We start from the raw sequence: 288,358 nt of genomic DNA, 5'->3' as shown, positions 1-288,358 counted from the left end.
TGATTATTGTTTAAGAATTTTTGATAGATAATGTTACTAACTTTAATTTTTTATATTAAGTTTGAGTTAAATATATGTTTCATCTTAACTCCGTTTGTTAAATATACGCATTTACGTTTGATTTAAATATGTTTTTTAAGTCTGATATCTTAGTATTAATTACTTTTTTTGTTAGTATTTTAATCAGTTATGTTTTTGTTTTTTTTTGTAAGTGGGTTTTTTTTCTCACATATATTATTAACTTATTAATTCTTCACTCTATTTTGGGGGGAAAGGGGGGGTTGGACTAATTTGAGTTGGGTTATTAATGTGTAATAATTATTGGGGAGGGTATAGTTTATTTAGATTACTGATATTGTAATTTTATTATTTTATTCTTAATTTTTTTTAATGTAATCCTATATGTTATTCATGTTATAAAATCTTAAATAAAGTTTAAAAAAAAAGAATCAGCAGACATAAGCTAAATTCCACCGAAGGGCCAGAGATGCTGTTATCTGAAGAAAGGACATCTGTGTACCAAGAACATTTAATCTTCCTGCTTGTTTTGGTCACAGACTGTCAGAGGCCTAGCCTTGATGCAAAATAAATCATTGTATTCAAAGTGATAAGCTGAAAATTATGTTACTAGTTAGAAACCTAGTATGCTAGCTTGCTTGCTTATCTTTCTTGCTGTACTGGGAATAAGTGCTTGGGTAAGCAATTTTTGGGTAATATAAGCCATGGTCTCGCTGCTGAAGAGAGAGACTCTCCGAGAGGTAGCAACATCTCTCAGCAAGAAGAAGAACTCTGGAGTCCAGCCAACGTCCCGGTCAGGGGAGGTGGAGAAGCTGCTACCGGCACCCTGACCACCTGTGCAGTCATTGCCTCGCTTCGGCAGTTGGGACCAGTCCAAGTGTTGATAAGTATAGTTGGGAAGGACTTGCTTTTGAATTTGTAATAAACATTTGTATAAACTGAACTGCTCTCGGTGTGTGTGTCTATTTTCTTTCGGTAGCTCAAACACTGTGACCAATCTAAAATGAACAAAATGAGAGGTATAAGTTTACCCAAGACAATTCTCAATGTTTGTTCTGCTTTTAATTGCCAAACCAAAACCATGAGATCTTTCCTCCAATTCCTAATATTTCTGTTTAGATCTAAGAATCATTTTCTCTGTTCTATAAGTTAACATTGTATTATGTTGTAACTTTGTATTAATTAAATGTCTATATTTATCCTCTGAAGGTGATTTTTGAGTATCTTTTTCCAATACTATTACTTATTTTTCTAATTCATCTATATCTCTCATATAATCCTTTTTAATTTTTGAAGTAAAACTTATAACCTGTCCTCTCAAATATGCCTTTAATGCATCCCAAATAATATATTTATCCTCTATTGAATATAAATTAGTGTCACAAAATAGTTTAATATGCTGACTTATAAAAGCATGAAAATCTTCCCTTTATAATAACAAATAATTTAATCTCCATTTATATACTGAATGATATTTTTCAGTAAATTCCAATTCCATCAATAATGGAGAATGATCAGACATTATTCTTGCTTTATTTATCAATGAGGATTGCGCTCACCACCTACAATTATGATATCCTGTACCGGCCATGGGAGCTCAATGAGCCCTCAGATCGATTTTCAAGGGACATGTGCCAGCACACAAGTGGATCACCTCAAAGCCCTCCACAATGATATCTGCCACCCCGGTGTCACGAGATTTTTTTCATTTTATCAAATCTCAGAATCTGCCATACTCCATTGGGGATGTAAAAGATATGACCAGGGACTGCGGGATGTTTGTGGAGTGCAAGCTGCACTTCTACGAAGTGAACAGGGTGCACCGAATAAAAACCACACACCCCTTTGAATGCCTGAGCCCGCTCCCCTTCACCAACTGCAACACATACTTCCTCACAGATATCAACGAGTATTCGTGGTTCCCCTTTGCCATCCCCTGCCCTGACATGACAATTACAGTCACTGGGATCCTGCACAACTTGTTCACTCTGTTCGTACATCCACAGCGACCGGGGGTCCTTGTTTAGGTGCAATGAGCTGCACCAATTCCTGCCACCAGCTGCACCAATTCCTGCCACCAGCAGAACCACAAGTTATATCCCCAAGGGCAACCGTCAAGTAGAGAGAGAAAATGGCACCAAGTAGAAGGCAATCCTCCTTGCCCTAATGTTCAGGGGACTGCCAGTTTGCCACTCGATCTGAGTTATGTACTGCCACTAATCCTACCTCTCACAAAAATAATTTTCTCCTTTCCCAGGAAATCCGTGTCAGGGACCACCCTACCTTTCTGGATGATGTCTCCAGGGCCAGTCCTGCTCTCAAAAAGATGTGAGGGGGGACATAAAACTGACCCCCTGGTCAAAAGGGTTCAGCTCCTCTACGCGAATTCCCAATATGCGTATGCGGCCTACCCAAATGGGCGTGAGGAAATGGTCTCCATCTGGGACCTCACACACGGGGGCCCTCCCAAGGAGCACACCCACCAAACAGCACCATCCCCCTCCTTCCACAGACATGAAATATGTACCGTTGCACCCTCCCCTCACCCGAGATACTCTGGTCAAGCTGTCACGCCCCCAGCAGGTCAACACAGCGGTGAAGATCCGGGATGAGACAGTGGTCCCAGCTGCAACCCAACAACCAGCATTCAGCCGGTCAGTACAGAAGATCAAGCCACCGGACTGGCTTAACCTGTAAGACATTGTGCCCCACGTAACCCCACTGGACAATAAAAATAAACAAAGGGTGACTGTGGTGAACTGCTGTACTCCTGATTACCTGGCTCTGCCCCATTCTGTGACTGGACCTGTGGCTCCTCTCTCTTTGTCCTTGTATAAACCCTCTATCACTTTGACCCTTCCCCAGAAAGTCCAGGTCACCGCACAGGATGAGGGCCAGGTCCATTGTGAATAAAAGCCTGTAGATCAGTGACTCAGTCTCAGCTTCTCGAGTTATTTACTGCACATCATGGAGAAAAGATGGAGTCAAAATACATATCTCTTTAATCTAACTAAATAGCAGAGTAGATTAGAAGGAATGAATGACCTTTATTCATGCACAAATTGATATGTAGGACATGCAGCATACACACAAAAAAATGCTCATGACCCATTACAGTTTTTGCAAAAGTTGTCCAGAAGATTTAAGTTTCAATTTCATCTTCTCACTTTTCAGGTAAAGTACAAATTAAATTCAGTAAATGAGGCCATCCAGAGGCAGACGAAGAGAGGGCAAAGTTAAAGGGATCAAGGGCAAAGGATTTTAAAGCAAAGGGAAAAGAATTAGAGCTGGATGGGGAAAATACACTCATGCAGAGAAAATCACCTTTACCACAAAAGTACAAAGAGCTGCAATATACAATATACTAGCCGCAGTTCAAGAAAATGTTGCATGCTAACCAAAAAAATGAAGGTACAAAGTCACTGGGAAGATTGGTAGAGGAGCAGGCAGTAAAAGGAAGAAAAATATTTCAAATATATTCATGGAAGTTACGATGAAGAAACAGGTTCCTTTGTGTTCCTTTCCTTTCAACGTTATCCATCATGGCCTCTCCAAAAAAGAGGGCAGGAAATAGATACCAAACTGAGTAAGAAGATAGATTAGAACCAGTAACACAATACAAAACTTGTGTTAATTGAGTAAGAAAAGCCATGGGATATCCATGAGCAATATTACTAAATTCTATTTCTACAACAGCTCAACAGCACAATGCCTTGTTAGATAATATGCTAATCCACTACATATTCTAGCAAAGAAAATGCAGCTGTTAATATGAACATATCTCTACATAATTTTTTTTTGCCAAAGGCTCATATAGCATTTGTTGCTAATTTCCACCCACTGTTAACAAATAACATTTTGTGTAATAGAGTTTAGAAATCTATTAACAATTCTGCTTTCTTGATTAACCACAATTACAAAATAACAAGGGGATGAAACTTGATAGGGTGACTTTCTCCACTGAAAATATGCTGACACTTCTATAGTTGATTACAGAACTGATGTAAGATTTAACTTCAATTATTCAATATTGTTTTGAAAAACTCAATATTTCCAAATCATGATTAAACTTGGATGTTAGAAATGCTACGGCTGAAAGGAATGTTGATTATCACAGCAGTCAAGTTGAAGTGTGAAACTTATTTTCAATGGAATTGTCTTTAAATATTTAACTCTTTACACTGAGGACATCCTCCATCAATCATGCTTAATGGGATTGACATGGAACAGATTTGGCAGCTCAAAATTGGGTATCCATAAAGTGCTTTAGATCATCAACAACAGATGAAGTGGATATTTCATTATGTAACCTCAGAGCCCAACATATCCTTCATTATTCCTTTCTATCAGCCAGGGGTTCAAAATGAGTAGCATTTGATCGTGCTCGAGAGACTAAGGTACAATCTTGACCAAAAGGGCTGTTAGTAAGGAATTTACATACACACATTGACATATTGGACATGCAGCATACATACAAAAGGAGGCTCATAACCCAATACAGTTTTTGCACAAGGTGTCCAGAAGACTAAGTTCCAATTTCATTTTCTCACTTTTCAGATAAAGTAGAAATTAAATTTAGAAAATGAGGCAATTGATAGGCAAAGGGAGAGAGAGCAAAGTTAAAAGAGTGAGGACAAAGTCAAAGGAATTATTTCCATTCTTGCTTTGAAAGGGAAAACAATGAAGAACCCTTGCAAGACCAATAATCCCCATTGACTCTGTGCTCCCCATTCCTGAGGGTGACATGAACAGAACATTCAAGGAGTGAATCCTTGGAAAGCATCTGGTCAATGCAGCATAACTGGCCATCTCCCATAAATCTGTGAGAACCAACTAACTGGAGATTTTTAAGACATCTTCCATTTTGATACAGTGATCAGAGGTCCCCATTGCTTCAAAAGGACTCCCATTATTCCAGTGTCAAAGAAGAACAAAGTGACCTGCTTCAATAATTATCAACTGGTGACATTAACATTTAGCATGATGAAGTGCTTGAAATATTGGTTATTATAATTTTTAAAATTTTAAATTAAATTTAAACATACAGCACAGTAACAGGCCATTTTGTCCCATGAGTCTATGCTGTACAATTTACACCCAATTAACCTATACCCCCAGTACATTTTGAACATGGGAGGAAACCAGAGTCCCAGGGAAAACCTATTCAGATATGAAGAGAATGTACAAACTCCTTGCAGACAACATGGGATTCAAACCCAGGTCCTGATCGGTGGCGCTGTAAAGGCGTTGTGCTAATTGCTACGCCAACTGTGTCATTGTGGAGCCCATCAAGTCTTATCTCAGGAAGAACCTGAACACACTTCAATTCACCTATCGTCACAATAGGGAAGACCCCAGTCAGAGCAAATTGGTAACATCATGTCCTCCATGATGACCATCAACACAGGGGAACCCCAAGGCTTGATGAAGGCTCTTACCTTGATGAAGACCTCAATCCCAAAATGTTGGGTTATGCATTTTTACCTTTGTTATATAAAGAACACTGTTTGACCTGCTGAGTTTCTCCAACATTGTGTTTTTACTTCAACCACAGTGTCTACAGATTTTCATCTTTTACTTCTGGCACCCCAAGGCTGCGATACTCTATTTCTTGGATGCCCATGACTGTGTAACCCAGTTCAGCTCTATCTCAATCTGTAAATCTACTAATAGCACTGCTGTGTTGACTGAATTACTACAAATGATGAGTAGGAATACAAGATGGAGATCAAGAACAATCTTGCTCTTAACATCACCAAAATCAAGGTGCTTACTGTTGATTTTAGAAAGGGCAGGCTGAGGGACCATGAACCCTTCTACATTGATGGGACAGAGGTGGAGACATAATAATACCCTTAAGTCCATGGTAGTCTATAAATCAGAAGACTCTCCTGGAGCAAACACATTAGAGCAACCATGAAGAAGGCACACCAAAGTCTCGACTTTTCTAAGGAATATGAAAAGATATGGCATGTTGTCGAATACTCTATTAAACATCCACAAGTGAACTATATGAAAATTATACTAACTGATTGCAACACAACCTGGTTTGGGAATTTGACCACCCAAAAAATACAGAAGGCTCCAGAAGGCCACCAATATAGCCAAGTTTATCAAAGGCTTTGATCTCCCATCCAATGAATATCCACTGTATATGAGATGCTGCCTCAAGGTGGCAGCCAACATCACATTGGACCCCCATTATCCTGGACACAACCTCTTCTTATTGTTACCTTTGGGCAGAGGTACAGAAGCTCAAGACCAGCAACTTGAGGTTCAAGAACAGTTTCTTTCCCACACCTATCATAGAGACTGCTCCAACAGCAAAAAAGGACTGACTGCACTATTGCTAAGTCACTTTTTTTGCACAGCAGTAATTGTCTATATTTTTTGATATTTATTGTCTATTTTATATTCAATTACAACTGGAGTTTTTACTTAGCTATTTTATATTTGTTTTATTTTACAAAGCAAGAATTTAGTGTGTATGTACACTGAACAATGCATATGACAATAAACTTATTATCAAGTTCTGAACATATGGGCTGAACACTGACCATAATTTTCACACTGGATTCCTTTTGCAAACTAACCGTGAAGCTGTAACTTGCTAGAATGCCTCAGCACACATACATTGGCCATTTATAAATAAAAATATTTTAGAGATACAGCACGGTGGGGGGCGTGGCAAGATGGCGTAGGGAACAGACGTGCCTTCCAGACCTCTCCTGACTCTGATTTATTGTTTTGTCTTTAAGTGCCCGTTAAAGTTCTTTTAAAAGTTTATAAATAATAAGTGGTGTTGGATTAGTGCCTAATGGTTTATATGCAAAAAAAAGGTAAAAGAAAACATCAATAGACTGTTAAAAAACTACATTTTCCGAAATCGTCTGAGCCTACTTGTTTACAAGAAGCCAGGACTCAGCGTAGAATGGATCCAGAGGAAGACGTACAGAGTTCGGCATTGAAACTCCGTTTTAAGCCGGTGAGGCTCTGAAGGTCGCATTCAACAGCTTTCAGACCAAAGAGCTGGCCGGGTGCCAGTATTTCAAACAAAGGCCACTGTGAGTGCTGTTACTCAGACTTTGACAGTTGAATCAGCTGGGGCGCCACCAGCTGGAGAGTTAAAGAGCTGTCATTCGACTGCTACAGTGGTGGCATTGCAAAATGCATCTTCAATTACAACGGTTTTTCCAGACATCGATTTAGTGAAGATGATTAAAGAGATTTGGCTTAAAGATAATTCTGATCTTCAGTCTCCTGGCGTTGCTGGGGGGACTTTGAGAGGGATTTTTTATACGAAGTCAAACTGCTAGAAAAGATACTAAATTAAGGGAAGGGACAGAAGATCCCGTGGTCTCTAAGGTACAGCAAGACCCCATTATGCCTGAATCTGCCTAAAGAAATCTCTTGGTGCCTGCCACATTGACCACCGCCAGTGGGCTGATATCGCCTCAAACCGTGCATCTTGGCGCCTCACAGTTCGGCGGGCAGCAACCTCCTTTGAAGAAGACTGCAGAGCCCACCTCACTGACAAAAGACAAAGGAGGAAAAACCCAACACCCAACCCCAACCAACCAATTTTCCCCTGCAACCTCTGCAACCGTGTCTGCCTGTCCTGCATCGGACTTGTCAGCCACAATCGAGCCTGCAGCTGACGTGGACTTTTACCCCCTCCATAAATCTTCGTCCGTGAAGCCAAGCCAAAGAGAAGAGAAAGATAAGAAGAAGAGACTTCTGTTGAAATGTCTGTTAAGGATCTTGAAGATAAGATATATTCTGTATCGAGTCACTTAGCTAATTTTGTGAACCTGTTTATTTCCAAGATTAATGCGATGGCGGAAGTCATTAATGGAGCTTTTAAGCTTGAAACCATTGAAAGATTTGAAATGTGTGATCAAGGTTTAGTCGTTGCACAGGATCAACTGCAAGATGAAAATAGAATAATTGAAACATTGCAGATCCAAAATAAAAATTTAGCAAAAAAGGTTGATTATTTGGAGAATCAATCTAGACGGAACAACGTGAAAATTGTTGGTTTGCCAGAAGGCATAGAAGGACCAGATCCAAGAAAATGTTTTACTGAATGGATTCCACGAGTGTTAGGACAGGATAAATTCCCTGAAGGTTTAATACTGGAACGTGCTTATAGAGTTTTAAGAAGAAAATATTTTTTAGGACAGAATCCAAGATCTGTTTTGATCTGTTGTTTAAACTATTGTGACAGAGAGACAATTTTACGTACGGCTATTAGAAATGCCCAGCAAAATAGATCTCCTTTGATGGTTCAGAATAATCCTGTTTTCTTCTATCAAGATTTGAGTCAAGAAATTATGTTTCAATGACGCGAATTTAATTCTGTGAAAGAACGGTTATGGAAAAAAAGACATAAAGCAACATTCAGGTATTCTGCGGTACTGAAGATTTTTTAGGATGGAAATTAGCCAAAGTTCTTTGACAATCCTAAAGAGGTTATGGACTTTGCTCAGTCTCTACCAATCATGCAGTTTCAGGAACGATGTAGTCCTTCAAGGTCTCCAAAGAGAGTAGAGATGTAAGGTGGGATCCAGATTTTTAAAAGAAATGGAAGCAATGGTGACCGAAGTGGTAATGTTGATTTAAAAAAAAATCTTTTATCTTTTTTTTGAGAAGAGTTTAAGTAGTTTAAATAATGATGATAGTTTAATGAAATGGGAGTTGGGAGAGGGAACTGGGTGGGCAATAGTTTCCAGAAGTCATCAGCTACCTGTGAGTTATCTCACACCCAATATTTTGGGGGAGTTACCGCTTTGGGCGGTTTAAACAGGAGGAGGTAGTTGTGACCTCCGACCTGTTTTTTTTTTCTTTTTAATTTTTGGGTTAAGAAGTGAAGGGTTTTTTTAAATTATTATTTTTTAAATAAATAATTTTTTTTAAACTCTTTTTGTTTTCTGATTGTAATTGAGAGGGAATTAGGAGGTTTTTTTCTCTCCTTTTTTTCTCTTTTTTTGGGTTTTTTTTCTCTTTTTTTCTTTCTTTTTTAAGAGGATGATGTCACAGAAGATAATAAGTCAAAAATTGAGGATGTTGAATTAGATGAAGAGGAAGATGAGGGGAAAGGTGATAAGAAGAAAAAGAAGAAAATTAAGTACAAATACATTGAGGGAGAAGAGTTTAATAAAATTAAGTTAATTTCGATAGAGAATTTTGAAGATATTATAAATGAAGAATATGGAGAATTTTACAAGAGTTTGAACTTTTTTTTCTTTTTTTTATATAAGGGGAGGGGAAGGGAATAAAAAGTTTATCTGATTGTTTTTCTAAGGGATGTTTTTGTTCTCTCGATGAATTATAAAGGAAACGGTATTAATGGAAATTCTGTATTTATGTATTATTATGATTTTTGTATAACAGATATGTGGTTGATATATGATTTTAATATTTGAACTTAGTTTTAAAGTGGATTTCATTTGTTAAATACATGTATTATGTTTGATTTAAATATATCTTTAAGGGTATTATTTTAGTATTGATATTTTTTTTGTTGTTAGTAATTTTTTTTGTTGTTAAGTTTTATCCTTTTTTTGTAAGTGGGGTTTTTCCTATTTTATTTACAACATTGTTAATTAATTCTTCACTCTTTATTTTGGGGGGGGAGGGTTGGACTAATTTTAAATTAGATGATTAATGTTGTGTTATAATTATTGGGGGGGTTAATTTGTGTAGTTTAATGATGTAGTATTCTAATTTTTATTACCTTATTTTTTATTATTTCTTTAAATGTAATTTTTATTTTATTCATGTCATAAAATTTTAAATAAAGTTTAAAAAAAAAGAGAGATACAGCACGGTAACAGGCCCTTTTGGCCCACAAGCCTGTGCCACCCAAGTGACCAATTAACTTACTGATCCTATACATATTTGGAGAGTAGGAGGAAACGTGAGGACCTGGAGGAAACACACACAGACACAGGAAAATATAGAAACTCCTTACAGATAGTGTTGGATTTGAAGCTCACTCACTGGTCCAATAATAGTGCTGTGCTAACCACTGCACTGCACCAAATGTGCTGCCCGGAACCTGCTTCCTGATCCCACTGATTCAAATGGATATGTCAAAGCTTCCAGGAAGAAAAGTTAACATGTTACATGTCTTTAAATAATTTCTGTTTGAAAAAAAAGATTTTTATCACAATATAATTTTACATTATCTAATTTTTAAAAAAAATTGAATAATTTTCTTTTGTTTATTCATTTTCTCATAAATTTAGAATACAGCTCTGGTATTATAATTTTTCCAGAGAATATTGGGGGACAAATTTCCCCCCCACCCAACTATTCACCTGTCTCAGTTACTTCATATAAAGTCATGACACATCTTGTCCGTTGGCTCCAGGACAGTATCAACCAACAAGGTTATTCGCCTGAATGTGGACAGGGTCAGCATGTGACATACAGTAGGAGGTGCAGGCTGCATCCTCCATTCAAGAAAATCATAGTCAATATTGTAAGAATACCATTCTTCCTCATGTTAACTGTCAAGCTTTACAGCTTATTTTTATAAATGATCCCAGTAATTAGAACATTTTATATATGTATGTAGGTATGTGTGTGATATTATCAGTGTGGAGACTCATCAGTTTCTGACGAAGGATCTCAGACTTGAAACATTACGCTTCTCTTTTCACAGATACTGATGAGTTTCTAGCAATTTCTGCTTTTATTTCAGATTTCCTACATGTGCACAGAAGTGCTGGAGGAGCTCAGTGTGTCACACAGCATCCATGGAAATCAACAGACAGTCAACATTTTGAGCATTGGTCATACAGGAATACCAAAATTTGGTGTTCGCCCAAATAAGAAGAGGGAAGGGGATGCGTGATGGGGTGGGTTGGAGGTGTGGGGGCTGTTGGTGAGAGGAAGGAAGAGGAGTACAGTCTCACAGGTGATGGGTTTATGCAGCGCTCCCAGCGTAGCTGCCTCTGCATCCCACTGGACGCATACTGGAAGATCATTTGTGGAGAACCTTCTCTTTCATTAACATTGTGCACAAGGTTAAGATAGCTCATAGTTATTTTACCAGATGGCTGGAGTACTATTACTTGTTAGTAATCCACATGGGTGGACTAATTATCCGCAGCATTGTGTTATCTGCAGCATTGTGTTCAATCCTATCATAACCATGTGGAATTCAGCATTAAAAAAAATCACGAGAATGATGAAGCTCTTACATTATATACTTAAAATCTATCAGACTAAGAAAATCTGTCACCCTCACCTTGACTGACAGATATGTGACTCCATGGTTGATGGCTAATCTCCATGGTTGATATCTAATTTCCCTAAAACAGCTAGGCATTCTTAACCAAATTCCTGTGCACCACAGGAGTGTTTTCACCAAACTCAGTACAGCCGTTTAAGAAGACCACTTCCATCTTCTCAAGGCAAGTTAAGAGATGGGTTATAAGGGCAGGTCATACATGTGAGTAAATAAAAAAAGGAATAATTTACATTAAATCACAAAATTTTGAGTGTTCAAGGTGAGGATAATTTGCAAGTTTTTCCATCCTAAAATATACCAACTGTATTATAAGTTCAAGAAAGTAAAGAAAAAACTATTTTGTTCAAATTTAGGATTTTAAGCCACCCAATTCGTACAAATTGTATTGGGCAAAACCAGCAGTTAATTATAATCTATTAATGGTGTAAAAGAGATGTTACAAAACAAAAAATATACGAAGGATATAATAACCAAATACTTTGCAAATTCCTAAGGTGAGCAGCATCTCAAATATTTTTCACAGTTCCCCCAATAATGTCATCTAGTGAGAAACCATACAGAATTAAATCAGATAAGTTATAAAAATAATTACTACAATGCCAGAAAAAAAAACTAAATGGTAGTGCAGCTTATAATTCCAAACTAGATACTCTCAAATACCTAGTCAAACAAACATAAACTCCTCTCAAATACCCACAAAAGTAAAAAAAGAGCAAAAATATTTGGTATCCTTTAAGGGTTAAAGCATTCAAACTATACAGTTCACTGAAAAATGCAAAATTTACAATAAGGCCACTAAACAGCCCCCCAGGACAGGCCATGATAAATTTGTTACACACTAAATGTTGAGCATCAATTTCCCTTTGGGAAAAAACGGACATCAAATTAATTACATTAACTCACAAATTAAAGAAGAACCATCTCGTTGCTTTTTAATTTACTCTGAAAGCGGGTAACCTTAACATTTTTCAACATAATGAACATACCATAATACCCTAGGTACCAAAATGAGATCATGCCTAAAAGGTACAACAATATGATCTTTCAAAAAGTCAGACACCTCATTTTTTCCAAGATGTGATAATTACTTAATATATGGTAATTACTGATTACCATAAATTAAATAATTAACCTTTACATCTATAGTCAATTTTTCAGACATTTAAAGTATGAGAGACTTTTAATGACCTCTCTTTTTAAATAAAAATAATAATTACAATGTGACATCTACTCATCAGATTTCATTAGTGTGCAGATACTTTGCAAGTAGTAAAACTGGATTTTAAACAGCATAACATTATATGAATATTAGTACATGGATGAATGAGAAGGAAAGGCATTAGATCATATAAAATAAATGTTATTCCTTATTACTTAGGAAAAATCTGTGGAGCTTGGCACTAAAACTCCTTTCTCTTCTGGGTATTGAAATATCAGGAGTATTTCCCCATAGATTCATTCAATTAGCAATATCTCTGCCAAAGAATACAGGCACTATTTTAAATTTTTAACTTTGTCTGCATTTTTTGTATACATTAGAATCAAAAAGGAACTTTTTTTATTTAACTTACTTCCTAAAATGTTTAGGAAGGTATTGACTTTACCAGGTGATTGGCAGTGGGTGAAAAGAAATGGAATGCAAGTGCTGGGGGTTGAAGAACTGTAGGTAAGAGTGAAAAAACGTACAAGTTACATCAATTGAGCTTGATAGGCATTGATTGTTCAATTGCTGGCTGGCAATAGCCAAAATCTAACTGGCCACTAGATGGTGCACAAAAACAACACATATTATTTAAGGTTTCACTGCCGAGCTTTCTAAAATCTGCTTCATTGAGATCCGTTGCATCTAAATAACATATCTCAGAATAAGTAAATTAAAGTGAACAACTGTGGTATTAAACTTTTTAGGTAGAGTGGGATAACTCATAAATTGGTGACTGTGCTAAAGAAAATTGTAATATTTATAATTAATTCCATTTTATAGAGGAGATATCACCTCAAACATGAATCTTGGCGCCTCACAGTTCGGCGGGCAGCAACCTCCTTTGAAGAAGACCGCAGAGCCCACCTCACTGACAAAAGACAAAGGAGGAAAAACTCAACACCCAACCCCAACCAACCAATTTTCCTTTGCAACTGCTGCAACCGTGTCTGCCTGTCCCGCATCGGACTTGTCAGCCACAAACAAGCCTGCAGCTGACGTGGACATTACCCCTCCATTAATCTTCGTCCTCGAAGCCAAGCCAAAGATAGAGGTGTTTAAGTATAACAGAGCAACAAATATAGATCGTGAATTTAATTCTTAAATTATGAAAATCTTATGCTAATTTAAGTTCAGCTTCAATAAACAAACCAAGCTAATCTAAAAACTACTTTCAAGGATATGGTCAAAATTTTAACAATTAAGTCTACATATCCTGAGTAAGACTCTGAACAATTTGTCAATGTCAGTATATTAATCTCTTCTTAAGTAATCTCTTTTTTTTGCTCTAGCACAGAACCTTCAGGGATATGGAAATTTCAGACTTTTATGATTAGGTTCACATGTGAATAAGATCAGGTCTCCTTTTGCTGTGTTCATAACTTTCATAACTCCTAAACTGAAATTCCTTTTCCTCAAAGAAACAGACAAATGTTATACAGTATTATCATCAATTAATGTAAAATTTTGAACAGTTTCCTTAAGCCATGCTATTAAAGCTGATTAAACTCAGAAAGCTAAAATTGTAGTGCCATGCAACATATTCACCACCAAGCAAATTCACACTCAACCTTTTGCAAAATAGTAGTCTGATACTCAGTGGTGGAATGCTGTATGGTGACTGGTCCTTCCTCAAACACGCCCTGAAAGAGCTGAAAAATATTTGACAGACAACTAGGACTTGTCAGTTGGATAAACCAATTTTCAAGAGCTTTGAATATATCCAACATTCAGGTCATTTAGTAGTATTCAAAAACTATAAAAAATCAATTAAAAAATGTTAAACATGTTCAAAATTCTTGAAAATAGTCAAAAGCTACAATCTTAATGCTTTAGATGTGGCATTGCAACAGGAACCTTTGTGCACACAACCTGGACATGTACCAAGGTGAGTCCCTTCTGGGTGGAACTAGGCGAAGTCCTAGAAAAAAAATCATAGGTAATGAATTCCCACAGGACCCAGAGCTGTTCCTATTGGGAAATATGATGGACATTGGGCTTAAGATGAAGCAGTCCAAATTCCCAATCCAATTTGGAATGACCACATTAGCAGTGGCCAGGAAGTGCACAGTGGTTACCTGGAAATCTGATTCTCACTTGGGCATTGCATGCTGGAATGCAGAAATGAAAAACTGTGTTCCCCGAGAAAACTACCTATAATTTAAGGAAAAAATATAATTTTTTTCTAAAAATTTGGCAACCATATTTAAATTTTATAGGAGCACAGTCATAGTGTTGATCTGCATGCCTCCCCCTTCTATTCTCCTACTGAGGGAGGGGTGGGGGGGGTCCATTCCAGCACAAAGAAGTCAAGAAAAATGTAACAGGCTGGCCACCGGCAGTTGGGCCATGACGAATCCCTGATATATTCCTGATGCACGATCAATTATGTGAAGATGCAAGTTACTGGAACTGAAGAGATGCACAGCATCCCTTGTGTTGCTGGCTCACACTGACTTGAGCTCAAATTAGGGGCAGGGTTGTGGCATGACAGCTTTTAAAGGGGATAAAGGGGAGGAGTCTCAAGCCGGCCAGTGAGAGCAGGGTCAAATATAAAAGGTCATATCATTTACATATTCAATAGTGGTTTCACCACATTTCCCAAATGTTGTTGTAGGTTTCTTTAATGTTGTATGTAATTGTGGTCTGTTGAGTGTGGGGAGTGGGAGGGAATGGCTAGGACTCAACAGCGAATCTTGTAATATAATGGATATCTGTAATTTGTGACTGATGAGTGGAAATTGGTTGAGTTTGAGATTGAAAATTTATGAATAAACTCTTCCAAAAAAGCTACAATCCTAAAAAAAATTAAATAAGGTGTGTGAACCGGTTGGCGCACCACTACTGTTCAGATTTACTGTCAGACTACGTACATGACATCACATACAACCCTGATATTCTTTTTCTGTGGGCCAAGCAGAATTTCTATTTATCCATAGTGCAAAAAGCTGTACTCAAGAAAAGGTAAGTATACAAAAGAAAGAAATGTAAACAAGAAGGAAATGCAAACAAACGGTGTAATATAGAAAATAAAGATGCAACAATAAATAATGTGCAAAGTAAGAGCTCCTTAAATGAATTTCTGATTGACTGTTCTTTTTTGGAGTCTGACGATGTAGACTTCCTCCTTCTACCATCCAAAACCGAACCCATGAGGTGTGTAGGTTAATTGGTGTAATATAGTGACATGGATTCATAGGCCTGAAGAGCCAATACCATACTATATCTCCAATTTATTAAAAATTAAAATTAACATTTGCCAAAATTAAAAAATACTTAACAAAATAGTTAATGCTTAAGAATGCAAGCAACCTTACATTTTTGTAGCTGCAGAGCTGCTTCTATACATTTCAATGAATTAAGGACCTGTACTGGGAAAATGCTGCAATTTTACTAAAGATCCAGTTGGGAATCTGCTGGTGAAGGGAAGCCTGTAAATTCAAGATTTGTGCACACATGTATGGGACCCCTGAATCTGATGATCTTTAAGCAGGAGTATCATAGTTCCACAGAGGAGGTCCAGGAACTAAGAACAATCAAATTAATTTTGACCAACCTATGAATATTCACAATTTCATTTCAAAGTATAATTCCTCATCACTGGCCGCTATGGTTTGGCATTATGTCTGAGCACCTCCAATAAAAGAATATGCACATTATTAATTGGGTCATTTTTTTCATTCAATTTTTCTAAGAGTACCTCAAGTACCTTGCATATGAACAACATATTGCAATGTTATCTCTAACTAGATTACACTGCTCTTTGAATATTGTGTGCAGAAAACTGCACATTGAAGTAGGTTTAAAAACCATGTCTGATAATAAATTTCTGCACCGAAAAATGTTGAGCTGGAATATGTTGACTTGATGATGGATCAGTTGGAACCACAGCCATTAAAACTAAAGCTCTTAAACTTTGATCAGAGGTGAATCTGACAGTAATTCTTAGTAGTCAAATAGGAAATCAATACAGAGGATCATCAAAATGGCTGAGAAGATCACTGGGGTCTCTTTCCCCCGTTGACAACATTTACCAGGAGCATTGCTTGAATAGGGCTCAAAGAATCATATAAGACCCTTTTCATCCAGCAGGCAATATCTCTGAGCCATTACCATCAAGGAGATGGTACAGGAACATCAAAATCAGATCTGCCAGGCTAGGATTTCTTCCTGTCAGCTGTCAGATTCCTGAACAGAATCCTGTAACCGAGTAAATCATCCCAAGTGAGAGTGTGTGTGTGTGTGTGTGTGTGTGTGTGTGTGTGTGTGTGTGTGTGTGTGTATGTATGTATGTATGTGTGTGTGTGTGTGTGTGTGTGTATGTATGTATGTATGTATGTGTGTGTGTGTGTGTGTATGTATGTATGTATGTATGTATGTATGTATGTATGTATGTATGTATGTATGTATGTATGTATGTATGTGTGTGTGTGTGTGTGTGTGTGTGTGTGTGTGTGTGTGTGTGTGTGTGTGTCTGTGTGTTGCCCTGGATTGCATAAGTCTAGTCTGATTGTAATATATTTCAACTCAAGTATGCCTCAGAAAGAACCTGACAGGAAAACTCACAATTCATCTACTGATGTATATTACATAGAGTCCAATGGCAATGCATAGATTCTAAAATAATATGGAAAACTATCTTAACCCATACAAGGTCATGGAAATCACTTCAGTATACAAGTGTGAATTGCTCTGGGAAACAACTGGTCAAATATCGACAGAGATGCAAAGCAATCAAGAAATTATTATTGTGTAACATTCCAGTTTTCATTTTCTTTATTCAGGGAAAAACATATGACATGATTGCACTTCTCAACATTCATCCCTTCTTTGAATTTTCATCTAGAATGATCCATGTGAGCTCAAAGTCCCAGTTCATAATGAATTCATGAGAGTCTGAATAAATTTACTCCAATAGCAAAGTTATTTTGTTCATTGGAATCCAAATTATACCAGCAGTATTAAAGAATATGTGTTCATTCATGCATATTGTTGAGATGAGTCCTAATCATTAAGGAAAATGTATAATGAATTAGATTTTGCTGCTTTAAAGGAAAATATGCAATTGATACAATCATAGATTAAAATTGATATCAACTTTAACAAATGGCATTTTTAAAGAACATCTTCAAAGTAGGAGGTATAAAATTTTAAAGTTGTTAATGTCTTGATCTCATTCATTTCTGATTTGTGAACAATAACAATGGAAGATGAAAAAAGTTTGTTTCATGTCTTGGTATTTTTCTTCACATTTCAGGAATCCAAATACATTTCATGAGAGGCCCAAAATCAGTTAGTCAAGGAATAATTAACAAATGACATTTAATTATGACAAAAATAAGATTGTAAAGTTACCTGACTAAAAACCTTAACTACTGTAAATGCAGAATACATTCCATTATTTACCTACAGCAATTTTTATTTTGTTCTAGATGAGATGCTGAGGACTCACAGGATATCTTAAGTATCCTGTGACTTTACAATACCTCATTGTTTCAGACTCGCTTCAAACTTCTCCACATTTTTGCTTCCAAAGTGAAATAATTAATTGCTAACCAAGGTTATGGGTTGGAAAGTGGGATCTGGGATCAAGTCAGTGAACATTGGGAACATGAATGAGAAGATTGGGAGAGTGAATATGAAACTCTCAAACATTTGGTTGCTTTGAATGGCCTGAAATGATTAATGTAGTAAATTGCTTTTAGTCTCTCCCTTTACATTAAGGAAAGAATTGTATAGACATCTTTCAATATCTTTGGTTGTGCAAAATGAAGGCATGTAGTTTTGAAGTAAATGCACTATAGTATGCTTTAGAGGTTATTTATAGGCCACAATATCAAAGACGTGAGATAAGTAGCCAGATAATCTAGGCTTGTGTATAGAATCAGAATTTATTGTCATGAATATCCCACAAAATTCATTGTTTTGCAACAGCACCAAAATGAAACATTTTAGAAAAATAATTTTTACAAGTGCAAGAAAAAGTAAGTAAGGCTGTGTCTGTGGTTCATTGTTCATTCAGGAATCTGATGGCAGAGGGAAAGAAGCTGTCTTTGTACGACTGAGAGCTCATCTTCAGGCTCCTGTACCTTTTCCCCCAATGGTAGCAGAGTGAAGAGGGTGTGACCTGGGTGGTGAGGGTCCTTGAGGACAAAAGATGCTTTCTTAAGACACTATCTCTTGAAGATGTCATCGATAGAGTGAAGACTAGCGCCCGTGATGTCACAAGCCAAGTTAACAACACTCGAGTTATTTTCCTGTCCTGAGCATTGGCACCTTTGTAGCAGACAGTGATGCAACCAGCCAGTATGTTCTCCAGGCTACACCTATAGAAGTTTTTGAGAGTCTTTGATGACATACCAAATCTCCTCCAATTCCTCTGTGACAGAATATATAGATATGTCTTTTGGAGATAAATTGGGAAAGGTTTGTTAGAGTAGGTCACATACAAACACTTTAAAACAGATTTTGTTTGAAATACTGGAGCTCTGCCCCATGCTAGAAATATTGGCCACACAGCTTTTGCAAGAGCTTTGAAGAATGTTCAAGAAACATCACTAATGGATTGTTGTTTACAAAAGGTAACAGATGAAAGAGCTTGTTGGAGCCTCATATTGTCTGGAGGAGAGCTTGCTGTTGTAAGAGGGTCATGTGGTTTTGCAAACAGAGTGTAAAACAGGGTTTCTCTCTGTGAGAGAGAGAGAGAGAGAGAGAGAGAGAGAGAGAGAAAGAAAGAGAGATCACTTGTACAGTGTTACAGCCAGCAGAAGTAGCTGGGGCTGGAACAGGATAATCTGGCAAGCTGGTGGGCAGCCCATTTGTAAGATGGCCTGGTCAAAGCCCTTGTGGTTCAGGCAAGAGGAGAGGACTGGATGTCGAATGTTTCACTTGGAATAAGGGAAACAGAAAGGAACTCTGTGGTGACCTGAAAGAAAGAGGTTATCATCTGGAGAACACTGAGGGGGCAAGTTTCGTCAGCAAGACACTGAAGTGGCTGATTAAAAACGAACAACAAATCTCTCTCTGAAAACCGACAAGAACTTTCCTGAGCAGTAACCATTTACCTTTCAAGCACCAAAGCCTGCTGAACTTTATAAATGTTAAATTCTGTGCAAAGTATAAGAATTGCCTGCAACCAGTGAACTTGGAGGAATGAGAAGAGAGATTGGACTGTGAACCAAAGAACTTTTCTGAACTTACCCACACATTACATACACATGCGCTTAGAATCAGAAGGGGGTTAAGTTTGGTTAAGTAAGTCAATAGAGATAAGTTAAAGTTTGAAAATGGTCACTCTTGTTTAAAGAATATCTTTATGAATGACAGCACATCAAAAGTTGAAAGACATCTGAAGATATGATATTTAAAATTGTTTTATAATTATCCTGAACTGAAAATTTAAGACTTTTAAGCAAAACCAAAATGTTGCTGAAGTTTTAAAACTGACCTTTCAGAATTTGGGACTTTAATATACACATTTACATTTGCACATAGTGGAGATTTAAGATTGAATTTAAGTTAGAGATAAGTAAGAAATGTCATAATATTATAGTTTAATAAAAACTATTATTTTGAATTTACCATTGTCTCATGAATTTTTGCCATTGCTGTTCCTTTGTAGGTGGTAACAAAGACCCTTTAGTTCCTAATAAAATTGAGAAGGTTATTAGTTTGTTACAGTGGTATTCTGATGAGGAAGGCAAGGATCAAGTTGCAGAGGGCCAGGTTTTGGAGAATGTTAACCAGCACTGAGGGAATAATGGTGGTGAAGTCTGAGCTGCAGTTGAAAAGCAGCTGCATGTATGAGTTGCTGTTTTCTAGGAGATCCAGAGCTGAGTGGAAAGCCAGTGATTTTCATTTTCTGTGGAGTGATTGTGAAAAATTACAGTGGATCCTGTCATTTGTAAAGGCAGGTGTTAATTCTGGCCATGACCAACCTCTCAAAGCATTTCATCACAGTAGATGTTAGTGCTACTGGGTGATAGTGGTTGAGGCAGCTCACTCTACTCTTCTTGAGCATCAGGATGATTGATGCCATTTTGAAGCAGATGAGAACTTCCAACTGCAGTAGTGAGTAATTAAAAAATGTCCATGAATACTTCAGTTTGTTGATCAGCACAGATTTTCAGTACCTTCCCATCAGGGCTTGCAAAGGTTCAACATCTTAAAAAATGTTCTGACGTGGGTCTTAAAGACAGATATCACACTGTCTTCAGCCTTTGCAGGGATTCTCGTAGGCACTATTAGGTTTCCATTCTCAAAGCCAGCATAGAAGGTGTTCAGCTCTTCAGCAAATGAAGCATCACAGCCATCGATGGTGTTCACTCATTTTCTAGGATGTTCCTGCATTCCCTGCCATAGCTGGTGTGAATCTGTCTCTGTCTCTAGCTTCCTCGGGAATTGCAACTTTTCAGAGATAGCTTTCTGCAGGTGGACATCTTGAATAGATCTGGATTCCTGACTAAATGCCTTTAATCTTGCCCTCAGCAGGTTGCATATCCCCTGATTCATCCAAGGCTTCTGGTTGGAGAATTCCTAGTATGTGCTTGTGAGCAAACACTCATCCATGCAGCATTTGATGAAGTCAGTAGCGCATGTTGCAGATTCATTCAGGTCTGGGGATGAATCCTTCAATTATGATCCAGTCCACTGATTTTAAACAATTAAGGATAGATAAATCCCCAGGACCTGACAAGATATTCCCTCGGACCTTGAGGGAGGCTAGTGTAAAAATTGCAGGGGCTCTGGCAAAAATATTTAAAATATCTTTAGCCATGAGTGTGGTGCTGGAGGACTGGAGGGTAGCTCACGTTTTTCTGTTGTTTAAAATAACTCCAAAAGTAACCCTGGAAATAATAGGCCAGTGTGCATGATATCAGTGGTTGGTAAATTATTGGAAAGTGTTCTAAGAGATCAGATTTAGAATTATTTGGATAGCCAGAAACTGATTAGGGATAGTCAAAATGGTTTTGTGTGTGGTTGGTCATGTTTAACCAATCTTATAGAGTTTTTCGAGGAGGTTACCACAAGAATTGATGAAAGTAAAGCTGTGGATGTTGTCTTACTTTGACAAGGTCCATATGTTATGTTTGTCTGGAAGGTTCATACACTAGATATTCATGGGAACTGGATTTGACAATGGCTAGATGGGAGAAGCCAGCAAAAGAGTAGTGGTGAATGATTGCTTCTCAGACTGGAGGCCTGTAACTAGAGGTGTTGTTGTTTGTCATCTTCATCAATGATCTGGATGATAATGTGGTAAATTTGATCATCAGGTGTGCAGATGACACTAAGATTGGAGCTGTTGAGGACAGTGAAGAAGGTTTTTGAAGCTTGCAGAGGGATCTGGTCAGGCTGTAAAAATGGGCTGAACAATGGCAGATGGAATTTAATGCAGGCAAGTATAAGGTGTTACATTTTGGAAGTACAAATCAAGAAAGGATATACACGGTTAATAGTTGGTCACAGAGGAGTGAGGTAGAACAGAGAGATCTGGGAATACAGATACATAATTCCCTAAGAATGGCATCACAGTGGAGAGCTTTTGCCATATTGGCCTTCATAAATCAAAGTATTGAGAATAGGAGTTGGGATATTATGAGAAAGTTGTATATGACATTGGTGAGGTAATATTTGGTATATTGTGTGCTGTTTTTGTCACCTAACTACAGGAAAGATATCAATAATATTGAGAGAGTGCAGAGAAGATTTACTAGGATGTTGCACAAACTTAAGGAACTGAGTTACAGGGAAAGGTTAAACAGGTTAGGACTTTATTTCCTGGAGTGTAGAAGAACAGGAGAGATTTGAAAGAGGTATTTAAAATTATGAGGGGTGATATACATAATAAATGTAAATAGGCCTTTTGCACTGAGGGTAGGTGAGATACAAACCAGAAGACATGGATTAAGGATGAAAGGGAAAAAGTTTAGGGGGAACATGAGGGAGAATTTCTTCACACAGAGTGTGGTGGGAGTGTGGAATGAGTTGCCAGCTGAAATGGTGAATGCAGCCTCATTTTTAACAGTTAAGAGGAATTTAAACAGGTACATGGATGGGAGAGGTATGGAGGGCTGTAGACTGGATGCAGGTTAGTGGGACTAGACAAACAAAAATGGTTTGGTACAGACCAGAAACACCAAAGGGGCCTGTTTCTGTGCTGCAATGTTCTATGGTCCTAATAGATATTGGGCAAGAAAATAGGGACTTGCACTTATATTCAATAGTGGTTAGGATCTTTAATGGCTGCATCCAAAAGAAAATAGTCTTCAAGTTCTTGTGTTGGAAAGTGCACTTTTACTCCATGATGCATGACAGTTCAATACAACACGTGTTCTGAAATCAAAGGTCTAATTTGCATTTGAGCTTCTGGAAATTAGCATGTTGAATTTCTTCACTACAGCTCATCGATCCAAGGAATGACTGGGAGCAAATCTCAGTTTCAGTTTTGTGTTGGCAGGAGTGGAGTGGTGGGTTGGAGGGACTGTAAACCCAGTAGGACAGTGCACTTTGTATTACAATGAGCCCCAATGGATTCTTTCTTGTCATTAAATGTACATAACTCAAAGGTCCCAAAAGAAAATAATGCTGGAAAATTTTTAACAGGAATGATTGGATTTTCCAAGGTGTCACTGTCCTTTTCAAAAAAGTTCCAGTGCTGAACTGCATCAATAGAGGTTGAAATTGATTTTTGTGACTTTACTACGGTACCAACATTTGAGAAGCCAAACTTTAACATCTGAAAGTCCATTCACTGAAACAATTTTGCTCATTGTCCTAATTATTTTGTTGCCTGTGACAGATAAATCATTGTGAATTAGTTACACTCATGCACCTTAAGTCTACTTACATAGAATAATTTAGCATGGGAACATACCCCTCAGCCAAAGATATCTGTGCCCACCAAGATGGCAACTCAAACAGCATGTGGTCTATATCCTTCCATTTTCTGCCTCTGCATGAGTCATTTAAGTGCTTCTTAAGTTTTGCTTTCATATCAAACATAGAAACATAGAAGATAGGAGCAGGAGTAGGTCATTCGGCCCTTCGAGCCTGCTCCACCATTCAATGAGATCATGGCTGATCTTAAAGTTCAGTATCGCATCCCCGCCTTCTCTCCGTAACCCCTAATTCCCTTATACTGAAGAAATAGATCTAATTCCCTCTTAAATATATTCAATGAACCTGCCTCTACTGCCCTCTGTGGCAATGAATTCCACAGATTCACCACCCTCTGGGTAAAGAAATTCCTCCTCATCTCGGTTCTAAATGGTTTGCCTATTATCCTCGAACCATGGTCCTGGGTTCTGGACTCCCCCACCACTGGAAAAATCCCTTCCGCATCCATTCTGTCCAGTCCTGCCAGAATTTTATATGTCTCTATGAGATCCCCTCTCAATCTTCTAAACTCCAGCGAGTACAATCCCAATTTGCGCAATCTTCCTCAAACTTTCCTGACAGCACATTTCAGGCACTTATGCTTCTGTGCATCTCTCTTAACATTGGCCCTTCTCACCTTAAAGATAATGTCCTCTAATATTTGGCATTTCTATCCTGGGAAAAAGGCTATTTCCCCTATCTATGTCTCACATAGTAGTGTATACTTCTATCAGGTCACTCCTCAGCATCCAACATGTCAGCGAAAACAATCAACAAGTTGTCCAACTTATTATAGCTTTCCCCATTATATTTACACAACTATTTTGGCCATCAATGTTTTACATTTTCTACTACTTTAGATAAGATTTGTTAAATATGGAATTACAATTTCTACAAAACAACCCTGCAGGTTAGCAACAACGATGTTCCCCTTCCTTTCACATGTGATTTGATGAGGAAAACAAGGTGACATTAAAGAATGCCTCATCTTCCCCTAAAGAACAGGAGCCCTACATAGCCACAGCCGATATGAGGAAGATCCTATCCAGGGTGAACACAAAGCAGCAGGTACAGATAACATACCTGGTAAGGTGCTGAAAGACTGCGACCCAGCTGACGGAGGTCCTAATGGACATCTTCAATATCTCGCTGCAGCAGAAGACTGTCTCCACAAGTTTCAAGGCAACCATCATTCCGGTGCCCAAGAAAGTGATGGTAACCAGACTAAATGACTACTGACATTTCTGATCAGGAAATGCTTTGAGCAGCTGGTAATGGACCTTTCCAGTAACATTGGGTCCATTCCAGTTTGCATACCATCCATCCAGAGATAATACAAGAGTCTTGACCTCCACTCCATCCTGACGCACCTAGAAAACAATGCCTTATGCACCAGTCTGTTATACATCAATTTTAGCTCACTATTTAATACAATAATGTATCAGAAGCTGCTGGATAAACTGTCCTTGCTGGGACTCAACACCCCTCTCCGCAACTGGGTTCTGGACTTCTTTACAGTAAGATCACAGTCTGTCTGGGTTGGCAGCAAAATCTCAAGCCCGATCATGCACACCTCAAGTCTGTGTGCTCAGCCCACTATTGCTCACGCCGCTGACCCACAACTGCACTGCCAGATTCAAATCCTACAAAATCATCAAATTTGCAGATGATACAACAGTAGTTGCCTCATCAGGAACAATAATTAGTCTCATTACAGTGAGGAGGTTGAAAAGCCTGTAAAATGGTACAGGAACAATAACCTTTGGCTCAATGTGGGCAAGACAAAGCATATGATTGTGGACTTCAGGAGGGCAACATTTGACCATTCTTCACAATACAACAACAGTTCCATAGTGGAAAACACAAAATTCCTTGCGTGCATGTGAGGGATGACCTATCCTGGAACCAGAACACTTCCTCATTAGTGAGGAAGGGGCAGCAGAGCCTACACTTCCTAAGAAGGCTGCAGAGAGCAAGGCTACCAAACCCATCTTGACAACCTTTTAGAGGAGCACAATTGAGAATGTGGCATGGTAGCTGCCAAGCATCAGACCAGAAGTCTTTCCAGAGGATCATTAAAACAGCAGAAAGAATCAATGGGTTTCCCTTTCCTCTATAGCCAACATTTATTTGGAGTGCCATCTAAAGAAACTTCGAGGAATTATAGAAGAGCTCTTCCATACAGTGGAATGTGGCAACCCATTACCATAAAAAATAAGCTATAGGAGAATCAAAATCAGGCTGCCAAGTAGTTTCTTCCCACCGGCTGTGAGACTGATAGACAATATTGTGTATCTGTGACAATCAGCCAAAATAGTTACATATATTTATTTTGATTATTTATGTGATCTTTATGAACTGTGTGTTTTTGTGCATGCACAATGGTCTGGAAAGATGCTGTAGTGTCAGGTTGCACATGTACAATCAGATGATAATAAACTTGAACAAGTCAAGTGCATCCGTTACAGAAAGCCAAGACACTAAAATGCAATGCATTTAACATGAAGGAAGTGCACGTTCTAGTTGCGAGAGTATTATATGGGTAAATTAGTGTGTGCACAAACATTCACTAACATCCAGATGCTGGTTTGATATGTTTGATGCTAAATTTGTTTTAGTTGAAAATTTTCTTCTCCACAGGGTCCTGATGAAAATTAGCTTGGGTTAAATTAGGTCACTTCACATCATCTTTAGTTAAGAAGAATCCCATTTAAATAGATGTGGGAAAATCATATTAAGTTATATTGGAACAAAAAAACTGACTCCCAACAGTGCACATTTCATTATCTTTACTCCTCTTTCACAGATAAACCAGGGAGATAGAAGATCAGATCTAAAATTATGCATTTCTTTGTCATGTGTATTTGTCTTTTTTCAGCAAAGAACTGTTCCTAATATGACAGCAATTAAACAGAAATCTGCTGACAGCACTTGAGATTATACAAAGTATGGGCATCAGATCAAGATTCGTAGTTTAAGATATCATGAATATTTAATAAAAAAAGTTTAACATTTGGTGAGTCCCAGTTTAGCATCATTAATCCAAGATTCAAATTTCCAAGGGTCAGATCATAATTGAGCTGACCTGCTGTCATCTAGTCCCACAACAACACAGCTTCTGTCAACCTAAGGCCTCAACTTTGCAGCTGACCCCAAATGTCAGTGGCCTTCAATAGCAACCAGGTCCTGTCCCAGTACTGCTTTTGACCATATTAGTCATGTGTGGTTTAAAACAATTAAAACAAACATAATTAATAACTTAATTAAAACTATAAATATACAATAAGATGAAGAAGAAAAAAGATTCAGCTAAACATACCTGCATAAAGATTAGCAACCTTGGCAAAAACAATGGACACTTGTTAGGTACATCAGCTAAACTAGGAATTCCAATTTGAAATATATATTGACTTTTGGTTCAGTAAAAATGGTGTGTCCAATAGTGGAGCAGGATGCAAAATGTACCCGAATTTGACAACCAGTTCATTCGTGGCAATGTGGAGTTGTAGAGGAATGGAATATGCTAAAATGGACTGGAGGTAACTAGTGTAAAAAATATCAGATACATCATAAAATGAAGAATATATGAACACATATATTTAAAAAAATGAAATAAAACAAAACATTGTATAAGGTTGAAATATACCATAGATGTATTCAAAATTCCCAGAATTTTATGGCAATTCATGGAGACTTTCTTTAAATTCTGTGGAGAAGCCGCAATTTGTTACAAATATGTCATTCAACATTATGATACATTGTTTGTATAATTTTCAGTAAAAAAAGAAAACTCTCAGTGAAAAGGAGAGAATCTTCCCTTCCCTCACTAGGCCTTTTCACACCACTTTGTAAAATAGAAGCCCCGTTCACACTTGCAAATGATCCCAGGAATCAAACGGCAATCGGTCTTTAAAGTAGCAAATGTGAAAGCAAAATCAGCTCAATGCTGGCAGCGTCAGATGATGTCATCTCACGTCAGGGATTGACAATCTACCAGGGACGAGTTGAGGCGGTCAAGACTCTGGCACAGAGACTGGCACCTTGGCTTAGAAGGGAAGGGCTGAGAGGAGACCATTAGTGATAGGAGACTCGTTGGTTAGGACAGACAGAAATTTTGCTAGAATGCATCATGACTCTCGGTTGGTGTGTTGCCTCCCAGGTGCCAGGGTCAGGGATGTCTCAAATTGTATTCCCAGCATTCTGAAAGGGGAAGGGGAGTAGCCGGATGTCGTGGTCCATGTGGGGACCAATGACATATGTAGAGGTAGAGAAGAGGTCCTAAAGAGGGAATATAGGGAGTTAGGTAGAAAGTTAAAGGATAGGACCTCGAGGATGGTAATCTCTAGATTGCTGTCTGTACTAATAGGAAGACCTCAACAATGAAGACGCTGTTTACATCCGATACCACACGGATGGCAGTCTCTTCAATCTGAGGTGCCTGCAAGCTCACACCAAGACACAAGAGAAACTTGTCCGTGAACTACTCTTTGCAGACGATGCCGCTTTAGTTGCCCATTCAGAGCCAGCTCTTCAGCGCTTGACGTCCTGTTTTGCGGAAACTGCCAAAATGTTTGGCCTGGAAGTCAGCCTGAAGAAAACTGAGGTCCTCCATCAGCCAGCTCCCCATCATGACTACCAGCCCCCCCACATCTCCATCGGGCACACAAAACTCAAAACGGTCAACCAGTTTACCTATCTCGGCTGCACCATTTCATCAGATGCAAGGATCGACAATGAGATAGACAACAGACTCGCCAAGGCAAATAGCGCCTTTGGAAGACTACACAAAAGAGTCTGGAAAAACAACCAACTGAAAAACCTCACGAAGATAAGCGTATACAGAGCCGTTATCATACCCACACTCCTGTTCGGCTCCAAATCATGGGTCCTCTACCGGCATCACCTACGGCTCCTAGAACGCTTCCACCAGCGTTGTCTCCACTCCATCCTCAACATTCATTGGAGCGCTTTCATCCCTAACGTCGAAGTACTCGAGATGGCAGAGGTCGACAGCATCGAGTCCACGCTGCTGAAGATCCAGCTGCGCTGGGTGGGTCACGTCTCCAGAATGGAGGACCATCGCCTTCCCAAGATCGTGTAATATGGCGAGCTCTCCACTGGCCACCGTGACAGAGGTGCACCAAAGAAAAGGTACAAGGACTGCCTAAAGAAATCTCTTGGTGCCTGCCACATTGACCACCGCCAGTGGGCTGATATCGCCTCAAACCGTGCATCTTGGCGCCTCACAGTTTGGTGGGCAGCAACCTCCTTTGAAGAAGACCGCAGAGCCCACCTCACTGACAAAAGGCAAAGGAGGAAAAACCCAACACCCAACCCCAACCAACAAATTTTCCCCTGCAACCGCTGCAACCGTGTCTGCCTGTCCCGCATCGGACTTGTCAGCCACAAACGAGCCTGCAGCTGACATGGACATTTACCCCCTCCATAAATCTTCGTCCGCGAAGCCAAGCCAAAGAAAGAAGAATAGGAAGATATGGCTGATGAGTGCATGGCTAAGGAGTTGGTGCAGGGGGAAGGGTTTCAGATTCCTGGATCATTTGGATCGCTTCTGGGGAAGGTCAAACCTTCCTAAACTGCACCTAAACTGGAAGGGGACCAGTATCCTGGCAGGAGGGTTTGCTAGAGCTGTTGGGAAGGGTTTAAACTAGTTTGGCAGGGGGAGGGAATTCAAACTGAGAGTGCAGAGAATAGGACAGTAGGGAGACAGGGAAAGAAACAAATAGTGAAGAGTTACTCAATAACAACAGAAATAAAAGGCAGGTATGCAGGCAAGAGAAAGTGCTGTTCAAAAAGAATACAGAACATACAATTTCGGTATCAGGTTTAAGGGAACTATATTTAAATGCACGTAGTGTTAGAAACAAAGTGGATGACTTGGTTGCTCAGATTCAACTGAAAAAGTATGACATTGTAGCCATTACTGAAATGTGGCTCAATGAGAGGTGTGATTGGGTGCTCAATATCCAAGGTTACACAGTCTATAGAAAAGATAGGCAGGTGGGTAGAGGAGGAGGGGAGGCTCTAATGATAAAAAAGATGACTTTAAATCAATAGAAAGAAGGAACATAGGATAGAATCATTTATGGGTTGAATTAAGAAATGTTGAGGGTAAAAAGACCATATTAGCAGTTATATACAGGCCCCAAAACAGTAGCCGGGAAGTGGATCATGAGATACAGCAGGAAATACAGAGGGCATGCCACAAGGATAATATCAAAATAATTATGGGGGATTTTACATGACAGGGGATTGGGAAATTCTGGAAGCCAGGAGAGAGAGTTTGTAGAAAACCAAAGAGATAGCTTTTATGAACAGCTTGTTGAGAAGCCCACCAAGGGATCTGCAGTTCTGGATTGGGTCATGTGCAATGAACCAGAGGTTGTTAGGGAGTTAAAGTTCATAGAACCTCTAGGAAGCAGTGATCATAACATGGTTGAATTTAATTTAAGATTTGAAAACAAAAAAAAAAATTATCAGATGTATCAATTTTTCAGTGGAATAAAGGAAATTACAGTGGTATGAGAAAGGAACTGGCTCAAGTAAACTGGGAAAGCAAACTAATTGGAGGATCAGAGCAAGACTGGAAGATATTTTTGCAAGTAATAAAAGGCATGCAGGATAGATATATTCCAAGGAAAAATAAATTTGTCCAAGGAAAGATGGTACCATTGTGGCTAACAAAAGAGATGAAGGCTACAAAGCAAAGGAGAGAGCATACAAGGAAGCTATAATCAGTGGGAAATCAGAGGACTGGGATTCCTTTCGCCAATTACAGAAAGAGACAAAAAAAGTCATTCGGAAAGAAAAGATGAGCTATGAAAGGAGATTAGTTAACAATATTAAAAATGATACTAAGAGTTTTTTCAAATATATAAGAAATAAAAGAGAGACAAGTGTTGACATATGACCAATAGAAACTGATGCTCGGGAAATTGTAATGGGTTATAAAGAGATGGCAGAGGAACGTAATCAATATTTTGCATCTGTCTTCGCTGTGGAAGACATTAGTAATATACCGGACAGTCAGAGGCTTCAGGGAGTAGAGTTAGATTCAGTTAGGGTTACTAGAGAAATTGTGCTAGGCAAATTAAATCTCCCAGGCCAGACGAGATGCATCCGCGGGTTTTGAAAGAGGTTGCTTTGGAGATTGTAGATCCATTGGTGATGATCTTCCAGAAATCGATAGACTCGAGAGAGATTCCAGAGGATTGGAAGGCCGCATATGTGGTTCCACTATTTAAGAAAGGTGGGAGACAGAAAAAAGAAAACTATAGGCTGATAAGTCTGACGTCAGTGGTTGGGAAGATATTAGAGTTAATGAGGTGATGAAATATCTAGAGATGCATGACAGGATAGGTTTAAGTCAGCATGGTTTTTTAAAGGGTAGATCCTGCCTGACCAAACTATTTTTTGAAGAAATCTCAAGTAGGATAATCAAAGGAGAGGCTGTGGATGTTATCTATTCGATAAGGTGCCGCATATTAGGCTGCTAAATAAGATGAGGGCCCATGGAATTACAGGGAAGTTATTAAACTGGATAGAGAAGGGGCTCAGAGGCAGGAAGCAAAGGGTTGAAATTAAGGGTTTTCATTCTGGATGGCTGCCTGTAACTAGTGGTGTTACGCAGGGGTCAATATTGGGGCCGCTGCTGTTTACAATTTATATTAATGATTTGGATTGTGGCATAAAGGGTTTTGTGCCAAATTTGTGGATGACACCAAGATAGGTGGCAGAGCAGGTAGTGTAGTAGAAACAGTAAAGTTGCAGAAGGATATTGACAGATTAGGAGACTGGGCAAAATTATGGCAGATGAGATTGAACATAGAGAAATGTACAGTTGTACGTTTTGGCAGTGGAAACAAACAGGTAGAATACTATTTGGATGGGGTGAAAATTCAGACTTCGGATGTGCAAAGGGACTTGGATGTCCTCATGCAAGAAAACCTAAAAGTTAATGAACAGGTGAAATTGGTAGTGAAGAAGGCGAATGTTATGTTGGCATTCATTTCAAGAGGAATAGTGTACAAGAGTAAAGAGGTGTTGATGAGGCTCTATGGGGCACTGGTGAGACCTCATTTGAAGTACTGTATGCAGTTTTGGGTCCCCTATCTTAGAAATGATGTGATGTTGTTGGAGAGGGTGCAGAGGAGATTTACTAGGATGATTCCTGGAATGGAAGGGCTAACGTACGAGGAGCATTTTGCAGCTCTTGGGTTGTATTCATTGAAGTAATGGAGAATGAGAGGAGATCTCAGAGGCTTTTCGTATTTTGAAGGTTTAGTTAGGGTAGATGCTGTTAAGGTGTTTCCCTTTGAGGGTGAATCGAGGACAAGGGGTCATAGTCTGAAAATTAGAGGTTATCCATATAAAACTGATATTAGGAAGAACTTCTTTACCCAGAGGGTCGTGGATCTGTGGAACTTGCTGCCACATACAGTAGTGGAAGCCAGATCACTTGGGAGTATTTAAACAAGAAATAGACAAGTATCTCATTAGTGAAGGTATCAAGGGGTATGGGGAAAAAGCCGGAAATTGGAACTAGTGTAGAGTCGCTTAGTGAAGTTTTACAGAACAGATATGATGGGACTAGTGGCTGCTTCTGTTCCTTTGTCTTGTGATCTTGTGATGACCTTGACCCCTAGTACAATCCCCGGTGTCTGCAGACACTGGTGTTGCAATCAGGCAAGTGTGAAAGGGGTAGTTGTATTGTGGGATTGAAATGACCCAAGTTTTTGTGTGAGTGCAGGAAGAAAAGATTAAAATGAAGGTATAAACTTTGCCATGGGAAAGTTGCAGTGGGGGGGGGGGGGGGGGGAGAGAAAGAGAGAGAGAGGAAATAAATAGCAATAAACAGCAATAAATAGCAATACCGGACAATTTTTAAACAGCTTGGAAAAAAGCAATGGCAGACCTTACTTCCCAGAATGCCATGTGGCAGAGAAACCCCTCTATGAATGCTCCATGTATGCAGCCCTTTCTCTGCCGCATGGCATTCTGGGAGGGCAGGTCCACCATTGCTTTTTCCCCCATGATATTTATAAATTGTACGCGAAACCGCTAACAACTTTCCCCCGCTATATAAATTGTACACGATAGTGCTACCAACTTTCCCACACTGTTTAAGTTGTCCGCTATTACTATTTATTGCTTGCATTTTCCCATGGTCCCTTATAAAGATTTATATAGATCGGCATAACAACAGGAGCTGAAGGGCTCATACTGATGTCATAATTAGGGATGATTAATTTTGTTCAAATATAATATCATAATATATTGATCAGGATTTAGGGCAGGTCCAACATCACTCGATGCGTCATGACGTCACCAGAAGAAGGTAGAACAGTCCTAACCCCGGGGATGGCTCCTTCCAAGTGTTAAAGTGTTCAGTGTCCCAGTTAGGAGTGGTGAAGTGTGAAAAGCCAAACCCCCATTCCTATCCCGGGACACTGAATGGCCAATTTAGTGGGATGGCATGTGAAAGAAACTAGAGATTCCCTGGAAATTTTCCCGGGAACCTTCCTGTAAACCTGTGGTGTGAATTCTGAATGGATCCACGGCCCTACCTTGTAGATAGAGCTGTGACCTTGGGTAATATTCCTGGACCACCTTCTCCCTGTGGTGTGAAGAGCCAAATGGCCAAGCAGGGAAGCCTCGTGACACCAGCGCTTGCATCCTGTGTCACGTAAACAATTAAATTAAATTAAAATTCAAATATACTTACCGCCTGACAACAGCGGGCCACTTCGGCACATTGTGATGACAGCACAATGGGGGAATGAATGGCCATCTTCATTAACCATAATCCTTCACACGGTTGAATTAGCCAGAGCGGTTCCAGCTCCGTGAGAGATTATGGGAATTTAAGTTGGCCATTCATCCCCCATTGTGCCACTGTTGCGACGTGCCGAAGCGCACAGGGGAGCAACCCACGGACGGGTGGGGGGAGGGAGGAGCGGGGTGGTCGAGTGACCAATAGTCAACTGGGGGAAGGGAGGGGGAGCGGGTAGATAAGAGACCAACAGACAGATGGAGAAGGAGTAGGTGGGCAATTGACAGACAGGGATGGGGAGGAATTTACTATTATTCCTGTGAATGTGTAACGTGACATCAATTGGGTCGGGACTCCCCCTAAATTGCCATGGAGGACAAATTCCCAGGAATTTGGACCGTGGTGTGAAAGGTCTCGGAAGTCCTGAATTCCTGGGAATTTTTCTGCGACAAAGTAGGGTCACTGCTCACCTACAGTGTGAATACGCCTAATAACAGACAAACCTCACATCCTTCTTTGTAGCCCTATTGGGGAACCACATATTTTAGAAGAAATAAGTTGTAATATTGTGCACAAGAATTATTTTCTGTTGGCAGTAAAGGCATGCCAAGATATTTTTGACTTTTGTCATTTCATTTTGTCCAGCATTTTGAAGTAGCCTTTCTGAAAAGTAATGTTTTGGTCATCTTTTTCAGAATTTATTCCAGAAGTCTAAAAGTAGAGAAGAAAGTTGGGATGGGCAATTGGTAAGGCAGACTTAGTAAAGTCTGGAGAGAGATTTAAGCATTGCTCTGGACATCATTAAGAGTTTTTTCTCTCATAAGCATATGCACTCAAAAATATTACTGAAAAACTATGAAAGAAAATGAAAAGAAAATGCGCAATAATAGAAAAGATTAAAATTTTGAAACTAACTTGTGGCATTGCATCACCGGGTACCCTTTTTATAATAATACTTTCTAATTTACAGTGAAAATGTTAAATTTCTTATTTATTAAATGACAGATTTTTAATGTTCCCTTAGCTGAATATTAATGTTGACCTTTTTTTAAAAAATCTATTTGCACATGGCATGTGCATCAGCTGGAGTTGCAATGCTGATTTTTGGCAACATCAGATAAGAAAAAGGGTGCAGGATGAGAACATCTGGGACATTTTTGGAGTTAAGTGGCATTGCAGCAGAAGAAATGTTGTCTAAATGTCCCTCACTACAAAATAGGAATTTTGGGTTGCAATTTTCTTTTCCAGAGATATGGGATGTGACATGAGAAAGTAGCCCCTTTTAAACTGCAGCTCTTGATTATGGGAAGCACCTTTCAAATTGCAGGGGGTTTTACCCATTAAATCGCCAACCTGACAATTTAAAAGGGATCCTGCCCCCACAATGACATGTCACGCACTCACCGGAAGTACTGCCAGATGTTCGAATGCTGGCTGCCCAGTGGTACACACATGCAAGCACTGACTTCACCGGAATAAGCAGGACGGCCATTATTCTGTTCCAATCATCTGTGGACACAACCTAGGAAAGTTTAACTGGGTTCCCTGACTATTTCTGAGGTAAGTCAGGGACCCAGTTGGATTCTGATGGGGTTGACCGGGTCGGACCCTTTCTAACTGCCGCATAATTGCCCATTTAGCACCCCATTTTACTTGACAGTTTGATAGGGTCTAGTGAGAGAGGGATACTTTAAAAGCGCTGGTAAAAGATGACTGAATGGGGGAAGACATGGCAAATGAACTACAATGTTGGAAAATGTACAGTCACGCACTTTGGTAGAAGGAATAAAAGGGCAAACTATTATTTGGATGGGAAGAAAATTCAACATTTGGAGTTGCAAAGAGACTTGAGAATCCTCATGTAGGATACACTAAAGGTTAACCTCCAGGTTGGGTTGGTGGTGAAGAAGGCGAATGCAATATTGCCATTCATATCTAGAGGAATAGGATTCAAGAGTAGATGTTGAGACTTTATAAGGGACTGATGAGGTCTCACTTGGAGAACAGAGTGCAATTATGGGATCCTTTTTTAAGAAAGGATGTGCTGGCATTGGAGAGGGTTCAGAGAAAATTTACTGGAATGAAGGAATTAGCATATGAGGAATGTCTGACAGATCTTAGTTTGTATTCCTTGGAGTTCAGAAGAAAGAGAGGGGAACCTCATAGAAACATTTTGAGTGTTGAAAGGGGAGTCCAGGACAAAAGGACACAACTTCAGGATTGAAGGACACCTATATCAAGCTTTATCAAGAGCGTCTTTGCATCTGCATCATAGTGTGGTACAGTTACTGCAGAGAAATGGATTAGAGATCAATCCACTGGATCATAAGAATGACAGAGACAGTCACTGGAGTGTCCCTTCTCCCCATCAATGTGATCTACCAGTTTGTTGTCTGAAGAGGGCCCACTAAATTATTGAGGATACCTTTTCACCCCATACACAGTATTTTTCAGCTGGTCCCATCAAGAGAGAGATACAGGAGTATCAGAGCCAGAACCATCAGGCTGAGGAACAGCTTCTTCCCCTGGGCAGTGTGAATGCTGATTGACAAAACGAACTACTCACACTAACCATCTGAAACATTCATATTCATGAAACAATATTTATTTATGTGCATGTATGAATACTTGTCCTGCTAATGTATTGTTTGTCTGTATTTATGTTATGTCTGGTTGTGTGACTGCATGTTTAGCACCAAGGACTGGAAAATGCTGCTTTGTCTGTTTGTACTTGTGCAATCAGATGACAATAAACTTGACTTGAGCTTAGCCAGAGTGGAAAACCTCTGGAATTTGCGACCATGCAAAGCTATGGAGGCTGTCATTGGGTGCATATCAGCTGGAGTTTGAGAGGTATCTCCAAAGTCAAGGTATCTGTAGAGTCAGGGTATCAAAGTTTATGGGGAGAAGACAGGGGAATGGAGCTGAGTGAGTCAAAGATTAATACAATAATATAAATTACAAAAAAGAAAACAAACTAGAAACTACATTCATGACAGTATTTATCCCCCACCCTTAAAATAATTTATATAATATATATATTATAGTTATGTAAAATAAAAGAAAGAAAGAAGAAACTTTCAGGATTGCCCAGAGGGATACCATGTACACAATTAAGCAGAGCTCTTTAATACAATTCAGGAGAATGTCATAGGTCCAGCGGAATGGGAAGCACAACATTACAAATTTAAACCTAATATTTGAGAATACGGGAGCCAATTTTGTAAAAACGTAGCATATTTATTTCTCAAATTATATGGAATTTTTTCTAAAGGAATACAACTTTGAATTTCTGCATTCCATCTTGCCATACCCACACATATATCTGATTTCCAAGTAACTGTGATACATTTCCTTGCCACCGCTAATGCAACTTTAACAAATTTCAATTGATATATTGTCTGTTTTAATTTAGATCTTGTTTCTTCAATATATCCTAATAAAAATAAATCTGGATTTTGTGGAAATACCACATCTGTAACTTGTTCCAAAAAATTCCCTAAATCCACCAAAAAGGTCTTTCCTTGGGACAAGACCAAGGTGAATGCGAAAAAGTTCCTACAGCCTCACCACACCTAAAACATTGATCTGATAAGTCTGATTTCAATCTGTTCAAATTTTGTGGTATAAAAAATTGTACTGAACTAATCTATATCTTACATTAGTCATATAATCTCTGCAAAGATCTGCCCATCTTTGCTCATCAATTGCAATGTTCAAATCTAGTTCCCATCTCTGTCTAGATTTATGAACTCCACATTTAGGAGTTCCTATTTGTAATAAAGAATATATTGTAGAAGTAAACTTCTAAACAATTCCTCTCCTAATAAGAATTTCTACTTCTCTGCAACTAGGTTACAACATGGTTGGTCCTATCTTGTCCCTCAAATATGCTCTCAATTGAAAATAACAAAAAAGATATTTTGGGCTATTCCATATTTACTTCTAAATTGTTCAAATTACATTAATTGATTCATTTCAAATGGATCAGCTCTTGATAGAATTATAGAGTGGGCTGGATGGTTCAAATGGCCTACTTCTATATCTTAAGGTCTTATCTGACCTGCAGAGGAACTTGAAGTGGAAAGAGAAAGATCCAGTTTCCATGGTCAATGTAGGTACCAACAACACAAGTAGACTAGCAAAGAGCTTCTGCTGAACAAATTTGAGCATTTGGGGACAAATTAAAAAGGAGGATCAAAAAGGTAAGAATCTTTGGATTGTTACTTGAACCATGAGCAAATTGGCACAGGGTTGAAAGTATTAAGGAGTTAAATTCATTGATCCAAGACTGCTTTGGGAGAAATGAGTTTGAATTTATGGGACATTGGCAATAGCACTGGGAAAGGACAGAACTCTATCAATGAGATGGGCTCCCTGAGACCAGGGTCCTGGTGAATCATATAACTGAAGCTATGGGGTTTAAATTAAAAAGCAGAGGGGTAGGTTCAACAGATTGGAAATGGATAAAGTTAAAGGAGTTCTGCAAGGATCTGTTCTGGGATCCATGATATTTGTGATTTTTATAAATGACCAAGATGAGGAAGTGGAAGGATGGGACAGTAGGTTTGTAGATGATAGGAAGGTTGGAGGAGTTGTGGATAATTTTGAAGGTTGCCGCAGGTTACAAAAAGATTATAGACAGGATGAACTGGGCAGAAAGGTGGCAGATGGAGTTCAATTTGGATAAATGTGGGGTGATCCACTTTGAAAGGTCAAACCTGAAGGCTGAGTACAGGGTTAATGGTCAGATACATAACAGTGTGGAAGAATAGAATCTATACATCTCTCAAAGTTTCAGTGCAGGTTGATAGGATAGTAAGGCCTTTGAAATGCTGGGCTTAATCAGTTGGGGGATTAAGTTTGAGTCAAGAGTTCACGTTGCAACTCTACAAATCTCTGGTGAGACTGCACTTGGAATATTGTGTTTAGCTCTGGTCACTTCATTATAAGAAGTATGTGGAAGCCATGAAGAGTGTTCAGGGATGTTGCCTGGATTGGAAAATATGTCTTATGAGGCAACTATGGCTGACAAGGGAAATCAAAGAGAGCACATAACATTAAAAAATTAGTGGGGAGCTAAGAATCGGGTAGCTTTTAAAAACCAACGGAAGACAAAAAAAAAGCCATAAAGGGAGGGATGGAGAATGAAATTGGAAAGTAGCTATTCAGTAACAAAAGAGATCACCAAAATATTTTTTTCAGGAATGCAAAAAGCAAAAGAGAGGTAAGAGTGGACATCAGATTACTGTAAAAGTCTTAATTGTCAACAAATAAATGGTGGATGAACTGAATAGGTTGCATCTGTCTTCACTGTGAAAGACACCAATGATATGTCAGAAATTTGAGAGTCAGCACGCAGAAGTGACACTTCCCAATCTCTCATATTTCCCAATTGCAAAATATGTCGCCTTAACAGAAACGTAAGCGTCGATATTCTGAATTACAATCTTAACTCTCCAATAAACCAAACTTCATAGTTGCAGCTTTGTGTAGCCTTTAATTAATTGATATCACCATTTTGCATAACTTTGTATCAAGATTTTAATAACTTGAGTAAATAAAGCATTCTGTATAATGATAACTATATTTTTCTTTAAACAGTTAAACCAAAATTAAGATGATTAAAATGAAATAAGATGATTAATATGATAAGACGATAATAAATGATAAGACAACAAATTCAAAGAAAAGTATTTTGATGCTTACACCTCTTCCATGGTTCTTCAAAGACTGAACCCAAGCTCCCCATTCGCTTGGATATTACAACATATGACATCATAGTAATTATAGTAACTCTACAAAACAACAATCTTTCTTAAAGGGATAGTCATAAAATTAACTACAAATCAAAAACACAAGATTTCAACCTTTACAATTACTAAGGAGAAAGTGCTTGGGAAGTTAAAGGTGGATAGGTCACCTGGACAAGATGGACCACCCCCCCAGAATTCTGAAAGAGGTAGCTGAAGAGACTGTGAATACATTAGTAGCAATTTTTCAGGAATTGCTCAAGTCTGGAATGGTTCCAGAGGACTGGAAAATTGTAAATGTCACTCAACTCTTCAAGAAAGGGAAGAGACAAAATACAGGAAATTAAAGGATGCTAAACATCAGGGCTTCAAGATTTTGGAATTCATTATTAAGGATGAAGTTTCAGGTTTTTTGAAAACAGAACATGGACCAGTGTCAGCATGGTTTCTTTCAGGAAAAATCTTTCCTGACAAATTTATTAGAATGATTTGAGGAAGTAACAAGCAGGACAGACCAAGGAGACTCACTGGAAATGATTTAAATTTTTAGAAGATGCCATACATAAAAGCACCAAACAAGAAAAGAGACAGTGTTATTGTGAGAAAGATGCTAGAATGGATGGAATATTTGCTGCCTGGCTGAAGGAAAAGAGAGGGAATGAAGGGGACATTGTCTGCTTTTCAAATTGAATTCACACTAATTTATTGCTGGAATTGATGATTGTAGCCATGTTTGCTGATGATATAAAGAATGGTACCTGCCAGGGAGCATTGAGGGACCTGCCAGGGAGCATTGAGGGACCTGCCAGGGAGCATTGAGGGACCTGCCAGGGAGCATTGAGGGACCTGCCAGGGAGCATTGAGGGACCTGCCAGGGAGCATTGAGGGACCTGCCAGGGAGCATTGAGGGACCTGCCAGGGAGCATTGAGGGACCTGCCAGGGAGCATTGAGGGACCTGCCAGGGAGCATTGAGGGACCTGCCAGGGAGCATTGATGGACCTGCCAGGGAGCATTGAGGGACCTGCCAGGGAGCATTGAGGGACCTGCCAGGGAGCATTGAGGGACCTGCCAGGGAGCATTGAGGAAGCAGGGAATCTACAGAGAAACAAGTAGGATGGGAGAATGGGCAAAGTGACAGATGAAATAGGCATTTTGGTAAAAGGAATAGGACTGTTTTCCAAATGGGGAGAGAATTCAGTAAGCGACATAGTGAGACCACATTTGCAAGGAGTTTTGGACTCCATATCGAAGAAAGAATGTGCTGGCATTAGAGAGGGTCGAGAGGAGATTTATAAGAATGATCTTAGGAATGAGAGGGGCATTTAATAGCTCTGGTCCTATACTCGCTGGAGTTCCAGTAGCAGGAGAGTCCTGGACCAAAGAGCACAGCTGCAGAATAAAACAGGATAAAAGGACGTCCCTTTAGAACAGATGAGGTTTCTTTAGTCAGAGGGTGGCGAATCTGTGGAAAGATGACTGTGGAGGCCACGTCATCAAGTATATTGAAAGGAGAGACTGATATGTTTTGATTAGTAGGGGCGTCAAAGCTGATAGGGAGAAGGCAGATGAATGGGGTTGAAAAATTACATTGGCCATGATTTGAATGGCAGAGCAGACTCATTGGGCTGCAAGCCCTATGTTTTATGGTCTTATGATCTTCTTTAGTGAAACTGGGAGGTAAACAACATGTTCAACTAGCAGCACAGGGAAAAGTCAGACACATCTGAGGATGTCAATAGTTAAAATGTTTACTCTTCCAATCTAAACATCACCTTTGATTTTGAAATTAATGTTGAATTTTATTTTTGGAAAATATAATTTTTGTAATTCATGTTTCCTTCAGGTCAACATAACCAGATCGTGATGTGAACTGTATTTTCCACTTGGCAATATCTGGAAAAGGAGCAACTAATCCTTGGGACAAGTTTTAAGGTTCCTTTATTATCATGTATTTAAAATACATTAAGAAATGCCACTAGTTCAGTGCCCCTACCAACAAGAGAAAGAGAAGCAGAAATGAGTTCCTTCAGAGGCATTGAATATCAGTGGATTTGCCTCTTGTGCTCCTGTATATCTCCACAGTCTCATGGCCTCCTGTTCTTTGTGCAGTGAACCCGAGATCCTGGTTCTGAAAATCTCATATAATTAGAAGCTGTTAACATCCATATACTGCTGCCATCAGCACCCTCACAAATTCCTAGTCTTCAGTAACCCAGGCTTGGTGCAGCCTTCAAGTTACTATTCTGCTACTATGGTTATGTTCTCTGTAGGGTCCTCTCACAGGCTTCTCTTTCTTGGGAGTCAGGGGGAAGAAGGAGGTGATCTCATGCTCTGGTGTACTGAACTAGTCCACTGATTTCCCCCAGAGTCCACAATCCTATAGTCTGCTCCCAAGCATGGGTGCCACCATCTTGGCCACACACAGATCTCCATGGCTTCAATGATGTTAATAAGAAACACCACTACTGTCCTTTTACAAGCCATTTAACATCTGCACAGAGCCGTTGGCACAACAGGAACATTTCTGTGAGAACATGTAATAAAAACAAGAAACAGGAACATTGGATGCATATAACAGCTATGAAAAGATCAGGTAATGTCTTCTTTGTATAATATTTAACATTATTACAGTGAAAAGTTGATAGCAGATCACTGAAAGGACATGGATGGAAATCCAGGGGCAACTGTCAGTAATTGCCTCCTCCGCTACAGGTCTGCTTCCTTGCAGCCTTCTCAGGTACAAAGTATCAAAATCATCGAACTAAACATTTACTATCTATTCTAAATGTCAAAAACTGGAAGATGCTGTGTTTCATTACATGATATTTAACTATATTTCCATTTGTATTCAGTTATAATTAATACTCAACAATCTTTCTGGCCATATAGAGTTAATTTTATACACATGCTGAAAACACAAAGATGCTGGAGGAACTCAACAGGTCACACAGAATCCATAGGAGGCAAAAATACACAACCAACATTTCGTGCCTGAGCCCTTCAATGAGGTATGAGCAAAGAGCAGGCAGGTGCCTGGAACAAGATGAGGGAGGTGGTTGAATCCTCTTGATAGAAGGGGTAAGAAATCCACACAGGCTTCTATTGACAGGATGCACAGGAAGCAACTTCCTTGTGCAGAGGGTTCTCTTATGACAGGAAGCTGATAAACAGATGTCTGTATTAATACAAGTAAACCACCATGAATATTTTGCACTTTTTGAAGTCCTGAAACTAATGCCAATTAGGCTGTGAATGCAAAATTCAAATTCACGTTAAACATTAAGCTATTGTGTCCTAGTCACAAATATTCAATATACAATTTTTTTATATAATGTTATTTTTTTTTGGCTTATCAGTGACTGAGTTATATAGAGCTATTTTTGCAGTAATTATTACTCAACAAGCCAAGCCAAAGAAGAGATTAGTGTACCATGCTCCTCATTTAGGTAGACACTGCACTAAAAACACATCCTGCATTCTTCTTCTTTCTTTGGCTTGGCTTCGCGGACGAAGATTTATGGAGGGGGTAAATGTCCACGTCAGCTGCAGGCTTGTTTGCGGCTGACAAGTCCGATGTGGGACAGGCAGACATGGTTGCAGTGGTTGCAGGGGAAAATTGGTTGGTTGGGGTTGGGTGTTGGGTTTTTCCTCCTTTGTCTTTTGTCAGTGAGGTGGGCTCTGCGGTCTTCTTCAAAGGAGGTTGCTGCCCGCCGAACTGTGAGGCGCCAAGATGTACAGTTTGAGGCGATATCAGCCCTCTGGCGGTGGTCAATGTGGCAGGCACCAAGAGATTTCTTTAGGCAGTCCTTGTACCTCTTCTTTGGTGCACCTCTGTCACGGTGGCCAGTGGAGAGCTCGCCATATAACACGATCTTGGGAAGGCGATGGTCCTCCATTCTGGAGACGTGACCCACCCAGCGCAGTTGGAACTTCAGCAGCATGGACTCGATGCTGTCGACCTCTGCCATCTCGAGTACTTCGACGTTAGGGATGAAGTCGCTCCAATGAATGTTGAGGATGGAGCGGAGACAATGCTGGTGGAAGCGTTCTAGGAGCCGTAGGTGATGCCGGTAGAGGACCCATGATTCGGAGCCGAACAGGAGTGTGGGTATGACAACGGCTCTGTATACGCTTATCTTTGTGAGGTTTTTCAGTTGGTTGTTTTTCCAGACTCTTTTGTGTAGTCTTCCAAAGCCGCTATTTGCCTTGGCGAGTCTGTTGTCTATCTCGTTGTCGATCCTTGCATCCGATGAAATGGTGCAGCAGAGATAGGTAAACTAGTTGACCGTTTTGAGTTTTGTGTGCCCGATGGAGATGTGGGGGGGCTGGTAGTCATGGTGGGGAGCTGGCTGATGGAGGACCTCCGTTTTCTTCAGGCTGACTTCCAGGCCAAACATTCTGGCAGTTTCCGCAAAACAGGACGTCAAGCGCTGAAGAGCTGGCTCTGAATGGGCAACTAAAGCGGCATCGTCTGCAAAGAGTAGTTCACGGACAAGTTGCTCTTGTGTCTTGGTGTGAGCTTGCAGGCGCCTCAGATTGAAGAGACTGCCATCCGTGCGGTACCGGATGTAAACAGCATCTTCATTGTTGAGGTCTTTCATGGCTTGGTTCAGCATCATGCTGAAGAAGATTGAAAAGAGGGTTGGTGCGAGAACGCAGCCTTGCTTCATGCCATTGTTAATGGAGAAGGGTTCAGAGAACTCATTGCTGTATCTGACCTGACCTTGTTGGTTTTCGTGCAGTTGGATAACCATGTTGAGGAACTTTGGGGGGCATCCGAGGCGCTCTAGTATTTGCCAAAGCCCTTTCCTGCTCACGGTGTCGAAGGCTTTGGTGAGGTCAACAAAGATGATGTAGAGTCCTTTGTTTTGTTCTCTGCACTTTTCTTGGAGCTGTCTGAGGGCAAAGAGCATGTCAGTAGTTCCTCTGTTTGTGTGAAAGCTGCACTGTGATTCTGGGAGAATATTCTCGGCGACACTAGGTATTATTCTATTTAGGAGAATCCTAGCGAAGATTTTGCCTGCAATGGAAAGCAGCGTGATTCCCCTGTAGTTTGAGCAGTCTGATTTCTCGCCTTTGTTTTTGTACAGGGTGATGATGACGGCATCACAAAGGTCCTGAGGCAGTTTTCCTTGGTCCCAACAAAGCTTGAAAAACTCATGCAGTTTGACATGCAGAGTTTTGCCGCCAGCCTTCCAGACCTCTGAGGGGATTCCATCCATACCTACTGCTTTGCCACTTTTCAGTTGTTCAATTGCCTTATATGTCTCATCCCGGGTGAGGACCTCATCCAGCTCTAGCCTTAGGGGCTGTTGAGGGAGCTGGAGCAGGGCGGAATCTTGGACTGAGCGGTTGGCACTGAAAAGAGATTGGAAGTGTTCTGACCATCGGTTGAGGATGGAGATCTTGAGGCTGAGGAGGACTTTGCTGTCTGAGCTGCGCAGTGGGCTTTGGACTTGGGGTGAGGGGCCGTAGACAGCCTTTAGATCCTCATAAAAACCCCTGAAGTCGCCAATGTCCGCGCTGAGCTGGGTTCGCTTGGCGAGGCATTATGATTTTATAAAATCCTGCATTATGATTTTATAAAGTCTCACTAAGCTTTTTCAAGGAACATACCTTTTTATTAATCAAAAAAATAATAGCTTTTTTGTGAAACTCTACAATGCAGGAATTAGCAACGAAGTCTCAGATGTAGCAGAGACCATTTACAATGGTTCTGAGAAGAGATTTCTGCAAGTGAACTGAACCCTGATTTTGCTGTTTGCCAGCGGGTTTAGTAAAATAACACAGACAATTTTCCAAGTTATGCTTTTCAAATTGTTTTGCAATGTTTTTCGGGGTTACCCTTCTCTTTCAGAATCCATTTCAACTTTCTTTCATTTTCCTTTTGAGACTTTCTCCCCCCCACCTCCAACCATTAAATCTTGGAATAGGATTGGCTGTGGGATAAAGTAACAGTGTGTATTACTTGCTCCTGCTTACTTTTCATTTTCCTCCACTTATAACATTTTTTTACAACCAAAATGTTCTATATGTTTTATTATCAGCCTCTCTCACCAAGAATTGCTTTATAATATCTACATGAAGTGATAAAGCAAGGAAAAAAAGAAACGCTGATAAGCTTAACTACGGTGTGACGAACCATGTGTATAGAGCAGCAATAGACAATGTACCAGGTGTGTGTGTGTGTGTGTGTGTGTGTTTGTTTCAAATTCAGTGTTGAAGCGTACGCCTTTGATATCTGATACCCAGAATTAATGAACTGATGGGAAGTCGGGAGCTGTGCATGCTACAGACTCACAAACTCTCCTTGCATTGCCCTTTGATGAAATGTTTATCAACACGAGCTATGGTCATAAAACTCTGGTCCTTTTGTAGGTGAGACTTGAAGTGGGCAGCCTCCACGAAGCTTCCAAGACCCTGACACCAGTCTCTCCAAGTGACCTTCATTATTATTCACACTCAAATGAAGCGGTACCTCCAAATGACTTTCACGGTTAAGTTACAATCAAAATGAAGCACTTTGCTTCCCAAAAAACCCTCCTGGCACAGGTCAATCCACCAAAAAGGCCCAGCCATTTACAGAGCATGCAAGGGTTTACTTAAGGTGGGATGTGAGTGGGAAGGGAAGGTTGAGAACCACTGCTCTAGATCCAATTGTTACTGAAATATTTTGCTGGAGAAAAAAATGACATTGGCCCATTTCCTTTGGAGTTATGAAACTGTCCACATAACGAGTCAATCAGATACAATTAAACTAGTGGCTTTCAAACCTTTTCTTTCCACCCACATACCACCTTAAGCAATCCCTTACTAATCACAGAGCTCCAATGGCATAGGGAATACTTAAGGTGGGATGTGAGTGGGAAGGGAAGGTTGAGAACCACTGCTCTAATTAGAAGTCAGAGAATATTTACATTTGAAGCTGAGGAGCATGAGATAAAATGCTTAGCAGGAATGGAGCTGGGTACATTTTATTAACGGTGAGCTTGTTTTTGATTTTTTCAGCAGCTTTCTGGATGTAGGAAGATAAGGGCTGGGGAGAGGTAGGGGGATATTTTATTCATGTTGCCATGGCACTGGGAACTTGTAGAAACACTGGCTTTCTACAGCTTAGCTTCAAATTTGTTTTGATTTAATGTTCCTGCTGCAAGGCTGACTTCTGGGACTTGAAATAACATGTCTTAATCAATCCACAATATTAGTTTTCAAATAATGGCTGATCGATTCAATTTTATTAGTTGTAATGTGAATAGATTGAACCATTTGATCATGAGAAAGAAATTGTTCTCACGTTCATCATCTTAAAACTACAGTCACTTTTTTTTACATGAAGCACACATTCGTGGATGTTATAACTCTCGTCTTATGTCCCGGTGGAGGGAACAACAAGCTAAAGGCGGGGGTGTTCTTTCAAAACTTATTAATCAAAATATTTCCTTTGTTCAGCATAGTGTTGTATCAGATACAAATGTTCATTATGTTATCATCTCTGGTAAATTATATAGTAAGATGGTAGTATTAGCTAATATCTATGCGCCTAACTGAGGTCCTCCATCAGCCAGCTCCCCACCATGACTACCAGCCCCCCCACATCTCCATCGGGCACACAAAACTCAAAACGGTCAACCAGTTTACCTATCTCGGCTGCACCATTTCATCGGATGCAAGGATCGACAACGAGATAGACAACAGACTCGCCAAGGCAAATAGCGCCTTTGGAAGACTACACAAAAGAGTCTGGAAAAACAACCAACTGAAAAACCTCACAAAGATAAGCGTATACAGAGCCGTTGTCATACCCACACTCCTGTTCGGCTCCGAATCATGGGTCCTCTACCGGCATCACCTACGGCTCCTAGAACGCTTCCACCAGCGCTGAATCTGCTCCATCCTCAACATTCATTGGAGCGACTTCATCGAAGTACTCGAGATGGCAGAGGCCGACAGCATCGAATCCACGCTGTTGAAGATCCAACTGCGCTGGGTAGGTCACGTCTCCAGAATGGAGGACCATCACCTCCCCAAGATCATGTTATATGGCAAGCTCTCCAAGATCGTGTTATATGGCGAGCTCTCCACTGGCCATCATGTCACAGGTGCACCAAAGAAGAGGTACAAGGACTGCATAAAGAAATCTCTTGGTGCCTGCCACATTGACCACCGCCAGTGGGCTGATATCGCCTCAAACCGTCCATCTTGGCGCTTCATAGTTCGGCGGGCAGCAACTTCCTTTGAAGAAGACCGCAGAGCCGACCTCACTGACAAAAGACAAAGGAGGAAAAACCAACACCCAACCCCAACCAACCAATTTTTCCCTGCAACCACTGCAACTGTGTCTGCCTGTCCCACATCAGACTTGTCAGCCACAAACGAGCCTGCAGCTGACGTGGACATTTACCCCTCCATAAATCTTTGTCTGTGAAGCCAAGCCAAAGAAGAATGTAGATGATAGTGTGTTTTTTGAAATTTTTTTTTTGTCCTTACTGGACATGAGCTTATATTCTCTGGTACTTGGTGGGGATTTTAATTGCTGGTTAGATCCTGTTTTGGATTTTTCCTCTCTTAAACTTGCTATAATGAATAGTCCACCTTAGTAATTCATTATTTTTTAAAAAACAAATTATAGTATTTCTGATGTTTGGCATTTTTTTTCACCCAAATAGGAGAGATTATTCTTCCCCCCCACCCCCCCATACTTGTTCAAGAATCAATTATTTTCTTATTGATAACCAACTGGTTTCACAGACCCATTCTTGTGAGTATCAAAGTATTGTAATATCAGCAGACCATGCCTCTGTCATATTATCTTTGTTTTTCCCGACTTCCCTCAAGTTAGTAGGCATTGGCATTTTAACTTAACATTGCTCTCAGACAATTATTTTTTTTAATTTATGGAGGAACTGATAACTTTTTTCTTTGAAATTAATGCTACTTTAGAAACTTCTAGTTTAATTGTATGGTTCACCCTGAAAGTTTATCTTAGGGAAAAATTATTTCTTGTATGGTAAATAAAATAGGAAGTCTAATAAAGAAAAATTTGAATTAATTACTCTAATATAACAATTAGATCAACAATATGCTCAGGTTAAAAACCCTGAATTATGTAAGAAATGAATTGAACTCCAAACTAAGTGTGATCTCCTCTCAAAACATGCAATTGAATGACAACTTTTGAAGAATAATCTAATTTTATATTCATGGAGCTAAATCAGGTAAATGTTGAGGAGATTTGAAGATAAGCAAAAGATTCAAATAGAAAATGGCAGCTTAACTACAGATCTTTCTGAGATAAATCATACTTTTAGGAAATTCTACTTGGGACTTTATACTTCTGAATTTACAAATGATAATAATATGATAGAGGATGTTCTAGATCGATTAAATATTCCCAAATTATCCTCGGAGGATAGAATGAGTTTAGATAAGCCTATTTCCAGTAGGAAATAGTTGCCAGTATCTCTTTATTATAAGCAGGAAAACCTCCAGGACCTGATGGGTTTCCTGTGGAGTTTTTTTTAAATTATTCTCTCAATTGCTTGCACATCATTTAGGTTCTGTATATCTGACTCATTTAAACCTGGTAAATTACTGATATCATTTAATGAGGTGTGTATTTCACTCATATCAAAGGAAGGTAAAGATCCAGTGGAGTCCTCCTCCTACAGGCTAATTTCTTTATTAAACCTGGATGTTAAAATTCTGGCCAAGGTTCTGGCCCTCAGATTGGAGAGCATTTTGGCTTCAATTGTTTCAGAATATCAGACCGGCTCTATAAAAAATTGTTACTCTTATTTTAATATTTATCACTTAATGAATATTTTATATTTACCTTCTAGTGCAGCCCCTAAATGTGTTCTTTCATTAGATGCTGAGAATGAGTTCAATAGGATGGAGTAAGGGGTATTTATTTACAAGCTTATAAAAATTTAATTTTGGATAATGCTTTATTATGTGGATTAAATTACTACATTCATGCCCAACCATTTCCATTCTTACTAACTCTCAATTGTCTCAGCCTTTCAATTTGCAAAGGGGCATCTGTCAAGGATGCCCCTTAAGTCCACTACTTTTAGATCTTGTCAGAGAGCCATTAGCAACTGTGTTTCGGGAGAGATCCTTAGGATTTGGAGGAGGAGATTGAATATAAAGTCTCTCTCAATGCAGATGATCTTTTATTTTACATATCAGACCCTGATATCTTCTTTCCCCATATGTTGTCACTACACTCTCAGTTTAGTCAGTTTTCAGGATAAAACTTATATTTACACAAAAGTTAACTTCTTCCTTTGAATGAGTCTGCTTCAATGTATACTAGTTCTTTTAAGATTGCGAGAAATCAATGAATTTATCTTTATATCATGTTTACTAAAAATCTTAAACATTTTTTCAAAGAAAGTTTTCTTAACTTATTAAACCATGTGAAACACATTGGTCTCCTCTGTCTATAACTTTGGTTGGTGTTTTTAATTCTATTAAAATTAATATTCTACCTAACTTTTTGTACTTTTTAAAATCTATACCAATTTTTATTCCTAAATCGTGTTTTGACTTGCTTGATTCGACTATATAATCTGAAATTTGGAAGGGTAAATATCCTTATCCAAATAAAGTTCATTTACAAAAATGGAAAAGACACTACCTAACTTTAGGTTTTATTATTGGATGGTCAATATACATCACCTCACATTTTGGTTATATTTTCATAACCGAGTGTATTGTCCATCATGGCTTACAATGGAGCTTAACTTGCTAAAAAAAAATCCATTCCAGCGTTTCTTGCATCCTCACTCTCTTTTTATTTAGATGAGTCAATTGAGAATCCAATTTTCAGATACTCCATGAGAGTATGGATTCAGTTCAGGATTTCATGAGTTTTTTTTCCCCCAAGTCCGATTTTATTCAATCACCTTTTCCAACAAGCTTTGCAAGATTCTGCTTTTCAAATCTGATACAGAAAGGATATTGAAAATTTCAGAATTATTTTTTGATAGCTTTGCATTCTTTCAACAACTCTCCGAGGAGTACAATTTACCGAATATTCATTTTCTTCTAATATTTGGAAATCAGGCATTTTCTTCAATCTCAAATGCCTGGTTTTCCTAGATTACCAGATGTGAATGTCGAGGATAGATTTTTTAGTTGACAACCTTCACATAAAAGTTTAGTATCCTTTATTTATAATGAAATGTTTGACCCAAGGTACGCCCTAATACATAAAATTTAAAATGTTCGAGAACAGGATTTAAATTTGTCCATATCGGAAGAGATCTGGGATTGAATTTTTAGGTTAGTCAATACTACGTCATTATGTGCCCGCCATTGATTATTACAATTTAAAGATGTAGACAGGGCCCATATTTCCAAAGCCAAATTACCTCATATCGATCGATAGGTAAATTTATGATGTGATAAATGCAAGAAAGATGGAGGTCTCTTTGATTTGTATGTTTTGTCCTATCCCAGTCTTGAAAAGTACTGGAAAGAAGTTTTCCAAACTTTATCTTTAATCTTTGATATAAAGTTAGAACAGAATCCTTTGGTAGCTCTTTTCAATACAATGGGAGAAGATGATGTTTTGTTGACTCCAAATAAATGTTGCATCTTGTCTTTTACTCTTCTTTTGGTTAGACATGTTGAACTACTCATGCTCAGTGGCTGAAAGATATTAGGTCTTGTTTAAATTTAAAAAAAGATTTGATATTCAATTAATAATTCTAGCATATGATTCCAAGCAGCATTATGGGGACCATTTTGAATTTTGTTGGCTTTTTCCATTCACTTTAAGGAGTGAATTTTATTGCCGTTTCTTTCTGTTATGCAATGTTGTTAAGGGGATGAGGTCTTGAATCATTTTTGATTTTTTTTTCATTTGTTGCTTTTTTTTTGTCTTTGCATTATTACATTTACTTTTCTTGTGTTATTATAGATGAAATGTAATATGTTGATTTGTGTAATTTCTTACATTTTGCATTCCATATGAACTATGTACTAATTTGGTCTTTTTTTATGTATAAAATCAATAAAAATATTTTAAAAAGATCTTGGAATAAAAATTCCATAATTTTTCCCATCTCCAAACCTTTAACGAAAATGTTATTTGCTGTGCAGACATCCTGTGGCACCATTGTCATTCAAATTGAAATAGATTTTCTGTAGTCCACTGACACTAGGGATGCTCTTTATTTATCAAATGCAACTTTCCTTTCTACCCTAAATGTTAGTATTTTCCTTCTGTCACCAACTCAAATTACAAGACACTTTTTTATCTTTGAACATTACCTGTCAATGATCTGCATAATCCCCACAGCTCTATCCTCATCCAAGATTTTTTTTTGCCTGTTTTCGTTTTATCTGTAATAAAATTCCTAAAAGCTGCCCGAATCCAAGAACAAAATGGCAGACTTTTAGTCTATATTGACACTACCCTATTTACAATATTTCAACATTAATTAGAAAGAAAGGTTAAGAATTGAATCTGCAGGACTTAAAAGCATTATTTTGTCTAACACTCAAGTACAATTGGGGAGAGAATGCTTTCAATTAAAAATTAAATGTGACACCAAATATGAACACTCTGTAGGGTATTTTTGAAATTATTCAGGCAAATCTGCAATTTCAAGTCAGGAAAAATCTGAACTAAAAGGAAATCCTGTTGTCGGAACAGATGAAATAACGATCAAAAGTAGAACAAATTTAGTCTGCAGCAATATCGACTGTCAGGAGAAAAATATGACTCAATAGTGTCCACCTAATAAGATTTTCTATTAATTGCCATGCAATGGTCAAGTAATTTTGGATAACAGATCAATTTACCTAATTATTTTACCAAGCTGTCCAATACTGAAGTGCAATTCATTCTCAAAATTACAATACAGATTGGTCATTATTAAATTTTGTCTACCAGCTGATGAATTACATGTAATACATACAACAGGTAACATTTGTTAATCTATTTTAAATCTCAATCTGTCATTCCCTTATTGAACAAACGTGGCAGGCAGATGGTGACAGATAGCTTTCATATCAAGACATTCAGAAAGTATGGCTAAAGTACCAAAAACCTTGAAATTCCACTTTAAAAACTGTGCTTACTTTTGTCCTGTAGTTTCCAACCTATTTTATTTTTTTTAAAATGCCAACGTCATCAATGATGACAGCAACATTTTAGTTAATATTCTTGTTTTTCTCCTTTCAATTTATTTACCTTCTTAAAAGTAGTCTTTTGCACCAAATATTACATAAATTATGTAGCAGATACTCAGAAGGATATAGATATATAAAAACTTGCAGATGTACTTCTGCACTTTAATGAAAAATAGTTAAAATTGCCATTTGAGTTTCTTGATCTTAGCAAAGTATTCTGTTACAATGCAAGCTAAGGTAAAATGATTTATGTTATTTGAACGCTAATACTGCACTTGAATTATTCAGGATTCATAAATTATGTTAATTGTAGTGACATGGAAAACATGATTTATGAAGCTAAGAAAATGCACTAATTAAAGGTTCTGTTTGTTTTATAACAAAAAAAAAGGTTCTTTAATTAGGAAAGGCTAAGTAGAAGATAGATTTTACTCTATCATATCAAAAAAATCTGAAATTGCACAATATTTAGATTGCTGTAGTACCTTTTCCACATCTACTGTTGTAGACATGTAGTCATTTATAACATTAAGGTTGATGGACTGAATGCATCAGTTAAGCACTTATCATATTTATCTGAGGATGTCGACAACATTACCATAACACACAGCACAACAGGAGCAGAAAATGAAGTGTCTGAGAAGTTCAAAGGCACTTTAGAAAATAAAATCTAATGAAAATTATGATAATTAAAGCTTTAAACTAAGTCTCTTGCAGATATCCCATCGTTACAGAATTAGCAGAGTGCAATTTATATTTAAAATAAATTCTCAATAGTACCAAGGATCTCGCAATCAAAAAAAAAGCATGTAAATTCTTACCAACCAGCATAAAATGAACCCAAGAGTCCACTATAACAAATTAGCATCCTCAATTTTATTTGAATATATTTGGATCAAAACGTGAATTGAGCAGTTATTAAAGAAAAAAAATTCATGACATTGAACTTGCTCAGGTTCAAGACAGATAAATTTAGAAAAACAGCAAAAAACTGACACAGTATGCTGACAACTTTAATTCTCATGAACACAGGTTCTGTAGCTTTACATTAAATGGAAGGAAACAAGATTACTATTCAGCATAAAAAAGTGTTATTTAAATATGGGTAGTTTTACAAACATTTAAAGAACCATTAAACAAAATGAGAATGCACTAGATTGCGGATAATATACTGGCAGGGAATAAGGATAGAAAATAGAGAAGACATTAATTAGTCATTTTTGGTTGGTAGACTTTAGCTGGTGGGATGCCACAGGAATGGATCATTGGGCCCCAGCCATTCACAGTGATTCCTGGAAAGAAAGATTGTTCTCAGAGGAAAGTATGGCAGACTGAGCCAACACTCCCATTCTTATAAAAATTTAAGATTATCTAACTGAAGCATATGCATTTCTTACAGAGGAGCTTGACAGCTGCATATCAAGATCATTTTAAAAATAAGAGGTTTGCCATTTAGGATTGAGATTAAAAGAAGCTTCTTCTCTCAGGAAACAGTAAATCTAAGGTTTTATTTTAATCCATTGAGTATATTCAGGACTGAGATTGATTGATCATTGAGGGGCATGGAGTTAGTGCAGGAAAATGATTACAAGGTGTGATCCATTTGAATGATGGAGCAGGTACTGAATGACCTACGATTATATCTTTTGTCCTTAAGTTCTTGTGTAAAAACGAATGGTGGGAATACCAACACTTTCTTGCCACAATGAGTCAGTCAAATAACTTTGGGATGGATCACAAACACTAGAAGGGAGTTTTGGACTGCATGTGAATAAGCTTACGTCTAAAATTTAGTTCCAATCTTCAATAGGATTCAAATTTCAGGAGTTGAGTTTCATACGTACATGCTAATGTACTATACATTAAAGATGAAATTCAATTCCTTTCAGCCAGAAGTTTTCATTTGGGAAAAAATTGTTTTATGCTTTTGCCTTCATTTCCTTAACAAGGGAATTTCTTGTGTTGCGGGCCCTAACCCTAACCCAAAACCCAGCAGCAATAGAAGTTCACCAAGACAAATGATTACTTAAACAAAAGTTGTTTTTAATTTTCTTTCAACATAAAAACAGAATCTAACTTTAACTTATTATTATTAACTTACCCTAACTTAACCCCCTTCTAATTCTAAGCGCATGTGTATGTAATGTGTACAAGTTCAGAAAAGTTATTTGATTCACATTCCAATCTCATTTCTCACTCCTCCATGTTCACCGGTATCAGGAAATTCTTATGCTTTGCACAGAATTTAACATTTATGAATCTTCATTAGCTCTGGTGCTTAAAGGTAATTAGTTACTGCTCAGGAAGGTCTTGTTGGCTTCAAAGAGAGATTCATTACTCGTTAGACACACATACAAATTGATTTACTTCCATCAGCTACCTTAGTGTCTTGCTGAAGAAACTTTCCCCATCAGGGTTTTCCAGGTGATAACCTCTTCTTGCAGGTCACCACCAAGTTCCTCTTGTTTCCCTTATTCCAGGTGAAACACTTTGGCCAACCATTTTCTCTTGAAAAGACCACAAGGGTCTTTGTGAGTTCACAACAGGCTGAACTCACAACCCATCTTCAAAATCGGGCTTTAAAAAAGTTTCCACGAGCCACTGCAGAAGTCAGTTCATCTCTGTCTGTCTCTCAAGAGAGAAACCTGTTTTGTCTTTGTTCTCCTTTGCTGACAAAACCACATGACCTTCTTAGAACAGTAAACTGCAACCAGACAGATTGCAGCACCGGACCCAATCTTATGAGCCTGTTCATCTATTAATCACAAAACAATAATCCATTTACATCTGCTCTTAAAATTCTTTAGCAAAGCAGTCTCTTTGCTTTATTATCTTTGCAAAGGCTCTCGGTGCCTGCATGACTCACTTTCAGCAAAAGCTCTTGCATTTTAAATGAGATCTAGTTATGTGACCTACATTACTCCCACAATCATTCTCCTTCAAGAAGATATCTATATACAATATAAAATATCCGTCACACTTGATTTCAGCAATTTTATTTACATTACTAATTAAGGTGTGATGCTTTCTTGGATGCAGATTAACTGGGAAGTTACAAATAATTTGTTGCAGAACACAAAAACTACAACTAGAGATTTTTCAGGGCCATTGCTGGCAATGCTCTGACGCGAACACAAGGACTTTTGGGAGATGCAGAGATACTTGTGCAAACAACGGCTCAATATTTATTGAGAGGTATTCAGAGGAATTCTTCAGATATTGATAAGATGGTAGATTCACCATGGTGCACAGCAGTGGAGCACAAAGTCAGACTCTTAATTTTCAATGTCTTTTAGATCTATCGGACAGGGGTCTTGGGATTTCTCTTTATTATGATGAAGATTCTTATGTCATCAGCAAAGGAGGTCTTCCTTGACTACCAGACCCTTTGTGATTACTGAGCTCACCAGTAAGCTCTCTCTTCTTAATGATATTCCAAACTGTTGATTTTGGTAATCCAAAAGTTTGGGCAATGTTAATTTTTGTTTTTCTCAGCCTCATAATGGCTTCTTTGACTTTCATTGTGTAGCGTGAATAAAAGCTCCCATGACTGGAGGGAGAACAAATGCTTTTATTAGCTTATAACTATGGGTAGAGTTTTACAGTAGTCTTTTGAAGGGTATGGAGTTTAGGCGGGAAACCAAGGTGATAAGTGAGCAGATGGAGGCGGAGCCAACCATCAGCACAACACACTACCAGTGAATCCCAGTTCACAGCATTCACCCCTTCCTGTAGAATTTAGGATCTGTGAATGAAGACAGAGAACATAAGTTCAGAAAAAGGTTGAAAAATATACAGTTATTTACAAATTTACAGATTTAAATGGTCTGGGAGGGTCTGGAGATCCGGGTGAAGCATTTTAGCACTGGGGTGCCTTGGACTCTTTGGGTCTTCTGGTCCCTTTGTGAGGGAGGAGAGGAGGGCTGGGTCTCCAGTTCAACAATGGAGGGGTGTGCACTTTCCTCCTGAACTGGATCCTCGAGGCCCTGACTGGGGGTGGCGAAAATGAGCTCTATGGCTTGCAGGGAACCTGAGGTAACAGACCCTCTGTTCCGGCAGGTGCCAGGTCCCCAATGGAGACGGTGTCCTCCCTGCCAACCCGGTACTCCATATAGGTGTACGTGGAATTGGCGTGGAGCAATTTCACCCTTTCCACCAGGGGGTCAGGATAGTCTTGCTTCTCCTCATGTACTACCTGAGAAGGACTGGACCAAGAGTGGTGAGCTAGGTTGGGAGTGTAGTTCCAGATACCGACCTTCTTTCGAAAGTGAATAGGAGCTCGTGATGAGTATCGTTGGTTGCGGTACTTAGTCGTGATCGGTTGGAATGGAGCACCATAGAGAGGACTTCCTGCCAGCGTAAGTCTGGAAGGTGTTTCAACTTCAGGGATGGGGAACAGAGGATTTACCAGCAGGATACCTGGCTTGAGTAGCGCTTCCATCATTTAGGGAATAAGTTAATAAAATTGTCATGTGAATAAAAGCTCTCACGACTGGAGGGGGAACAAGTGCTTTTATTAGCTTATGACTATGGGTAGAGTTTCACAGTCGTCTTCAGAAGGGTTCTGGCTCAGCAGGAAACCAGGGTTATATGTGAGCAGCTGGGGGCAAAGCGGAAGGCTGGACCAGGCATCAGCGCAACATACAACCAGCGAATCCCAGATCACGCACATTGGCACAATACTGGTCCTCATGTTGAAAAATGGCAACTACAGACTCCAAAAGTGATCAAAAGCTTAGAAGCAAGCCTAGTTCTCGAACCAATGAAACAATTAAACATACCCACGTAATCACAAACACTTGTGAAACCAAATGCCACAAACATTATGGTGCCCTGAAATGGGGGAACTATATATATATTAAGAGTGCTGTAATTTCTCCACGGTCAAACCAAAATGTAAACAAATAACTTTGAATAAAATCTGGAATGTGCACTTGAATCACATTTTAATTATTTGATTACAAATTTAAAACTGCGGTGCACAGAGGCAAATAAAGGAAGTAAGTGTCTTTTTCCCAAATATTAAGGAGGGCACTGTTGGTTAGTCTTTCTTGATTATTGCATTATCTCTGTCATGCCCACCTTAACTTTCCAGATAATGCCACATTCAATATTAAAACTATTATTCCATGGCCAAAAATAAACCTCTCCCCTTTGATCCCATCTCTTCCATTCAGGAATGTGAGCACCACCCTTTTCACCCTTTCAAGTCCACTTGTGTTCAATACTGTTCTCTTTCTTTCAGGTCTGATGTGACAGATTTTGTTGTGTTTGCATTCTATATAGATATGTTTTTGGGAGATAAATTGAGGCAGGTTTTTTTTTTAAAGTGTAGGTCACATACAAACACTTTAAAATGGATATTATTTAATACTGGAGCTCTGCTCATGCTAGACAGGCCAATGCCAAGAGCCTTTGCAAAAACTTTGGAGAATGCCCAAGAGGCATCACTAATGGATTATTGCTTACAAAATGACAACAGATGAAAGAACTATCGGAGCTGCCGGCAGTCTTGGTGGAACTTGCTGTTCAAAGAGGCCCATGTGGTTTTACAAGCAGAGAGAGAGAGAGAGAGAGAGAGAGAGAGAGAGAGAGAGAGAGAGAGAGAGAGAGAGAGGAAGAAAGAGAGAGAGAGAGAGAAACAGGCTTTTTTCTCAGAGAGTGAGAGAGAGAGAGATAGAGAGAGAGATCAGTTACACAGTTTGACAGTCGGCGGCAGCAGCTGGGACTGGAACAGAACAAGCTGGCAAGCTTGTGGAAAACCCAATTTGGAAGACAGGCTCAGCCTGGTCAAAGCCCTTGTGGTTCATGCAAAAGGAGAGGACTGGCTGCCTAATGTTTCACTTGAAATAAGAAAAACAAAAATGAACACCGTGGTGACCTAAAAGGAAGAGGTTATCATCTGGAAAACCCTGATGGGGCAAGTTTCTTTGGCAAGACACTGAAGTGGCTGATTAAAAGGAATCAGTTGTGGAGTCCAGCGAACAAATCTCTCTCTGAAAACTGACAAAAACCTTCCTGAGCGGTAACCATTTACCTTTCAAGCACCAAAGCCTGGTGAACTTCATAAATGTTAAATTCTGTGCACAGTATAAGAATTACCTGATACCGGAGGAGTGAGAAGGAAAATTGGACTGTGAATCTAGGAAGTTTTCTGAACTTACACACACATTACATACATGTGCACTTAGAATTAGAAGGGGGTTGTTAGGTTAGTTCAGTTAATAGTGATAAGTTAAAGTGTGATTCTGTTTTCATGTTTAAAGATAATTAAGAGCAACTTTTGTTTAAGTAACCATTTGTCGTGGTGAATATCTATTGCTGCTGGGTTTTGGGGTCCACTGGGCTCGTAACACTGCTTATACATCACCTTGGTTTCTCTCTTCTTTCAGTCTGCTTGGTTTCACCCTTTCCAGTCTGCTTGTGCATAACACTGGCATATTCTGTACAGGTGTGTGAGGCTTTCATCCTTCATGGCCCATTTAACCTTAACCATTTCAGATCTACAGGGATATCATGATACCCTTCCTTTTAGGTCCACATGCACTACACTTACTTCTTCCTTTTAGATTCACAGTGTCTTTATCCTGCAGTCCTTTTAACCTCTATCCTTTTAAGCCTGGCTCTTTTTCTGGTCTGTTTGTGCACCACACTGGTGTCTTCCTTCCAGGTCCGTGAGTCTTCACCCTGCACGGCCTGCTTACTCTTAATCCTTTCAGGATGGCTGATGCCAAATGCTACCTCTTTCATTTTAGCTCCACTAGTGTCCTACCTTGGCATATTCCTTTCAGGTCCATTCTCCACCTTATTCTGGATACAACCATTGCTGGCACAACCAGCATTTATTAATTTATTACCACTTGTGTTCAAGAAGGTGGTGGAAATTACTTTCTTGAAATGCTGTAAGCCTTTTAGTAAAGGTGATTGGAGTTACTTGAATCAATTTTTAAAATTAGTTCAACCAAACACCATGCTTTATTATATTAATCCACAATAACAATTGCTGAATGAAACACAAGTGTAGTAATGAATTAAATGGAGTTATGATCAAAGAAAAACTTGTAATTCTGGCAAGTTCAGCATGCAATTGCTACATATGCCAATTGCTACATATGCAATTGCTACATATGGCAATAGCTACATATGCCAATTGCTACATATGCCAATAATCCAGGAGATATCTGTAAACCAGAATATCTCTTGCTGATTCTCACTCAAATATTAGAGATAATTATGCAGGTTTGACCTTTTTCCATCCCTGGGAATGAAAATCGGGTTTGCTTATCATCAATGATGTTAAAATCACTCAAAAATGTAGGATGCTGGTAGATTTATTGGAATGACTCCAGAATGAGAAGTATTAGCTATAAAATTAGACAAGAGGGAGGTGTTCTTGAAGCAAATATTGGTAATTTAATATAAATGCAAAAGGTTGTGACAATTTTAATAGAAAAAAGAGACACATTTTCCCATTAGTGTATGGCTCAAAGACCAGCTACACAAGTGGCTGAAGTACAAGTGGAAACAAAAAATGGAGATGCTGTAAGTAAGTGAATTTCAGAGGGACCTGGGTGCTCCAGTGTTTGTATCATTAAAAATTATCAGGTCAGTTCAACAAGTTAAGGCAGCCAACAGCATATCTGCCAAAATCCCAAAGGGCTTGGAGCATAGCAATGGGGAAGTTTTGTTGCAGTTCTACAAAATGTTCATTAGGTCATACCTGGAATAAAGAACACAATTTCCAATGTATGTAGTACCATTGGAGGCAGTCTAAAGGATACTCTTCAGTCTAATTCCTGGGGGTGGGGGGGAGTGGTGGTTGGGTCATGGTAGGGTTGTTCTATCAGTAAAGAAAATATTGTATCCTTGGAGTTTAGAAGAATGAGGGGTGACCTTTTACAAGCATACATCGTCCGAAAGCTTGACAGGGTAGATGATGAGATGTTTTTTTCATGTAGGAGAGTCACAAGCAAGTAGACATCTCTACAAAACAAAAAGGCCAGTATTTAAAACTGAGATGCACAGAAATTTCTTCTCCCAGAGGGCAGCAATTCTCTTAGAATATGCCCAAGGGAGATGGAGAGCAAGGAGGTGGAGGGAAGATCATTTACTATACTTGAGGTAGAGAGAGATAGATATTTGAAAGATTAAGAAATTAACACTTATTGGGAACTGGTATTGTCATGGTCACCTACTTACCTGCGTTGGGAGCGGTACCAGTCAGCACTGATGATGTAGCCGAGCCGACTTGCGGGAGTAATAGCGTGCATGGGTTAGTTAAGCAGGCTGCACATGAAGGATGGGTCTTAGACGCAGGAGGAGAATAGGGAGCATCAGCACCACCAAAGTGGCAGTGAGCCAATGAAAAATCAGAGGTCTTTGGGGAGATGAAGACTGCAGTGTTGTGAATGAAGAGAATAAAGAGGGTCAACTCCATTTTGTGCTGAAAGAAACAAGTGATTGTATTCTTTAATTGTGTGTAACCTTTCTCAGTGCCGCTACCACTGGTAACCCTGTGAGTTCACAGCACCTTCTAGATTAAAATGGAATTGTGATGGTCGAGAATGTGGTAGAGGCAACGGCTGCCACATTTGTTGGAAGCACCGGTAATTTGGTGCTGCATTTGGTCCGGTCAGCCACCTTGCAAAATGGCAGCCAGGAAACAGCCAGGCCTGGCAGTGGAGGCAACTGCTTCCCATGGGCACATCGGCCGCCGACTCTTCCTCAAAGACTGTCTCTCAGGTGTTCAATTTCTTATTGATTCTGCGGCAGGGATTTCTGTGGTCCCTCCAACCCAAGGAAAGCAGACACACCAATACATCATGCGTTCTTTCAGCTGTGAATGATTCTCATATTCAAACATATGGCCAGAGGTCACTCACACTGGAATTCAGACTCAAAAAACCTTTCTGGTGGGTTTTCACTTTTGCAAATATGGCAAATTCCAATTTGGGAGCAGATTTCTCATCATATTTTTCTTTGGTGGATATGAAAAAAAAAATCACTGTGTCAGGGAACGCAGCTCTTGTATGCAAGTGAACTGCATTTGTCGTCCCTCCAATGTCGGCACCTGCCTGATGACCCTTCAACTTGACTCCTGCCTTTCCAAGCCTTACTCAAATGTTTCCCTTGCCTAGTGACCCCATCTTATTACTATAACAGACATTCTTTTCTTTGGCTTGGCTTCGCGGACGAAGATTTATGGAGGGGGTAAATGTCCACGTCAGCTGCAGGCTAGTTTGTGGCTGACAAGTCCGATGCAGGACAGGCAGACACGGTTGCAGCGGTTGCAAGGGTTGGGTGTTGGGTTTTTCCTCCTTTGCCTTTTGTCAGTGAGGTGGGCTCTGCGGTCTTCTTCAAAGGAGGTTGCTGCCCGCCGAACTGTGAGGCGCCAAGATGCACGGTTTGAGGCGATATCAGCCCACTGGCGATGGTCAATGTGGCAGGCACCAAGAGATTTCTTTAGGCAGTCCTTGTACCTTTTCTTTGGTGCACCTCTGTCACGGTGGCCAGTGGAGAGCTCGCCATATAACATGACATTAAACATGCAGTAACCACCCCAGAGTCTCAGGGTCCTCTGGTTATAGCACGGGTTTGTGCATTATGCCCAGACCAACTTAAAAATCACAAAAATGGAATTTGACCACATGCAGGAGCTGGGTATAGTCCACAGATCTGACAGCTGCTGGGTGTCACCATTGCATATTGTTCCAAAAAATTTCCTTGGGATTGGTGGCCTTGTGGTGATTATCCTGCCAGAGCAATTCCACTGTGCCTGACCGATACAACATTCCCAATTTACAAGACTTTTCAGCAAGTCTCCACGGCAAAGGTGTATTTGCATAAATAGATCTAGTACATGCTTATTATCAGATTCTGGTGGAGTCTTCTGATGTTATCAAGACGGCAGGAATTACCCCTTTCGGCATGTTTGCGTTTATGCGAATGCCATTCGGTCTACGGAATGCAGCTCAGACATTCCAGCGGTGTATGGATCATGTACTCACTGGCCTCCAGTTTGTGTTTGTCTACATCAATGAGATTCTGGTCACATGTGGATGAAGAAGAGCACAATTGCCATCTTATCTCATTGTTTCAGAAGCGTGATGAATTTGGCACAGTGATCAATCCCAGTGAATGCATTTTTGGTGCTGTTGATCTTATTTTTCTGGAATAGAGAGTTAAGGTACATGGTACTTTGCCCTAATGAATCAAAAGTGCAAGATATTTGAGAATTTCCTACACCCATTACGAATGGCCAGTTGGAATGTTTTTTTAGGCATGATTAATTTCTACTGTCGCTTCCAGCCGAATGCCACAGCATCTTTATTACCTCTATTGCAACAACTACAGGTACACTATCCTTTATCCGGACATCTAAAATCCGGAAAGCTCCAAAATCTGGCAAGTGGGGACCGGCGGCCGAGGGAGACTACGGGATGCCGGGGGAGACTGCCGGTTGGCCGAGGGACCGGCGGTCGGGGGAGGTGGCTGGGGAGGGCGGCCAGGGAAGACAACCGAGGGACCAGCGGTCGGGGAGGCGGCTGAGAGAGACTACGGGTGGCCTGGGTAGATACAGCAGCAGAATTCAGGTGGGCTTTGCGAAATCCGGAAAAATCCGAAATTCGGAACACACTGTCCCCCAAGGGTTCCAGATAAAGGATTGTGTACCTGTAAAAGGATCCGAAAAGTCATTTCCAAAAGACCATCGACTTTGGGGGATGATGCTGTGCATGCTTTCAACTGTGTGAGACTATGTTTGTGAATGCCACGACACTTGTGAAGTGCCAGTTGATGAAGTAGGCAATGTGTTGAACACACATTTGTCCTCGTTAAATGTAAGGTTCAGTTCTTTCGCTGTTGCTAAAAATTTATTTAAGTTGTTGTCGTGCTCAGCCTGTGTTTTCCCACAGATAGTGACGTTATAGGGAAATGAACCCTGTAACTCATATGTCCCAACAATCTTATCCATTTCCCTCTGAAACACAAACACACCATTAGTGACCCCAAAAGGTACCCTCTTAAATTGGTATGACACCCCCCCCCCCCCATCAGCCTCAAAAGCCGTATAGGGCCATTCCCTTTTCTTAATGGGGATTTGGTGATAAGCTGCTTTGAGGTCGACAGTGGAGTACACTTTGTATTGCGCTATCTGATTAATCATTTCATTGATGCGTGGCAGGGGGTAGGCATCCAGGTTAGTGTAATGGTTGATTGGCTGTAGTCAATAGCCAGTCATCTCATAGTGTAATTTTTCAAAACTACTACGTGGGCCCGCCACGGACTCTTACTAGGTTCAATTATTTCCTCTTTACGCAGTCTCTGGGCCTCCGCTTTGATAAACTCATGATCCTCTTTGCTGTAAGAACAGCTCTTAGTGGCAATCGGCTGACACTCAGGGGATAAATCACTGAAAAGGGAAGCTTTGATCTTTAATGTTGTCAGACTGCAGTAACTAGCGCGGGGGATGGTAAGTGTGGGTAGTGGCCCACCGAAATTTAACACTACACTGTTCATCTGAGATTAAATATCTAACCCCAGTAACACGGGGGCGCAGAGCTCCAGCATAATAAAGAGCCAAACATCAGCAAGGCAATGTCCCTGCAAATTTAAAGTTACTTACTTTGGCTTGGCTTCGCGGACGAAGATTTATGGAGGGGGTAAAAAGTCCACGTCAGCTGCAGGCTCGTTTGTGGCTGACCAGTCCGATGCGGGACAGGCAGACACGATTGCAGCGGTTGCAAGGGAAAATTGGTTGGTTGGGGTTGGGTGTTGGGTTTTTCCTCCTTTGCCTTTTGTCAGTGAGGTGGGCTCTGCGGTCTTCTTCAAAGGAGGCTGCTGCCCGCCAAACTGTGAGGCGCCAAGATGCACGGTTTGAGGCGTTATCAGCCCACTGGCGGTGGTCAATGTGGCAGGCACCAAGAGATTTCTTTAGGCAGTCCTTGTACCTTTTCTTTGGTGCACCTCTGTCACGGTGGCCAGTGGAGAGCTCGCCATATAATACGATCTTGGGAAGGCGATGGTCCTCCATTCTGGAGACGTGACCCATCCAGCGCAGCTGGATCTTCAGCAGCGTGGACTCGATGCTGTCGACTTACACTTAACCCATACAGTTTTTGTAAGTTCACTGCAAGCCATCGATATCTTTCGGTTTGCTGGACATCTCCGCAAATTTAAGGCTCTGGCAACTTTCTTGTGGATATAGCTGTCATTACTTCCCGAGTCTATTAGGCAATCAAGAGTCTCACCATTCACCTCCCCATTCATTGTCAACCGTTTCAGTCCATAACATCCCCCAAGCTTTACAGTCAATTGAGCTATCACAGGGGATCTCACCTCACCATCACTTGAAGTTGATTCAGCCTGCTCATCTGAAGATTCCCCCTTTTCACAGATGTCTTCCATTCCTGCAGCTCCAGGATGCATTTTATTGGTGCTTCTCTTCTTCTTCTCATCAGTGGGAGTACTTTTCGCCTTACATGTTTTAGTGAAGTGGCCGAGATTCCCACAATAGCTGTAGGTAGCAAATCGAGCCAGCCACTTCTGTCTGGAGTGCCAGCTCTTATCACAGAAGTGCATTTTTCAGGGGTTCGCCCTTTTCTTTCCTTCTGGGTTCCAGCACTCCTGGATGTTTCCTTTTCGGTTTCTAGCATTTCACTGGACCACATGACACTTCTCAGTGTTTTGGCTAGAGTGACTGCCCAGTCGTAGGTTAAGGGTTCTGTCTCCAGCAGCCTGTCGGATCATCCAGCTTCAAGGCATTGCGGTGTTGTTGCACATTGACTGCCCTGACATCACATTCATTTGCCAGCGAGTCGAGAGCCAGTGCATAGGCAGCATCACTTTCCCCGGGTTTCTGGAGTCTAGTCAGCAACTGGTGTTGAGCAAGCACCACATTCCGTGACACTGCATAGTAAGCAGTCAGACGTTCCTGGGCTATAGCAGAGTGGTAGCTCCTTGCATTACAGTGAAAGGGACCTCACCCAGCAGAGAGTTCAGGTGGCCCCACTGTATCACCTCATCGACCACATTGTTTTGAACCATATAGTAATTGAAACAAGCAATCCAGTGGTTGAAAATTTCTCTGGCCCTCGGGGCAAACTGGTCGATTGTCAGCTGCTCTGGCTTAAGTGCAGCATCCATTTCTGCTAATAAAATTGAGGTGCCATTTGATGAAGTGGACAAAGATAATGTGGTCAAACAATAATCATGGCTTTTATTAGCAGAAACTCATGGTACAATAATGAAAGACAATAGATGCATATACAGTTATATCCAAGGGGGGGGTGTCCTTAACAGTAGAGATAATGCACAGCCAATGTTAGTACAGCAAGGCTCACCAGAGGGGAGACATGCAGCTTGGCAGACATTCACCACAGCTTGTACATCATAACTGTCAGCGTCCCCCTGCGGACTATGTGTGCAGGAGATCTGCCCAGCTGCAGCTCCACATGGACCACATGACGGCACTGGAGTTGCACATGGACTTGCATCTGGGATGCTGAAATGGTGGTGGTTAGCACTTTTAGTGAATTGGTCACACCATGATATCAGAGGCTAGAGAAAGATAGGGACTGGGTGACCAACAGTAAGAGAAGTAACAGGAAGGAAGTGGAGGAGTCTCCTGCGGCCATCAGGAGAAGGCAGCAGTAGCCGGCATCACGGCACCATGAGTGGCTCTGCTGTGCAAGAGAGCAGGAAAAAGAATGGTAGGGCAATAATCATAGGGGATTCCATTGTAAGTGGAATCCCCAGGAGTTTCTGTGGCCGCAAACGGGACTCTCGGATGGTGCGTTGCCTCCCAGGTGCAAGGGTCAAGAATGTCTCGGAGTGGCTGCAGGACATTCTGAAAGGGAAGGGTGAACAGCCAGCTAACATGACCTATATTGGTACTAACGATATAGGGGAAATAAAAACGGGATGAGGTCCTGCAAGATGAATTTCGGGAGCTAGGAAATAAATTAAGGAGTAGGACCTCAAGGGTAATAATCTCTGTATTATTACCAGTACCACAAGCCAGAGTAGAAATAGCAGGATAGCTAGAATTAATTTGTGGCTTCAGCAGTGGTGTAGGAGGGAAGGTTTCATATTCTTGGGACTTTGGAATCAGTTCCGGGGCTGAAGGGACCAGTATAAACAGGACAGTCTGCATCTGAGCAGGGCCGGGACCAATGTTCTAGGGAGTTTGTATGCTAGCACTGTGGGGGAAGGTTTAAACTAATGTGACAGGTGGATGGGAGCAAGTGCAGAGAGACAGAAGGGTGTAATATGAGGAAAGAAGCAAAAGGTGGCAAGGTGAAAAGCAAAAGTGGCAGGCAGGTAAACCGGAGCAAAAATCAAAAAGGCCACTTTTCAACGTAATGGTATAAGGGATAAGAATGTACTTTGTGTCTCAATGCAAGGAGCATTTGTAATAAGGTGGGTGAATTGAGTGAATATGATATAGTTGGGATCACAGGGACATGGTCTCAGGGGGACCGAGGCTGGAAGCTCAACATCCAGGGATATTCGATATTCAGGAGGGATAGACTGAAAGGAAAAGGAGGTGGGGTAGCATTGTTGGTTAGAGAGGAGGTAAACACAATAGAAAGGATATTAGCTTGGAGGATGTCGAATCGATATGGGTGGAGCTGCGAAACACTAAGGGGCAGAAGACGTTTGTGGGAATTATGTAGAGGCCACCTGACAGTAGCAGTGAGGTTAGGGATGGCATTAAACCGGAAATTGGAAATGTGTGCAAAAAAGGTACAGCAGTTATAATGGGTGACATTAATCTACATGTAGATTGGGTGAACCAAATTGGTAAGGGTAATGAGGAAGAGGATTTCTTAAAATGCATGCGAGATTGTTTTCTAAACCAACATGTCAAGGAACCAATGAGGTAACAGGCCATTCTACACTGGGTATTGAGTAATGAAGAAGGGTTAGTTAAATATCTTGTTGTGTGAAGCCCCTTGGGTAAGAATGACCATAATATGGTGGAATTCTTCATTAAGATGGAAAGTGACAGAGTTAATTCAGATACAAAGGTTCTGAACTTAAAGAAGGTTAACTTTGATGATCTGAGATATGAATTGGCGAAGATAGATTGGCAAAAGATACTTGAAGGACTAATGGTGGAAATGCAATGGCAATCATTTAAAGATAGCTTGGATGAAATACAACAATTGTATTTACAATTACAAATCCAGTTTATAAAAAGAATAAATCAAGGAAGGTAGTGAGTGCATCCGTGGCTAACTAGGGAAATCAGGGAGAGTATCAAATCCAAAGAAGCAGCATATAAATTAGCCTAAAACAGTATTCCTGAGGACTATGAGAAATTCAAAGTTCAACAGAGGATGACAAAAGGATTAATTAGGAATGGTAAAAGGGATTTATGAGAGTAAGATGGCAGGGAACATAAAAAATGACTGTAAAAGGTTTTATAGATATGTAAAGAGAAAGAGATTAGTTAAGACAAATGTGAGTCCATTACAGTCAGAAACAGGTGAATTGATCATGGTCAACAAGGACATGGCAAACCAACTGAATAACTACTTTAGTTATGGCTTCACTAAGGAAAACCTAAATAATCTTCAGGAAATAGTAGGGCACTAGGATCTAATGTGATGGAAGGACTGAAGGAAATAAGTCATGAGGTTGTGTTGGGTAAATTGAAGAGATTAAAGGCAGATAAATCCCCAGGGCTGGATAGTCTGCATCCAAGAGTGCTTTAAAAAGTAGCCCAAGAAATAGTGGATGCATTAGTGATAATTTTTCAAAACTCTTTAGATTCTGGATTAATTCCTGAGAATTAGAGGGTGGCTAACATAACCCCACTTTTTAAGAAGGGAGGGACAGAGAAAACAGGAAACTATAGACCAGTTAGCCTGACGTCGGTAGTGGGGAAAATGCTAGAGTCAGTTATTAAAGATGCGATTGCAGCACATTTGTAAAGTAGTCGGATAGAGTCAGCATGGTTTTATGAAGGGAAAATCATGTCTGACGAATCATAGATAAAGGAGAACCAATGGATGTGTTCTATCTGGACTTTCAGAAGGTTTTTGATGAGGTTCCGCACAGGAGATTAGTGTACAAACTTAAAGCACACGGTTTAGGAGTGGATAGAGAATTAGGGTTGACAGACAGGAAGCAAAGAGTAGGAATAAACGGGTTCTTTTCAGAATGGGGTACCACAAGGCTCAGTGCTAGGACTCCAGTTATTTATAATATACGTCAATGACTTAAATGAGGGAATAGAAAGCAGCATCTCCAAGTTTACAGATGACTTGAGGCTGGGTTAGCTATGCTGAGAATGCTAAGAGGATACAGGGTAACTTGGACAAGTAGATGAGTGGGCTAATGCATGGCAGATGCAACATAATGTGGATAAATGTGAGGTTATCCACTTTGGAGGCAAGAACAGGAGAGAAGATTATTACCTAAATGGTGTCCGATTAGGAAAAGGAGAGATGCAACGAGACCTGGGTGTCACTGTGCACCAGTCATTGAAAGTGGGCATGCAGGTATAGCAGGCAGTGAAGAAAGCGAATAGTACATTGGCATTCATAGCAAGAGGATTTGAGTATAGGAGCAGAGAGGTTCTACTGCATTTGTACAGGGCCTTGGTGAGACCACACCTGGAGTATTTTGTCAAGTTTTGGTCTTCTTATCGAGGAAAGACATCCTTGCCAAAAAAAGAGGGAGTGCAAAGAAGGTTCACTAGATTGATACAAGGGATGGCAGGATTTGCATATGAAGCCTAGATCGATGAGATTTATACTCACTGGAATTTAGAAGACTGAGGGGGGAATCTTATAGAAACATAAAATTCTTAAGGGATTAGGCTAGATGCTGGAAGGTTGTTTCTGACATTGGGGAAGACCAGAACCAGAGGTCACAGTTTAATGATAAGGTGGAAATCTTTTAGGATTGAGATGAGAAAAATATTTTTCTCTCACAGAGTGGTGAATCTGTTGAATTCTTTGCCACAGGAAGTGGTTGAAGCTAGTTCCTTATCTATATTTAAGAGGGAGTTAGATTTGGCCCTTGTGGCTAAGGGGATCAGGGAGTATGGGGAGATGGCAGGTACTGGGTACTGAATAGATGATCAGCCATGATCAAAATGAATGGGGGTGTAGGATTGAAGGGCCAAATGGCCTACTCCTACACCTATTTTCTATATTTCTATGTAAAACCCCAATGTCTTGCATCTGTCAATGCTGTGGGAGCAGTGTTAGAACAATAAATATGTGGACAATTAGAATCTCTGGCATTTTTTTTCAGCGAAGCTGTCATTGCCTGAGACAAAGTATGTTTGGTTGAGAACTCTTGGCGATCTATCTCGCAGTGAAACATTTCTGCTTTTTCTTGGGAGGCTGTCCTTTCACCATTTACACAGACATCAGCCTCTTTCACATACTGCGAGTACAACCATACATCTCTACTCTTCCAGAGAGATTTGGCACTTGGACTTTACCTTCCAATTTTCATCAGACATAAGGCACATCTGAGGAAAAGCAAATACCATGGCTGATGCCCTGTCCAGGCGCAACATTGAAGCCTTACGTACAACTACTTTCATCAATTTCACCACCATGGCTCGTGCACAGCACACTGATCCTGATCTCATCCAGTTTTGCCAGATCAACTTTGGTCTCCATCCACAAAATGTGACCCTGGATGAATCAGTTGAAACATTAGTCTGTGATTTTTCCACAGGAAGACCTAGGCCTTTTGTGCCCATGACTATGAGGCAGGAGATTTTTGAGTCTCTTCATTATCTATCTTATCCTGGTAGAAGAGTATCAATCAAATGAATTAGAGAATGTTTTGCTTGGCCTCTCATTAAATGGGATGTTGGATTATGGGCAAAGACCTGCTTGCTGTGTCTACACTAAAATCTCCAGACACACAAAATCCAAGCTGGCGAATTTTGTGGTTCTGGATTCCCATTTCCAACATGTGCACCTGAACTTGGTATGCCTACTTCCACCACCTCGGGGATATAATTATCTGCTCATGTGTGAAGACCAGACTACCAGCTGGCAGGAGGCCATTTGTGTCACTCACATCTCTGCAGAGACAATTGCTCAGACTTTCATGGATTGTTGGATTCCATCTTTCAGAGTTCCAGGCACTATTACAACAGACCAAGGGTCTCAATTCGAATCAGCATTGTTCCAAGCTCTCACTGATCTTCTGGGTACTACCCATATTCACACTGCAGTTTACCATCCTAAGGCCATTGAGTATTTGAGCATTCAATCATCCGTTAAGGGTTTCCATCACCAAAAGATTCACAGCAGGTGGTAGTATATCGAGATGAATGTTTGCCCGTGATTCTCCTTGGCGTGTTTACTGCTGTTCAGCAGCAGATCCAGTATATAACACTATGCTGACCTTGCTCAGTGATTTTGTGAATCTGAGTCCAGGGACAACATTCTATTATCCGGTGAGACACGTTGATCGTCTTCGGAAAAACTTGAGATTACTCCAACATATTCCTACACAACAAGTGTATGAGCTGGATGATTTACAATACTATACATGTGTTCCTTAGGCATGATGCTGTTTGCAAACCACTTCAGCCCATTTATGATGATCCATTCGAGGTCTTTTGCTGTAACACGAAGACTTTTATGATTAACAGAAATGGGAAAGCTGACATGGCTTCCAACAACAGGTTGAAGCTGGCATATATCGACAGTCCATGTTCTGCATCAGGGCCAGTTCCACCCCTGCCAGTCGGAGTATACATCACCTGCCTTGCAGTATTGTATGAGGTCGGGCCAGACTGTCAGCCCTGCAGACACTTAGAGTGGAACAGTTCCATTCAGTCGCCTCTTTGCATGGGTCAGAGGCTGGGGGACAGTCTTGTTCACGTACGTACCTGCATTGGGAACGGTGCCAGTCGCCATTGATATCTGTACCTGAGACAGCTCGCGGGAATAATAACACGGATACATGGGTTTAGTCAAGAGGGCTGCATATGTGGGGTGGATTTCAAACACAAGAGGAGGAGAGCGAGATCATTAGGATCACCCGTGTTGCAGTGATCCAATGAAAAGGTCAGAGGAGTTTTGCTGGGTGGTGTTTGGGGAGATGAAGAATGCAGTCTTGTGTCTGAAGGGAATAAAGATAGAGAACTCCATTTTGTGTTGAAAGAAAAGAATGAATGTATTCTTTAATTGTATGTAAATTGGGTAAATTAGTGCTGCCACAGCACAAGGGGGAGTTGAGATCAGTATATATTAACCTTGATCATCTGGAATGATTGAGACAGACTTGAGGGCCACAGTGGCCTGTTTTTGCTATTTTCTTGTGTTCCTGTGTATAGATTATTTGGAACTTTCACTAGAAAGATGGTGGACAGAGAATCGATAATGTTTTTAAAAGACATTGGATGAATAATTTAAATATTTAGGGCTATAGGAAAGATGAGGAAATTGAAAACAATGGAGTTGCTCTATTAGGAGTGGCATTCTATTGAGAGGCTGCAAGCAGCCTCTGCACTACAAGGATTCTATCATTTCACTTTACACATAATATTTGAAGTAGTCACGTTTTACACAATGACATTTTGAATATTATTAATTTGTTTGGTCAACAGGGCATTAGTAAAATATTGAAGGTCTGAAGAGAACAAAGAAAGGCCAATCTCATATCAAAAGAAATAGAAGGATCCACCTTGGAGTATACAAGATACTCCTTCAACCAATGCCAAAATAACAGGAAGTTGTAAACTAAAAGAAGGAAAGAAACACAAGAAGAAAATCTTCAAGCAAAAATTATGATAATCTTTTGGATAACACAACGGTAGGCAGCAAGGTTGGCATAGCAATTAGCGCAACACCTTTACAGCTCCAGCAATTGGGTCTAGGGTTCAAATCCTACGCTGTCTGTAAAGAGTTTGTATATTCTCCCTGTGTCTGCATGGGTTTTCCCCTTGGGCTTCAGTTTCCTCCCACCATTCGAAACATGCCAGGGGTGTAGGTTAATTGGGAAGCTGAATGTCTAAAAATTTAATAAAAAAATAAAAGCGAGTAGTTCATTCAAGATCCTGTGAGCTGCTTGTAAACAGAGAATTTTTCAATTCTCATTTATCCATTAAAATGGTGATCAACCAGAATTCTGTGTACAGTCAGGGTTATAAGACCCTTACCTCAGACCAAAAGCACCACCAATCTCTTCCCACCTCCCCAGGAGTATTGCAACCGGAGAGGAGTAGGACGACAGAAGAACAAGACAACAAGAGAGATGATGACATGCAAATATACAGACTTGCCAGAAACAGTTCAAGATGATTGGACAAAAATTTATTCCAACACTATAAGCCAAGAAGATGAATTTGGTCTTCAGCAACACACAGATCAAGAGATGTTAAATCTGCAAAGTAATTTAGAGAATTGATGGCATTCTTTTCCATAATTGTCCTAGAGATGAAGAGAGGTACAAAAGGAGCCACTGCTTCACTTCCATTACTGACAAAAAAAAACATTTCACCCCCAATGTTTCTCTAATTTGCAAAGTGATGGCAATAATCTGATATCAAAAATTTATTTCAAGTAACCATAAAACTGTCTATTTGGTGCCATTCTTATCATTTTAAGTAAATTATGTCAATATTAACCTGGCAAAATTGAGAACAAACTGACTTGTTTTGTTACAGGCACTTTACTCATGGAGTGCACAATATGGTATTTGGTGGTGCAGCTTCATCACTCTGACATGAAGGAACTGTCAGTTTGAAGCAGGAATCATTTTTCAGAAGACGACATCCTAATGTGTCTAATGAAGCCTTTCTGCTGACAACTCATTTACTATAAATACCCGACAATAATCAGGTGATGAGGGTTAATAAACTACTTAGATAATTAGTCCTGCACAAGCTGTGTGTGTGAAAGAAAGCAAGAAAAAATGTAAATGTCGAGTGAACATATCTTCATTTGTGCTATACAGTGTATTAATCTGCAGATTTCTTGAGAGGTTCAGTTCTGCATCAAGTTATAATGTGTTTGAATTGCTGTATAATAGGCTGAAAATTAGTGAACACACGCAGAGCAGCAGCCTGTGTGCCATTTGTTGCAAATACAAATTAATCTACAGTTAGTTTTTTTTAAAAAGAGAATAGGTTTCCAATATGACTAGCAAATATATGTTTCAAAAGCCATAATAAAGAAATAATTCCCCAAGTACCAAGTATTCTGTAAAGTGTAGATGTATAGTTGCAATGTTTAAACACTCTTTACATTAGCAATATTTAAAATTGTATAACCAAATTGTGAAAATAATACTTGTTACTTAATTTCCGTCCCTCCTAGGATTCACACTGATGGCTAATTTTCACAATCTCCTTCCTGTCGAACTTATCCCACCATGCGATGAGGCAACTGACTCTGCCTGTTCACATTCATTGCCAGAAAAAAGTTTATTGGCATCCATGAGCTTATTATAGATATATAAAGAGTGAAGCTTTATCATATCACACCATAATCAGTCTTCTCTTCTCCTCCCCTCTCACCTGCCTTGCATCTCTGAGACACAGGAAATGATAGGAATTCAGACAAAGGTGAGTGCCTTTAAAAAGCAAGTTAAGTGAAAAGTGATTTCTGGGAGGAGTAATTAAGATAAAGAGTAGTGACAAATAAAAAAAAAAGGTAGCTCAAGTGGATCAGCCAGCGAGTGAGCGGTCCAGTGTAGGAGTGGGACTTAGAGGCTTTGGTGTCCAGAGGTTGAGGATGAGCTTGATTCCAAAAAGGTAAGATCTTTGAATTTAATTAGGAAGAATTAATGGAGGCAACAGCTAGGGCAGTGTAATGCTCCATTTGCAGGATGTGGGAAATCTGGGACAGCACAATTGTCCCTGCAAGTGACAGATCCAGCTGCAGCTCCTGGGAGACTGTATTAAGGAACTGGAATGATTCCGAATCATTCACAGGAGGCAGAGGCAGTATAGAGAGGAGCTTCCGGGAGACAGTAACCCCCAAAAAGTCAGGAGGCAGGTAACTGGGTGACTGTTTGGAGAGGGAAGGAGAAAAGGCAGACAGTGCAGAGCACCCTTGTGGATATTCCCTCAACAACATTTATACTGTTTTGGATACTATTGTGGCAGTGGTGGGGGGGGGGTGGTGGTGGTGATTTACCAGGGACTAGTAGTGGTGGTCACATTTCTGGCAAAGAGGCTGGATCCTCAGCTCAGAAGGGAAGGCGGGGGGGGGAAGAGGAGAGTGATGGTAATTGGGGACTCATTGGTTTGGAGAGCAGATAGGAGGTTTGGTGAATGAGATAGAGGCTCCCAGGTGCCAGGGATGTCTCTAATCCAGTTAATTGCATTCTGGAAGGAGAGGACATGCAGCCAGATGTCGTGGTCCACATGGGGACCAATGACATAGATAAAAGTAGGGATGAGTTCCTGAAAAGGAATATAGAGATTTCAAAAAGTTAAAAAGCAGGACCTCAAGTGTGGTAATGTCAAGAATGCTGCATGTGCCAGTCAGTGTGTGTGGCAGATGAATGTGTGGCAGAGAGTTGGTGCAGGGGTAAGGGGTTCAGATTTCTGGATCATTGGGATCTCTTCTGGGGAAGGTCTGACCTGTACAAAAAGAAAAGGCTGCACCTGAAATGCAGGCAGGTTCTCTAGAGCAGTTGGGGAGGCTTTAAACTAGCTTGTGGGGGGGGGGGGGGGGGGGGGAGGGGCGGGGTGGGAATAAGAATGTGAATGCAGAGATCAGGGTTGAAGAACAAAATCATGGTGCTGAGTTAGTGAGGAAGGACAGGCAGAGTACAAAACATAAACATACCCAGATAGAAGGTTTGAAAGGTATTCATTTCAACGCTAGGAGTAAGGGGGGTGAATTTAGAGCATAGATCAGTGCATGTGTACGTGCGTGTATTTGTGTGTGTACAATTCTGGAAATTAATTCCCAAAGTTCAGTCTTTGAAATCCTGTGTTGAAACTCAAACTTTTAAACTGATGCACTGAGTGATCAGACTTCTGAAAATTCACAAGTCCTTATCAAGTTGCTTCCAGAGAAATGTCCTTTCATATGAATGGTTGTCACAACCCCCCTCTTTCTTGAGTAGAAGAAACAAAACATGTGACTTCCATGATGTTTCTAAAACCCAGGCACAGGTCAGATGAAATGACCATCAAAATGGTAACAATCAAAATGCAGGAATGATCCTGCTTCCTTTACCCAGATTTGAGTCAAATTAAAATTACCATTACAATGGTCTTGGTGTTTCAAAAATAATTTCTCCATAAAGGAGAATCATCAGAATTGTCCATTTCACAGAGCCATTCTACCTCTGTGTTTTATCAGATGACTCGCTGATCAATAATGAAACCTTTTTCTTTAAGTGTCCCAAACACTTGACTGATGATCAAATGTTCTCTATGTGTCCCATCAGTTTTCGTTAATAAATAGCCATTGTTCTTTTGTCTTCTTTCAGGCCATTAATTTTGTTTATAGTTATCACTTAATGGTGTCTCTTTGTGAGTTGTGAATGATTTGCAGCATGTTTTAACCCTTAAAGTGAAACAGGAGCTTGTAATCATTATAAAAGGAATAGGATGGGAAGTAGAAATGATGGTGGGGGGGGGGGGGGAATGTAGCATCACTGGGATAGTATCATGACCATAGAAAGGGAGGATGCTACAGAGGGAGTGTCCACTGAGTCAGTATGGGTGGAAGTCTGAAATAGGAAGGGAGCTATCACTGTGCTGGGACTAGTTTATAGGCCCTCAAATAGCCCACAGGACACCAAGGAGCAGATAAGCAAGCAGATTTTGGAAGGCATGGGAAATACGGGGTTGTAGTTATGGGTGACTTCAACTTTACTAATATTGACTGGCAACTACTGACTGCAAGAGGGCTAGATGGGGCTGAATTTGTCAGGTATGTTCAGGAAGGATTCCTAACACAGTATGTGGACCAGCCGATGAGAGGAGAGGCCACACTGGATCTAGTTCTGGTAATGAACCTGGTCAGGTGGTGGACCTTTGGAGGGGGAACATTTTGGTGAGAGTGACCAAAACTCCTCTAGCTTCAACATAGCTAAGAAAAAGGTTAAAAATAGACAAAACGGGGAAGTGTTATCTGGGGAAAGGCTAATTATGAAGGGATGAGGCAGGAACTAGCGAGAGTAAATTGGATACAGATGTATAAGGGTGAAAGCACAGAAGTGATGTGGAGAAAGTTTAGGGACCACTTGTGCCAGGTTCCAGACAGGTTTATCCCCTATCAAGAGGAAGAAGGAAGCATATGTTAGATATAGGAAGCAGGAAACAGGAAACAGGAAGGGTTCATAAGAAATATATGTTAGCTAGGAAGGAGTTTAAGAAAGGACTTAGGAGAGCACAAAGGAGAACTCCAAAGCATTTTATTCATATGTGAAGAACAGAAGGATGATGAGAATGAAGGAGGGGCCACTAAAGGATAAAGAAGGCAACATGTGCCTGGAGGCAGAGGCAGAGGTCCTAAATGACTACTTTGTTTAAGTATTCACAAGAGAGCAGGACCTTGATCAGAGTGATGTTGAAATAGAACAGACATGTGTGCTGGACAATGTGGAGATTAAGGAAAAGTAAGTGTTGGATCCTAAAAACATCAAGATTCATAAGCCCCCAGGGCCAGATGCGATATACCCCAGATTGTTGTGGGAAGTGAGAGAAGAGATAGCTGGGGGAGTAGCTATGATCTTTGATCCTCTTTGGCTGCAGGGAAAGTGCTGAAAGACTGGAGAATGGCAAATGTAGTCCCCTTCTTTTAAATAAAAATAATAGGGAGAATCCTGGGAATTATAGTCTGGTGAGTCTTACATCAATGGGTTGCAAACTATTGGAGAGAATTCTTAAAATATAGGATCTATGAGAATTTGGAGAAGTAAAGTCTGCTCAAGGATAGTCAGCATGGCTTTGTGAAGAAAGGTTCTTGCTTCACAAGTCTGAGGTTTTGGAGGAGGTAACAAAAGAAATTGATGTGGTCTACATAGATTTTAGCAAGGCATTTGACGAGGTTCCCCACAAGAGACTCATCTAGAAAGTGTTAGGTCTGCTTTGTTCATGAATGAGTGAGACAAACACCAGGCTGAGTCGAAATCAGGGTTCTTTGTTCTTTATTACCGGATTGTAACACTTGCGACTAACAAAGTTAGTCGGAGAATGCATTCTGCCGTTATCAGCAAAATGGTGATTTTTTATACCCTTGGATACATGCTTAGAACATCATCATATCATTACTTGTCCAATGACTAAAACTGTTGCTATCCTTTCCCTGCTAGCTTCCTGCCTCTCAATCCATCAATGTCTCTCTTATCTTGTAAGTACAAGGATGCATTCTGTTACTCCTTAGTACTGGGTGACTCCTTCTCCGGTCCCATCTCATGATGTTTTACCTAACAGGAGTACAAGGACACCTCCCCTTCTTGTTACTGCCCTGTACAGGGTAACTCCCTACACATTCCCATCTCATGATGTTTTACCTTACAAAAGACATGAGGCATGGGATCAGTGGAACCTTGGCTATGTGGATAAAAACATTGGTTTGGAGAAAGAAAGCAGAGAGTAGTAGTAGAAGGAAAGTATTCACATGGAAGTCCATTCAGAGACCCCTGCTCTTTGTGATATTTATAAATGACCTGGATGAAGAGGTGGAAGGATGTGTCAGAAAGTTTGAGGATGACACGAAGGTTGGAGGAGTTGTGAATGGAGCTGAAGATTGGCGAAGGTTACAAGAGGATATAGACAGGAAGCAGATTTGGGCAGAAAATTGGCAGATGGAGTTCAATCCAGGTAAGTGTGAGGTGATGCATTTTGGAAGGACAAACCAGAAGGCTGAGTACACGATTAATGGTCAGTTACTTAAGAGTGTGGATAAACAGAAGGACATTGGGCTTCAAATCCATACATCCCTCAAGGTCGCTGCACAGGTTGAGAGGATTGTTAAGAAGGCCGATGGGATGCTGGGCTTCATTAATCGAGGAACCGAATTCAGGAGTAGAGGTCATGTTGCATTTCTACAAATGTCTGGTAAGACCACATTTAAAAGTATTGTGTTCATTTTTGGTCACCTCATTATAGGAAGGATGTGGAAGATATGGAGATGTACCTTGGAATGGAAGACAAGTCTTGTGAGGCAAGGTTTGTAGAACTGCGACTTTTCTCTTAGAAGAGTAGAAGGATAAGAGGAGACTTGAGAGGCAGAGATGGGTGCACAGCCAGCACCGGTTTCCCAGGGCAGGATCAGCAAACACCAGAGGACATATGCACAAAATGAAGGGAGAGAAGTTTAGGGGAGACATCAGGGGGTAAGATGATTTTTTAAAAAACCACAGAATTCTGTGTGCCTGGAATGCCTTGCCAGGAATAGCGGTGGGGGCTGAAACAATATGGGAATTTGAGAGACTCAGGCACATGGATGAAAGAAAATAGAGGGTTACAGTGTAGGGTAGGTTTAGTACTTTTTTTAAAAAAAGGTATATAGGTCAGCACAATAGAGGGTCAAAAAGGCCTGTACTATGCTGTAGTTTTCTATGTTCCAAACAAAAAATGGGGTCAATAAGTTGTTTTAAGATGCACTTTAAGCCAAAGACAGACAGATAATTGTTGTGCTTTAGATAAAATATTCCAGAGATTAAGAGCCGAACAATTGTACCTTTGGCCACCAGTCAAGGAAGGCTTTGCACTAAAATTAGGAGAAAGGAAAAGGACAGATTTACAAATATAGGTAAAAATTCAAAGCTATCTATCAAGTATATTATTGATAGGAACCTTTCAATGCTGTTCAGCTCATTTCCTGATTTTGGAAATGCATGACAGGGGGTTGAACTTGTACAGTACAAGATGATCATGAAAGGAACATGATGTCAAAAGGGACTGAGTGCATGCCCCTTCACATTAGGATGATCAAAAGTCAATGCTGAAAGTCAACTAGAGATGAACAGCAGTTGCTGGAATCTGAAGCAACCCAATCTGCTGGATGAACTCAGCAGGTTGAACAGCATTACTGGGAGAAAAAAAGGCATCCTTCATTAGATTTCTGATGAAGAGTTCTTGACCCTCATTCTCTATTTTTTCTCAAGGTCTTCATCGATTGTACAAAATTGACAAATTGTATTTGCTTTGTTGACAATTCCCTGACTTTTACAAATTTCACCAATTCTACAGTTGGTGCATTTGATTATTTTCAAAAAAATCTTGTGACATTTCAAGAACTTTGGCAAGTGCTTGCCCATGATAGCCCGAACCAATCAAATTGACTGCACAAAACTGATGAGAACACCAAGTTCACATTTCAAAACTTTTTTCAATTGAAATTAAATCAATCAACTCGTTCCTCTCCCCTTCTGAGGAATTGTGCTTCAAGTTAACATTGTTAGAATTTCATCCACAATTCAACTAGGTATTGAATAAAAGGATTTTACCCCTTGACTTACCTGGACAGCTTGCATCTACACTGGCATACAAATGCACAGAGGAGCTCATTTCTTTGGGTTCTGATGAACCTCAGCTCAGACTGCTTGGAGCAGCAGCCAATAAGTGCAATCCAATGTGGATTCCTTCCACCATTGAAAGGATCACTAATGGAACAATCCCAAGTGAAGCAGCTGGGAATGGAGCCAAAAAATCAGTCTCAGAATGGAGATGGATGAGGGACAAGTTTTTCCCATGAAGGGTGATGATTATATGGAAGTTGCCAGATGGTAGAGGTTAAACAATTACAATGCTTAAAATACATTTGGACAGGTAATTACATAGGAAAGGAATAGAGGGATATGAACCAAGTGCAGGCAACAGGATTAGTGTATATTGGCAACACAATTGGCATGAATGAGTTGGGCCAAAGGACCATTTCTGTGATGTAGAGTTCAATGATTCTATGACTATGGATTATCTGAGAATTGCTGCAAGGTGACACAAATAATGTAATTTATTCCTAAAGAAATGAAATAATCTAGATTATGTTATTTAAAATTGTGAAGTAGAATGCGGACTGGTTTAATGTCACTGAATTTATTTGGATTCATATTGGAATGTTAAGAGAACTGTAGGATATGGAGATATTTTAGAAAAGTGGTGCCGATACAAAGATCAGTGCTTTTCTCTCCAAATGGCAGAGCAGATCAACAGGCCAACTTCTGCTTTATTTCCCCGATGTCCTCATATTATTGTCTTGTAAATATTACCAGCCTTCACTTCGATTTGGCTCGCCTATTATCGCCAAGTTATCAGAAATTGGTATTGTAATTTAAACACATTGTGAAACAAGTTATTAGCTTAAAAAGAATAGAATGCAGAAGTTTTCATAATATCAAGTTTTAGATACAATCAGCAACTGGAAAATTATTACCAATGAATTTATCAATTTTCAAATTAAAATTAGATTTATTTTGAGCTATCAAAATCATTTTTCATTCACAAGGTGGTGGGGGTGGGGTCCACAAAATCCAGTTTATTGCATTTCATCTGATCTGAAATTATTAATTTTAATATTACCCTTTAAAAATATTTTGCAGTGTTCAGCATCCTACCTCAACTGCTCTTCACTATCTCTGCTGGGGCTCATCACTACTCTCTGCAACTGGATTCTGGACTTCCTAAAGTCTGTCTGGGTTGGCAGCAGATCATCAAACTCCATCACACTGAACACTGGTGCATCTCAGGACTGAGTGCTCAACCTGCCACTGACCCTGCGACTGCAACACCGGATCCAGCTCCAACTAGCAGAGTCATCAAGTTTGCAGATGACATGACATTATTTTGCCTCATCAGCAACATTGAGGAGGGGCATCTCAGAGGTGTACAATCTCTTGAAAAGGTGCGAGGCTAACGACCTCAGACTCGATGCGAACAAGACAAAGGAGATGATTATTGACTCAGGAGGATCAGCGATGACCACCCTCCACTCCACATTACTAACTCGTGAGTAAAGAGCACCAAGTTCATAGTGGACCACTTAAAGGGTGACCTATCCTAGGCACATATTTCTTCACTCGTCAGGAAGGCGCAACAGCAACTGCACTTTCTGAGAAGATAGGGGCAGACAAGACTAGCAGCCACCATTCTATCAGTTTTCTACAGGAGAATGTTCTGGCCGGCTACATAACAGGGTGGTAAGATTGCTGTAGAGCACTGAATGAAAGGTCAATCCACTGGATCATAAGAGTGGCAGGGAGGATCACTGGGGTCTTCCCCCCCCTTCCCACCCCCCAAAATAAGCATGATCGACCTGGATTGTTGTCTGAAGAGGGCTTGCAAAAACCCTTATCATCCTGCACGTAATATCTTCCAGCTCCTCCCACCAGGAAAGAAATACAGGACAGTCAGAGCCAGAATCACTAGGCTAAGAAATAACTTCTTATCACGGGCAGTGAGACTGCTGAACGACCGATAAACTACTCGTGCAAATCCTCTGATGCTCTACCGTTTATTTAACAATACATATGTAGGTACGTGTGTGCAATATCTGCATGTATATTTGCCTGTTTTTGCACCAAAGACCGGAGAAGGCTGTTTCATCGAGTTGCATTTGTACAATCGGATGATAATAACTTGAACTTAATTTTCTCCCCCATATTATAAAATAGTCTGTCCAGTTATCAAAGGACAAGACATTGAATTTTGCTTTTTCAGATATTTGGGCTTGAATTCTGGATCTAATGATATTTTTCTCTCTCAGCAAAGCTAGTTTTGTTTCCTCTTCCCTATTCTGGCTGGTTCAGCTTTCACTTAAAAAAACAGATATTTTATTTAATGCCAGCTAACAGATCATTCATTCCCCTCCCACAGTTACTTATTTTCAGTCAATTTATTGAAAAAAGACATTGCTGATTGCTGAAGCATGTTGTGGATATTGTCACTTCATTGTAAGGCACATGGATGATGAAAATTGGGGATCATGACACCTGAACAATCTACAGAACTTACTCTCAAATGCATTATGACCTCCTTGTAGAGAAAAAGATTAGCGCTTTTTTTTAAAATTTGAGGCAAGCTTATTATTCTATTAAACCATGATTTTCTTTGCAACTACACACAAGTAGACAAAACAGAAGGATTACTCACTATGGCTTCAATAAACATATTGGCATGCAATTTGATTGAAAATATCCCATTGCCATGACCAATCACGTAAAATTCCATAGGCTACAAATTTCGTCAAGTGAATTTGGCATATGTTTGTTTGGCGGTCAATTTTTTGTAGCTTCAATGTCAATAACAACAGGTGCACGTTAGCAAACAAGAATAGCAATCAGTTGGCAATAAGCAAGATGCACAATCATGTGTACTTTAAACATATAAATTGTCCATTGTAGATGGCCAGGAAATGGGCCTGATTAATTTGGTATTCATTGTCAAATTCACCAATAGTTTAGTTTTGACAAAGTTTTTTTTAAATATACCCCAAATTGTCTGGCAAGTCAGGTGGCAGATGCAATTAAAGGTGGTAGGGTAACAAAGATTAAGTTCCCCTGCAATGTTCCAAAAGCAGCATTGCTTGGAGAATGATGTCATCTCACAGGCCGTTAACTTGGAAATTGGACACTGGTTTGATTGCATGGGTGGCACAGTTGAAATTTTTGCGGACAGGCATACTCCCATCACAAAACTAGAACATTCCGATGAAACCGTTCATCAGCTGAAATGGCGTAAAGGGAAGACCCATTTCCTACTATTGAAGGCTATTTTCATAAAAGTGAAAACCCATTCAAATCCTTTCTCAAAAGCAAACACAGGTTTCTTCGTAAAAGCGAATATTCATAAAACGGGGTATACCTGTAATGTGAAATGAGCCAGAAATGTTCATTGTTGTGCATTCCTTCATACCAAATAAAATCAATTTGTATTTGCATATTGCTGGAAAAGAGTATTATGCAATTGAATGCAACGAATTCTCAAGATAGCCCATTATGCCTCAAAAAGTAAAAGTTTAACTTTGAAATATCTTCTATTGCGAATTTTAACAAACCTTTATAAATATTAATGAACTTCAACCTTCATTGATTTCTGTCCTTTCGATTTCAGTTTTGAACACAGACTAGTTATTCAATATTTCCAGACTTCTCTTTAATTTGACTCACTTAATTTTTCTCAGCAGGGTGACAACAACATGTCTCCCCATCTGCATGACTCTCACAGTAGGAAAAACACACCATTTTATTTGCACATACATCACTGGTGCCTGTGAAAAGACTTGTCGCATTCCTACCTACCCCAAAAAACAAGTGGGAAAATGATGAAAATAATGATTAGGTTTTACTTTAACTGTTGCTTCTGAATTAGCTCACCTGTTTCTAATCTAAACTCCCTTTGAAGAATTGGCAAATATTAGTCAAAAAAGCAATAGATTGCTCATATTCCTTTCCTAAAACTAATATACTATATTTGTAATTTACATCCAAATGCTGCCAATGTTTCAAGCAAATTATTTTATAAACTATATGAATTATAATATTTTGATAGGCTCAAATGGAATCATGCAACCAACATTTTTCTTTAAATAAAGATACATGATGAAAACCAACAAGCAAATTCTTCCAAAGGGAAATGCCTTGGCCTCAATCCTCAGCTGTGGTATTACCCTTTCCTCAGGGATGCCACAGAATCTATGAATGACCCAAATGCCCTCAAGCAAGGGAAGGTAACTACAGTACAACTCCAATTATCTGATATTCTGATATATCTGATATTCCGAAATCCTCATTTTTCCAAAAAATATTGATCTGAATTTTTTTTTGAGCCGAACTGACCAGGACATCGGGCTGCCGGCAACAGTGGGGACCTCGGTGGGGAGGGGTCAATCATTGGCGAATGCCAGCATTTTTTGGTGAGAATTAAACATTATTTTAATGCTTAAAAGGCCTTTCCCTTGTTGTCTGTTGTTGTTCAAACACCATTACAAGTGATTTGCTATTGCTACTGGGCTGTTTTAAAAAAAATTACCAGTTATCCAAAAAAAAAATTTATCTGACATTGGCCTAGTCCGACCATTTCAGATAAGCAGAGTTGTACTCTATATTAAGAAACATTGTAATAATGTTCAAATTAAAGTAATTTATACCTCCATAAAAAACAATTCTTCAATGTTGAAGTCCAAGTTCAAAAATGAATGCCAGTGAGAAAGCCAACAGGAAATTAAAATCTGGGAGTAATATTACAGAGAAAAAAATGTATAACTATCTTCCTTTCAATAATAGCATGTCCCTTTTAATATTTCCAACAATGAGTAGCACTCATTGTAAAAATCCTTTTTTTAAAAAAAAATTGCTGTTATAATCTTGCCTTACTTTATTTTGTTGTCACAAAGCACAACTATTTAGAACACTCATGTATTCCTTTCATGTTACTTTTTAAACCACGCTACACTTAATTTCCTGGGTTCTACATCATCTTCAAATTTCATTCCAATCTCCTCTTCTCTACACATTTCTTCCATTTGATGGGCTACTCCCTCTTTTCAGCAAAATACACAAACTTAAAATTAGGGATTAGTGTAAAATGGGTAGTGGATGTTTGTCATATACTCAGCAGGCCATAAAAAAAAAAATTAGACATACAGCACTGTAATTTCGGCCCACGAGCCCACGCTGCCCAATTTACACCCAATTAACCTACAATCCCAGTACATTTTTGAAGGGTGGGGGAAAACCCACACAGTCACAGGGAGAATGTACAAACTCCTTACAGTCAGCGCGAGATTTGAACCCCAGTCCAAATCACTGATGATGTAAAGGTCTTGCGCTATCTGCTACGCCAACCATGCCACCCCCTAAAATACCTGTCTCCATGATGTCTCTCTGCAATGACTCCAACAAAAAGGTCAGGTATTTATTTTCAACTTCAGTTTTCCATTTCATCTCTGGTGTGAGGCCAAACAATCTGCAGTTCCTTCATCATTGACCTTCCATTATAAAATCAGAAGTGGCGATGATTGCATAATGTTCAATTCCATTTAATTATCCCAAACATTCATTTCTGTTTTCTACATTAATTAGTTATCTTTATTTTCATGTTATTCCTCTGTTAAATAGATCTCTACTTCATTTCTCCATTCCTGAGCCTCTGTTCCCAAGTATCTATGATTCATTTGCATTGTACTCTTGCATTCTGAAGAGAGAATGCATGATTTAATTGGCAATTACTGCATATTATAGCACACAAGTGGACTTCACTCTTGTCTTGCAACAATATTTATTTTTGTGTGTTCTGTTCTTGACCATTGTATATAATACTTATAAAAGAAAAAAAAGTGATGTAAATTGATGAAAAGATTTCATCACTTTATTATCTGCTGACCGTAACCAGAATCGGCCAACTTCTGTCCATCAAATGCCAGAAACCTATGAATCGCCTCCATGTTCCACAAAATACCACTCTCTGGCAAGCATCTGTCACCCCTTCCTAGAACCAATCCCAAACAGAGTCTTTCTTTGCACCATTAGCATTAAGTGCATCATAGCACAGTTCAGCAGCATTCAAAATCTTGGACCGTGCCTTATAAGATGTGCACCAATTTTTAACCCAAAGACTCATCCCAGTTCTAGTTTTTCTATTAGTTATTACAAGCTGGCAAAAAAAATCCAATGTGTATGCATGCTTATTTTCATTGGAAACTCTTTAGAAAAATAATCAATTAAACCCGGAACATAAAAGAAATATTTTGGATCAATAATTAAATATCTTTTGGAATTCAGAGAGAACTTTGAACTTTGAGTCATTCAACTATAGGTTTTTTTAAGAAAATACTGCAGATGATGGAAACCTAAAAATGAAAGCATGAAATGCAAAAAAATTCAGACTGCATCCATTAACAAAGAAACAGCTCTTACAACAGGTCAATGTCCTTTAATCAAAATTACTTACAGATCAGTGACCTAGGTTAACACAATTACACTCACATTTTGTTTTTCTATTATTCACTTTTCATCTGCTTTTCATTCCTTGATTCTCAACATTTGCACTAAGTGTCAATAAAGAAAATGGAGAGGTAGCAAGATTTCCAAGAGCTCAAACTACAGCAAAGGGCAGAAGAAGCAGACAAAAGGTCAAGCCTCAATTGCCCATTTTGGTAGAAAGTAAAGCAAGTTTTGTTGCTACTCTGATGTCTTGCAGTAACATGCGAGTCCAGTCAACTTCTGGAATATTGCAACCAGAGTGACAGAACCACAGTCAGAGACAATGCCAAAATTAACAATTTGCTAGACACATCAGGGAAAAAAAAGTTACAGCCATCAAAGTGAGCCATGTACTAAAGATTGTATTGTACTGTCTATGAAAACCAGACACACAACTACATTCATAAAACCACCTAAAAACAAGGTTTACAAGACTAGATCATCCTAATAATTATTTCCAGGTATATTGCATTTCTCACACTACCAGTAGAAGTGGCAGACTTTGTGAGAAATCTATCTATTCAATTCACTCATGGAAAGTCTTGGAGATATCAATTTCAAAAATGAGATCATTAAAAGGCTTGAACATGCACATCAACCCCCAGCTTCAGCATAAGTTTGCATTATAGAGAATGAATCCATGGTGGGGTTCCTTTAATGACAACAGATTAAAAAAAAAATAATTCTCAGCTTCATATGCAAACATTGGCCCAATCATCAGCCTTCAACTTGTCAGGGACTGGGGACCATTCATAGGACAGTGGTAATTGGGCCAATCCATCACTGGAAAACATAATTTTCTTACCTTCCCCCAGTTTTCCCTGACCTTAATGGCAACCTTTTATTGTAATTCACATGAGGAGAATCCCTCCCAGTGCTGACTTCCATCTCAGTAGTCAACATAGCAACAATGCAGTAGCTGTGAACCCTGCCCCATCCCCATGTTGGGAACTAGATTGGTTCCATTTTGATATATGGTCCTGTGTACATAATAGAACACTTCTAATGTATCTTTGTCCTATTTTCCAAATATTTCTGGAGAGCCAAGTGGGCATTAATGCCATGGGCATCACATTTAATACACCAAAAGGAGGCAAAATCCCACTTTTCGACATTAACAGGAAAATAAGCAGCTGGAAATATTAATATCAAAGTTTGAAGTGAATCATGAAGCAGCAACACAGGGTAGAATCATTTTCAAATCCATGTCATTTAATGCTTAAAGACAATGAAAGATAAATTTAAAGTTATAGATGGTAGAAATCTGAGCTCAAAGAAAATGTGAGATTGTAGATAGGAAATGTAAAAAGTAGGGAAAATTATGACAGATGAAAACATAGTCTGAATTTTTCCATGATAATGAATGATACTCAGCTCAATATTTCTGCTCATTGGTTAATACTCCTCCCAGGAGTATTGTTTGCAGCCATCTTTTTCAGAAGCCAAAGAGAAAGCAGTAGAAATTACAAATTTTAAATAATTCAGAACTATTTGAAAATCTCATGTAGCACGAGATTTAAGTGAATTTTAGAGAATGCCTGACTCGTGTTACTGATTTGTAAGCTATTTGACTTTATGATTAAAAAAACATTTTCTTGGCATTTTCAAATATATTTTAACTCCTTATAAATTTATATTTTCATTCCGCACTTAGCACACTATGTTGTAAAGCTACAAACTGAGGTTTTTTTTACACATGGGTGAGCATTCCTTAATCTATTTCAAGATACAAGGACAAAATCCATGTGAAGCCTAGATATTAATAATTTTAGAATTCCACTTTGACAAGTTTAATACACTGCACACTCAATAGTATCAGTACACTTTAGTGGGCCTCATAAAACCTTATGATATGTTACCTATTCTGAAATCAGCTCTCTTTGAAAATACATGGAGTGAACTTTATTAGTAGTGAAGAGATTGGCTACCTTGATATACCGAATTTAGATACTCCTCTGGAATTTTTCAAACTGGCATCTTGACATCATATAATGATGAATCAGGGAAAAAGGAAATTGGTCTGTAACAGCTCCTGAAAAAAGTTTTTTGATTGGTTTTTCTATCCTTTCCCATGAGACTGCCTCACATTGGAAAGGAAAGGCAAATCTTGTCTTTTAGCTACGTAGGTAGTCCCCAACTTACGATGAAACTTACGACCATCCACACATACGTCTAAATTTAAAAACACACACACACACACATACATATATTAAAAAAAATATATAAAATATATATATATATAAAATATATATATAAATATAATATATATACACACACACACACACATATATATATATATATACACACACACATATATATATATATAATACACACATATATATATATAAATATATATACAGATATATATATATATATAAAATATAAATACATATATATAGATAAATAAATATATTTAAAACAAATATATAAAAAATGTGGTTTATGTTATATTTCATAAACTATAACAGGGATAGAGGGCATGTATATCAAAAATTTGTTTTTTTAAAGTTACCAGCTGATTCTACATTAATAGAAATATCATTAATACAGAAGTTAATGTATCTGCTATCTTTTACTCCAGAATTAAGGGATAGGTGATGAATGTAATAAATGCGGTTAAGAGCCAAGTTTCCAGAGCAGAAGATCAACAAAATCATTGCATTATTACCCAAGTGCTCGCTGCAAGATGTGGGGATTTCAATTCATTCATGAAGTGCTCATTAAAAAAATCTTTCAATACATTTTCTTCTAATAATGTCTCAATAACATAACAATTTACAGCACGGAAACAGGCCATTAGGCCCTTCTAGTCCACACCGAACCAAACACCCCTCTCTAGTCCCACCTCCCTGCACAATGCCCATAACCCTCCATCTTCTTCTCATCCATATTCCTGTCCAACCTTTTCTTAAATAATACAATTGACTCCGCCGCCACTATTTCTCCCGGAAGCTCATTCCACACGTCTACCACTCTCTGAGTATATTTTTTTTTAAATTTTTTTCTAATAGCCATTATTCAAAATCATTGGGAAGATAATAAACAATCCAAGAAGCAAATGGGTACATTAACCTTGCACAAGAGGACTTGAGCATCATATTTCAATCCTGGCAGACTGCACCTGGATTGAAACATGACACTGTACACAATCCAGGTGTAGTCTCAGTGTTGCTCAATATTAAGAACATGAATCTCAATATTTCTACTAATGAATGAATGAAATGGGAATTTCCATATGCAGTAAACCCCCCCCCCCCAAGTATCTGGCACCTATGGGGATTAATTAATGCCATACAAGTAAATTTTCTGGTTGCTTGAGATTGCATGTTGCATAATGGGTGAATTGACCAGTAGGGGAGCCAATTTTAAACTTACATATTTTTTACCTATTCATTTTCTGCAATTTTTTTTGCTGGTTGCTTGAGGCTGCCAGTTGCTTGAATTCTGCATAACATGGATTTTACAGTACTTCTTAAAATTACCATTAATTATTTCTAAAGATCGGACAGAGTTTATTAAAAATGAGTATACCTCTTTTAACATACGTCATTTTCTTCAATCTCCAAGTGTCTGAAATAAATTTTGTTGATGAGTTTTTAAAGTTTTCAGCCCTTACATAAAGGTTTAATATTTATCATTTACAAGAAGTTAATACATTTAAAACAGACCTCATGACTTAAAATCAAAAATGTCTGGGAACAGGACCCATATCAGATGAAAATTGGGATGATATAATGGTTAATAGCTCTTCACTATGTGCTTGTCATTGTTTATTGCAATTCAAAGTGGTCCATAGAGCACACATGACTAAGGCTAAATTGTCTCAATTTTATCCTGATACAAGTTCTTGTTTTGATATGTGCAAGAGAGGAGAAGCTTCCTTAATTCATAAGTTCTGGACTCGTCCTAGTCTGGAAAAGTACTGGACCAAGATCTTCCGCACCCTATCTTTAATTCTGAATATAAAATTAGCACCAAATCCTTTTGTTGCTCTCATTGATACAACAGGAAAGAATGGTGTTCCCTTGTCTTCAGTTACGAGTCATACTCTTTCCTTTGCATCTCTTTTGGTGAGGCGAGCAATTTTGCTTAAATGGAAGTATGCTGTCCTGACCATTCTCAGTCAATGGCAATGCCAGAATATGGAAAAGGTTTGATATTCAGTTAATAATTCAGGAATAAAATTTCAGACATTGTGGGGGAAAATCATGACTTACTTTTCCACTATATAATTTTTCAACATAATTTGACTGTCTGACCTATATCTTTTCTTTAATTCCTTTTTTCTCCCTTTGCCTTTATTTCAATGCTTAGTGTATATATAACATCATAGATAGTGGAAAGGGAAAAGATTGTGATTTTCTTCTTTTTTCTTTCTTTTCTTTTTCTTTTGTTTGAATCAATGATTTTTCCATTTTATATACTTATCTTGAGGTACCAGTTGTTTAACAGCCATGTTTAACACTTCATAATTGATTTTCATTGTATTTTAAAATACATATTGTTTAAAACAAATAAAAATAATTTTAAAAGTAAAATTCCTAAAATAAACATATCTGATTGATTACATCAGAAAAGCATTAAAAACATGACTTTAGCTTTAAGCATTTCAAATAATGGGGAAATAGCATACATGCAACTGCATTGCATTTTGTATTTGTTGTGGCTTTCAAATAAAAATAATTCAACTCTTGGAAAAGTACAGCTAATGAATGCTTCATTTAACAGCTCTGAGCCAAACAACTTGATATCAGATTAAATAACTTTCTCTAGATATATCTATGAAAATATACACCACAAAAATACTGCCATTCAATAGAATAAAAACAAAAATACAATTCTTGCTGTCAGTAAATATTCTGGCAAAAATTAATCAACCATTCATCCATTCAGGCTCTTTACACAGCCTTTGTCAAATAGGGAATATGGCAAGATTTCTTCACTCTTCCAGGCATTCATTTGAATGAATTGGAGAATCCATCAAGCTCCATTTGATTTATTGAAATGTCTCCCAACTCAGCAGTAGAACTTCAGCAAATGAACTCATATCATCATTGCTCTACTACAAAAACAGCAGCAATTCCAGATTTAACCATTTTCTGCATCTTTTGTAAAAGCACTGGTTTAAACAGTTTGTTCCAGCACTAATACACTCAACATCACCCCGACTCCTACCACCCACTGCATTGCCACCAACATAACATTTCAGAGCATTTTCTAAAGAGGGAGAAATCACCACTACCATAATGTAAATGCACACTTACCTCTGAATTTCTTCATCTGTGTTGTAAGGAAATCATGAAAATTTTGAATGATATCAATACGACAGTTAATATCACATAAAAAAATGTCCAGCCCTGATCAAATTTTACAAGTTCAAACTTCTGCTCCTTTATCCTGAAGATAATACTGCTTCATCTTTTCAACTTCAAATAACAAATATGACAGTATCCAAACTGCAAGTTTCAAAAACAGTGAATTATGAAAAAATAAAATACAGCGAAGAACCCGTGAACTGTGGTCTGGCAGAGCCTATAGTATGTTTCATTTTATAAAGAAAGACTAGAAGAATATTTATATGAAGCAAGTCTTTTAAATTGTCAAGTGTGCATCAGTTGTACAGAACACTGTTTAAACATGGGTTTTATCCATGAGCACCCTCCATTGAACCCTGCACAGTACATTCATCATGCTTGAGCTTCTCTGTTTTCTCATAAAGATACATAACCTTTGCCTATTAAATTTCATTAGTAGGGCACCACACAAGGCTCCTTTTCACATGACAGAATACAATGCAAAACATCCTTGCCTCAAGGATTAGTGGGAAGTATCCTCTCTTCAATCTTTGTCCCTAGGAGGCACTTTTAACACCTGCCAACCCCAGAACTATCATCAGAAAAACATTTAGAGATTCATCTTCAGGCTGGTAATTATCATAGATAATTATTTGTGTGGCTGTATAGATAAAGTTGGTCTAGCATAAAAATCTGGTAGATTTTTCAGTAAACAAAATATCATTACAGATTTAACTCTTTCAGCTCATTTATCCTGTCAACTATTCAACTTCTATTGAAATCTCAATTTGTATCACAAAAATATGATGACAGCTCTTGAATACAATTTGAAGATGGCATTGAATAAAGTAGCAAGGGAATTAAGAAGTTAGATTAAAAGAGTTTTGTTTTAATTTTCATTTCAATTAATGGTGTAATGAAAAGTCTATTTGTAAACACTTGTATTGTTCAAGCAAAGTCTAATGCCTTCCAGCAACTCATTTATTACAAAACTGATTGCTTAAGAGGAAGATTCCAGAAGTAAAGATACTCAACTTGAAATGAAACAAAACTACTTACAATTTGTGCTGAATGGGAAAAATGCTTGTTTAAAAAAAAATCCTTGAAGTACCAGTACTTTGTTAACTTTTAATTGAACAGAGTTAAAAGTCCAAGAAAACAATTTGTGCATAAATAATAATTTTAAAATACAGTACCTAGAAACACAAATAGACAATCAATCTTGAATATAATGGTTCCTGTGTTATTAGAATATTCATTTTAAATATTGCAAACATGAATAGAGAAAATTATGCAATAAATTCCTGCATTTAATTGTTCACCAACAGCACAGCAAAGTTTGTAAAAAAGTTAGATACAATGAAAATTTCAAATATAAAATTACAATAGAATATGTAAGAAAACATAGCAGGTTAAATTCCATTAGTGAAGAAAGAAACACAATTAATGCCATTAGAACTGGGAAAATCCAGAGACCTAACAGGTTTCAATCAAGTACAGAGGCACTGGATACAAGGAAGGGAGAAATGAAGAAAAGGGAAGGTCTATGAAGAGTACAAAAGGAGATGATGGTACAAGGCAAAAGGAGTGAAAGAAGAAAACTCCAAACTAGATAAGTCCATGGCTAATGCAAACCACAAAAGACAGCGCCAATGCAAGTGTTGCTGCCTAGAACAAAAGCTATTTGATCTGAAATTGCTGAATTAAATATTCAGTCTGAAAGATCTCATTATCTTTAATTGAAACAAGGGATGCTGCTCCTCTAGTTTTCTTTGACCTATAATAGAAGAAGCAAAGATCTGAAAAGTGAGAGTAGATGCTTGACAGTAGTGTAAAATGATAAACCAGTAGTTTCAGACCACACTCAAAGTTAAGATGGTGTTTTACAAGCTTGCCAGAAAATAATTACATTTTCTTCAAACTAGAGAGATATATTTCTTATATTAATATTGGGAATGGCTAACTAAATCAGAAGCTTAAAGGTTGCACTCTATTTTCTCATGGGTTTCATGTTCATCTACATTAATTCATCTACTGCATGAATATTCTTTTCTGTTTTTAAGAAATACATGTCCACCTTCTCCTAAATATCTATAAATTTAAATGTGTTTGCGGTCAAAGGGATGTAATATTGCTTTCAAAAATAAATATGATTAGCATTCAATTGTTGACGGCAAGTGATCACTAACCTGATACACATATTTGAAAGATGATAGCAGTCCAACAATGACTGGCTTCATCAGGTAAAACATATGAGGTGTGAAGAAACACCTGGTGTGGAACTAAAACAACTAGTTAAGTACATGATGGCAGCAAGAGAGTTCCCGATGTCACATTTGTGGCATCTGCATTTCAATAATATATTCTGCGCCCTGTGAAAACGATTGCTGCCAAAGCCTAATATTTAAAGATGAGAGAAACTGGGACATCTGGGATCCAAACAGAAAAAGCTGCAAATACTCAGCATCCTTGTAAAGAGAAACAAGAGTTAACATAACAGCTCAAAAAACAATTAGAAGACCTATCATTGGACTGTTACTCTTTCCTCAGATTCTTTCTCATCTGCTGAGTGTTTCCAGCATTTTCACTTCAAAAAAATTTTTTTAATCCCAATTTATATTCCATGGCAGTTTTGTTTCCAATTGAAATACTACAGTCAGAACAAACAAAATTTGGATGTTCCCACAGAATAGACTACAGGACCAGGAAAGATCTGGGAGTAGCTTCCAATGGATTAACCAGAGGCCTATTCATAGGGAGAATGTATTTTGTGGGAAAAAAAAAACTTTTCTGTTGGAAAATCAATCATTTTTGCTTTATAAGAATAATAGGGGCAGCCCTGTTCTCTGCGGGTTTTCAAGGAGGAGAAAGCTTCTGCTGCACACTTGAGCCAGGAGGTCTACCAAACGGTCTGTCAGTCATGGAAAAAATAAAACTGCAGTCACTTTAACAAACATCCAAAACAGACAAATTTAGTCATTTGTGGAACAATATTTTGGATGAGAAAAAAAAACTTATTGCAGTTGAGGTAAAGGCAGAAGGAGTATCATGATCCAAATTAGTCAGCAAGAGACAACAAACGGCAATAAGGATGAGAGGATAAAATCCAAGTGTTGCAGGAACACATACATATTAGCTAAATGAATAAAACCTGGGTCAATTTTTAGGCAAGTTTAAATTTAACAAAGACACCATGAACCTCCTCCTGTACCAGACCACATGGGATCCTTAGAGATGTTTTTTGTACTAATGGTTCTCATAAATTGAAATTCTCTTATATCATTGAATGTAATGGCAATAGTAAACAATTAGCAAAATTAAAATTACAGTATCATATGCACAGCCTAAATGTAGAAAAAATGAAATAGCAATATTTGAAAAAATATATACTGTAGTTGTGAATATAGAATAATGTGATAAACACAGTTATAAATTGTTTAAATGTAATATTTCTTAGATTATATGAATATTAACAAAATTGTTTTGTGAAATCTTTCTACATTGAACTACATTATTAGTAACTGAGCAGAAGCCATTTTTTGATTTTTCTCCTTCTTTCTTTTATTACTACTTGATTCTCAAAATAGTTATTCATATTGGTTCACAAATATTACAACAATATTGTCGCTAAAACTCCAGAAAAATTGACAAAAGCAGTGACCGTATAAACACCAGCAGCAACAAAAACAACAGCACATACTTGCAAACCAAACCATGTGATTTGAAGCATCATTGTCATTGGATAATAATGAGAGCTGTGACCAGAACACAAGAGAAGGTTCAAAAAGTAAATTAGCATCAAGTTTTAGCCTTGTAGGCATATTGATAAATGTAAGCTGGGCTTAAAAAAGTGTTTTGTTGTTATAACTAACGACAGGGATATTTTTATTAAAAAAATAATAAATTTCTGCTGAGACACTGCACAAAAACTTTACAGTCATTTTGATGTCACCCGATGCGGTCCACAATTCCCTAGTGACACCAGTGGGCCACACTATGGGTACTTTGCAAGAGCAAATTCACTTCAAAAGAACTTCTTTGGCTGAGATGAGTGTTTAGTAATCCAGAGGCCGTAGAAAGCGCTAGGCAAAATGAAGTACTCTGCTTTCTGTGATTTCCGACTTCTGGGATCAACTGCATAGACATACAACATTGGCGTTAATTTTTTTTGTAGGTGACTCCTTTCTCTGATGGAAATTTCTCATGTTGTCACCAAATTTCTTCTATTTCTCTCAAATTCTTAAGACTCAGATTCATCACGTCACAGAATTTGATTCATTGAGTCAGGGCAGAGAAACAGGTCTTCAGCCCACATGCTGACAAACATTTATTTACATTCATCCTACATGAATCCCATTAAATTCTTGGTATTTTTTCTAAACTAAATCTCTGATAATTGTAGAGCCTAGTCATAGAAAGTCAATAAGACTGTAAATAAAACAGACAGACTAAGATACTAAGTGCAGAAATGATCTCAAAAAAATTCTGAATTTATTATGCACAGTAAAACTCATGAATTCAATTATTTTGCATGGCTGTGGCTTACAGGAATAAAGGATCAAACATGTGCCCTCTATGGTCTTAAGTCTTCTCTGTCATGACCATATTTGTCCCATATTCTGTATCATAATTAGTTAATACAAACTATCACTTCCATATTTAAAGTTTACAATTTACCTAACATTGACAAATGCAAAAAAAATTGAAGTTTCTGACCCTTTAATATTTGCACAAATGCCCTAATTTTACTCCAGAAAGCCTTCTCTTATGTTTTAACACTGCCTCCTAAATTTCTCTCCCAATATCCAAGCCATTTATAAATAATATAGTGGGACGAATTCACTGAGTTGGATGAAATAGAAACAGGCCAGGCCCATCGCATCCACAAAGACCACGATGCCTATCTATACCCATCCCATTTGCCTGCATTAATTCCATATCATTCGATGCCCAATTTGTTCAAGTATCCATTCAAATGATTCTTTAAAGTAATTACTGTTTCTCCCTCCCCTGGTAACTCATTCAAGAGACCATGTCAATTACATTTCTTTCTTTTCACCTTAAACCCTCTAGATTTAGGCATCTTGTTGGTCTAATTATGCCTCTCTAAATATCATCTGTCACTCTCCTTTGATCCAGGCCTATCCCATTTCTCCTGATAACTCAAGCCATTTAATCCAGGCAATATTGTGATTTAAAAAAAAATACCCTTTCAAGTTTAATCACATTCTTCCCCTAAAGTGGTGACCAGAACTGCACAATACCCAAGTGCAACTGCAAAGCTCTTACTCTTCTTTAACACCATAGCAATAATTATATAGTTCAATCCCCAATAGAGATCTTAGCAAAACCCTAAATAGATCCTGTAAATTTAAATATCTGCTAATTATCCTTACTGTTGACAATTTTCCACAAACCAGTGAGCCTTGACTTCAGATAATAGTTTAAAAGCATTCAATAATGCCTTGTACTATATGTTTGCTGCTGCACCAGCTCCCATGAGATTTTACAGAATGTCTTCTGAAAGTCTTCAGGAAAGCATCTCCACTATTTTAGTAATTTCTTCAAATTAAAATCTATCACATTTATCAGGCATAGTCCATCCTTCAGAAATCCTGCTGGCTCCCTCAGATCAGCTGAAAATTTTCAAGATGCTCAGTAATTCAATCCCTAATTATAGAATCTAGCAACTTCTCAATAACAGATGTTAGGCAAACTCGTCTCTAATTCCCTGGTTTCCTACTGTCAACTTGCTTCAATAATGGAATGACATGCATAATTTGCCAAAAATGAAGGAATGATTCCCGAATCATGAAAACTTTGACACATCATAGTGAATGCAACCACAATGTTTGCATCCTTCTTTCCGCTAACATCATAGACATTTATTTCTCTTGGCAGCATTTTTTTTCCCCATTATTTGTTTGGAAAGCCCTATTCCTGTTTCCTTGGAATGTCTGGGATCTATTCCCTTATAAATAATGACACAAAATAATTACTCAACATCCATTATTTCTTTATTTTTATTTGTGGTATCACCAACCTTAGATTTCAAGAACCTGCTTCCGACCATCCGCTTTTTCAGAAAATTCATTATTTTAAAAAATATATTATAACCATGTAACTCGTGTGTGAAAGGAAAATTAAGTTTCTTTCTCTACATCAGCTCCATACTTCCTCCATGTTTTTCCACATTCCCAAAGGGATAAGGCCCAAAACTTTGGTTACCTTTTACTTCCTATGGATGCTATGTGCCCTGCTGAGTTTCTCCAGCATGTCAGTGTATTGCACTATACTTCCAACAACTGCTTTTTAATTTTTGCTCTTGGCCCAATACACCTTCAGCATCTTGTATGCTTTTCTTTCACCATCTCTGGCATTGGAACACAGAATCTAAAAACAGTCAATCAACTAAAGAAAATACTAAAATCAACAAATAAGGTGCTGATCCACTACGACCCTAGTAAAGGAGTTACACGAGCCATGGATGCTTCACCAGTGGGACTAGAAGTTGTACTATCCCAAATCACAGAAAAAGGTGAGCAACCATTAAACACAAGCGAACACAATTATGCCCAACTAAAAAAAGGATTGGCAATAATTTTTGATGTAAAGAATTCCACTAATATCTTTACGGAAGAAAATTCACCCTTAATGGGTGGCCGGAATCTGAAGTCACCCCAGAAGATCTAAAACCTTACCAAATATGCCACTATGAACTATCAGTCGAAGAAGGATATTTACTATGGGGTACCCAAACAATTATTCCAGCCAAATGACAAACTACCATGTTATCAGAACTGCACCACAACCATTTGGGAATAGTACGAATGAAGGCAGTGGCCCAAATGCATTTCTGGTTCATAGACAGAGACATTAAAACAACAGTAAGAGAATGCAAAGTACGTCAGTCACTGCAGCCAAAAATGCCACAAGCCAAAGCTAACCCATGGAAATGGCCATCCAAACCCTGGCATTGGATTCATGTAAACATCGCTGGACCATTCATGGGTGAGACTTTCCTAATAGGTGTAGATGCACACTCCAAATGGCCAGTAGTTTCACAACTGAAAAACACCAAAGCAGATCCCTCAATTGACTATCTATGAGCTATTTTTGCCACTTATGGATTGCCTCCTGAATTGTTAAGGACAATGGGCCTTAATTTACATCAGAACATTTTATAAAAATTTATGCATGACAACAATCTCAGACATATTTTGTCTGCACCCCATCACCCAAGTACTAATGGTGAGGCAGAACGTTTTGTACAAACATTCAAAAAAGCAATGAAAACCGTGAAACTTCTAAACACAAAATCACAGATTTCCTATTGGGGAACAGAAACTCGCCACATTCTACCATAATGTGCACCCCAGCATAACTAATGTTTGGCCGAAACCTGTTGACCAGGCTGTCCACGGTTCATCTAGATCTGGGTCTCCGATTGCATAAAACAGCATCACCACAAACCTCACCTAGAACATTGGAAGCGAGCGAGAGAGTTCTTGTACAAGATTATAGACAATATAAAGATCCATGGGTGGTAGGAGTAATCTTACAAAAACCGAGCCCCTGCTCATACTCTGTTTTAGTGAGGAACAGATTGTGGAAGCGACATATTGACCAATCACAAACATTGACTGACACTAAGGTCCATGAACTGCCTCATGAACTGGAGGAGGTGGAACCAGACGTCCAATAGCCTCCCCAGACCATCCCACCCACTCGAATGGGGGGGGGGGGGGGGAAGAGAGAAGAGACTATCGCAGAACCGAGGAGTCCAGTAACTGAGACACACAGCCAGGACAGCAGCGGACAGGCAGACACTGCCGACTTGACCGCTAAACTACCTACAGGTCCCAAGCAAGGAAGCAAGGAGGGGCACAGCAAACCCTGCTGAGGCAGTCCACAAGAGAAAGAAGACCACCTGAACACATTAAGGACTATGTGCCCTGATTATTATTAAATATTTTCCCTTTTATAATTATCATAATCACTCATGAGATGTATTCTAATTCTGACTTGTAGTCCTGGGCCCGATGTAATCAATCTTATTAGTTCTAAGGGGCCCAGTCAGCATTTACCGCACGTTTGGGGGGGCGGAGAGAAAAGAGTGCTGGACATAAGCCCGCCCTCTGCTGGGCCTCATGAATTCATCCTTTCACATATATATAACCCTGTGCCTCAGTAGCCATGTTAGTCTAATACACACATGTCAAACTCTGGCCCGCGGGCCAAATTTGACCCACGATATAATTATATTTGGCCCGCAAGATCATTTCAAAAATGTATTAGAGGTGGCCCGCCCTGCAGCGAGAGCCGATGCTGTTTTTTGGTAATGTCACCCCCACCATCCTCCCCCTTCATTGCACATCCTTCCCCATTGTAACACGAGAAATTGTAACACGAGAAGTCTGTCGATGTCATCAGCCGGCAAGCCAGTTGGAAGGCTCCCCGCACAACCAGTCACTTCTCCCACCTGTCGAGCGGTGCGGCGGATTGGCGAGCGCCTGTGATTTCCTGACAGCGCGACGGACATGGCAGGCTGCGCACGGCCCCCGGGCAGCGCGAGCCCCGTGTGACTGGCACTGGACAGCCCTTCCACAGCGCGAGTGCACTTCTCCTGGTCGCCACGGCCTTCAGCGCTTGCACCCGCGCGGACCCCAGGGACGACTGGTTCGGCCCTGCACGTGAAGAGAGAGATAGTGGCTGTCCGCAAAGGCTGATCGGCAGCGCACTGGGCCTGAGTGGGAGGGTAAGCAGAGGTGGGCAGAGGGTGTAGGTGAGGAGTAATGGACAGGGGAAGTTATGGTGGTGCGAGGGGCAGTTAGAGGGAGGGATGAGTAGAAGGAGGGGTGGATAGGGAAGAGGTAAAAGGGGAGGGGCAGGGCAATTAGGGGAGGGGTGATTAGAGGGTGAGAGACAGGTAGAGGGAGGAACAGGTTGAGGGGAGAGGCAGTAGAGGGGCGTGTATAGGATGGGGTGGGTAGAGGCAAAGCGAGTGGTGTGAGGGGTGAGTAGAGGTTGGGTAAAGGACTGGTCAGGTAGCGGGATGGTGGGTCGAGGGTGAATAGAGGCCTAGAGCCTGAGGAGTGAGCAGGAAATGCTGAGTCCTGATGCAGGCCAAAATGGACACAGCCTGTGAATGCTGACTACATCTCCACAGGGACCAAATATGTTTCCCTCAGGTCAAGCAAAGGGTGAACTTGAGCTACCTACTCCTGACCTGTAACATTATCTTCCTAAAGTTATATCCTAAAGTTTAACATTACATATGTTGAAAGAAGAGAAAACATGCAGATGTTTTGAAAATTTTCAATAAATATTTAGTTCGGCCCTCGACTTAGTCCACGTTTTTAATTTTGGCCCTCCGTGAATTTGAGTTTGACACCCCTGCTCTAATAGAAGGATGAGAAGGCATCCAACCAAGTCTTAATTGGGTGAGTACGTACACAACAGTACCAGCAACAGTTCTCAATTTTTAATAAATTTCTCTGAGAAATCTCCAAACAATGCATTTCATCTCTCATTCCTTTGTTCCAATCCAGCTAAACAATATAATTTGATTAATTTTATTAATTATATTTATTTGCAAAGTGTAAACAAATGTTGATATGGGATGAGTGTTTCATATTGATCAGTGATTAAAATATTAAAGATTATTTACTCCTTATTATCTCCAAATGATGCAGTTTTCAATTATCACCTTGGAAGAGTCAAAGGCAAACTGATTGTGGATAGGAAATAGAATATAGAAGAATGAGAGCGGATCTCATAGAAACATTTTGAATAATGAATGGATTGGACAGAGTGGATGTAAATAAGATGTTTCCCCTGTTGGGTGATTCCAGGACAAGAGGGCACAATCTTAGCATTAAAAAGTACCAATTTACAAGAGAGATGAGGAGAATTTTCTTTAGCCAGAGATTTGTGGAATTTGTTGCCACATGCAGCTGTGGAGGCAGGATCTTTGGGGGAATTTAACTAGGAAATTGATAGGTATCTAATTAGTCAGGATATCAATGCATATGGGGACAAGGCCAGAACCTGGAACTAGATGCGAGAACAGTTTAGCTCAGGGAGGCTTCACAGAGCAGACTCCATGGGCCAAATGGCCTGCTTCTGTTCCTTTTTCTTGTGATCTCGTGAAAACAAGAATGTAATGAATAGTAGTGAGTGTACATTAAAGATCCTTCAATCTGCTCTGAAATTTAAACAGATTTTATGCCTCACCCATTTTCCTGCTTAGTTCAAACTTCTTTTCATTAATATTCATTTTGAGGATCTGAACATTACTGGTATGGCCATCCTGAACTGCATTTGGAAACATGAGGTGTGCTGACTTCGTGAAATATAGCCCTTTTGAAGAAGTTGCTCCTATAGTGAGCTTGAGTACAGGTTTTCAGGATCTCGATCCAGAAACCGAGAAGAATCAGGAAGGCGACATTTGGATAGAAGCCAGCAGGTTTTGGTTTACCAACAAATCTGAGAAGTTTGCTAGTTTGGAAGTCCCCCTGAAATAGCCAAGGCAAGTGAATACAGAGCATTTGATGAGCTGCGTTCTTCTCAATAATGTTCAGTTTCTTGAGATTTATTGGAGCTGAGTGGGGAAAATGTAAAGAAATAAAGAGAAAGTTTTTGACAATGTGCAAATTGGCAATAATAAAGCCTTTGGATGTTAATGGCAGATGATCAACTAAATTGTTCACAAAATTTCTAGTTGCAAAAAGAACTTATTCCTATCCCATTGCAGATGGATAATTCACTAAATTATGGCTCAATGGATGGCTCTCTTCATGACTCTTTAGTCCACTTACATACCTAACTCTCATTCCCCATCTGATGGCATTTCCCCATGCAACACTTGTTCATTCAGCTCTTCCCTTTCCATTACCTAAAACTAATTTATTTTTCCTTGTTTCAAGTTCTTATGAAACATTAGCCATTTCACCTTCCACAGAAATTACCTGCTCTACCATGTTTCTTGCCATTCCTAAAATGTTGACTGACTATTGCCTTCTACGGATACTCCCTGACTCATTGAGTTTCTCTGGCATTTTGTGTGTTGCTGCTATGGTTCTACCATCTTCTGTTAATATTTCAGAGTTCCAGCATTGGCACTTTGAATTTCCTCCACCCATGCTAACTACCTTCAATTTCACATCCTGACTTCTGTATTACTTGTACTCTGTTTAGTACAAGTAATTTAAGCATGTCTGTGCCTCTAATTCCTTAGGAGGTTTGGTACAACTCTAGAAACCCTGGCTAATTTCTACAGACGTGTAGTGGAAAATATGCTGATGGCTCACTACTACTCATTACATTTTGCCTGTGATGCCCTCCCTGGGCTACATCCTCTACCTGAGCATAATGACCTGCAAAAGGTAGAGGATGTAGCCCAGGGCATCACAGGCAAAATCCTCCCCTCTATTGAGATCATCTACAGGGAACACAACCGTCGGGAAGCATCAGCCATCATCAAGGATCCTCATCATCCAACACATGCTCTTTTCTTGCTGCTACCATCAGGAAAGAGGTCTAGGTACCACAAGTCTAGCACCACCAGGTTCAGAAACAGCAGTTACCCCTCCATCATCAGACTTCTCAACAACAAACTTATTTAAGAACTCTTCCTTCTGCACTTTATTGACTTTTTTTCTCTGTATTTCACAGTTTGTTTACATTTCTTTATTTGTTTACATATGAACATTGCCTCAGTTATTTTTCACACTACTGTTAAGTAATAATTCTGCCTCATCCGCAGGAAAAAGAATCTCAGGATTAAATGAGATGTCATGTATGTACTCTGACAATAAATCTGAAATCTTATATAAAATGCAAATATTCTTTATCAGTTCTATCCTGTTAATATCACCCCTCACAGAAACAGGAAATTTGACAAACATGATCTGACTAAAAAAGGCATCGACTCAGAATAATATTATAATTCCTTAAATGCCTGTTAGTGATAGATATCATGACTGATAACATGCTGAAAGGGCTACAAATTATGATTTTCTTTTCCCCTCACTCTTACCTGAATGGGCAGAGTTAATATTCCAGGTTACTTTGCAGCATTTCCTGAATACCCATCCAAGGGAAGATTAGTTTGATCTTGTTATTCATATCCACTCTTCCTTTAAAATAATCTAATTTTGCTCACACTGGTGTGAGGCCTCAGGCGTCATGCGAATTAAATCAGAAATTAGGAAAACAACCATAACAAGAAAGTCAGAGGATGAGGTCTTATGAATAAATGAGTTGGAAAAGCAAACAACTGTACGGCATCTGCAAACTTTCTTGAATCAATTGGAATGGCTTTGAAGGTTGGAAAATGATTTAACCAGAAGGTGGTTGAAAGACATTAGAATAAGTAACCTTTTTTCAATTCTCCCAAAATTTAATACCTCTGCTTAATTATTTTAATGCATTCATGAATATTTAAGAACAAATTTTCTGACCATTTATCAAGATTTAAACTCTTGACCAGTTATCAAAAAGAAAATCCTTCTGTGACTGTGGAGTGACTGCCTTTTGCTTTCTCTGGATGCTGCATAACTTGCTGAGTTGGCTCAGCACTTGTACACTGCATTCCTCTTTAGTGTAGAGTTATTCGAATTATAATAGATTTTTAATTAAGAGTTATTTGTGAAATTACAATTGCCTGAATTCAAGAAAAAAAGGTATGTGATTGTTATTATTGCATGCTTTCAAAATAGCTTTTATTTAAATGATATAAAGTTGCTAAACATGAGACAAACCTACATTTTGGAATAAATGGTTAAGCTGTTCATTGTCTTTTATACAGTGGAAAAAAGTTATGAGAAAAATAATATATCACACTTTCTTGAATAACTGAATGCTTGCACTGTGTTATGCTTAAATGGGAAGAGTCTAATATAGAACTCAAGATGAATAATTCATGAATAAACAGCATTATGGGACATTAATGCTGTAATCCTTATCTAACCACATTCAACTAAACAATCATTTATAGACTGGCTAACTCAATGTATGCAGAATGTTTGAAAATCGTGCCAAATATGCTTTGTTGGTGCTGCTCAGTAAAGCATTTATTCTATTACAATTTAATGAGTACTGAAGCAATGTTACAAATGCCAGAACATTGCAAGCATGCTGCCAAGCTTTCTGAGCAGATTCTATGAGATAATGCAAAGCAGAATATGTGATTTAAACATCATTCAACAATGGCAAAGCATTCACAAAGAAAATGATTGAGCTCCACTAGGTGGAGCTAAAACACAGATAATTGCTCTTTTATTACATATATTTTGAAGAAAAAATAAGTCAAACTTCAATAATCAAACAACCCCATTTGTTAAATCCCAGCAAGTCGATCAATACTGCGGTGAAGGGAGCAGGGGACTGCCCTGACCCATCATGACAAAGCTCATTTCAGTCTTTTCCATGTAATAAGAATAATTGAAAATTTCTGACAAGCCTCTTTGGCCCAATGGTGTCTTTATCAGTAAAAAAAGACTTCATCCCTTCCTCACAGCAAGGGATTCAGAGCTTTCCAGATCACAGATCTTCAAATATAAATTCCAGAACTGTTTAAATACAATGAGGGCCATCTTTGAGCATCCCTTCAGGCAGAGTTCCAGACCCTTATAGCCCTTTGAGTTTGTCTCCTTTCTAATCCTTTCATCAATTATTTAAAATCTATTTTTCCTTTCTGTTGAGGGAAATGGGTATTTCCTATTTGATCTACTAATGCTCTTTATTAAATGTCTCAATCAAGTTTTCCTGTATCCTCCACTGTTCAATTGGTGGATTTTCAAAGCAAGTTCATTCCTGAAAAGAAAGATTTTTCTTATGTGGAATGGTGAAATCGACTGTCTTGAACTTGGAATCTGAGGTGATCATGTTGAAGCTTGAAAATTCTTAAGGGAGCCCAGAGATGGATACTGAAGATATATTTCCTCTTCAAGGGAAAGCTGAAAGCAGAGGGAACTATTTAAAAGTGAGGAATCACCCATTTAATGTGAAGATTTAAAAAAAATCTTATCTCCAATGGTTATGATTCTTTGGAATCCTCAATCCCAGAGACCAGAGGAGGTTGAATCATTGGATATATTCAAGGGTATGGAAGACAAATGTTTGATCCACAGGGGAGTCAAAGGTTATTGAAACAAGCAGTTAGTTTGAGCAGAGCCAGGACAGACCAAGATCTTGATGAATGACAGGGCAAGTCATGTATCTTTCTGCTGCTTTTATTTATTATATTTCTATCCTCTTATTATCTAATTGTGTTCATTTCAAACCATTTAAGATGGAAATATAGTTCAAAGTAGCAAGGAGAGAATCAAAGTGCAGCAAAGATGGAAAAGAAGGAAAGAAAATGCTGGGGAAAAGGTATTTGTTTTATGAAAAGCCATTAAAAAGGGAGGGAGAAGGTTAAAAACCAAAGGTATTTTTTCAATTGAACTCCAAAGCAAAGGAATATGAAAGTATTCATCAGACTGCCTGGTGGAGAAGCAATAAACCCAATAGGCAAAACAAGCAAGTAATTGCACATGATAAAAATTCAAATCTAAATTGCATACATTTTAAAACAAGGAATAAAACTAGCAAGATAAACTCAAACCTTCAATTAACATAGGAGTCTACAACACAATACATCACTGGGAAATGCTTGAAGGATAGGCAGATGTGGCAACTATAAAACTGGAGAATATTGAAGATTCAGGTGAGATGTTGGGGGAGGGGGACCAGTAAAAGGAGAGGAAAGGATATCCAAGAAGGCTCTTCAAACTTGTCCATGTGGGAAGAGATGTGAAAAATATAAATGTCATCACTTTGCTGCAAGTTTTCTTTTACAGATCTCACAACAATCAGCAGGTGGCAGAGGAACATAAAACAAATATGCAATAAAAATAAGGCTATAGTACGGAGGTGGGGGGAAATTTAATTTTGCCAAACATTAACTGGGATTGCCTTCATGTAACAGACAAAGTGGGTGGAGCTTTTGAGGTGTGTTCAGCAGAGGTTTTTAAACTCAATATGTAGAATGACAAAGCAGAAAAGGAGTATTTAATTTTTGTTGGTAAATATAGCTGGTCAAGTGGAGGTAGTATCTATGGGGATATTATTTGGGAGAAAGTGACCATAACTCTATAGAATTTGAATAGTTATGGAAAAGGATAGGGAATGATCAGTAATAATGGTTTTAAATTGGGGGAAGGCAATTTCATTAACACAGGGAGGACCTGTCAAAGGTAGATGGGGAGAAATGAGTTCGAGTCAAGTTGAACCTGTATAGTAGGAAACAGCCAAAGGAGAAAAAAAAACAAAAGTTCAAGATCAACATTTTCATGGCAAGAGTTAAAGCCTTGACACAAGTGTAGGGAACCCTAAATGTCGAGGTTGGGCAAGAGAACATAGGAAACATATGACAAGTACATGGAACTCATGACACAGGAGGCCCACTAAGACTAAAGCCACTTTCAGGTGCATTCAGCTGCCCCTGCCCTGACGTTCCGCGGCGGTGGGCAGGGGCAGCCGGGGGGGGGGGTGTCCTGTCAGGCGCTTGCCAGCTGATTGTCATCCCCTTAGCAGCCACTTTCAGGGGGCTGCATTCAAGTGCCTAGGGGGACTTCAGTTCTCCGGCGATTATCCCTCTCGGATGAGGGTTGGAAAGTGCGCCTCGGAGGCGCGTCCTGAAAGTGCCTGAAATGAACTGTTGAGAGGCACTTAAAAGAGACTAAAGATATCATGAAAAGCCACTGGGAAACAAGATTAAAATAAATCCAAAAACATTCTATTCAGCACCCTCTAGACTGTATTACTCATTTTCACACAAGAGTAATTTGCAGTGGTCACCAACTAGCGTGTCTTTAGGACTTGGGAGGAAACCCAGGGACAATACGAACACTCCACAGTGACAGCACTGGAGATAGGTACAAATTTGCAATAACTGGTTGTGAAATTACATTAAAACGAATGATGGCCAATAGATAATGGACATTATTAAAAATGTAATGCAATTTACACAAGATTTTCCTTCATGTGTAAAAACCAAACAGGAAAAGAGCTTTGTCTTCCGCCAAGAAAAAAATAAAGGTAGTATTAAATCAAAGAAATGTACATACATTTGCCAGAAGTATGAATAAACCCAAATATTGTGAGCATTTTAGAACTCAGCAAATGAGAAACAAGAAATTAATAAAAAATAGCAATATAGAATTCAAAAGCAGACCACAGAAGCTTTCATAGGTATGATATAAAAAAACAAGTATACAGATGAACATACAAATTAGAACACTCAAGCCTGCTCTGCCAAGGTTGATCTCAATGCAACCTTAAATCCACATTCTCAAGTCCCCTAGGAACTTTTCAGTTTCCTGCTTATCAAAAATTTAACTGTTCCCTCAGAATCCTGCAAGACCCTATGAGGACAAGAGTCAATTTCCAAGAGACAAAAATGTACTTTTTAAATGAATAATTCCACGTTATTTCCACAAGGGAAAATATTCTCTTTACATCACTCTATCAAGATCACTCAAGAACGTACATGTTTCAATGAGGTCCACCTTGTTCTTCAAAATTTTAGCAGGTACAAGTTTAGCTTGTCCACCCACACATTCCAAGTTCCAGCCAAGAATATCTTCACTGAACTGTTTTCAATAAGCGGACTGATACGACACACAACACTCACAAATGCCCTAATAATGCTGAATTTTTCAAGCAATAAACAATATTCTGCTAGCTCTCCTCATTACTTTTAGCAGATATTATTGAAAATTACAGGCTCAACATGCTGTGTGCATGGAAGATTTTTTCATGACTGAGTCCAGGACATGGGTTCAAGGAAAAAAAGGGCGTGGGGTGGGGTTGGCTATTCAGGACAGAGATGAAAAGTAATCTCTTCCCCTGGAAAGTGCTGAGTCATTGGAATTATAAAAAAGTACCTCTCTCCACTTTTAGAAATTGTTCTTTCTTATAATTCTTATGTGCTTTTGATGCCATTCATTACAATAATGTAGAGATATGATTACCATTGTGTGCTTTTTGTGTATTTTTTGACTTACTAACAAATTCAACATACAAACACCAGCAATGGTCTGATTCTATCAACCATGTCTTCACTCATGCCCTTAATACCATTAAAAAACCAACAGTCTTGGACCAAACATATCTGGCAACTGCAGAATGCAGTACAACAACTCTGCTCAAACAGCACCTTCCCAACTCATCATCTCTACCAGCTAGAATGATAAGTACAGCAAAAGTGTCGTCCAAGGCAAACACCACACTGACTTGGAAATATATAATCATTCCTTCATCCTTGCTGGGTCAAATCTAGGAAATCCCTTCCTAACCACATTGCTGGCATGCCCACACCGGAAGGACTGCATCAGGTGAGGAAGGTAATTTACCACCATCTTCAAGAGCAATTAGGGATGACAATTGAATGTTGGCTCAGTCTGCAAAGGCCACATCCCTTGAATGAATTAAAAAAAAAGACTTCTATGCCAACTCATTGAAGATCTTTTTAAAAGTCCAAATGCACCCAGACTATCGGTTCTCCCTCATTACAGCCTTGAACTCCAACAAATTTGCCAACCATGATTTATTTCCCTTTCTTCAATCCATGCCAATAATACTCAGAATAACTTGCTTGTACCACTTTCTTACATTTTCTCCTTGCACTCATGTCGGGTCAATTGTTGTGGAGTTCCTCTCCTTTCTTCAATATGGAGATTGTATTTACTACCTTGCAATGTGGGAATTATTGAAGAATTTATGTTACATCTATCATCTTCACAGCTGCCTCTTTCAAACTAGATCCTACCTACCCTATACATACCTTGGCTGTAACTTATCCAGTTTCTCCTTATAAAGACTTTTTAATCTTGGCAACCATCAAGTTACACTTTTCTGCACTCTCTCCCATGCAAATCACAATTTTGTATGTTAATGTGACCAGAATTATATGCCGTATTCAAACTCTGGCATACTTCCCCTCTTCTATTAACAGTGCCTCTACTACGAGAGGCCTTTTAAGGAATCCTAGTGAATTGGTGCTGATTTTGATGTTCTGTTCACATGTACTAAGTCACTAAGTTTCATCAAATCTAATTTTCAATAATGTAAAAATTAAGTTGAATTGAACACTTAGAGAAAGAAACTCCACAGAGGCTCCTTCACTCCTTTCTGTGTACCCTCAGGTGTAGGGACACTTAATACTCCATTCTATTTTAATGGGCCTGCTGCCAAATCTACACTTAATAAGATGGTTAGATGACCTCAGATGTGCACCATTAAAGCCTCCCCATCCTCCCATTGAGAAATTATGCTTTAAATGACCATATGCTCTTAAATATAGACCTTTTCTCCAGTTAATATGATTACCACATTCTACTTATAACCTAATTATTTGCAATGGTGAGCCTAATATGCTTTATATGTGTGTTACCTGCATGACAAATCCCACCTTGGAGAAGGGAGAAAAATTACTATCACAAACCATTTGGAATATAAAATTCCAACATGAATTACAGCTTTACTTTTTAAATATCTATTTTGTCATTGGAACCTTATACACATTTTTAACAATTGTTCTGTGGTATTAGTGATAGCTTTTCTGATAGTGGAAATGATGAACACTTAGAGAAGATTGGCAAGTAGAGTTCAAAAACAATCCCATCTGGACCTGAAGATCTCAGAATATGCTGTATTATTTTATACTGATTTCCAACTAAATTGACTGCATTATGGTATTTTCATAATTCCAGTCACACACATTGTATTTTATCTTCCAGCTCAAAGATGAAAACAATTTTAATCACTTAGTATTAATAATTTGTTCAATGTACCTTATTAATCTGCCAAAAAAGAACTGGTCTCTGATCTCATATGAAAATAATCTAATAAAATGAAATGAAAAAGAGTGGTTTTGTCATTTGTCCTTTTCAATGGAATAATGACATTTTAATTTGTTTATCAATTATAATATATCAATAAGATAAATTATAAATATATATTAATAAGAATATGGTTAGTTCTGTACAATTTTCACACTAATTTGTTGCTTCAGGTACTTCCACACCTCCTCTCTCACCCTTCATTCTTTCCAACATTTGTCTTCATTTCTCACTGAAGGAAAAAAAGACATGTATTTATCTAACAAATCTCAGTCAATGACGCACCACCAAGTGCAGCAAGACTTACAAATTAGGAAATATGGTTGTTAAAACAAGCACACCACAAATTTCTAGATTAAAAAAAATGCCCAGATAACCTATTTCAACAAGGGATAACTACTGGCTGTAGCACCGTGTTCTTCATTGAAAGTGTCAGAGGTCCTTTTACATTCATCTGATAAGGCAGGTCCTCAGTTCAGCAAGTTATACAAGTGAAAGTTCTTCCAACTCTGAAATGTTGCCCGAGTACAACTCTGGAACTGGACCACAAGAACACCCAAGTCAGGCTGCTGTTCATTGACTACAACTTGGGTTTCACATCATTGTATCAGGAAAACTGATCAAACTCTGGGATCTGGGTCTTTGTTCCTCATTTTGCAAATTGGATCCTCAAATTCTTTGATAGACTCCAATCACTGCAGATCAGCAACATCACCTCCTCATCACTGAGCATCACCATGACACCTTGAGGGTGTTTAATCCCCTGCTCTAATTCCTCTATACTCACAATTGCATAGCCAATCTCACCTCCAATATAATCTATACATTTGCTGGTAACACCATCACTTTCTTCAGTTACATTCAGGCAGAAGATGCAGAAACAAGTCCACTGCCTCGATGTTCAGCTCTTGAACTTTATATACCACTATTACAAAACTATCAAAGACCTATCTGCAATATCCCTCTAACCCCTTCATATTCAAGCGTCTACATCCATCATTATTCCTTATTGCTCTTCCAGCCACCTACCACACTTGTGCATCAGAGGTCTTACTTCCTGCACCTGGGGCACCCTTTGTGGCATTTTCTAATATCGGAGGGACTGACTGCAGACTGGGAGATTGTTTCGCTCAGCACCTCTGCTCCGTGCGCAACAACAGCAACCTCCCAGTGGCCAAGTATTTCAATTCTGGGTCACTTTCCCACACTCGCATGTCTGTCCATGGTCTTGTATTTCCCACCCTGACCACCTGCAGAATGGAGGAACAACACCTTATTTTCCGTCTGGGCACCCTCCTGCCACGTGTCATGAACATTGACTATACTACTCTCCATTCAATCAGCTTGTCTTTTCTTTCACCTCCCCCCATTTTCCTGGCTTTCCAGTTCTTTTACCCAAACAGTCCTGCCATTCTACCCCCAATATTGCTGCTGACCTCTCCCTCCTTTCTCCACCTTTCATCTCCTGCCTTTGCCACCCTCCTTCTCTGCTCCTCGTCTTTTGTTCGGACGCTTGCCGGCATCTCCTCATACTTTGATGAAGAGCTGAAGCTTAAAACATTGGTTATGTATCTTTGCTTTTGCTACAAAAAGGACACTGTTTGACCTGCTGAGCTTATCCAGTGTTTTGACTTCAACCACCGTATCTACAGAATTTTGTGATTTACATTTGTAAGGAGTTTGTACGTTCTCCCTGTGTCTGCATAGATTTTTTCTGGGGGCTATGGTTTACCCCCACCATTCAAAACATAATTGGGTAGCATAGACTCGGGGGCTGAAATGGACTATATGCTGCATGTCTAAATTAAAAATTAAAACCTGTGACTGCTGAGCTTATGTAATCCTCTGCTGTCTACTTCCTCATAACAGCTTTTATGTTTGAATTCATTCTATGGATTTGTCCCATACATCTCTATTAAACATCCTGCACATCATCTTAAATGTATGGCACTTTTATCCTGGGGAAATGATTCTGACTATCCACCCTATTAATTCCTCTCATGATTTTGTACACCTCTACTGCGTTGCCCTTCAGCTTCCCATGCTCCAGCGAAAACAACCCAAGCTTGTCCAACCACTCACCAGAACACATACCCTCAATCCCAGGCAACATCCTGGTAAATGATGTATCAGGTGACCAGAATTGCACTGTGCTTCAAGTGCAGCTTAACCACAATTTTAAAGAGCTGCAACATGGCTTCCTCACTGTTATATTCAATGCCCTGCCCAATCAAGCCAAGCATTTCACATGCTTTCCTGACACTATCGACTTGTGTGACACTTTCAATGACTTGGACCTCCAGATCTTTCTGCACATCAATAATTTTAATAGCCCTACCATTTACTGTAGGCATTCCCCTTTTAACACCTCACACTCATCTTGATTAAACCCCATCTCCCATTTCCCATATAACTGTTCTATAATGGTGGTGGAGGCAGGTACAATACAATCTTTTAAGAGACTATTAGATAGAACTGATAAAAATGTTGGGTTATATAGTTGGGAAACTCAAAGCAGTTGTTAGAGTAGGTTAAGTCAGCCAAAGAGTCTCTACTATGCCATAGATTTCTATGTTCTATATACTTTTGCATTATTTAATACACCTTAACACTTGTCCACAAATTTACCAATCATTATAATATCTGCAGCCTTACTTATCCAACCACTTGCTTTACCATCCAAGTCATTTATGTACATCACAAACATCAGGGATCCCAACACTAATTCATGTGGAATACCACTGATCATAGGTCTTCAGCCAAATCACAGCCTTCCACCACTACACTTTTTTCTTCAATGAACCAGATAATTTTGTACCCTTTCCATCAACACACCTTCTAAATCAGCCAAACATTGGGGACCTTGTCAGATGCCTTACCAAAGACCATGTATACAACATCCACTGCCCCACCTTCATCAACCATCTTGTCATCTCCTTAAAAATAAACAATCAAATTGGAAAGACATGACCTGCCCCTCAATCCATGTTGATTGTTGCAAATCCAACCATGACTTTCCCTATGCACATAAATCCTATCTACAAGTATCTTTTCCAATAGCTTCCCAACCATTGTTTGGCCTATGACTTTCTGGATTGCCCTTTTTTCCCCTCCATGAACAATGGTACAACATTAGCCAGTCTTTAGACCTCTAGGATCTTTTCAGTTGCTTATGAGGATGCAAAGATTTTTTTTTTTGTCAAGGGCCAAGAAACCTCTTTTCTCTTATTTTTAAGTTGCATTGTTTTTTCTCTTTGTGGTACCTAAGGCCTACTTCAAGATTCAGGATTCCTTTATTATCATGTAATAAATACTCAATTTTTTTCAACTTTTGTTTGCCAAAGGGACTTTGCTAGGCAAGTACACTCACCAATTAGAGAAAGAAATGCAAAAGAGCCCCTTCAAAGATTGTGTCCTTGGATACACCTCCGCATCTGCATGGCCTGCTGTCCGCCCTATAGGCATACCCTTTTTCCTTCCAGCCCATGAGTCCATGCCACCTAAATACACCAGTTAACCTACAAACCACGTACATTTTTGAAGGTTGGTGTTTAACATAAACTGGGAAGATGCAGCAAATAAGACTTGTATTGTATCTCATTCATTTATTCAGTTTGCCCAAGTTCCTCTATGGTTTCCACATAGAGATCTAAATATTGAAGAACTTTTTATTCTAGCAAGTTGTTTTTGATTCAGTGTCACATGCACAGTTAATTAATTAAAAATTAAACTAATTTGCAGAAACATTGAAGTTTGGTTGTTATTTAGATTTTAAAAAAAATCTATTTTATTTTTGCAACCACAAATAATGAAAAAAATTGACAATCTCAAGCTTAAAAATATGCAACACAACCAACTGATCCACAACAGGGGAGGTACCGGAGGATTTGAGAATGGCAAACATGGTCCCCTTGTTTGAAAAAGTATTTAGGAAAATCCTGGGAATTCGAGACCAGTGAGTCTTACTGTAGTGGAGAGGATTCTTAGGAGAGGGGAGCCAATGCCCCAGCAATTTTTTCCCTCCTTTCCCATCGCAACTTGAGGTACATCTAGTCTAGTCCTGGAGACTTATCAATCCTAATATTTTTAAGAAGATCAAGCAATTCCCTTTTATTAATCATATCATCCAACATGTATGTTCTAGTCTGATTTCTAGTCTGATTTCACCTTGACCAAGTTCTCTCTCTCTCTCTCTCTCTCTCTCTCTCTCTCTCTGGTGAACACTGTAGCACAATATTTAGGTCCTCCCCAACTTCTTTGGTTTCCAGGAAAGTGTTGCCTCTTTTAACCTCAAACGGCCCAACCTTCACTTTTGTCATCCTTCTGTTCTTCACATGTGTATAGAACACCTTAGGGTTTTCCTTAATCCTGCTTGCCAAGACCTTCGCATGCTGTCTTCCAGCTCTCCAAAGAGGATAGGCATATACTCAGCATCTACATACATAAAATCTTCCTCCAATCTTTCACCAAATCACCACATTGTACTACAACAATATAGGTTCATAACAAGATCGTGGAATATGCGGGCCACTCCCCATCTTGAGAACAACTCTTCAGGGAAGGCATAAATCAATGATGAAATTAATCACTACCTTCAATGTGTCAATGCAGCTTTTGATCCATGGAGTGTTCAAATTTCAAGACCACAGGCCTGACGCAAACATGTGGTCAAATAGGCTGCAATCATGTGTCATCTCATATCTTCCTCAAACCTGAACAACCTTCAGAAGATAACGCAAGGCATTGAAAATATGACTCCAATACTGTCGCTACAAACAAAAATTGAAAGAAAATTCATATTCCACTTGGGCAGACTACACAAGCCAATGGGTTGAATATGGAGTTTTCGGATTTAAAATAGCAATCACTTCACAAACACACACCTCTCCAGTGAATTTTCTTCTCCATTTGTTCGCCTCCTCCATCCCTTCCTCTCATTATTCAATCTGCCTATTATTCTCCTTTATCTGGCTCCACCAATGACCTCCCAGCCTCTGTCCCATCATCATTTCCCCTGCAGAGATGGTAGTTGCTCCTCTCATTGACCTAATAGCTATCAGCGGCAGAGGTTGGACTGACCAGGGAGAGCATAGCACCTACTCAGGGAAGTACCAGGAAACAAGAGAGTTATTGCAGCTAGAGACATCACTCTTACCAGGACTAGAATTTTGATTTGCTTATACGTAAAAATGTGAGAAATCCAATTTATTTATTTTATCCATTTGTTTGTCATGTGGTTTTATTCAAATCTTTTAAATAAAAAATGGTAATGGAATGTGGCGCTTTTCCTGCGACCCGACTGGATTGCACAGAACTAATCTTTTTACTGTATCTCTATACACATGATAATAAACTAAACAAACATGAATAAAATACATACCTCCTATCTATAAAGGAGATACAATGTAAATACTGATTATTGAAATAAGATTTTACCAATTGATTAGAAATTGCATTTAGAGATGAAATTGTGTCAATGTGTTTTTATTCTGGGAATTATTAGCTTTGTTCTCTGTGATTTCAGACACACATTATGTAAAGAGCATTCCTTTAAGAACTAATGGCATAACAATTTTTCATCAAAAGATTTTGCACATGCATCAGGAAATGCCAGTTCACTATTCATTGTGCTCATAAATATTTTATAGTCTTTGTTATGACTCATCTCAGTGGTGACTGTAGGCTCAGTTTTGCTGTACAGTTCATCAACTTCCCAGCATGTTGTATAATGAATGTTTCACTTACAGTGTTAATTGCCAAACAATGGCTCCTTCAACCTTTCACCTTTATGTTTCACAACATTATCCCCAATTGCTGGTTTGGTTGTATGTCAAATTTCAACAGATAAAATATTAAGCATAGAACCAATGTTATTCTCTTTAATCCAGCATGCCTTTAAATAAACCATTTAATGAGAAAGGACCAAAGTACTAAAAATTAGCCATCTGCTATTATACCACAATAAGACCTTCAAAGTTGTAGATTGGTAGAGATTTCCAAAATGTATAACACAGTATAAGGCAGTTGTACTTGTCTACCAACATAATCCCTGAATGGGAATCTCAAAGCATTTCAGTATCAGTGTAAACTTCACTTTAAATTACTCAGCATCTTCTTCAAAACAGTTGCTCCAATATTTTTAGCAAACATTTTGTTTAATGCAGTAGTAAAATTCGCAGTAATGAAATTGCACATCTTTGGGGAGCACTTTATTTGGTTTCAGAAAATACACTGTATTAAGATGTGCACTCTCAGTTTTTCAACAGGCATTTCTCATATTCCTGCTGCTGACTCCGAGGTCCTAAACTGAAAGTTATTACAAACTTCCTTGCCATTGTGTCCATCTTTTCCAACAAACTTTTATACTGATCTTTGCTAATCTTACACAATTTCCAGTGAAGCAACCATGCAACTGGTGATTGCCATAAACCAATGTCAGGACCCACTGCAATTCACCTATCATCACAATCACTCCGCAGCAGACGCAATATTACTGGCTCTCCACTCAGCTCTGAATCACCTTGAAAACAGCCACACATACACATGGCTGTTCTTCATCGACTACAGGTCAGGCTTCAATTCCATTATTCCCTTAGTGCTGGTCAAGAAACTAAAAATTCTAGGCCTTTGTACCCCCTCTGCAACTGGATTCTTGACTTTCTCATCAGAAGACCATAGTCAGTATGAATTGGAAACAACGTCTCCTCCACACTGATTATCAACATAGCCGCACCTCAAGGATGCATGCTTAGTTGTACATGTTCTGCTCTACTCACTATACACCCATGACTGTGTGGCCCGGCACAATCCAATGCTGTCTACAAGTTTGTTGATGGCACCACAATTGTCGGCAGAATCACAAATGGCAATGAGGAAGCATACAGGAGACAGATAGATCAGCTTGTTGAATGGTGTAATGACAACAATCTTGCACTCAACATCAACAAAACCAAGGAGATGATTGTGGACTTCAGGACGAAGTCAGGGGAACATAATCCAGTCCTCATCGAGGGCTCAGTAGTGGAGTGAGTCAAGAACTTCAAATTCCTGGCTGTCAACAACATCTCCGAGGATCTGTTCCGGAGCCTCCATGTTGATGAAAACACAAAGATAGCTCGCCAGCGGCTATACTTCGTGAGGTGTCCGAGGACATTCGGTATGTCACTGAAAACTCTCAAAAACTTCTAAGTTTTCTCTCCAAGTAAATCTCTCCAAGACTGAGACCAAATCAAAAGCAACATTTAGCAATATCTTCATCCCACTGTTAGTGTAGGGAGCATAAAATACACAGAAAAGGAGGGAAATCTTTCTGCCACTAGGGCCGCTGCACTTCTGGGTAGAGTTTCAGGACTGAGACCCAGACAGACCTGCGATATATTACCAGATGGGGATAGTGCCTGAGTGGGAGGGGAATCTGCAGGGGATGTTCCCATATTTAGTAGAGAGAGAAACAAAAAAAAAATCAAAAAAAAAAATCGCTGGTTTGGTGGTGCTGTTGGATGAACTATATCCTCAACCCTCTCATTTATAAGGAAAATAGCCATATTTAATGTACTTATTGACTTTTATTTAAAGATTTCATTTTCAAATTTCACTCTATTTTGTTAGAAATGGGTCATGCCATAAGAGAGAGGTATCTTTTAACTTAAATCTTGAACTCACACCCTACTAAGGATGCTAGGATCAAGAGAACAAATTAAATCCCTAACTTAGCAAACCATCTCCAACTCACTCTTTTGACAGCTTATGTTATATTTTATATTGTATATAGATAAATTGTGGCAGGTTTTTTGGTTTAGGTCACATACAGATGCAAACACTTCAAAACAGATCTCATTTAAAATGCTGGAGCTCTGCTCAAGCCAGACAGTCCAGGCTCCGAGTGCCTATGAGGACTTCACAAGTAGGTGTTCATTGGATATGCTGTGGAGTAATGGATTATTGTTTTGGAAAGCAAATAACAGATGAAGGAGGTCAGAAGATTAGGTCTGGAGCCACTTTCTATCTGAGTGCAATTGGCTGTTCTAAGAGGGTCAAGTGTTTTTTTCTCTGAGGGGGTGGGGGGAAAGAGAGAGAGAGAATTCAGTTCTACAGTTCAGCAGCAGCAGCTGGGACTGGAACAGGACAAGCTGGCAAGCTTGTGGAAAAACCCCATTTTGAAGATGGGTTGTGAGTTCTTCATTCAGCCTGATCAAAGCCCTTGTGGTCGGGGGGGGGGGGGGGGGGGGGCTTGGCAAGATGGCGTAGAATGAAGATGTGGATGATCATCTCTCCTCAGCTGGACAGTTTAAAACCCGAATTTAATAAACTGACAAATATTTTAAAAGATAAGCAAGAGTTTCTTCTGTTATGAGAAAAAAATAATCAAAAAGAGGGAAACTTCAAGCAAAAAAATTACATTTCAAAGTGCTGGAAAAGAAAGAAGAACTTGGGCCTACCATGGAACTGAAGCCTCAGGATCGATTTTCCATGGATTCGAAGCCCCAACATACTCCTTCGGATAAGTTGACTGAAGTGGTGGCATCCTCAATGCGTGCAGTAACGCAGGATGGCACCGCTACTGCCTCCCTGGCAACACTCCAGGGGGGCGGGGCGCGAAGCCACAGCGCTGAGCGCATCAGGTAGCATGGCCGAGCGCGGAGGGTCCAGGGGACATGAATATGCACACGTCAGAGTGACCTCGGGTACACCGACACATCTTCATTAGAGGTCCGCGCGACTGCCGGTGCCAGTATGTGCGCACCTCAATCAAGTCCAGGCTGCGGGGGGGGGGGGGGGGAGGGGGCGTCCACCACCATGCTAACCAGGTCGGCCTGGCATGGAGAGGGGTCCAGACCCACAGCCAGGCTGCTAGAGAGGGAAGTGTCATATATGAAGAAGAGGAATCAGAACCTGTTGATTACTATGATGAGGAAGATAATGAGCTTCTTATGGCAGCTGCGAACATCATGGAAGGTAAACCTCGAACTTTAAAGGCACCTTCTCCATATAAATCACCAAGTTTCCAGAACTCTTCGCCTGGACCTGATGTGGTAGCCTTGTTGGAAGGAATAACTAAACAAAATGAAAATATGATGGATTATTATCTACTAGTTTTAATAGTGTTGATGAGCAATTTGCTGACATTAGAATTAGAATAACTGACATGTCTGGTGTTAGGTAAAACATCATGAGATGGGAATGTGTAAGGAGTTACCCTGTACAGGGCTGTAACAAGATGTGAATGCATCCTTGTACTTACAAGATAAGAGAGACATTGATGGATTGAGAGGCAGGAAGCTAGCAGGGAAAGGATAGCAACAGTTTTAGTCATTGGACAAGTAATGATATGATGATGTTCTAAGCATGTATCCAAGGGTATAAAAAAATCACCATTTTGCTGATAACGGCAGAATGCATTCTCCGACTAACATGGTTAGTTGCAAGTGTTACAATCCGGTAATAAAGAACAAAGAACCCTGATTTCGACTCAGTCTGGTGTTTGTCTCACTCATTCATGAACAAAGCAGACCTAACACTGGTGATATGGCTTCAATGAAATTGGACATTAATAAGTATTTGACAGCTGTTGAAGTGATTCAAGACAGAGTGAAGAATGTTGAAAATAGAGTTGACCAGGTTGAAGAATCTATTTGTAATGTCTAGCTTAAATTTTGCAACTTTTAATGTTAAGGGTTTGAATAACCTAATAAAAAGAAAATGAGTATTAGCTTATATTAAGAAAATGAAAAAGGATATTGCTTTTCTGCAAGAAACACATTTGACGGAAAAAGAACATTTAAAATTGAAAAAGGACTGGGTGGGTCAAGTTATTTCATCTTATTTTAATTCTAAAGCGTGTGGAGTTTCTATTTTAATCTGGCAAATGGAGAAGAAAAATTTCTTGCAGAAGATGGATCCTTTGGAAAATCAAAGTCGTCAAAATAATATCAAAATAGTGGGTTTCCTTGAGGGTGTTGAAGGAGTAAATCCTACAAAGTTTTTTAAAGAATGGATTCCTGAAGTTTTAGGTCCTGAGTATTTCATTGAGGGTTGGAATTAGATAGAGCTCATCGTGCTTTAAGTAGGAAACCTTTGCCAGGTCAACCGCCGCGGGCAGTATTGATTAGGTGTCTTAGGTATCAGGATCGGCAGATGATCCTGCGTGCAGCAATTCAGCAAGCACATATGAATGAAAACCCGATGATGGTACAAGGTAATAGGTTTTTTATAAATATATATAAAAACGCAGATTTGAGTCAGGAGGTTATTTTGAGATGGAAAGAGTTTAACGTGGCTAAAGCAGTTTTGTGGAAAAAGGGATATTGGTCTGCTTTTCGGTATCCAGCAATTTTGAAGGTGTTTTATAGGCAGTATCAGTCTCAATTTTTAAAGAGAGAGCAAGATGCATTAACTTTTGATAAATCTTTGCCAGATTCCAAGTTAACTCAAGATTTTTCTACAAAACCTTTGGTGACTATAGATAAAGCTAGAAATGGACTGGGAGGTAGAAAACTAGAAACTGAACAACAGTTGGAATTGGAGGTGGAAGTTCTGACTACATTTGAATCTTGAAGGAATTATGTATTTTTATGGAGTTGTCTGGTTGGGGAGAAGATGACATCCTAATTATTACTGAAGTCACCTGGCACTGTTGGTATTAATCGCACCCGGTTAATAGAGGTTAATAGTTTGCAGTTTTTTTTAGCATTTTTTCTTTCTTGGGGGGGGGGAGGGTTTTTTGTTTTTTTTTAGTAGGGGAGGTGGGTTGTTTTTTTTTAAATTTAGTTGTAGTTTGGAGCCTTAATTGTATTTCTATTTTTACTTTATATTTGAATTAATCCTTTTGTAATGTCTAGCTTAAATTTTGCAACTTTTAATGTTAAGGGTTTGAATAACCTAATAAAAAGAAAATGAGTATTAGCTTATATTAAGAAAATGAAAAAGGATATTGCTTTTCTGCAAGAAACACATTTGACGGAAAAAGAACATTTAAAATTGAAAAAGGACTGGGTGGGTCAAGTTATTTCATCTTCTTTTAATTCTAAAGTGTGTGGAGTTTCTATTTTAATTCATTAAAAAATTGTCTTTTACATTGGAAAAGAAGGGTAGGGTATTAATGGTAAATTGTAAGATTTTTTGAGTTATGGACATTGTTAAATGTTTATGCCCCTAATGTAGATGATGAAAAATTTATTACTGAAGCTTCTTTGGGATTAAATCGGGCAAATAATAATATACTGGCAGGAGGAGATTTTAATTGTTGTTTGGAACTTTTACTGGATAAATCTCCAAAGTTGGTAAGAAAATTAAAGATGGTGGATCGTTTGTTGGAAGTCATGAAGGATTTAAATTTGGTTGATATTTGGAGGAGGAGGAACCCGACGGAAAAAGATTGGCACGAGTCTATTTCAAGAATTGATCAATTTTATAAGGAATTTTATGAGTTATTACTTCCAGTATTTTGTCAAGTATTAAAACAAGCATTAGAAATATCTTTTCTTCCAGAATCTTTCTCTAGAGCATTGATTACGGTTTTTCCAAAGAAAGATAGAGATTCATTAAAAGTAGCTTTGTCTAGACCAATTTCTTTACTAAACGTTGATTATAAAATTGTGGCTAAAGTACTGGCAAATAGGATAGTGATTTACCAAAGTTAATTCATGTAGATCAAGCAGGATTTATTCCAAGTCATTATTCAGCTGATAATGTTGTTAAATTAATATTGTTAATTAATGCTTCAAGAGAACGATCGTGTTAACTGGCATTTTTTGTTTAAAGTTTTAGACCACTTCTTATTAGATGGGTAAAAGCTCTATATAATAATTCTTCAGCTAGCGTAGTGACAAATGGAGTAATATCTGTCATTTACTTTATCAAGATCAACGAGACAGGATTGTCTATTGTCTCTACCTTTGTTTGCTTTAGTGATTAAACCTTTAGCACAATCTATTAGACAAAATATTAATATTAAAGTTATTACTGTAGAGGAGGATAAATATAAAATTAATTTATTTGCAGATGATGTACTAATTTATTTAACAGATCCTAAACAACCTTTAGTTCATTTACAGACATGTTTGCAACATTATGGAGAGATGTCTGGTTATAAAATTAATTGGGATAAGAGTGAACTATTATCTATTTCAAAGTATGATTATTTGGAGTGTAAATAGATTATTCAGTTTCGTTGGTCTGAAAAAATAGAGTATTTAGGAGTTGTAATAAATGTGCATTATAATCAATTACATCAGTTGAACTATATACCCTTGTTAAGATTTGAAAAAGTGGAAAGATTTACCATTAACCTTAATAGTGAATGTATCAAGATTAATGTTTTCCCACGAATACAATATCTTTTTCAGCCTATTCCTTGTTTTTTACCAAAATCTTTTTTTAAAGAATTAAATTCGGCTGTTCATTTATTTTTGTGGAAGAGTAAATTATCTAGAGTTTCATTGCAAAAACTGACTTGGAAATATGCATTAGGAGCCTTTCAGATACCTAATTTTGAAAATTATTATGAGGCAGCTCAATTGAAATTTATTAATTGAATGTTAGATAGGGGGAAAACTCCTATATAATTAAGTCAACTTTCAGAAAGTGATGTAAATTCTTTCATATATATATATAGGTGAAGACCAAGTTTTTTTGAAGTCTTTTAGTGTTCCAGTACTTTGACATTTAATGATATTTGGTATAAAAGAGATTGTTTAATTGGATCTAAGGGTAAAATTAATAGTTAGACTCCTATATATATAGAAATAGGATTGTACCATTTTCAATAGATCATTATTTAAAGGAATGGGATTCAAAAGGTATTAAAAGGGTAGAGGATCTTTTTGAGAATAAATTTTTTTCTTTTATTCAATTGCAAGAAAAAATTTATATTTCAATGAATTCAATATTTGCTTATTATCAAATGCGAGCTTTTTCAAAAGATAATTTAGGAAAAGAAATTAAACTTCTCAATTTGTCTAGATTTGAAAAATTACAGAATCATTGAAAAAAGGATTTATTTCAGAAATGTATAGTTTATTACAAGAGAAGATGAAGAAACTTGGTGTTTTTAGAATAAAAAGTAAATGGGAAAAAGATTTATGACTTATTATATTGGAGGATGATTGGTTAAAGATAAATGAAAATGCAGTAACTAAATTGAATAATGTAAGGTATAATTTAGTTAATTATAATTTTGTACATTATATTCGACACCAGAGAAGTTGAAAAGATATGGACTGAGGGATTCAGATTTATGTTTCTGGTGTGGAGAAAAAAAGCTTTTTTTTTTTACATTCAGTATGGTTATGTGAAAAGGTGCAAATTTTTGGTTAAAAGTTTGACAGTTTTTAGAATGGTTGTATAATATTCAATTATTGTTTGACCCTTAACTATTTTTATTAGGGTTTATGATGAATTTAAGGGGTTTGAAATTGGATACATTTCAGATTTTCGTTATTCGTTTAATTTTAGCTATTGCTAGAAAATGTATTGCAGTAACATGGAAAGATGAAGTAAAGATCAGTATGTTGAGGTAGCATAATGAATTAAAATCTTGTATCTCTTTAGAAAAAATAACACAGATTACATGATAATTATTTTTTTATTAAAATGTGGGATCCATATTTAAAATATATGGGTATATTTAGTAACATAAAGTATATGTTAATTATGTTATTTTAATTTTTTTTAAAAATTAATACCTATATATGTTGTATTAAGAAATTTTAATCTTTGTACAGGCTCCAACAGTTTGTAGAAATGGGGATAGTTTGGGTTTTTTTTGTTAAGGGGGTTGGGGTGGGTTATATTGAGGGATTAATGTACTAATTAAGATTATCTATTTTATTAATATATTTTTTGTAATAATGGGGTTTGTACTTTGTATTATCTTTCTTTTTAAATATTGTAAAGTTTTTTTTAAAAAAAGCCCTTGTGGTCCATACAAGAGAAGAGGACCGGTTGCATAATGTTTCACTTGAAATAAGGGAAACAAAAGGAACTCTGTGGTGACCTGGAAGTATGAGGTTATCATCTGGAAAACCCTATTGGGGTAAGTTCTTCAGCAAGACCCTGAAGTGGCTGAACGGAAGGAATCAATTGTGGGTGTCCAGTGAGCAACAAATATCTCTCTGAAAATCGACATGAACCTTCCTTAGTGGCAACTATTAACCTTTCAAGCACCAAAGCCTGGTGAAATTCATAAATGTTACATTTTGTGCACCATATAAGAATTGCCTGCAACCAGTGAACTTTCATGTTTAAAGAAAATTAAAAGTAACTTTTGTTTAAGTATCCATTTATCTTGGTGTATTTCTATTGCTGCTGGGTTTTGGAGTCCTCTGGGGTCACAACACACGAGCTTTGAGTTTATTTGTCATTACTTAAAAATGTTGAAGATTTTCTAAAAATGGATGACCTTACCTATAATATTAATTGGATGAGTTAATTGTATAAAGCTGAATATATTTCCAAGAATTCAATATCTTTTTCAAACTTTACCCATCTTATTGTCAGACTTTTTTTTTTCAAGAATTAAATAAATATCAAAGAAGATTTCTTTGGAAAGGTAAAATGTCAAGAGTTTCCATAGAATTATTATCCAGCCGCTCAAATGAGATTTGTTTTCTCTCTTTGAAGGAGTAGAAAAGCTAGCATGGGTCAAAATAGAGTTAGATAAAATAGGGGACAGATTAGCAGAGGAATTTATATATGGTATAAATAGGATTCAAAATTATTAACAGGGATCAAGAGACACCATTGCTGAAACATTTGATTATTGCTTGGGAAAAATATTAAAGACAAAATTGGAATAAAGGAAATATATCGCTGAAGATGCCTTTTATTCAGAATCAGCAAGTACCTTTTTCAGAGGATAACCGATTTCTAATTATCTGGTTTAATAAAAATATTGAAGATTGTTATGAACAAGGTCAGTTGCTGTCATTTGAACAACTGAGGAATAAATATGGAATATCTAGCAACACTTTGTTTCGTTATAAACCATATAAAACAATATAACAATTACAGCACAGAAACAGGCCAAATTGCCCTTCTAATCCGCACTGATCCAAGTACCCTCCTCTAATCCCACTTACTAGCACTCTGCCATATCCCTCCATCCCCCTCCCATCCATATACTTATCCAACTCTTACTTAAATGACAAAATTGACCCTGCTTCCACCAGCTTTCCCCGAAGTCCATTCCACACAGTAACCACTCTCTGAGTAAAGAAGTTCCCCCTCATGTTACTCCTAAACCTTTGCCCATCAACTCTCAACCCATGTCCTCTTGTGTCCATCTCTCCTACTCTCAATGGGAAAAGCTTTTCCACATCAACTCTATCTATCCCTCTCATTATCTTAAACACCTCTATCAAATCCCCTCTCACCCTTCTACGTTCCAAGGAATAAGGACCTAATTTGCTCAATCTCTCCTTGTATTCCAGATACTGAAACCCAGGAAACATTTTTGTAAATCTTCTCTGCACGCTCTCTAACTTGTTAATACGCTTCCTATAAATTGGTGACCAGAAATGCACACAGTACTCTAAATTTGGCCTCACCAATGCCTTGTACAGTTTCATCATTACTTCCCAACTCCTATATTCTATGCACTGATTTATATAGGCAAGCATACTAAAGGCCTTTCTTCACCACCCTATCCACATGCGCTCCTACCTTCAGGAAACAATGCACTGTTATTCCTAAATCTTTCTGCTCCACTGCATTCTTCAATGGCCTCCCATTTACCACATACGTCTTGCTTTGATTATTCTTTCCAAAATGAAGCACCTCACACTTATCAGCATTAAACTCCATCTGTCATCTTTCTGCCCACTCCTCTAAGCAGTTTAAATCCCTCTGCAATCTTTGAAAACCCTCTTCATCTTCCACAATTCCCCCTATTTTAGTATCATCTGCATATTTACTAATCCAATTTACCACCCCATCCTCCAGATCATTAATATATATGACAAACAGCAACAGTCCCAATACCAAACCCGGAGGTACACCGCTTGTCACCAGCCTCCATCCTGACAAACAATTATCTACTACTACTCTCTGGCACCTTCATTCCAGCCACTGTTGAATCCATTTGACTATCATACCCAAGGACTTAGCCTTCCTAACTAACCTCCCATGCGGAACCTTATCGAAGGCCTTACTGAAGTCCAAAAAGACAACATCCACTGATCTACCCTCATCAACATTCCTCGTCACCTCTTCAAAAAATTCAACAAGATTGGTCAAACACGACCTTCCACACACAAATCCGTGTTGAGTGTCCCTGATCAGACCCTGTCCCTCCATATACTTATATATACTATCTCTAAGAACACTTTCCATCAATTTATCTACCACAGACATCAAACTTGCAGGCTGATAATTGCTAGTCTTGCTCCTTGAACCGTTTTTAAACAAAGGAACCACATGCGCAACACGCCAATCCTCCGGCACTATACCAATTGAGAGCACATTTAAGGGAAAAATTAGGTTTAGAAATGTGGCTACTTATTTGTAATGAAGTGTAAACTATTAAATATTTAAAAAAAATACTTCTGTGATATATTTTACTGTGAAAGGGAATTATTAAACAGGGTGTGCACAAATCTAGACAGAAAAGAGTGCAAGATCTGAATATTACAATGGAGGAGCATATTTGTCAAGATAGTATGACGAATACTATCAATGTAATATATAGATTAGCTCAATTTAACTTTTTACATCAGCTATACTTTACACCAAAAACAATGAATAGAATGAAATCAGATACATCAAATCAATGTTTTAGGTGTGCCGAAGAGATGGGTACTTTTTTTTGTATTCAACTTGGTCACGTTCTAAGGTAAAAACCTTTTTTGGTGGATTTACAAATTTTTTAGAATGATATACAGGTAGTTCCATTAAATCCAGATTTATATTTACTGGAAAACAGAAGGAACAAGACCTAAACTAAAATTGTCAATACACCAAGTGAAACTTTCCAAAATCGCATTGGCAGTAGCAAGGAAATGTATTGCAGTGACTTGTAAATCAGATACCTATTCAGATATGGGAAGATGGAACACAGAAATTCAAATTTGTATCCAATTAGAGAAAATTACATATAATTTGAGAAATAAATATCCCATTTTTTTGTGAATCTGGAGCCCGTATATACAAATTTTAGGTTTAAAAGTCTGAACCTTCTTCCTTAAAATGAAAATGGTTAGATAAAATCTGTTAAGTTCCAGTATGTAGTGTGGCAAGGCTTCAGGCAATCCATATTATATTTTTTCTCTTTTCTTTTTTTCTATACTCTATATAATTCTTTATATACATATATACATTCTTGTGAGAGGTTGGGAGAGGGAAGGAAGGGGTGGCATTATAACTGTTATGTAACAAATGAATTTAACTTATTTATTTTATTGTAAAACAGTATATTAATTCTTTCTTTGGCTTGGCTTCGCGGACAAAGATTTATGGAGGGGGTAAAAGTCCACGTCAGCTGCAGGCTCGTTTGTGGCTGACAAGTCCGATGCGGGACAGGCAGACACGGTTGCAGCGGCTGCAGGGGAAAATTGGTTGGTTGGGGTTGGGTGTTGGGTTTTTCCTCCTTTGCCTTTTGTCAGTGAGGTGGGCTCTGCGGTCTTCTTCAAAGGAGGTTGCTGCCCGCCAAACTGTGAGGCGCCAAGATGCACGGTTTGAGGCGATATCAGCCCACTGGCGGTGGTCAATGTGGCAGGCACCAAGAGATTTCTTTAGGCAGTCCTTGTACCTCTTCTTTGGTGCACCTCTGTCACGGTGGCCAGTGGAGAGCTCGCCATATAACACGATCTTGGGAAGGCGATGGTCCTCCATTCTGGAGACGTGACCCACCCAGCGCAGCTGGATCTTCAGCAGCGTGGACTCGATGCTGTCGACCTCTGCCATCCCTAACGTCGAAGTATATTAATTACATGTATGGAAAAAATACTTTTAAATAAAATATTCAAATAAAAAGAAAGTGGTATAGGTGCCACAAGACTCACACCACCAGGTTCAAGAACAGCAGCTATCCCTCCATCATCAGACTCCTCAATGACAAATTCAATCGAGGACTTATTTAAGGACTCATACTTTTGCACTTTAGTTATTTCTTCCTCTCTGTATTGCAGTTTGTTTACATTTCTTTCTTTATTTACATGTGTACATTGAATTTTTTTTACACTACCGATAAGTGGAAACCCTCCATCGCCTGCAGGAAAAGAAATCTCAGGATTGTATGCGATGATATGTATGTACTCTGACAATAAATTTAATCTGAAATAGGAGGAGTGACATTGACAGGCAGTAGAGGCACTCAGGTCAAGGACATCAATGTTTTGGGCCTGATGAAGGGCCCAGGCCCGAAACATTGATCATCTTTTGCTTCCTATGAATGCTGCCTGAACTGCTCAGCCTCTCCAGCAAACTTGTCGAATCAAATTTGTTTTTAAATTCAAATCCTGAAGGAAAACTTGAATCTAGAATGTTTATCATTCAAATCCAAGAATGACAATGTTTCATCAATATTTGTGAAACAACTTTACAGATTGTGCATTTATTTGTACAGTCTTTTTGTTCCTCAATTTTTTTTGCAGGAGCCACAAGGATTTTCCATCACTCATGCCAGGATCATCAAAAAGAACAAAGTAAAGTAAAGAACTGCAATGCAAGTTTCCATTCTTCAGCATTTTCTTCTTTAGGGGATGATGTTCTTTTAACTCCAATCAAATGCTGTACTCTGTCTTTCGCCTCTCCTTTAGCCAGACATGCGATACTCCTTAGATCAGTGGTTTTCAATCTTTTTCTTTCCACTCACATACCACTTTAACTAATCCCTATGCCATCGGTGCTCTGTGATTAATAAGGGATTACTTAAGGTGGTATGTGAGTAGAAAGGGAAAGTTGAGAATCACTGCTCTGGACCTAATTGTTACTAACTATTTTGTTTGAATAAAAAAATGTCATTGGCCCATTTTCTTTGGAGTTATGAAACCGTGCACAGAACAAGTTAATTAGGTACGAGTAAAACAGTGGTTTTCACATTTTTTCTTTCCACCCACATACCACCTTAAGCATTCCCTTATTAATCACAGAGCACCAATGGCATAGGTAATACTTAAAGTGGTATGTAAGTGGAAAGAAAAAGGTTGAGTACCACTGGCTTAGATGGAAGGATGCTGCCCTGCCCGCTCATGTTCATGGCTGAGGGACATTATGTCCTGTTTAAATTTAGAACTCAAATACAAGGTTTCAAATCCTGTGGGACCATTCCTGAATTATTTCCATAACCTCTCAGCATAATATTAATCCCAAATGTCAGGACTTTGCACTTTTATTTCAGGAACAAAGAACCTTTTTTGGGGCAGATGGGATTTAGAGTCACACCTATATGTGAAAAAATTTTCTTTTTGCTGTACTTTTGTATTGTGGATGCACTACATGTGCTTTTATATTTTAAATTATGTGATTTGTCATTGTTATTATGCATTCCATAAATACTTTGTACATGTATGTTTATTTGTGTAAAATCAATAAAAATATTAAAAAAGACATTTTCCTCTTCACTACTTTAGAGATTATCTATTATAATTTTAAATAAGTGTTAGAAATGCTTCATAATGGATCAGAATTTATTGTCAAGAATGTGTCATGAAATTTGTTGTTTTGCAGCAGTATTACATTTTTTAAATAAAACATATTGCAAAAGAAGAGAAAGTGAGGTAGAAATCTGATGGCAGAGGGAAAGAATCTGCTTTTTAGTGTTGGGGGTTTGTCATCAAGTTCCTGTACTTCCTTCCTGATGGTAACAGTGTGACAAGGGCATGACCTGGGTGGCGAGGGTCCTTGAGGATAGTGGCTGGTTTCTTAAGACACTGCTGTAGATGTCCTCGATGAAGGCTGGTGCCCAGGATAAAGTTGGCCAGGTCCACAATTCTGTGGTTTTCTCCTGTCCAGTGCATTGGGATCTCCATTCCAACAATGATGTAACCAGTCAGAATGGTCTCCATGGTACACCTGTAGAAATTTATAAGAGTCTTTGGTGACATACCAAATCTCCTCAAACTTCTCATGAAGTATAGCCACTGACAAGTCTTTGTGATTGCACCGACATGGAGGCGCCAAGATAGATCTTCAGAGATATTGACACCCAGAAATTTGAAGTTCTTAACTCTTTCCACTGCTGACCCCTTAATGTGGACTGGTTCCTGTTCTCCTGATTTCTCCCTCCTGAAGTCTACAATCAGCTCCTTAGTTTTTCTAATGTTGAATGCAAGATTGTTGTTGTGACACCACTCAACTAGCTGATCTGTCTCACTCATGTCTGCTTCCTCATTTCTGTCTGCCAAAGACCAGTGTCAGTGGCAAATTTGTAGATGGTATTTGAATTGTGCCTAGCCATACAGTTATGGGTGTAGAACAAGTAGAGCAGTGGGCTAACCACACATTCTTGAGTGACGCCTGTGTTAATTGTTAGTGAGGAGACTGACTGTGGTCCTCCAAGTCGTCAAGGATCCAGTTGAGAGGGGGACACTGAGGCCCAGGTTTTGGAGCTTGTTGAGGGTATGATGGTGTTAAAAGCTGAGATGTAGATGATGAAATGTAGCCTGACGTATGTGTTGCTGTCCAGGTGATCCAGAGCTGAATGGAGAGCCAGTGAAATTGCATTTGCTGTGGAGTGATTGTGGCAATAAGTGAATTGCATTGAAAGAACATTTGCTAAAATATGTCTTTAGCAATGCTAAGTGCTGGACACAAGGAACACGTGCCAAAAACATCAAGCATCGAAGTAGGTAGAAGGAGGAACTGAAATTTAAGAAAAAAACGAAAACTAATGTGCATAATCAAAATAGGCTTTTTTTTTGTTTCAAGCATCATTTGGAGGTCAATCTAACGCTAGACAGCCAAGTTTTGCCAGTTCAAAGCTATGGCTTACATATTTTCCACTCCCCACCACCCTTAACATAATTTCCTTTCCACAGAATGTTCTGATTGAAGATAATCAAATGCATTCAGGGTGTGTTCATAGATTTAGGCTGGTACCCCAATGAATGAAAAATCTATTAAATTTAAATTGAGACATACAGCACAGTAACAGGACATAGCAGCCCATGAATCCATGCCACCCATTTTACACATCATTAACCTACAACTCCAGTATGCTTTTGAATAGTGGGAGGAAACCAGAGCCCCCAGGGAAAACCAACACGGACAGCGCGAGATTCAAGCCCTGGTTCCAATCGCTGGCGATTTAAAGGCGTTGCGCTAACCACTACGCCAGCCGTGCCTCCCCTAACCACTGCATCAACCGTGCCTTCCCTAACCTCTGTACCAATCTAGAAATGGTTAAATATGCTTAAGAGTTCAAATAATAATTTTAAATTATTGAAACATCTTCATACTTTTATCTTTGTCTATCTCCAAAACAGAGCAATGCAAAATTAAAAACAGATTCTTTAACACAAAATCAAATCAGCAAGATCACATCTCCCAGACCTTTCTGTTCAGTACTACCTTGATTGCAAGAGACTTCTATTTTTTCCATGTACTTTTGTTTTATTTGAGAACAGATTATATTTCAACATTAGCTTGTGCAAGTTTTAGGTCTATTGAACAAATGTTTTATAAATGCTTCTGAAAGATGCACATTCCCCCTGAATTCATCTTTTATTTATAACCACAATATGATAAGGTTTTCTATATGCACATTGTAGTGCATTCAGTTCAAATAAAAGTTTGACTTCAAAATGGACTGGAAAAGACCACCACATGCAGTTTTATCTATGAATGATAAACCTGACCCCTGCCACTTGATCCTCACTGTTTGATGCATTTGGTTAAAGAATGTCATTGCCTTTCCTTACTTCAGAATAGAAGGAGATGATTAAATCTCAGCTGGTGATGCATGCCAAAGAGACCAGAATATTCATTTCTCAGTGGTAAACCAGAAAGATGATTGAGTTTCCATTTTGACTGCATGCCAGGCTTGGAAATTTGATCTAGATATCAGCTACAAAAGGATACAGTTAACAGAAGAGCTCACGGAATAATCAAGTTTGTGCAGTATGCCTCCAGCTAAAACTGTGGACAAATAGAATTCCAAACCATCTAAGATACATTTGGATGCAACCATCATTGAGTACACAGCCTAGATATGTATATTAAAAGCATGAATACAATATCAATAACCCTTTGGGAACATCTTGCATTAAACCAGGTGTATCAGCAATGAACTGAAGAATTGGCAGAGATTACAAATTTCATTAAAGTGATATTTAGGATGCCAGGATCAACTGTCTATCAACTGTCTAGCGTGGGACTGAGCAGATACATGGCAAATGCACTACAATGTGGATAAATGTGAGGTTATCCACTTTGGTAATACAAACCGGAGGGCAGATTACTATTTGAATGGCAATAGATTAAGAGATGGGGAAGTGCAGAGAGACCTAGGGGTACTTGTACACCAGTCTCTGAAGGCGAGCATGCAGGTACAGCAGGCGGTTAAAAAGGCAAATGGTATGTTGGCCTTCATATCAAGAGGGTTTGAGTATAGGAACAAGGATACCTTACTGCAGCTGTACAGGGCCTTGGTGAGACCCCACCTGGAGTATTGTGTGCAGTTTTGGTCACCTTATCTAAGGAAGGATGTTCTTGCAATGGAGGGAGTGCAGAGGCGATTCACCAGGCTGATACCTGGAATGGCAGGAATGACTTATGAGGAAAGATTGCGCAAATTGGGATTGTACTCGCTGGAGTTTAGAAGATTGAGAGGGGATGTCATAGAGACATATAAAATTCTGGCAGGACTGGACAGAATGGATGCAGATGGGATGTTTCCAATGATGGGAAAATCCAGAACCCGGGGCCATGGTTTGAGGATAATAGGCAAACCATTTAGGACCGAGATGAGGAGGAATTTCTTTACCCAGAGGGTGGTGAATCTGTGGAATTCATTGCCACAGAGGGCAGTAGAGGCAGGTTCATTAAATATATTTAAGAGGGAATTAGATGTATTTCTTCAGTATAAGGGTATTAAAGGTTATGGAGAGAAGGCGGGGAAGGGGGACTGAACTTTAAGATCAGCCATGATCTCGTTGAATGGCGGAGCAGGCTCGAAGGGTCGAATGACCTACTCCTGCTCCTATCTTCTATGTTTCTATGAAAACGTGGCTATCCAGAAAACCCCAATATTGACACATTAGCAAACCACTTAATCTTGATTCCTTGCCAGATACTCAAGAGAATGATTCATATCATTGATTTTCATAATCCTGAACTCTAAATGTATAACTCTAGTCTTTTACAAAGACAAAACCAAATTTAAATGACATCTGCCCTTTACCTACTCCTGCACTAAATTTTCCTAAACTTTCTCCTTGCCCAGTGGTCTCTGCACCTACCAATCTCAACCAATCCTTCACCTTCATTTATCCTATTACTATTTGCACCACCCAACCCCCCATCCACCCTTTATTTAATGCTTGTTCGCTCTGTTTCATTCTTTAGTCTGAAAAAGCAGTTATGATCCAAAAGAGACTACCTATTTCTCTCCATAGATGCTGCTTAACCTAAAAGTTTCTCTGTTTTCTCAAGATACAGCATCTTAAGCTCTCATATTTCTCCATTTATCACTCCCCAACCCTTTCTGCAAATCATAACTTGTTTTCTCTTATTTTTAGTTTTGACAAAGGGTCTTCAACCTACAATGTTATCTTTGTCTCTTTTCACAGATGCTGTCTAACCTGCTGATCGTTTCCAGTGTTTCTTGTTTTTACTTCAGCCTTGTTATATAATTTATTACATTTTAAATCAAAGATCCACAGCATGGAAATAGGCCCTTCGGCTCAATGCAAGCCAAGGTCTTCCCATTTACTGGCATTCAGCCTAGATCTATCTGAATATTTGTTATCCATGTAACTGTCCAATCAGCCCTTCTCAACAAGGGCCACAAATTGAAATCATTAATAAGCCCAAGATGTATAGAGGGCATGGAAACTGAATGGATTAGACATGTTTTGGGGAAGGAAAGAACTTGAGGATGTTTAAATGATTCACTTTCAATTGTCACAAAGAATAAATTTTATAAAATCACATTCCCTTCAAGAGCGTCTACTCCAGTAGCTGAGTAAAGAAAATTACAAATATTTCCAGATGTTGCCTCTGCATACCAAGATGAGTTGTCTATCTAAAAGAAATTGTCTTCATAATTTTGTTTTGTTAAACTCTGAGAAATAATGGTTTCATTCCTTTCCACAATAAGCATGGAGAAAAACACATTGATGCAAAGGTGGACATATTATTTCTGGAAAATAAATCTTCGCAATTTCCTGTCTTACACCATCAAAATATGCCTTACCCCATTTTATGATCTTAACGTCTTTTTTTTTTAATGTCTTTAACACATTTTAGATGTGTGGAAAAGGAGAAAAATAAATATAAGAAAAATAAAATGATGCAGGAACTCAGCAAGTAAATTGGCATATGCAGAGAGAAACAGATCATAGACCAATGGTTCGCAAACACTCACATACCATCTTAAATAATCCTTCACTAACCACAGAGCACTGATGCCATAGGTACTTTGTAGTTAGTAATGGATTACTTAAGGTGTTAAAAAAAGTTTGAGAACAACTGTAATAGACATTTCAGATCAAAACTATGCTGCATGACCAATTTGTACCTGCAATGTCTTGTTTTTTCTTGAGATTCCAGCATCTGCAGTTCCTTGCTTCTCCATTAAATAAATGTCAAGGACTTAGTGGACTTGCTGTGTATGCATTTATCTGAAATTGTTGCCATATATATTCCTTCTTAATTATTTATACGATTTTAGATTTTATATGTAAAATAAATAATTAATTAGGAAGAGAATTAAACTCCCAAACTGCAATTTCCAATGACAGAGTGATACAAAACAACGTGATGCGAATATCCTCATGTTTCAGATGTCTAATTTAAATCTTTTGTTCAACAATTTAAGTTATGTAAAGATTAATATATTGGTTCAAAGCCATTATGTACAATATGGAAAATAGATTCAAAGAAAATTCCGTGACTAGCTTTTAGGGGTTAATGCGTAACTGACAAAATGTAAAGAAATAAAATCCTGCTGATACAACATCTGTATAACAACAGGCATGAAATAAATTATTGCAAAAAAAAGACATCAAATCCCAGTGAAAGTATTAAGTCATCACTCTTGACAGTATGAGATAAATACAACTTCCATAACTTTTAGATAGGCAAACGCATTAGTCTCACAGTGTATGGAACGCCCACAGCAGCTTATAAGCTAATGTCATGTCATTTAGCTGTCTGAAGTTCAATTCAAAGGAAACAAATAACCTACTGTTAATAATACAAGCACAAAACAAAGATGAGCATAACTTCCAATTTTATGTTACCTGACATTATTTTTTCCACAATGATTATTTTAAACTTCAGAAAGCAGAGACCCAACATGTATTTTTTTAAAATAATCCACTGCGACATTTTAAATACATTTTTATTGGGACCCTATCTAATACAAATTAAGCATGCAGTGAACAAGATGCTAGGACCTCCATATGGTAAAATTCTTAAAAGTGGGAAATGGTTATTTATTAAACCCAAGTGAGTTGCAAAATAAACACTTGTTAACATAATGAAATATTCCTCTCCAACAACATTTTATGTTCCCTATATAAATGAAATAAAGAATCTTGTGTTTATTATTAAATAATAATTAAATGTTAGCAATTAATATATGCTATAGAATACCATTTTAACAATTGAGTGGATTTTTTTCTACCCAATAGATTGAGAGTAATATTTAAATGTTTAAGTAGAAGCAGAATACATTTTAATGCATCATTCCAAAGTTAGAATATCTAACTTCAAGATCTAAATAAATATCCTGTATTATTACTTTAAGACAGAAAGTACACTTATTTATAAATAACCTTAAACAGCAAAGTAAAATTCAGCACTGCATATGCCATAAAAGTGAAAGTGAAGAAATGATGAATAGCTTCATCATTATTTCAAGGTTTTCTTAATATTGAGTATTAAATTATCAATTGCTCACAAGAACTGCAATACCATTGCACATTAACGGTAATTAAATTGACAGAACACTTGACTTTGAAGTATCTTAATAATTTCCCTTTCATCACAAAATAATTATTTTTCATCATGTCAGATACTATGTCAGAATTAGCCTCACACTGCCATAGTACACTCAAGATTAATTGGAACTGATTGATTTAGCATACAATATGTATTCAGCAAAGGGGAACGTAATATCTGCTAACATTTATTTCCAACCACAATTAAAAAGCCATAAATAAATATATACATAATGTAAATGACATCCATGAAACAAATTCATTTCAAACCATTTAAGCCCATTAGTAGCACACTATGTGGCTTTAAGATTTGGGTTGCAAAAGGACCCCTTGGTGATTTATTTAATATTAATCTCTAATGGCCTCCCCTCGGCTATGCAGCAGGCCACCAAAAGTCCAGAGTATACTAAAATGAGTGATTTGGTTCTCTAAAATACTGGGACAACAGATTCTTGGCAAGTTGTATTAGAGACTGGTGACACCTATTTGTAAATTTCTATGACTTAGAGAATGACTTGCTAGAAATAAACTATCTTTGTTTACCTGTTTTTGGCTGTGTTATAACAGTAAATATAGAACATATTGATTGATGTGAACATAGAAAAAGAACAAATTAAATTTCAGATAATTCTAATAATTTTTGAATCATTAATGGATTCTTATTTCAAAAGCATTGAGTGAATTAAATGTTTTGTCTGGTGATTTAATTATCACTGATTTGAAACAAAATGAGAGTTGGTCTATTATAACTCCATCCACTAACTAGAGAAAAATGATCAAATACAGCATAATACAATTTGTTGGAATGATGCAGGAGGGATCTTGACTCACCAGAGAGAGGGAATCACAGGGGGCATTCTGAAGTGAGGGACCAAATCAAGAAGATTCAGCGCAACTTACATTTTAAAATTCAAATTTTGCCTTTTTTTTGAGGCCTTATTGATGATTATTAGGCAAGAAACAAAAATCCATCTCCAATAATGGCCATAAAACACATACTAAGTACAATAATTTTATGCCACATCATTATTCAACATATCATCAATAAAACACAAAATTTCAGAAATAAATTGAGATAGTGCAGCCAAAAGAACAAAGCTTTGAGATTTTAAGTGGATAGGAAATTGATCAATCTGGTTATTTTCTCCAAACTAAACAGCATAACTTTTGACAATTTCACTAACAAATCAAGTGATTGGGAGTTTTGTATAAATATATCTGATCCTAATGAGTTCACATTGCAAAAGAATCAATAGATGATAAAGATCTGCAATGAATTTGAATTTTGATTGAGAAAACATGAGAGCCTATAAAATTTTAAAGAGCATAACTGGATCTTCTATCCAAAATCCTTGGGGCCAGACACTTTTCAGAATGTTGTTTTGGATAATAGAATAATAGTAATGGCTGAACTTTTAAGTAATTGTGCTGTTTCCAATACGCACAAAACAAAAAGACACACTCCAACAAGAAGGGTCTCTGAACCAGGAAGGGCGGGAGGTGCGGTGGGAAGATAAAATCACTAGCATACTTTTTATTAAGTAAAACTTCAAACATGAACTGGTGCAAACTAAGTTAAACACCTGAAAATACACTGTACAAGCAGATACCATCTCATCAATTTCATCAATATAACGTTCAGTGGCATCATAATCACCTGAAACTTTAACACCACAGATTTTCAGATATTTTACACCATGACATTTCTTAAATTTCTGCAGCCAACCTTGTAAATATTCACACTCACCTTCAAGATTCAGTTCTTCATGGAATTTTCCAACTTGTTTCACGACAATCAAACCAGTCAGAGCATAAACGGTTAATTGACGAACCCACTCAATCAGCACACCGTCAATATTTGCGATTTTTGTCCTATGCAATGTTTTCCTATTTTCAATAGTCCTTGGTCAAAAATATATCTTTCTGCTTCTTTAAGATATATATGGTGGTAGTTCCCACACCATAATCTTCAGTAAGACGCCACACAGATACTCTATGATCAGCTTCTGCAATAACTTCTCACTGTTATCCAAAGGAGACTCTGCAGTTCTTTGACATTTTCACACTCTTCAAAGTCCGTGAGCTGCAGAGGCGTCTGATGTTGAGCCATCTACAACAAGTTGGGCTTCTATATACGGCAAATCTGAGACGTTGGACTGTTTTTTTCAGATGGCACTTATAAAATATAGATTCCCTAGGGTTCCACTAATTACCGATGCAGAATGACATGGGATATTCAAGCGTAAGTTGAGTATGGGTCGCGACAGGTCATGTTTGGCGAGCTTTAGCAAAAAAAAGTTTGGTTTTCAGATAAAAGATTAAGCACCTGTAGTTGAATAAAGAAATTATATTGCCATGGGATGTCAGTAATCCAAATGTGACATAGATAACCAGAATGGCACACAATACTGCAAGTGTGATCTCACTAACATCTTGTATAGTTGATGAAAAACTGAGCACATTATGAAATGTGGTTAAAAACCTCACTTGGTGTGATGTTGAGCACTGGTGAGATCTCACTTGGAGTATTCTGAGCAGTTTTGGGCTCCTAATTTAAGAAAGGATGTGCTGAAGTTGAAGAGGGTTCAGAGGAGGTTCACTAGGATGATTCCTGGAATGAATGGGTTATCATATGAGAAACAATTGACAGCTCTTGGCCAGTATTCATTGGAATTTAGGAGAATGGGGGGGGAGGGAGAAGAACTTATTGAAACATTATGAATGTTGAAAGGCATGAACAGAGTAGATATAGAAAGGTTGATTCCCATGGAGGGAGAGTCTAGGGCAAGAGAGCACATCAGGATTGAATGACATCTGACTAAAATAGAGATGTGGAGGGTGGTAAACCTGTGATATTTGTTCCCAGATACAATTGTGGAGGCCAAGTCATTGGGTGTACTTAAGGCCGAGATTTATAGATTCTTGATTAGCCAGGGCAAAGATTATAGGGAGAAGGCCAGGAAATGGGATTGAGGGGGGAAATGGATCAACTCGTGATTAAATGGCAGGCAGACAAAGGCTAAATAGCCCATTTCTGCTCGTATGTTTTGTGGTCTAACTTTTTTGAATCTTGAAACAGTAGACAAACTCTCATGCCAAGTCTCAATATCCTGAGTTCAAACAGAAGTGTTTGCAAATTATGTATTCATTGCATATAACACTGCTTTCTCTCATTATTTAAAATAAGTAACAATGTTTAATTTCATTCCAAATTAAAAAAAGTGTTAGTCAAATCACAAAATGCAACTACAGTAAGATACCAATTATTCAGCACTCAATCAACCGGCAAAAATGTTGAGGAAATAAATAAATAAATACATACATTTTAAAGTTAATAGCTTGAAATTAAAGTTTAAAGTTTAAACTTGTAAACAAAGGTTCTGTGAAACAACACACAACCCTTTCGTGAAGAAGGGAGCAAACATTCAGCCAGCGAAGCACCCCAGTCATTCCCCGCCTGAAGTTTGAATAAAGTTTCCATCAAGCTTGCACAGTGCCACTCATCACTGGGGCAACTCTCCCAATCCCTGCCTAGAGAGAAAATTTATTTTTATTAGTATCTTATTAAGTATGTTGGTAAGGCTTTATCTGTAAATTTAGGGGAGGAGAGGGAGGTTAATTATGACACCAGCACAGTTAGCATAGCAGCTACCACAACACTGTTACAACGCCAGTGATTGGGGTTTGAATTTAAATTTTGTAAGTTACAGGTAACTTACAAAAGTAAATTTTACATAATTAAATACTACAAAACTGATTTAAAAAAAAAACATTTTGCACTGCCTTTTGTCTTTTAAATGGTGTATTCTTAATGCAGGTGCCTTAGGCATTGGTAGAGCAAGTCTCAGTAAACCGGAATATTCACAAATCCGACACCTGCAATTCCTATAGGTGCTGGAAAATGGGGATTTTACTGTATTTCAGTTTCACCTGTTATTACATGATGAGCTTAATGTTAACCCAACACAGATCCAAAATAAAACTGAGGCAGCTTTCATTAGCGAATCTCCAATTTTAAGTATATTGTTCGGTCACAAGGACCAGAACCCTTTCACCATTCTGATTAAAGTCCATCAGAATGCTTACCATAAATAGAACAAGACAAAGGTAACCACAAATGTAGACACAACATTTTTTTTCCATCTCAGTTCAAATACAAGATTGATAAAAAGTTTACTATTTAATGTATGGAAACCGAGAGAAGCCAAATTCATCAGCTTAATTTCAAAAATGGTGTAGAGCTCCAAGAAGAAGATTTGCAATAATTCATATCGAATTTGAAGAAAAATTATAAATATTACAGTTAGATATTTACAATTTGGAGCTACACAAAAAAACCCTGAAATTCGTTACAATTATATTTATAGTAGAACCCATTCTTTCCAGAATTCACTGAAAGTTTCTTCAAAGTCTGCAAAATAGTTCTTACCTCAAGTAAATAGTGTGGAAGTTAAACTTGTTAGTATTATCCACACAGTTAGAATCCTGAGTGCAATGTTCAATAACTAACTTCAACAAAGGATAAATCTACACACTGTACATTTATTAGTGCCGTTGTAAGGTAGATTGCTTAATTTTGTGAACAATGGAAGGAAAAAATCATTCCTCTGTAAAATGAGAATAAGCAACAGGAGGCGCTGACCTGGCAGCGTTTTGAGCATGTTCCATCATTCAATAATAAATCTTGTCCTCAACGACACTTTACTATTCTTTCCTCTAAATTCTTGAGCCATTTGTTGCTCAAAAATCTTTCAATGACTGCGTTCACAACTGAAGAGGATCGAGAATTCACAACTCTCTACAGGCGGTGGGGGGGGGGGGGGGGGGGGGGCGGAGTGGGGTGAAATCTCCTCTACATATTAGAAGGATGGTTACCTTATTTTGAAACTGATCCCAGACTCCAGGTGCACCCAATTGTGGATGAGCTCTAAAAATGCACACAAAAATGGTGCAAGGAAAGATCATGTTGGGAGTTCAACAAGAAAATCTCAATACATCAAAGTGCTAGAGAAATGCAAGAGGTCACACAGCATTCATTTGTGGCGAAGATGTGTCACCGATGTTTCGGGCTCAATCCCTTCAAAGTATCAGCAAAGAGCATGCAGGCGCCTGAATGAAATGGTGGATTGAGGAGCACAGGCAAGAGGTCATAGGGGAAGGGCAGAAGATAAAAAAGCTGGGAAGTGATGACTCTCTGAATGGAATGGGAAGCGAGCACACCACTGTGCACAAGGGACACACACACTAGTTTGCCTCATGCAAACCAGAGAAGTCAATGCTAATGCCATCTGGTTGGAGAGTACCAGACAGAGAACTAGGGGTTGTTCATCACATTTGTTGCTGGCCTCAGTATGGCTGTGCATGACATATTGGCATAGGCGTAAGGTGTAGAATTGAAATGGTTGGCTACTAGGTGGTCTCCGCTATTACAACAGAGTTTTATCTGACAGATTACACACTGAGCCACATGTGATTAACGTTATCAAAAATAAAAGAACTGGAAGGAGATATAGGACATTTCTTCACATTGAAATGGAGATAAGACAATAAAATACAGACTGTTAATATGCTGGAAAATATTAACAAGACACAAGATGATTTAAAATCTGGGATTATGCCACCGGACATATAGCAAATGTAACAATTCGGAAAGGTAGAAAGAAAGTATATAGAATAAGAAGATAAATTATAAGATTAATGGAGAAATATGGAAATATAGAAGGAAATCTGTGTTATTATGTGTGTAAATAAGAATGATGTTTCCCAGCATGCAATGCGCATGGTTGACAGAAACCGGAAGTGGTATATTACTGGAGTTATGGGCATTGACGCTCAAGGAAAATGAAGTTGGTTAAATGTTAAACCCACATAAAGACATTCTTCTTGAAAGAACAAACATAATAAAATACTCAGATACATTTGAATATTAAATTGGCAAGATATTAGTTAAATGCAAAAAGATTATTCTGGAAAATAAATTCTATAAACTAGAATGTAGTTCAATATGTAACCTGTCCATTGCAATATCAGGTACCATCATGTGGCCAACCATTTCAATTACTCGCCAATATATCTGCCTATGGCCTCATGCATGACAAACTGAGGCCAACTGCAAATTTGATGGACAACATCTAATATTCTGTCTGGGCACATTCCAACCACATAGTATAGAACTATTACAAATGGAATTGATGGAATAAAATAAAGGATTCACAGAACTGATACAATAGTCATTGGAAAGGAAAAAACAGAATTTCACACTTTGTGCCCATAAAGGAACAGTCATGATTGTTTAATTTCATGCAAGACAATGGAGGAATCAAATACAAATACAAGATCAAAAAGCCCAAATGAAGGGTATAATTGAGTACTACTTATAAGTGTTTAGGAATAACTTAGCAAGGGAAGTTTTTTTAAATATAATTGACCAAAGTCAAACGGTGTAAAACTGAACGGTTGGATGGAGCTATTTTTGGGGTTTTTTTAGGATTTAATTTTCAGTTCTCGTTCCAAAAAAATTAATACAATGCTATTAAATTAATGTTGAATGAGAATACCAGACAAAGTGAACTTTTTTTTTATGAGTTATCTAATGCTGCAGTGAAAATTTCTGGATCTCAAAATGGTGGGGAAGGTTTTTTCATTCACTAAATTATATCCTCAAAAGTCTGAAATACAGGTAGTTTTGCAAATCGTCTCTAATAACTTTCAACTTGAAAATTTAAAATGTCCCCTTTTTGAAGAAGAATTGTCATCAGTGAAACAAACAGCCACACATAAATGAAATCCAATTGAATAGATGAACACACTGCCAATAAAATACAGATGAACTGATGCAAACCACAATATGAAAATAAATGTCGCAACAATAAATGACTTGGAGAGACTCAAAAGGCAATACACAGCAGCAATAAAAAAGCTTTTTTTCTATAGCACTATGCCTAATTGACCTTTAATATTCAATGAAGAACACCAAAGTTAAAATCCACTGATCTCATTGCTGATATGCAAACTTTAAATGCATTCTGTTCCTAACAGCGAAGTCAAGCATTGATCCAGAGAACTCAAGCATCCTGACCAATTCTATATTAAGGAATCCCTATGAGCCATCACAAAATGACATCGCTCTCTGAATGAAGACAGTAACATTTCATTTGTGATGTACTAATACATAAATCACACTACATGAAGAAAGTTATTAATATGCATTATGTAAATCAGTCTGCAATTAAGCATGTATGTTCGTAAAGAAGTGGTAACATCACTCAAACTGCACTGGCGGTGTTGTTTGCAATATCAAAAGTAAACATCATTCTGATGGAATGGACCACCCTGTGCATTACTATTGTTGAGTTGTATCCAATTTCCTCAGAAATTCACTCACCTCAAGCGTCATGTACACAGTACTAATAGCTAGTTTTGCGTCTCCTTCCAACAGCTCTTTCAGATCTTTCAGCAAAATCTGTTCAGTACTTAAACCTATAACAAAGGCAAAGATAAAAATGCTTTAATATTTTCCTAATGGCCTGTGAGCAATCCGATGCATTGCTTTTGGCTACAAGGCTTCACAGTAGCAAGCATTCCAATTGTTTCAAAACTGTATCACTTGTAATTAACAAAGTTGTCCAAATGTCACCTGAAATTCATTAGTAGAAGTAAAAAAATGCCAAACAAGCAAAAGCAATATGACATTTTTCTGGGGAATATCATAAAGCTGTTAGCCCTTTCTGCATAAATGGAGCAAGTACAGGATCAATGCACATGAAGTATACACAGAAAATCCTGCCTGTTCTGCTATACATTTCCAACATCAGCAGCTCTTTGAATTTCATTTCCATGCATTCATTCTCCTATCTGCAGTTCTCAAAATTTACTGCCATTACTTGGTACAGTTTGTTTCAACACGATTTGATTTCCAAGGGTATCAAGTTGGAGAGCTTCAGTCTTTCAACGTTCCCTCAAGTGAAGCTGGAGCAATCAGCCCTCAGACTAACTGCTAGGTTCACCAATACCACTAATTTCACATGAAATTACAGATGGAGAGTAAGTATAGAAAATACTTGTTTGTGTTTGGTTTAAAGCTTCTAATTATATAAAATTGTTTTCAACTTTAAAAAAAAACATTTTATTTAATTGTTTGCATCATTAGAGGGAAAAAAATGAATTAAACATTAATCAAATATCCATTAGCAATGATACAAAAAAATGTTTTATATTGTTCTCCACATTCCCCCTCCCACCCAAAAGGAAAAGAAAAGACACATCTACCATTTAATATACAATAATATTAGCATATGCAAACATTAATTTGTGGCGGCACGCCATCAGGCAGGCGAACCGGCCCCGCTTGTAACACACTCTGCGGGGCAGCCGGACAAAATGGCGCCGTCGGGGGTTTCACCTTTAACCTCGGCACCGGGCTCAGAAGCCTGCGCTTGGGGACCCACATGATGCCCTAGCAACGTCAGCGTCCCCAGCACGGTTCTCAGCCAGGTCCGGGCTGGGAGTATAAGCCTGGAATAAATCAGTTCTGCTCACTGAGCTCAACCCATCTGGTTGTGTGTTATTTCAGTTAGCAGTGTAGCTGCTGCTATAATTGGTGACCCCGATAGGTTCAAATGCCTTTGAGCCCAACATGAGCGACCCTTTGGTCAGTGCTATAGCTGTCAAGCTCCCTGACTTCTGGGAGTAGGAGCCGGAGACCTGGTTGAGCCACGCAAAGGCTCAGTTTCACCTCTGCCAGATTTCCTCAGGCACGACCAGATTCTACCATGTGGTCACCGCCCTGGACCAGGCCACCACCAAACGTATGCTGCACCTCGTTCAACACCCACCCGCGGAAGATAAATATGGGACCATCAAACGGGTGCTCACCGGCTCCCTCGGACTATCCAGGCGCCAGCGTGCCGCTCAGATGCTGCACCTTGACGCCTTGGGGGACAGGTCTCCAATTGAGCAAATGGACGAGATGCTCACACTCATGGGCGATCACACCAACTGCCCACTTTTTGAGCACATCTTTCTCGACCATCTGCCTGAGGACATCCAGCCGCTACTGAGTGTTGTTTGATTCTCCAATCTGCATGGATCCATCCCTGCATCAACAGACCAGCTCACACCAGATGAGCCCCTGCTCCTTGACATCCTCTCAGAGTCTTCCCCCCTCAGTCATCTTCCATGCTACTGCAATAGCTCCTCACTTTGCAGATTCTGTTGATTAGTTCTTAAAAGAACAAAACTTGATCTTAGCCAAAAGACTCCACTTTCTACTGCACTCAAATTAAATTGGCCCTCCATGTCCAGATCTAATGGGTTCAGGCATGGGGATGGCAATCTTTGCTACAAGCAACAAATTTTGACTCATTGTGTCTACAAACAATCTAGGATTCTTCATTCAAAATGGTGCTAAACTTTCATTCTATTAATTAGTTCAGATCTAAATCAAGGCACTATATTAATATCATCTTCAAAAAAATTAGGTTATTTTTAATGCATATAAATGCACAGTACTCATTGAAAATATGAAGGTGGGGTGGCACGATTGGTGTAGCGGTGAGCGCAACGCCTTTACAGCACCAGCGATCGGGACAGGACTGGATTTCGAATCCCACACTGTCTGTATGTTCTCCCCATGTCTGCTCTGGTTTCCTCCCACCATTCAAAACGTACTGGGATTGTAGGTTAAATGGGGGTAAAATGGGACACACAGACTTGTGGTCCAAAATGGCTTGTTACCAGGCTGTATGTCTAAATTTAAATATATGCCTCCTATTTCCCCTTCCCAAGGACAGAGAATGCACATTTATTACTTAAATTTGAGGGGAAAAAAATTGATCATAGGAAATAAGACTTTAAAAAATGCAGCATGGACTGGATACATGGTTCCAAAAGGAATCGCTAGAAGGATACCGCAGATATGCAGGACGAACAGAATACCTCTTGCAAACATTCGTTCAAACACAATAGGCAAGATCGCTTCCCCCAGCATCCGCACCCCCCCACCTCCCAAATAAAAAGTTTTATAATAAGAATGAATAAACTTTTTATAATATGGTGAAACTATGCAACTGGTCATGTGCTCACATTTGGTAGACTAAGTCAAAAGTCTAAATATATAACAAATGAATGGATTTAATTTAAGTTGTTTGCAACTGATTTTACTCAGAAATCATTTGTACTTTGATCTCATCAAATAATGCAGATCCTTGTGGAAGGTCCAGTTGAAAACTTCCCCATGAAACTGAATCAAGGAAATACAATTAACACCTTCAATAGGACACTTGCAAGGAAGCTGGCCTGCACAACACAATTTAGCATAATTTGTTGAGGATAGAGGGGGAGGAGACACCACATTCCACAGAGCAATTTGTCACATATAGTTAACCCTAGTGACAGCAGAGGTCACAATTGTTCCTTTCTGCTGCGAGTTATTCTTTTATTTATCATTTCCTGAACAAATAGAAATGGGAAGAACAGGCTGCCCTAACAGTGAAGGAAAACAGCCAAGAGGGAAAATGTCTCAGGTGTTACCAACTTTCTTAAACTTTGGTTCGCAACCAACTCTTCAGCCACAGCAACCATTTTATTTTTGCCTACCCTTTCGAAGCCCCTTAGAACATTGAACAGACATCTTCAGCTAATTTTAAATCTGCTGGAGGAAGAAAAAGTGTTTTTTCTTGATTAAAATTCAAAAACATTCAGAAGGTCAGAATTAACAGTTCAAGTCAGAGAGTTAACATCTCACGTCATTTGGCACCTCCCGAACACTACCATGAGCTTCAAATTTTCTGTTTTTATTTCAGATTTACAGTGCCTGTATTTTTGTGATTTTCTACATGCCTTATGTTACTACTCTATATTCTTAGTACCATTCTGGTAAAAGCCTTCTTTTCTTCATGGGTCAACATCATCATCACAGATCAGGTTTCCCTCCCTCCCCCCCTTCCAGCATTGTTTACAAACAAAACAGAAAATTCTGGCCAAACTATTACGGTAAGGGATCAAAAATAGCATCAGCATCTAACTTTTTTTTGTTTTTGATCTGGAAAAACTAATTTTTTTTTCTTCATTAAACAGAATCAAGAAGTTTATGAATGCTCTAACTTTAAAGCCCTCATACAGTCTAAAGGGGTTTTTAAGCACAAAAGCCATGTTATTGCCTGCTCAAGTTTAAAAAAAAGGCAGAGGTCAGAAAAGGCAGATTACGTGGTCCTTTTATACAAGGAGATTCCTGATCCATCTTCCAAAGGTGAAGGAGGCAATGCTTGTAATGTTTTTACTCTATTGACCTGCTGAGTTTCTCTAGAATTGTGTGTTTTTACTTTAAAATTCGCACTTGGGTCATGGGCTGATGACATCATTGTGACATCATCAGCCCTCCCCCTTTGCAGCAGCTTTCCGTGGTAACCCTTTTACACAGGAGGTGGAGTAACCTCGTTCTACCTCTGACACTACCACCCTTAGCGGAGGTAACTTGGACCTCATTAGACCAGCCAATCAATCTGTGGACCTGGGCAGAGGAAACTTGTCTTTACAAATCACTAATTTTCAATATAAAAGGGCCTTAAAAGTATTGTGGACATGATAAAACCATCAAGTTTAACCATATCCACTTCACAATTGTTTGTTTAAATGAAGTCCTTGCACAAAATATCCATTCTTTTTCATATCCATCAAACTACTTCCTCCACCCACATCGACCTACAAAGGTACATAGAAACATTTAGCTCCTGGGACAGATTCCACCATTCAAGGAGCTGGCTCTATTAACCATCTTTTCCTTAAGGCTCACAATACCTTTTCGGAATACAAATGTATCAATTTTTAATTTAAAAGCAACAATTTATTGAACATCAATTGTGATTTGCAAAAACACTCCAAATTTCCAAAGAAAGATCATACCTGAAACATTCAATCTGTTACTCTGTTCAGTTGTGGCCTGACCACTCAATACCCTTAAGATTGTCTGAATTCTGAATTTCTGTTGCATAGAATGGTTTTAACTCCATTCTTGAACTGTCTGGTTTTGATGTTTATGCTGTCAAACTTCCAAATCAATATAATTAATGAGACTAAGAGAAACTACTCTCAACATTGAAAAAAATATCAACTAAATTATCCCTTTATCAACAGCATTTGTTATGCAGTTTAAGTACAGTACAGAATGTATCACAACCTGTTATTGTGACAGGAGCTCATGCTGATACCACAGAAGGTATCTCAATCATGCCTTTTCACTTGGGCCTGGAAAATTTGTATACAACCATCTCTCATAATTTACTAAAATTAAAATTAAAATTATTTTCCTTCTTTGCATTCCAAGTGCCATCTCCAAACCACACAGACTGTGGTGAACTGCTGAATTCCTGATTACCTGACTCCACCCTGACCTGTGACTATACCTGTGGCCCCTTCGTCTTTTGGCCTTGTATAAAACCTCTAACATCCTGACCCTTCCCCAGAAAGCCTGGGTCACAGCAAAGGATGAGATCCTTGCCCATTGTGACCCTGACCCTTCCCCAGAAAGCCTGGGTCACAGCAAAGGATGAGATCCTTGCCCATTGTGACCCTGACCCTTCCCCAGAAAGCCTGGATCACAGCAAAGGATGAGATCCTTGCCCATTGTGAATAAAAGCCTGTAGATCAGTGACTCAGTCTCAGCCTCCCGAATTATTCACTGTGCAACACATATGCCCTCCCCTACTTCACCGAAGAAAATATTTAAGGTGCCTGGAGTAGATTTTAAATTTGATTAATTGTTTACAAGAGTCTGAACCACACGCTGTTCTGAAGGTTTAACTCACATTTGGAAAAGAATGGGCTTATTAGGAATAATCAGCAAGGCTTTGTATAGTGTCGGTCACAGCTTACCAACTTGATTGAGTTTTTTTTAAATGACAACAAATGATTGATGAGATAGGGCAGTGGACATTGGTAAAATATTTAACAAGTCCTTCATGATCAGCTGATCAACAGGATTAGGACACATGGGATCCAATGTGACTTGCTACATTGGATTGAAAACTGGTTTGGACACAGAAAACAAAACTGTAGTGGTGGAAGAGCATTTCCCTGATTGGAGCTCTGACTCGTGGCACTCTAAAGGATACAGCAGCAATAGGTTAACTGGAAATATGAGTAGAGAATCAATAGATGGAGCTTAATTCAATACTTGAGGTGTTGAATTTAACGTCCTAAGGTGCAAAGGTAAAGTATACAGTAAATAGTAGGACCTTTCAATAATAATGATGTGGACAATGTTCAGAGCTCCCTGAAAATGTCAAAATAAGTAGATAGGGTAGTAAAGGAGATGTTCAGAATACTTGTCTTCAGTGATCAGGACATTGAGTATAAAAGCTGAGAAATAATGCTGCAGTTCTCCTGAGGCTATGTGGGTGGAGCTGAGGAACAGGAAAAATGGGATGAAAAATGGAAGATGGAATACAACGCAGTCAAGTGTGAGGTGTTGCATTTTGGAAGGACAAACCAAGAAATGACATAAAGAGTAAATGGTAGGGCACTGAGGAGTGTGGTAGAACAGAGAGATCTGGAAATACAGTTACATAATTCCCTGAAAGTGACACCACAGGTACTTTTTGGCATATTGGCTTTCATAAATCAAAGTATTAAGTAGAGGAGCTGGAATGTTATCTTAAAGTTGTATAAGACATTGGTGAGGCCAAATTTGAAGCATTGGGTGTAGTTGAAGTCACCTAACTATAGGAAAGATATCAATATGATAGAAAGAGTGCAGACTGTTTACTTGGGTGATGCCTGGGCTTGACCAATTGAGTTAAAGGGAAAGATTAAACAGGATAGGACTTTATTCCCTGAAGCGTAGAAGAATGAGGGGAGATTTGATAGAGGTATTTAAAATTATGAGGGGGATAGGGTAGGCTTTTCTACTGAGGGTAGGTGAGGTACAAACCAGAGGACATGGGTTAAGAGTGAAAGGGGAAAAGTTTAGGGAGAACACAAGGGGGAACTTCACACAGAGAGGGGTGGAGTGTGGAATGAGCTGTTAGCTGAAGTGGTGAATGCAGGCTAAATTTTGATATTTAAAAAGAATTTGGACAGATACATGGATGGGAGAGGTATGGAGGACTATGGACTGGATGCAGGTCAGTGGGGCTCTCTGTTCCCTCGAAGCAATGTGCGTGTGTGTGAGCACAACGTTTTGCAATCAGCGCACAACATTTTGCAACTAGCGCACAAAGGGTTAGTTACCTAAAATAATGTAGTAATTAATCATAAATGTATTAAATTAAAACATGCTAATACAGTTTTATTATGATGAGAGATAGGCTGTGCCAAAATTATCTTCAAATAATTTCAAGTTTACATTTGCACAAGCATTCATTATGCACGTACTTTTGTCACGGAAAAAAAAAATTACACAGTATAAGATTTTTGAGTACACTGAATAAAAATTAGAGGGAACATTGGTGGGGTGAGGTTCAGCACAGACTGGAAGAGCCAACGGGGCCTGTTTCTGTGATGTAATGTTCCATGGAGAGTTTAAGTATCAACCAGCCTAATTTGCATCTTTTCGCAGATTCCAGAATGGAAAGAGGAATAGTCTGATCATTTTGGGTTACGAAGCTGATGAGGGGATTAATACTGGACCCCTAGCTGTATCAGTAACTTGAAAGATGGATTAAACTGTAACACGTGTTTGGTAATAAGTCAGTCCAAATGGCAAAAAGGATACAGAGTGGCTTCAATTTAATTGACTGGGCAAGGATATAGCAGCAGAACATAAAGGAAGCAAAATGTCGTCATTTAATTTAAAGCAGGAGAGTATTTTTAATAATAAGAGATCAAAATATATTGGTGTTCAGAGGAAACTGTCATAGATTATTAACATGCAGGTACAAAAAAACTTTACAAGCTTGACAAGACAGAGGCATAGTTTTATATTCCCCTGCTGGAACATCTCGCACCAGCACTCACAGACTCAAAAAAAATTGGCCAATCTTTCAATACCGAATTGTGCAGAAATTTCTTCATTAGTGGATAGCAAAATTTTGCAGTTCTCTCTCCAAGGGTGTTGTGTGGAATATTCAATAATAAAAGTATTAGAGTGTCAAGGCTTAGCTGTGTTCTTATGAATGGCAGAACAGGTAAAACAGTACAAATGCCATACGAGCTTTAATTTCTTGTCTGCTGAAGGTGAATGGACAAGTCAGTTCGGCCACCATTTCACTAACCATAATAACAGGATTTTTAAATTTCTTGTATTCTCATGTACTTCAGACACTACTTCCAGGACTGCGATAATCATGGGCCATGATTATGGGCCGTGAAACAATATTTATTTTAATACAAATAAAAATCAAAAGTTTTAATTCACAGTTGTTCTACTATTTTCAGCTGTTATTTCAGTTTTCAGCATCTGCATTTTTATATTTTATATGTTGATTTATCTTGTATATAAACCACTAAATGCAATTTAATAAGTAAAACAATAAGATTCATGCATGTTGTCTGATCAGATCATTTTCCCCACTCTATTTCACTCCATGTTCAACTTTGCATTTTTCCATTCTTCCTTACGCTTCCCAATTCCTCTCCCTACTAACTCATCTCTCTTTAAATATTTCTATTTCTCTGTATCCCCATTTTGTTTCAGATAATTCAGATTTTGCTGAATTAAATAGCTGTACACTTGCCTGATAGAAACAGGCTGTAGCCATCAAAATGGGGCGACAGAGTATCAGAACAGTTAGTGCTGCTGCCACGGACCTTCTGACACTTGTGTTTAATTCTGACTTTGCTTGCTGTGTGTGGAATTTATACACTCACCCTCTGATAGTCTTTCTTCCAGCTGCTCCAGTTTCCACCCAAATCCTAAAGAAATGCTGCAAGATTAATGGCTTCTGTAAAATTTCCCTCAAAATTGGGGGTAGGGAGAGCTTATAAGAGAATAGGTGAAATTGGGATGATGGGAATTTTAAGCAGAATGGGCTCATTGATTCCTCCAACATCATATGAAAACATACGAGTATCTCTTGACAAGCATCAACGATTGTACTTTACGGGCTGATCACTTATAACCTTACTCATGATTTCTTGGATTGACAACAAATTCAAATCTAATTTATGCCTTTGAACAATATTTACCCATATGATTTACAGGTTTAAAGTGGTATCTCTACAACTCTTGCTAAAGGAAAATAAATATATTAAATTAAAGTCATTACCAGAAACATCAAGTTTTGCTTGAAGCAAAGCATCAAAAACATCTTGATGTGAAGTAAAGTCAGGAAACCTCTGTTCCAGAGCAGTGATGATTTCTTTATCTTTTATAGTCATTTTTCCAGCTTCAGCAGTCATGTTCATGCAGTCTAATATAATGACACCTGACAAATGAATAATATTCAATCAAAAAATATCTTTTAGAAATGATAGCACGTACACCAATTAAAAATGTTTTCATTTTTAGTTCAATGGAACAGTGTGGACTAGAAGGGCCGAGATGGCCTGTTTCCATGCCATAAACTGTTAAATGGAAATTGACTTTCAAAGACAATGTGAAAATTTGAGATAATCAAACCCAGAAATTCTACAATGGACTTTTTCACTATTTGAAGATGGCCCCCAGTGTGTTTCCCCCTCCAGCATATGGTTAAAAACAATTGTTCTATTGTACAAAAGTGTTGTAAGGATTAGAATTGACAGAGAACACTTATCCTAGAAAATTTTCTACATGATATGGAGAATGAATATGTGAACAGAGGTTGACAGAAGATTGCAACAAGGGAGGATCAAGTCCATGAATAGAGATGAAGATCAGAAGAGAAAATCAGGGTAATGATGAGTCAGAGAGGAAACCATGGGATGAATAGGTGTTGAGAAGGGTCTAGATGTAAGAAGACTGAGAGAAAATGTGAATGGAAGTTAGAGGTTGGTAAGGAAACCAGAGTGAACTGGGGAAATAACATGGGGCTGGGGTGAATTCCAGAGAATCAATAGATGAGAAGATCAGGAACCAGATTCTATAATATTTCTGAAAAGACAGGGAGCAATCTGAGATCCAAATGAGGACAACAGATGAACTACAGAGTCCAATTGTGGTGGAGTGTCATAGATGGGGGTGGGACCATGTGGGTGGTCTCTTCAGATAGAACATTATTTGGTATACAGGAAAAAAAATGTTACTACAAGACTTATTGGCAGCAGCACAAGTAGGAATAGTCCTTTTAGGTAAATTAGAAGCAGACATTTACCTCCTATTAAAGTTGTAGCACACACTATTCATAAATCACGTATGAACAAATTAAAATATTAAGTATGCAACATCAATGGTGGGCTGTACATGGTTTTTAAAAAAAAAACTATTTATTCATTCAAAAAAACAAATAATATGACATATACAGCAATTAAACATGAACATTTAAAAAAAAAAATATATATATAAAAGAAAAAAAAAAGAAAAGATCCCCCCTTCAGCCAACTCTCCTAAGGAGAGCCATAAAAAAGGAAAAAAGAATATTAAAAAATGGTTAAATATACATTTAAAATCTAATCAATATAAATTGAAATGTAAATATTCTGAGTATCAACCACTTATTAATAAAAAAATTTATAATTATCAGGCAAAACATACATAATTTTTTCCATTATTAAACAATATTTCATCTCATTATGCCATCTATTAATATCAGTCATATTTGTATCTTTCCACATACTAGCAATACATTTTTTCACTATGGATAAAGCCAAATATACAAAAGCAAGCTGAAACTTATCTAATCCCAAGCCTTTCAGAGGTTGCAAACTACCCAATAAAAATACTGTTGGATCTAAAACTATTTTAATCTTATACAGATATTCTAAAAACGATTGAATTTTCTTCCAAAAAGATTGTATATGTATACATGACCAAAAAGCATGAAGAAAAGTTCCAACCGTATCACCACATCTAAAACACAAATCTGATTCATTAAAACCATATTTTTTTAATTTTTCAGGTGTCAAATATAATTAATGTAAAAAATTGTAATTAATCATTGCATAATGTGCATTTATCAATCAAATTACACTATCATAACAAATATCTAACCAATCCTCTTCAGAAAAAGTAAAACCAATATCCGCTTCCCATTTAATTTTAGATCTATCCCAACCCTTTTTATCCATACTATCCTGTAATATTTGATACATAAATTAAATATAACCTTTCTCTGGTACCTTCATAAAAGAAGTCTCAAATTTAGTCATTTTAGGTAAAATCATATCTCTACCAAACATACATTTTACCAAAGATCGAATATGATAATAAAGAAATAAAGAATTCTTATCAATACCAAATCTTCCATCATCTGATTAAAAGATAAAAACTTAACCTCTAAAACAATCTCCCAAATTTTCCACACCTTTAAATCTCCAATGCAATAAATTTTGATTATGTATTGAAAAAGAAATGTTGATTATTATACAACAGAGTCAAAGGCAATAATTTACACCTAGAACCTATCATTTTATTTTTCTTTATCCATAACTTCATTAAATGTTTTAATATAGGCACATTATATTGTAACAAATTCATATTCCACCTAAACAAAAATTGATGTATTTCAAATTCAGAAATACTTGCCATCTCAATTTTAGCCCAACTAGGAGGCCATACCAAATCCATCAATGAACTAATAAATTTAAGTTGGGCTGCCTCATAATAATTTTGAAAATGTGGTAAACGTAATCCCCCTAACTCATATTTCCAAGTTAATTTATTCAAAGCTACTCTCGAAAATTTACCCCTCCATAAAAACTCCCTAACCATTTTATTTAAATCTCAAAAAAAATTATCAAGTAAATACGGAATAGATTGAAACAAATATTGCATATGCGGAAAGATATTCATCTTAATTGTATTTATCCTTCCCATTAAATTAATAGGTAAATCTTTCCATTTAATCAAATCAGTTTTAATTTTTTTCATTAACAGAGCATAATTTAATTTATATAGATTGATAATTAACATTCAAAATTATACCCAGATATTTAATTTGATCAGTCCACTTCAAATTAATAATATTCTTATAAACTGAATAATCTCCTTCACTTACCGGTAATATTTCACTTTTTTCCCCAATTAACTTTATATCCAGAAAGATATCCATATTGTATTAAACATTCCTTCAAATGCAAAAGTGACTGAGCTGGATTTGTTAAATACACCAATACGTCATCAGCAAATAAATTAATTTTATATTCCTCATCTAAAACTTTCATACCTTGTATCTGTGTATTTTGTCTTATCAACTGTGCTAAAGGTTCAATCACTAACACAAACAAAGCTGGTGATAAAGGACAACCTTGACAAGTTGATCGAGTTAACTTAAAAGATTCCGAAATCAAACCATTCGTCAATACTCTAGCTATCGGTTTACTATATAGAGCCTTAATCCAACCAATAAAAGAAGCACCAAACTTAAATTTCTCCAAAACTTTAAACAAAAAATTCCATTCAATTCTATCAAATGCTTTTTCTGCATCTAAGGATATCACCATCGGATGATTTAAAGATTGTCGAAATCTATTAATCAAACTAATCACTCACAAAATATTATCTGAAGCATATCTATTCTTTATAAAACCTGTTTGATCAATATGTATCAACTTTGGTAAAAATTTAGCTAATCTATTCACTAATACTTTAGCTATTATTTTGTAATCTACATTTAACAACGAAATTGGTCTATATGCAGATACCTTCAAAGGATCTCTATCTTTTTTAGGAATTACTGTAATAACAGCACTAGAACAAGACTCAGGTAAATCATAATATTCTCCAACTTGACATAATGCATCCCCAAAAACTGTAGATAAATCATCATAAAAAATTTTATAAAATTCAACCGAAAATCCATCATCACCAGGCGATTTACCATTTGGCATTTCCAGCATAGCCATTTTAATTTCAGAATCAATAAATGGTTCTTCTAACTCCTGTATATCTCCACCCTCTAATATCGGTAAATTCAACTGTGATTTTAAAAAAATCAATCGATCCAGTTTCCAGTTTTCCTTCAGATGTATATAACTTTTTATAAAATGAATAAAATTCATCATTAATCTCACGAGGTTTATAAGTAATAAGAGAATTCCATCTAACAGCATTAATAGTCCTCGATATCTGTTCTTTCTTTAATTGCCATGCCAATACCTTATGTGCTTTCTCTCCCCATTCGTAATACCGTTGTTTAGTCCTATTAATCACACATTCAAATTGATAAGATTGCAAGGTATTATATTTCAATTTCAACCTAGATAATTCTATTTTCTGATCTTCTGTAGCATCTTTCTGAAATTCCTTTTCTAACTCATCGATCTGTTTCTCTAATTCAAGACTCTGATTTAATCGATTCTTTCTTATTTTAGAAGTATAACTAATTATTTGTCCTCTCAAATAGGCTTTCATAGCATCCCATAATACAAACTTACTTTGAACAGATTTTACTTTACTTTGGCTTGGCTTCGCGGACGAAGATTTATGGAGGGGGTAAAAAGTCCACGTCAGCTGCAGGCTCGTTTGTGGCTGACCAGTCCGATGCGGGACAGGCAGACACGATTGCAGCGGTTGCAAGGGAAAATTGGTTGGTTGGGGTTGGGTGTTGGGTTTTTCCTCCTTTGCCTTTTGTCAGTGAGGTGGGCTCTGCGGTCTTCTTCAAAGGAGGCTGCTGCCCGCCAAACTGTGAGGCGCCAAGATGCACGGTTTGAGGCGTTATCAGCCCACTGGCGGTGGTCAATGTGGCAGGCACCAAGAGATTTCTTTAGGCAGTCCTTGTACCTTTTCTTTGGTGCACCTCTGTCACGGTGGCCAGTGGAGAGCTCGCCATATAATACGATCTTGGGAAGGCGATGGTCCTCCATTCTGGAGACGTGACCCATCCAGCGCAGCTGGATCTTCAGCAGCGTGGACTCGATGCTGTCGACCTCTGCCATCTCGAGTACCTCGACGTTAGGGGTGTGAGCGCTCCAATGGATGTTGAGGATGGAGCGGAGACAACGCTGGTGGAAGCGTTCTAGGAGCCGTAGGTGGTGCCGGTAGAGGACCCATGATTCGGAGCCGAACAGGAGTGTGGGTATGACAACGGCTCTGTATACGCTTATCTTTGTGAGGTTTTTCAGTTGGTTGTTTTTCCAGACTCTTTTGTGTAGTCTTCCAAAGGCGCTATTTGCCTTGGCGAGTCTGTTGTCTATCTCATTGTCGATCCTTGCATCTGATGAAATGGTGCAGCCGAGATAGGTAAACTGGTTGACCGTTTTGAGTTTTGTGTGCCCGATGGAGATGTGGGGGGGCTGGTAGTCATGGTGGGGAGCTGGCTGATGGAGGACCTCAGTTTTCTTCAGGCTGACTTCCAGGCCAAACATTTTGGCAGTTTCCGCAAAGCAGGACGTCAAGCGCTGAAGAGCTGGCTCTGAATGGGCAACTAAAGCGGCATCATCTGCAAAGAGTAGTTCACGGACAAGTTTCTCTTGTGTCTTGGTGTGAGCTTGCAGGCGCCTCAGATTGAAGAGACTGCCATCCGTGCGGTACCGGATGTAAACAGCGTCTTCATTGTTGGGGTCTTTCATGGCTTGGTTCAGCATCATGCTGAAGAAGATTGAAAAGAGGGTTGGTGCGAGAACACAGCCTTGCTTCACGCCATTGTTAATGGAGAAGGGTTCAGAGAGCTCATTGCTGTATCTGACCCGACCTTGTTGGTTTTCGTGCAGTTGGATAATCATGTTGAGGAACTTTGGGGGACATCCGATGCGCTCTAGTATTTGCCAAAGCCCTTTCCTGCTCACGGTGTCGAAGGCTTTGGTGAGGTCAACAAAGGTGATGTAGAGTCCTTTGTTTTGTTCTCTGCACTTTTCTTGGAGCTGTCTGAGGGCAAAGACCATGTCAGTGGTCATCACCCTGTACAAAAACAAAGGCGAGAAATCAGACTGCTCAAACTACAGGGGAATCACGTTGCTCTCCATTGCAGGCAAAATCTTCGCTAGGATTCTACTAAATAGAATAATACCTAGTGTCGCCGAGAATATTCTCCCAGAATCACAGTGCGGCTTTCGCGCAAACAGAGGAACCACTGACATGGTCTTTGCCCTCAGACAGCTCCAAGAAAAGTTGAACAGATTTAGAATGTTCTAAAATATTATCATTAGCTTTACCCAAACATAAAAATTCATCCGAAATAAATACTTCATCATCTGCATTTGGAGCATAAATATTAAGTCCAAAATTCACTAAAAATCTTACAATTCAATTTAAGAATACATCCTGCCTTTTCTTCCATTGATTGTAATTCAAAAGATACATTTTTATGTATCAAAATTGCTACACCTTTAGCTCTAGAATTAAATGAAGAAAAATATACATGCCCAACCCAATCCCTTTTAAATTTCACACTTTCCTTCACATTCAAATATGTTTCTTGTAAAAAGGCAATATCAGTTTTCATTTTCTTAATATACGCCAAGACTCGCTTACATTTAATCTGACTATTTAATCCTCGAACATTAAAAGTTGCAAAACTCAACTTCAACATATCTACTATTATTACTAAATACCAATAATATCTTTATATAAAAACTCAAATCAACGTTAAAAAAAATAAAAATTAAAAAAAAAACAATAAAAAATCACCCCAAAAAAAACTACCAAATGGTAGTAATCCCCTAAACAAAAATTGGGTGTGGATCACCCACCAGTGGCTGATGATTAGTGGATTAGTGCAAATCTCCCCCTGCCCAGCCAAACAATCAGTAACATCCAAGTATCATAATAACAAAAGAAAAAATAAAATAAGAAAATTCTTCTTTTCATCCAAAAGAGTCCAGTCTCGAAGATCCCATTTCGGAAGGAGGTAGACTCTTTCCATTCCCATTTTTCCCATTTCTGCCATTTCTTTCGTTTCCAGAACTACCAAATTTTTCTTTAGGAGATAATGGTGAGCTACATCTTTGTCCTCTTATATCCGGCAATGAGTCAGCAAAAATCATTGCTTCAGAATCAGTTTCAAAAAACCGAAACTGATAGTCTCTGTAAAAGACCTTCAACACTGCAGGGTAACGAAAAGTAGACTTATAACCTTTACGCCACAAAACTTCTTTAACTGGATTAAATCGACGTTGACGTTGAATGACATCTTGACTCAGATCAGGATAAAAAAAAAAGACTCTACTATTCTGAATCAATAATGGGGTTTGTCATTGTCTCGCATTTTGTACTGCAAGTCAAAGTATTGCTTCTCTATTCAAATAACTCAGACATCGAATTAATACCGGTCTCGGGGGGTTGACCAGCTGAGGGTATTCTTCTTAAAGCTCTATGGGCTCTTTCCAGTGCCAATCCCCCAGAGAAAAATTCTTGCCCTAATATTTGCAGAATTCAGTCTTTAAAGAAACGAAGAGGGTCTTGTCTTTCTATACCTTCTGGCAAACCAACAATTTTCACATTATTCCTTCTGCTTTGATTTTCCAAATAATCTATTTTTCTTTCTAGCTACTTCTCACGATCTCCTAATTCTATGACTGATTTTTCCACCTTCAACACTTTTTCTGTGTTAGAAGTCACTTGTTGTTTACAGTCCAAAAAAGCAGTCTGAAATTTTTTAAATTCTTTAAAAGATGCATCCACACGTGTCTTAACCATATTTAATTCTGAACTTATACCAGCATTCAGTTGAACCATCTCATTCATTAGAGATGTCAACATAGGTTGAATAACCGCATTTAATTGCATACATTGTGAATCTGTAAATCTCAGCTCTGCTCTCTCTGACATGGTGGCAGAACAAGGTAACTGCAGCTCCTGCTGCAATTCAACAAAAGGCATTTTAAAAGATTTACTGCAGGTCTGGACTCCCAGTGACGGCATCCCGACTTCTTCAGGGAGTCGCTGCTGGTCTCCCCCCCGCATCTTGTTGTCTTCTCATCCATTCGCGAAGAAAAATGGCTTCTTCAGATTGTAATGCTGCCTGATGCATTTCCTTTTCAGCCTCCACAGGCGATCCTTGGGATTTAGGCAATGAAGAAATTGAGCCTGGGGCTGTTTCAAGTCATCTAGGCCCCAAATCTTCAGCACTTCCAAAATGTATTTTCTTTTGAACTTGAGATTTAGTCTTTTTACCATTAGTGGCCATAATAATTCCTTAATACTTTAAACTAAAATTAAAAAAGTTTAAACTTGGAAACAAAGGGTTATAAAAAATGGGTATTTAAAAGTCTGGCCAGAGGGGTTGAGATTGCACGTCTAGACTCTATGCCATCTTGCCACGCACCCCCCCCCCTCCCCCCACCATACATGGTTGATAACACTCTACATACTGTATGGAACCTTCATGCATTTCTGACATTTGGTGCACCACACTAATTTTTAGCAGCAGGTTGCATTCATACAAGGTGTCCAGTTACACTTTAACCTTAACAATCACCACAAATCAGTTCTCTGGTTATCACTCCAATAATTTACAAATTCACAACAAAAATTGTTAATTGAGTTACAAAATAGAGAAAAACGAGGCTGTTAGAATAGACATTCTGAATCCACAGAATTAATCATATGTTTTACACTGCATTTAAATTTAGATTCAGAACAGTTTATTGGCAACTGACTATTTTGTTCCAGAACACAACTTTAATTCTCCTTTTAATTATGAAGGGATTTGTATCCATTGTAATTTGCACTACAGATATTTCATCTAATTCTGCCATTTTTTTTTTATTCATGCACGTTTACAAACACTGATGATATGGCATCTCAGTGGATTGCGAAGAGCACCTCAGAAAAGGTGAGCACACAATGCTACTGCAGCACCCCAGGTTCTTATCCAATACTCTCTGTTCATACATTTGGGTTTTCTCCGAGTTTCCACCCACCCTCCAAAAATGTTAGGGGTTTTGTAGGTTAATTCATGGGTTGGGAAGGCCTGTTACCATGCTGTATCTATATTTTTTTTTAAAAAGCCAATCAAAAAAGATGGTATTAAACCAACATTACTTCCTCATCCCAGTCTACTCTGAGAGGCATATCAAATTCCCTTTACTATCATCTTTTTAAAATATGAGACTATAGCCATTCAACTAAGTCTCTCCTGACATTGGAGGCTGGCTGCAGCACTAACTTTTGTGCCTTGTTGTTGAACCTGAGCTTCTCAGAACAATATTCCTCAGTTTTTTTGAACTGGGTGGCAAGGAGGTACCAAGGGCACTGAAGGGTTCCTGACCATGTCAGAAGTTCGGATCTGGAGATTGAGTTATGGATGGATTGGAATGGACTCTGTGTAGCTACGAGGGCTGCAGAAGCACTGGAGGTGAATCTACAGCACTCAGTGACTCTGGAGGGTCTCTCTTTTGCTTCTCTCTTTCTGATCGTAAGAGGCGTCTTGCCAATTCTTGCCTGTGGCGAATCTGTCTGCCTTGCAGCAGGCAAAAAGAAATTTCATGTAATACAACATTGTTTTATTACTATAATAATAAATGTAATCTTGAATCTCGATCTTGAACTTTCGTAGTTGAGGTGTTTGGGAGGGAGGGCAGATGTTTGGAATTAAAGTGTTGGATTTACAAGGTTTTTATGTCTTCAAGTTTTGTGTAAGCCGTGTTATTGCACAGATTCAAGGTGGCTTGGAGGTTGGTGATGAAATGTGCCTAATTCTTCTCATAACATTAATTAAAAATTATGATTAATCTTATCAAAATGATCTCTTGGAATGCTAAAGATTTATACAATCCTATTAAATGCAGGAGAGCTTTTCTGCAGGTCAAACATCAGAAATCAGAGATTGTCTTTTTACAGAAACTCATATTCAAAACTCATATCCCCATCTTACATCAAAGTGGAAAGGGCAGCGTTTTCATTCTTATTTAAATCCCTTAAAGCTAGATGGGTCTTTATTTTAGTCAACAGGACATTCCTTTTTTACGTCACAATATTATATCAGATAAAAATGGTCAATACATTGTTTTTGGCAAAATACATAATAAAACAGTAGTTTTTACTAATGTATATGCCCCTAACATTGATGATGTGGGATTCTTTGAAAGTTTTTTTCTCAGTCCTACCAGATTTGAGTCTTTTCTCATTGGTGTTGTGTAGAGAGTTTAATTATTAGTTAAATCCTGTCCAAGATCGTTCAACCCCTAAAACTGCTACTTTGAGTAAATCTGCTTCTGTAATTCATTCATTTTTTTTTTTAAAACACATTTTTGTATTTCAGATTTTTTTCCCCATCCTAATAGGAGAAAATATTTTTTTCCCTAATGTTCATCACTTATTTATTATTTTTTAAAATAGATAATCATTTCATTAAATCATGTGAATATCAGGGTATAGTGATATCTGACCATGCTCCTATCATTCTGTCTATGAATTTCCTTTGACAAAGAGGTATTGGCATTTTAATTCTACTTTGATTTTTTTTTAAATCAAAAAGGAACAGATCATTTTTTTCTTTAATACAAATTCTTCTTCAAAAATTTCTAGTTTGATTGGGATACTCTGAAAGCATATCTTAGAGGGAAAATTATTTCTTATACTGCTAGTATAAAGAAGAAGACCAATACAGATTGATTAGATGTAATTAATCAGATTAAATAAATTGATCAACAGTATGCACAAGTTAAAGACCCTGAATTATATAAAAAGAGTTGAAAAAATTAGATTTTATCTTCTTTCTACTCATCCCATTGAACAGCAACTTTTATGGAGTACAAGTCAATTTTACGTTCATGGTGAAAAAAATCTGGTAAGTCTTTGACCTATCAATTGAAAGGAATTGGGGCTAAGAGACAAATTACTAAGATTCCGATGGATGATGGTAATGCTACCACAGGCCATTCTAAAATAAATGACACATTTAGAGAACTTTATTCTAGACTGTATACTTCTGAATCTAATAATGATAATAGTTTAATGATGGATTCTTTGGACTACTTAAATATTCCCACACTTCCTCAGAATAACCATACATGTCTGGAGAAGACTATTTCACAAGAGGAATACCTTTTGCTATTTCTTCATTACAGTCAGGCAAATCTCCAGGATCTGTTGGGTATCCTGTGGAATTTTTAAAATCTTTTTCTAAATTATTTGTGTCCCAAATAATTTCTGTGCGACTGACTCATTTAAACAGGACAATCTTCCATCATCTTTTAATGAAGCTTGCATTTCTACTATTGCAAAAAGAGGGGAACAATCCATCAAGTATTCTTCTTACAGGCCAATTTCTTTACTGAATGTTGATATGACGATCTTGGCTAAAGTGTTGGCCCACAGACTGAAAAATATATTACCATCATTTATTTCTGAAGATTAGACTGGCTTCATTAAAAATCATTATTCTATTTTAATATACTTCAATTATTGAACATTTTATATTTACCCCAACTCCTGTCCATGAATGTGTTCTTTCATTAGATGCAGAGAAAGCATTTGATCAGGTGGAGTGGGGTTATTTATTTATGATCCTGGAAATATTTAATTTTGGATCATGTTTTATTAAATGTATTAAATTATTATATTGATGTCCCACTGCTTCAATTCTTAATAATTTACATCAGTCAAAACCTTTTAATCTTCAATGGGGTACTCATCAAGGCTGTCTTTTAAGTCCATTACTTTTTGCTTTGGTTTTATAGTCATTAGCCATTGCTTTTCATGACTGGAGAGATTTTTCAGGGATTTACATGAAAGGTATTGAACATAAAATTTCCTTCTATGCAGATGATCTTTGATTTTTATATCTAATCCAAATAGTTCTTTACTCTTCATACTATCCTTGCTATCTCAAATTAGTCAGTTTTCATGGTATAAGTTGAATCTGCTTAAGAGTGAACTTTTACTTTTAAATGGTCCTATACCAAGTTGTTGTAATTTTCCTTTTAAGAGATCAATATGCTCATCACAGTATTACAATTATTAAGAGTTATAAACATCATTTTAAGGATTTTTTTCTACTTAATCATGTTAAATTATCCTTAACAAGAAGGTCATCTTTATCTATTTCTATGCTTGGTTATATTAACTCTATTGAAATAAACATTTTACCTAAATTTTTGTATCTTTTTCAATCTATACCAATTTTTATTCCTAAATTCTTTTTATTCACTTACATCTTCGTACACATGGCAAGGAAAGCACCTCTGCTTAGATAAAGTTCATCTTCAAAAATCTAAAAAGAATGGTGGTTTGGCACATCCCAATTTCAGATTCTATTACTGAGTGGTCAACGTGGGTAGAAATGGAACTAAATTTTACTAACAATATTTCCATTTTGGCCCTTCTTGGGTTGTCTTTATTTTCTTTATAGAAATTAACTGACAATCAGGTTATTAAAAAGTTTGAGAATATTGGTACAATTTAGAAGTTTTTTTGGATTTCAGAATTTTTCTCTTGTTAGCTCTATTATATCCAATCATCTTTTTCAACCTTCTTTGCAGGACTCTGCTTTCAACGACTGGCAAAGATTGGGTATTAAATGCTTTAAAGAATTTTTATTGACAATAATTTTGCATCTTTTGAACAATTAGTTGTAAGCTCATTTTTTAAAGATATTTAGAAAATGGACACTGTTCAATCTCAGATTCCTATTTTTCCTGAGGCAAATAACCTTGATACATTTTTCTGGGCTACAAGTTTAATATCTCTTATTTATGACAAATTGGCTGGTCCAAGACAAGCCTCGTTAATTAAAATCAAGAAAACCTGGGAGCAGGATTTGAACCTTTCCCTATCCAATGAGGTTTAGGACTATTTTCAAACTGAAATACTGTATCACTTTGTGCTTAGCATTGGCTGTTGCAATTCAAGGTGGTACACAGAACCCCTTTGTCTAAAGTTAAATGGTCTCATTTTTATTCAGACCCAAATCCCCAATGTGATAAACATAAAACAGGTGATGCTTCTTTAATTAATATGTTCTAGACATGCCCCAGCTTAGAAAAATTTTCGAAAGAAGTTTTTTTAAACATTATCAGAGATTTTCAATTTAAAATTGGAACCTAATCTTTTAATTACTCTTTCTGGAACATTCCAAGATGATCATGTGTCACTAATTCCAATTCAATGTCGCATTTTATCTTTTACTTTGGTGATGGCCAGGTGTGCAATTTTGATTAAATGCACAGTGGATCCGGGACAGTATGTCGTTTCATGAATTTGGAAAAAATTAGATATGCAGTCAGATTTAAATATTAAATTCCAAATGATATGAGACCTTTTCATGAACTACTACCATAACCTTAAGATTTATTGTTAATATGGAATTTTGGCATTGTGTTGTCCAATTCTAGGAGGTGCCATTTTGATTTATGAATGATAACCTTCAACCTCGTTGAGGGGAATGGGTTTTGAAATTTATTTTTTTTGTTATGTTCTACTTTAATATCATGATTGTGTTTTGGAACTTTTACTTGTTTTAAATCTTCTTGGTCTTGTAGCACATTTCATCATTGTATTGTTCAACTTTTCTATTGTAAAATATTAATAAAAATTTTAAAAAGAGTTTCACAGAGCCAAATGTAAATCTCGACGTGAATATGAGCACTGAATCACTTCCCTTAACTGATGCGAAATCCAAGCAGATCACAGCTGAAACACAAAAGGACATAGTTCTACAGAAGGTCATCAAGACTCTGAATGAAGGAAAGGGGCTTGACCATGCTAAGGACTTCAGCTGCTTTCAGGTGTATCCTCTGCCTCGAGGGAGGCTGCAGGAGCGGATCCCAGCCTGAAGACTCACCTTTCAGGTGTCAGCCCTAAAAGGCTGCTACAGCCCATCTGAAAGGGCCTGTTTTTCCAGAGGCGTCTCGGAGCACCTCAGCATCTAAAGGAGGCGGGGTGACTGGTGCTACCTGTCATAAATATGCGGCATAGCAATGGCCGTCTTCCCTACACATAATCCCCTACATAGGTGGAACCGCTGTGTTTCCCACAGAGTTCCAGCTGTGTGGGGGTTTATGGGTAGGGAAGACTGCCATTACTATGCCATATTTTGAGAAGCAGAGAGGGCCCCGGTGCAGGAGTGGCCAGCAGGGCTGTTACAGCCCGCACTGGCTGCCTCTACCCTGATGGCCCTGTCGACCGCCCCCACCCTGCTGCCTGAAGCCCCCCTCTCTGCTGCCCGACAGCCATTCCCTCCCCGCTGCCTAACTGGGGAGGGGCAGCTAGCAGGGGACATTGGGGCAGGGGTAGCCGGGAGGGGGTCTGTCAGGCAGCAGGGAGGAGGGCTGTCAGGTTGTGCGGTGGGGGGCTGTCAGGCAGCAGGGAGTTGGGTCACCACCTGATAGTGTCATCAGCCCGCCGCTTAGCAGCTGCTTTCAGGTGCATTGGGGACTTAGCCGATCTGCAGATTAATGCTTCCCGGAGGAGGGTTGGTGAGTGCGCCTCGGAGGCACGTCAGGCTCTTTCAGGTGGGTACCCTGACAGCCGCATAGGGGTAGAATATGCAGTTTTACATCTGGGTATTCTGGCCACCTGAAAGAGCCTTAGAGAGATGTGTTTTGATCAAGCTCTCCATGAAGTGTATCGAAAAGATGGTTAAAATTTTAAAATGAAGAATTTTTCATTAAAATTTGTACAAAATAAGTACTAAGAAGGCAGCTGAGAACTAAAATGAAGAAGTTTCTACTCAGCCAGGAACATAGAGCGAAAACCCGAAAGGGAGCAATTCAAGGATGGCCTCAGGACGGGCGGACCCCAAAAAAGCAGGAGAGTCGGGACAAGAACTAAATATTATCCTGGAGAAAATGGAAAACTGAGCAACCAATTTGTTACCATTGAAAATGTAATGAGAGACATGATTGAAAGGATGACAGAAATTTAAGAAATCATTGAAGACTTAATGGAAAGAATGAGTCAAGCAGAAATAGACTTGGTAAAAACACACAATAACCTAAAACCTTTGGAGAAAGATGCAAAGCATTGGGAGTTAGACAGGCAAATCAACTACATGGAGAATTTTAGCAGATGAAATAATGTCCAAATTATTGGACTGAAAGAAGGAAATGAAGGAAGAGATCCAGTGAACTTCTTCAAAATATGGATTCCACGAGTGCTGGGAGAAGACAAATTCGGAGAAAAACTGCATTTTGAAAGGGCTCACTGGACCCTCCATCCCAAGAGAGTTGGCTATCAGCAACCATAACCAGTCCTGGAAAGATTGTTTTAGTTGTCGGGAATTGGAGACAATTCTGGGAACAGCATACGAATACTCAAAGCAAAATAATGGCCCGTCTGAGATTGACCATAAAAAAGTGCTGTTTTTTCAAGATTTTAATCCTACTTTGATGCCTATGGTTGATATGAATTATTCACAATGTTTAACAAAATTCAATTGGAAAAAAGCAATATTTAAGAATAAAAGCTGATAGAAATATAAATAATTTAAGTTAAATTACTTACCACTATTAAAAATGATAGAAGAAGATCTGAGAAGATGGAAAGACCTACCAATAATGTTAACAGGATTGGTGAATTGTATTAAGATGAATATTTTTCAAAGAATAGAATATTTATTTCAATCATTACCCATTCATGTGCCAGAAACGTTTATTTCAGAGTTTGAATAAAATTATAGTATAATTTATTTGGAAAGGTAAAATGTCAAAAATTGGTCTTGAAAAATTAACATGGAAATTTGATCAGGGAGGACTAAGATTGCTGAATTTAAAAAAAATTATTATAAAGCAGCTCAATTTTTTTCCTCCTGCTATCAAATGGGTAAGAAAACAGCTTGGGTTCTATTTGAAATGAATAAAATTGGATAAATTATCCCAAAACAAAATATTGTATAAATGAAATAGTGAATTGTTTAAAGGAAAAATGGAAGTACCAATTTTAAAAATATATATTGAAAATATGGAATGGGATTCATATGGAGAGGGAGATTAAGAATTATCAATTACCAAAAATGTTGTTAAAACAAAATCAACTTATTCCTTTCAATTTGTGTGATTCTTTATTTGATAATTGGTATAATAAAGGTATACAGAAGATAAAAGATTGTGTTTTAGGATCTTTTTTTAAAAACTTTTGACCAATTAAAAGATAAATATAATATACAAAATAAAATTATCAACTAAAATCATGTTTATAAAAGAAGGTAGGCTCAGATTTGAGATTCCTGGAATCAAGTCAATGTGAATGTATAATAACAGATACATTTATTATCAAGAAACTTATTACTAATATGTATATAAAATTATAAAAAAATGAAAACAGATTTATACAAATCAAAATTATGATGGGAGAAAGATTTAAAAAAAACAAATCCAAGAGGAAATATGGTCACAATTGTGTCAAGAGAGTATTACAAATACAGTTAATGTTAGATATCATTCTAATTTTCTTAATCAATTATATTATACTCCACATAAATTGAATGGACTTAATTCTAATTATCAAGATAAATGTTTTCAAAGTAAAAAGTAAATAAGGACCTTTATTCTAATTTTCTTAATCAATTATATTATACTCCACATAAATTGAATGGACTTAATTCTAATTATCAGGATAAATGTTTTCGATGTAAAAAGGAAATAGGGACCTTTTTACATTTGGTATGAAAGTGGAACAATTTTGGAAAGATTTGAGAGTATTGTTAGGAAAAATTATGAAGAAAGATACAAAAAGATCCAAAAATATTTTTACTTGGGAATATATATATGGGAGGTAATTGGTAAAATTAGAGTAAGTTACATACATACACACATTTTAAAACAGATTTTATTTGAAATACTGAAGAATTCATATTCACTGTACTTTACAGAAACTATGGAGAATGCTATGCACATTTCACAAGTAGGTGTTAATTGGAATGATGTCATCAAATTGAATTTCTGAAGACAGGTCGTCTGTGTTGAACATTTTTACAGGGCTTCAGACCTTTCTGTAAAGTGCACAGAAAGGCCACTCCTGAGAAGTTTATTTACCTAAAACAGATGGGAGCAGAAGGTTAACTCCTATTGTTTGCTGGAAAAGATCAGGGGTTTTGCAAGTGAGAGAGTCACATGGGCTTTCTAGCAGTTGGAGAGAGAGAGAGAGAGAGAGGATGAAACAATTTCTCTCAGCCAGTGTGTGTGTGACACTGAAAGACGGCTGAACAGTGCAAGCCAGGAAGCCTTTTGGAACTGAAACAGAAAACTCCAGAGTGGCAGATGGATGGAAGGGCTACCTGTCTGATGTTTCTCTTGGAATAAGGGAAACAGAAAGGAACCCTGTGGTAGCCTGAAAGAAAGAGGTTATCATCTGGAGAACCCTGATGGGGCAAGTTTCATCAGCAAGACATTGAGGTGACTAATGATGGTACCTCAGTTGTGGAAATCCTGAAACAACACATATCTCTCTCTGCAAACCTACAAAGAACCTTCCTGAGCAGTAACCATTTACCTTTCAAGCACTAAAGCCTGGTGAACTTTATACATGTTAAATTCTGTGCAAAGTATAAGAATTGCCTGCAACCAGTGAACTTGGAAGAATGAGAAGTGATATTGAACTGTGAACCAAAGATCTTAAATTTACACACACATCATACACATGCGCTTAAAAGTAGAAGGGGGTTAGTTAGGTTAATAGAGATAAGTTAAAAGTTTGAATCTGTTTTCATGTTTAAAGATAATTAAAAACAACTTTTGTTTAAGTAACTACTTGTCTTGGTGAATGTCTATTGCTGCTGGGTTTTGGGGTCCTTTCAGCTCGTAACAATAAGAAGTTATAAAATTGAAATTGGATAAATATCAAGGAAAAAATTTAAATAAAGCTGTAGCAACAGCATAGGAATGTATAGCAGTAATGTGGAAAACTAAGAATTTGGTAAAAATAGACAGGTGGCATATTGAAATGAAAAATTGTATACCTTTATAAAAAATTACTTATAGTTTAAGGAATCGAATTGAAATCTTGTATAAAATTTGGGAACCATATATGGATTTTATGACAAAGTCCATCCATATCCTCCACCTTGCCCACCCCTCTCAGTTAGTAATTATAAAAAATAGTTAATGAATATATGTTAGTAATATTATATATGTAGAATTAGGGATTCTTTCTTTTCCTTTCTTCTTTCTTTTCTTTGGAGAGAGAAAATTTAAAATTTATTGTATCATTTTGTATGGTTTAAGTTATTGTATTATTAGAATTTATGCTTTGTATTGATACAATGATAAATAAAAATTTCAAAAAAAGATTTTCATCCTACTTTGATTAAGCAAAGGAAAGAGTTTGATGATGTAAAAAAGATAATTGCATTCCAAAAACTTGAAATATTCGCTGATATACCCCACGTCTCTGAGCGTCGAAGTAGCAGAAGGTAATCAATGATTTTTCAAGACTAAGAATGAGGTGGAAGACATGCTGCGAGGTTTATGAAAAAGCTAAAGTTGCCAAAGAAGACGACTGTGAAGAATGTTTACAATGGGACAAAATAAAAGTTGTATTTTTTTTTAAAGCAGTCGTGTATTTATTGTTGAAAAGTAAATTTTATTGAAATGTTCACGGAGAGCTCAGTAAAGAGAAAACTTGGAAATAGTAGTAACAAGGTGGAGATTCCATTCTAAGGGGGAGAATGGCACCTAGAGAGGAGTATCTATAAATGATGGAGCTAAAGAGAGGGGTATACTTCCCTGAGAGACAATGGGCTTTTATCGCAGGCTTTCTGGATCTCTGGTTTACATCACCATCAGGGCATGGACATTTAATGTGTTTATTTTTAAAAAGAGGAAGATCACTGTATTATTTAAACAATTGAAAAGGTTTTTACTGTTAAACAATATTTGTTTAAAAAATCAAAATGGACAGAACTTAAAAATTTATTAGTCTTAATGTTAATGGGATAAACAAGTCAGTGAAAAGGAGGCAGGAGGCAGCACACCTAAAAAAAAATTAAAGGCAGATATAATCTTTCTGCTAGAATTGCATCTTACCAAATAAAAACATGTTACATTAAAAAGAGGATGGGTGGGACATGTAATATTATATGGTGGCAGCTTAACCCCATAGAAGGAGACTATTTGTTGGCTACATGATTTACATACAAGGATTGATTTGTTTTTAATGTCTACCCAATTAAAAAGTAGAGTGGTATAAACAGAATATTTGGCAAGACTTTGATCAGATCATTCACCATTAACTTGAACTACTGCAATAATAGAAAAAACAAGAAAATGTGTATAGATGGCATCTCTCTTTTGCCACATTGTTGAAAAGGAAGGACCTTTGTGAGTTTATTAAGAGAAAGAACTATTCTGTGAAATTAACCTCTCTTCAACTGAGAATAGCTTTTTATTATGGGGTACACTTAAAGCTTATCTCAGAGGACAAATTATTTCATACAAAAAATCTGGAGAGAATACGCTATAAAGCTGGATGGTCTAGAGAAAAATATAACAAAATTGGTGAAAGAATATTGGAGATCAGGGTTATAAGAAAAATATAGACTAAGAGAATAAAAAATATAACATTACAAACATGCAGAATGGAAAAAAAATATATTAAAAGGTTAAAAAAATTATGAATTAGGAGAATGGGCACAGAAAGTGTTATTCTAGCAATGAAAAGTAGAGGAGTCATCTAGAATGATAAATGCAATAAAAGCAGAGGCCAATATTATAACATACAATCAAAAATAAATAATTAATATGTTATGACTTTATTATATGCAAATTTATAAATCAGAATTATTAAGAGAAGAAAATGAGATGGACAACTTTTTAAACAAATGTTGAACTTCCAAAGTTAGGAGACAGAGAACAAATTGATTTAGATGCCGCTTTCACAAGAGAGAGAGAAAAAAATCAAGAAAGTGTTAGGTACTTTACAAGCTAACAAATCTGCAGGGAAGGATTGGTTTCCTCCTGAGTTCTACAGACAATTAAAATATTTATTGATACTTCTTATCATGGATGTATTGGACTGGGTGGCGGAGACCCAGACCCTCTGGAATCCTTCTCAACTGCTATAATTACAGTGCTACCAAAGAAAGGCAAAGACCCATTAAAAACCTCATCACATAGACCTATGTCACAACTTAATGCTGATTATAAAATATTAGCAAAGGTATTAGCTAATAGACTGGGACAATATCTAGCAAAGATAATACATACAGATCAGGTGGGATTTGTCAAAGGAAGATCATCTTCAAATAGTCAAAGTAGACTAATATAATACATAAGGCAAAATCAAAGTTGAATCCATCTCCTGAGATGCAGAAAAAACATTCAAACAATTAGAATGGTCTTTCTTATTTAAAAGATCGGAAAAATTTGGCATAGGCAGAAAATTTATAAACTGGTTTCCCCTATCTCTGGTGGGTTTTTTTTTTATATATACTAGCTATTGAACCATTGGCAGATAGTTGCTGATGGTGTGCGATTATATATGTCTGACCAGGCTGAACCCTTGATAAAATAACAAACAGCATTAGAAAAATATGGAATAATATCAAGTTATGAATTAAACATGGACAAGAGTGAAATAATGCCTTTGAAACCTTTTGATTATGAAAGTTATCAAAAGATAGTAGATTTTAATGGAAGACAGATGGAATCAAATATTTAGGAATAATGACATAATAATCTACAGAACATTGAAATTTAATTACACTCCTCTATTAGAGAAAAACAGTAAGATTTACAGAATGGTAAGACCTGCCGATTACTCTAGTGGGAAGAGTAAATTGGATTAAAATGAAGATGATGCCAAGATTACAGTATCTTTTTCAATCATTGCCTATTGCACTACCTAAACATTTCTTTAAATTATTGAATAATTTCATAAGTAATAACATATGCCAAGAATTTCTTAGAATTTCTAACATGGGTCTATAAATTGGGAGGACGGACTTCTGGACTTTTTGAAATACTATTTATCAGCACAAGCAGGATTTTTATCGTTCTTTTTTGAAGAAGACAATCCCCTTCTTGGATCCAAATGGGATTGAATTCAATAGAAGAAGAAACAGCAAAGGGCTTTATTTATAAGTGGAATGTTAAGTTAATAACAAAAAAGACAGATACCCTATATTAATATACATGATTAGAATATGACAAGAAATAAATGAGTGTATTGAAAAAAATCAGGAATATTATTAAGAACAACATTATGTAAAAATGTACTGCTGCCGATGAATCTGAGTAACAAAATATTGAATTCATGGTACGACAAAGGAAAAAGATATATTAATGATTGTTATGTGGTGGGATCACTTATGTCTTTTGAACAATTAAGAAATAAATATGGAATAGCTAATGGGACTTCTTGTTTTCTCCAGCTAAGATCATTCCCAAGAGAAAGATAGGGGTGATGTTTAACCCACTTGAAATTAGTGAAATGGAACGAACTATCTGGCTGGGGAATACACCTAAATTTATAACTAAGGCGTTCTATGCTATCCAATATGAAAATGTGAAACCAGGTTTACAGAGATCAAGAGAGAGAGATTGAAGTTGTATCTAGGTGTTGCAATAATGGAAATATATCGGTCTGTTTGGTGTTTGAATAGCATGGCATCAATTATAAATGCAAGGTATGAATTGGTCCAATATTATTTTCTAAACCAATTATATCTCATACCATAGAGGTTGCATAAATCAAAATCTGAAATATTGGAAATGTGGCTTATGTGTGGGATAAGAATATTTTTACATGCTACATGGTCATGTATGAGGCTAAGAACTTTCTGGCAGGATATTATTGAAATACTTACAAGGATAAAAGGTAAGACCTGCCGATTACTCTAGTGGGAAGAGTAAATTGGATTAAAATGAAGATGATGCCAAGATTACAGTATCTTTTTCAATCATTGCCTATTGCACTACCTAAACATTTCTTTAAATTATTGAATAATTTCATAAGTAATAACATATGCCAAGAATTTCTTAGAATTTCTAACATGGGTCTATAAATTGGGAGGACGGACTTCTGGACTTTTTGAAATACTATTTATCAGCACAAGCAGGATTTTTATCGTTCTTTTTTGAAGAAGACAATCCCCTTCACAAGCCAACCTGGAGCTTTATCTTATAGGCAACTTCGTTGAAAAAAGTAATAAACTAACTAAATTCCAAATTTCATTTGTTAAAATAGCCTTAGCAGTGGCTAAGAAATGCATTGCAATTACTTGTAAATCCCACTCGCCTCTACATATAGCCTGATGGACTACTGCAATGAATAGTTGCATATGTGACAGATTATAGATATGTTTTTGGGAGATAAATTGGGGCAGGTTTTTTTCACATACAAACACTTTAAAAACAGATCTTATTTGAAATACTGGAGCTCTGCTCATGCTGAACAGGCCAGAGCCAAGGGCCTTTGCAAAAGCTTTGGAGAGTGCCCAAGAGTCTTCACAAATGATTGTTGTTTATAAAATGGCAACAGATGAAAGAACTCGTTGGAGCCACAGGCTGTCTGGAGTGGAACTTGCTGTTCTAAGAGGGCCATGTGGTTTTGCGAGGAGAAAGAGGAGAGAGAGGAGAGAGAGGAGAGAGAGGAGAGAGAGGAGAGAGAGGAGAGAGAGGAGAAAGAGGAGAAAGAGGAGAGAGAGGAGAGAGAGGAGAGAGAGGAGAGAGAGGAGAGAGAGGAGAGAGAGGAGAGAGAGGAGAGAGAGAGGAGAGAGAGGAGAGAGGAGAGAGAGGAGAGAGAATTCAGTCCTGCAGTTTTACAGTCAGCAGCAGCAGCTGGGACTGGAACAGGACAAGCTGGGAAGCTTATGGAAAACCCCATTTGGAAGATGGGTTATGACGACTTAGTTCAGCCTGATCAAAGCCCTTGTGGTTCATGTAAGACAAGAGGACTGGTTGCCAATCGTTCAATATAATTTTCTTCATCAATTGTATTATACTCCACATTAGTTAAATGACTAAATTCTAATTATTCGAATAATTGCTTTCAATGTGCATTCAGTGTGGTCTTGTGAAAAAGTAAAAAGGTTTTGGAATTATCTGAGTTTATTATTAGGGCAAATTATGAAGATAAAGATACCAAAGGATCCAAGAATATTTTTACTTGGAGATATCTCTAACCTGCCCAACTCATTCTGCCGGTCACTCCACTTCGCACTGTACATTTATGGGAAAACAAACGTAAATATTTTTGTAAAATATTTTTACAAAAGGATCTGAATGAAGGATGGCCTAGAGGTGAATGTCAGCCATACTACAACATCAGAGCTGAGCTGAGTGTTGTCAATGGGCTTCTACTAAGACAGAGCAGAATTATTATTCCTCAATCACTATAAGAGATGCTGAAAAGGGTGCATGAGGGGCACCTTGGAATCGAAAAATGCAAGAGGAGGGCCAGAACTGCTGTTTATTGGCAGGGCTGACATTGACAGAATGGTTTCCTGCTATGAGACTTGTTTGAAACATCACACAAAGCAGACAAAGGAACCCATGATAATAAAGATGTACTGCAGAATCATGGGAGAAAGCTGGGACTGATCTGTTCCACATCCATGGAAAGAATTTCTTGCTGTTTATTGATTATCTATCAAACGATCCAGAAATTGCCTTGTTTCCTAATCTGTCTGCTGCTTGTGTGATCAAATATAGGAAATCGATATTTGCAAAACATGGTATTCCTCAAATTGTCTACAGTGAAAATGGACTTCACTACAGCTGTAGAGAATTCCAGAACTTTGCAGAAGAGTATGATTTTTGAAATGTGACTTCAAGTCCTCTGCATCCACACTCAAACCATAAAACAGAAAAAGGAGTTCATTTCGTTAAACAGTTGCTAAAGAAAGCACAAGACAGTGGCTCAGATCTGTATCTAGCTCTATCGAGTTCCAAAGATTCGCCAGTTGAACATGGCATGTCACCCACTGAGCTTCTGATGAGACATAGACAATGCACCGCACTTCCCTACTCTGCAGACCCAAACAAGAGCAGAGATGTCAAATGGAAATAAAAGCATCTGCAATGGAGATAAAAAGTAAACTATGACAATATAGCAAGAAGCTTAGGGCCTCTGGCACAACATGACACAGTGAAACTCAGAGATTCTAACACTTAGGACAAAAAGACTACTGTTGTGAAGGAAATAACCAAAGATCCTACAGAGGATTGTCAAGTACGGAGAAAGGATCTAAAGGGGCTGCTCAAAATGCAAGTGACACTGCAGGAACAGACAAATGTAGAAGATTCACTCCACACAGCAACAGAGGAAACACCACTGCTAGACAGTCGTGGAGCAGCAGAGCCAACAAGCACCTGTGTTAAGATGAACCACGCACATTATCAAGGCACCTGACAGGCTGAATTTCTAAACGAAAAATAACTGCATACTGAAAAAGTTTGTGCTGCTGATGTTTGCGTTGAACTGGAAAATGAATTCTATTTTAATGTGTCATATTGCTAGATTAAACATCTCAAGGTAAGGGGATGCAATGATAGAGTGCTGGTTATCCTCTTAACCACTCGAGGAAATCATAGACTAGTTTGTTGTAGCTTCAGTTGGATGTCTCCACACAGTCTCGAATCTATAGCTATTAAAATATAGTTGTTTTAAAAGAACCCAAGTTTCTTTATTACAATAAAAGAAACATCACACAGACTTTGATCAAGCAAGTTTGTGTCTTTGAATTACAGTAAACCTTTTTCTCAATTTATTCTGATTAAAATACAAAATTCTCCCTTCAGAGAAATCCTGCCCTCCTGCCTACTTCAGAGACATGGAAACATTTTTGGCAACTCAATGCATTTAAGAGATAAAAGTAATGTTGTCACTTTAAAATCCTCCAAGTTCACTGGCATTGTAAGGCAAACCATTGCCTTCTTCCAGGGCAAGATCTCCAGCTCTAGAAAGTGGTCAAGATAAGGATTTGATTCCTAATGGGGCATTAGGCAGTGAAACTGCCGACATTGCACAATATTAACATCGTCATTGACATTATCCATATATAATCCATATATAATCATGCAGAAATTAAATACTTGAGGTGGTCATTTCTCTTTTAGACTAAATTCATGTTTTTCCTCTCCATATTCTTAATTTCATTTAAAATTGTGCTGCATTATTCCTAATTCAGAATGCAATGGTATTTAATGAGCTTTAAGCCTACTGCTTAAAAATATTGGACTTTCAAGTTTTGCCAACTTCTGAATATCTTCTAGTGATCTATTTAAGGTTAGCAGATGCAAGAACCCAAAATTCCAGTCAGAGCTGAGATTCTTAAGTCAAATTAACCTTTGATTTTCCTGTACTTATCAGGTGGAGATCTTGACATGTCTAAACTTTTTCTTTATTACCATGCCACTTTAGTGAAAAGATGTTAAATCTGCATACCATTGTGTCGATGTTGGTATTTAATGAATATTAAGTTAAAAATTGTTCTAAATACTAAGTCTATCATTTCACCCAGACTAACATTCTTCAACTTCGAATTTTCCATCATCGAGAAGCACAAATAAATACTTTCCTGCATGGACCTGAGGGCTGGAGACATTGTTCAGCTGTAATTATGTCTTTGAAGATCACTGAAAGTTCAGTAATATTTCTTGCTATGCAGGACATTACTAGGTTTTTTATTGTTTATGGTACTTTTTACCAGCTCACTATTTCTGCTGACTTCACTAGCAAAAGCTGCAAAATAGTGAACTCTCATTGACAGCTGGGAATTAATGTCAGCAACTCTTAGATTTCCACATACAAATACATACATGCCAGATGTACATACAGTTTTCTCAACAGTTAAACCCCATTTTACTAACCAATCCTTACACACTGTTCATTAATTCATTCTAAAGCAAGTAATTCTCAAGACACTCATCCATCAAGTTGTGCAAGTGATAAAGTACTCAACTGCATGCAGCCCTTTCCCACTAATCAAAAGTGAACACTCTTACCTCTGAGAAGATGTGTTAATTGCTGGTTCAGTAGCTCTGGAGCTACTTGGAGAATTTCAGAAACTATTAGTGTGATACAGGATCCCACCGGCTCCTGGATGATTTCACAATGTATATGCCCTTGTTCATGGTGGTCAATTATTTTGACAATGGCTGTGTCAAGTGCTTTATCATAGCTGAAAGACAAGACACCAAATGCAATTTATGTTGCCCATAATCTGTTGAACGTTAATTGCTTAATTATTTAATATGGATTTTGATGAAAATTGCAAAATTTATAAGAATATTCAGAATGCATGAGCTAACCCAGCAAAATCAGCAATGGAAGATGAAGGACAAGTCAATTATTGTTCTATGAACTGAATTCTCAAAATTGCATGCCCACTTAACAAGGCTTTGGATTCAACAGCACAATAGAAATGAATTTGTCCTTCAGTTGCAATTGTTTTTTTCTAAAACAATTACAATTTTAAAAGCACATCAAACAATATCAGCCAAATGTTTCTGTGGGATCATGGCATTGTTGGTTAAGACTATCTGCCTTTAATTTAGAAATAATAATAGAACAGAACAACACTGAACAGGCTCTTTGGCCCATAATGTCTATGCTAAACAGGATGCTGAATGAAACTAAAATTCTGCTGCTTGCACATGACATGCATCTCTCTATTCCCTGCATATTCACGTTAATCTAAAAGCATCTTAAACACTATTATTATATCTGCTTTCACCATTACACCTGGCATCTGTGTAAAAACAATCTGTCCCACACATCCTTGAACTTTTCCTCCCTCACTTTAAAGGCATATGCTCTGTATTTTTATCCTTGTAAAAAGATTCTGATGATCTGCTCTCTGTCTCTCATCATTTTATCGATTTGTCTTTCCCCAATCAGTGACACACTCCAGAGAAAACAATGCAGGTTTATTAAACTTCTCCTTGTAGCATCTAATCCAGGTATTATCCTAGTAATTTTCTTCAGTGCCTTTTCCAAAACCTGCACATTCTTCCTCCAATGGGGTGATCTGATTTTCACACAGTGCTCCAAGTGCAGTGTGCCTTGCCCAACTTCCTTACTCTTTCACTCAATCCCATGACATACATTTTTTTTTAATGAACCTATCTACTCGTGTGGTCTCTTTCTGGAAGCTGTGATCATGGAACTCGAGGTCATTCTGCATTTTTATATCAAAACAGAATGATACTTACCCCTTACGTTTGACCTCCCAAATTGCAAGACCCCACTCTTGCCCAGCCCAAATTCTGACTGCTATTTCTCTGCCCATACCTCGAACTGATTCATTTCTTGCTATGTTCCTTGATAGACATCTACATTGTCCACATCTCCACCAATCTTTGTGTCATCTGTAAACTTACCAATGCACCCACTTACTTTTTCATCCAATTAATTTATATACGTCACAAGCAACAGGGGCCCCAAAACTAGTCCTTGCAGAACACTACTGGTCACAGGCCTCCAGCCAGAGGAAAACCCTTCCACCACTACACTGGACTTGGAATTGACTTGCCCAGACAAGACAAACTGTAACCTCACCATGGATCCCATGCATCTTTATCCTGGATCACCCAAACATGACTGATTATGTTAAATGTCTTGCTTAAATCCATGTGGACAACATCCATTTTTCTACCCTCATCAACCACCTTTGTGTCCCTTTCAAAACTATTCAAATTAGATTTGTAAGGCATGACCTGCCCCACCTGGATCTGACCCCTGCTTTTCAAATATGCATAAATCCCAAATATGCTCTCCAATAGCTTCCCTATCATTGGTGTGAGACTCACTGGACTGTAGCAGCCCATGCACAGAGACATAGAACTTCCCACAAAAAGGCCGATGAATGCGGCAACCTCACAGACCTGGGGGTGATACTGACCACCGTCCCAGGTGACCTCCTGCATGTTGGGAAGATAGTGAACTGTGGTGGGAAGGCCAGCCAATCCCAGGCCACCGATGATGCGTTGCCCTGATATCAGCTCCTGGGGCCCATATAGATGCGACAACCAGTACAATAAATCAGTCTCGACTTCAAGGCTTTGGTGTCCGTCATTCTTCTCCACACCAGTATAGCATGAATGCTACAAAAGATGACAATGCAGCCAGAGCCAGTGACTAACCATGTGGTCTCACTCAGGCTCCCAACGTTTTGGGTGTCGCAGCCAAATGTGTGGTTCGAGCAGGCAGAGGTTCAATTCCAGCTTTGACATATCGCCACCAACGACACCCGTTACTTCTTCGTTGTGAATGCACTCCATCAAGACATCCAGCATCCTCCAGAACAAGGCAAATACACGGCCCTCAAACAGCTGTTAACCCGCACTTCCAGGCTCTCCCAAAGTGAGCGCACTACCCAAATACTGCATAGGGTCCCATCCACCCTAATGAACGAGATGCTCACTTTGACAGAGAGCTACAAGCCTTGCCTGCTCTTTGAGCAGATCCTCCTGGAGCAACTAACTGAGGATATCTGACCCTTGCTCATGGATGAAATCTTCAGCGACACCTGGAGGGTCGCAATTCAGGCAGACATGCTCTGGAGAGCGAAGAGGAATACCAACGCCATTGCAGACCAGGTCAACAGCAGAATTCCAAGCCAAAAACAGCAGGGGGGGGGAAGGAAGGGTTAGAGACAGCCCCCCCCACACCTGACAGAAATCCTGTGACCCACATCCAAGACTTCACTACCAACCTGCATGGGGCATGGGTGTTTTCCAAGGTTGACCTCATCCGGGCATATCACCAAATCCAAGTTCAACCCCAGGATGTCCCCAAGACCACAAATATAACCCCTTTTTGCCTGTTCAAATTTCTACACATGCCCTTCGTGCTGAAAAACATGGCACAAACTTTTCAATGGCTGATGGACACAGAGGGGCGGAACCTCAGATTTACATACCTCTATATGGACGATATCCTCATCTCTAACTGCAACCGCAAAGACCATGTCACCCCCTGAGACAACTGTGCACTTGGTTGAGTGAATTTGGCTTACCAATAAACCCCGTGAAGTGCTAATTCGGTCTGGACATTATTAATTTCTGGGGCAAAAAGAAACACAAGGCAACACCCCTCCCCGAGAAGGTCGAGGTGGTCTGGCACTTCGCCAAGCCTCGAACAGTAAAGGGGCTACAGGAATTCGCTGGTACGATAAACATTTATCACCGATTCATACCTGCAGTGTCCCGCATCATGCACCCCCCTTCGCACAAATGGCAGGCAAGTCAAAGGACATTACTTGGGACAATGAGTCTTCGAGGGCATTCCAGAACACCAAAGATGCGCTGGCCAATGCCACCCTCTTTGTACACCCTAGACTAGAGGTACCTACCAGTCTGACAGTCGATACCTCCAGCTCAACGGCAGGAAGTATACTGGAGCAACTCATCTACGGCTTCTTTATGTTGCCATTTCTGTCCTTTCTACTTGTTAGAACATGCCAGTCCTGGATTCCATTTAGCTGATCCTTATCAACTCTCAAATGCAAGTTGTAGTCTTGCCCGATCACAGCTGATCCCAATCAACTCCTCTTGTTCCTGCCTAATCATGTCACAATTTCCCCTCCCCCCCCCCACCAATTTAATACTTCCCCACTAAGTTCAGTCTTATCCTTATGTGTTAGACTCTTGAAATTTACAGAACTATGATAACTATTCTCAAAATACTTTCCAACTGAAACTCCAATCACCTGGTCGTGCTAATTTCCCCAAATACAAGTCTAGTGTGACCACTTCACTGGTTGGATTATCTAAGTGCTGCTTCAAGAAACCCACTTAAATTCTGTACAATTTAAGCCTCTGGCACAAAGGAAGTCCCAGTCAATTTAGAGGTATTAAAGCCTCTAATTATGACAACCCTGTTACTTCTACATTTTTTTCTATAAACTGTATGCATATCTGTTCCTCTGCCTCTCAGTGGCCATCAAGAGGCCCATGGTATAAATATATACTACTTTATGCTAAACTATACTATCAGGGTGTTTAATAATTTACATAATCAAAGAAAATATATTACATGCACAAGAAACTGCTGATGCTGGGAACTTTTGAAAATAATGAGAAGCTGCAGAGATACATGGGCTTAGGCAGCATCTATAGAGAGAAATGGACAGTCAACATTTTGTTTCAAGACCAAGGTGAGAAGGGAGAGAGCAAGGATAAAAAGGAGGGGGAAATGCTGACTCCCAGTTCCCTCAATGAAACCTGCATGATCCACAAAGGCCCTCCACATGTTCTTTGTTGTCTGGTGCCAAGTTTTTTTCTTATCTGTATCAGAAAATATTTAAATATTACTGGTCACTAACAATATCGATGTAGCATTTCAGATAAACAAATTCATCCGAACTATTAGCTAGACTATTATCTAATTATTCATCCAGTATTATCTTTGTTAATACTTTGCGTAGTCTTTTAGCATTTAATTTACATTAGAAATACTTGGGACTAGTATGACCTGTTATTTAATGTATATGATCCATCAGACTTAACTAAGCTATGCTAGTATTTGATAAACAATTTGCATTAAAAAGTAATAAAATTTTCTACATTATTATTACTTCAAATGCACAGAAATGGTTAGAAATTCAAACAGCAGTAATGCTGTCAAATTAACAGCCTCTAACCTAGTGATCAGTATTATGGCAAACATTCAAAAGTAATCATACTGGAGAGCCATCAACTTGGATAATATCTATGATCTCTTCTATTTCATATTGTGTATTTGTACAACTCACCTTGTTTCTCTTCATACCATACTTTCACCATTGTGTAAAGAGGGCATCAAATTTTGCAGAATTACCCTCAGTACTGCTTAGTTATGATCAATTGAACATACCAAAGAATAAAAATTGTAAAACCACACAAGCCTGTACATCTTGGACTAACTAAAACCACCAGGATTTTTGCAATATGAGCAATTGAGCAAAAGTTCAAATTTAAATTCAACTCACATCTCTTTATAATTGTTCATAATTCAATTTTAAAAAGTTATAAATGTAGCTCTAACAGAGGAAGAGTGTTTTTTTTTTGGCTGTTTTAGAGCTGTGCCTCTTATTCAATAGAACCAACTGAATCACCATCTGTAGACGTTGTCTATTGTGATATTAAGTGCAAACTCCACACACACAGCCGCAGGGATCAGGATTCAATTGAGGTCACTGTGAGGCAGTAACTCTACCATTGTCAATATTAGCCAACTTGATGATCATTTCAGGCACACACCCCCTTAGTTTAATTGATTATTGTTCCAGAACTATAATCAGCTGCTAGACATATCTATCTCCACTCTCAATTCAACAACTATCCACCTCTTATCAAAAAATTCTCTCTTAAAATGAAATTTTGCCATATCACAATGGAAAGTTTGAGGTATTTTCAGTACACATAGAAACATAGAAGAAATGGGCAGGAGTAGGTCATTCGACCCTTCGAGCCTGCTCCGCCATTCAACGAGATCATGGTTGATCTTAAAGTTCAGTACCCCATCCCCGCCTTCCCTCCATAACCTTTAATACCCTTATACTGAAGAAATAGATCTAATTCCCTCTTAAATATATTTAATGAACCTGCCTCTACTGCCCTCTGTGGCAATGAATTCCACAGATTCACCACCCTCTGGGTCAAGAAATTCCTCCTCATCTCGGTCCTAAATGGTTTGCCTATTATCCTCAAACCATCGCCCCAGGTTCTGGATTTTCCCATCATTGGAAACATCCCATCTGCATCCATTCTGTCCAGTCCTGCCAGAATTTTATATGTCTCTATGACATCCCCTCTCAATCTTCTAAACTCCAGCGAGTACAATCCCAATTTGCGCAATCTTTCCTCATAAGTCATTCCTGCCATTCCAGGTATCAGCCTGGTGAATCGCCTCTGCACTCCCTCCATTGCAAGAACATCCTTCCTTAGATAAGGTGACCCAAACTGCACACAATACTCCAGGTGGGGTCTCACCAAGGTCCTGTACAGCTGCAGTAAGGTATCCTTGTTCCTATACTCAAACCCTCTTGATATGAAGGCCAACATACCATTTGCCTTTTTAACCACCTGCTGTACCTGCATGCTCACCTTCAGAGACTGATGTACAAGTACCCCTAGGTCTCTCTGCACTTCCCCATCTCTTAATCTATTGCCATTCAAATAGTAATCTGCCCTCCAGTTTGTATTACCAAAGTGGGTAACCTCACATTTATCCACATTGTCATGCATTTGCCATGTATCTGCCCAGTCCCTCAATTTATCCAAATCACACTGGAGCTTCCTGACCCCCTCTTCCGTGCACACAATCCCTCCTAGCTTAGTGTCATCTGCAAATTTGGAGATATTACATCCAATCCCCTCATCCAGATCATTAATGTAAATTGTGAACAGCTGGGGTCCCAGTACAGATCCCTGTGGCACCCCACTGGTCACCGCCTGCCACTCAGAAAACGAGCCATTTATCCCAACTCTCTGTCTTCTACCTGCCAGCCAGTTCTCAATCCACATCAATACTTTGCCCCCAATCCCATGAGCCTTGATTTTTGAAGCCAGTCGTTTATGCGGGACCTTATCGAAGGCCTTTTGGAAGTCCAGGTACACCACATCCACTGGCTCTCCCCCATCTATTTTACCTGTCACCATCTCAAAGAGTTCCAATAGATTTGTCAAGCACGATTTACCTTTTGTAAATCCATGTTGACTCTGTCCGATCCCTTCTCTGCTAGTCATATGCTCCGCTATTACATCCTTAATAATGGATTCCATCATTTTGCCCACTACTGATGTAAGGCTCACCGGCCTATAATTCCCCGCTTTTTCTCTACCCCCCTTTTTAAATAGTGAGGTAACATTAGCTACCCTCCATCCTTGCCTACAATAGGACTCTGCACAGAAACAATTATTGCATTCTCTATTAATGTGGTCTTAAAAATACAGTCCTTATCATTCTCTTCAGATGTGCCATAGATAATATTTAACATTCCTATTCCACAATCTCATTATTGTATATTTTGTGCACAGTATTCTAATGGGACTATTCCATATCTTGATAAACACCTTTACAAACAGCTAATTTTTAAGGGACTTGGATATTCATGAAATCTCTCTTTCATTGTCACCATTACAGCACTAGGTAATCTTAAATAACAATTCAGAGGCAATTCGGCTCACTAAACATTCTACCCTTTGAGCAACATCATTTGCAGTCTCCAAGCTATTACTTGTTCTAAAAATATCTTTGACAGAGAAAGGGAACAAGTCCACTCATTTATCACAAGCTCCCCAATGCATTCATCACATTCACTACCTGCTATCATCACTGCTGAACTTGGAGAAACCATTCTCTATTCTTTTCAATTAATCACTGACCTGCTAGCCCTTCAAACTATGTCAATATCTGGTCAATGTTCCTTTGCCATTGTTGCTTTCAAAAGCAACTAAGAGGTGATCCTGCTAATAGGATATCTGCCAATAAAACAGGCTCTATTGAAAGCAGTCAATTTTCAATAAAAATAGAGATACACTAACATTCAGCGTGCTAAAGGAAGGAATGCTCTGTTTAGGTTATGGCACAAATGTGCCTCAATCAAGGCAGAACAAAGGTTATTGTTAAGGAAAGTGGAAATAATGGTAATTGGTGGGATTACTGAAGTAGTTAGCAGGACAAGATCTAGAAACCCTGACAGCAAATTGAAATTTGAAAGCTCCCACAACCTTAGGCAGACAAGAAGTGCATTAAACTTATTACACAGCCCATGGTCGAAACATCTTCGGCTGAATGGCACATAACTGAGCCGGGATGAATTCTTTGCTTATTAAAAATGGTTCTTATTCTAGAACTTAATGACCAGCCTACAAATATGGTTTATTTAATTCCCATTAAAATTTAGACCAATATTTGAATCACCTTTAATTCAATGTCAAATCTCATCTGATTATAGTTCCACCAAAGACCCTTGTGATTTATTTTAATAAATCTTTAAATTCATAGCCTATGAAATCTAGTATGGATATTAATAAAGTCAAATCAAGTTTATTGTCATCTGTGCAAGAACAACCCCACGAAACAGTTTTCTCTGGACCATGGCATGAAACATGCACAAAACCAGATATAACATGCATACAAAGTGCTAAAAATGTGTAGCGGCCATGTAGGGGACCAAGCGGGTGCACAGTGCAGTAGTGCAAACCATCACCGGCGTGGTTCTGTGGGCATGCAGAACCATAAGACAGACAGCTGAATACTCAGCTAATGGACCACACATGAGTGATGCTGCGTGCCAAGGAATGGCACGGTGATCTGCTGAGTCTCGTGTTCGAAGGCGCAGGACACTCAGAGCTTAATTTAAACCTGCCAGTCCCATGGATCAGCAGCAAACTCAGTGATGACCTGTGGAGCCCGGGACATGCGGTATATAAAAAAAGGCTATGAAGTCCGAATAAAGTGCGCGCGCTTTTAGTAGCTCTACCGATATCGCCACTACAATTGGTGACCCCAATTGCAAGATTCAGCCAAAGCTTCAATCTACAGTTATCATGGACACAACTTTTTCTTTGGTTTGGCTTCGCGGACCAAGATTTATGGAGGGGGTAAATGTCCACGTCAGCTGCAGGCTCGTTTGTGGCTGACAAGTCCGATACGGGACAGGCAGACACGGTTGCAGCGGTTGCAGGGGAAAATTGGTTAGTTGGGGTTGGGTTTTTCCTCCTTTGTCTTTTGTCAGTGAGGTGGGCTCTGCGGTCTTCTTCAAAGGAGGTTGCTGCCTGCCAAACTGAAGCGCCAAGATGCATGGTTTGAGGCGATATCAGCCCACTGGCTGTGGTTAATGTGGCAGGTACCAAGAGATTTCTTTAGGCAGTCCTTGTACCTCTTCTTTGTTGCACCTCTGTCACGGTGGCCAGTGGAGAGCTCGCCATATAACACGATCTTGGGAAGGCGATGGACCTCCATTCTGGAGACGTGACCTGCCCAGCGCAGTTGGATCTTCAGCAGCGTGGATTCGATGCTGTCGGCCTCTGCCATCTCGAGTACTTTGATGTTAGGGATGAAGTCGCTCCAATGAATGTTGAGGATGGAGCGGAGACAACGCTGGTGGAAGCTTTCTAGGAGCCGTAGGTGATGCCGATAGAGGACTCATGATTCAGAGCCGAACAGGAGTGGGTGTATGACAACGGCTCTGTATACGCTAATCTTTGTGAGGTTTTTTAGTTGGTTGTTTTTCCAGATTCTTTTGTGTAGTCTTCCAAAGGCGCTATTTGCCTTGGCGAGTCTGTTGTCTATCTCGTTGTCGATCCTTGCATCCAATTAAATGGTGCAGCCGTTTTGAGTTTTGAGTTTTGTGTGCCCGATGGAGATGTGGGGGGGGGCTGGTAGTCGTGGTGGGGAGCTGGCTGATGGAGGACCTCAGTTTTCTTCAGGCTGACTTCCAGGCCAAACATTTTGGCAGTTTCCGCAAAACAGGGCGTCAAGCGCTGAAGAGCTGGCTCTGAATGGGCAACTAAAGCGGCATCGTCTGCAAAGAGTAGTTCACGGACAAGTTGCTCTTGTGGCTTGGTGTGAGCTTGCAGGTGCCTCAGATTGAAGAGACTGCCATCCGTGCGGTACCGGATGTAAACAGCGTCTTCATTGTTGAGGTCTTTCATTGCTTGTTTCAGCATTATGCTGAAGAAGATTGAAAAGAGGGTTGGTGCGAGAAAGCAGCCTTGCTTCACGCCATTGTTAATGGAGAAGGGTTCAGAGAGCTCATTGCTGTATCTGACCTGACCTTGTTGGTTTTCGTGCAGTTGGATAACCATGTTGAGGAACTTTGGGGAGCATCCGATGCGCTCTAGTATTTGCCAAAGCCCTTTCCTGCTCACAGTGTCGAAGGCTTTGGTGAGGTCAACAAAGGTGATGTAGAGTCCTTTGTTTTGTTCTCTGCACTTTTTTTGGAGCTCTCTGAGGGCAAAGACCATGTCAGTAGCTCCTCTGTTTGTGCGAAAGCCGCACTGTGATTCTGGGAGAACATTCTCGGCGACACTAGGTATTATTCTATTTAGGAGAATCCTAGCGAAGATTTTGCCTGCAATGGAGAGCAGCGTGATTCCCCTGTAGTTTGAGCAGTCCGATTTCTCACCTTTGTTTTTGTACAGGGTGATGATGATGGCATCACGAAGGCCCTGAGGCAGCTTTCCTTTGTCCCAGCAGAGCTTGAAAAACTCATGCAGTTTGGCATGCAGAGTTTTGCCGCCAGCCTTCCAGACCTCTGGGAGGATTCCATCCATACCTGCTGCTTTGCCACTTTTCAGTTGTTCAATTGCCTTATATGTCTCTTCCCGGGTGAGGACCTCATCCAGCTCTAGACTTAGGGGCTTTTGAGGGAGCTTGAGCAGGGCGGATTCTTGGACTGAGCGGTTGGCACTGAAAAGAGATTGGAAGTGTTCTGACCATCGGTTGAGGATGGAGATCTTGTCGCTGAGGAGGAATTTGCCATCTGAGCTGCGCAGCGGGCTTTGGACTTGGGGAGAGGGGCAATTAATTCAGTGGGACTTTACTTGCCTCCTTTCTGGACCCATCAATATGGCTTAATCAGGCTGAAACCTAGTTTCGTCTTCATGGCATAACAGCAGAGGACGCAAAATCCTGGCAAGTCGTAGGTGCATTGGACACTGCTACAGCATGTCAAGTAAGTGAATTTGTTGCCAATCCCCCAGCAGAGATCCAGTGCACTAGGTTCCGTCAATTTCTCCTGGACACGCTGGAATTAACTAGACATGAGCGCAGCATGCAGCTTTTAAATATGGAAGGCCTGGGTGACAGGAATCCATCTGATCCAATGAATGAGATGCTCACATTAGCGGAAGGTCATTCTCATTGTTTACTTTTTGAGACTCTATTCCTGTACAAACCCACGGGTTGTGTCACCATACCGATCGCTAACATGGATTTCCACCATCCCCATGACGTAGCGCTGGAGGATGACAGGCTCTATTGTACTCCAACACAAGAGTCTGCTCACATGCAGCCTGTTTTGCAGTAGATTAATCTCCCATGTCGTACAAGCCTCCAGTATCCGCAAAGGAGGAACATGCTGATGGGCGGTGAGAATGGTGTTTTTACCATCACCATTAGGGTAAATATGCCCATAAATATGTCCCATCATGTATCTATTACAGAAAAAAGGAGGGAAAAGAAAAAGCTGGCTGCCAGTAGTGGCCTCGGCAGCTGGCACAAGTATCGGCCTATTGTATCTTCAAGACGACGCTGGTAAACACAAGTTGCTTGTAGTCACGGGTGCTGAGGTCAGTTTGCACCTAGCTCTTCAAGCAGCAAATGGGACTACCATTCCCAGCTTTGTCATACGATGGGTCACGATTGGGATAGAAGGTGTGACATTCCATTGGAATTGGTATTAGCTTCCGTTGCACCAGCCCATTTTGGGTGCAGATTTTTTAAGGTCCCATGACTTGCTAGTAGACGTGAAGCGGAGGAAATTGGTTCATGCTACCATTTTTCAAACATACCCGCTGGTATGCAGCAAAAGAAGAGTTACACAACTCAGGGTGCATACCCTGCACAAAGACACCTATGCTGCCCTTCTCAACAAATTTCCCGGTATTCTCTCTCCTAATTTCAATACCTCCAAAACAGCCCATGGTGTGCCCCATTACATAGGGTGACAGAATATAGATATGTTTTTGGGAGATAAATTGGGTCAGGTTTTAGTTTAGGTCATATACAAACACCTTAAAACAGATCTTATTTAAAATACTGGAGCTCTGCTCATGCTAGACCTGTCAGGCTCATCAGCCTTTGCAGAAGCTTTGGAGAGTGCACAAGAGACTTTACTAATGAATTGTTGTTTACAAAAAGGCATCAAATAAAAGCTTGTCGGGGCCACATTCTGTCTGGAGTGGAACTTGCTGTTCTAAGAGGATCATGTGATTTTGCAAGCAAAGAGAGTAAAACAGGCTGAGAGAGAGAGAGAGAGAGAGAGAGAGAGAGAGATCAGTTCTGCAGTGTTATAGTCAGCAGCAGCAACTGGAAAAGGACAAGCTGGCAAGCTTGTGGAAAACCTCATTTGGAAGACAGGTTGTGACTGCTTAGTTCAGCCTGGTCAAAGCCTTTGTGGTTCATGCAAGAGGAGAGGACTGGCAGTCTAATGTTTCACTTGGAATAAGGGAAACAAAAAGGCACTCTGTGGTGTCCTGAAAGAAAGAGGTTATCATCTGGAGAAACCTGAGGGGGCAAGTTTCGTCAACAAGACACTACAGTGGCTGATTAAGAAGAAATCAGTTGTGGGTGTCCTGGAACAACAAATCTCACTCTGAAAACCGACAAGAACCTTCCTGAGCGGTAACCATTCATCTTTCAAGCACCAAAGCCTGGTGAAATTTATAAATGTTAAATTCTATGCACAGTATAAGAATTGCCTGCAACCAGTGAACTTGGAGGAATGAGAAGTGAGATTGGACTGTGAATCAAAGAACATTTCTGAACTTACACACACATTACATACACGTGCGCTTAGAATTTGGAGGGGGTTGTTAGGTTAGTTAAGTTAATAGTGATAAATTAAAGTGTGATTCTGTTTTCATGTTTAAAGATAATGAAAAGCGACTTTTGTTTAAGTAACCATTTGTCTTGGTGAATATCTATTACTGCTGGGTTTTGGGGTCCTCTGGGCTCGTAACAACAGACACTTCAGGCCCACCGATTTATGCCCATCTGCACAATTGCCGTGTTTTCTCCAAAGTTGATCTTGTCAAGGGATTCCAACAAATCCTGGTCCATAAGGATGACATTCCTAAAACGGTGATTATTACCCCTTTCAGGCTTTTTGAATTTCGTAGGATGCCATTTGGGTTGAAAAAGGCCACTCAAACATTCCAGCGGCTTATGGACGCTTTGGGCAAGGATTTTGAGTTCACTTACATCTACTTGGAGGACATCCTCATAGCCAGTCAGACTGAACAGGATCACCATCTGCATTTACGCTGCCTGTTCCAATGCCTGGAGGAATTCAGTCTTACCATCAACCCTAGCAAACGTCAATTTGGCAAGTCCACCATTGACTTCCTGGGACACAAGATCTTGGCCAACTGTGTCTTTACTTTATCCAGCAAGGTAGATGCCGTCCATGCTTTTCCAAAACCTACCATTGTTAAGGGACTGCAGAAATTCTTGGGCATGATAAACTTCTATCACCGGTTCATTCCAGCAGCTGCTGACATTCTTCGACCAGAGTTTCAGATCCTCACACCAAGCGCAGGGATGTTACCTGGACATCAGAAGCAGAGGTTGTGTTTATGACTGCCAAAGATGCTTTGGCCAACGCAGCAATGCTCACCCATCCTAACCCTGATGCTTCCTTGACAATTAGCACTGATGCCTCAAGTATGGCCATGGGTGCGGTTCTTAAGCAGTGCATCGATGACCATTATCAACCCCTCGCTTTCTTTAGCTGACATCTAAGGCCATCGAAAATAAAATGTAGTACATTTGATCAGGAACCGCTGGCATTGTATCTGGCCACACGGCACTTCCAATATGTTTTGGAGGGTCGGCATTTCACTATGTTTACAGATCACAAGCCACTCGTTTTTGCCTTCAGCAAAATAACGGATCCATGGTTGGCAAGATAGCAGTGTCACTTATCATACATTTCAGAATTCACGACGGACATGTGCCATGTTTCAGGTAAAGAAAATTTTGTCACGGATGTGCTGTCCAGACCAGCTGTATATCATATTCAGGGTGGCATCGATATTCCTGAATTCGCCAGTACACAGGCCACGGACCCCAATGTTCAGGCATACAGTGCGGCCATTACTAACCTGGACATACAACAGGTGGCACCACAACTGGGTGGCCCAACCCTACTTTGTGACACGTCTTTGGGCTACCCTAGATCAATGATTCCAGCATCTTGGAGGTGATGCCTTTTTGACCAGATACACAGCTTGTCTCATCCGTCAATTAGAACATCCGTCAAGCTCACGTCAAATAAATACGTATGGCAATGGACTGAAAAAAAATGTTGCGCAATGGGCCCGTACATGTACCTCCTGCCAGACTGCCAAAATTCAGCCTTTTCCGGCGGTTTGAACATGTGCATGTGGACTTGGTCAGACCACTGCCAGTACCTCAAAACATGAGATACATTCTAACAGACGTAGTCTGTTTAACGTGTTGGCCAGAGACCATCTCATTGCCATCCAGTGACATTGAGACATGCGCCACCATCAATTGGATCTCTAGATTTGGTGTCCTGATGCACATAACGTCAGACCACGGAGCACAATTCACCTCTGTGTTATGGATTGCCTTTGCGCACTTTTGTGGCACACACCTGCACCACAACACAGCGTACCAACCACAATCCAACGGCCTTGTGCAACGTTTCCACCGGCAACTAAAATCCGCACTTAAGGCCCAACTCATCGGTCCCAATTGGGTCGATGAGTTGCCATGGGTTCTACTGGGAGTGCGCACGGCTCCAAAGGAAGGTTGTCTGTATTGTCCACAGAGATGGTTTATGGTTCTTACGGTTCCAGGAGACATCCATTTCTCAACCAACTCTGACCTGGACGTCCTTCAGCAGCTTCGACGTGATGTCGCAATCAGCAAACCTGTTCCTACCAACTGGCATGGAACCCCTAAATGCATATGCCCCACCACTCCAGGATGCTCATTTTGTTTTTGTACACAGACAGGTCCCAGGAGTGACATTATAATGACCCTATGAGGGCCCTTTCCACATGATTAAGAGGGACAGAGTTATGTTTACTTTGGACATTTGGGGGCATTCTCAGCTGTTTAGGGTGGACAGACTCAAGCCTGCCCATATGAATCCCACTTCACCCATTCAGTGCCCCAGCGCAGATGGTGAGGGCATCCACCTAAGGTGCATGCAACTGGTGTTTTAGTTTCTGCTGATGGTTCGGGGGGAGGGGGGTGATATAGCGGCAGTGTAGCAAGCTGAGTGGGCGCACAGTGTGGTATTGTGAACAATCGCCGGCGTGGTTCTGCGGGACATGCATAACCATACTACGGACAGCTGGATACTCACGTCATGGACCACACACGAGTGGTGCTGCGTGCCGAGGAATAGCACATTGATCTGCTGAGTCTCCTGCCAGAAGGCGCAGGACACTCACAAGACTTAATTTAAACCTGCCGGTCCCTTGGATCAATGATCAAACTCATTGATGTCCCACGTTGTCCCATGGAGCCTGGGACATGCAGTATATAGAAGCTTGTAATGTCCAAATAAAGCAGTCTTGTGTTGATTAACCTAATGTGTGTGTGCATTCCTTTAGTAGGTCTACTGAAGTAGCTACAAAATACTTATTTAAATATTCAGTTCAAAATCCTAATTAAGTTGTAAAAATGTATCATTGGTATGCAAGTCTTTGTGAATGAATGCAAATTTTTTTAATGCCTTCTCTTTAATATCAGCAGAGAGATTATAGAAATTACACAAGCCCTACTCTCATTTGAATAAGATTATAATTCCAAAGACAATGGGGTTAGTAGGTTGATTGGTCACATGGCCTATTTGGGTGGCACAGGATTGTGGGCCAGAAGGTGTTATCATGTATTATTTCTAAATTAATTTTAAAATAATAGGTTTACTCATTATTAGCTGGTAATGAGCATTAGAAGGTGGAATTATTATAAAATAAACAGAACACAGCAGAAATTCCATTCTTAGGCCTTCAGCTTCATTTAAAAAAAACTTGCCCTTTCTTTTAACTTGGAAGGTTAACATTCCTTCATCATGGAAAATGATTGCAAAAGAAAAATCAACATTTTCTTCTTGTAAAATTAAATAACATTTCAATACAACACTTAGAAATTCAATTTTGGGTCAATGTACCTTGTCAGCCGATTATGATCAACAAGTGTTAAAGCCAGTTTCCCTTCCTTGTTCAACGTGTGAAGATCTATATCATCTCTGCATGTTAAAGATGATTCAGAGATATTCAGCTGTTGTAAAATATACACAACTTCACTGCGAAGTGGAAATTCTGATCTTTGTATATTCAGCACTGGCACATAAAGATAATCTGCTGGATGGGTCTGAAAAGACACAAATAATTCAACTGGCACTATAGTTTACTTCTGAAATAAGTTAAAATGCATCTTCACACATTAAATCTCAAATTAATTATCTGAAACATGTCCATTTTAAATACTACAAAAGTATTTTAATGAAACTAAAACTCAGTGTGCAGTAATAAAAAATGAGATTAAATGAAATATCAATACATATACTTCAACATTCAAAATTGTAACATAATTCATTTTGAATCAACTTTTATTTCAATAAAATCCCTGAAAATGTTGATATGATCAATTTGCACTTTGGGTACATAGTTTTGTGTTACAAATGTACATCAGGAATTTGACCCAGAATTACAGCACCAACCAAGTAATTAATTGACAACAAATTATGTACACTATCTTTTGCATTTGAATTCCTTGATACAGGAAAAAGTAGTGGTATCTATATCTAGCAATTTGTTACAGATTATGCAATGTTTTATGGGATCCACCCAGAGCAAGAATAGGATTCTCCATGTCCTCTCCTTCCAACCTACCAGGTTCCACATTCAATAGACTATCCATAATTTCCACCAACCTCAAAATTATGTTCCCACCAGACAAATTATCCTCCTTTCCAAGCTTTTTTGAAGGGACCATTCCCTTAACAATTGACTGGTCTATTTAATCTCCATCAACATTCACTCCTCTTAACAAATTGACTGGTCTATTTAATCTCCATCAACATTCCCTCCTCTTAACATCTTCCCATATAACCACAAAAGATTAAACACTTGCTCTTTAAACTCATCATTCCTTTCATCCAGTGTCCAAAACTATAGCTTTGTAACCAGCTTTCAACATCTGAAATTATGACTATAAATTGTATCATTAAATTAAAAAAGGTATTGAATTATTTTAAAATATAACAGGTTAATACACAAGGGTGAAATAGAATAGGTAGAAAACAAATAACTAATTTTCCCCCTGTACCAGGTTTGAATGGCATGAAGTTGCAAAGGCAAAAATACCAACATAACACCATGGAATTTCAGAACACCTTAAATTCACCATTTGGATTCGAGCAGCACACAGGTGCAGAGTGACAGATACACCAACACTTTACTTAGTTCATTCTGGACTTCCATAGAACTACACAAGCATATTCTTATCAGTGAGTAGATGTATTCTTTATTTGGATTTTTGATTTACAGAAAAAAAAACTTAAAACCTTCCCATTAATCAAGTACCTTATAAAGGAAGTAAGCGTAGACCAAGGCTGAAACAGTAGAGTCCAGACCACATTCTCTATCTCCAAGAACAACATGAACACTGGGTAGTTCATTTGATTTAATCTGAAAAGATATTAGCAAATTAACATCATATGATTAAGTGCTTTTATTTACTCAGGAAATACACTAAATAATTAACATTCAGGGGCATGATAAATATTTACCAATTATGATAAATTTGACAAAAGAACAGAGAGAACAAATAAATTTGGACAATATTTTATTATGCAATTATCTAAATACCTAACTATTTTGCTTAACTGGTGTTCCGTCAACCATCCAAATGAAGATACTAATTCAACAGTACTAAGAAAAAGAGCAGAAGGCACATGGAAACACTTGTATACTTCGCCTCCCTGTTGAACATAATCCCAACATGGAACTAAACATCGATTCTTCTTGCTCACGGAGTTAAGGTGGTAAGCTTTTTACCAACAGCACTGAGGCATTAACTATGGCAAAGAGAGTTCAGTGATTATCAGCAGTAAATGCAAGAATTATCTGTACCAATGATAACCTAATAAACATGGAGAAGATATTCTCATCAAGCTCTTTAAAATTTTTGTGGCATTGACATATTATATGGACTAAGAGAATTTCAACTATAGTCCACATTATCAGCTGCCCGGTGAGGCCCACCCTGACCTGAAACTGGTCCACTGGTGCAATCCTTGTCCAGGATGCTGTTTGTCAGTTGATGTGAAACATTCGGAGAACAGAATCTTTCTGATCAAAACTACCAGACACCACCAGATAACCAGTTAAACACTGCAGGTGTTGGAAAATTGGAGTAACACACATTTTCTTCAGATCAGAGGCAGCCAAGGGGATACTCCCATGAGTGCTTGCGCATATCCTTTTATTAGCTCCATGGAACAAATTGTGTTGCAAATCTGCACAAGCAAACTCCCCAACTATTTCTCCACTACATTGACGACTACATTGGTGCCGCGATCTGCACCATTATGAGCTTGTCAATCTTTATCAACTTTGCTTTTGGTCTCTCCATTTCTAACTTTGGAAACAGATAATCTATTGACATCTTTTTCAAACTTACCTATACCTCTTCCCACCCAGTTTCTTGCAAGGATGCCATTTCTTTCTCCCAGTTTCTCCATCTTCGTTGTATCTGTTCCCATGATGAGGCATCTTCCTCTGCCTCTTCATTTTCTCACCTCTGAACTTCTTACACCCCCCCCATTTCTTCCCCCTCCCACCTATATTCACCTATCACTCTGTGCTCCTTCCCCTCCTTGCCCAAAATGTCATCCATCTTTTGCCTTGCATGGATGCTGCCTGACCTACCAAGTTCTTCCTTCATTTCATGCATTACTTCAGTGAATCAGTTGCCAGAGAATTTGATATCCAACAGCCAGAAAAATGTAATAAAGGCAGGATCTGTCATAGTGCTAAAAAAGCATTGGATGTGGATATGAAATGAAATGTTGGCAGGCACCTGAACAAAATGGTGGAGGGGTTGAAAAGAAAGGATCAGGGGGAGGAGAAAAGAAGTGTTCAGGGGGAGGAGCACTGTCCAAAGGTAGAAGGCAATTGCTGGATAAGGGAGAGAGAGAACAACAGCAAGCAGGGGGATAAGGCTCTGTGAATGGATAGGGAAGGGGTTGAGAGCTGGAGAAAAGAAAACAAAGGGAAAAGGAAGGGAAGGAGAACAAAGTGTTGGCTAGTAGAAATCAGAGAAGTCGATTTAATGGCATCTGGTTGGAGAGTGCCCAGATGGAAAATTAAATGTTGTGCCTCCAATTTACGGGCTGTCGTGGTGGCAGTACAATGAGGCCATGGATAGACATGTCTGCATGGGAGTAGGATGCAGGATTTAAATGGTTGGCTACCAGTACAGAGCAAAGGTGCTCAGCAAAGCAATCTCACAGTCTGTGACCAATCTCTCAGTTTAGAGAAGGCCACAACAGGAGCACAAAATGCAGTACATAATTCCCACTGATATACAAGAAGTGTTTCTTCATTTAAAAGGACTCTTTGAGGCTCTGAATGGGCTGATATTTGATATGGGCTGATATTTGATATGGGCTGATATCAGCCAAATGTTGGAAAATAGAATTGGTATAGACAGACATTTTGGTCAGCATAAACCAGTTAGGCCAAATGGCCTGCTTCTGTACTTTTACACTGTGACACCATAAATCTTTTTAAAAAAATCATATTTAATCAATTCAGAAAAGTGTAAGATATGCTGTAGTAAACCACTCACAATTTCTATGAACATGGTTAAAACTGGGCAGATTCCATGGATAAATTTAAAGAAATTTACATTTTAGTGTATTTCTCACATACATCTTCATACATATATACAGAGGCAGACCAATAGCATACTTCAACAATTTTATTATCAATTAATTAAATGAAGTACAAATATTCAACTAATCCAGAATACAACAACATCAAGTGATCAGTCTCGGTCTTCGAGATAGCGTTGCCAATTCCCAGACTCAGAGTTTTTCATCATGTTTCACTCATGCTTCAAATTGTTTTTCAAGATTACAATACTACTCCTTGAAACTCGATCATTCTAATCGCAGATATTCTCCTTTGTAAAATTAACCATGAATCCATCATTCCGGATAACATGAGGCTCAGCATTTATCAACTCATAGTCATATAAAAAAAAAACTTTATTCTTTCAACACTTAACACAGTTCACCGGGTAATGTATTTTCTCCGTAATCTCGTTTGAACTAATGGCCTTGGTTTTCTGGTTATCCAAGAATGCAATCAATGCTGATGGAGAATGACATGACAGTCTGCACATCGCTTCACATTTAGTAGACAGGTATCGCTGAACTTTAAATCCTCCTCCACTTCTTTCCCTGTACCTCTTCAGGACAACAAGGCTATAATATCTGACCTTAAATCCCAACAAGTCAGCTGCTGAATTTAAATTATGTGAAAAATTTGGAATTTTAAAAGAGCTCGTCACTAGCAATTAAATAATGTCACCATCAAGAAATAAATCTATTCTCCTTAACTGAACTGAAAATATAAAACTAAATCCATCAATGGGATCAACTCTGAAATGCTAGCATTTAACTAAGTAACCATAGGAATAGACAATAAATTAAAAACACCAACATTTTCTGAGATGTTTTACATTTATCTGATCTATTGTTTATCAATATGTGCACTACCTCAAAAAGGAAATATGCAATTTTAAATGTAGGATATCCACAAATAAGCAACATTTTCCAAAATTGCTCAAATCACAGATTTAATTATCCATTGCATAATTTCTAATAAGTTTATTAATAAAGATAATTAATCAGTTGCTTTCCTTAATTCAAGCTAAGAAAGAATGTCACTCGCTGATGTTGGAGTGGTTTCAAAGGGGATTCACTCGAATGATTCTGCGAATGAGAGTTATCACATGAGAAGCGTTTGACAGCTCTTGGCCTATATTTGGAATTTGGGAGAATGAGGGGATCCTATTGAAACATTTTGAAAGTTGAAAGGAATGGACAGAGAAGATGCAGAGAGGTTGTTTCCAATGCTAAGAGAGTCTAGGATAAAAGGTAACAACTTCAAGATTGAAGGGGTTAGAGATGCAGAGGATTTTGTTCAGCCAGCGAATGATAAATCTGTACAATTTGTGGTCACAGGCAGTTATGGAGGCCAAGTCATTAAAGACAGAGATTGATAGGTTATTGATTAGCCAGGGCATCAAAGGTTATAGGGAGAATACTAGGCAGAGGGGCTGAGTGGGGAAATGGATCAAATCATGAGTAAATGATGGTGCATACTAGGGCTCCTATTCCTTATGGTTTTATGCCAAATTTCTAGAAAGTCCAGTGATTTTTTTTTTACATTTTTCATTTAAATGTTATTGGTAAATTATGGTATATAAATAATATTTGAAAAGGAAGATTTTTGGAACTTGATCCTCAACATAAAACGCAAAAGTTCAAAGTACATCACTTCCATGCACATACAGAATACCAAATTTTAGCTTAAGGTTTTACCTTTTCACTGATAATATCTTGAAGCCAAGTTCAGAAATTATATAAATAGTTCAAGGATTGAAGAGCATGTGTCAAAAACTAGTCTGTGAGGAAAAATATGGCTTAATCAAAATGCTAACAGAGTGAATTAGCTTCATCATTTTTAATAATATAAATACACCAATAAAACTTCAATCAAGTTAATAACAATGTTTATACTGGGGACTGCAAAAGATCCAAGGAATAAAACTTTTATAGCTCTACTTCAAACAATGGATGAGCAGAAGAATCTGGTTTCACTGTGATATGGTGAAACCCTCCACTCAATCCAGAGAGATAGTACGATTACATATAGTTTTCATGTTTCACTTTAAAAAAAAATCACCCATCAAAACCAGTCAACTTGCAGTCAGTTACATCTCAGTAACATGGTGAAATCATTTAGTTGGATGCTGGGCAGCAGGCCAAGGTAGAATGCTGAAGTAAATCTGCAACCAGCCAATATGACAGAACTTTTAGCTCAGAGTAGTTCTAAATCTGCATGATGGGCTAAACAATACTTAAATGTAAATGAAAACAATTCAGGAAGAGAAATTTGCAAAACTGGTACCCATTTTTTTACATTTTAGTCTGTGATAGTACGGATTCTATCACCAATGTGTATATGTATATATTGTGGTATACGATGGTTGTGATTGACTGAGAGCATAGCCACGCCTACTGGCAGGTCTTAAAGGGTTGCTCCTAGCCAGACCCAGATCATTCTGGACTGGTCAACCTACATGTGATAAGCTCCAGTCTTCTAGTTAATAAAAGCCTTGGTTTGGATCAACAAGCCTTTGATTCTTTCGACATGCATTACATAGTCATTATCAATCTCAAGGATAATTGTCTTGAGAATTCCTCTTCTGAGGACTAAGTAGGGTTGGCAACTCTTGAACATATTCCTGAAAGGTTCATGACTATTTTCCATTGACATGTTTTACGTTCATAGTTCTCCCATTGTTGCTTTATGCATGGATCCTCAGGGCATACTTTCAGTTATGCAAGCTAGCCAACAAACTCTGCTGCCCAATTTAGATAATCCTTGACTGCAGATTAGTAGTCTTACCCCCACCCCCACTATCAGCAATATATTTTTAAATAAACAAGGAGAAGCAGGGGAGACTCAATGGGATAGGCAACATCCATGGATAGAAACAGTCAATATTTTAGGTCGAGAAAGGATACAACCTGAAATGTTAGCTGATCATTTCTATCCACAGGTACTACCTGAGCCACTGATCCCTCCAACTTTTGGTCACTCAGGATTCCAGCATCTGCAGTTTTTCTATTTCTCTTTCCAAACAACACTGCGTCCATTTTCTCTACTTTAATAATCTGTGAGGATTATTTCAATACTGTGGCTGCTTTTTCTATTATAAATACTGATTGGAACAGATTTTTTTAAAATGGAATTCACAACATGGTTCTTTACTTTTAAGATTCAGCCTTTTATGTAGTGAGACTTTCTCTACCCTGCAATATGTTATTTTAACTAATCTACATTCCAAATGGACTCATTTTTAGCAAACACCAGCATGAAATAATCTGTTCTACAGCAACCCAGAAGGACTAATAGAGTTTCTGCAGTGCTAACATAAATAAAGAAATCTAAACAAAATTAGAAAAACTAACGAGGAACTGATTGAAGTTGCTCAAATAAAAAGGCACTTCCCGCCAGAGAAAAAGAGTGCTTCTTCCATTAATTTGTTTTAAATTGTAATTGTCAAGGAGGAAAAGAGTCAAGGCTAAAATCAGTATCAAACCAATAACTATATTGAAGATGTAAGTTATTTGCCATTTATATGAGGGTAACCAGCCTACTATTTCCTGTATTATCCCCTTTTCCCTTCTTTAACAAAGCTACAACGAGATACTCTCCTCCCTCTTGATACTGAGCATGCAATGATCTTTGTCATGGACCAGCAATCTCCTTGTTTTTTTTCAATAATCTGGGATACATTCATCAGGCCTTAGAGATTTATCCACATTAATCCTGCTGAAAAGATCCAGTACCATTTCTTTCTTGGACTCAAAATGCCTTAACAAATTCTTCACATTATTCTCCATGTCCTTCACCTCGGTGAATACCGATGCTCGGTAATCATTTTGTATATTATCCACTTTTTCTGACTGAGCATTCGTTCCCTCCTTTTCTTCAAGCTGTCCCACCTTTTTCCTCATCATCTTCTTGTTTTTAAAGTATATAATGTCTTGGGATTCTCTTTAAACATGCAAGCCAAGAATATTTATATTTTAATTTAGACTTCTAGCACAGTAACAGGCCCTTCCGCCCACAAGCCCTTGCCACACAAATACCCCAATTAACCTGCAAACCACAGACACTTAAGGGTGGAAGGAAACTGGAAGAAGCCCATGCAGACATGGAGAGAATGTCCAAACTCCTTACAGATAGCATCAAATTAGATCCTGGGTCGCTGGCACTGAAATAGTGTTGCACTAACTGCTACACTAATTGTGCCCCATTCAGTCTTTCTAATGCCCTGCTTCATGAGCTCTTGTGATCCTTGTGTTTCTCAGAGACTCTCCATGATTTTAGCTTCCTTAACTTTACATCTACTTCCTTTTTTTTTGACCAGATAAACAACCTCTTATGCAACATTCTCTAACATCACTAGCCCCATCCTTTCTCCGCATTAGAGCACCCCTGTCCTGGACTCAAATTAGCTAGACTTTAAACAGCTCCCATTATCACTTGCGCAATAAAGTCATAATTAACCTTCACTCTATTTACCACTTTGCCATGGGTTTCAGGCTTGAATCTTAAGGAAACATGATTATACCCAAAATTTTCTCCTACTGAAACTCCATCTCTTGTTCATGCTCATTCTCCAGTACAAGGTCTTGTATGGCCTCTCCCATTTGGACTATCTACCTGCTACTTCAAGAAACCCTCTAGACCCACTTAACAAACTCTGACCTATCCACGTCTGCAGCATAAAGGTCATTCCAGTCAACATTGGGAACAAAATCTCCTACAGTGACAACCCTGTTGCTTTGACACCTTGCCATAAACTATTTACATCCTTTCATCCTTTACATCCATCTGCTGTCCCCACAAATCTTTTACTTGCTGCCTATTTTGTTTTCTACCATCTGCCTCTCCAGTGTAAACCCTCCCTCCAGTGTAAACCCTCCCTCCAGTGTAAACCCTCCCTCCAGTGTAAACCCTCCCTCCAGTGTAAACCCTCCCTCCAGTGTAAACCCTCCCTCCAGTGTAAACCCTCCCTCCAGTGTAAACCCTCCCTCCAGTGTAAACCCTCCCTCCAGTGTAAACCCTCCCTCCAGTGTAAACCCTCCCTCCAGTGTAAACCCTCCCTCCAGTGTAAACCCTCCCTCCAGTGTAAACCCTCCCTCCAGTGTAAACCCTCCCTCCAGTGTAAACCCTCCCTCCAGTGTAAACCCTCCCTCCAGTGTAAACCCTCCCTCCAGTGTAAACCCTCCCTCCAGTGTAAACCCTCCCTCCAGTGTAAACCCTCCCTCCAGTGTAAACCCTCCCTCCAGTGTAAACCCTCCCTCCAGTGTAAACCCTCCCTCCAGTGTAAACCCTCCCTCCAGTGTAAACCCTCCCTCCAGTGTAAACCCTCCCTCCAGTGTAAACCCTCCCTCCAGTGTAAACCCTCCCTCCAGTGTAAACCCTCCCTCCAGTGTAAACCCTCCCTCCAGTGTAAACCCTCCCTCCAGTGTAAACCCTCCCTCCAGTGTAAACCCTCCCTCCAGTGTAAACCCTCCCTCCAGTGTAAACCCTCCCTCCAGTGTAAACCCTCCCTCCAGTGTAAACCCTCCCTCCAGTGTAAACCCTCCCTCCAGTGTAAACCCTCCCTCCAGTGTAAACCCTCCCTCCAGTGTAAACCCTCCCTCCAGTGTAAACCCTCCCTCCAGTGTAAACCCTCCCTCCAGTGTAAACCCTCCCTCCAGTGTAAACCCTCCCTCCAGTGTAAACCCTCCCTCCAGTGTAAACCCTCCCTCCAGTGTAAACCCTCCCTCCAGTGTAAACCCTCCCTCCAGTGTAAACCCTCCCTCCAGTGTAAACCCTCCCTCCAGTGTAAACCCTCCCTCCAGTGTAAACCCTCCCTCCAGTGTAAACCCTCCCTCCAGTGTAAACCCTCCCTCCAGTGTAAACCCTCCCTCCAGTGTAAACCCTCCCTCCAGTGTAAACCCTCCCTCCAGTGTAAACCCTCCCTCCAGTGTAAACCCTCCCTCCAGTGTAAACCCTCCCTCCAGTGTAAACCCTCCCTCCAGTGTAAACCCTCCCTCCAGTGTAAACCCTCCCTCCAGTGTAAACCCTCCCTCCAGTGTAAACCCTCCCTCCAGTGTAAACCCTCCCTCCAGTGTAAACCCTCCCTCCAGTAATCTGGTTACTTTTGCTACTATCCAATAGGTCAAATCCCCCAAAATATCAAAAGCTACAAGAGGGGAATAGCCACAATGGAACACCGTATTGTCTTCTTACTCTCTGCACATTTCCTAGTGGTTACCCAACTACCTGCAGCCGAGACCTTAGATGTAACAACTATAAAAACAATCCAGGAACTCATCAGCCTCTCAGATCATCCATAATTCATCCAACTTCAATTCCTTGATGCATTCATTAAAGAACAGTCACCAGGAACACTCCCTCATGTCCCTCATCTTGCAGGTGAGCCATATCTGTCCTGATTGACATCCTAATTGAATTCAGTCATTCGAACTGAAATTTAAATTCCTGGGTGTCAACATCTCTGAGGATCTGTCCTGGAAATGCGGTTACAAATAAGACTCACCAGCTGCTATACTTTGTGAGATGTCTGAGGAGGTGTAACCAAAGATTCTCATACTCTACAGGTGTACTAAGGAGAGCATTCTGGCTGGTTGTATTACTACCTGGTACGGAGGCACCAACTCTCAGAACAAGAATAAATTCCAGAGGATTGTTAACTCGGCCTGCGACATCACAGGCACCAGACTTCACTCCATCGACGACATCTACATGAAGTGGTGTCTTAAAAAAGCATCTTCTATCCTCAAAGACCCCCACCACCCAGGCCATGCCCTCTTCACTCTGCTATCATCAGGGAAAAGGTACAGAAGCGTAAAGATGAGCATTCAACAGTACAAGGACAGCTTCTTCCCCGCTGCCATCAGATTCCTGAATAATCAATGAACTAAAGACACTGCCTTACTTTTGTGCACTATTTTTTTTTAAATTTATAGTAATGTTGTAAGATGTTTATAATATATATGTTTGGACTATGTTGCTGCCACTCAACACCAAATTTTATGATTTGTTCATGACAATAAATCCTGATTCTGATTCTAACAGCAGTAAGTTTGAGAAGTAAAAAGAATCTTACTAGAACTCCTGGTCAGTGTCTTTGCTGAAGCCCCTTGATCCAAAGCCTCTGCACTTACTCTCAAACACAACATTTGGAGCTCAAGCACCAACATTTCCAAGATGTCCACTTCTCTTTACCCACTCTTCCTTCTAATGATTTCTATGACACAAAGTGTCAAGCAAAACATCTGTTCTACATTCTGAGCTCTTAAACTCTGGGTTAGCTGTCATTCTAACTGAACTTTTTCTCTGCATTGTTGTTTTACTTTACACCATCTGTTATGCTCTAGAATAAGCTGTCTTGCCTGAATACCATGCGAAACCCTGAGTTGGATGGATTTTGTCTTGACTTTTACAAGTAAGATGCACCTGGACATTTTCTCCACATTTACACATGCCAGGAAAATTCAGCCATAGTAGTACAGCATGGAAACGTGAACATCAACCAAGTTCGTCTTATTTGCCTGCGTTCTGTTTTCTTATCCATATATTGCCCAATTTTCTTTTGAACTTTACAACTCTTTCCACTTCTACAACTTTTTTCTGGCAGCTCAATCCATAAGCTCAACACCCTTCCATGTAAAAAATGTGATGCTCAGGTCCCTTTTACAATCACTCATCTTAAATCTGTGCCCTCTTGATTGACATTTACCCATTCTGGAAAAGAGTTATGACTATGTCTCCTACGATTGTATAAACCTCTACAAAGTCCTCTATTTGCCTCCTACACCCCAGGGTATAAAGACCGACCCATACCAAAGTGTAACACCTTGTACTTACTTGAGTTATGTTCAACCTGCCATTCCTAATCTTGTTGTAATCTTAAATAATCTCTGCACTGTCCATCTTCCCACCAATCTTGGAATTATCCACAAATTTACAACCATGCTAACAACATTTTCATCCAAGTCATTAATACAGATGATAAAGAACAGTGGATATAGCACCAAAGCTCACAACGAATCACAGGCCGCAGTCCTCCAATCTAAGCAAAAACCCTCATCTACCGCCCTGTCTCCTATCATCAAGCCAATTCCATATCTAATTGTTCAGCTCACCTTGGATCCCAAGCAGTCTGGCCTTCCAGACCAGTCTACCATGCTGGACCTTGTCAAAGGCCTTGCTAAAGTCCATACAAACAATATCTACCATCCTGCCCTCAGTTTTCTTGACCTCTTCAAAAAGATCTATTAATTCATTAGACATGGCTTCCCACATGCAGAGTAATCCATAATCCTGAATCTGTCCTTGCCTTTCAAAGTGCAAATAGATTATGTCTTTCAGAATTCCCTGCAGTAACTTACCCATGACTGACATTAAGGTCCCTCGCTGTAGTTTCTTGGCCTCATTCAAAAAATCTGGGCAAAATTTGTGACTCTGCAAGCTGCAAAGAATCTTCCATAACCAATAGGATCTATAAGGTTTTATGTTCTGCCAGTACCTGTGTGGATTTCCTCCAGGTGTTCCAGTTTCCTCGCATCTTCAAAAAAGCATACGGGGGTTCGAAGTCAATTGGGCAGTACAGTCTCGTGGGCTGGAAGACCTGTTAGCATGCTGTATGTCTAATTTTTTTTTTAAATTAAAAACGTTTAAGAATTTTGGAAGATGGTAATTAATGCATCTATCCCTGACTTCCACTTTTAATATCCTGGGATTTATTAGCTTTCAACATTATTAAATTCTCAATCCCTTTTAATGCCAATATTAAAAGTATTGATTATTAGCAAATTTATTTTGTTGACTTGCCTCACTAATTAATTTAAAACTAATAAATTAAGAGGAGTTATACCAAGTATTTTTTTCTCATTAGTCTTGAGTAGATAAAAACTTTGTATTTCTTTCCAATTGCTTTAACCAGACCGAGTTAGAATAATTGTGGTAAGCCAGGGATAGATTAAATCCATAGAATGAATTCAAACATAAAAGTTGTTATGAGGAAGTAGACAGCAGAGGATTACATAAGCTCAGCAGTCACAGGTTTTAATTTTTAAAAAAATATTTAATTTAGACATGCAGCATATCGTCCATTTCAGCCCCTGAGTCCATGCTACCCAATTATGTTTTGAATGGTGGGGGGGAAACCATAGCCCCCAGAAAAAATTTACGCAGACACAGGGAGAACGTACAAACTCCTTACAAATGTAAATCACAAAATTATGTAGATACAGTGGTTGAAGTCAAAACACTGGATAAGCTCAGCAGGTCAAACAGTGTCCTTTCTGTAGCAAAAGCAAAGATACATAACCAATGTTTTAAGCTTCAGCTCTTCGTCAAAGTATGAGGAGATGCCAGCAAGTGTCCGAACAAAAGAGGAGGAGTGGAGAAGGAGGGTGGCAAAGGCAGGAGATGAAAGGTGGAGAAAGGAGGGAGGGGTCAGCAGCAATGTTGGGGGTAGAATGGCAGGACTGTTTGGGTAAAAGAACTGGAAAGACAGGAAAATAGGGGGAGGTGAAAGAAAAGACAAGCTGATTGAATGGAGAGTAGTATAGTCAATGTTCATGACACGTGGCAGGAGGATGCCCAGACAGAAAATAAGGTGTTGTTCCTCCATTCTGCAGGTGGTCAGGGTGGGAAATACAAGACCATGGACAGACATGTGAGTGTGGGAAAGTGACCCAGAATTGAAATGCTTGGCCACTGGGAGGTCGCTGTTGTTGCGCACGGAGCAGAGGTGCTGAGCGAAGCAATCTCCCAGTCTGCAATCAGTCCCTCCGATATTAGAAAATGCCACAAAGGGTGCCCCAGATGCAGTAAGACCTCTGATGCACAAGTGAACTTCTGTTTCAAGTGAGGTCTGTTTGGGGCCCTAGACCATGGTGGGGGAAGAGATGTAGGCAAAAGTGTGGCACCCTCGGCATACACAGGGGAAAGTGCCAGGGGTGTGATGGGTGGGGAGAAATGAGTGCATGAGGGAGTTGCAGAGGGAGCGGTCTCTACAGAAGGCTGAGGGGGGAGGAGAGGGAAAAACGTGTCTGGTACAAAAAAATGTCTGCACTGTTACAGGCCCAGAGGACCCCAAAACCCAGCAGCAATAGAAATTCACCAAGACAAATGGTTACATAAACAAAAGTTACTTTTAATTTTCTTTAAACATAAAAACAGGATCAACTTTTATTTATTATTATTAATTTAACCCCCTTCTAATTCTAAGTGTACGTGTATGTAATTTGTACAAGTTCAGAAACGTTCTTTGATTCACAGTTCCATCTCACTTCTCAATCCTCAGGTTCACTAATATCAGACAATTCTTACACTGTGCACAGAATTTAACATTTATGAATTTTCACCAAGTTCTGGAGTTTAAAAGTAATTGGTTACCACTCAGGAAGGTTCCCGTTGGTTTTAGAGCAAGAGAGATTTGTTTCTCATTGGACAGACACAAACTGATTTATTTTCATCAGTCACTTCAGTGTCTTGCCGAAGAAACTTGCCCCATCAGGGTTTTCCAAATGATAAACACTTCTTCTGCAGGTCACCATAGAGTTCCTTTTGTTTGCCTAACTTTAGGTGAAACATTTTAGCTGGCCATTTTCTCTTGTATGGACCACAAGGATTTTCAAGAGGCTGAACTCAGAACTGACAACTCATCTTCAAAATGGGGTTTTAACAAGCTGCCAGCTTGCCATGACTGCAGAAACCAGTTCTCTCTCTCTCTCTTAAAAGAAAGCCCGTTTGGTCTCCTCTCTCTCTCTCTCTGCTTGCAAAACCACATGACCTTAGAACAGCAAACTACATCCAGACAGATGGCAGCAGTGGACTAAAACTTGAGCCCATTCATCTGTTGCTTTCAAAACAATAATCCATTTACATCTGCTTTAGAAATTCTTTAGCAAAGCAGTCTCCTTGTTTTATTGCTCTTGCATTTTAGATGAGATCTGTTTTGTGAATTGTTTATGTTTGTTTGTGACTACACCAGTCCCACAATCTATCTCCTTCAAAAACTATATACAATATAAAATATGAAATAATCGCTCATAGTACTCCTTACAGACAGTGCGGGACTCGAACATCAGTCCGGTCCTGTTTGCTGGCACTGTAAAGGCGTTGAGCTAACCACCACACCAACCAACAACTGTACAAGAGAACAAAGCACAGAGGATTCATGGTCAAGAAAACAGAATCCAGAACAGAAGGGGATTCCATGAGAACAACTGTGGTTGAGAGGAGATGAACTAGTTTTTGAAAATTGCTGATGCTTCAGACTCAGCACCATCTTTCAAAGTACAATTAAAATGAACTGGAAGAAATCTGTGAAGCTAGAAATTAACAAACATATTTTAAGGACACTTCATAGCTCTCAATCTCCACTCAGAGCAAGTGGGAGTGGGAAGCAGATGACCTGTGCCTGCCTTAAATCAGCTTGTCAGAGCGAAGTACTGGCATAAAAACAAAAAAATAGCCAAGCAACAACCAAGAAAGCCAACAACCTAATTGATTGGTATTTTACAGACTTCAATTTGATAGGTGGTCAAAACTGCCAGAAAATGGAAACTTGCTTCGATCAAAAAAATATCAAAAATGCATTGTGTGCATTTCAAAGAATGACCGATTTATAATAGCTGGCAGTACGAAGAAAGACAGGGAAAATTATATGAAAGACCATTTCCTTCCTGAGCTCAATGACAAACTTACCAGACACAGATATTCTAAAACTACATAACCATTTGGGGCTTCAAAAAGGCCAGTCATTTTAAAATCAGAAATGTACTTTTAGCCATACATCATTTGCAAAATGATTGGCAGTATTAAACATAGATTAGAAATAAAACAATTCCCTAAACCTTTTGCTTTTGAAGTACTAGTTTAATACACCATTTGAACTTTGCATTAAGATAGAGAATGAAATACATGTTTTGTATTTGTATGTCAGGGAGAGTGGGGAGCAGAGACACAGCACTCCCCTGCAGGGTCCCACTGCCCAGTCCTACTGTCAACTGCTCCATGCAGGTTTAAAGCAGCCTGTTAAAGGAGTCGATGGTGTTTTATTTAAATTCCTGCTACCGCGGGGTCTGGGCCCAAGATGGTGGCACCTGTGTTTGGCAGTAACCTCAAAGGGCTGCAGACTCCAGGGGAGCAGCGGACTGGTGCTGGCCCTGAGTAATAGGGAGAACATCCACCATTGAGAAGAAGCAGAGAAAACGATCTAAGGACGGTGACAGCAAAGGGCTCTACAGCAAAAAGACACACAGAGTGAGCTGTGGGCAGCTAGCAAGCAAGGAACCCAGACAGGCTGTTGGTTGCTGGTGACTAGATGTCAAAGGACCAGACCAGACTGCGAGCTGCTAGAGAATGGCCCATGAGAACCAAGAATTGGAACTGGGATTTGAGAGGATGCTGAGACAAGGAGGGCTCCTAAACGGTCCTGGGCTCTGAAGGCTTCTATCATGTCGGCTATTTGGATCGAGCCTTGGGATGCCAGTGGTTTGAACTGAACTGGAGTCTTGTGCAGCAGCAGGGGTTGCAGAGCACTCGAGGACTCTGAAGGACTCTCTTTTGTTTCTCTTTTTCTGACTTTAAGGAGCATGTGGTGGCAATTTTGTGTCATATTACATTTCTGTTTTATTAAGTAATGAATAGGTCATAACAGTGTAATTGAGACAAGCTGAGAATCAGAATTTATTATCACGAAATTCAGTATTTAGTGCCAGCGTCATATTGCAAACATTAATATTATAACCATTTTACAATAATAATAATGAACAATATAGCAAGAGTAGAAGAAAAATAAATGGTTAAAAATATATGATTTTGGGCAAAGTAGTGATAAATAATTTCAAATTAATTTTACTGAAAACATTAATATCTGAATAATGAAGTGATAAATCCAATATACTGGCTTTTAATTGGAACACTGAACCTTCAACAGCTTGAGCTAACAAATTAAAAGAACCATTTTCTCCACATAAACACAAATCATATTTAATGACAATGTAATCACCTTTAAAATCAGAAAAAAAAATATAATTGACCAAGAGTTGGTATTTGTTAAAAGAATATCTTAAAGAAAAAGTTCATATGATATGATCTGCCACATAATTTTAAGAACCTCAGGGATTGTAGAAGAGACCCTAATTAATTGGAATATATAATAATTCGACCTAAAAGGGGAGGCAGGCCTCTTCAGCCCGGTTAGGCAACCTGCATAGGAGAAGGTCACTCCGATATAAAACCTACGACCCAAGGACCTCGCTGCCACGTCCCAGCTTGCTTGGCCACGGCACACGAACCATGGGTGTAAAGAGTGGGGCCAGTACTGCGCGCACTGCACTCCACCTAAAAGCTCCTTTGCGCAGGCCCGAGGACAGGTCCATGTCCTCCCCCTCAAGCTGCAACCGTTCCTGCCTGTCCCGCACCGGACTTGTCAGTCACCAACGAGCCTGCATCAGACGTGGACATACCCCTCCATAAATCTTCGTCCGCGAAGCCAAACCGAAGAAGAAGATAATAATTAGCAGTCATACTACCAAGTTCATTGTTAACCAATTAGTTATTTACAAACGTTATTATTTTTCTGTAAATATCTTGCAATTAATTCATTATAAACTGAATTCAAACAAAAATCAAAACCAGGAGTGAACAGCAGCATTATTCAGCAATAATTCAGCAAGTGGAGCCAACTGCATTTTCAAATTGGCAACATGTCTTCCAAACAATTCGCCTATCCTCAAAGGTGTGAATTTAAGGCCAGAGCTGATCTGAAATTTACAAAGATCAAACAGCTAATCAATATGACAAAAGATCTGACACCATACTCATTATGCCTTTATTTATCATGACTATACAAGATTATCCCTGCTTGTATGTGTCAGATCAGTACTAGAATGTTATTTTACACAATTCCCTCTGAGCAAAAAAATTAAAAATTCACTTCCATGCACATTTACCCAAAGTAATTCTTAGTTCTTGTGAATTTGACTTTTACAACTTTGAACTTTTATATTTTACTCCTGCAATTGATTTTAGTGTCATTTTCCAGATACTTTTGTTTATTCCTTTGTAAAAATCCAGAGCATACTGGAAACAAGAAAGTCTGCAGATGCTGGAATTGACTGCAACATATAAACATGCTGGAGAAATTCAGCCCATCATGCAGCATCCACAGAAGTAAAGAGTAACTTGTGCATAGGGGCTGGACCCATTGTCAGGTATTACTGTAATGCAGTGGTTTTCAAACTTTTTCTTTCCACTCATTATCCACCTTAAGTAATCCCTATGCTAAAGGTGCTCTGTGATCAGTAAGGGATTACTTAAAGTGGTAAGTGAGTGGAAATAAAAAGTTTGAAAACCAGTGCTGTCATGTGAACTGGCAGTGAAAGATTTGTTAATTGAGAGGGGATTTGTTAAAACTTCTTTAGTAGAAAAAAAGTCAAGCTATCATGCAAAAAAAGTAGTCATTGATTAAGCTCTGAAGGAATCCACCACTGTGCTTCGACTAGTCACAATCTTAAGATCAAATGTGCCAATGCAATGACTGCACATTGAAGTTTTAACAAATTAATGGGAACTAATTCCTGTCCAATTGCTTAATGTTTGCAGCAATTGGGAATGGAGCAATTGGACAGACAGCCAAGTCACCAGTTCTCTACCACATCAGAAGGTTCAATGTATGCAAAGTCTGACACATGAGAAACAGATGCTCTGTCTTGATGAAGGGTTGCAACCCAGATCATTGACATTTCTTTTTAACCCACTGATGCTGCTCAAGCCACCGAGTTCCTCCTGCGGGTTGATTTCCGCACCGGAAAGTTTATTGTAGACACACAAAGAGTAGGGTCACATCATGCAAAGAAGTGCAGATACAAGAAATGACATCACTAGCCACCAGTGCACAGAAATTGAGAAAATTTAAATTATCAATGCAAAAAAAAGGAATCAAGCCATTTGCAATTAATAAGTTCTTGATAAAGCACATTCACCTCACTCAAATTGTGCCAGCTTCCATCAGATTTCAGATTTATTGTCAGAGTACATACATGACATCAAATACAACCCTGAGATTCTTTTTCCTGGGTGCGAGGCAGAGTTACCACTTCTTGGTAGTGCGAAAAAAACTGCACAATGTACACAAGTAAACAAATAAAGAAATTTAAACAAATGACTGCAATACAGAGAGGAGAGAAAAAAAAACAACAAAGTGCAAAATGAAAGGTCCTTAAATGATTGAGTTTGTCGTTGAGGAGTCTGATGGTGGAGAAGAGGTAGCAGCTGTTCCTGAACCTGGTGGCGTGAACCTTGAGGCACCTATACCTCTTACCTGATGGTAGCAGCTGGGTGGTGTGGATCCTTGATGATTGCTGACCCAACAAGGTGCCACCTTACACCAGCAATTCTTTGCGAGCAGCTCTAACGGGAATAATCAAATATTCCCATTCAGAGCTTCTAAAAATCGAACAAAAAACAAGAAACATAATATCAAACTTACCCAACAACATCAATGTACTAAGATCACTAGCAGACATTGGAATCGGCAGTCTCAGTTGGGAGGGACCTTTAAGTAGCTTAGGCAAATACAACACCATCACTTAGAGCAGGGTGAACTTCCTCAATATCTACCACCCAGAAGCACCAACTTCCACTATGATGAAATGCTTTGAGAGGTACCTACGTAAAGATCTGGACCCACTGCAATTCACCCATCATCACAATCTCTCCACAGCAGATGCAATATCGGTGACTCTCCACTCAGCCCTGGATCACCTTGAAAACAGCAATTCATACATATGGCTGATCTTCATCGACATACAGCTCAGCCTTCAATACCATTATTCCCTCAGTGCTGGTCAAGAACCTACAAACTCTGCACCTCTGTACCCCACTCGGCAACTGGATTCTTGATTTTCTCATCAGCGGCCATAGTCAGTACAAATTGGAAACAATGCCTCTTCGTCACTGATTATCTACACAGGTGCACTCCAAGGGTGCATGCTTAGCCTACAGCTCTATTTGTTCTATACCCATGACTGTGAGGCCAGACACAATTCCAATGCCATCTACGTTTGCCAATAATACCACAGTGGTCGACAGAATCACAAATGGCAATGAGGAAACGTACATGAGTGAATGATATAATGACAAATATTTTGGACTCAACATCAGCAAAATCAAGGAGATGATTGTGGACTTCAGGAGGAAGTCAGGGGAACACAACCCAGTTTTTAATCGAGGTCTCAGTAGTGGAGAGGGTCAAGAACTTCAAATTCCTGGGTGTCGGCATTTCTGAGGGTCTGTCCTGGAGCCTCCATGTTGATGCAATCACAAAGATGGCTCACCAGTAGCTATACTTTGTGAGGTTTTTGAGAAGATTCAGTATGTCAATAAAGACTCTCAAACTTCTACAAGGTACTGTGGAGAGCATTCTAGCTGGCTGTATCACTGCCTTGTATGGAGGCACCAACTCTCAGGGCAAGAATAAACTCCAGAGGGTTGTTAACTTGGACTGAGGCATCACAGGCCCCAAGGACTCAAACACCAGCAGCAACAGAAATTCACCAACAAAATGGCTACTTAAACAATATATAAAAGGCATTTGTCAATACTGTGCACTGAATTAAACAATCATTACATTCAACAGGATCTGGTGCCCTAACTTAAGTTGTTACCAGTCAGGAAGATCTTTGGTGGGTACAGAGAGATGTTCTTTGTTTGTTGGACATGCAGTGATTTCATTCAATCAGCAACTGAGTGTCTCTCTGAAGAAACGATCCTTCTTCCAGGTGACCACAAAGAGTTTTTTCTTTTCCTCTAATTCAGTAGAAACAACAACCAGCCACAACCAAGATTTTGAAAAGGCTGGACTTGGGATGCAAAGCCCATCTTGAAATGGGGTCTTTAGCAGGGTTTTCACTTGGCATCCTTTCACTGCCTGCAGCAGTTTTTAATCCCCCTCTCTCTCTCACCTTTTTGCTTCAATTTCTTTTTCTGTAATAATGTTTGCTTGTGAAAAGTGACCTAAACTACATAATTGGATTCTCACTTTTTAAACATATTTTATTTACTTATTCGGTTACACCATCTACGTGAGGCAGTGTCTTAAAAAAGAAGCTTCTATCTTCAAAGACCCCCACCAACCAGGCCATGCCCTTTTTACTCTGCTGCCATCAGGGAATATGGTACAGGAGCCTAAAGATGAGCACTCAATGACAAGGGCAGCTTCTTCCCCACTGCCATCAAATTCCTGAATAATCCCTGAACCATTTACTATTCTGCGCTATTATTTTTATTTTAAGTAATGTTATAAGATGGTTATAATATGAATGTTTTCACTTTGATGCTGTTGCAACACAATGAATTTCATGACTTGTTCATGACAATAAATTCTCATTCTGATCTCAGACAGCAACATTCCCCGTGGATGTCCTCGATGGTGGGAAAGGGTTTGCCTGTGAGGTCCTCAGCTACGTCCACTACCTTTTGCAGGTCTTTATGCTCAGGGGTATTGGTGTTCCCATATCAAACCATGATGCAGCCAGTCAGCAAACTTTCCACCACATATCTGTAGAAATTTGCCAGGGTTTCAGATGTCATGGCAAATCTCCGTAAATTTGTAGATGGTGTATTGTCTTGGGTAAACTTATACCTCTCATTTTGTTCGTTTTAGATTGGTCACAGTGTTTGAGCTACCGAAAGAAAATAGACACACACACCGAGAGCAGTTCAGTTTATACAAATGTTTATTACAAATTCAAAAGCTGATTTCAAACTACAATATGCAAGCCCTTCCCAACTATACTTATCAACGCTTGCACTGGTCTCAACTGCCGAAGCGAGGCAACGACTGCACACTTGTAGTAGGTTGTCAGGGCGCCAGTAGCTGCTTCTCCACCTCCCCTAACCGGGACGTTGGCTGGACTGCAGAAGTTCTTCTTCTTGCTGAGAGATGTTGCCACCTCTCGGAGAGTCTCAAACTTCAGCAGTGGGACCATGGCTTAGATTACCCAAAAACTGCTTACCCAAGCACCTATTCCTAGCACAGTAAGAAAGATAAGCGAGCAAGCTAGCATGCTTAGGCTTCTATCGAATAACATAATTTTCAGATTATCACTTTGAATACAATGGTTTATTTTGCATCAAGGCTAGGCCTATGTAATCAATTTGCCAGACCGCAGGTGAGTGAGCACCCCATTTTATTCGGCCATGCAGACCTGGAGGAATGGAATGGGAATGGAACTTCACAAGCTGACTTGCTGGGCATGTACGCATGACCATGCGGTCATCATCCTGATGGATGGGTAAAGCATGTGTATGGGCCCACATAGCTGATCTCTTCTCCCCCAAATGGCCACTCTGTTCATGTGCCCATCGAGCCAGGGGGACGGTATCGGCACGGTTGATGGTGGCAAGCTGATCTGCTACTGCATTATGTTTTGCCATGTTAGTCGACACATTGGTATGGGCATCAATGTGATATACGATTATCTCACGGTGGTGGGAAGCATCCCACAACAGCTGCCACAACTGTTTGCCCCATACCAGACTGTATGGGTAAACGTTACGTCCTAGTAATGGTTGACACCTTTTCGGGTCTGGTTTTAGCTTTTCCCACCAAGACGGCTAACCAAGCTAGAATTATCCAAGGACTAAACCATTTAATTTCTCATTATGATGTTCTAGAGGAGATTCAGTCTGATAATCGCTCGCACTTCTCTGGGAAGGCAATCTGTGATTGCCTTATTACCTGCAGGCTGCTGGGTTAGTTGAACGAATGAATGAACAAGACATGTGTTTACCCAAGACATGTGTTTTCATACTGATCCACACAGTTATGGGTGTAAAATGAGTAGAGCAGAGAGCTAAGAATGCAGCCCTGTGGTGGCCTGGTACTGATGGAGATTGTGGAGGAGATTATCAATGAGTTGTTAACCCATCCTTGCAAGGTTACAACATGGAATGATGGGAAGAGAAAGGGATAATCAACAGGACAAGGAATGCATTAATCTAGGATAAAATAACCACCTTTCTCTGTCAACTGCTTCAATTAAAATTAACCCTCATTTCTCCAACATTTCAACATCGCACTCCAAATCATTTCCAACTTTTAGACTTTTCCATTCTATAGTTTGTTAGCATTGCACTTACAACCATGTAAATAAAAACATTACAGCATTCCCTTAATTCCATACAGTAATAAAAATGACAATAAAACTTCAATAAAGTGCTGTTATACCTAACAAAGTTCTTTCATAAACTTGCTGACCCATCAAATATCATTTGGTAAACCACACAATTCAAATTGTGGATATCCAAGATATTTTCCTTAAAATTGTGCAACACATTCTTGTTTCATCTCAAATCACCTCTAATCATTATTGGTGCACCATTTCCTAGTCTGGAAAACAAGAAAAATATGATTATGCCTTTAAATTGTATGAACAAAATTCATATGTCTGCACAGTACCTGCATTTTAGGACAGACTCTATATATTTTCAGTGTGATAATGCTACTTAGTCCACAAGATTCAAATCAAGTCTTGTTTCCCTGAAACATGCTAAAACCACTGCCATTTGTAGAGCGCGTTGAAAGAATCAAAGGCTTGTTGATCCAAACCAAGGCTTTTATTAACGAGAAGACTGGAGCGTATCACATGTAGGTCGATCTGTCCAGAATGACCTGGTCTGGCTAGGAGCAACCCTTTAAGACCTGCCAGTATGTGTGGTTACACTCTCAGCCAATCACAGTCATCCTACACTACAATCTGTACATATAAACATTGGTGATAGAATCTGTACTATCACACCATGAAAAGGACATTACGATCTACTTTCCCCCAGATATACAATCTAATTAAGTTAATACCCCAATAAATTGACATGTTCCTAATATCATCTTTTAAATAGTGTAAGTATTTTTCTGAATTTTTCATCTCCATACAAGGCAACAGAAAGATAGATGCTCAGGAGTGAATCACAGATGTGTGTTGTGAACCCTGAAGTTGATCACCATTTCAGTCCAGACATTATTTAAAATCAGTGGCCAACCTTTTCATTTTTAATTTTGACATACAGCATGGTAACAGACCATTTCAGCCCACGAGTCTGTGCTGTGCAATTAACCTACACCGCCGGTACATAGATGAAAAGCCAAGTTAAGTGGACTCAAACATTAGAAACAAAAAGTGTAGATGCTGGAATATTAAGCAAACAATGAGAAGCTAGAGGAACTCAACTGGTCAGGCAGTATCCATGGGTAGAAATGGCCAATGTCTCTGGCCAGGAGCTTTTGTCACGATCCAAAGGGTTAACTAAACATTTCTATCAATTGATAATGCCTGTCCAATCAAGTTCCTTCAGCTTCTCATTGCTTGATGTAGTGTCAAATATTTTGAATTTTTTTTTGCCATTCCATTCTTTTGTTAAATATGTTTTATGTAATGTTAATACCTTTCCATAGTGAGATAAACTATTATGAATGGAAACAAAATTAACATAATGCTTTCATTGTGTAGATATTCCTATATTATTATGAAGCATGTACATGGAAATCATGACCAAAATTGTAAATCTACTGACAAATTTCAGGATTTCTGGATTATATGCAAAGTTTTGCAAGAATAAAAAGTATGGAATTGCTATCAGTGAATCAACCCTTCTCCACCAGCTGCACAAAGTTGCAGGGTTCTCTCCCACAACGTAGGGAAATCAAAGAATTAACAAAAACTTCATTATTGATGAACACACACACACACACACACACACACACACACACACACACACACACACACACACACACACACACACACACACACAGACAGACTAGTCGGCTGCATGTGGTGGGCTCGTAAAGTGCAGTAAGCTGGGGAGTCCAGCTCAGGCTATCAATGTTTAAAGGGGCCAATGGTCAGATGTGCACTAATAGGGTGGGTAGTGCAACCTTGATTGGCAAGTGATATGACTTCTGTCTAGATTCCAGGTGGAGAGGTCATGTAACCATCCACAATCCACATTCCCACCAAGTTCCAGACGGAGAGACCACAAGACCCTCCACAATCCACAAGAAATGTATCATCTTTTAATCTTTCTGCCAAGGTGCATCACTTATCCATATTAAATTCCATCTTCCATCACTCTATTTAGCCATCCAGTACCTTCATGGAAACTAATAACATCCAGACATTTCAAATTTTTATCCTGCACATCTGATGTGCAATGACATACTCTAGCAAAGTTAAGATGGCAGGAGGAGGGATCCCAATAAATTAGCATTCTTAAAGATGGAAGAACAGATGTATCCCACAGAGTAAAGATTTCTGGAAAAGCAGGAAGAACCAAAGGTTACAGAAATAGAGTTAACTATCACCGAGTTTGAAATTCATTGATGAGACAATTGATGAGGATTAATCATTCAGTGTTAAAGAGAAGAAAATTAGAAGAAATAATGAAAACTCTCCAGTGAAAGGATTAGAATATGGCAGTAACACATGTATCCTGACTCAGACACGAGATAAGTACCAAAAGTACGACTGACTTCAATGGAATACCAAGTCAAATGAGGTTCAAAACGAGGCCTCCATTCAAAATCCATCACATTTCCACTGAGTAAATTTTATTTAATTGTGGCTTTGGCTTCAGTAACATTCAAATTAATCAATTGGATTACTTCTTTTTAAATCTTAAATAGAAGTTACGATCCAAAATGCAATAAATTTGATCCAAGAAGAGCAGAGTGAGCTGCCTCAATGATTATCGCCCAATGGCACTCACATCTACTGTGATAAAATATTTTGAGAGGTTAGTCATGGCCATAATTAACTCATACCTCATTTCAGTGGATCTGGACCCATGGAAATTCGCCTACCATCACAATCGCTCGATAGCTGGCTCTCCACTCAGCTCTAGATAATATAGCCAACAGCAACTTACATCCAGCTATTCTTTATTGACTACAGCTCAGCCTTTAAAACCACTATTCCCTCAGTGCTGGCCAACAAGCTCCAAACCCTGAGCCTCTGCACCCCTCTCTGCAACTTGATCCTTATCAGAAGGCCACAGTCAGTACGAATTGGAAACATCTGCTCCTCACTGATGATTGACGCAGGCAATATAGGCTAAGTCAACTGCTCTACTCATTATACACCAACGACTGTGTGGTTAGGCACAATTCAAATGCGATTTGCAAATTTGCACACCACAATGTTCAACAGAATCACAGAGAGCAATGAGGAAGCGTATCGGAGGGAGAAAGCTGAGCTTGTTGAGTGGTGCCACAACAACAACCTTCCACTTAATGTTGGAAAACCAAGGATATGATTGTGGACTTCAGGAGGAAATCAGAACACAAATCAGTCCTCAGAGGGGTCAGCAGTGGAGAAGGTCAAGTAGTTCAAATTTCTGGGCATCAATATTTCTGAGGATCTGTCCTGGAGTCTCCATGATGATGCAATAATAAAGAAGGCTTGCCAGTGGCTATACCTTATGAGGAGTCTGAGGAGATTTGGTATATCACTGAATACTCTCTAAAACATCTACAGGTGTACCATGGAGAGCATTCTGCTGGTTGCATCACTGTCTGGTATGGAGGTGCCAATGCACAGGACAAGAAAAATCTTCAGAGGGTTGTTAACTCAGCCTGTGACATCACGGGCATCAGTCTTCACTCCACTAATGACATTTATAAGAGGCAGTGTCTTAAGAAAGCAGCCTAATATCCTCAAAGACCCCCACCACCCAGGCCATGCCCTTTTCACTCTGGTACCACTCAGTGGCACAAGGACAGCTTTTTCTCCCATTGCCATCAAGATTCCTGAATGATCAATGAACCACAGGCACTACCTCACTATCTTTTTCCATTTTCTTCCACTATTTTGAAATGTGGCTTTTAGAAAGGTTTGCACTGTGATGCTACCCCAAAACAACCATTTTCATGACGAGTTCATGACAATAAATTCTGATACTAATTCAATTATGCTTTGATAATAGCAGTATAATGCATACTGTCTATTTCTGCAATAAATGTCAGGGGATGCACCATGTATCCTTATTGAAGGATAAACATAACACAAGTTTGCATAACATTTGCCCTTAGGTCAAACATGTCACGTTTTGTTTTCATGGAGGAAAAACCATCTCACAAATGCACAGCAATTCTAAGTTCAGTTCATTAACTGGCTTGAACCTTTTTGATATTAAGGGTATTCTTTGATCTGAAGAATGCATAATAATTTGACACAACTATCTCCTGATTTTAATAGTTGGTTCTCTATGTAGCTCTGGAATAAATTTGTCACAATTCACAAATATCTGGTAAATTTCTCACTGCAAAATTTTGGTCAATCTGACTTTTCTTCAGCGCTAGACTGTTTAGCACTGCAGATTTACACCATTTCATACATTCCTTCGAGTCATTCTTTTTTAAATTCATAAGAAATTGAAGCAGGAATGGCTCTTATGGCCCATCGAGTCTGCTCCACCATAAAATAATATTGTGGCTGATCTGTCCGTGGACTCAGCTCTAGCTCCCTACATTTTCCCTTGTAACTTTAATTTCTCTCTGAGGAAAAATTTAAATACATTTAATGAGTCAGTGTCCACTGCTTCCTTGGACAGAGAATTGAACAGATTCTCAACACATCTTTGTCCTAAATCTACCCCCCTGAATCTAAAGGCTATGTAAGTGCTAGTCACACTTACCAGTGGAAACTACTTTCCTGCCTCTATTTTATCCATCTCATTTTATAGGATTTTAGATTCCCCTTCCATTCTTTTTTCTAATTATTAAACTGTTTTTCTTTGCCTCACCTCAATAAAAAGAGAGGAAACCACTCATGATTTGTTTGTTTTAACTGCTCCCCTCAACTCTCTCCTTCAAGTAATGCTGTAGCAAATTCCAATTTAATCAGAACATACGACACACTAATAATTCTGTGAGGGTGAATCCTGTGGTGAAAAGAAGCTTTGTATGAAACTATAAACAATGATTCATAACATATTTCAATCACCCTTGAAAATATATATTCACTGCTTCCTTAAGAATGCATATAGAGTTCCCAAATGCATGATTCAAAGTTGGTTGTAGTGCTTGATAGTCTCCATATTTAACATTCAAATAATCACCAACATCGAAGTACTCGAGCTGGCAGAGTCCGCAAGCATCGAATCCACGCTGCTGAAGATCCAACTGCGCTGGGTGGGTCACGTCTCCAGAATGGAGGACCATCGCCTTCCCAAGATCGTGTTATATGGCGAGCTCTCCACTGGCCACCGAGACAGAGGTGCACCAAAGAAGAGGTACAAGGACTGCTTAAAGAAATCTCTTGGTGCCTGCCACATTGACCACCGCCAGTGGGCTGATATCACCTCCAACCGTGCATCTTGGCGCCTCACAGTTCGGCGGGCAGCAACCTCCTTTGAAGAAGACCGCAGAGCCCACCTCACTGACAAAAGACAAAGGAGGAAAAACCCAACACCCAACCCACCAATTTTCCCTTGCAACCGCTGCAACCATGTCTGCCTGTCCTGCATCGGACTTGTCAGTCACCAACGAGCCTGCAGCAGAAGTGGACATATCCCTCCATAAATCTTCGTCCGCGAAGCCAAGCCAAAGAATCACCTCAGATGAGTTTTCTTCTCTTTAGATATTGTGAAGGTCTTTTGACATTCTTTGAGTATGCATTTTACTGTTAAACATAATTCCACGTGTCAAACTCATTTAAAGGCTAGAAGTTTATCGTCACCTTTCTGACTAAACTGAATGTGGAATCTCAGAATTGGTTGTGTTAGCTATTTCCATGGTAAAAGCAGGAATGATTGCAAATGCTCAAAATGTATTTGGTCAGATACATGGATAATAAAATGGCATTGAGGGATAGGGGTTACATGCAGGCAAATGAGATTAGCATAGATAGGCATCTTGGTTAGCATGGACAAAAGGGCGTATTTCCATTCTGTATTTCTAAAAATCTGATTAAAGACAGGGTGCTCCAAAGACATTGATCAAACCTCCATTATTCATAATTATAGTTAGCATGCTTGTGCATAATTTTCTTTACTTGTTCATTAACTACCAGATTCAAATGCTATCCATTTTTCTTTGCCATCATCAATGGTGTGATAGATAATGGTAATAGACTTTTAATCTATATAGGTGACTTTTGGTTGCACAAATGTACATCAACCTTGCTCGAGTTTCACACCATTTTGCCTTATCGATCGCCAAGTTCTTCCAAAATGCAAAGATCACTGTGATGTTCTCCAATAAGAACATGATCCTGGTTACATAAACAATGTTTATGCCTTGTAGGTCCTTGATTTTTGTTTTGGTATTCAGCCCTCAGTATCTTCTCCATACCTTCTGTATTATGATGATCCCAGTTAATAATGAGGAAACTGAAATCCTTTACTACTATAAACTTGTTACTCTCACACCTCTGTCAAATCTGACTACATTGCTGTCCCTCTATTGCCTGTCAACTATTAGGAGGCCTATGATATACCCCAAGTAAATGATCACCTTTTTAATCTGATGCTCTACTCATTTTTTTCTTACCTAACAAGCCTTCCAGGATATCCTCACTCATTATCACAGTAATAAAATTTCATAATCCATGCTTCAAATCCACTTCCACTATTCTCCATCCTTGATATGCCTAAAAATCTATAATCTGAAGTGGCAAGATGCAAATGCTGTTCTTTTAACCATGTGTCTGTGCTAGCAACAATATCATATTGCAAGTGTTTTTTTTAAACATTTTTATTTTTTGCACTTTGAGTCATATCAATAACAACATCCACAAATGGTCATCATCAATATATACATAGTGACATTTCTTCTTTTCCCCCTTTCATCCCTCTCCCCTTCCCCACCCCCTTCAAAAATCAATAAATAATAAAACATAAAAGAAATAACAAAAAGAAAAAAACGTTGTATCATCCACTTTCACTTATTTAAATCTTATCGTGCTCATAATTATGTTGTTTTAAGAGATGGAGGTTTGTGGTCGGCATTCTCCGACATATTTTATGTATGGTTCCCAAATTTGTTTGAATAATGTATACTTGTCTTTCAGATTGTTTGTAATTTTTTCCAATGGAATACACTTGTTCATTTCTGTATATCACTGTTGTATTTTAAGGTTTGTTTCCATTTTCCAGGTTGTCATAATACATTTCTTGCTACTGCTAGCACTACCATAATAAATTTTATTTGGGCTCTGTCCAATTTTAGTCCTCATTTTTTGTCTCTTATATTATTTAACAGAAATTTTTTTGGATATTTTGGTATATTATTTTTTGTGATTTTGTTTAATATTAGGCTTAGATCTTCCCAGAAAGTTTTTACTTTCGAACATGTCCAAATTGCATGTAATGTTGATCCAGTTTCTTGTTTACAATGAACCCATCTATCCGATGATGTTGGGTCCCACTTTTTTAATTTCTGAGGAGTAATAAATAATCTAAGTAGCCAGTTATATTGTATCATACATAATCTAGTATTTAACATGTTCCTCATTGTGTTCATCAATGGTCCATGATTACATGCATTACATATCACATTCTTTGCATTTTAAAACACCTTATGCCTGTTTTACTTACTGGACTGACTCAACTTTCACTTCTTATTGACCGTACCTTCACTGTATAATTCTTCTTGTGTTCCACTCTGGTGTCAAATTAGCTTAAACCCTCCCCAACATCAGTGAGAAGCCACGCTCCAATGATGTTGGATTCAATCCAAAGGAACCTTCAGTCCTGCTAGTACAGGAGTAAATCATGAAAATCTGTAGACACTGTGGTTGAAGTAAAAACACAAAAACCTGGAGCAACTCAGCTGGCCAAAGAGTGTCCTTTATGTCGCAAAAGTCAAAATACATAACCAATGTTTCTGGCTTGAACCCTTCATCAAAGAATGCTGGCAGGTGTCTAAAGAAAAGGATGGGGGGGGGGGGGAATGGGGCTGGCAAAGGCAGGAGGTGATAGGTGGAGAAGGGAGGGAGGGGAGAACAAGAAAAACTGGAAAGAGGGAGTGGAAAAAAAGGGCAAGTAGGTTAGCAGAAAGCAGAGAAGTCAATGTTACTGCTATTTAGGTGGAGAGGGCCCAGACAGAAAATAAGGTGTTGTTCCTCCAATCTGCAGGTGGTCAGAATGGGGTAGTACACAAGTTCATGGACAGATATGTGAGAATGGGAATGAGACTCAGAAATGAAATGATAAGCGATTGGGAGGTCTCTGTTGTGGCAGATGTACTAAGCAAAGTGATCTGCCAATATGCGACCGGTCTCTCCTACGTAGAGGAGGCCACAAAGGGAGAACCGGATGCAATAAATCAGTCCTGTAGATAGACAAGTGAAATGCTGCTTCACTTGAAAGGACTGTTTTCGGCCCCAGACTGTGGTGAGAGAGGAGTTGTGGGTGCAAGTGTTGCACCTCCTGCAGCCAAAGGGGAAGTTGCCAAGATGAGGTGGGTAAGGGACGATAGGTGGGGAGGGATGAGTGCATGAGGGAATCACAGAGGGAGCGGTCCCTATGGTCCCTTCTTCCCCCCAACCCCTTTTGTTCAGATGCCTGCCAACTTCTTTCGCACCTTGTAGGGCTCAAGCCTGAAATGTTGGTTATGTATTTTTACATTTGCTACATAAAGGACACTCTTTCACCAGATGAGTTTCTCCAGTTTTTGTGTTTTTTTTTTACTGGTAGTAAAGGTTTTACTTTACCTGGTGATCCAAAAATGTGAAGCCCTTCTTGCTTGATTCCTTTAGCTGGTGGGTATGAAAGATCAGCTCATCCAGCACTACACATCCAGGAAAAGTAATCACAGGGACATGGATGATTTGGATCTTGAAAGGTGTATCCAAGTAAAAAGCAAACTCCAGTAATAACCCAGGGGGATTTTAAATTATCACCTTATTCTGAAAGAACAGTGATTCACTTAAACTGTGCAAATGTAAGAGATTACTTGTCCATTCAAAAGCACTATGCAACATTTTCAGAACAGTCTATTTATTCCTTGTTGCTATTTCCAATCAGCCAGAGAATGAGGGATAATTTTGAGCAAAGTTATTGCAAGAAAACTTAACATATCAAATCTTCTACTAACACACTTAGAAGGAAACATTATTTCATTTGCAATAAATTGCTTAATGTCTTTACTAAAATACTGAAAAGAATTGGAGATGTGTTTTTGGCATACTTCAGATCAAGCTGCAATTACCAACCTCCAATCTTTGCTTTTTTTAATGTATCATTTACTGATAAATCAATCCAGATCTCTTTAGCTGGCAATATGGTCAAAAAGATTTTTCTGTCATCCAAAATGTGGATGCATATATCAGTCTGTTAAGCAATTCAATGTGGTCAGGGTTCATTTGCATAAATGTGCAAAGCCCATCTTAATACAATTTTAAGAATATTTTTCAGCACATGTACACTTAGGGACAGCAGAAAGTTCAGGATAACTCTCCATTCACATCATCACAATCTAAGAGTTCAACATATTGGTTTCCCAGCATGCCAAAACTAGACTATATACCTATCATATGTGGGTATAATCTTTGATCTCCTTAATATCAAGCCTGCAAAGCCATCAATAGCAACAAATTCCACATACTGACCACCCTATGGCTGAAGAAATTTCCATCTCTGATATAAATGCATGTCATTTTATTCTGAGGCTGTAACCACTGGTCCTAGATTCTATCACAACTGGAAACATCTTCTCCACATCCACTCTATCTAGCCCACTTGTTCTCAACCTTTTATTCCTTTACTCTCACACCACTTGAAATAATCCTTTAATAACCACAAAGCACCTATGTTATCCAATCTTTTACATGCAATATGAAAAGTAGCAGAACCATCAATGAGATCTGGAGAACGGCACTAGTCACTATAATCAACCACGAAAGGCCCCTTTCATCCAAATCTTTGCCTTCTGCTACTCAAGCAATCTTCTATCCATGTGGCTACCAGACAAATATTCACAACAAACTAATCTCAATAACATGTCCTTTCTTTATTACAAGTTTTACTCAATGCGATTGCATGTTCATTTCCACATGGAACTGGCCAAATAGTCACTAACATTATAGTTTATATATTTTTGCAAGCATCTTCAAATTGTATATTTCATGATTGTTCATCCTTTTTCTTTGATTTATGATAAAGTTATGCCTTTCCTATTCACATTAATTTCTTCCATTGTAATGGTGATGTATAGACTAATGCACATCACTTTTGTTTTGGCCATAAAGGACAGTAACAGGCTAATTCAACCCGCAAGCCCATGTGGCTTAATCACACCCGATGGGCCTACAAGCCCCGGTACATTTTGAATGGTGGGAGGAAACTGGAACCCCCGGGGAAAGCCCACGAAGACACGGGGAAAATGTATAAACTCCTTACAGACAGCGCGGGATTCAAACCCCGGTATCGATCGCTGGTGCTTTAACAGCATTGAGCTAACTACCACTCCAACCATGCCGGCCTAGTTTATTTCAGTACCACTGGAAAATGATTTTTGCATGCTATTATGCATGTATCATTCTTTCAAGTAGCACAATTTGAAGCTCTGTACGTCTAGATGCAATTGCACAAATTGGATCGGATATCTTTTTTGCCCAATCACATGTGAAGTTCATAAAACAACAACGTTCAACTAGAAGTGTCACTGGGAGAACTGCAAAAGGTTCAACTGAATAACAAGCAGAAATCTGGTCTGTTGTCACATCCAAGCCAACATACTCTTTAAGAGAATCCCCAAAATGTCAAGGCCTTGTGTATGACGAGTTTGTTTTCTTCTGTTGGGAGATACCTATTCGAATATAGTTGCAGAAGTCAAGAGCGAGTTGAATATGATATAATGTCACTACTGCCAGCTGTTTCCTTCATATCAAAGTTCATCACACGCATATAACTGGAAGTGTCAATATGCACTGTGTACACTTTGGAGACCCATTCACTATCACATGCTTTTAAAATCAAAATAATGCAATGCATAAAACACTACTGTAAATGAATTTCTGGGTTTGAAACTGGGCACATTCACATTAAAATCTCAGTATCATGAGTTGCATGCCATGAGAATTCATTACCTCATGTGATTAAAGAGACCGTAATGTACTCACTTTTGAAGCCAGCATGTAACTAATTATGGTGGAGATGAAAATTTTTCCTTGATAAAGTTTGATTACTTTTATTTTCTACAACTAGAAACCGCTTTAACAGGGAGAAATTGATGATGTACCAATTTATCAATAAACAAGTTATTGAGCTGAATATCAGGCAGTTGCAGAAAATTACACGAGTGACTCCTGGTTTCAATAGAGATCATGGGTATGCAATCCATAGTCCTGTGGCAGAATTTCTGAAGACTCCTGACAGAAACTGCTGGCTAAGTGAATTGAAATGAAATTTTTAAGCACCATCTTCTGAAGTCCAATCTTGCCTCAAATTTCATGATAGAAACAGACATAAACTGAATATTGCAGTATCATCAGTAACCATCCACTTTGGTGATTAGTGGAAAGATAATTGATTATGCAGCTTAAAAGGGTTATGCCAAGGCCCTGAGGAATAAGATCTCAAATTGCTTTAAATCTTATTTATTATGACACAGGAAGCTTTTCACCACATCAAACCCATTTCAACTACCAGCTGAACCATCCTATCAGTCTGATCTCTTTCCTTTCTCCCCACTCCATATCCTATTCTCTTATTTTCCTCAGGCCCATCAATTTGTCTTTAATACTTTTTTGCTCTTACTTACACAGGGGATCATTTTAGTGGCCAAATAACCTACTTGTGTATCTTTGGGATGTGGGAAGAATAAACCACCTGAAGAAAACCCAACCAATCACAAACATAATGTGAAAACTCCACACAAATAGCACTGGAGATCAGGACGGAAGCCAGCTCAATGAAACTGCAAGTCAGGAGTCAACCCAGCTCCACTAAACTTCATCGGCAGGTCTTCCTTTGGTCCAGTCCCTTCCCACCAACATTTGGGATACCTCAAACTCTTTTTTTCTTGGACAACTTCCAATTCCCTGGGCTGGACTGCCTCTTTTTCACCATAGCTGTCAAGTCACTATTCAATCCCCTATAAAGAGCTCAAAGCTTTCTGCCTCTTTCTTAATAATAGATCTAACCAATCCCCCTCCATCACCACCATCCTCTATACTTACCCTCAATAACTTTTCTTTTGGTTATCCAACACTTTCCTAATCAAACATGTAGCTATGGGTACTCACATGGGTCCCAGCTATGCCAGGCTTTTCATTGGATATATGGAGAAATCCATGTTGCAAGCTGAAACAGGCAAGGGTCATCCCTCAATTCTTCCATACATGCTACAATGTCAAACTCTTCTTTTGTTATCTCCATTCCCATTTTTTCCCACCACCATTCTCCAATGCCCACTGAATCCCCCTTCTCCCACCTTCAGCCTTCTTCCTCCTCTTCGATAACTTGTCCTGGACAGCTGCCCACTCTGGATATTTACATTTCGAATTGCCATCGAGACATCAACTGTCTCAACTTCACCACTCCCCTCTCTTATTCTAATCTCACCCTTTCTGAACATTTTGCCCTCCACTCCCTCTGTACAAATTCCAACCTCAATATCAAACCCTCAGATAATAACTTCTTTGACTCATCCCATTTTGTCCAAGTCAAAGGAATAGCTATGGGTATCTGCATGGGTCCCTGCTATACCTGCTTTTTTTGTTGGCTTTGTGAACAAGCAAGCCTACACAGGCAGGGCTCCAGCTCTTTCCTGACTACATTTGTGCTGTCATATGCACCCATGATGAGCTTGTCAACTTTATTCACTTTGCTGCTAATTTTGTGCCTGACTTGGTCCATCTCCGGCAAACAGTCTCCCCTTTCTTGATCTCTCAGTATCCATCTTGGGAGATAAACTTCCTACAGACATTTTCTACAAACCTACCAACCAATTATATCCAAAGGATTGGAGGGTTGCGCATGTGGTTCCGCTGTTTAAGAAAGGGTCCAAATGTAAACCTGGGAATTATAGGCCCGTGAGTCTGACGTCTGTGGTGGGCAAGTTGATGGAAAGTGTTCTGAGGGATGGTATTTACAAATATTTGGAGGTACAGGGATTGATAGGGAGTAATCAGCATGGTTTTGTCAGGGGTAGATCATGCTTGACAAATCTGATTGAGTTTTTCGAGGGGGTTACAAAAAAGGTTGATGAAGGGAAAGCTGTGGATGTTGTCTATGTAGACTTTAGTACAGCTTTTGATAAAGTTCCCCACAAGAGGTTAAGAAAAAAGGTGGAGGCATTAGGTATAAATAAGGAGGTAGTGAAATGGATTCAGAAATGGTTGGATGGGAGGTGTCAGAGAGTAGTGGTAGAAAATTGTTTGTCCAATTGGAGGCCGGTGACTAGTGGAGTTCCTCAGGGATCAGTCCTGGGTCCACTATTGTTTGTTATATATATTAACGATCTGGAAGTAGGGGTGGAGAGTTGGGTAAGCAAGTTTGCGGATGATACAAAGATTGGTGGTGTTGTGGACAGTGAGGAAGATTACTGTAGATTAAAAGGTGATTTAGGAAGGCTGAGAATTGGCTGATGGAATTTAATACAGATAAATGTGAAGTGTTACCTTTTGGAAAGGCAAATCAAAATAGGTAATATGCATTAAATGGTAGGCTATTGAGATGTGCAGAGCAACAAAGGGATTTAGGAGTGATGGTAAATAGTACCCTCAAGGCTGATACTCAGGTAAATGGTATGGTGAAGAAGGCATTTGGAATGTTGGCCTTCATAAATCGGAGTATTGAATTCAAGAGTAGGGAGGTTATGATGAAATTGTACAAGGCATTGGTGAGGCCAAATTTGGAGTATTGTGTACAGTTTTGGTCACCAAATTATAGGAAAGATATAAACAAAATAGAGAGAATGCAGAGAAGGTTCACGAGAATGTTGACAGGATTTCAAGGTTTGAGTTACAGGGAAAGGTTGTGCAGACTAGGGCTTTTTTCTCTGGAGTGTAGAAGATTGAGGGGGGACTTGATAGAGGTGTTTAAGATTTTATAAGGGACAGACAGAGTAAATGTGGATAGGCTTTTTCAATTAAGAGTGGGGGAGATTCAAACTAGAGGACATGGTTTAAGGTTGAAGGGGGAGAATTATAAGGGGAACATGAGGGGAAATTTCTTTACGCAAAGGGTGGTAGGGATGTGGAATGAGCTTCCGGCAGATGTGGTTGAGGCGGGATCATTGGTTACATTTAAGGATAGACTGGATAGTTACATGGAGAGGAGAGGACTGGAGGGGTATGGACCGGGTGCTGGTCAGTGGGACTAGGAGGGTGGAGATTTGTTACGGCATGGACTAGTAAAGCCAAACTGGTCTGTTCTATGCTGTAAGTGGTTATATGGTTATATGGACTGCACTTCTTCACACCCAATCCCCTGTAAGGATTCTATTCCTCTCTCTCAATTCCTCTATCTCCATCAAATCTGCCCCCAAGATTAGGTATTCTATTCCAGATCATCTGAGAGGTCCTCCTTTTAAAAATGTGTCTTCCCCTCCACACCATCAACTCAACCCTTACACACATGTCCTCCATTTCCCACACATCTGCCCTGGCCCCCTCTGCCACAAGATGTAACAAAAACAGGATTCCTTTGTTCTCACCTTCCACCCATCAGTTTCCACATCCAACATATTATTTTCCACAATTTCCGTCACCTACAACATGATCCCATCACCAAACTCCACTTTCCATAAAGACTTCTCCCTCCATAATCCCCCTTATCCACTCATCCCTTCCCACTAATCGCCCCCTTGGCATCTTCCCCTGTGTGACCACAGGAAGTACAACATTTGTCCCCTCACCTCCTTTGTCACCACCATTCAGGGCCCCTAACAGACCTTCCAAGTGAAGCAATGGGAGTTATCTACTGCATCTGGTGCTCCCGTGTGGCCTTCTCTACATCATAGAGACTGGATGCAGACTGGGAGATCACTTCGCTCTGTCTGCATCTCCCAGTAGTTAACTATTTCAATTCCGCACTCAACTCCTGGACCAAGATGTCAGTCCCTGGCCTGTGCACTGCCTAACCAAGTCCACTCATAAACTAGAGGAGCAAAACCTAATATTCCATCTGGGTACTCACCAACCAGATGGCATTAACATCGACCTCTCTGGTTTCTGCTAGACCACTTCCTGTTCTCTCTCTCTTCCCTTTCTGTCTCCTTTCCTCTAGCTCTCCATCCCTTTCTATTTCACAGAGGCATCCCCTCTCTCTTTTCTCTTCTACCCTTCCTAGTCCACCTTTTACCTCTTGCCTGTGGGCCTGTGCTCTTCCCCCTGCCCCTCCCTCATCCACCATTTTATTCAGGCACCTGCCTATATTTTGCTCACATCTTGGTGAAGGACTCGAGCTCAAAACGTTGGTTACGTATCTTTTCTATAAAAACCATGCTGAATCTCTCCATTGTTGTGTTTTCACCAATTACTGCCTCTACAGACTTGGTTTTACTTCTCAATTCTTTTTCCATTACATCAATGACTATATTGGTGCTGGACATGCATCCACGATGAGCTCATCAACTTTATTCACTTTGCTGCCAAATTCCACCTGATCTTAAATTCATTTGGCTTACCTCCAGTAACACTCAACCATTTCTCGATCTGTCCATTTTGAACCTTATATTCCAACTGGCACTCTCCAACCAGACAGCATAAACCACAACATTTTCATATTCCATTAACCCCCTCCCCTGAGTTTCCCTCTTACCCAATCTTCATCTCTTTTCCTCCAGCTCCCCACCTACTTTCCTCTCCTATCAGAGAGCCATCTTCACCCCATGACAAGACCTTTCTTCTCTTCTTCTCCTTTACCTATATCCAGCTATGACCTCTTTCCCATTTACCTGTGCTCCTTCCCCACCACTTCCTCCCTCCTCCCACCTTTTTATTCAGAATTGTCAGTTACTAGGTGGTTTTATGCCAGGCCTCTGCTTCGAGAGCTGCTTCAAATGCGGATTTTAAAAAAATTAAACTTACCTCTTTATGCAACAGCCCTAAAAGGCTGCTCCAGCACTGCTTTTATGCAAAGCGGTGCCTCATCCGGATCCACTGTATGCGGGGTAACTGTTGCCGTTGCATCAGCCATCATAAATACGCGGCAGAGCAATGACCATCTTCCCTACCCATAATCCCCCATACAGCTGGAATCGCTCTGCATTTCCCAGAATGGTTCCAGCTGCATGGGGGATTATGGGTAAGGTAGACAGCCAATGCTCTGCCACGTATTGAGTCGCTGGCTCCATCAAACAGCCCCAAAGGCCAAAGTGGCATGGTGAGGTGCCGGAGTGAGAGAGAGAGAGAGAGAGAGAGAGAGAGAGAGAGAGAGAGAGAGAGAGAGAGAGAGAGAGAGAGAGAGAGAGAAGCTAATTGGGTCGCGGGCTAATGGCATCATCACACCATCATCAGCCTGCCCCTAACCAGCTGTTTGTAGCGGATGTACTTTTATGCAGCAAGGTGGAGCACACCACTCCACCGCAAGCACCACCTTGGAGAGGAATTTTAGTCGCTGCCTTGCAGCTGCTCATGGTCTATTTATGAAGGCAAGTTTTCTGACACAATGACGGAGAATCTCCACCTTTATGTTTGGAATATTTTTGTTTATAAAAGGGCCTACTCTTTGCTTCCTATGGATGCTGCGTGACCTGCTGAGCTTCTCCAGCATTTTTGTGTATTACACAAGTGCAAGTGAAGTATGATGTGATCATACCAAACACAAAGGAAAGATGTTGCTGGAGACCAATCATTTCCACACCCAAGATATCATTACAGGAGTTGCTCAGGGTAGTGTCCCAACTTCAAATAAAATTCTCCTCAGTCGTGAACAGTAGAAATAGAATGTGTGCGGATGATTTAGACTTGGTCAACGTTCAGGTCCTCAATTATGACTTAACAAGTAAATATTTATGCCACTTAAGTATTGGGCAATGCTCCTGTCCATCAGCATTATTGATAGAAAAACACTGTCAAATTCTATGGTGGAGTCACATTGACCAGAAAATTTAATGACAAAACTTACCATGGTTACAAGGGAAGTTCGATATCAACTATATGCAAGAGAAGCTGGATATCTTGTTGCAGGTAATTCACATCCTGTTAGCCCACAGCCTTTTTATGATCTACTCTGCTCTCATCAGATTTGTGATTGAATAAGCTCTGGTTGTCTAGACAAAATTCAGCTCTAATTACATACAATCCAAGACATCATCCGGCATAAAGTATTAGCACACAAACCCATGATGAGCATTCTATTTCCTTGCATCACATACCATCACCTGCATTTCTTCAAAAGAGCCTCTCACAATCTGACTCCCTCACCCAGTGAGTAAATTAGAGTGTCCATTAAACAAGTAATCTTTTGCATAGATTTTAATATAAAAAGGGAGATCCAAGTAAAAATATTTAAGCTCTTTCCTGGCAATATTTTGTTTTAATTATATTCCAAGGGTATAGGTTAATGGGGTGTAAATTGGGTGGCATGAACTCATGGGCAGAAATGGCCTGTTACCATTTTGCTTGTCTAAATTAAAAAATTAAATTAAATTAATGTTTATAATCAATGTTTTAAAGTCCCATCCATAAATATCTACACAGGAAACATTCATGGATACAAAAATATTGCACATTTCCTGTTGATATTTTTCCTCCCAAAATATATGAAACTGAAGAATATTGCAGCCATTAGTGAAAGCAAATTAGCTTACAGACTGTTCCAATGAGTGATAATGCTTCTGTATGATTCAGCAGAACACACCAACTCAGGAAGCTCACTCAGGAGACAAAAAGCATTTAGTGCTGTTCATTGTAGAAATCATGATTACCTTCCTGTGCCTAGTCAATTTTATTGCTATCTTTGGCTGACATTCAAATCTAGGACATTGAAAGGAAGTACACAAAGCAGATTGTTCAGCACATCAATAAACGATTGCTGCGTTAAAATGTTATATCCTTCATTCCATATGACAAAAATGTAGACTGCTTTACATCTGAACTGTTAATGCTGAAAAATTGACATTGATAACAGAACATTATCAAGTCAGAAAATTAGAGAACTTCCATACAACACACACGATGCACCAGAAGAGTTTTGGCAATAACATATTGAGAGATAAAAGTTATTTTAGTACTGTATACGAACGCCAAACTGTGAAATGGCAGAGAGGCCAATTTAGTTGTGCATCTCGGTTTTTTTCCAGCATTTGTGTATCCTATTTATTTTCACCATTTATATATTGTTTTACAGAGCTGACTTTTATTGTTCATGCATAATTCCCACAGGATGATGGTCAGCCATTATCTTGAACATCCAAAAGATGGCATTCTCCCTTTCCACCTGACCGTTCCCTCGGGGTTCTTGCTGGTGATCCTCCTCGTGGCGATACTTCTGGCCAGCAGATATTGGTGCAGCAAATCACTCATGAAAGAGGACCCCCAGTCACTATGAAGATAGCAGGAGTATGCAAACAGGGTGAAAAGGTTGCGCAAGGCTTGAATGACAGTGGCAGCGGTCATATTTGGGCAGGGAATGACGAAGGTGAAACATGAGTACTCATCAATGATGTTGAGGAAGTACATGTTGTGGTTCAAAGAGGCCAGGAGACCATTGAAATCCATGCTTAGGTGCTCAAAGGGGCAGGTGGCCTTAATCAAGAGCAAGCTGTCCAGCTGGTAGAAGTGTGGTTCGCTTTCCACACGGACCTGGAAGTTTCTGGTCATGATCCTGATGTCCTCAACTGAATAGGGGAGGTTGCGGGGTTTGATGAAATGGAAGAATCTGGTGACCCTAAGGTGGCAGAGGTGGTTGTGGAGGGCTTGTAAACAGTCTATCTGTGCACTGGCTCAGGTCCCTCAGGACAGGGCATTCAAAGGGTCATTGAGCTTCCGGGCTGGTACAAGATATCATAGTTGTAGGTGAAAAGTTTGACTTTCCACCTCAGAATCTTGTGATTTTCCAGCAAGATAGTGCTTCCAGTGCCGTACTGCCTCAAAGATGGCCTGGGACTCCTTTGTGATGGAGGTGTGCCAGATCTCAGGCCCTTAAGGGGTGCAGGAGAAAAATGCTGTGGGTCTGCCCACCTGGTTAAAAGTGACGGCCAGGGCAAAACTGGACGCATCACTCTCCACCTGGAACAGGATGGATTCAACCACAGTGTGCATCATGTCCTTGGAAATATTGCCTTTGATATGGTTGAAGGCCTCACTGGCCTCCAGCAAAAGGGGAAAAGAGATGGCTTTTATAAGGGGGTGGGCCTATCTGCACAGTTGGGGACCCACTGGGCATAATAGGAGAAAAATCCTTGGCTCCTTGTCAGGGCCTTGAGGCAATGGGGAAGTGGGAGCTCCAACAGGGGGCGCATGCAGTCAGGATCAGGTCCAATAACTCCATTCTCCACCACAAAGCCGAGTATAGTCAGGCGTGATGTGCGGAATACACATTTATCTTTGTTGTAGGTGAGGTTAATGCCTTTGGCTGTCAGGAAGAATTTCCAGAGGTTGGCTTTATGGTCCTGCAGATCATGGCTGCAGATAGTGACACTGTTTGTTTGGGTGGGGAAATGTGGCTAACAGCCCATGCTCATCCATTCGGTCCACCTCCCTCTGGAAGATGGAGACTCCATTGGTGACCTGAAGAGGGCCCTCAGAAAGTAGTAGAGGCAGCTATCCACTTCGAATGGGTGGACAGGAAGCAGGTGGTATGCCAACTTTAAATCAATGGTGGAAAATACCTGATATTGGGGGATTTGATTTACCATGTCGGCTATGCAGGTGAGGGGGTATGTGTCCAGTAGCGTTAACCTGTTAATGGACTGACTGTGGTCAATATCCATTCAGTGATTTCCCCACTCTTAACCACCACTACCTGAGCTCTCCAGGGGCAGGTACTGGGCTTGATGAACCCCTTGGTCAGGAATCATCTCACCTCTGATTTGATAAAGGCCCTGATCCCAGAGCTGCATCGCCTGCTCTTGGTGGTGATGGCTTACAGTCGGAGGTGATGTTGGCGAACAAAGATGGGGGGGGGGGTTCCAGAGGATGGAGAACCCACAGGACACTTCCAGGAGAGGCAGTTTAAAAACTGTTGGTTGCACATCATGGTTTTTGGGGGCGGGGGGGGAAGAGAGAAGAAATGAGGCCCGCCATATGCCATGGTGATGCTCTTAAGGTGGCACTGAAAGTCCAAAAGTCCAACCCCAGTAGTATGTGTGCACAGAGCTGTGGCATCACAAAGAATTTAAAGTTTTTGTACTCTGCGCCATGCACAGTCAGCGTCACTCAGCAGCTGCCGCAGATCTCTGCCAAGTGGGACTTAGAGGCCATAGACACTCTGTAACTCACTGCTCTCACCGCGAGGGAATATCGCTGCACCGTGTCAGGGTGGATGAAGCTCTCTGTGCTCCAGCTATTGAACAGGCAGCTCATATTGCGCCCATTTACCTCTATGTCTATTATTGACCTGGCGAGCTGATGAGGGCTGCTTTGGTCGAGCGTGACTGAAGCCCCCAGAGTAGAGTCGCTGTCTGATCCGCTGTATTGGTTCATGGTCTGGTAAGATGGTGGTGGCCCCCATGGCGTGAATGCAGTGCTGCTGTTGTTCGACTAAGATGGAGGCCCTCACAGTGTGCATGTGGTACTGTTGTTGTTCATTGGAAGTGGTGGTGGCGGCAGCCCCCATGGTTAGAAGAATGCTTGGATTTGCATACCTTTGCGTCGTGTCCCTTCTTCCCGCAGCCGGAACAGGCCACATCCTTTGCTGGGCAGTGCCTCCTGGTGTGCTTTTGTTGACCGCAGAAGTAGCACTTCAGGTGCTTGCCAGTGGCTGTGGCCATGGTCAGGTCAGGACGTGGGGTGCCAAGATGGCAGCGCCTGCATTCCCCACGTGATGGCTGCATTATCAGTCCACATTGCAGAGGCTACTTCAAGAGTTTTAGCTAGTTCAATAGTTTTCTGCAGCTTCAGTTCACCCTATTCTAGCAGTCATCGGCAAATGTAATCTGATCTGATCTGATGTCTGCTGCACAGGCATCTCAGATCACCTCCTCCATGTACTCTTCTGCTTGTACGACCTTGCAGCTGCAGGCCCATCCAAGGTGTCACAGGACCCAAAGGTAATCATTGATCGACTCCCTGGGTGGCTGCTTACGCGTGGTTAGGTCATGCCTGGTGTAGATTCCATTCACCTGGGCCAGGTACTAGCCTTTCAGAATGTACATTCCTTTGGCAAATGTCTTAATCTCTGACCTTTGGCTAAATGCAGTGCCGGACCTGTGCTAACAGTAAGTGCAGCTTGACTGCAATAGAATGGATGATCACAGTGGAGGCCTGCAGAAACACGTTGAAGCAGTGTAGCCATAGTTTGAACTTGTCGGAAGCTTCCGGTGATTGTGGGTTGATTTCCAGCCTCTTTGGTCTCAGCAACTTGTCCACTCCAAAAAAAAATTATGGTAATAAAATTGATGTGCTATTAATAATTCTAAAGACTAGGTGTTACCTGACGGATAGGCTTTTAATACCATAAACAGAAGGAACATCTCATATTGCTGAACCAAAACCAGAGCTCGTTCTGGGGAGGGGTTATGGGATTGCTGCGTTTATTAGGGGAATCAAGGGGGAGGTGCCACGGGTACAATCAGCAAGGGGCAGGCCAGCCATGCACCTACCTACAGTATTAATAGTGGTTCCACCACAGTGTGTTAAGAAAGGGTGCACTTCGACTATTGGGCAGAATTCACGTAAAACTAGGTTTTGCCCTCTCACAGATGTTAAACCTTGGTTTAAAATTGCTTTTGTTTGTCTTCTTTTGCTGCCTTTAAATGATCATGATGGCTGATCTACACTAATCAACAACATTCCCATTATTCCTTCCACACATACTCCTCTCTATAACTTAATATATTGTTCTCATTTTTTTAGGTCTGTAAAATGTTTATTTTTTAATACTTTATTTTAAACCACAAAATAAGCAATTACAATATTTCAAATTCATTCCAATATACACACTATACATCCTACTACCCCACTACACAAAGGAAAAAAAGACCCCAGGATAAGAGAACCACAACTGGGGAGGGAAGGAGGGAGAGAGAAAAGAAAGAAAGGAGAAATGCCTATAAGAAAAAGGGAATGTCTGAGATTCATTTAAATATTAATACCCACACTTTGTAAAAATGGGATCCATATTTTACAAAACATATGATATCTATTACTTAAATTATAAGTATTTTTTTCCACATGCCAACATTCCAATCCCAAATCAATATGACTTCCAAGATATTGCGATACATTTTCTAGCAATCGCTAAAGCAATTTGAACAAATTTCACATATTGGATCCTGTGGGAATTTTATCCCTGTTAATCGTTCTAATAAATTAACTGTTGCGAAGCAAAAAGGTTTAACTTAGAAACACTGCCGTTGAATGCAAAAATGTACCAACTTCTTGTCCACATATAAAACATAAATCCAAATAAATATGATTCATTTTATGTTACTTTTGTGGTCAAATATAATTGATGTATAAAATTATACTGAACCAACCTATATCTTAAATTTACTGTACATTTCATACTTTCTCTACATATCTCAATCCACTTTTTTCATCTATTTGTTTACTTAAATCTACTTCCAATCTATGCCTTAATTTGTAAACCCCTTCCTTCCGATCTTTCTTTTGAAATAATTTATACATATTTGAAATAAATTTCTTTATATCTCCAGTACATTACACTGATTCTATCTTCAGTTCTACTGGTAATAATAAATCTTGACCAAAATTTTCACGAAAGAACCTCAATTTGATAATAACAAAATCAAGTATTTTCCTGTACATTAAACTTTTCCTTCATTCTACTAAAAATAATAAATTTCCCAGTCTCAAAACAATCTTTAATTTTCCTAATACAATGATTTTGCCAAATCTTTAAAAATTGATACCCATAGAAAATGGAATTAGCATTTTTTGAAATAAAGGTGTCTTCTTGACATTAATCTTCTTCCTCCAATATCTTCATCAACCATATTGCAAAGCTCAATTAAATCAGTATGCATGTTTCTCTAATCGCTATCAATAATTTTGTATTCAATTTATAAATAAATTCACATGGATTTGTTTCCCCTATATTATTAAGTTCTATATTCACCAATGCTGGAACATTTAAATCATACATTGCAATAATAAATCTCAATTGGGATGTTTTATAATAATTTTAAAAATTGGGGAGCTCTAAACCTCTTAAATCATATTTCCACATTAATTTCTCCAGAGAAATTCTTGCCATCTTCCCTTTCCATAAAAATTTTCTAACACACACACATTTAATTCCTTTAAAATATTTTGATGAACTACAATTGGAATTGATTGGAGAAAATACTGTATTTAAGGAAAAGCATTAATCTTAACATAGTTTACTTTACCTATCAAAGTAATAGGTAACATATTCCATCTTCCAAAATCTTTTATTTTCTTTAGTAAAGATAAATAATTTAATTTAAATAATTTTGTTAAATCTGATTGCGCACGTATACCTAAATATTTTATTCCTACATCTGGCCATCTAAATTGCATTACTTTCTTACATTTTGCATAATCCCCATAAACTAACAGCATATTTTCACTTTTATCTCAATTAATTTTGTAGCCCAATACTTCTCCATTTTCTTTTATTCTAACTTTAAGTTGTTGCAAAGAATTTAATACATCTGTTAAATAATCAAAACATCATCCACAAATAAATTTATTTTATGTTCTTCATGATTCACCTTAATACCCACAATCCTTGAATCCTGTCTCATCAGTTCAGCTAAAGGTTCTATGGCTAAAACCTGACCATTAGTCACTACCTTCCCATTAGGTTTCAGATATAACATTTTAACCCTATAAATATATATACATCCTAATTTACTTTACTCCAAAACTTTAAAAATAAAATTCCATTCCAACCTATAAAATGCCTTTATAGCATCAAAAGCCACAGCTACACTTTGCTCTCCCCTCTTTTGAACTAAATGTATTAAACTCATCAACTTTGCTGCATTATCTGCAGATTTCTGATTCTTCACAAATCCAGTTTGATCCATATGCATCAACTGCAGTAAATACTTTGCATCTTAGCCACTATCTTATAATTAACATTTAATAATGAAACTGGTCTACAAGATGTTGGTTTCAATAAATCTTTATTTGGAATTATTGTAATAATGGCAGTTGAAAAGGATTCTGGTAGAGAACGTATCTTCATGGCTTGATTTAACACTTCCATAAATGGAGGTATTAACAAATCCTTAAATTTCTTAAAACTCTGCAGGGAATCCATATTCTCCTGGTGATTTACTATTCTGTAATGAACTAATTCCTCTACATCACCTTTGTTGACCTCACCAAAGCCTTCGACACCGTGAGCAGGAAAGGGCTTTGGCAAATACTAGAGCGCATCGGATGTCCCCCAAAGTTCCTCAACATGATTATCCAACTGCACGAAAACCAACAAGGTCGGGTCAGATACAGCAATGAGCTCTCTGAACCCTTCTCCATTAACAATGGCGTGAAGCAAGGCTGTGTTCTCGCACCAACCCTCTTTTCAATCTTCTTCAGCATGATGCTGAACCAAGCCATGAAAGACCCCAACAATGAAGACGCTGTTTACATCCGGTACCGCACGGATGGCAGTCTCTTCAATCTGAGGCGCCTGCAAGCTCACACCAAGACACAAGAGAAACTTGTCCGTGAACTACTCTTTGCAGACGATGTCGCTTTAGTTGCCCATTCAGAGCCAGCTCTTCAGCGCTTGACGTCCTGCTTTGCGGAAACTGCCAAAATGTTTGGCCTGGAAGTCAGCCTGAAGAAAACTGAGGTCCTCCATCAGCCAGCTCCCCACCATGACTACCAGCCCCCCCACATCTCCATCGGGCACACAAAACTCAAAACGGTCAACCAGTTTACCTATCTCGGCTGCACCATTTCATCAGATGCAAGGATCGACAATGAGATAGACAACAGACTCGCCAAGGCAAATAGCGCCTTTGGAAGACTACACAAAAGAGTCTGGAAAAACAACCAACTGAAAAACCTCACAAAGATAAGCGTATACAGAGCCGTTGTCATACCCACACTCCTGTTCGGCTCCGAATCATGGGTCCTCTATCGGCACCACCTACGGCTCCTAGAACGTTTCCACCAGCGTTGTCTCCGCTCCATCCTCAACATCCATTGGAGCGCTTTCATCCCTAACGTCGAAGTACTCGAGATGGCATCGAGTCCACGCTGCTGAAGATCCAGCTGCGCTGGATGGGTCATGTCTCCAGAATGGAGGACCATCGCCTTCCCAAGATCGTGTTATATGGCGAGCTCTCCACTGGCCACCGTGACAGAGGTGCACCAAAGAAAAGGTACAAGGACTGCCTAAAGAAATCTCTTGGTGCCTGCCACATTGACCACCGCCAGTGGGCTGATAATGCCTCAAACCGTGCATCTTGGCGCCTCACAGTTTGGCGGGCAGCAACCTCCTTTGAAGAAGACCGCAGAGCCCACCTCACTGACAAAAGGCAAAGGAGGAAAAACCCAACACCCAACCCCAACCAACCAATTTTCCCCTGCAACTGCTGCAACCATGTCTGCCTGTCCCGCATCGGACTTGTCAGCCACAAACGAGCCTGCAGCTGACGTGGACTTTTTACCCCCTCCATAAATCTTCGTCCGCGAAGCCAAGCCAAAGAAAAAAGAATGAACTAATTACATCACTAACTTCCTTTACAGTAAACACTAAATTCAAATCTTTTTGTTCCTGATCACTTAAACTAGGTAAAGCTACTTGAGATAAAAACTTATTAATCTTATTTTCATCTTGTACAGATTTGGTTTGATAAATGAAGTATTTAAGGACTTCTATTCCAAACTTTATTTATTGTTGTTTATACGTAATAAGCCCCAAACTTTTTATTAACTGCATTAATCACTCTAGATGTCTGTTCTACTTTCAACTGCCATGCTAAAACTTTGAGCCCTTTCTCCTAATTCATAATATCTGTTTTGTTCTTTGAATCAATTTTTTCAGTTCTATATGTTTGAATATTATATTGGAGTTTTTTTATTCATTAATTTGCCTACATCTTGTTCTAATTGATTGGTCTCTTTCATATATTCTTTTCCAATCTTAGCTAAGTAACTTATTTGACCTCTTAAATGTGCATTCCTTTATTATCTACTGAATTCAAATTCATTTATAAATAATTAAATTTGTTCTCTCAAAACTCACAAAAATCTATTTTATTCAATAAAGCAGTATGAAACCTCCATCTCTATGGCGCTCTTTTCCACAAGAATTAAACATGTCAATGAAAATGATCAGATATTATCCTAGCTTTGTATTCAACCTTACTAACTCTTCCCTGCAACTGTGCTGATGTAAAAAAATAAATCTATTCTTGAATAAGAATCATATCTAGAAGAATAAAAAAAGAATAATTTCCTCTCTTTAGGATTCAACTTTCACCAAGTATCAACTTTCTTCATTAAATTTAAAGCAACTTTCACCACTTTAGCCCTCATTACTGTTTTAGTTGATTTATCTTACAGTGGATCAAGAGAAAAATTAAAATCACCTATTAAAACTTTTCACTGTGCCTCAGCTAAAAATAAAAAGTATCTTTTATAAAATCATCTTCATCAATATTTGGTGCATAAATACTCCTAAGTGTCCACATTTCAGAATAAATTTGACAATTAATTAAAACATATCTTCCCGCAGGATCCAGTACAGTAAAATTTTCACTGGCATTTTTAAAAAAATTAATATTCTTATTCATCTTGCTTTAGAACTAGACAAAGCTACCACTTGTCCCACCCAACATCTTTTTTTAAACTTAGAATGTTATTCAAATGAGTTTCTTGTAGAAATCCAATATCTACCTTCATCTTTTTCATTTAACTCAATACTTTCTTCCTTTTAATTTTATTATTCAACCCATTCACATTAAAACAAAAAAAATGTATTATATTCTTTTCATCCATTATCTAAAAATCTCTTCCAATCCTGTTTTCTCAGGTCTCTTCACTTATTCTAAGCAACTCCTGTGTACATCTCTGTCCTGAACAAAAAATATAACTAAAAAAGAAACTTATTTCTTAAAATTTCAAAAAAGATGCTACTTAAAACAAAATTAGAATATTCCCCCCAAAAAAGTGCTGAGTACAGAAACTACGGCACTACCTCCCTCCACTACATGGGTCGTGGCTCCCATCACAATATGGCACCTAATGGTGCAGGCAAATAAGACAGATCATCTAACCCCACCCCCACCCCTTAAGGGGAAAAATTAACTACATATTTGGAAATAATAAATCACCCGCTGCTTCAAGTTCAGCATTAACTTGATCATCATCAATTAAAACAGTTCCAGTCTGAATCTCCGGAACTATCTCTAACCCCTGATGATAGCTTACCACCTGTTTTGGCTCATCCCTCTTCAGTGTAATTTGTATCTTCAACACTCTTTCCATTTCTTGTTGTTCCTCCTTAACCATAGGAAGCAACTCTGCAAATCTTCCTCCTCATCTACAAAAAAATCTGGGTCACTCATTGACCAAAAACACCTTTAACGTAGCTGGATATCTGAAAGAAAACTTATAACCCTTCTTCCAAAGAATCACCTTTACTGGGTTAAATTCTTCCCTTCTATCCACCACTGTCTGAGTTAAATCTGGATATAAGAAAACTTTATTTCTGTCAATGACCATAGGGCCCATATTTTGTCTTGCTTTTTGAACTACCGATCTTTATCCTAATATTGCAAACACTTGATCAATATTGCTCCAGGAGGTTGATTTGTCTGAGGCTTCCTCTATAAGGTTCTATAAGCTCTTTCCAATTCAATTCAATTTGGAACATTTTCTTATCCAAAAATTTTAGAAATCCACTTTTCAAGAAATTCCACTGGATCTCCACTTCTTTGAAAATCTTCTTAAGACCAACAATCTTAACATTATTCCATTTACTTTGATTTTCCAACATGCCCATTTTTTCCATCATTTCCTTCCTTTGCTTTTCCCAAAACATATCAAAATTTTCAACCCTATCAATTCTTGCCATACAAGATATCCACATCATCTTTAACAATCCTCACATCCAAATCAACTCTTTGATCTGCTGTTTTGACTTCCTTAATTTTTGAAGCACACTTTCACTTTTAAACTCCTTCATATCAGCTCTTAAATTCTTCATATCCACTCTTAAAATCTTACATTGTCTCATTATTATTAAGTAAAGAGCTTTCATATTTGGGCCTTTATCCTCATATCCTGAAACCCCAGGTATATCATCTTCTTCTTCGACATCTTCATCTGTCTTCTTGATCTCCCATTTTTTCTTGATCACCTGATCCTGACACATTCTCAGTTTCACCATTATTGGGAATGGCGCTATGGGGCTACCATTTTGCTGCTTCTTCACTCATGCTCAGTCAATCCTCTGCGCATGCACATAAGAGTAATGTATTCTTCAGGGGAGATCTGAACCAATCCAGAGCCATTTTCCCCAATTTTCTCAGGAAGTGGAGCTGGTTTTAGTTGAAAGAAGACAGTCAACGTTCGTGTTGTTTGCTGGGGCTTCGTAACCTGAGGTCCAGGCTACAGATGCATGGTAGGCTACTTCTCTTTAGTTCTCTTTACATCTTTACTCACGTTTTTCTCATCTCTTACTGTTTTTCTTCCTCTAGCTGCCATATCCAGCAGTTCCTTAATAAATTCTGGAGGTAATCTAGTTTAATTTTTAAAATATTAATTTGGGCTTAATTTTTATCCACCTCCTTCCCCGATGCCATTATGCCCCCCCCCCCCCCCCTCCGGGTTCTTCTTGATCTAAAATGTAAATTCTATTTCCGCTGCACTGATTTTGTTTGGCCTGCTGCACGCTTCCATTATTCTCCATTTTCATTCTAACACTATCCCATTTTTACAATAATAGAATTAATTAGGATAAAGGGCTGCACAAACATCTATAACTTGAGAAATAGGGTATTTTTTTAAGCACATGTAACATATATTAACAACAAAATGTATGCAACTCCATCAGAAAATTGGTTATGAAGAAAATGTTAAAAAGTGACTTACACAGGTGAAGTCTTGTAAAAGACTTAAATGCTGTCAATATTTTGAACTGAAAACCCAAGGCATTTCCAAAGTCCATGGAGCTACAGTACAAAGGATGTATTGTGATCAGAGAAGCAAAGAATCTAAAGTTACTCCAAACACATAATCCATCAGTGACTTCCAATACTTGCTCCTAATTTTTATTATTTGAAGAATTCCACATCAAGACGGGGTTGGGAAGAAACAAATTAAATTGACCAGATGAATAGGAAAATAAAACTCATGATGCACTAATAAAGTTCACCAAATGGAGCTAAATGTTAAGAAGACTACTTGCCATAATTTTCAGATTCTAGTGTAAAGGATAACCTGTTTGAGCAATAGTATTGCAATTTAATGAGTTTAATATTTAAGAACATAAGAAATTGGAGCAGGAATAGGCCTTCTGGCCCATCAAGCTTTCTCTGCCATTCAATATGATCATGGCTGATCTGATGATAGAATCATCTCCACCTACCTATTTTGGATGTAAATTTATTCATAGCAAGGGAATTAAGGGTTAAAAATATTTTATCCAACCTTGTCTTAAATACATTTATTGAGTTCACCTCCACTGCTTCAATGGGCAGCTCTGTGAAAAGCAGTTCTTTCTCATCTCACTCCTAAATTTTCTATGCTGCATCTGGAGGCTGTGTCCCCTAATTCTGGTCTCTGCAATCATTGAAAACAACTTACCTACCTCTATCTTATCTTTGCCTTTCATAATTTTATATATGTTTATTTATGGTCCCCTCTCATTCTTCTAAATTCCAGTGAATACAATCCCAGATGACTTAATCTCTCCTCACAAACCAACCTCTTCATCTCTGGAATCAACTTGATAAACATCTTCTGCACAGCCTCCAAACCCAGTTCATTCATCCTCAAGTAAGGAGATCAGAACTGCATGCAGTATTCCAGATGCAGTCTCACCAGTGCTTTGTACTGTTGCAGCATAACCTCCCTGCCCTTAAACACTCAAGTTCTTCTGCACATAAGTATGCTGCAATCATTTTTATTTTAAATAATATTCCAATCTGTCATTCTTTATTCCAAAGGAGATAACCCCACATTTGCCAATATTGTACTGCATCTGCCAGACCCTTGCCCTCCCACGTAACCTATCTATATCTCTCTGCAGACTCTCCGTAACCTCTGCACAATTTGTTTTCCACTCAATCAGGTGTCATTGGCAAACGTAAGATGCACTAAACTCTGCCCCCTCTTCCAAATCGTTCACATATACTGTGAAAAGTTGTGGCCCCTGCACAGACCTCTGCGTCACTCCACTCACCACTGATTGCCAACCAGAAAAACACCCCTTTACCCCAACTTTCTGCTTTCCATTGGTTAACTAATCCTCTATCCGTGCTAATGCATTATCCCCAATTCCATGCAGGTATGACCTGCGGAAAGCCCCGAGCAAAATGGAGTTTCTGGACAAAAATGGAAAAAGCAAAGGATACGAGACAGCTATGGCACGGCCTAAATGACATTACCTGCTACAAAATTAAATCCGGTGCAGTAGGAGGTGGCAAAGCTTCACTTCCAGATGAACTCAATGCCTTCTTCACCCAATTCAACCACAAGAACAAACCACCACTTTCACACCCCCATGTCCCCTGATGACACTTTCCTGTCTATCCAAGGATGATGTGCAGGTTGCCTTCAGGAGAGTGAGTCCAAGGAAAGCATCTAATCCAGATGGATTACTGACCAATTTACCAATGGATATCTTCAACATCTTACACTGGCAGGGTGCAGTACCCATCTGTTTCAAAGAGGCATCAATCGTACCAGTGCCAAAGAGTGTAGTAATCTGCCTATCAAACAGTGGAACACACATCAACAGTGATGGTGTTTTGAAAGGCTGGTAATGAAGCCTATCAGCTCTTGTCTGAGCGATGACTTGGATCCACTCCAATTCATCTATCATAGCCACAGGTCTACAGCAGGTGCCATCTCAGTGGCTCTAAACAAAGCCCTGGATCACCTGAATAGCAAAGCAGCAAACATCAGGATGCTCTTTATCAACTATAGTTCAGCATTTAACACCGACATTCCCTCAAAATTGATCAGCAAACTCCAAGACCTGGTCTCAACACCCCATTGTGTAATTGGATCCTCACCTACAGACCACAATTAATAAAGGTTAGTAAGAACATCTCCTCCACAATCTCCATCAGTATCTTAGCACCACAGAGCAGTGTTTATAGTCCCCTTCTCTACTTGCTGAACACCTATGACTATCAGTACGACAACACCATCATCGACAAGTTCATTGATATCATGGTATTGGGTTGTATAAAAAGAGACAATGAGTCAGCATACGGGAGGGAGATTGAAAACTTGATTGAATGGTACACCAACAACAACCCTGTCTTCAATGTCACCAAAACCAACTAATTGATTGTTGACTTCAGGAAGGGAAAACCAAAGGTGTATGATCCACTGATCAATGGTGGAATCAGAGATGGAGAGGATGAGCAAATTTCTTCTGAGTCTCTAACTCAGGCCCAATGAATCAATGAAATCATACTTCCTCAGGGGTGGTAAATTTCTATAGCAGTCTGGTGGAATGTTTGCTGACTGGCTGCATCACGGTCTAGTATGGGGACACCAATACCCTTGAGCATAAAGCCCTGCAAACAGTAGTGAACACAGCCCAGGACATCACAGACAAAACCCTTCCACCATCAAGAACATTTACAGGGAACATTGCCGTCCAAGCAGCAGCAATCATCAAGGATCGCACCACTCAGCACTTGTTCTGTTCTCACTGCTACTGTCAAAAAAGAGGTATCGGTGCCACAAGACTCACACCACCAGGTTCAGGAACACTGCAGATGACCCCAATATTGGGGTTGTGGTGGACAGTAAGAAAGGAAAAGCCTTAAGCAGGTTTGAGACCCATTAGGCTGATGTGAAAAAGGAGCGGCAAATGAAAAATAGCTCTGACAAATGTGATGTGTTGCACTTTGGGAAGTAAAACTAGGGTAGCACTTGATAGAGCCAAGGAGAGTATTGTAGAACAAAGGGACCTTGGAGATAACATACAGTTTCCAGTGGCTACTCAGTTGTACAGTTGAGGTCATAGTTTGACACACTTGCTTTCATTGGGTGTGATATTGATCACAAAAGTTGGGACATAATGATACAGTTGTACAAGGTGTTGGTGAGATCATTCTGTGTACAGTTATGAACACTCAGCTACAGGAAGGACATTAGCAAGTTAGAAGGGGGGGAGAGGAGATTCACCAGGATGTTTCTAGGATTGGAGGGCTTCACTTAAAGGGATAGGCTGGATTTTAATTCCTTAGAGTTTTGGAGCCTAAGGGATGACATTATACAACATTTAATAGATTTGTGTTAATATTAATATTTAGGTTAATGCTAAGCTATATCTCATATAAAAATATCTTAGTAAAGTTAGTTACAGGGTAGTTACAGGGTCACACACTGGACATAGCACATTTACAGAGAACCATTGTACTTAGAAATGAAGTTCACTCAGTGTCCACACATCTGGAAAGCAGAGCATTAATGGAACTGAAATGTTCTTAATTGAATTTCAAGGACTATGTGTGGTTTCTTAAAAGCATTTTTTTTGTATATACAACATTCTGATGACATGTGCCAAGAATTGTAGACCACTTTAGGCACTTGAACAGAGAGGTCAGAGGTTGTTATGGATATGGAGTGGTTTTGAAGGCAGAAGGTTTTGCAGAAATGATACTAAAGCTGTCGTGATGTTATATCCCATGATGTCAGAGAGCTATATACTGAAGGCAGAGAGACAGTTTGAATTAGAAGACAGAAGACAGAAGAAACTTGACATCCAAGAAAGACAGGATTGATGCATTAATTTCTAGAAAGAGAGGGAGATACTGCTCTGTATTGTATTATCCTTATCATAGGAGATGCACAACATAAATGACTTTTAAATAAGTAAGACAACTTCTGACTGCTCTTTTAAGGGAGGCAGCCTCATTTGCATCCAGAAGATGGTCACTCCTGTTTAAGAAATAGCTCACTGTGAAGATCATAGTTCAGAAACCCTAACAAGATAGAGGGGAACTTGTGAAAACACTCATGAAGAATATCTCTCTGAAAGCAGCTCATCAAGAGATTTGTAAGTTTAAAGAGAGCTGAATATATAATGTTTAAAAGTACTTTATAATTATTTCTGAACCACAATTTACAAAGATCCTGAAATTCAACAAGAAGTTTGAAACTGGACTTTAAAATAGACTTTTCAGATGACTTTAAACTGAAATAGTTTGGACTTAAACACACACACACACACTTGCACAGGGTGAGGCTAAATTTAGAGATAAGTAAGAAATGTTATGTTATTAATTGTTTAATAAAAACTATTATTTTGAATTCACCATTGTCTGGTGAATTTTCCATTGCTGTTTCTTTGTTAGTACTAATAAGATTTCTTAGTTCATAACAAACATCAGATTAGACACTATTTATTTTCATGTCATGAAACAGAAATATCATATTACATGAAATTGCCTTTCATCTCCATGAGACAAAATTCATCATTAACATTGCCCAGTGCACCTTCAGGTGCCCCCTTACTCTCAGCATCCTCTGGAATTCCAGTTCTGATACCTGGTTCTCATGAGACAGTCTCCAGCAGCCTGCAGTTTGATGCAAGTCCTTTGACCTCAAACAGCCAGGAGCCCATTGCCTGTGTGGGTTCCTTACCCACAAGTCAGCAATAGCTCACCGCCTACATGTGCCCTTCAGCCAAAGAGCCCATCACTGGTCTGCTACTGGGGACACCATCCTTGGGATCATCTCCTGTGCTTCTTCTCAATGGGGGGGGGGGGGGTGTTCTCCCCGTAACTGCTGCCTCGTGACAGTCCACTGCTTTCCCCGGACTCTGCAACCTCTGCCAAACACAGGCGCCACCATCTTGGGCTCAGATCCTACCGTCACAAGATTTTAAAAACATCATCAGCTCCTTTAACATGCTGTTAGGCAGTGGGACTGGGCGCTAGATCCCTACAGAGGATTGCTCCTCTGATCTGCACCAGTAGCAGTACTGCCATTACAGCAACTCCGCCTTTTTTTTCCAATGATGATGAAACAGAAGGTTATGTATAAGGTGCATCTGAAATCTTTTTCTTTCTGGGTTGATATCTCCTTATGTTACTAGGAGCATGGATAAAGTGAACACTCAGACTTTTCCCCAGGGTAGATGATCCTAAAGTGAGAGGGAATAGGTTTAAGATGAAAAAGGAGAGATTTAAGAGAGACCCAAGAAACAGCTTTATCAGAAGGTAGTCCATATTTGGAAGGAGGTACCAGAGGAAGCAGCTACAATCATATATTCAAGACATTTGAACAGAAGTATGGACAGAAATGGTTTAGGAGCATGTGGATGATATGCAGGCAACTTTCTTTCTTTGGCTTGGCTTCGCGGACGAAGATTTATGGAGGGGGTAAAAAGTCCATGTCAGCTGCAGGCTCGTTTGTGGCTGACCAGTCCGATGCGGGACAGACAGACACGATTGCAGCGGTTGCAAGGGAAAATTGGTTGGTTGGGGTTGGGTGTTGGGTTTTTCCTCCTTTGCCTTTTGTCAGTGAGGTGGGCTCTGCGGTCTTCTTCAAAGGAGGCTGCTGCCCGCCAAACTGTGAGGCACCAAGATGCACGGTTTGAGGCGTTATCAGCCCACTGGCGGTGGTCAATGTGGCAGGCACCAAGAGATTTCTTTAGGCAGTGCTTGTACCTTTTCTTTGGTGCACCTCTGTCACGGTGGCCAGTGGAGAGCTCGCCATATAATACGATCTTGGGAAGGCGATGGTCCTCCATTCTGGAGACGTGACCCATCCAGCGCAGCTGGATCTTCAGCAGCGTGGACTCGATGCTGTCGACCTCTGCCATCTCGAGTACCTCGACGTTAGGGGTGTGAGCGCTCCAATGGATGTTGAGGATGGAGCGGAGACAACGCTGGTGGAAGCGTTCTAGGAGCCGTAGGTGGTGCCGGTAGAGGACCCATGATTCGGAGCCGAACAGGAGTGTGGGTATGACAACGGCTCTGTATACGCTTATCTTTGTGAGGTTTTTCAGTTGGTTGTTTTTCCAGACTCTTTTGTGTAGTCTTCCAAAGGCGCTATTTGCCTTGGCGAGTCTGTTGTCTATCTCATTGTCGATCCTTGCATCTGATGAAGTGGTGCAGCCGAGATAGGTAAACTGGTTGACCGTTTTGAGTTTTGTGTGCCCGATGGAGATGTGGGGGGGCTGGTAGTCATGGTGGGGAGCTGGCTGATGGAGGACTAGAACTTGCCCATAATGCCAACATGGACAAGTTGGACTGAAGGGTTTGTTATGTGCTGTAGGACTCTGACACCAAGATCAAATTGTGGCCCTCATTCCACAATAAAGTCAGAGGAACATAAACCCAAAAAAATTAGAAATGTTTTGTTTTATTAAGTTGGAAGATAATAAAGAATTATTGTTAACAAAATGGATGTACTCATGTCCAAAATATCAAGCACGCAGGGCAACAAGATGCACGAGAACAAATTTCCTGTGAGCAGTATAGAAAGCTATTAAAAGTAATATCAAAGCCAATGGTAAAGAAGCAGATCCAGTGATGGGAAAGATCTGCATAAAAGGAGGGAGGAATTACACAGAGACAATCAAATTCATGCAAAGACAGCAATGAAGCTGACGAATAAGGAATAATAATGTACCCAAATGTACTTCAGTAGAGATTATCTTTCCTGCAGAATTTCCACTTCAAAATGTGCTTTGTTGAATAAATGGTATTTTGAATGTAAATTGAATTGTTTAAGGTCCGAGATACAATAAAAAGCTTTGTTTTGCATATTATGCAAGCAGGTCAACTCAGAGTAGTTTGTAGTGTACGGAGTAGTGTTGCAAGTCAAATGGTGTAGGGTATAGAGAAAAATACAGTTTAAAAAGGCAGAGAAAGAGAGTCATCTTTTGCCAGTGAGATATCCATTTAAGAGACTGTCTGTGAATCTGTAAGTTCATATTTCTAAAGGGCAAGACTTCATACCTGTCAGAGTTAAATTCCATTTGCCATTCCTTGACCTTCCTTTCCAATTGATACAGATCCTGTGGGAAATTTAGATTTCCTTCCAGCACCATGTTCGGTGTTACAGACTTCCGATTTATGAACAACCCATTACGTACTAGCAAACCGACCACAAGGAGAATGGTGTCAACTTTCAGTTTAAGTGTGGGTTGGTTGCGTCTATTTAAATTATAATTGAAATTCAAAAGCGATCTCCCCCACCCCCCCAATTAACCCCAACATGGTCACCACCCCCCCAATTCACCCCAACATGGTCACCCCCCCGACACGGTGCCCCCTGCTCAACACTCCGACACGGCGCAGTCGCACTCCAGCTTGCTCAAAGAGTGGCAGGCACCCTGCTAGCTCAGATGCAGCTGCCACCCTGATGCACAATGAGAGAGTGGAAGTGGACTGCGGCGTCCCCTCCACCTGAGAGAGTTTCTGAGGCTGACCTTGCATGTCCGTTTTGGTAAGTTTCAAATAGTCTTAATTATTCTTAACAAAATGATGTTAGCTTTCTCAGATCACTGCATATTCAGTGATTACCAATGGCGTATCTAGGGAACATAGTGCCCATGTTAAGCACTGAAATTGTGCCCCCACATTGTACTTACACATTTTGCACTTACACTGAAATTACACTTACACTAAAATTTCCCCCCTCCCCTCCCCTGTTAAAATTTACTTATGCATTCTGTTAAAACAAAACTTACGGTGGCTGGCTCAATGCAGGATCAATGTCAGTCTTCATTACCCATAATCCCCCACACAGTTGGAACCACTCTACTAGTGGCAGGGAAACGCAGAGCAGTTCAAACTCTGCGAGGCATTATAGGTAACAAAGACAGCCATTGCTCCCGCATTGAGCCATCACCGTGAGCTGCCAGGACACCCCCGCAGCAGCCATATCAGATGCCAGAAGCACTGCTTCCGTGCTGCCACATCAGGGATGGGATGGGTGGGCCAAGGCTAGGAGCGAGACACCCTCCCCACCCCCCCCCCCCTTTTAAGGTTAGCCATTTTAGTCTATGTTAATAAAGGTAATAATTGGGCTATCAGTGTGGCATATAGCCGCTGCACAAAGATGGAAACAATAAAGTTTCTCATAATTCATAGTACATCAATGCAGAGCCCATACTATATGCTACATTCATTAATCCAGCCCTGCCCACCACCCCTCTCCAATGAATTGGATAACTTCTGAATGAAATGGAAAAATTGGCCCCAGTTTTCCATGTTGTTAATCACCCAAATAAAACTCTCATCTGCTCATTTTGGTAGCTAGCACCTTTATGAGAGATGAAAACTTGTACTCTTCTTGGTTTTTTTCTGCTGTTCGAAGAATACTGGCTGCCATCTAGTAACTTCCAAAGGTTCACCTCCTGTTTGATCCTTGGATTTTTAAAAAAATATAGTGAATACTAAACAGAACGTGATCAATATCTACCCCCTCCGCCCCATCACCTTGCCAAAATAATCTTTTTATACAGTAGTTTCCAGCACTTAGTGACATATTAAGTGGGTGCTGAATTGTCAATAAAAATGATGTGATTTATTATTTTTACTTTATGACATTGATATGATCATCAAAGACTGGCTAAAGAACTCTCATCTCCAGTACAGCCAGCATTGCTTCATAAGACCTATTTCCTAATTGAGGCAACATCCTGGTAAATCTCATCTGCATCGTTTCGAAAGTATCTACAACCATCCTATAATGAGGCTACCAGAACTGAATACCTGTAACCATGCTATATGTCTAAATTTTAAATACCAAAGGTTTGTTCACCTTGCAGAGATTTGAAGTGAATGAAAGAAAGAGAAAAACCTCCAAAGTTTATTACATTTTCATTTTTAGAAAGACAAATATTAATTCATAAATGTCTAAAAATAACAAGTCTAGTAACATATAGATACATCATACCAGAAAGAAAATGGTTTCAGATGGCACCATAGACATTGCCATAATATAAACATGTTTCAAAATAGCAGGCATTAACTTAAAAATCAGTTCATTTTTAGCAATTGACCAATTTTGGCAAGTCTACGTAAAAGTTCAGAATATGGATCATCAGTTACTCAGACCAAAAGTCTCCTTTTGAGCATTTCCTTTAAGAACTTTAGATTATCCCATCTCAGGCTCAGAATATTGTGCCCTTCAACATATAGGTACACAGATTTTAAAAAACAAGGACAACAATCTCATTTCAATATGGAATCAAAAGTTGCCTTGATTTTAGACATTTTAAATGTTACCTAATGCTAGAGTCCTGACAATTTAGTATCATCTATCTGTCTGAATTGTTCAATTAACTTTGCCCTTCAAAAGTGATCATCGCTGCAACTGTTTTGAGACTGGTTAAGAGTGTTGAAATTAGAATTCATTGTCTTTGACTTAATTGCCTTTCATCAATGCTTACTTCAAACTGTCACTTTTATTATCACAAAGTAAGCATTTTCCTGAATTATACTGCTGAAGATCCAGCTGCGCTGGATGGGTCACGTCTCCAGAATGGAGGACCATCGCCTTCCCAAGATCGTGTTATATGGCGAGCTCTCCACTGGCCACCGTGACAGAGGTGCACCAAAGAAAAGGTACAAGGACTGCCTAAAGAAATCTCTTGGTGCCTGCCACATTGACCACCGCCAGTGGGCTGATAACGCCTCAAACCGTGCATCTTGGCGCCTCACAGTTTGGCGGGCAGCAACCTCCTTTGAAGAAGACCGCAGAGCCCACCTCACTGACAAAAGGCAAAGGAGGAAAAACCCAACACCCAATCCCAACCCACCAATTTTCCCCTGCAACCGCTGCAATTGTGTCTGCCTGTCCCGCATCGGACTTGTCAGCCACAAACGAGCCTGCAGCTGACGTGGACTTTTTACCCCCTCCATAAATCTTCGTCCGCGAAGCCAAGCCAAAGACTGCCATTAAATCTAGCACCAAAATAAACTAATTAATGGTTATACTCTATATTCTACAACTGAATTTGTCTTAGATCAAGAATTCACATTCGACATTCCCCCAAATCCCTTGAATATTCTTTAATTAGAAAAATAATTTGTTGAGGAAACTGACATCAAAGCAGAATTATATTTCCATTTTTTTGTGAATAGCAATAAACTGTGAAAAAGTAACAGGGGATTTATAATTTACACCACACTTGTAAATGTAAAGTACTCAGATCTGATCTTGCCCTCATGCATTCATTGACAAAATGTCCAGTGAAAAATGCTTATTTGCTCATTTTCAATGAGAGAAGTCTTGAAACAGCTGAAAACCCCACAAGTTAAACTGCACAGTGTACATATCACACTCTGCCAGCAAATATCAAGAGGTGCAGCAATGGCACAGATCGTCACAGTAGGTTAAGTCTACAAGCTACAAGAAATGGAGAGATTTACAGATGACTCTGGCAGGAAGGGTTAACTGCGTCAAAATGAAAGTGATGCCAATACTGCAATAAATCTTTTTCAATCACTACCTCTTCTGTTGCCTAAAAACTCTTAAGCTACTGAACAAACATTTTGGACAGTTCCTAGGGAATAATCAGGTAACAAGAATTGCACTGGAAAAACTGACATGGAACTTCAGGTGGGAGAACTTGCTTTCAGATTTCAAAAAAATATTACCAAGCTGCACAGGATCGATTTCTCACAACCTTCTTCACTGAAGACAACCCTCCACCTTGAGTTCAAATGGGAATGTACTCAATGGAGGAGGGGAATGCAAAGGGTATTATCTGTAAATGGACTTTCAAATCACTAAAGAAAAAGAAAGATAACCCCATTCTAATACACATAATTAGAATGTGGCAAGAAATTAATGAATGTATAGAAAAAAAGTAGGAATATCAATAAAAGCACCATTATATAAAAATGTGTTATTACCCATTAACATGGGCAATAGAATATTAAATTTCAGATATGACAGATATATATGTTATATCGAAGGAACATGTCCTTTGAACAATTAAAACAAATATGGAGTGGCCATACGGGACTTTCTTCTGTTTTCTCCAGCTTAGATCATTCTGAAGAGAGAGATGGGGACCAACATTGACCCCACCTGAAATTAGTGAAATGGAACAAATGGCTTGGATGGGGAATACATCCAAATTTATAACAAAAAATATCGTCTGCTCTCCAGAGCAAAAGTGCATAACCAGGGTTGCGGAGGTGAAGGGAAAGAGGGGAGTCAGACTTGGGTGTGGTGATTTCAGAAAGAAGCTGGACAGTTTGATGCAAGGACAGCACTACATTAATTATAAAAAATAAGATATGGACTGGTTCAGTTTAATTTTTTTTTTTTTTTTTTACACCCATTATACCTTACCCCACAAAAGTTACACAGATGAAAAGCCAAAATTTCAGTGATGTGTTTCAGATGTGGGACAGACAGGATTTTTTTTTACATGCCACATGGCGGTGCGTGAAAGTGAGGCCATTTTGGCAAGAAATCACAGAAAAATTAACCAGGATAACAGGAGTGGCCTCCACGGATGACCCAGATCCATATCTATTAGGTAATTTCATGGAAATAAGTGACAATTGACCAAATATCAAATCTCATTTATAAAAAACAGCACTGGCGGTAGTGAAAAAAAAACATCTTGATCACTTGTAAGTCTAACTCCCCTCTATTTATAGCACAATGGACTGCAGCTGTATAGCTATTGAGAGAGGAAAAAAATCACAAAGAATAAATACGACACTTTTGTAAAGGTCTAGCAGCCATTCCTGGACCCAGGTAATTAAAAAAAGGAACAAAAAAAGTACAAAAGTAACTATTATAGATACAAAAACGTAGTTTCCCCAACTGTACTTCCATACTTAAAATATATGTATTTATATGTATGGAAGGTGGGGGAATGAGGGAGGGAGGGACTGTTTTTGTTCATTATGTTTGTAAGAAAAAGTTTAATATGCAATATATTTAAAATGTCACGATGTAAAATCTTTGGGGAAAAAAAAGTAAAATATTCGAAAGTACGTGCCACAAGGGCATCAATTACAGTATTGCGAAAGGGTGTTTCGGGTGCAAAGCACCTCTTCAGCAAGCATCTCTTTCCCACCTCGCTCCACCATCCTCCTCAACACCATTCACTTCCAACTTTGTCCCATCCTAGTTTTACTTTTTTGTTTTAAAAAGAGCCTTCAAAACACGAAACCATTCGTTCTCCAAACTACCTTGTTCCTGAAGATTATCACAGCCTTGTTTAAACCAAAAAAGTGTCTGAACTTTGCTAAATTCAATTTTTAAAAATCATGGGAAGGAAGGGAATTTTTAAAAAAAAGCTACAATTTGCTCTGCCCCTCAATTGAGAAAAGTGTCCTGCCGTGATGTTGAAGTGGTCCTGTTTATGATCTATGCAATCAAGTGGTTTTACTGGATGGATGATCAGCAGGACCACTTCAACATCACGGCAGGACAAGTGACCTGCCAAACAATGCGAAACTAATAAGGTTTCCATTATTTTTGGCTCGAAATCCTTTCCACGCAGCCCACTAAAAGCCGATCTCCCGGTGTCATTCTTTGGAGACGTCGCTGGAATCACCAGGGCAATCAAGGTGTGCAAGAAAATGACCCTGGGTTCTGAAAAGCCTCTTACCAGTACAGACTTAGTGTGCTGCAAAAACTCTTCCATCTTTGGTTTTTGCCTTGGTCGTCGCTTAAGGATTGCGATCTATTTGAGCTGAACTCAGCTTTGCGCCGCTGGTCCCATCTCGGTCTGTCCAACGCCCCCGATGGAGACGCTCAAAGTGCGCGTGCGCACCCGCAAAATTCGCGCGCTCCCCACCACCGTGCTCGCCGCTGAGTTGGCCTCAGCCAATCAGCTGACGAGGTCCGGCTCGCTGACATCACCCGAGGTTGCTGCAATTGGATTGCTGCCGTGAGCCTTATCTGCAATAGAGCAGAAAGGTGGGAAGTTCAGGGAGCCTGAGTGAAGGCAGATCCTTTGCCAAAACTGTTTTGCATTCGCTGCTGGAAGTTACCATAAAATAAGCACTTTGTTAATTGCAGGAAAGAGTTGTCAAACTTTTTTTTTTAATTTAGATTTGTTTTTTTTTAAACTACACATTATTTTCATCATGCAGGCCAGTCCCTGCTTTCCAAGTTCTTTGACTCTCAAAAGAAGTGGGGGACTGGTGCTTGTTTGGACCAAAAATCATCACCCACATACTTTGACTCCTCTCAAGAAGCCAGTCATCGCCCTTCCAACTCGACTATATCAGAGATCAAAAATAGTTAAGTACTCAAGCATTTTGTTTTTTGCTGCCTCGTCGTCAAGTAATCTTTCTCTAGCACAGTACGACAACAACTTTCTTCTGCCACGGAGAGCTAAAATGTGTCAAAAACAGCACAGACTTATGTCTGAGGAAAAAGAAGAATATTATTACGTGACAATAAAAGGAACCTGTGAATTAACCAGCAGATGCTCCACAGTACTTTGGCAGAACCATATTAACAGTTCCTTCAATCCAGGTATCTACTTCTCCTCAAGGACAAATAATTCTAAAAATGTTTGTCTGATACTGCAGTCATCCTTCAACATGACAGTGGAGAAAGGTTGGTTCCCATGGTGGGAGAGTCTCGGTAGGACAAGAGGGCACAATTTCAGGATTTAATTGGTTCTCCTTAGAACAGAGATGCATAGGAATTTCTTCAGCCAACGGGTGGTAAATCTGTGGAATTTGTTGCCACCTGCAGCTGTGGAGGTCAAAGTCATTGGGTGTATTTAAGGCAGAGATTGATTAGCTAGGGGATCAAAGATTACGCAGAGAAAGCTGAGCAGTGGGGCTCAGTGGGAAAATGAATTATATGGCAGGGCAGACTTAAATGAGCTGAATAGCCTATTTTGTCTGATGCTCTTATGGTCAAAAGCAAAAACATTTTAGAATGTTTAGCTTCCATAAAAACCATTAAAATATTCATGAAAGTGTTTGTCCAATAAAATAAAACATTGATCTTAAACATGCTCACTCAATGGTCTCAGCAGAGATGGAAGATTATCAGGGCACAAATAAAAGCTAGGTCAAGGAGCTCATCTAAGAAATCTAAATCTGGCATCCGAGAAGATGCAGGGTGAGGGAGGGGATGTTAGATTTGGCTGGTTTTCTAGCAACTGGTTATCCATTGTTTACAGGGTCCAGCTGTTTTTATCATTTCCATGAAACAATACATATTAAATCCATTTTACAACTGGCACAAACAATATTCAATGGTATCAATCTAGGCTCTAAGATATTCTGAAGCTACTACTGGTTCCTTCTCCTAGTTATAGAGTCATGCATCGATATAGCATGGAAACAATTCCTTCATCCCACTGAATCTGTGCAAATCCATTCAATTAATTCTTTAAAAGAAAAGTCCTTACCACATTCACATCAATCCTACCACATCCCCACCCTGGCAATTCTGTCATTGACTTACACACTAGAGACAATTTACTGTAATGAATTAACCTAGAATCCCACATTTGTTTGGAAGTGGGAAGAAACTGGAGCACCTAAAGGTGGTCAGAGGAAACCATGCAAGTTCCTCACAGTACCAGAGGTCAGGATTGAACCCAGTTCTCCACCACTACAAGGCACCTGGCTTCACCACTAGGCCTCCCTAAGAATTTTCCCACTCAAAGTCTTTCAAGCAGGATCCTTCAGAAAGGAATGATCTACTGCATCTGTTGAAATGTCCAGATGTTCCATGCAACCATGACTGCCATGTATCTGTGCATGTGTAGTCCTTTTATGGTATAATAATCACGAGGTGTTTGATACAGCCAAAAAGCTAAAAGTCAAATGTTAAAATAAATGTGAAATCTTTAACAAAAAAAATTCACCATAAACCTCTCATGGCAGTTAGATGCATTGACAATGAATCAAAAATTGTGATTTGCATCATTCCTGACTCTCATCTGTTAATTTGATTCCTTTGCTTAGAGGATAAATGGTAAAGTTCAGCACAAAAAGTATTGATTTGTTCTTGATGTAACTACTTACTACTTTGATTTAGCTGAAACAAAATTGATGTTATTGCCATGAGGCAAAGTTATATTCTTGGTAAAGAATGAAACAAGTTTTTCTTTGCTTCTATAATGCATGTGATCAATACATATTGGAACAGACAATGTGAAAATGGGTTCTTTGTGTACAGAGGCATTCAAACAAGATGGACTTCTTTTAAACACATGATGTCAATATTTTCATTGTGTATTTGTAACTAAGAACATCATTAGTCACTTAGAAACCAGTTGTATTAATTTTGGTCAGCTGAAGAAAAATATTTATAAGAAAATTTGTATGATGACATTTTGTTTTAGATCCATGGAACATTACATCACAGAAACAGGCATTTCACCCCTTCTTGTCTCTGCCAAACTATTTTTCTGCCTACAGGACTGTAACTTCCTAAACTGGGAAGATGCCCCAAGTGATCTTACTACTGCTGTCATGGAAATTTTCAGTGGACAAATGTCCAGGAACTTAATTGCCCATAGTTAGCAAATCTTTGTCATTTTCTGCCCCGAAGGTTTATGAAGGCCAGATCAAGGGAGCTTTTTAAGGAAAGGATACATCAGGAAATTGAGAGGTATGGGAAACTGTGAACAAAGAGTCAAGGCCTGGGGAAGATCTGCCATGACCATACAAATGGTGTGACAAATTTGATAGGCCAGCTGGTCTAAATTTGCTCCTCTTTTCTTGTGTTTTTGATACTTATTTGACAGAACAACTCAGGAGATTCACTAGAATTAATCATTTGGAAAGTGGTCTGGCTGAGATTATTTAGAAAAAAATGTTAATTGCATTGAGGTGATTGCTCGGATGATAGATACTCAAGAATGAACCAACCCTCAACTTGGTATTGGAAAAAAAAAACTGCACATGCTAGAAATTAAAAATAAAAAATGCTACAAATACTCACACCTATAGGAAGAGAAACAGTTACCATTTCAAGTCAAATATTGATGAAGTTCGATTAAATGATCTTGATTAAAAAATTTAACTCTATTTCATTTCCCAAAGATATGGCCTGCCCTGCTGAGTATTTCCACAATTGTATGTTCATAAGTACAAATTAAGTTGAGATCTAAGCAGGTGAGCAAGAAATCTGCAGATGCTAATGTATCAGAGAGTACTTAAAAGTGCAAGAGAAGCTCAGGTTATACAGCATCCACAGAAACCAAAAGTCACATTCCTGGACTGAGTCCTTATACTGCAGAGTTAACCTCACTTTTGTCATTCAGCAAACTGTTATTAGAGAAGTTTCATTAGGCCACTTAATAAGTTGATTGGACAAATTCCACATGGATTTAAGAAAGATTCATGTTTGAAAAATGCAAGTTTGTAAATAACACGTGTCACATGACACGTGTCATGTTGTATGTGATTTTCCAGTAGCCCTTAAGAAGACACACTAAAAGGTTACTAAAGAAAATAAAGAGTATATGGGATTGTGGAAAACATACTGTTGTTGACTGAGGATTGTTTAATAGGCATAAATGTAAGCAAAATAAACGTTTTCAAGCTGGGAGCTACACCTTGGGATAGTTGCTCTGTTCCCCCAGTACATTCTGTGATTTGGATGAATATGTTAAAGTTCACTTGGTGACAGTGTTTGTTATGAGCAGGATACCCAAGAGGTTTCAGTGAATGGATGAGGATATGCCCAAGAAACATCATTTGGAATCAAAAAATGTGAAACCAACCATCATTTGTTTTGAAAAAAAGGAGAGCATTTTTTCTGTTGAAGCGAGATTGAAATATTATGGTGGTCAGGGAGATCTGGTAATCCTTGCACATAAATTACAATAATCTGTTACGAAGGCTACTAAAACTTTTTTCTTTAATGGGAGACAATTTCAGTTCATGAATAAAGAAATCTTAAGGGAATCACAAAGGAGCATGGAAAATTGTGTAGCAATACAACCAGCTTCATCACTGAAAGATTTACCAGTTTTTGAAGGAATGTATTGAAGCTTCACTAAATCAATTCCTGGGGGGGGGGGGGGGAGGTTGTTTACATTTTGAGATGAGATGAATGTACAGAAAGTAGGAAACTAGTTTATCATTGAAACATGTAAATTTCACATAGGCCTTGGCAAAGTAGATGCAGGGCTCTGACCCAAAGCATTAACAATTGCTCCCCAATCTTAACATACAATTACAATTCGACCCACCAAGTTCCTCCAGCAGTTTGTTCTTCACAGAATTGATGCTGAAATTATTTTTTTTTTCTGGTTGGAGTGTATGAAACCAGGGGTTGACCATTTCAAAATTATGCGTAGGATATGCAGGATTGAGATGAAGAGAGAATTACAAAAAAGACCCTTCTCTTGAGGTCAGCAAGTATATTCAAGGTAAAGATAGATGCTTAAATGCAAAGGGAATTTTGGGATTTAGGCTTAGTACTGGATGAGAGGAAAACTCAACTATTATGTTATTGAATGATAGAGCAGGCATGAAATACTGAAGGGCCTACTCTTATCTTTTTATTTATATTTTCTACATATGCAAACAGAATATGTTATTTAGGATGTGTTGGCTACATGAAATCTCATGGAGTGCCCATCACACCATCCTTCCTTTTTGAAATAAAATAGCTACACATCATCTGCCTAGTAATCAAGAAAATCCAAATGCCATTGTTTTCTTAAAATAGATTGTGTACTTTGTGACAAACCAAACTACAAAATATTTATTTCCCAAGTGATTTCTGCTGGGAGGAACCTTTGCCCAATGTACTAATCAAGAATTGGCAGGCAGTGAGTACAGTGTAACAGAATATGTCAATAAAATAAAATATATGTTTAAAAAGGGGGAATAAGATTAGGTAGTTCAGGTAACTTTTCACAAGCAAACATCACATTACAGAAACAGACAGAAAGAGAGAGAGAGAAAGCTGCAACAGTCAGTGAAAGGCGGCAAAGTGAAAACCCCTTTCAAGATGGATTTTGCATTCCGAGTTCAGCCTATGTAATGGCTGGTTTATTGTGTTTCTACTGAAATAGGGGAAAAGAAGAAGTCTTTGTAGTAAGCTGGAAGAAGGCACGTTTCTTTGGAAAGACACTTCGATTGAATAAAGGAAACCAATTTGTGTTTCCAATGAACAATTAACACTTCTCTGCACTGACCAAAGATCTTCCTGACAGGTAACAACTTAAGTTAAGGCACAAGAGCCTGTTGAATGTAATGACTGTTTAATTCTGTGCACAGTACTGAAAACTGCCTGATACCAGTGAACTTGGAGAAGTGAACAGTAAATGACTAGACAGTGAAAAAGAACCATCTTGAACACACACACACACACACACACACACACACACACACACACACACACACACACACGTGTGCTTAGAATTAGGAGTGGGGTTAAGTAACTTAATAATGGTAAGTTAAATATTGATCTTATTATTCTGTATCAAAAAAATAAAACTAATTTTGTTTAAGTAGCCATTGTCTTGGTGAATTTCTGTTGCTGCTGGGTTTTGAATCCTTAGGGCTCGTAAGAAGTGGGGGATCGTCCATTGCAACTTGAAATATTTGAAGTTTGGGAACTAAAACATTTGGAGTTTTGGGATCTTAAACCTTTAGAGTTTTGGGGATTTATTAGTAAATTGTTTTCCCAAGCTAATTTAAAGCTTGTGTGGGGCAAAATCAACAGCAATGGATATTAGCAATTTCTGGTACCATCATCACTTGCAGAGAAAAATAAAACAGGAACTGATGGTCTTTGCTAGGAAATGAAAGCTGGCTGAAGTCAATGGTTTTATGAGGAAATTAGAAATATATAAGTGAAAGAAAATTTGAAAAGGAAGACTCAGAAAATTTTCCTGAGGATAAGTTTGTTGAAATACAATTGCAATTTAAAAAAAATTGGAGCTGGAGGAAGAGAGAAAAACAGAGTTTGAATTGCAGAGATACAACCTTGAACTTGTAATGGAGGAAGCTGAAAGAAATAGGCTTTTTGAATTAGCAATATTAAGACATGAGATAGAGAGCAGTAAGAGAACTGAAATTTGAACTCCTGCAGAGAAGTTTATGGCTAGTAGAGAGGTTAATCTGGTTCCTCCTTTCAATGAGAGGGATATTGATACATATTTTCATCTTTTTGAAAAGATTGCTTGGAGTTCAAGCTGGCCAAAAGAAACGTGGCCTCTTATGCTCCAAAGGGAAAAGCACAACTGGCATACTCTTATTTTGGCAAAGACAAGTTGCCAAATATGAGATGTTAAACAGTTGGTATTAAAAGCTTGTAAGTTTGTATTCAGACAGCTGAACGTAATAAAAACAGAGGTTTCAGACCTGGTAAGGATGTATTCAAACCTTTTGTATCAGAGGGCTTGACTTCAGTAAAGGAAGGAACTTCCCAAGTGCCAGTTAAAAATTCTCAGAGACACTGGGGCTGCCCAGTCATTGTTGTTGGAAAATGCCTTGACCCTTGATCAAAAGAGGGACACAAGAGAGATTACTTTGGTTAGAGTTGTTGGCGGAGATGTAGAATCAATAGCTCTGCACAAAGTAACATTGAATTCAGAATTAGTTAAAGGACTGGTTGTAGTGGGAGTTATTTCAAAGTTGCCCATGCAGGGAGTCTCATTCTTACTAGGGAATTACTTGACAGAGGATAAAGATGGGTCAGTTTTGAGACAAGTAAGTATGGGGTTGATGAAGATTGTGAGATATAACCTACATGTGCTGTGATAAGGCCTTTGTTTAAGAAAATGATGAGAACAGAGTAAGATCCAGTTGATAGAGACTTGCCCACCCCACAGTACTTCCGAAACTGTCCAAAAAGAGCAGGTTAAATTTGAGAGTCAGGATTTGTCTTTGTCAAGGAAAGTTAATTGAGCAGCAAAAGACAGATTTAGATCTCAATGCCTTGAGGGAAAAGGCTGTGGATGAGGAGGAGATTAAAGAAATGTCTGGAAGGGTGATTTGTTAATGAGAAAATGGAGACTTTGTGATGTCCCTGCAAATGAGGAATGGGTGATGATTCATCAGGTGGTCATTCCTAAAGCCTACCAGAATGAATTTTTTAATTTGGCCATGGTATACCTTTGGGAGGTCATCTTGCTGTAAAGAAGACCATAATAACATTTTGAAACAATCTTTCTGGCCTGATCTGTTGTATCCTGAAGGATGTTGTAAATTGTTGCCAGACTGTCACCTTTGTCAAGAGAAACTTAACTAGAGTCCCTGCAGTAACTCCCTTGCAACCTATTCCTGTGTTAGGGAAACCTTCACTCTGGTTATTGTGAAATGTATGGGTTCCCTGCCGAAAACAAAAGCTGGGAATCAGTATTTGTTAACAATTATATGTATGGCATCCAGATATCCAGAAGGTATACCACTGAGGAATATCAAAGCAAAAACAGCAGTAAAGGCTTTGCAAAACCTTTTCAGCATTTGGGTTACCTAAAGAGATCCTGAGTGAACAAAGAAGTAATTTAATGTCAGAACTGTTTCAGCAGTTGATTTATGAGCTAGGAATTAAACAGATCACTTCATCTGCATACCTTTCTGAACTGCAGGGAGCATTGCAAAGATTTCATTCTACTCTTAAAAATATGATGAGGATTTACTGTGTGAAAAATGGAAAGGATTGGGACAAAGGTATTAGGTTATTTGTTGTAAGAGAGTCTGTGCAAGATTCATTAGGTTTCAGCCCTTTTGAAATTGTGTTTGGACATCAGGTTAGAAGATCTTTAAGGTTGGTAAAATAACAGTGGGTTAATGAGGATGTTCAGTTGGATTTGCTGGATTATGTTTCTAAATTTAAAGATCATTTACAAAAAGTGTAGACTTTGACTCAAGAGAATTTAAAAATTGCTCAGGGTAAAATGAAATGGCTATTTAACAGGAAGACTCAAGTGAGGAATTTTAAGCCAGGAAATAAAGTGTTAATTTTGGTCCCAACACATGACAATCCTCTTCGAGCAAAACATTCTGGGCTATATGAAGTAAAAACAAAACTGAATAATGTTATCAATGTGATAAATACTCCAGATTGTAGGAATAAAATTCAGGTTTGTCATATCAACATATTGAAACATTACTATGAAAAAAATTGTAGTGGAGAACAGTTTAAATCAGAGGTGTTAGTTGTTGACAGGGCTGAGGAAGTTATGGATCCTAAGATCATTGGAAGTACAATCTTGTGAGGGTAACCTTAAAGAAACCATAGTTCCCATGCATCTGTCTAACTCAACAATTTTAGAAAATCTGGAGGAAATGTTAGGCCATCTTAAGTCAGAAGGACAGAAGCAGTTGCTTTTGAAATATATAAATTTGTTTGCTGATGTGCCAAAAAGGATGTCAGTGATTTGTCAAGATGTGGATGTGGGAGAAGCAAGTCCCATAAAACAACACCACTGTCGAATAAATATTAAAAAGAGCAAAATAATGGATCAAGAGGTGGAATACATGTTGGAAAATAATGAAACTGACCATCCAGTTGCCTACTTTTCAAAAAAAATTCAATGTTCATCAAAGGAACTATTCTACTATTGAGAAGAAACTGTTATCTCTAATACTCGCTCTGCAGAATTTTGATGTGTACCTGGGTACAACCCATGAACCAGTAATGATAGTTACTGACCACAATCTTCTGGTGTTTTTGAATAAGATGAAGAATAGAAATAGGAGATTAGTAAATTGTAATTTGATTTTACAAGAATATAATTTGCAAATTAATCATATCAAAGGTACAAATAATGTGATTGCAGATTGCTTGTCTAGGTGTTGAAATGATCATGTAAAGGAAAAACTTTCATTATTGGGATATGTTGCTGTTACATGTGTATTGTCATTATGCAGTGATGGTTAAATTAGCAATTTGTTTAGGTTATAAAAGCATTTTAGCTTGAGAGCTTTAATTCTTTTGTGGGGAGAGTATATTGGAATAAGTTAATGAAATAGGTGTTTAAAAAGGTGGAATAAGATTAGATACTTTGGGTCACTTTACACAAGCAAACATCACATTACAGAGATAGAGACAGAATCATAAAGAGAAACAGAAAGAGAGAGAGAGAGAGAGAGAGAGAGAGAGAGAGAGAGAGAGAGCGAGAGAGAGAGAGGGGGAGATTTTAAAAAAGCTGCTGCAGTCAGTGAAAGGTTGACAAAGTGAAAAGCCTGCTAAAGACAGGTTTTGATTTACAAGTTCAGCCCATTTAAAATCTCTGTAGTGGTGGGTTATTGTGTTTCTTCTATAATGGGGGAAAAGAAGAACTCTTTGTGCTCATCTGGAAGAAGGTACATTTCTTTGGAAAGACACCTTGGTTGCTGATTGAAGGAAATCAGTTTGTGTGTCCAACGAACAACAAACATCTCTCGTCACCTACCAAAAACCTTCCCGACAAGTAATAACCTAAGTTAAGGCTCCAGAGCCTGTTGAATGTAAGGCCTGTTTAATTCTGTGCACAGATCTGAAAACTGCCGCCGAGATTGGTATTGTATTAACTATGTTATATTATACTTTTATTACTTTATTTTGTATTTTTTTGTATGTGTATTACTTACTTTCTTTATATGTTAAAATTAACAAATAAAGTTTCAAAAAAAAGATCTGAAAACTGCCTGATACCAGTGAACTTGGAGAAGTGAACAGTAAATGACTAGACAGTGAAAAAGAACCATCTTGAACACACACGCCATTTTGAATTAGAAGTTAAGTAACTTAATAGTGATAAGTTAAATATTGATCTTATTAATCTATAATAAGAATATAAAACCATTTTTGTTTAAGTAGCCATTGTCTTGGTGAATTTCTGTGGCTGCTGGTTTTTGAGTCCTTAGGACTCATAACAAGAGCATGTACTGTAATTTTAAAAATCTGATGTCAAATCAATTTATTAAAAATAAGAAACTAAGGATTATAACTCCCTTTTTAAGAGTATATTTCTTCCATGCTGATTGAAATCATGAAACAATAAGGAACTTGTGTAGTGCTACCCAATTTGACCAATGAATACTGATTTTCAATTAGAACTAAAGAAATTATTTATTAATACAGTGACTTATGGCATAAAAGGTCATTTACATGACCACTGTCTTTAAAATCGTTTTTGTTGCTTGTGACATATCTTTTTTAAAGTTTCAGATATTATTGTATTATTAACTTTGATACATGAAACATTTAAAATAGCAATATTTGCATGTTAACTCAAAGTCAATACAAAGTATTGCAATTCACAAAATACAATGTATCAAGTTTTTGAGCAACCCACTGCACAATGAGTGATTAGACAGTGAAGCAAATGCAATCTTTAGCCCCTTTCACACTTGCAAGTGATCCCAGGAATTACCTGCTAATCGGCCTTTAAAGTGCCTAGTGTGAAAGAAAAATCAGCTCATCGCCGGCTTCTGATGATGTCATCTCACACCGGGGATTGACAGCCTCAACCCCTAGTACAATCCTTGGCTTCTGCAGATGCCAGCATTGCAATCAGGCAAGAGTGAAAGGGGTAATTGCTTTGTAGAATTGAAATGACCCAAGTTTTTGCATGAGTGCAGGAAGAAAATATTAAAATGAAAGTATAAACTTTGCCATGGGATAGTCACAGTGGGGGAGAGAGAGAGGAAATAAATAGCAATAACGGACAATTTTTAAACAACATGGGAAAATTGGTAGCTCCATAATGCACAATTTATAACGATCATGGGGAAAAAGCAATGGTGGACCTCACTTCCCAGGATGCCATGTGGCAGAGAAACCCCTCCATAAATGGTCCATGCCAGCAGCCAGTCATACAGCCCTTTCTCTGCCACATGGAATTCTGGGAGGGCAGGTGAACATTTCTTTTTCCCATGGTATTTATAAATTGTACGTGATAGTGCTACCAACTTTCCCACACTTTATAAATTGTGCGCTAAAGTGCTACAGACTTTCCCACCCTGTTTAAAAATTGTCCACTATTGCTATTTATTGCTAGCACTTTGCCATGGTCCCTTACAAAGGTTTATATAGGTCAGCACAACAACAGCAGGGGCTGAAGGGCTCATAGTGTGCTATACATAAAGTTTAATTATGTTACAATTAGGCTGGTTAATTTTGTTTAAATATAAGATCATAATACATTGATCAGGATTTAGGGTAGGTCCACCATTGCTTGATGTGTCATGATGTCACCGGTAGAAGGTAAAACAGTTCTAATCCCAGGATGGCTCCTTGCAAGTGTGAAAGTATTCAGTGTCCCAGTTTGGAGTAGTCAAGTGTGTTATGGGCCCAAAGGACCCCAAAACCTAGCAGCAATAGAAATTCACCAAGACAAATAGTTACTTAAGCAAAAGACTTTTTTAATTTTCTTTAAAAATAAAAACAGGATCAAACTTTAACATTACTATTAACTTAACTTAGCCCCCTTCTAATTCTAAGTGCATGCGTATGTAATGTGTATAAGTTCAGAAAAGTTATTTGATTCACAGTCCAATCTCACTTCTCACTCCTCCACGTTCACCAGTATCAGCCAATTCTTAGACTGTGCACAGAATTTAACATTTATGAATTTTTCCCCAACTCTGGTGCTTAAATGGTTAATGCTCAGGAATATTCTTGTTGGTTTCAGAGAGAGATTTGTTGCTCATTGGACACACACAAAATGATTTCCTCCGATCAGCAACTTTAGTGTCTTGCCAAAGAAACTTGCCCCATCAAGATTTTCCAAATGATAACCTCTTCTTCTGCAGGTCATCACACAGTTCCTTTTGTTTCCCTTATTTCAGGAGAAACACTCTAGCCAGCCATTTCCTCTTGTATGGACCATAGGAGTTTTCAACAGGCTGAACTCAGAACTCACAATCTGTCTTCAAAATGAGGTTTCAACATGCTGCCTGCTTGCCCTAACTGTTTGTTTCAGCTGTGACTGTTCAGTCTCTCTCTCTCTCTCTCTCTCTCTCTCTCTCTCTCTCTGCTTGCAAAACCACATAACCTTCTTAGAACAGCAAACTGCATCCAGACAAATTGTGGCACTGGACCCAAACTTCTGAGCCCGATCATCTGTTGCTTTCAAAACAATAATCCATTCACACCTGCTTTCAAAATTCTTTAGCAAAAGCAGTCTCCTTGTTTTATTGTCTTTGCAAAGGCTCTTGGTGCCTGCATGACTCACTTTTAGCAAAGCTCTTGCATTTTAAATGAGATCTGTTTCGTGAAGTGTTTGTTTGTGACCTACACTACTCCCACAATCTATCTCCTTCAGAAACATATCTATATACAATATAAAATATTATATAATCCTTCACAAGTGTGAAAAGCCAAATCCCTCCATTCCTAGCCAAGGACACTGAACAGCCAATTTAGTGGGATGCAAGTGTGAAAGGGGCTTGTGACAGGGATGAACATTAGAAACAGGTACCAAATCTATATTAAATCTTAATGTATCTGTGGCATTTTTAATGTTGGAAAAAACCTTTATATTTTAATTTTGCTATTTAAATTATTCTTGCCTCAAAACAATTCAGGTTTTGGGATACTCAGAAGAACTTGGTTGTTTGATTGGGGCTGATTTTTTAATTTTTTTTTTTATGCTAGAACAACCCTGAACCTTTATCTGACATGTTATTGCTGTGATTTGGAAAAGCTAGCCACATTGGATGAATACATGTTTATTGTTGGAAATAACAGCTCTTAAAATATTTTCATGAGCCCATCAAAATCACAAATCAGAATGATGAGGGCATTAGCTTCATGAACAAACAACAGATGCCAAGGATAGGCAGTGTAGGGGAGCACAGAAGTTACTTCACACTGATGAGCCAATGCCAAATATTGACCAGTTTTTGCTGCATATATGAGCTGAGGAATTTCAAGCAGAATTAAAAATGCAGTCAGTACTTTTTGATCTTGTGATTAAAAGAAGATCCATGATGAAGATGGATGAGCTCAGAACATAGCCTGAAGGAACACCTTGTGATGACTGGAGATTGAATGAATCACCTTTTAAAGAAGACAGTCATTTTCCATACTATGAGATACAAATCCAACTATTCAAATGTTTTCTCTTAATGCTCACAGATTCCAGTTTTACCAGTGCTTCTTGATGTCACACTCATTCAAATGTTGTCAAGGTCAATTACAGCCATTCTCATTTTACTTTTGGATGAGGTTTGGAGCTAATGGTCCCTGCAAATCTCAAACTGGGAATCAGTGATCAGGTTATTGGTGAGGTTTACTCTTTAGCTGATTATTGTGTCATTCCATTAATTTCTTTAGCTCTATCTATTACATGCTATTTTTGCTTGTACTTCCATCTCTCCATCTGAAAAAAATAGACTTGCTGTCCCTGCACCAGATCACAGTGCAAAGAACTCGCATGAAAAACACAAATAGTTAATTTATTCTCTCTACTTAATTATAAGTGTATCAAGTAAGAAACTTACTTGTCTTTTCTGGAATTTTTTTTTACCAAAGTGTAGGAGCAATTTACATATCTTTATTTATATTTGCTTGATTTGTTCCTGTTGACATGGATTATTGCTTAATAGTTGTTGATTGTTGCAAATAACATTTTAAATATCGAGCTGGAAACTTTGAAGAAAAGGAATACAGGTTACTGCCCTGAGGAATGTATAGTGAGAACAAGTTTTATTTTATTCACACTCTCGGAACAACCACATTTTCCATACATAACAATGAACATATATCCATCCAATGGTACAATGTGGCCAGTTTTTTTCAAATCACAGCAGTAACATGTCAGATAAAGATTCAGGATTGTTCTGGAATAAAGAAAGCAAAATAATCTGCCCCAAACAAACATTCAAGTTCTTCTGAGTGCTCCGAAACCTGATTTGCTTTGAGGTAAGAATAACAATGTAAATAGCAAGATTCAGTATAAATATTTAGGGACTTGGTTACAATAGATGATTCACAAATGGAAGCTTCTTATTGGAGAGCTTTCCCCTGTTAAAAGTGTAGCAAAGGCTACATGAATGGAAGTTTCTACAAGGATAATTTCAGGTGAAAATACAATCATCGAAGTGGAATCCTCACATTGCATATGCTCACCAATTCAATCATCACAGTGGACACTGGTTCACCAATCGAGCAGCTATTCAATTTTAGCCCAAATGTGCAGAGATAGCCAGCTTTCATCCCGGATGATTAAGAATACAAGTTTTACAAGAATACATGGATACTGTCAATGAGAGTCACCTAGCCATTGTATATGACAGTTTGTAATCAGTTTGCATTACTTGTATTATATAGGCTCATACAAGATACCTGGTACACATGTATCCAGGGTGATACTGATCTTTTTCATCTTCTGCATTCTATTCTTTTTTACTTTTGTATTTTCTTGAAGAAAAAGGCATCAAAAAAGAAAGCAGAATCTATGTCAACTGAAGATACTGTAATTTGGAGCAAAACAGTCTGCTGGGAATACTCAGTGTTCAGGCAGCATCAGTGGGGGAAAAAGAATAGCCAACATTTTAGGCAGAAATTCTGTCTTCCAAATAGTGAAGATAGCTAATATAGTGAAGACAGAATGGGAGGGGTGAGACAGCGGCCAATGGAGGATTGGTGAACAAGAGAGGGATGGAGGATAAGGGTCATCAGCTGTTGATTGGCAGGTGCCAGACCAAAGGGAAATGAAGACATGAGAAACAAAGGGGTTAGATAAAGGAAGATGCAAGTAATGTGAAGACAAATGATTCCAGTGCTGGAATCTGATAAAGACGGAAGGAAAAAAATGAAAGACCAGATTGAATCAAATAAATAATGGGGTGGGAAGTGAGAGAAAGAGGGGGAGAAGAATCCATGTGGGAAAGTGGGTGGAAGAAGATAGAACTAAAAAGAGGAGGAGGATAAGAATTGGTCAGCAGGGGAGAAAAAGGAAGTAGCTCAGAAAGGAGAGGGGACTTCGATAAGTGAACTTGGAAAATTCAGTATTCATATCATTGGGCTGTGGACTGCCCATGTAGAACACAAGGTGTTGCTCCTCTCATTTATGTTGGGTCTCACTCTGTCAGTGGAGAAGGTGAAGGATGGACTGATTGGTGAGGGAATAGGAGGGAGTTGAAATAGCTTGCCACATTATGAACAAAGATCAGATGGTCAGATGAGTCTATTCTGTGCTTAGGCTCAAACTTCATAACCCTACTAGCCAAAGACTTTTTATGGCTGCGTTTGGCTCTCAATTTGAGTTCTTTCCTGGTTCATTTACATTCCTTGAGGACCTGGTCTGATTTCATATTTCTGAAACAGATGCTTCATTTTTCTTTTAAATATCAGTGCTGGATTAAGACCTTTACAACGCAATTTTTTTTTTCAGGATATAAAAAAGGTATGACTTATGTTTTAAGAACAGACCTAATAGCAGCAAAATTAAACCTTCATTGCAAAACAAATATATGTAACCAAGGGAAATGTTATTAAACTTGTGCGCCCAGTCGGGAGCTGTGCCCCTACATCTTTGAGTACAATGGGAAGAAATAGTAATGAAGAACTGTTGGTCATTATTCCTATGACCATCAAACATTTTGCTTGTCCCCATCTGTCTGGCAGATGGCTTTAAAAAAAAACCCAATGTGCTGAAAATATCCTTGTCTTCCAAGTTTCATTTTCATTATTTTTTTTCTTGTCAGGCACTGTGCTTTATTCCATTTTCAAAACTGACATATTACAAGTTTTACATTTTGAAATAATCACCATTAGATCTCTAGGAATGGTTTTAACATTTTTTTGCCATTTCTGGTGACCCACAATGAAAATTATTAGGCTCTTTGTGAGCCACAAAAGCTTTCTTTCCAGTTTGTGACCAACTTTTGGCGATTTCAACTGTTCAGTATATCATTGTGGATATCAAAATACCTTTGAATTTCAAACATAGTTTGGATCAAAGCTTTAATTTAATTTACAAATGTAGCAAAAATATTTCCATGTTGCAAGACCAGCAGGGAAGAAGCCATGTTGGACCTTATGTAGGATCTTACATTGCAAAATGAGACTGGCTAAGTGATTGGAGTTTCAACAGGAGAAAACGTTGGATTACAATTCCCAAAGTTTTAACACAATTATGGATTAGAACTCAAAAAGTACCAAATTGGGGAAAAGAAAATTACAACATTATGCAAGATCTAGGGAAGAGTAGGTACAGAGTGATTATACAACTATCAAATGGGTGTCATTTAAAGACCAGTAAGGAAGGAAGACAACAATGGCAAGGTTTGGAAACTTTGGATGACATGTGATATTGTAAATATACTCAAAAAAAGGCATATTTGTGTTTAAGTAACTGAAATCAGACAGGGCTTTAAAGAATATAAATGAAAGCAGGAAAGCGGTCAAACAGTGAATCAGGAAAGCCAAAAGGGACCATGAAGTGTCCTTGGTGATGGGAGTAAGGAAAATCTCAAGACATTTTATGAATACACTGAAAAATAGAGGTTAACTCAGGAGAAGATAGCACCATTCAAGGACAAAGGAGGGAATTTGTCTGGAGCCAGAAGAAATAGGTAACATATGCAATAAGTACTTTGCATCAATATTCACCAAGGAGAAGGAAATGAAGGATGGTGAGATCAGGGAAGGGTATGCCAGAATTCTGGGCCATATTGATATCAAAGAGGTAGGATTAAGTCTATTGAAGAACATTAAGGTGGGCAAGTTCCAAGGGCCTGATGGGATATATCTCAATTTAACTGAAAGAGGCAAAAAGGGAAATTGTTTTGGCGTTGAAGAAGAACTTTATTTCATCACTAGCCAACAACAAAAAAAAACTGAGCAGACTATCCTGAGGATCTATGAATAGTTTAAAATATAGCTCCATTCCACATCAACAGATAAGAAAAACGGCAAGAATTATATTACGTCTGGAAAAGAAGAGTTAATTCATAAAATAATGCCAGTTATATCCCATGAAAGTAATCAATAAATGGTTTCCGTGTTTGTTCAAATTTAGTAGTTGTATCTAAAGTACAACTTCTGATTTTTTTTCTAGATTTAAGAAGGACATAACATGAGAAAGCCATTGAAATAATGTAGGAGAATCAATCTTTCCACTTAGGTAAAATGGCTCTTCAAGCTAATAGTGTAGAAAAAGCTATAACTTGATATGCAGAAGTAGGTAAACAACCCTCAACTATAATTCCAAAAAGAGCAGATAAGGGGTTAGGCTGTAATTGAATAACCAGTATCATTGAAAGAGTTTTAAAAATATCTTTCCAAAATTTTTCTAACATGAGACATAACCAAGACAAATGAGTCAATGAAGCCACATCAATATTGCATCTATCACAAGTAGAGCTCATATTTGAAATATGTGAGCTAGTTTATCATTAGATATATAAGCTTTTTGAACTATTTTAAACTGTATTGAAGAATGACATGTACAAAGTGAAGAAGTATTAAATAGTCTAGTAATTCTTCCCCATGTTTCAGAAGATAATGTTAGTTGGAAGTTCTAATTCTTTAGTTGTATCGGAGCAGTCCATATAATCTACCATCCAACAAGGAGAGGTTCAAAAGCTTGATAACTGATGAAAAAAATGGTTCTTGAACCTAGAGATGCTGGTCTTCAGGCTTCTATACATTTCTTTCAAAGAAGCAGCGTGAAGAGTTTGTGACCAGGGTAATGGGGTCCTTCTTGAGGCAGCACCTCAAATACAAGGTGACACGAGACACATGAGGCAAGAGATCATGACTATAACGGATCATGTCAATCTTCCAGACAGACTGAACACATTCTATGCACAGTTTGATGAGAAGAACAAGATGACACCAAAGAAAGCTTTGTGTCCCCTTAATGAATGGGTCTCCTGCATAACCACAGCCAAGGTGAGAAGAACCCTATCCAAGGTAAAATCACTCAAGACAGCAGGACCAGACAACATTATCTCATCGGGTACTGAAGGACTGCTCAGACCAATTGACAGAAGTCTTCAGGGACATCTTCAGCACCTCACTGCAGCAGTCCATCATTCCCACAGGGTTCAAGACATCCATCCTCATCCAGTGTAGATGACACTTTCCAATAGCTCGTATTTCCCAATTTCAAAACATGTCACCTTCACAGAAACGTAAGCGACAATATTCCAAATGACTATCTTATTAATCCAATAAACCAAACTCTGTATTTGCAGCTGTACGTAGCTTTAATTTGTTGATAACGACTAAAATTTTTGCATAACTTTGCATAGACCAAAATGCACCTCCCAGAGACACTGGATCCATTTCAATTTGCCTATAGAGAAAACCATTCCATAGACAATGCTATAGACTTGTCACTTCACTCTATCCTGGACCACCTAGCAAACAACACTTCATATGCCAGGCTGCTCTTCATTGACTTCAGCTCATCATTTTATATGATCATTCCCCATAGGCTGGTGGAGAAGTTATCTTCCCTGAGACTCAACACCCCGCTCTGTAATTGGATCCTGAACTTCCTAGCAGAAAGACAACAGTCTGTCTGGGTTGGTAGCACGTCAAGGCTGTGTGCTCAGCCCATTCCTGTTCATGCTACTAGCCCACGAATGCATCGCCAGATCCATTGGAGCCCTAGCTCTAACAGTGTCATCATGTTTGCATTTGACACAACAGTAGTTGGCCTCATCAGCAACAACAATGAGTAGCAATACAAAGAAGAGGTGGAAGATCTCGTGATATGGTGCAAGAGTAACAATCTGTGTCTCAACATGAACAAGACAAAGGAGATGATCATGAACTTCAGGAGGACCAGGAATGACTGCCCTCCACTACACATCAACATCTCTGTGATAGAGAGAGTGCAGAGCACCAAATTCCTTGGAATTCACTTATCTAATAACTTATCATGGACATTCAACAACTCCTCACTTGTCAGGAAGGTGCAACAGCAATGGCACTTCTTGAGAAGACAGAAATAGGCAAGGCTACCGGCCACTATATGTAAGCATTCAGTTGTACAAAACAATTTTTTTAGTATAGATTAAATAGTTGTCCTGTCTATGTATTGCTTGTCTGTATGTGTATTATGTCTGATTGTGCATCTATATGGATGCTGTTTTGTCGGGTTGTACTTGTACAATCAGATGACAATAAACTTGATTTGACATATTTGTCTGCAATGGATGAAAGGTCAGTGCCTGTGATGGACCAAACAATGTTTTTTGCCCTCTGTAGCCTTTATGTCCTTGGACATTTGAAATCCTAAACCAAGCTGTAATGCAACCAATCAGTATACTTTTTATAGTGAACCAATAGAAATTTGATAGTATTTAATGACATGCCAAATCTCCTCAGGTTCTTTAGAAATTGAGGAGTTGGTGTACCTGCATCATGGTATACTAGCTCCAGGTGAGATCTTCTGAAATATGAATTCCCAGGAACTTGAAAATTCTAATCCTCTCCACCTCAATATTCCATCACTGTGGACAGGTGAGAAGTCCCTTAGCTTCTCCTTATTAAAATTGACCATAAGCTCCGTGGTCTTGGTGACATTGAGAGCAAGATTGTTGGCACCCAACAAACAAATTCTTGATCTTCATTCTGTATTCTGATTCATAATTTCCAATTATTCAGCCAACAACAGGGTTTCATCTGCAAATTACTATCGAGTTGGAGCTGGACTTGGCTACACAGTCCTGGAGGTACAAGGAATTATCAGGGGAACTAAGCAAGCCGCCATGGGATTCACCTGTGTCAAAGGTCAGTTTGGAGGAGGCAATATGGACAATTTGCATGAAATGAGGTCTGATGATTAGGAAGCCAAGAATCCAGTTGCAGAAGGATGAACAAAGAACTTTGAACCTTGAACCTTGGACTCTATTCGTCCCTCTGCAACTGGATTCTTGGCTTCCTAATCACAAGAGTAATAAATTCTTAAAAATATAATATATATGATATACCAACTTTTGTCTACATCTGACATAAGGCAAATAAAGAGTCTCCATGAGCATTGCCCAACATCCCTAACAATATCTGAAAGAGAAGCAAAAGAGAGTTCCTTCAGAGACACTAAGTGTCTGTGGATTCACCAGGACTCCCCCAGCCTCTGCAGCTACAGAAATTTCTCATCAAACCATTATCAGACTGAGCTCCAGGTGCAAACTTCAGATATGGTTGAGAAGCCTTTAGTGCCTGAGGCTCTTCTTGCACTCAGCACCCTCTTGAATCTCATTTCTTATGCAAAGTTCCCATGAGCCAGTCTTTACCAGCCATAGCCTGTGTGAGCCCTTCAACTACAAATCACCAACAGCCCACAGCCGATGTGGATCCTTCAGCTGCTGAGCCCCTTGCTGGTCCACTGTCATGGTCACCTTCCTTGTGGCGTTGTCTCCCATCCATCTCCTTTGCAATGATGGGTGTTCTCCCCATTTCTGGTGCTCTGCGCCAGTTCGCTGCTATCCAGAGTCTGTTGCCCTTCATTGTACAATGTCCAGTACAAGCTCCATAATCTTAGGCACAGACCCATGGAGAACAGAGAGTAGAGTCACAGCGCCTCTGAGGGGTCCAACCACGCATTCTGACTGGTGTCAGCTCCACACAGGCTTTAAACAGCCTGTAAATTGGCACCTCACAGTTCGGCGGGCAGCAACCTCCTTTGAAGAAGACCGCAGAGCCCACGTCACTGACAAAAGGCAAAGGAGGAAAAACCCAACACCCAACCCCAACCAACCAATTTTCCCTTGCAACCGCTGCAACCGTGTCTGCCTGTCCCGCATCGGACTTGTCATCCACAAAGGAGCCTGCAGCTGACATGGACATTACCCCTCCATAAATCTTCGTCCGCGAAGCCAAGCCAAAGAAAGAAGAATTACATGACAATAAATTGAATCTTGAATCTCGAGACCTCCGTGGTCGCAGAATTAAAAAAAAACACTATTAGTTCTTTTAAAAGGCCATATAAAGCATGCATGGAGATGTGGGAATCAGGACTTGGTCAGTAGGAATCAGTGGAGCAGTGCTGGGTCTCCGCCCCCCCACACTTCCTGGTCCACACCAGCAGTAGGAATCAGTGGAGCAGTGCAGGGTCTCTGCACCCCACACTTCCTGGTCCACACCAGCCGTAGGAATCAGTGGAGCAGTGCAGGGTCTTTGCCCCCCACACTTCCTGGTCCACACCAGCATTAGCGCTTCTATCACAGCAGTTTGGCAGCTCTCCCATTTTGCAAATGTTTGGTCATAAGTTTTGCAGGTATAATGACGATGATTGCCAAGCTGTAGTAAATGCCAACCTGATATCGGTGTTCCTGTGGTCCATGCGATCTAACGCAAAATGGAAGGACAGTGAGATGGCATCTGCCATTGACATATTGTGTTAATATGTGAACTGAAGTGGGTTCACGTCCTTCTTGAGATAGGAGTCGATTTACTCCATAACCAACCTCTCAAAACATTCCGTCACTGTAGTCGCAAGTGCTACCAGCCTATTGTCACTGAGGCAGGTCACCTTTCTCTTCTTGGGTCAGGAATAATTAAAGCCTTTTTGAAGCAGGTGGGGACTTCTGACCATAGCAGTGAGAAATTAAACATGTCCACAAAAATCCATTCAATTGGTTCACACATGTCTTAATGACATGGCCAGGTACACTGTCCAGGCTGGATGCTTTAAGGATTCACTCTCCTGAAGGTTCTGCTTATGTCACCCTCAGATTCTGGGAACACAGAGTCATTGGAGAGTGTGGAGACTTGCAAGGGTTCTCCATTGCTTTCCTTTCTAAACTGAGCATAGAATGCATTGAGCTCTTCCAGAAAGATATATCAGATAAATATAATCACTTGTTTGTAATGCCATTCAAGCTCCACTACAGATGCCAAACATTTATCTGAGACCCCAGCTTGGTGCAGAATTGTCTCTTTATTGGTAATGGGCTTCTGGAGCCTAATTTTTCTGTATATCTTTTGGTCTGTCTCCTAATCTCTTGATGCAAACATCATAGATTTGATCTTCAAAAGTTTGAGGATTTCTTGGTTCATCCATGACATCTGGTTAGGAAACACAGGGGTAGTCTTGGTAGGAACAGACTTGTCCACGCACATCCTGATAAAGTCAGTGACTCCTATGGCATATTCATTCAGATCTGCCACTGGGTCCTTTAGCATGTCTCTAGACAGTGACAAACCCACTCCTCTGCCTCCCCAGACTATCTGTATACAGTTTTACTGCCAGTTCTATGCTCTTCAGCTTCTGTCTGTATGCAGGTAGGAGGAGCACTGCCAGGTGTTCTGACTTTCCAATTGAGTGGTAGGCATCTGTGATGGTGAGAAAAAAGTTCAGAATGTTCAAGAAGTCCTCATTGTGGTTTATTAACAAACAGTGGTCTTTATTTACACACAGGGATGACTCAACAGGGATCACACTCACACACACAGACAAAGAAACTCCTCACAATTCATGCTCATTGGCACATCCTAATATAATCGCTGATAATATCTACTCCTGATTGTGAAATGAGTGTTAAACAAGCAGTACCCACCACGCATGGCATTTCACTCAAATACAGAATCTAATCACACTGATAACAATAGCTCCCCCTGTATTGGCATGCATCTTCCAATTGACTTTCTAGTGTGTGGAGCAAGGGTTCATTCTGAGGGGAAAAAAAGAGAGAGGGCTTCTCCACATGGCAGGCTTTATGCAGCAGCTGGCTGGAGGGGCTGGCTCAGTTATGCCCAAAATAGGGAAGGTGATTAAGAGAGCTAGTGGTGAGGTGTGTATGTACATACAAGGAGCCAATAGCAAGGTGTGCACCTACTTGTAGGTGGGCTAACATTGATTGACATGGGGAAATTATTTTTCAACTGCCTGGTCAGATGACCCTCAAGGAGAAAGCAAATAGATTATACTTTGTTCGGAGCAGTTTCCTGTTCGATCTGTTGGATCATTCCTCTCCTCAAAAGTCAATGCACCATATCATTTAATGCACAAACGAATGCAGACTCAGGGGACACTTTATACAATTATACACATAACAGAAAAGGATAATGCACACCATTATGACCCCAAAGGTTGTTGTCCAGTGAATTACAGTGCACCACCAACTTCCTACGGACCCAAAGACCACTAGTTGCCCCATGGAGTGTTGTGTTCAAGGAACTGGGCTGTGGCTCATTTAATTTGTTTACCTACTCTTTTATATATCAAGAGAGATATTCTCCAATTGATTGGAATGTAAGTAAAGCACTCCTTACCGACAACAACATAAGTACCACTCTCAGCTGCAAGCAGGTAGTCCATGGCCATTCGATCCCTCCATTTGGTGAAGAGCCACAGCTGTTTTATTGGCCAGCATCTCCATCATGCTGGCTATTTCTCTGGGTGCTCCCTCTGATTCTCATTAGTGGCAAGCATTCGAGACAGCAGCAAATGTATTGTCCTAGGGGAGCCATGGATTGGCTTAGCAGCTGCCTACCCAGGGGATACTGTTTTGTGCCCAGGGAGCATCCACCTTCTCTGAGCTGTCAGTGTCGCACCTGGATGCTGTTCCTGCTTGCACTCCCTTCGCTCGATTGGACCAGTGCTGGTTCTACCGTTGACACAAACATTCCATAGCCCTGTTCATGGGTTGAGGACTCATTCTGAAGGTCAGGACTTTGTATGAACCAAATTATGCACAGCGAAAAACCAGACCTTGAAATATTAACTCCACCAAGGGTTGCAAAGTGGGGAAAAGTTGTTTGGGCCCATTACCTTACAGCTTCCCCAAAACAGGACATCAAAACCCCCAGAGATGGACTTTTCATCCCTCCCCCTTTAATGAGTGTTGGGAGGGACCCATGACGGCAGCAGTCTTTCAACAGCATCTGGTTTGTTCTCTCAGATGGCGTATCTGTGAACCACTCAGCAGATGTTCCCATCAAGCTGATCAGCGTCACCATCACTCCTTCCAGCGTCTGCGTGTGTGCTCATCCTGTGAACGAGGGAAACTCACTCTCTCTCGGTTAGTCTGTGTGTGTGAAGGCAAGTCATTCCCTGTTCCCCTGGTAATGCACCACAGACAACATGCTACTACCCCTGTGGCTGCTGTATCCTCACTTTCTTGGAGTCCTCCATGACCTACACCTCCTCAGACTTCAGTGGGTCCAACATCACTAGGTGTCATTTGGTCAGGAAGTTCAGGTAGTTCAGATCTCCCACCCCAGCTCCTGCCATGCCATTGGCCATGACCCAGGAGTCAGTATAACTGTGGACATGCCCATGGTTTCTCTGAGAGTCAGGTCTATGGCTGCCAATGGTCATTGGGGTCCATCCCTCCACTCCTGATTGTAAGACGGTCATGCCCATGGCATGGTGGAGAGCAGCAATCTTCCACCATTGCTTATGGCTCTTCCAGTGGCTGGAGCCATCAGTGAACAAGGCCTACTGCTTCTCCACCAGGGCCAGGTTATCAAAGGGCTTGCCCCATCATATTGGAGAGGGGTCAACAGCCAGGACCTTGCACTTGGGGACCTTGCACTTGGGGACCTTGCACTTGGGGACCTTGCACTTGGGGCTGTCGCCGTCGGGCAGGAACAGAACCATTACCTTCATGTTGGGATGGGGAATGGTGACCAGATGTCCCACCAGCACAGGTGTAACCTTCAAGCACTCAGGAGAGTCACAGTTATGGGAATGCTCTGTAATCTCACTATCCTCACTCTCCATCAGGTGTCCCTATCCGCAGACCACATGTCACCAACATACCCCCCACAGCAACATACCCCCCGCAGCATCATGGGTTGGACCTTGACTGAATTGAGCTGCCAACTGGCCTGGTAAGCTGCTCCCAACTGCTGCCTTTTCACTAGCCTGCTCGACAGTTCGGTAAACTTACAATCTACCTCTCAGGCCTGGGTTTTCACGATCCAGACTGCTTCTCCCATGGTGGAGCAACCCTGCTGCAGTATCTCTACTTCAACTTTTAAATGGGTCATTCTCTAAGGAGAGATGCTACCAGCCAGAAATCACTCCTCTGGCTCCCTTTACTGCCTGGGTATCCCAGTTTCTTGAGGAGGGACACCACATGGTCTCCAATTATCTCCCACGAGGATCTAAATGATTGCACCAGTCTACTGGTCTGTCATGGTCAGCCAGTAGCCTCACTAGAATATCAAACCCCGCACAGCTTTCAGTCCACTCTAGGACCCTATCCTTACTGCCTGTGACTCCCTCCCTACCTACCCATGGAGCCCTTCCTGTCGCACCACAGCACACACACGCACACATGCACGCACCCACGCACGCACGCACGCACGCACGCACGCACGCACGCACGCACGCACGCACGCACGCACGCACGCACGCACACACACACACACACACACACACACACACACACACACACACACACACACACACACACACACACACACACACACACACACAAAAGGAGAACCACACACATGTTGGTTAGTATTAGGAAAACTATCGCAACCACAGATGTCCAGTAAAGTCCCCATGAACCCTCCTCGCAATGCCACTTTTGATGAAGGGAACATGTATGGAGGGTTCAAGAAGTAGCGAATCCTGGACACAGTTTATTAACCAACAGTGGTCTTTATTTACACGTGGGGCAAGTCACACTCACACACACCAAAAAAAAACTATACCTAATTCATACATTGGTTAATCACTGATAATTGCACCTCCTGATAAATCACTGATAATCACAACTCCCAAATGTGAAGTGAGAGTTAAACAAACAGTCACCCACCATTCACAGGCACAGTATCCCACTTAAGTACAGGATCTAATCACATCGACAACTAGAATAGTCACAACAGTCCTTTCCAGGTATGCACAACCCTGTACCGGCACACACCTTACAATTGACTCTCCAGCGTCACTCATGGCTCCCAAACTGGAGTGGAGCTAGGGTTCCTTCTCAGGATAAAAAAAGAGAAAGCTTCTCTATGGGTGGGCTTCATGCAGCAGCTGGTTGGAGGGGCCAGCTCAGGTATGCTCAAAATAGGGAAGGTGATTAAGGGAGACAGTGGTGAGTTATGTATACATTCAACGAGCCAATAGAAAAGAGTGCACCTACCTGTGGACGAGCTAATCTTGATTGACATGGGGAAATGATTTCCAACCTGCCTGGTCAGATGAACCTCCAGGAGCAAGCACGTGGATTATCCTTTGTTCAGAGCAGTTTGTTGTCTGACCTACTGGATAACAGCATCCTTGATGGTCATGTAGCAGTGGTCAAAAATGTTAGATCCCCAGCATTGCAGGAGATGTGATAGATTGGGGGTACTTTCTATAAGCTGGCCTTGTTAAAGTTCCCACTGATGACTGAGAAGGCATCAAGATATGTGATATGATGTTTGTAGAACCTCCAATGCCAGCTTAACATCTGCTTGTGGAGGGATGTAGACTGGAGTCAGGATAACTGTCATGAATTCCTTGGGAGGTTGAAACACTTCAGCACCAGATGTTCCAGATGAAAGCAGCAGCATATCTGGGCACCATGAAGAGTTAATCATGAAGCAAACACTGCCACTGGTTCCCTTACAGGGGGATACTATCCAGTCCATGTGATTTGGGGAGAAATCTTCTGGCTGAATCATTGAGTCCAGAGAGTTGAGGGTGAGAAATGTCCCTGTGAAGCAGAAAACCAAGCATTCAATCATGTCCCTGTGATGCTGAAATCTTGCTTCAAGTCCTTCATTTTATTCTCCAGAGACTGCATATTGACTTGAAGGAAGAGGTAGTGCAAACCTTTGATTTCAATCTTACTTGGAGACCTCTCCAGTGACCATGTTTCTGAAACTTCCAGGTGCTGTATATATTGACCATGTGTGTTGGTAGTTCATTTAAATGATTTAAAAGCTTGTTAATCTTACAAATGTCTTTTTTGGTTATGTTCTAGACTTTGCTCAATTATAATTGTTATCTACACAGAAACTGCTTGGATGCTATTCATTTACAGTCATGTTATCACAGATCTTGCTTGCCCGAAAGTCTAATACATTGTTTCCAACTCAAAGATGATTGATAAGAGTAGAACAGTGAATGTTGTCTATGGTCTTTAGCAGGCCATTTGACAAGGTCCCTCACAGTGGGTTGATCCAGAAGATACACAGGATCGATAATGACTTAGCAGTAGTATTCAAAAATTACAGCCACAGAAGATAAAAGGGTAGTAGTGGAGAGGTGGTATACATATACACATATACATACATATACACATGAAATATATATAGGATCTTGGGGAGTTGCTTTATGCCTCCACACTTTTCTCTTGCATTAACTCTGATACAGGTTAATCTTAGTCTCATTTGTCCACAAGACAAATATCCAGGATTCTCCAGGTTGTTCTAAATACTTCTTGGCAATCAGTAATCTGGCCATCCTTTCTGTGGTTCATTAGTGGTTTGCATCTTGCAGTGTAGCCTCTATTTATTTTCATGAATTCTTCTACAAACAGAAATCATTGATGTGTCCAGACCTGCCTCCTGAAGAGAGTTTTTGATCTGTTAAACATAGATCTGGGTATTTTTCTTCATTATGATGAGAATTCTTCTGTCATCAGCAGTGGAGATCTTCCTTGGAATACCTGTCCCTTTGCAATTACCAGTTCACCCTTTCTTCTTAATGATATTCCAAACAGTTGAGTTTGGTAATCCTGAGGTTTGGGTGATGCCTCATACTGTCTTATTTTTGTTTTTCAGCCTCATAATGGCTTCTTTCACTTTCATTGCCACAACTCTGGCCCTCATGTTGAAAAATGGCAACGACACACTTCAAAGGTGATCAGAAGCTTAGAAGCAAGCCTAGTTCTCTTATACCTGCCCTAATGTAGCAATTAAACATAGCTGAGTAATCAAAATACCCATGAAGCCAAATGTCCCAATTATGGAGCCCTGAATTGAGGGGATATGTATAAAATCTGCTATAATTTTTAAATTGTCAAACCAAAATCTATACAAATAAACTTGAATAAAATCTGAAATGTGCACTTTAATACATGTGAATTGTTTAATTACAAATTTAAAACTGTGGAGCACAGGACCAAATAAAGTAAAAAAAGTGTCTTTATCCCAAACATTTTAGAGAATGTTATGTACTCAAACAGCAGCAATAGAAATTAGCCAAGACAGTGTTATATTTAAAATAATATTTTTTTATTATTCTTCTTTGGCTTGGCTTCACGGACGAAGATTTATGGAGGGGGTAAATGTCCACGTCAGTTGCAGGCTCGTTTGTGGCTGACAAGTCCGATGCGGGACAGGCAGACACGGTTGCAGCGGTTGCAGGGGAAAATTGGTTGGTTGGGGTTGGGTGTTGGGTTTTTCCTCCTTTGCCTTTTGTCAGTGACGTGGGCTCTGCGGTCTTCTTCAAAGGAGGTTGCTGCCCGCCGAACTGTGAGGCACCAAGATGCACGGTTTGAGGTGATATCAGCCCACTGGCGGTGGTCAATGTGGCAGGCACCAAGAGATTTCTTTAGGCAGTCCTTGTACCTTTTCTTTGGTGCACCTCTGTCATGGTGGCCAGTGGAGAGCTCGCCATATAATCATATAACATCTTATCTAACTTATCTAATTTAACCTCTAACTATGTGAATGTGTGTGTGTGTGTGTGTGTGTGTGTGTGTGTGTGTGTGTGTATAAATATCCCAAGCCATTACAGCTTAGGCTCAATTCTGCAATGTCAGTTCAAAGTTCAGTCTCAGAAATCCAATGTTGACACACACAATCTTAAACTGATGTAAAGAAGTGATTCCGAATGAGATGGGAGAGACCAGGTGACAGACGGTAAACTCACAAAATCCTTGTGTAGTAGCTTCCAGAGAAATGTCCTTTCAGATGAATGGTAGTCAAAACTCACCTTTTCCTTTTCTAGGGGAATCAAAGAGAGTGGCTTTCACAAAGCTTCCAGAACCCTTTCGTGGGTCTGCCGAAATGACCATCACAATGGTCATGATGGGGTTTAAACAGTTTCCCTTCAGAAGTGACCTTTCCTTTGGCCACACAAAAGCACGTCAGCACAGTATTCCTCAAAGAGCTGCTTCTCTTGCGCTGGTTCCTTAAATGGCCCCTGATAAAACAGTGTACTGTTTCTCTAACATGTTGGTCACATGGTCTCTGCACCTGTGTTCCTTTCTCTTCAGAAGTAGTGACTTTGAGTACATGCTGTCCCCAGCCTGTCAGCCCAGTCAATCTCCAAAGCTTGCAGGTTTTGCAGCTTGATATGTTCTCTTAAAGTGACAGACCCACTCAAATGAAAATGGGAGCATGTAATAAAGGCACAGTCTTATATATAATACACAAAAATATCATTTATATAGGCTGAAAGCCCTGCTCATGTGCTGCACTTTTGTTCTATACCTCCCTTTGACAATGGAGAGAGGCAGAAGGAATAGAACTACAGCATTATCTATAATTTGTAAAAATAGAAAATATCCTTCAAATAGATGAATCACCTATTCGATTGCTTCAACTCATCTTGGCCAAATACATGAAGCAAAAATCAGCATCAATAATACATTATATTTCAGGCCCATCATCTCCAAAATTGGGTTTGACTTGGCACCAAGTGATATGGCAGTTCTCATTCTACTTTAAGTCATTAAATATTCACGATCATTATT

At 39.1% G+C, this 288,358-nt stretch overlaps 1 protein-coding gene and 1 long non-coding RNA gene across 3 annotated transcripts; one reads left to right on the top strand and one right to left on the bottom strand.

The window, feature by feature from the left end:
• Positions 1–55,598: 55,598 nt before the first annotated feature.
• On the bottom strand, positions 55,599–258,595 carry LOC138738688 (exopolyphosphatase PRUNE1-like). Of its 2 annotated transcripts, none has more exons than XM_069889426.1 (7): positions 258,481–258,595; positions 195,319–195,423; positions 193,902–194,104; positions 178,045–178,220; positions 152,412–152,570; positions 143,594–143,688; positions 55,599–55,792 (listed from the first exon to the last, which is right to left on the bottom strand). In XM_069889426.1, exons 1-7 carry the CDS (start codon positions 258,514–258,516, stop codon positions 55,727–55,729), a joined length of 840 nt encoding a protein of 279 aa, XP_069745527.1. In that variant the 5' UTR covers positions 258,517–258,595; the 3' UTR covers positions 55,599–55,726. The 2 variants fall into 2 exon arrangements, with proteins under 2 accessions (XP_069745527.1, XP_069745609.1); XM_069889508.1 differs by lacking the exon at positions 55,599–55,792 and adding an exon at positions 139,551–139,740.
• On the top strand, positions 73,463–83,406 carry LOC138738666 (uncharacterized). Its single transcript, XR_011341671.1, has 3 exons — positions 73,463–73,600; positions 78,113–78,172; positions 80,548–83,406. It is a non-coding gene; the product is annotated as an uncharacterized lncRNA (long non-coding RNA).
• Positions 258,596–288,358: the final 29,763 nt, after the last annotated feature.

This window comes from Narcine bancroftii, chromosome 1 (genome assembly GCF_036971445.1).
Source record: "Narcine bancroftii isolate sNarBan1 chromosome 1, sNarBan1.hap1, whole genome shotgun sequence".
NCBI classification, from domain to species: domain Eukaryota; kingdom Metazoa; phylum Chordata; class Chondrichthyes; order Torpediniformes; family Narcinidae; genus Narcine; species Narcine bancroftii.
Note: the sequence above shows the minus strand (reverse complement) of the source record. Positions and strands in the feature narration are given on the sequence as shown.

What these genes read in the sequence shown, in the direction of transcription:
- LOC138738688 (XM_069889426.1), bottom strand. Translation starts at nt 258,516, where the DNA reads ATGGAAGAGTTTTTGCAGCACACTAAGTCTGTACTG. An exon ending in AGCACACTAAGTCTGTACTG is followed by an intron (nt 195,424 to 258,480) that starts GTAAGAGGCTTT and finishes ATATCTTTTCAG; the next exon opens with ATTAAATCAAATGAACTACC. An exon ending in AGCAAAACTTGATGTTTCTG is followed by an intron (nt 143,689 to 152,411) that starts GTAATGACTTTA and finishes CCTTTGTTATAG; the next exon opens with GTTTAAGTACTGAACAGATT.